At 44.7% G+C, this 287213-nt stretch overlaps 6 protein-coding genes across 9 annotated transcripts in view; 1 reads left to right on the forward strand and 5 right to left on the reverse strand.

The window, feature by feature from the left end:
- Positions 1 to 23973: 23973 nt before the first annotated feature.
- On the reverse strand, positions 23974 to 178790 carry ROR1 (receptor tyrosine kinase like orphan receptor 1). The gene is made up of 9 exons (XM_083867968.1): positions 178755 to 178790; positions 76274 to 76345; positions 63821 to 64108; positions 61555 to 61585; positions 39117 to 39244; positions 36954 to 37271; positions 35586 to 35831; positions 31127 to 31338; positions 23974 to 27036 (listed from the first exon to the last, which is right to left on the reverse strand). Exons 2-9 carry the CDS (start codon positions 76314 to 76316, stop codon positions 25612 to 25614), a joined length of 2691 nt encoding a protein of 896 aa, XP_083724094.1. The 5' UTR covers positions 76317 to 76345; positions 178755 to 178790; the 3' UTR covers positions 23974 to 25611.
- A 13761-nt stretch (positions 178791 to 192551) lies between these two features.
- Positions 192552 to 215679, reverse strand: PGM1 (phosphoglucomutase 1). Of its 2 annotated transcripts, none has more exons than XM_083867102.1 (11): positions 215392 to 215679; positions 203713 to 203875; positions 203076 to 203222; positions 201992 to 202117; positions 201293 to 201483; positions 200811 to 200965; positions 199716 to 199831; positions 196442 to 196577; positions 194833 to 195016; positions 193609 to 193743; positions 192552 to 192777 (listed from the first exon to the last, which is right to left on the reverse strand). In XM_083867102.1, the coding sequence occupies exons 1-11, from the start codon at positions 215635 to 215637 to the stop codon at positions 192688 to 192690; spliced, it is 1689 nt and encodes a 562-aa protein (XP_083723228.1). In that variant the 5' UTR covers positions 215638 to 215679; the 3' UTR covers positions 192552 to 192687. The 2 variants fall into 2 exon arrangements, with proteins under 2 accessions (XP_083723228.1, XP_083723227.1); XM_083867101.1 differs by lacking the exon at positions 215392 to 215679 and adding an exon at positions 207019 to 207364.
- Positions 215680 to 217817: 2138 nt separating this feature from the next.
- Positions 217818 to 236635, reverse strand: EFCAB7 (EF-hand calcium binding domain 7). The gene is made up of 14 exons (XM_083867180.1): positions 236541 to 236635; positions 233796 to 233965; positions 231025 to 231236; positions 230564 to 230650; positions 229975 to 230155; positions 229131 to 229261; positions 226074 to 226215; positions 225475 to 225584; positions 224805 to 224962; positions 224458 to 224591; positions 222890 to 223038; positions 220961 to 221170; positions 219608 to 219715; positions 217818 to 218558 (listed from the first exon to the last, which is right to left on the reverse strand). The coding sequence occupies exons 2-14, from the start codon at positions 233962 to 233964 to the stop codon at positions 218484 to 218486; spliced, it is 1866 nt and encodes a 621-aa protein (XP_083723306.1). The 5' UTR covers position 233965; positions 236541 to 236635; the 3' UTR covers positions 217818 to 218483.
- Positions 236636 to 237061: 426 nt separating this feature from the next.
- On the forward strand, positions 237062 to 256562 carry ITGB3BP (integrin subunit beta 3 binding protein). 3 transcript variants are annotated; one of them, XM_083867183.1, is made up of 8 exons: positions 237062 to 237144; positions 241420 to 241462; positions 244133 to 244271; positions 246343 to 246415; positions 247128 to 247206; positions 247921 to 248014; positions 249098 to 249157; positions 255162 to 256562. In XM_083867183.1, the coding sequence occupies exons 1-8, from the start codon at positions 237140 to 237142 to the stop codon at positions 255272 to 255274; spliced, it is 606 nt and encodes a 201-aa protein (XP_083723309.1). In that variant the 5' UTR covers positions 237062 to 237139; the 3' UTR covers positions 255275 to 256562. The 3 variants fall into 3 exon arrangements, with proteins under 3 accessions (XP_083723309.1, XP_083723308.1, XP_083723307.1); XM_083867182.1 differs by lacking the exon at positions 255162 to 256562 and adding an exon at positions 251787 to 252560 and having other exon boundaries at positions 246346 to 246415; XM_083867181.1 differs by lacking the exon at positions 255162 to 256562 and adding an exon at positions 251787 to 252548.
- A 1722-nt stretch (positions 256563 to 258284) lies between these two features.
- ALG6 (ALG6 alpha-1,3-glucosyltransferase) lies at positions 258285 to 276822 on the reverse strand. The gene is made up of 15 exons (XM_083867527.1): positions 276331 to 276822; positions 273785 to 273932; positions 270788 to 270872; positions 268954 to 269043; positions 268215 to 268303; positions 266473 to 266555; positions 265793 to 265857; positions 263753 to 263938; positions 263377 to 263512; positions 261407 to 261492; positions 260956 to 261040; positions 259824 to 259894; positions 259467 to 259535; positions 258891 to 259089; positions 258285 to 258722 (listed from the first exon to the last, which is right to left on the reverse strand). Exons 1-15 carry the CDS (start codon positions 276526 to 276528, stop codon positions 258528 to 258530), a joined length of 1785 nt encoding a protein of 594 aa, XP_083723653.1. The 5' UTR covers positions 276529 to 276822; the 3' UTR covers positions 258285 to 258527.
- Positions 276823 to 285048: 8226 nt separating this feature from the next.
- The window catches only part of FOXD3 (forkhead box D3), a gene marked incomplete at its 3' end in the record, with an annotated part of 2725 nt that continues 560 nt past the window's right edge, over positions 285049 to 287213 (reverse strand). The window contains exon 1 of the mRNA XM_083867842.1: positions 285049 to 287213. This exon is cut by the window's right edge and continues 560 nt beyond it. Coding sequence (XP_083723968.1) covers positions 285049 to 286233 — 1185 coding nt within the window. The 5' untranslated portion in view covers positions 286234 to 287213.

Below are 287213 nucleotides of genomic sequence, written 5' to 3' on the forward strand. Positions count from 1 at the left end.
TAGCCACTGCTCTTGTGTTATGGAAAAACATAAATCAACACAATAATGGGATTGATTCCCCCTTCCAAGCCCCACAGCAGCTTCCCAAGGTTCCACCACCAAACCTCCAAGAGCAGCCTCAAATTAAAGGACAATTTCCCCACCCCAGCACTGCTTCAACCTGCTCAGAGGACACCAAACAACCCCCTCAACCTCTGATTATTATTTCTTCCAGATGCTCCCCTTGTGCAGGGGCTGCCTGGATGCCTTTGATCTGTTAAAATTCCATCTCTGGCCCTGGTGGATCCCTCCCTTTGCTCTTCCCTGCCCTGTCAACATCCATTATGGCAGAGCCCAGTGCTCCCTCCTGGCCATGGGGGCACCACCTCCGCCAGCAGCAGCAGGATGAAAGATGGGAAGGAAGGGAAGGAGGTGGGGGAGAATGGGCAGGACATCTGGGAGAAGTTAAATTTCCATTCCTCACGGCTGTGGCCTGCTGACAAACAGCTGGGATCTGTGTTCTGCTCTTTCCTTGCAGGGACAGCCTCCTGAGGCTGCCAGGAGAGGGATGGAGGGATGGATGGAGGGAGGGAGGGAGGGAGGGATGGATGGAGGGAGGGAGGGATGGAGGGAGGGAGGGAGGGAGGGAGGGATGGATGGAGGGAGGGAGGGAGGGAGGGATGGAGGGAGGGATGGATGGAGGGAGGGAGGGAGGGATGGAGGGATGGAGGGATGGAGCTGGGATCTGCAGGCTGGAAAAGCCACCAGGACAACAGCCAAGTAAAAAGGAGCAGGTTCTGATTAAGCCTTAATTAATCCTGATGGATTCCTACTGGATCCAGGTTTTACAAACAGTGTCCGAGGTAATCAATATTGCAGATCCATCACTCTCCTGGCCCTGGGGAGGTGGGAGAGGAGCTGCTGCAGGAATTCAAGGGAGCTGCAAAACTCCCAGGAGGTTTTATTTCCTCAAACCATCCTCTTCCAGCACTTCTGTGCTTGGAGGGAAAGATTCTCCCAAATTCCTGGAGTTGCAAGGTGGATACAAATAATAATTCTCTCAATTATCAGGATAATTATCTCCATTATTGGGACATGTCCCCAAGAACAGAGATAATAATAACAGAGATAATAATTCAGCTCCAGCTCTTTTCCCTGCCACATCTGCCTGTGCTGATTCCAGCGCAATCCAACAGAAAATCCATCCTGGGCTGATGGAACAGCCTGGAGAAAGCTTCAGGAAGCCACAGGGCAGCAGCAGAGCTGTTTTTCCCAGGTATTTCATTAATCCAAGAGAAAATAAGGAGATTTTCCTGGATTTTAAACAGGTTTTTTTCAGATATTCTCTAAAATCAAGCAGCACCTCAAAATTAGCATTGGCTCCTGGATTGCAGCTGCCTGTCATCCTCAAAATCTGCTTAAAGGTCTGGGGAGGGATCAAAAGATGACAGCAGGATATTTCTCAGCCCAGTTAGATCCCACAGGGATTATAAATAATACAGACATTTTTGGGTAACTTTGGGCTCAGAGAATTCAACTGATAAAGCCAAATCTCTTCTCTGACTGTGGCCAAGGAGGTTTTCTCTGTCTGGCTTTTGCTGGGGATGTTCAGGAACGACCTTGAAGATTTCAGGGTGTGTTTGTGTGTCCCAGAGAAATCCAGGTGTAGCAGAGACTGGACAGGTTTGCTTTTTGCAGCAGAACATTTGGGTTGGTTCCTGCTGGGTTCTCCTAGAGCCATGGAGAAACAGAATAAGAAATTCGTATTTATTCAGAACTGCCCTTTTATTCTTCCCCAAAAAAACCACCCCAAAAACAAACAAACAAACAAAAAACCCAAACAAAAAACTCCCAAAACCCCAAACAACAACAACAAAACACCTCCTCAAAAAAAAAAAAAAAATCCCAAAAAATCCCACAAAAAAAAAAAAACACACACAAAAAAAAAAAAAAAAAACAAAAAAAACAAACAAAAAAAAAAAAAAAACCAACCAAAAAAAACCACCCAAAAAACCAAAACCAAAAACAACCCCCAAAAAAAAACACCCAAAAAATAACCACAAACCAAAAAATAACCACCAAAAAACCCCAACCAAACATAAAAGGAACAAATAAAAAAAATCCCTCAGTCTCTGTGGATGGTTCATTTGACTCAGTGGGGTCAGAGCAATGATCAGGATGTTTTGGGTGTTTTCAGCAGGGAAAAATCCAGCTCCTGTCCAGGGATCATCACCACCCCATCAGGATAATCTGCAGGTGCTGGGGCAGAGGGAACCAGCCTGACCCTGCCCTGCTGCAGAGTTTTGGGTTTCTCCTGCCCCAGGAACAAAGGATTTCTTGTTTGGTCAGACCTTGCACTGAACTCTTCCACCCCAAAGCTCCTCTCCCTCCTGCTTTAACCCTTTAATTCTCCTTCTGCAGGGAGGGGTTTGCGTTCTATACCCATAGCAGATTGTTCCTTTTTTTTTTTTTTTTTTTTTTTTGGAGAAAAAAAAGTCCAAAAATTCCATTCTGCTTGGAAAAAACATCCAGGGTTTTTTTGTGGAGCCTGCAGGGATGTCCCAGGAGCAGCCAAGGGTTTGTCTCAGCATCTCCACAACTCCCAGGGCTTGGAATTTTCACCTCTCACTGAAAGAATCTTTGCTTTTTGCTTGTCTTCCTCCCCTCCTGGAAATCAAGATAAATTCACAGACCTCTCTGCCAGCCTGTGGTTTTTTTTTTTTGTTTGTTTGTTTTTGTTTGTTTGTTTTTTTTCCCTCTGGAAGAACCCAACCTGTGCATTTCCAGCTCTGATATTTCTGATTATTTGCATTCCTGCAGCCTCCAAAATCAGCTCCTTGCCCTGCCTGGCAGCATTTCAGGTGGAAATTATAATGCTGGGGAAGCTGGTTGATGTCACAGGGCACAATCCCCATTTCAGGCCATCCCACTAAATTAAACTTTGTGGGATTTTAGTCAGAACCCAAGCCAAGATCCTTAATCTTCAGAAAATGAACACGCCACTGGAATTCCTAAAGCAATTCCTGGGGAAATCCCTCTGACAGCAACTCTGGATCCAGAAATCCCAACTGACTTTGGAGTTTTCCAGAGCTGGAGCTCCCAGCTGTGGGGTGGGAGACACCCCAGGCACTTTGTGCTCCTCATTCAGCCTCTCCTGCTCCCAAAAACACCCCAAAAATCCCCCTGGCAGAGGGTTCTGTCCATCAGCCCTGCTCTGTGCCTGCTGCTGTTCCCAGTCTGCAAAACAAACTGTATTCCCCTCCTGGGATGCAAGGAGAACACCTGGGAATTCCTCATCTGCTGGAAATGGGAATAAATGGATTTTATTCCCTAAAATAGCTGAATTAAATGCATAATCCTATCCTGAGATGCAAGGAGAATACCCAGGAATTCTTGATCTGCTAGAAATGGGAATAAATGAATTTTATTTCTGAAATTAGCTGAATTAATCCTCCTGGGATGCAAGTAGAATACCCAGGAATTCTTGATCTGCTGGAAATGGGAATAAATGGATTTTATTCCCTAAATTAGCTGAATTAAATGCATAATTTCCTTCTGGGATGCAAGGAGAACACCCAGGAATTTTTGATCTGCTGGAAATGAGAATACATGGATTTTATTCCCTACTTTAGCTGCATTAATCCTCCTGGGATGCAAAGAGAACACCTGGGAATTCTTGATCTGCTAGAAATGGGAATACACAGATTTTATTCCCTAAATTAGCTGAATTAAATGCATAATTCCCTTGTGGGATGCAAGTAGAACACCCAGGAACTCTTAATCTGCTGGAAATGGGAATACACAGATTTTATTCCCTAAAAAAGCTGAATTAACCCTCCTGGTATGCAATAGAACATGCAGGAATTCTTGGTCTACTGGAAATGGGAATACACCAGTTTTATTCCCTAAATTAGCTGAATTAAATGAATTAATCTCCCCCTGGGACACAAGGGGAACACTCAGGAATCCTTGATCTACTGGAATTGGGAATACACGGATTTTATTCCCTAAAAAAACTGAATTAACCCTCCTGGAATGCAAGGAGAACACCCAGGAATTCTTGATCTGCTGTAAATGGAAATAAATTGATTTTATTCCCTAAATTAGCTGAATTAAATGCATAATCTCCTCCTGAGATGCAAGTAGAATACCCAGGAATTCTTGATCTACTGTATATAGGAATACACAGATTTTATTCCCTAAATTATCTGAATTAATCCTCCTGGGATGCATTAACCCTCCTGGGAGAACACCCAGGAATTCATCATCTGCTGTAAATGGGAATAAATGGATTTTATTCCCTAAATTAGCAGAATGAAATGCACAATTCCTGGCTGATTCCTGGCACAGGAGGTGAGGAAAGGAGCCCACCCTGCTGACAGCAAGGGCTGAGCAGGGAACACTCCCAGGGGAAAAGGCTCCATTCCACCCCAGAGTGCAGAGGAGCAATGATGGATTTAATGCACGATTATCACAAATTAACCATAAATTAAAAGCCAGACAGTTTCCTGTTCTCGGGGCGGAGATGGGATATTAAAGCACTTGCTGCAATGCTGAGGAATTGTTTCCATTTGGCATCAATCATCCTCCAGCCCCCACCAGCTGCCTGCAAAAAGCACAAGTGTCTTGGCTCCTCCACATAAATAACAAGTTGGTTTTGTGAGTGATGGGCTGGAATCTTGTTTTTTGGAGATTTTAATGCCAAATTATATATTCAGCCTGGAATGATGCTGTTGGAACTCCTTCCCAGAGGAGTGGGAATAATCAGAGTTTTTTATTTAAGGAATTTTCTCCCTGATGTCCCTCACACAGAGAATTCCAGCAGTGACCCATGGGCAGAGCTCCTGGAGCATCTCAGATATTCCTGGTGATGTTTGGAGAGCTGAGAATCAGGAGGAGTGATTAATTCATCCCCAAGTGCAGGAGGGGCTTCACCAAAGGGGGATTTCTGTATTTCTTTGGCACAAAAATAAATAAATTAAAAAAAAAAAACAAACACCAAAAAAAACCCCCAAAAACCCAAAAACCAAAAAACAAACCAAAAAAACCCCAAACAAACCCACCATAAAAAAAAAACACAAAACAACACAAAAAAAAAAACCACCAAAAAAACCCCACCAAAAAATAAAACCAACACAAAAAAAACCCACCAAAAAACCCCAAAAAACCAAAAAAACAAAACAAAACAAAAAAAACACCAAAAAAAAACCCCAAACCAAAACAACAAAACAAAACAAAACAAAAACCACCCATCCTTAATTCCCCAGACATCCCACTGGATTAATTTTAGATTCCCTTCCAAGCCAAAAACCATTCCAGGACTCTGTAGTTGGATCCTCTCACCCCTTTGGTTGCACTTCCAGGACAATCCTGTTTTTCAATCCTCAACAACACATTAAATATTGCTCAAATTATTCCATTTGCATCTCCCCAAAACTCCAATCCCTCCTCAGTGACCCCTGCCAGGAGGAAAATTAATATCAGCTCCTTGTGGGGATGCAGCTCGTGCTCCAGCACAGAATTCCGGCCTGGGAATGAGGAGGGGAAGAATTTCCCCCCAAAACCACCACAGGGTAATGACAGGCAGCTGTTGTGCTAATGAGAACTCAATCAATAATTAATTTGATTTTTTTCCCCGCTGTAATTAATGGTGGGAAATTAGCAGGGCTTTAATGTGGCACCAACAGGCATTTCCTGGCACAGAAATTGTCATTTTACCTCTGCAGACACAGGGAAACCATGGGAGCTGCAGCATCCAGCAGGGATGGGGGAAAAGCTGGAAAAATCTAATTTTCTGCCCAACTCGGGGTGGTTTCTCTCCCCAGGTCACTCAGGACTGTCCTGACTTCAGGACAAAACACCTGTGGAATATTTGCTGAGCATCCCTTCTTGTCACCCATGAGAAATGTGTGATTGTTCAAACAAACTCACTGAAAAAGCAGCATTGCCGCCACCCAGGGGCTGGTTAAATACCGATAAAATGCTAAAGAAGTTGTAAAATTGTTCTGAACTCACCAAAAAAATGGTATTTTTGTGAACAACAAGCTCTGGAGAGAAAAATGCTTCTGCTGTCTGTGCTTAGAGCTGCTGAAGTGGCCGGATTTAAAGGCTCAGAGCATCCCCTGCAGAAGGGACACACCTGAGGAAGGTATTTGGCGTGGGTGGGGGCATAAAATACTAATTCAGGATTATTAATGAATTGCTGCTGTCAGGACAGGGAATTATTCTCAGGAAAACTAAATAAAGCATCCAACTGTTTCTCTGCCATCTTTACCAAATGCCCTGTGGAGCATCCAAGGAGAATTCCTGGTTATCCCAGAGCCACAGGAGATTCCAAACTGAGAGAGAAGTGCTCTACTTCTTTAAATTTAATTTAAAATTTTAATAAATAAATTAAAAAAGGAAAGAAGAAAAAAAAAAAAAAAAAAAAAAAAAAAAAAAAAAAAAAGCAAGCCCAACCACAAAAAGAGCCAGAGAAAGAAAACACTTCCCCTTAGGCATCAATCTCATTAAGAATTGCTTCACACCTCTTTCTTATGCTCAAACACAGAAAGATTTGTTTGATTTCCTCGCTCTGCAAACAACCCTCATAAAACTCCTGCCGTTCTCTCACCTCCCTTTCAAGTGCCATCTTTTTTTTGTCCTGGGATGTTGGGGATTATTCACAGATTTTTACAGCGTGCCCGAGATAAAAGAGGCTCTCCCAGGCTGCGTTTTCCTCCTCCCTGGTGGAGGTTGTTGTACCTTTGATCACCTTCCCTGTGGGGTGGGAAAAGGAGCCTCAGGACACCTTGGGATTTTCAGGGAGAGACTTTGAAGCCACCTGAGCTCGTGGCCAGGCTCTGGGAAAAGCAGGGCTGTGGGAAGGAGTAAATAACTCATGGGTGGATGGCACAGTAACCTGTGGGTACAGGAACTCTGCGGTGGAAGCTGCTCCCAGGAGTAACAAACCTTGTTTTTTCTCTGCTTCATTCACTGCTCTGAACTGGTTTAAACCTTTCCTTAGTAGGAAATATCCCTGTCTTTTGATTTGGCTTCTTCTCAGGTGGAAGGAATCCATCCCTCTATCACCTGCCTAAAAGCCCAGGAGATTTCTTACAGGGAGGTTTAAGCAAGGCTTAAATTGGATTTTAGGGAAAATTTTGTCATGGAAAGGGGTGTCCAGCCCTGGCACAGCTGCCCAGGGCAGGGGGGGAGTGCTCATCCCTGGAGGGGTTTAAAAGCCCTGTGGATGTGGCACTTGGGGACATGGGCAGTGCTGGCCCTGGCCGTGCTGGAGGATTTGATGGTCCTAAAGGTCTTTTCTCATCTAAACAATTCCATGATTCTGTCATTCCACTGATTGTTAAAAGCAGAACGGAACCCTTTTGGCAGCTGACATGCCAAGAAGGAGCTCCTGAGTGTGGGGAGCATCCATCATCCATCCATCCATCCATCCATCCATCCCTCCATCCATCCATCCATCCCTCCATCCATCCATCTATCCCTCCATCATCCATCCATCCATCTATCCATCCATCCATCCATCCATCCATCCCTCCATCCATCCCTCCATCCATCCCTCCATCCATCCATCATCCATCCATCCATCCATCCTTCCATCCATCATCCCTCCCTTTATCCATCCCTCCATCCATCCATCCATCCATCCATCCATCCATCCATCCCTCCATCATCCATCCATCCCTCCATCCATCCATCCCTCCATCCCTGCATCCATCCCTCCATCCCTCCATCATCCATCCATCCATCCATCCATCCATCCATCCATCATCCATCCATCCATCCATCCATCCCTCCATCATCCCTCCCTTTATCCATCCATCCATCATCCATCCATCCTTCCATCCCTCATCCATCCATCCATCCATCCATCCATCCATCCATCCCTCCCTCCCTCCCTCCCTCCCTCCCTCCCTCCATCCATCCATCCATCCCTCCATCATCCCTCCCTTTATCCATCCATCCATCATCCATCCATCCTTCCATCCCTCATCCATCCATCCATCCATCCATCCATCCATCCATCCATCCATCCATCCCTCCCTCCCTCCCTCCCTCCCTCCATCCATCCATCCCACCAGGAGCAGTGGTGTCCCAGGCAGTACCACAGGGCCATCTAGAGGAAAGGGAGGAGGAGGATGAAAGAGAAAGACAAATAAGGAGAAGGGATTTGGGTTCTCTCATCCTTGGCCAGCCCTGGTGGCACCACAGCACCGGGAGAGGTCCCAGCTCTCTCCTGGAATCCCAGGGATTAAACCAGAGCTGGGAGCAGAGTGGAGCTGCAGGTGGGAGGTTTTCCCAGAGCTGTTGGATGATGTCCCTGGACACAGGGTGGGAATAGCCGTGCCCGGGACAGGCTCCCCAGAGCAAAGGGCACTGATAAGAGCTCATAAAGAAATGTGGGGTTTAAAGGTCAGCTCTGTGTCCCATCTCCCCGTGCAGGCAAAACCCTGGAGCTGGATTTTCCCTGGAAAGGGAGCAGGGGGTTGGGAGACAGGGATAATTTAATAGGAAGGATTAAAGGGATCTCACCTGCTCCGGGCTGAGCACAAAGCCCAGATTCCCTCAGCCATGGATTGTTGGCATTCCCAGCTGGGAATTATTCCTGGAGTTCCTCATCCAAGGTGTCCTTCCTTCCTGCAGAGCCCTGACCTGCTCATGATGCCTGGGGAAGGCTGAGCTGGAACAGAGGCTGGACAGAGCTGGAGAATAAATAGGGATTTATTGAAAGATCTTTAGGATCCACCTTGGGCAGGACAAGAGCCTGGCCAGGGCTACACCCAAGGTGGACATGAAAATGGTCACAAAATTGATACAAAATGGGCACAAAATGGACCCAAAATGGGCACAAAATGGACACAAAAATGGACCCAAAATGGACAAATGGTCATGAGGTCCAACACTTTTATAAGTTTTGGTCCATTTGCACATTGGGGTTGAATTGTCCAATCCCAGCTCCAGGCTGGGAGGTCCCATCCTTCTTGTCCCTCCCTCCAGCCCAGCCTTGTTTGTGCTTTTGGGGCTGAGAGTTGTCCTTGGTGTGCAGCAGGAAAAGGGTTTGTTTTGTGTCCCTGCTGTGTGCAGAGCTGAGTGACACTGACTGTGAGCTCAGGGCTGCCCCCCTGGGCACCACAGACACATCAAATACTTGAAATATTAAATTTCAGGCATCACTCAGACCTGACTCCTGCTCAGTTTATCCCTTTCCCAGGTGTTGAGGCTGCAGCTCATCCCCTGTTCCTCCAATCTGAGCTACCACAGCCTGACAGAGATGAGGAAATACAAAGTACAACAACTCCTCGAGTATTCCTGGGGCTAATGCAGGAATTTTCTCAGAAAAAAGGAATTTATTGGTAAGTTCTGAGCCTCCTGCCTTGGATCTCTGCCTTCCCAAGAGGATCCAGGCACATCCCCCTGGTGGTTTGAAAGCAAAAGGATCAGCAGTGACTGAAGGAAAGCAGGAAAAAGGAGAGAGGACTGTCCTAAACCAAGACAAATGATCTTTTAAATTTTAAATTTAGCCCCAAATTTGTCCTGATCCACCAAACTGCACCTGCTGGGAGCACACAGCTCCACACGGGCTATAAATAGGGAAATATTTGTGTAATATTGCAGAATAATGCAAAAAAAGCTCATTTTTCACTTGTCTGACAGCTCTGCCTCAAACCTGCCCAATAATCTGCAAGAGAAATTCCCAAGAGAAAAGAGTTTGGACATTTGTTTTTTAACTTGTCCCAAATTTAGCTCCTTCCCAGAGTTCTGACACCTCTGTGCTCCATGAGGATGAAATCTCCCTGGAATCCCTGGCAGCGTTATTAACAATATAACATATCAACAATATAATATATTAACAATATAATACATTTATAATATATTATATTAACAATATAATATATCAACAATATATTGACAATATAATATAACAACAATATATTATATCAACAACATAATATATTGACAATATATTATATCAACAATATAATACATTAACCATATATTATATCAACAATATATTGACAATAAAATACATTAACAATATAATATATTAACAATATATTATATCAACAATATAATACATTAACAATATAATACATCAACAATATAATATATTGACAATAAAATATATTAACAATATTTTTACAATATATTATATCAACAATATAATACATTAACAATATATTATATCAACAATAAAATATATAACAATATAATATATTAACAATATATTATTTCAACAATATAATATATTAACAATATATTATATCAAAAATATAATATATCGACAATAAAATATATTAACAATATAATATATTAACAATATAATATATTAACAATATATCATATCAACCATATAATATATTTACAATATATTTACAATATATTCTATCAACAATTTAATATATTAACAATATATTCTATCAACAATATGTCATATCAACAATATAATACATTAACAATATAATTTATCAACGACACAATATTAACAATATAATATTTATAATTCTGTCAGCAGCACTCCCTGTGCTCTGCCCCAGCTGCTGCATGAACAGGGCTATAATTTGGATTTTTTTGTTGGGTAATAGAGCCCAGATGCTCCAATCCAAGACCTATTGAGAAAAAGGGGTTATTTTTAAATGGGATTTCTCACTAATTTACCACCAGTTACTGATGTCACCGGCCTTGAATGCCAGAAAATCACAATGCTCCAAACCACAAAACTCTTGCTTTGTGCACTAAAGTGAGGGAGGAAAAAAGGGATTAGAAAATTTATATTTTTTTTTTCACATGTGGCTGAAATGCTTCAGGTTATGAAACAACAGCCCAAGGGGTTGGGGAGAGCTCTGTGGGTTTAGGGCAGAAGGGACCACAAAGATCATTTAGTTCTGACCTCCTCCTTAAGGTATTGACAAAATAATTTTCATTGTCACTTATTCTCTGAAAAAAAAAAAGGGATTTTAAAGGAAAAAAGCAGTGGTGGGACAGTGGAACCAAGTGTGGGGTGCTCTCCATGAACAAGGTATTGATAAAATCATTTTTATAGTCACCTATTCTCTGAAAAAAAAGGGATTTTAAGGGAAAAGAGCAGTGGTGGGACAGTGCAGCCAAGCGTGGGGTGCTCTCTCCCCTCTCCTGACCTGCCAGCCCCAGACTCTGCTCCTGTTCCAGAGCATGAGGTGATTTCCTGGGCAGGATTTTTCACTTTTCAGCCCTTTTAGCCCATTTTTTCCAGGAGCTCACACCAGTGGCTGCAGGTCCCTGAGGCTGGAGCTCCTCCAGTTACCCCAGTCCCAGCTCAGTGGATCCCATCCCCAGTCCCATCCCCAATCCTTCAATCCCATCCCTAATCCCATCCCCAATCCCATCCCATCCTTCAATCCCATCCCCAATCCCACCCCCAATCCCACCCCCAATCCCACCCCCAATCCCATCCTCTGCTGGGTTGGGATTTCCCTGGGACCCACAGACATCCCACATTCCTGGTGATCCCTTGGATTTGACAACAAAAAAGGGGAAGGGATTGGGGATGGGATTGAGGATGGGATTGGGGATGGGATTATATATATATAATATATTTTATTATATATATATAATATTTTTTAATATATATTATATATACAATTTTATATAATGCTCACTCCAGCTGCTGCTGGAAATTCCAAATCCAGGGATTTTAGCATCCTCTTCTTTCAGGCTATTTTATATAATTCCAAACCCAGGTTGGACATTGGGCTTGGAGCATCCTGGGACAGTGGGAGGCGTCCCTGCCATGGCCCTGGATGGGTTTAAAATTCCTCCCAACCCAAATTTAATGGGGAATCCAAGAGTTTAGGAGTTTTAGAGGTTTTCTTTTCCCAAAGGAAACCTGGGGATCCTGGGGATGGAGCGGCCGCTCCCTCGGCAGCCACGAGATGGCAAAAAAGAGCTTTGGACTTGGGATAAACCTGCGGCTCTGGGGTTTTCCCACCGCAAAATCCACCTGGAGGGGTTTCCGAAATTCCCCTGAGGATGGGGAGGTGATCCTGGGGCTGTGACATCCCACGGGGAAAAGGGGAAATTCCAACCTGGGCTTGGGAACTGCCAGAGATCCAGGGGATCCAGGGGAAGCCAATTTTTCTCTGGGAATTCTATTCCAGGGTCTCACAGGGAAAAATTCTTTCCCAAAATCCCATCCAAGCCTTCCCTCTGGCAGTGTAAATTAATAAATATAATTTATTAATTGCTATAATAATAATTATTATTATTATATAATATTACTGATAAATAAAAAGTTAATAAGTTCTTATAATAAATTATAATAAATGAATAGCGTAAACATTTATTAAATATCATATATAAATATAGTATCTATAATATTTGTTAAAGATAATATCTATTAAATATCTATTAAATATATCTATTAAATATATCTATTAAATATAATATATCTATTAAATATACACCTTGGGCAGGACAAGAGCCTGACCAGGGCTACACCCAAGGTGGACCCAAAATGGACTCAAAAGCAGGCACAAAATGTACCCAAAAAGGACCCAAAAATGGACACAAAAGTGAACCAAAAATGGACCCAAAATGGACCAAAAAATGGACCAAAAATGACGCAAAATGGACCCAAAATGGGCACAAAATGGGCACAAAATGGGCACAAAAATGGACCAAAAATGGACCCCAAAATGGGCACAAAATGGGCACAAAAATGGGCACAAAAATGGACCAAAAATGGGCACAAAAATGGACCCAAAAATGGACCAAAAATGGTCACAAAATGGACAAACAGTCATGAGGTCTCACACTTTTATAAGTTTTGGTCCATTTGCACATTGGGGTTGAATTGTCCAATCCCAGCTCCAGGCTGTGAGGTCCCATCCTTCTTGTCCCTCCCTCCAGCCCAGCCTTGTTTGTGCTTTTGGGCTGAGAGTTGTCCTTGGTGTGCAGCAGGAAAAGGGTTTGTTTTGTGTCCCTGCTGTGTGCAGAGCTGAGTGACACTGACCGTGAGCTCAGAACTCACCCCTGGGCACCACAGACACATGAAAATATGAAAGATAAAACTCAAGACATCACCAGGCCTTTCTGTGTGTTCAAGGATCCCTCAGGAAATGTGTTTTTCAGCCCCATTTCTGTCTCTCACCACCAAACCCCAAATTCCCAGTCTGATCCCAGACTCACTTCACTCCCATCCCAAAATCCCACCAGGTGAGAATTCCTGCCTCACCCTCCACATTTCCCAGTGTTTCACCATCATCCCTTCAACAAACCCTGAGGAAGATGCTGAACAAACCCCTCATCCCTATTTGGCACTAATTAAACCCTTCATTGGTGCCACTGTAATGAGCCAATTAGTAATTTTTAGATGTGAAAACCCCATGGGGACACAGAACTCTGGGTGATGTGAAGTTTTTCACTCCAAACCCAACTGGATTTCCAACCTCAATAATTGAATTTAGAGACTCATTTCCCCAGGAGAAGAGTCTGAGCACAAATATTTCTCTTCCTGTGATCCCAAAATCAGGATTGTTGCTGCTCTCAGAGGATTTTTGGGCTCACTTCTCTCTCATCCCCTGCCAGGATTTTGGAGCAGAGCTTTGGAAAACTCAGAGAGTTTTGGGAGCTGTTTGCAATTGAGGAAACTAAAAAACAATAATAATAATAAAAATGATAACACATAAAAGAATAACGCAAAGGAAGCCCTTGATTGAACCTGGAGCTGCCTTTGATCCCCCAGAGCATCAAAGGCCAGGAGGGATTTCCCAAAAATCTCCCCAAATCCCGGGATGTTCCCCAGGACCTCAATGAGCCCTCCCAAAATTCAGAAAAACTGTAATTTCCTCTCTGATTTTTATGGATTGAGTGATGGGAGAGGGAATAAATCCCCCAGGGTGCCCGGGGTGTGGGGCACAAAAAGGGACAGCCCAGGGGGTTTCACCTCCAGCGAAATTATCCCTTCCTTCCAAACCTAATATTTAATATTTATGTTTAATATTTAATTGTAATTTAATAGTATTAATATAATACTAATAGAATATATATTATTATTTTTATTTTTATATTTTTAAAAATATAGTATCTATATTTAGCTATATTTATATATTTATAGATAATAATGTATTATATAATAATATAACAATATAATAATAGAATAAAAGAATATAATAATATAGAATATAGAATATAATAATGTAATGATAAATATGAATTATTAATGTTGATATTGATAATATCTAATATATCATTAAAATAATATTAACATATTAAATAATTATAATTTAATCATTATTAAACGATTATATTAATCAATTTAAATTAATAATAATTTTTATTAATAATAAATAAAATTTATTCTATAACAAATCATTAATTAATGATGATAGTATTATATAATAAATTATTAATAAGTAGCAATATTATTCTATATTAAATAAGAATTATAATGATATTTATTGTAATATAGTTAATTTGTTACTATTTATTATAATAACGCTTATTTCAAATATTTTTAAATTAAATAATTTAAATAACTATCACTTATTAAAAATAATAGTCTTTATAATGATAATATTTATTACAATAGAATTACTTAATTGCTATTTATTACAATAATATTTGTTTTAAATAATAAAAAGTAATTAAATAATTTAAATATTTACATTATTAAGAGTTGGAAAGTGTCAGAAAAAAGGGTTCACAAAGCTCCCCAAGGCCAAGGAAAAGCACTTCCACAACAGACTCTGTCTGTTCATTACTGCTGTGAAAAGCACAAGCAAAGATTATTTTAATATTCTGCCCTTCCCTCCTGCTCCAAGGAAAATAAAATCCTGTTTAAAATCATTCATGAGCCCAGGCAGAGCCAAGGGGAAACATTTCTGCCATGAGGTCGAGTTCTGGGAGATCCACTCGGGGTTTTTGCAGGAGATTTTTTGCCTGGCTTTGGAAGTGACTGCACAGACATGGGAAATAAATGAAAATTTCAGTTTCCTTTTGATTCCTTTGTGGTTCATCCCATCCCGCCTGGACCTGCCTTGGATTTGCTCCATTCCTGGGTTAATCTTTTATTAAACCAAAATTGAGGAAGCACAGCCTGAGGTGAAGAATTCCCAGTTCTGTGACAGCCTGAAAGAGCCCAAAGGGAGCTGCTGGTGGTGCCTTGGGAAGGCTGAGCTGGAACAGGGACTGGGCAGAGCTAAAATAATAAAATAAATATTTATTAAAAGGCCTTTAGGGTTCACCTTGGGCAGGACAAGAGCCTGGCCAGGGATACACCCAAGTTGGACCCAAAATGGACACAAACTGGACTCAAAAATGGACACAAAATGGACCAAAATTTAAAGCTGTGTCCATGAAAGGAAACAATTCCACCCCAGACCTTCAATTTCCTTCCTTTCCACACCTGGGATTTGAGTTAAAACCTGGAAGTTGTACCTGAGCATCAAAAACACACGAGACCAACCAGGATTTGAGGACAAAATACAGATATTTAGGGTTTGTAACTGATTCTCTACCAAAAATCCTGCACTGAAATCCTGTGAGAATTAAAATTTAACTCCAGCAGGGCCAAGATTTTAATCCTCAGTGTCCCAGGAACATCCTCTTTTCCCAGTCTGGAAATAGACCGGGTCAGGAATCCACTGCTCTTGGGTCACCAGGGCTCAGAACTTCTTGTCCTTAAGAAAATTTGTCAACAGGCCAAGGGCTGCCAAATTCCAGAGGGAACCAAAGGCAGCTGAACCAGGAGCAGGAAAAATCTGACTCCATTGGCTCGTTGCAAAGTTAATTTTAAGAATATTTCAACACACACAAAGAAATCCACCCAAAAAAATGACCCAGAGGTTTGTTTTCCTTTGAGAAAACTCCCCGTGTTGTTTGTTAATATTATAAATGGCCTTGGAATATGCATTGACTGAAATAAATGTCATTGATTAGGGCAAAATGAAAATATCACCGAGCCCAAGGATGACAAATCTGCTGTCCCTGCCAGGCCAAGAACTTGTTCCATTTGCTGGCAGGGGCTGGGGAGGGAACTGCTGCCAAAAGTCTCCGTAAGAAACAAAATAATTGGGAATATTCACTAACAGGGAAAGGAAAATCGTTGCTCTCTTTGGTCCAGAGACATCCTGGAGTTTTTCTGAAATGGTGAAAGTGGGAGCAGAGATTTTGTTGGGATTTGGGCACAGCTCAAGGGACCTTTTAGTGGCTGGTGATGTTTAATGAGGAAACACAGTCCTTCCCAACCCCAATAAGTCCTACAGGGTCTTTTAAAGGATTTCTCATCCAGAATTAATTAATTCTGCTCAGTGGGGCTGTGCTGACTTTGTCACAGCAGAGGATGCTACAAAACCCAGGGACTGTTTTCCCCCACTACTAAAATAAAAGTTGCAGGAAACATGAACATAAAAAACATCCTCTGCAGGCCGAGGCAGAGAACCAGCTCTTGAAAATTCTTCTTGAATTTTCTCAGAAAATCATAAAATCCTGTGTTGGGAGGGACTTTAAATCCCACCTTCCACTGTCCCAGGCTGCTCCAAGTCCTGTCCAACCTTGGACACTTCCAGGGATGGGACAGCCTTGGGATAAAAAAGGTTTTTTCCTCCTTTCCACCATTTTTCCTTTCCTCAGGAACAGCTGAGCAGGAGGAGACTCTTGGATTGAGGGTTTTCATTGGACAGAGTTTTGTTTTCTCTTTATCCCTTTGAAATCCAACTGGTATTTTTGGATTTTTGCTGGGCTGGGATTGAGGGGTGGAGGAGAACCCAGCTGAGGTGTCAGGGAGAAAATAAATCCCAAATAAATCCCTGATTTATCCCATCTCTGACCTCCAGGACTTTGGGGCTCATTCCCCACTACAATTTCTGCTTTCCAAACTCAACTTCTCGTTCATTGCAATTAACCCAACATTGCAATTAACTCGTTCAAATTTACAGGTTCAGCAGCTTTTAAGATGGTTTGGGAAGTGTGAATGATTGTTGACATTGATTTGTGAATAATGAACGTGTTGATTTTGTTTCTTTAAAGTATTTTAAATAATTTAAAAATATTTGTATTTGTTAATAAATAATAATTTTAGAAAGAGATACTGTTACCTTCTGGGTGCAGACTCTTTCCAAAACCATCCCCCTAAATAAAATTATGTTGTTTTTTCCCCCCTTTCTGCTCTGCCTGTTTCCTCTATTTTCTGCCAATCTGTTTGAAATCCTCCCCTGAAGGAACCAGAACACCCAAGGCTCTACAAACCCTCAAAGCCCTGATTTCATCCTCAATTAGAACAATTACACAGCTCTGATGGGCTGCACTGCCCACAATAATCCCACTGAGCTCCTCATTTGGGTCTGGCCCTGATCTTCTCACTCCTTTAATTTCCCCAGGAAAGGGCCAGGAGTCACACACGACCCCATAAATTGTTTTACTCATCATTAAAATGAAGTTGTTTGGGAAAACCCTGCAGGCGTGGAGGGATGTCCTCTGTGGTGGGAATGAGGACAGAGAGAAAGTCCAAAAGTGCTCCAAGAAAAAAAAAAAATCTGGTTTAATTTGTCCTAAAAACCCTCCAAACCCAACAAAACCAGAGGACAGTAAATAACAAAATAAACCATTTTATCACCGAGCTTAGAACAAAATAAACCACTTTATCATATCCACACTCCTGATGGAGGCTGACAATAGGAGAGGCCAGAAAACTTAGAAGTGAATTTATCAGCTGCCCCAAAGCCCTTTTTGAAGTGCACAGAGCTGGTGTGGCCTGGCCCCTGGAGGAGCTGACCCTGGAGATAATGGAGTGTAAATCCCAAGGATCAAAGGAAACCCTTCCCTGGTGGATCTGGAAATTCATCCTGGCCCCTGGAAATCCATCCTGGCCCCAGCTCCAGCCCAGCCACTCCTGTCATCATCTGCTCCCCTTGGATTGCAGGAGGGAACAATGTGATTCCTGCCTGCAAAGGGAAATAAATCTCAATATTTTCCTGCAGAAAAGACACAAATCTCTGTCTGTTCCCTTCACCTGGTCACAGGTGAAATGTTCATTTTCCTTCTTAGAGTTTTTGAGGAAGTCAATCCATGGCTTCCCAAATTAATCCATGGCATGAAGGGAAAATATCCAACCCCTGTGGAGCTCTGAGATAAAGCAGCTTTGAAGGCACCACAGGTTGTTTGTTGTGCATATCTTGAATTTTTAAACAACTCAAACTTTCTATCTCTGGGGTGTTTGCCTGGTTTCTCAGATAAATTCCAATTTTTCCATGCAGGATAAAACTCTCCTGGCAGGAACTGTTAAAATGTCTCACTTTATCCAAGACTTTTGGATATTTCATGGCCAGGTTGGAACAACAGCTCCACAGTTTCCTATTTCAGCAAATGCTGATGACAAATTCCCTGATAAAAGGAACAGAAACATGGAGCAAATCCCACCTGGGAGGAGCCCCATGGTTCTTATCCTGCAGGGAGACCTGGCAGCACCACCAGGAGAGCCAGGAATTGTAATTCCCAGAATTTCTTATTGCCAAGGCTATTTCCTACCCTGTTCTCCTCTGCTCTGATCCTTCAGGAATTCACAAATTCCTCTCTGAGGTTCCAGCTCAGGCTGGAGAAAAGGAGGCTCAGGGGGGACCTGGATGCTTTGGGAAGGCTGAGCTGGAACAGAGAGTGGACAGAGCTGGAGAATAAAATAGATATTTATTGAAAGGCCTTTAGGATCCACCTTGGGCAGGACAAGAGCCTGGGCAGGGCCACACCCAAGGTGGACACAAAATGGGCACAAAATGGACCCAAAATGAGCACAAAAATGGACAAATGGTCACCAGGTCTCACACTTTTATAAGTTTTGGTCCATTTGCATTTTGGGGTTTAATTGTCCAATCCCAGCTCCAGGCTGTGAGGTCCCATCCTTCTTGTCCCTCCCTCCAGCCCCTCTTGTTTGTGCTTTTGGGGCTGAGAGTTGTCCTTGGTGTGCAGCAGGAAAAGGGTTTGTTTTGTGTCCCTGCTGTGTGCAGAGCTGAGTGACACTGACTGTGAGCTCAGAGCTGCTCCCCTGGCCACCACAGAACCTGAAATACATGGGAGATAAAATTTAAGGCTTTTAAAATTTAAGGCTTAACCTTGTGGCTCTGCACAAGTCCCTGCCAGGAGGGGACAGCCGGGGGGGATTTGGGATCTGCTCCCAGGGAACAGGGACAGGAGGAGAGGGAACAGCCCCAGGCTGGGCCAGGGGAGGGTCTGAGTGGATATTTTGGAAAATTCCTTCATGGAAAGGGCTTTTACCTGGGGCAGGAGTGGAATCCCCATCCCTGAAGGGTTTAAAATCCCTGTGGATGTGGCACTTGGGGACATGGGGCAGTGCTGGTGGGACAGCTGGACTCCAGGTCCTGGAGGCCTTTTCCAGCCTCAGGGATTCCCTGATTCTCTCTGGCCGTTGCCAATTTGCCAATTCCGGCCTCTCCTCCCTGCTCAGGAGCCTCCACCTCGTGTTAACCCCAACCAAAGAGTTTGGGGTCCTGCAGGATCAGACCAAGCCCTGGATGTTCCCAGTGTCTGCACTCCTGTCACCCCCCAGGCTGCCTGGGGCAGTGACATTTCCAGGAGCTGCACAAAACCCCAGAAGTGCCAGCAGGGAATAAACCCCAGGACCTTCATCAGCAGGAGGGAAAACATTGGGAGCAAAGCAGGCTCTCCCCAAATCCCTTTCAGCTGCTGCAGCAGCACAACCTGGGAGAGGCAGGACATGATCCATCCTTGAGATAATGATCCAGCCTTGCCCCAAAGCTCCAGAGCAGCTTTTGTGGGATCAGAGTAACCCCAGTGCTGATCCTGCTCTGCTGAGCCACCTGCGACTTCTCAGGGCTGAGAGGAGCCTCGAGAGAAGGAAATAAAAACATAAATTATGTCCCAAAGGAGTTGCCCACACAGCAGGGCTGGAAAGGAGCAGCATTCCTGCCTCAGGGCTGAGCTCTGAGGAATTGGGGGATTGGGAAAGGCTGGATTTATGGCCCCTTGTGCAATCCCATGGCTGGGCTGCTGAGGAAGGAGTTTCCTTAGCACCAGAGATTTGTCAGCAGAAGATAACTTTGTCCAACACAAGTTTAAAATTAACTTTTATGCAATATCTCATCCATTTTATGCCAACTGCATTTGGGGGAAATATCCCTTCTTCAGGTTATGACTTACATGAGCCTATTTTGAAATAATTATTCCATTTCTGCCACTGATTCCTGCTAGACCATAATAATTAAGTGTCCAGACCATTTTTATTTTTATTTATCCCGCCCTCCCAAGTTGGTTTCTCTGGCTCTGACCCCTCAAATTCTGGACACACACAGAGTTTTCCAGCTGGGAATGAGGGTGATTCCACACACTCAGCATCCCACAGGGCTTTTCCTGCTCCCACTGGGACCTGCTGCCCTCTGAGCAGCCTGAACTCCTCCTGGGGAGTTCCTAGAATGATCCATCTCCAGCAGCAGCTGGGAGAAGAGGGAATGTCCCATTTCACAGGGACAGGGCAGCATCGCTGTGTGGAGTCTCATTAAAAATCCAATTATTCCATTTCCTTCTCCTCCTTGTCCAGCAATATCCTCAATACCTTGGCACAGGTGTTTTCCAAGGCAGAAGAGCTGCCCAAATGAATGGAAAATCAGATTGAGAGCAGAGGGGGAGCAGCAGAGATTTAGATATGAATTTGTGGGCCATTCCAGCAGGAACCTGGAATTCAGCATTAAAGCCATTCCCTGTGTCCTGTCCCTCCATCCCTTGTCCCCAGTCCCTCTCCAGCTCTCCTGGAGCCCCTTTAGGAGCTCTGAGCTCTCCCTGGAGCTTCTCCTCTCCAGGGGAGCCCCCCCCAGCTCTCCCAGCTTGGCTCCAGAGGGGCTCCATGGATTCCTCTGGAATCTCCAGCAGCTCCAGATCCTCCTGATATTGAGAGGAGCAGCTCTGCAGGTGGGGCTTCACCTGAGGAGGGCAGAGGAGCAGAATTCCCCCTCTCCTCTCCTCCTGCCCACCCTGGGAGAGCAGCTCAGGAGGCTCTGGATCCCAGCACAGATGGATGGGGCAGGTGGATCTCACCCACATCCTCCTCCAGGGCTCCTCTCCACCCTTTGTGCTGGGATTTGTGAGCAGAGGCAGCTGAGCTCCAATTAGAGGGAATTTCTCCATGGGTGGGATGTTTTGCCCACCCTCAGCTGTGCTGGGAATCCAAATCCCATCACTCCTGCACTGCTCCTTCCATGGGGACTCATCCCATGGCTTTGCCTTCCACAGCTCAGGATGGGCCCATTGAGGGGGATTGGGGATCATTGTTATCCTTGCTGCTCCAAAATGTTCTTGGATTTTTTGTAAACTCTGGAAATACCCAACAAACCCATTGGATTTACACAGATATTCCCCACAGCTCCAACAGATGCAGATCCTGCTCCCAGCACCACTTGTGGTTTAGAAACCCTTATAAATCTAACAGAGATTTCTGCTTTTAAATTCCATAAAAATAACCCCAAATAAATCTAACAGAAATTTCTGCTTTTTAATTCCTTAAAAGTAACCCCAAATAAACCTAACAGAAATTTCTGCTTTTAAATTCCATAAAAGTAACCCCAAATAAATCTAACAGAGATTTCTGCTTTTAAATTCCTTAAAAGTAACCCAAATTCTCCAGGCAGCAGCACTGCAGAATCTTCCTATGTGTCTCAAGGTGAAAATTCATTTACCAAGAGCTGCTGCTCCCTCTGCAGGAGCAGATCAGGGTTCAGGGTAAAACTCAGCAAATTCAGGCCCAGAACCAGCCCAACACCATTCCCAAATGTGTTGCACTGTGAAATGGGAAATAAAGGACACCACAGATGCTTCCAATAATTCCAGTTTCCAATTTTCCCTCCTTTGTCTTAAAGAGCTTTTGATGTGCAGCCCCAATATTGTGTCTCTCTCTGGTTTTAATCATTTTCTATTACCTCAGCAATATAAACTGTCCTGCAATGGGCTGAGCTTGGATCTGGGGGAGATCAAACAGGGCTGGGGAGTGACCAGTATTCTCTCTCCTCCTATGAAAGACACTCCACAGCCAGATAAAAAATTGCTGCTTGGATTCCACAGACATCACATCTTTGAGAGGCTCCAAGCCCATGGAAAGGGAATTTTCCTTTTTTTTTTTTTTTTTTTTTTTTTTTAATTTATTTTTCTTAATTTATTTTTTTTTCCTGTGGATGTTCTGCAGCAGAACCAGCTGCTCATTCCACTCCCTGGTCACAGAACCATGAATTTATAAAGAAACACTGGTTAAAATATTGTAACACACAAGAAAGGTGCTGTCACATTTTTCTGCTGATGAAAAATTCTTTTTTTTTTTTTTTTTTTTTTTTTTTTTTTTTTTTTTTTTTTTTTGTCTGGTGGTTTTGAAAAAATACTGCGGGTTTTTTGTGCAAAAATTTAGTGCAAAAATGTTCTTTAGAGCAGCTGTGTTCAAATGTCTCTTTTTTTTTGCTGGCTCAGGACTCTGCTTTGTAACCCCTGTGCTCACCCCAGAACCACCTGGGAGCTCGGGCTGCACCATCAAATCCCTCAAACCAAAAGGGAGATTGGGAAGGAATTTTTCTCTGGGAGGGTGAGGAGGGGCTGGGATGGAATTCCCAGGGAAGCTGTGGATCCATGGAAGTGTCCAAGGCCAGGCTGGACAGGGCTTGGAGCACCCTGGGATAGTGGAATTTGTCCTGCCCATGGAATGGGGAGGGATTTCAGGTCCCTCCCAAGCCAAACCATCTCCTTTGGAGGCTCAACCCCCTTTGGAGGAGGCAAAGCCAAAGCTCAGACACCCCAGAGGAGGCTGAACCTGCCCCAAAGCCAAACTCCTCCTGATGAATGTGCAGAGCCAGTGGATGTGGGAGGTCAGCACACATTCCAGAGCCTTGGATCCTGCAGGAGTTTGTGCTTGGAGCCTTCTCCTCCTGGCAGGATTTGAGCTGGGGGGATGTTCCATCACAGGACAAGGAAATGGGATTGAGGATTTCCAAGGCTTTCCTGGGAATCCTTGTTCCTGCAAAGCAAGGCAAGGATTCCCTCCTGAGCATTCCTGATCAAACACAGCCTGGTGAGTTCCTTCAGCCCCCATTTCTGCACAGGCAGCTCTGGCCTTCTCCTCTCAATCCAGAGAATGCAAAATTCCAGCCCAGTCACTCCTCTGTGTGAGCAAAGCATCCAAATCCCCATTTCAGGCTCTGCCTCAGTGGTCTTTAAATCAGCAAATATTTATTCTCTTTCACAGCAACACAGCCAGCCTGGAGGGGGTGAGACTGTCCAGACTGAAGGCTCAGTAAACACTGTTTATCCAGAGTTTTATTCCCAATCCTCCAGAGCTCCTCAATCCAGCCAAGACTGCTGCATTTCCAACAGCCTTGGCTGTGCTCTCTCCTTGAAGAAAGAAAAGATGATGATTTAGCACCTGCAATATTCCCCCTGCCTTTGTTTGCCACAAACCCAGCTTTCATCCCTCGTCTGCATCCCCACCTGAGGAGTGACTCCTGAATTTTTGGCAGTCTTTTATTATTTTCCACACGACCTCATCGGTTCCTGCAGGTTTTTCCCTCTCCTCTCTCTCTGTGTTACCTCCCTGTGCATCAGGTGTGATTTCAGCCTCAGAATTCCCAGATTTTCCCTGCTGGGAGGGAGAGGTCTTCCCAAGGCTTTCCAGGTGTGTCGTTCAGAGCTGTGTTGGCACCTAAAAATATTTTAACCTCAAGGACCCAGCTTTGAAATCAAGGAAAAACCTTCAACTGAGTGGTTTGAACACAAAACCACAAAGTGTGAGAGGGATTATTTTATGACCCCAGTGCTGCTCCTGAAGGATTCAGTTATTCCTAATTCCTGATTAAAGCCAAGGATGCTTTTGGCTGATTCCAACTCAGCTTCCCTGGGAGCCAAGACAGGGAGATCCTTCCACGTCCTTCAGGATGGAGGAAATGCCGACGTATTCGTGGCCAAACAATGTTTTAATAAACAGCAGCATAAAATAATCAGTGTTTAATATCATCTCTGGCACGTGAAATACAAAAATGCACAATATCTCAATTATAAAATAGCCTTTGTTGTTACATTTCTTTTTTTTTTTTTTTTTCTTTTCATGCTCGCCTAATTGAAATGCCCGTAATTAATAACTCAATCATCAAGTAATACAGTGATTAAACGCATGCAGTGAAAAAAACAAAGAAAGATATTTGTATAAGGTAGTGGCTGAGTATCACCATAATATATTTCAGGAACATCTACATCAGGGTAAAAAAAAATCAAAAGAAAAAACAGCCCAAGATATAAAATGCAGAGATGTATTTTTCACTTCTGCTGTACAAAAAACATCATCATCATCACGCTTTTTGTGCAAAAAAGATAAAAATAAAGTCCTATTATACAACATTGTCGACTGAGCAAAAAAAGATTGGCTTTTGTGGAAAAATATTATTCAGTACAAAAAAAAAAAAAAAAAAAAAAAAAAAAAAAAGAAAGAGTCTGTGGAAAATGTACCGTACACAGCACGTGTGTAACTCATTAAAGTGGTTTCAAATGAAGAATCTCGATGGGTTCTACCTGAATGGGGTTTTTTTTTTAATGACACAAATGGTGCATTTCTAAGTGGAAAATCAGCACTAATTCACATTATTAGACACAATTGCTATCGATGGATTTGCTGCCTGGTGGAACATGAATCTCCCTTTTTCCAGGGTGACTGGAGCCAGAGTCACTGAAATGGCACAATAAATATTCCTGGGAAAACTGATTGTCATATATAAAAATTGTGGTTTGGCGCTTTTCCATTACACAGTTGCATAGCAACAAAAGGATACAAAATTCCTGCTTGAGCCACTAGATCGTGAAATGTTATCTTTGAAGAAGTTGATTCAGGTTCTGAAATTAAAGCCCTTTAATTTCATTTCCTTTAAGGCAATTCCTTTAGAGCTCCAGCTGTCCTTAGCAGCCAGCAGCAGATGAGGTTTGTAGACTGCAAGCTGATAACTCCAGCATTTGTGCTGTCACATAAATGACATTTTTTTTCTTTTGGTCTGAATCTGAGCTCAGACTCGCAGCTAAACCAAAGACCAAAATCCCACCTGAAGTAATTGATTCAGCTCTCAGATCATATATTTGAAACACAATCCTCGACTGCAACATTTACAAATATTTTTTTCCCTGTTGGCACTGAAATTGCACACCCAGATCTCCGAACTTTTGCATCTCCTAAAAAAAGAGACAAATATTAAAATATGGTTTTCGCTATTACAAAAAAATGTGATTTAAACCACGCTGGAGGTTTAAAAAGCTGTGAAAAAGCGTCGGATAAAATGTTTTTATTAAAAAAAAAGAACCAAACTCAAATTCCCTCTTCCCCTCTTTGAACTGTCGGTGGCAGTTGGAGAAACTGGAGGCTGAGGATTCCCACCAGGAGGATCTGCCTGGTCGTGCCTGCCCATCCTGGCGAGCAGTGAAACTTCACAGAAGACACTTTGCTGCAATATTCTGTCCAACAACCAGAAAAAGGACCTTTAATAAAATATTCAAATAGAAAAAACAAAACAAAAAAAAACAACAACAAAAAAAAAAAAAACAACCAAAAAAAAAGAATATTTCGTCCCCTTTTCCGAGTCTCCTCCAGCGCTCTATGTACAAAAGGCCCCGTGTTATTTACAATTCCGCCGAGATCACGGAGTCGTTGGGTCCGTGCACGCTGGAGTCCCCCAGCAGGGAGGGCTGCTTCGAGTCCATTTTGTAGGGTTTCTGAGTTTTGTTGCCAAACACGGCCACGCCCATGCCCGCGGGGTGGCTGGGGATGGCCATGTGGGACAGCAGGGGGATGTTGGCCTCCTGGTTGGAGCCCGACGACGGCAGGCTGGTGACGTGGCCCGTGCTGGTGGAGCCGCTGGCGCTGCTGGGGGAGCGGCTCTTGGGAGGGGGGCAGTGCTGGATCACCCTGGGGGGAGCCTGGGGCGGGTAGTGGGGCGCGGGGAAGGCGGCGTAGCCCGGCGGGATGGGGTACCCGTTGATGGGGATGTAGCGCTGGTTCTGCGCCAAGGGCGGCCCCATGAACCCCGCCAGCTGCCCCTGGGGGATGCCTTGTGCTGGGAACATGTAGTTGGGGTACCTGGGGTTGCTGAGGTTGCTGACGGGGCTGGCGCTCAGGGAGGTGGTCTGGGTGGTGGCGTTGCCCCCCGAGGGGGTGGTGGAGCTGGTGTGGCTGGAGAGCCCCTCCCAGGAGCGCAGGCGGGCGTGGATCTCCTTGAAGCGTGGCCTGCGGGAGGGCAGGTCGTGCCAGCACTCCGTCATCAGGCTGTACATCCTGGGGGGACAGTCCTCGGAGCACGGCAGCAGCTGGCGCTTCCGGATCATCTCGATCACCTCCTGGTTGCTGAACCCGTAATAAGGCTGGAGGCCGAAGCTGAATATCTCCCACAGAACCACCCCGAAGGACCAGATGTCGGAGTCGGAGGAGAACTTGCCGTACATGATGGCCTCGGGGGGCATCCAGCGGATGGGCAGCAGCGACTTGTTCTGCACCCTGTAATAATCTGCCGAGTAGATCTCCCTGGAGAGCCCCAGGTCGGAGATCTTCACGTGGAGCTGCTCCCCGATCAGGATGTTGCGCGCCGCCAGGTCCTTGTGGACGAAGAAGTGTCCGGCCAGGTACTCCATGCCGGCGGCGATCTGCACGGCGATGTGCAGGAAATCCCCGTGGTCCAGGCTGGATTTCACCGTGCCGTCCTCGTCGCTGCTGCAGCCCACGTCCGAGTGGGGCGAGCGCATCACCAGGAACTCGTGCAGGTCGCCCTGGTTGGTGTACTCGAACAGGAGGCACACGGGCTGCTCCTGGGTCACCACGCCCAGCAGGCACACGATGTTGGGGTGGTGCAGCTCGGCCATCAGCGACGCTTCCTGCTGGAATTCCGCCCACTGCTGAGGGTTGTTGAAGTCCTTGAGGGTCTTGATGGCCACCAGCTGGGCGTGGTCCATGCCCGGCAGGTAGAGGTGGCCCTTGTAGATCTTGCCAAAGGCGCACTCCCCCAGCTCCTCCATGAAGCGGACGGCGGAGAGCGGCAGCTCCTTGGCTTTGCTCTGCGAGGGGAACACCAAGAACACGTCAGGATTGAAAACAGCTTTTTTAAAGTGAAATCTCCTGGTGTGGGAGCCAAGGAGATGGACATGGGAGCAGTGATCCCACTGGTGCCAGGCACAGCCCGAGGAACACTGTGGGTTTTTATCTTATTTTTCTTGTTGGAACAAGGATTCATTGCATGAGAGATGTTTTGTGCTCGGATTCAGATGTTTATTAGTTCTTATCTACATTGCAGTCTCAGAAGTTGTGAGTTTTAGCTACCAAGATTAAAAATGGCTCTATCTCTAACTCTTTATAAGTTCTTTTAAGCACAAATTGTCCAATTATGAAATGACACTTAAATTATTTTTACTTTTACCCAATAACCAACCACCCGTGGCCCACAATGTGGATTTTTCTACCCAATTACAAAATCCCACCCAGACCCATGGAGGAGAAGGTGAAAAAGAAGGGCTCAGCCTCTGCCCTAAAACCTCCATCTTGCTTTATATCTATATTCCTATATTCTAAACCCTTAAACTCTGAGTTTTCCCCCCTGTGCTATCACACACTTCTATCCAAACCCCACACCCACAATCCCAGGGCTGTCACTCAGTTTTGGGAGCCTTTTCCATGGCCTCAGGTCAATGCAGTGTTTGCTGGGGGGTCAGTGCCTGTCAGCACAGAAATCTGGAATTCTCAGTGCCCAGAGTTCCAACAGGATCCCAACGGGATCACCATGCTCCAAAAGGTAACAAAGAGAATTCCTTTCCATCCTCCCCACAAGGTCAGACACAACAAGCATTGGATCCAAATCCATGCAGGAACCATCAACATCTCAGCGTTTGGCCTTGGGCATTTCTGTACTTCCAATTGAATGTGACTAATTTCAGGAATTGAGGCAATTCCCATGCTCTAAGAGGTCCATGCTGAAGTGTTTTCTGGGCCAGGGCCTGGAGTTTTAGCAGGAAAAAAAAAAATGATTTTGTTTTACAAACCATGTCCTTGTAGCCAATTCTGCCTTGACTTTGCTGTTAACCCTTCCAGGTACAGCAGAGCCTTTTCTGTTCCCACTATTTCTGTTCCACGCTGAAACTCTGACAGGGAGTTTCTCAAAGGAGGAAGGCAAACCTTTTAAACATTTTTATTTATGGCCCTTTGGTGTGCAGATATTCACTCCTGGGCCATAAAGAACCTGTGTTATTCCCAACTTCCACTTGTGCTTGTAACACCCAACCCCACTCATTTAGGGCCCTCAGTAAATCCACAGGTAGTAATTTAAGGTTAATGAGTTTGGGATCTAGGCTCTGTAAATTAGTGTAAACATTGGCATTTGCATTCCTGAAATCACGCAAGGCCAGCTTTCCAGTGGCAATGTGAGGAAAAAACCCTGACATTTCAAATAATCATGGGAAAAAAAAAAAAAAAAAAAAGCCATTTTAGCCTGAATTAATTCTAATTGTATTGATCACTTACGACTTTTAGACAAACACTGCATTAACAATCACAATAATGATGATAATAACAATAATAAAGCCATTTAAGCAGGCAGCCCAGTAGACTGCACAGTGATGGCAGGAAATTAGCTATATTGTTGAGGAACAGATGGTTTATATTACCCAAATCCTTTAGGCTAAAACTTGTTTAGGTCTGGCATATTGTAAATTATATTTTAGTAATGAAAGTGAAATGACCTCTGTCTGACCTGAGCCAGGGTCCGTCTGTTTGAACCAACAGAGTGGAAAACTGGGGGTGGGGGGGAAGAAAATGAAGTCATAAAGTTTTGGCAGGAAGGGCTCATTTGGAGCGGGGACGTTGTAAATCTGCTCAGCTTTTGTTTGACAAGTATTTGTCACACACGGGTGTCCAAAATGTAGGGAAGTGTAAAATACACAAGAGGCAGCAGGTCAGGGGAAAGAGAAAGGAGAAACCCACCCTTTCCACCTCTATTTCAGCTCCAGGGTGAGATATCCTTAATTTATTATAATTTTGAAGGCAATAAGAATCACTTAAAACCAGAGGAAATGCTAACATTCCTATTTATCCAAGCAAACAACTGCCTCAGTGGGAGCTCGAAGCTTAAATGTGTTTTCACCCAAAGCTGACATCGATTTTAAAAATAAGATTCCATTTCCTTCCCTTGAAAATATTGTTTGAAAGGCAATCAAAACACTGGAGATGGGGAGAACTGGCTCTCCCAGTGGGAAAAATTCAGAATTAGCATCAATAAAATGAAAATATTCTTGCAGCACATGAGTTTCAAATTGAAAGGGAAGAGAATGGTCAATATTTGCCAAATATTTTGAGGAATTTCTGTTTTCCTGTGCTGTATGTGACAGCAGGAAAGGTGGGAATTGCATCCTCAATAAAAACATTTCCAACATCTTCAGTTTAGCCAGGATTGAATCCCAAATTCCCAGCAGAACAGTGAGCAAGAAGCAACTCCAAATTTAACAAAATATTCCAGGAAGAGCTTGGATGCAAGATGCAGTTTGAACACTGATTTTATTAATTTTATTTTTTTTTTTTTAACTGCTACCAATACCTTGAGATAAAACTACTCCAAGCTCTACAGGAAAGCTGGAATTGGGAACTTCCAAGGAAAATGAAGATAAATTCACCAGGCCAGTGTGTGTGGGGGGGACCGAGACAGAAGTTTTCACTCTAAAATGCTTCAAAAGAACAAAGCCCACCAAATTCCAAAGGAACAAAGCCCAGCAAGTTCTTGAAGAACCATAAAATATCCTGGGATATTTTCCAGGATCAAAGGGAAATGTTCTTCAGGGCCTGTGGATGGCAGGAGAGCCCTGCCTTGGGTGACACAGCCAGGCCTGCACATCCCAGGACATCAGGAAAAAAAAAAATCAAAATTATTTTTAGAATTCTCCATAAAATCAAAATTATTTTTAAAATTCTCCATAAAATCAAAATGATTTTTAAAATTCTCCCTGAATGCAGTGGGTCTGTGGTGAAGCCAAACCCCAGCTTCTGCAGGCAGAGTTTTTGGGGCTGTTTTGGTAATTTCTGCTCTCAGCAGAATGGGGAATGGGGAAACCTGAAAACCTCAAGGCAGGAATCTTTCCAGAGGTGGTTTGAGCTGAGTGAGAGGTGACAGATGGACTGAGCAGGGCCAGGAAAAGCTCTCCTGAGGAAATGCTGAATCACAGCTTTACCTGCATTACTCTCTCAATTCAATGAGGTGTTTCAGTGATGTTTTAGGAAGGGTTTTCTTGCTTTATCACACAGAAACTCCATTATTTCTCCAGGGACACAAACACACAGGAATTACCCCCTTGGTCCAGCACATTCTGCTGCTGCTGCTGAGAAAACCCTCACAAAAAAATCACACAAATCACAGGCTGGAAACCACCTGAATATTTCAGTGCTGGGATGTTGGGAGTATTTCCCTCCCTGCCTGTGGAGAGAGCGAGGGTGGATGTGGGAAATGGATTTGTAGAGAATTTTTAAAGCTTGATAGCTTTAAAATAAAATTAAAAAAAAAAAGAAAGAAAAAAAAAGAAATAATAAAATTAAAATAAAATAAAGTAAAATGAAATTAAATGAAATTAAATAAAATATAAACTATAATGAAATGAAAGAAAATAAAGTAAAATAAAGTAAAGTAAAATAAAATAAAATGAAGTAAAATAAATAAAATAAAATAAATTAAAAGAAAAGAAAAGAAAAGAAAGTAAAATAAAATAAAATAAAGTAAAATGAAATAAATAAAATTGAAATAAAATAAAGTAAAATGAAATGAAATTAAATTAAATTAAATATAAATTATAATGAAATGAAATAAAATAAAGTAAAATAAAATAAAATAAAAAAATTAAAGTAAAATAAAACAAATAAAATAAATAAATAAATAAAAATAAAATAAAAAATAAAATAAATAAAAATTTTAAAAAATAAAATAAAGTAAAATGAAATGAAGTAAAATAAAGAAAAGAAAAGAAAAGAAAAGAAAAGAAAAGAAAAGAAAAGAAAGTAAAATAAATAAAATAAAGCAAAATTAAATTAAATTAAATTAAAGTTTTAAAAACTCCTCTCAGTTGCCCCATCCCTAATCCAGGAAAGGGCCCTGTGGGTGCAGAAACGTGGCTTTACCTTTGGTTTGTAGGCGTTGAGCATCGACATCTCCACGTTCTGCCCCCGGACGTGTTTGGGCTGTCTCTGCACGGGGGGGGACGAGGATTTCTGGTTGTTGCGGCAGATGCAGATGAAGAAGAAGAGCAGGGCTATGGCCAGGGGAATGGTGACACTCGGCACCAGGATGTACAGGATTTCCATTTTATTCTTTTCCTTGGAATCCTTGTAATCTGGTTCAGAAAGGAAAAAAAAAATCAAACCCAACAAAGAATGAAACATCCTGCGGAGCCAAACATATCCCTGGGTCAACTAAAAGTGTTAAAATGAATAAAACATCCTTTTTATCTTGCTGAAATCCAGCTTGAATGCTGTTTTAATTAATTAATATTAAAAGGAAAAGTTATTTTGTGGAGTTCCAGTTCTGTGAGGACACACAGGAACTGCCCCTGTAAGGTCAAACAGTGGGATGCTGTGAGGTGGCCTTGGTTTGGGATGAAATGAGCTCGTGGCCTAACACAGATCCACAGAAAAGGGAATTTCTAAACCACCTTATGGAAGAAACCTGTGGAAGGTGCCCCTTCCCATGGCAGAGACTTGGAACTAAATTATTTTTAAGGTCCTTCCAAGCCAGACCATTCTTGGATTCCATGAAAAGCTCTGGTGGGAACACAAACTCCTGATTTTGTGTCTTGGTTTGAGACAATTTAAATGAGAACACTTTGGATTGAGCTGCCTGCCTTTAAAGGTTCAACCAATCTTTTTCCACCAAAAAGGAATGGATAAAAGCAGATGGAAGTGAAAAAAGAACAGTTGACTACAAACAGAACCAGGTGAGCAGTGCGAGGTGCCAGGAAAGCTGGAGCAGGGATACAAGGGAAGGGTTGGGAAGGAGGATGGTGTAACACAGTCCAAAGGCTCCCTACAATCCCTGATCCCTCTCAGGGCTCTTCCCAGAGCCTTTTGGAAACACGATCCCCTCTTTGACAGTGCCCAGGATATCCAGCACTGCATCTCTGGCTGGCTATGGCTCCCCAGGAAACGCTGCTCCAGGGAAATGCTGCTCCAGGGAAATGCTGCTCCAGGGAAATGCAGCGGGAGAGGGGAGAGGGTTTGGGAGGAGCTCAGGCAGCCCCTGCTGGGTTTACAAGAACAGATTCCCTTTCCTGAGTGCCACAGGGACATGGACATGGACATGGACATGGACAGAGACAGGGACAGGGACATGGACTGATCCCTCATCCCGAGTGCCCCGGGCACAGGGACAGGACAGATCCTCTTCCTCGAGTGCCCCAGGCACAGGGGCAGGAAAAAGGACAGATTCCCTTCCCTGAATGCCACAGGGACAGGGACAGGGAAAAGGACAGAATGCTCATCCGAGTTCCCCGGGCACAGGGACAGGGACAGATCCCCGGGTGCCACAAGGACAGGGACAGATCCCTCATCCCAAGTGCCCCAGGCACAGGGAAAAGGACAGATCCCCTTCTCTGAGTGCCACAGGGACAGGGACAGTTCCTCCATCCCCAGTGCCCTGGGCACAGGGACAGATCCCTCATCTCGAGTGCCCTCGGGCACAGGGACACCCATCCTGCCCTGCTCTACCATTTCTCTACCATTTGCTGTAGCATTCCCAAGGTTTAGGCTGGAATTACACCCGGATTAAGGCACTCACCACAGGGGAACTCAAGGATCCCTGGAGCCCAGGCAGCCCCGGCTGTTTCCAAGGGAATTGGGAATTCCCAAGGCAGCCTTGAGGAGTCTGGGAGAACAGGAATGGTTTATTATCCCCGCCGGGTCACTCCAGTTTGTTTGTCTGTGTTTTCCAGGCTGGATTTGTACTCCAAGTGCTCAGCGGCCCCACACAGATCTCTTTAATGCACTTCATTAAACATGAACTTGATCTGAAGCTTGGGCTCGACTCAAATTGTGACAGAGGCAAAGTTCAAATGGTTTTGGGTGTCACTTTGCTGTGACTGTCCCAGGCTCACGCTTGTCCTCTGCTCCCCACGCTCCTCTCTGATTGTTCCTTTCAGATCAACTTGTGCCATCTGGTTTTTAATTGAGAGGGAGCCCAAATATTCCTTCAGCCTTTGGGAAAGGGGAGAGGGCTCCAGCACCACCCCCATGGCATTTTCTCTGCTCCCAGAGAGGCAGGGATTCACACACTGCCCTTCCCAACCTCATGCTGGAATTACCCCGTGTCTCACATCTCCCCACCATTGGGTTGACAAAAACTTGGAGGAAACAAATCTCTCCCAGCTTGTTGAGATACAGTTGAAGAAAGGAGAAGAAAGCAGCAGCACGAGGCAGAGGGGAGACCTGGGCACCAGTTCACCACCTGAGCTATTCCAGTCAAAAGCAATTATTATTCTTCTTATTAAGTAGCAGCCCCTGCCGTGAAGCCTCATTAGGTTAATGGGCTTCTTGGGAGCCACCCTAATTAAATCCATTTCCCATCTAGGCATGTCCCAGCGAGGCAGAACAGCACAATGCTGATTAAAAATGGGCCTGAAATGGCTCTTTCAGGCAGTGCAAAACCAGCAGAATGCGAGTCCCACGCGGTATTCTGGTTTTAATATGCAGATTAGCATTTAACAATTTAATTACTGCTCACCTGATGGAGCTCTGTTTGTATTTAGGATAATAAAGCCACAGAACAACGAGTACCATTTAAGGCAGCAGTGAGAGGTTTTGGCAATTAAAACCTTTGTTGGGAATTCTCCAGCCTATCTCAGTTATTATCAAGCAAAGCTTAAAAATCAGAGAATTTGGCTCCAAAAGAGCCTTGGAATCCCAGATCAAAAGCTTGAGCCAGGCCTGGCATCTCAGAGCCCGTCTAGAGGGGACTGGCACAAGGATATTCAGGATAGTTTTGTGTTATTTTTGGTGAAATAACACCAGAAGAGATACAGGATTTGAAAAATGGGGGGAAAACCACAGAATTGTTTGAGGTCAGAAAAGCCCTCGGAGATCAGGGAATCCAACTCTTAAACCAGCACTGCCAACACAGCTCAGGCCTTGTTCAAAAAACAGAGGTGACATTGCCAGCTCCTCTAAAATGGATTTGAAGTTTGTGTTTACAGAACTGCTGCATTTTGGGTTTGCAAAAATGAACAAAAAGGGAGATTCAGATCTCGTTTGATTCTGCTTTTCAGAGACCCCCGGGGGGGAAGTGAATGGAAGACCTGAACAAATGAGTCCTAATTGTTTTATCTGCGTGTAGAAATAACAATATTGATAAACAGGCCAAGAAAAAAAATTACAGCTAGTTACATGGACATGCCAGAAATGTTATGGAAATTCAAGGTTTCACACAAAAATTGATGTTGCCTACGAGTTGTCACAGTAACATTTACCTTTCCCCTCGGAAAGGAGATACCTTTGATGTTGCTGCTCCATAGCCAGAACCAAAATTAAATTTTTTCTGGTTATGGTTATGAACATTCCTGCAGTGAGACATGTTCTGAGCCTGCTCCAAAGTCTTTTTCAATTAATGGAAAGATGGGAATCGATGCCAAAATGGGATCTAAATTATGTTCTTACTGAAAGGGTAGATCAGGGGGAAGGCAGATAGTCTGGGCTCTATCGTGTGCATCTCAACCTTCTCCCTGTTTTTGGGCCCCTCACAAGAAGAAAACCATGGAGGGGCTGGAGCATGGCCAGGGAGGGAAAAGGAGCTGGGAAGGGGTTGGAGAATTCCTGAGGGGGAGCTGGGGAAGGGGCTCAGCCTGGAGAAAAGGAGGCTCAGGGGGACCCCACAACTCCCTGCCAGGAGGGGACAGCCAGGGGGGATTTGAGATCTGCTCCCAGGGAACAGGGACAGGAGGAGAGGGAACAGCCTCAAGTTACAGCAGAGGATGTTTGGATTGGACATCAGGGAAAATTTCTTCACTGAAAGGGTTGTCCATGTCTGGCACAGCTGCCCAGGGCAGTGGTGGGGTCTTAAAAAGGATTTAAAAAGGGATTTAAAAGCCCTGTGGATGTGGCACTTGGGGATGTGGGACAGTGGTGGGGATGGTTGGACTCCATGACCTCAGAGGGCTTTTCCAACCTAAACAATTCCATGTTTCTATGATTTAATTTGGCCTAAGGGGTTTTACCGATTGGAACAACAACCTGGAAAGCCAGGAGCACTTTCACAGAACTCACAGAAGAACTGAGTTGGAAGATCATCAGGATCATGGAGTCCAACCCAGCCCTAACACCTCAACTAAACCCTGGCACCAAGTGCCACATCCAGTCCAGGGATGGTGACTCCACCACCTCCCCGAGCAGACCTGGACACTTGAGCTGGCAGCACACAGCCACTCCCCAGGAAATGATTTTCATGCCACCACTTCATCACTGCAAGAGGCAGCAAAGATCTCCTCAGAGCAGGGCCAGCCAACTCTGTTCCTGAGAACTCACAAAACACACTTTGAGCACCAAACCCTTCCCCTTTTTGCCCTCCAACTCCAACCCAAACCATTTCAGGCATTACCACAGGCCGGCACGTCGCAGAGCTCCGACTTGAAGTTCTCATCCAAGGTGAAGCACCACGGGGCGTCCTTCTGGTTGCCGGGGTTCCTGCAGTAGGAGTGGCCCCCGTTGAGCTCGGGGTACCTGGCGGCAGTGAAGGTGTGGGTGTGGGGGTACTGCGAGTTCCAGGGCTGGCACTGCCGCCCCGAGCGCGTCACGCTCACTGTGCCGCGGTAATCCACGCCCGTGCTGTTGTAGCACCTGTGGTCTGCAAAGACAACCAAAAAAAACCAACAAACAGAGTCACCAGGTGGGTGTTGGGTGAAGCAGATCTGGGGAGGAATGTTGGAACTCACAGAGAATTCCAGATTTCTGTGCTGACAGGCACTGACCACCCCCAAGCAAACACTGCATTGACCTGAGGCCGTGGAAAAGGCTCCAAAATTGAGTGACAGCCCTGGGATTGTGGGTGTGGGGTTTGGATAGAAGTGTGTGATAGCACAGGGGGGAAAACTCAGAGTTTGAAGGTTTAGGATATAGTAATATATATAAAACAAGATGGAGGATTTTGGGTGTAGGCCATTCCTTGGTCTGAGTGGTGTTTTGTAATTGGGTAGAAAAATCCACATTTTGTGGAAAAATCCACAAAAATCCTTCACAGCTCCTGAAAAAATCCTTCAGAATTCCTAAAAAAATCCTTCAGAACTCCTGAAAAAATCCTTCAGAATTCCTGAAAAACATCCTTCAGAATTCCTGAAAAAAAACCTCTTCAGAATTCCTGAAAAAATCCTTCAGAACTCCTGACAAAACCCTTCAGAATTCCTGAAAAAATCCTTCAGAATTACTGAGAAAAACCCTTTAGAATTCCTGAAAAAATCCTACAGAACTCCTGAGAAAATCCATTAGAATTCCTGAAAAACAATCCTTCAGAATTTCTGAAAAAAACCTTCAGAACTCCTGAAAAAATCCTTCAGAATTCATGAAAAAAATTCCTTCAGAATTCCTGAAAAAATCCTACACAATTTCTGAAAAACAATCCTTCAGAATTTGTGATAAAAACCTTCATAATTCCTGAAAAAACCCTTCAGAACTCCTGACAAAAATCCTTCAGAATTCATGAAAAAATCCTACAGAATTTATGAAAAACAATCCTTCATAATTCCTGAAAAAATCCTTCAGAATTCCTGAAAAAACCCCTACAAAATTCCTGAAAAAAACCCTTCATAATTCCTAAAAAAATCCTTCAGAATTCCTACCCTTTTTGCTCAAGCTGGAGCTGGGAAATTCACCTGCGACCTATCAAAGCCCAAAGTGGGATGGACGAGCCCTTCCAGCCAACCTTGGCACGGCAGCACCTTCCCCATGGAAAAACCCAACATTGTCCACCTACTTTTATTGATGGGATCGGCCATGGGGATCCCGATGCGGATGCAGTTGACGGCCTCGGGGCTGTCGGGCTGGGGCAGGTCCTCGCAGTTGGGCAACTTCAACCTCATCAGGATCATGGGGTTGGACCTGGCGAAGATGTACTCGGTCTGGCACAGGACGTTCTCCAGGATCTCACACTCGTCCCGGCACAAATCCCGGGGTTTGGGGGCCGAGGAGGTCTCGTCGCAGTAGGGGAAGGCGTAGTGGCACAGGGAGGGGATGGCAAACTGCGAGCACTTGTCTGACAGGTGGCTGGAGGTGCCGATCATGGTGAAGGCGGCTGAAAAACACACGCCAGGGGTGAGCTGGGGGATTGGCTTGGGTTGTAATATGTGATCAAAAATGTGTCTCCTGTTTGCCATCTGTTCAAACTGGCTGGGGAGATGTTTTTTTTTTTGCTTTATGTCTTGTATAACCCATTTCTATAACTCCAGGAGGAGGAGGTGGGTATCTCCTCTTAATGGGAAGCTGTTAAACCAGGCGGGACAGGGTTCTTTATCCCTTCCAGGACCCATGGAATATCATGACCCATATGATATCTGCTATTCAAACCAGCTGGGGCAGAGTTCTTTATCCCTTCCAGGACCCGTCCCTCATCACTCTGGGGGATCTCTGCTGTTAAACCAGCTGGGGCAGAGTTCTTTATCCCTTCCAGGACCTGTCCCTCATCACTCTGGGGGATCTCTGCTGTTAAACCAGCTGGGGCAGAGCTCTTTATCCCTTCCAGGCCCCCTCTTTCCCCAGGGGATCTCTGCTGTCCAGGGCCCATCCAGGTCACTGCAGGGCTGAGACAATTCCATCATCCCACGGGAGATGCTCCACCCAGGGGGAGGAGCCCGGAATTCCCCCCTGGATCAAACCTGGCATTGGGAACCCCAGCACAGCCTGTTTGGATTCCCAGAGGGAGCCCAGACCCAGCTCAGCACCACTGGACCTTCTACAGGATCATCTCTGCTCCAGCAGAGCCACATCTGGCACTGCAGGAGGGTTTATTGGGACCAACAAGGGGTCAGGTCGTAAAGAACTGTTATTCCTATTCCCACATCTTTGCCTGAAAGCCCCTAATTGCAAAATTATAATAATTTGGAGGGAGGGGGTTTACATTCTCCATGCCAAAGGGAGCCCCAGCTTTCCCTGGCAGGTTCCTGTCCTTCCAAACCAGGACAGGGATGTTTTGCCCTCCCAGTAAAAGCCTCCCTTCCCGCTGCAGCCGTGCAGGTGATGAACAGGAATGCACAGCACTAATTACACTGGAAATTATTAAAGATTTCACTGACAAGGAAAAATACATCAGGTTTTCAACATGGGATTAATGCTAAGCTCATTACCCAATCCCTAAATGTAATTATTCCTTTAATTATTCCTTTTTTCCTCCCCAATAACTTAGAATAATTTACAATTTCATGCAATGTTTGGAAGCCCAACAGGTGAATCTCAATTTCCTTCACTGGTTCCTTCGTGGAAGGTGACAACTTTCATAAAATCCCAAATAACTTTCTAAATTAAATGTTGGAAGATTATGAACTGGTGGGTCCACGTTGCCTTTCTTGAGGAAATGAAGCCTTTTTTTGCAATGCTGACAATGTTTGGAGACAGAGGGAGAAGAGAAATTTGGGGTATTCTGACAGCAAAAAAAAAAAAAAAATTAAAAAATCTGAATACAGAGATGATTACCAGGGCTAGGATCAGTCCGAGTTAATTTATATGAAAAATAGAGAATATCATGATATCTATGATATCCGTGAATTCAGCAACTCCATCAACACATCCCACAAAAATAATGGCAACTGGTTCTCCCCTAAATCCAAAGGAAAACCACGAACCTGCTGCATTATTTATGCAGCTTTTCCCAGCACCTAAATCCTTCCAGCATCATTATTATTATTATTCCCCTTTGCTTTCCAAAACCTGCTGGGGTAACAGCAGCACTGAGTCTCCCAGAAGCTGTAAACACACAGCCCCTTCTTGAAAAAATCTTTTTTTTTAGGTGTTTTGGGAGGAGCTGGAACTGCAGAGACGAGCTCATGGCAAGAGGGAATAAAAACCAAAGCAAAGTCATGTCACTGTTTATGATTTTTGGGAGCAGACAGCTCGGTGGGGAAGCAGCCAAGGAGTTTTTACTCACCTGTAATCTGGTTTTCTATTTCCCCCTGCATGTGCAAGGATTCCATGTAGATGGTTCTGTTCCCAATGAAACGGGCGCAGGCGATGCCCCTGTAGGGCTGGCAAAACCCATCCTCCTCATACTCATCCCTGAAACCAGCCAGAAACAACAAAAAAGGTGACTGTCAAATATTGAAAACAATTAGGATTATTTCCTTCTGTTCAAAAAGAGCTCAGATATTCGTTTGTTTAAATAAAACCCCCTTCGTGTGCCTGGTAAAAAAGTGGCATTTCGGCTCAGCCAAAACACACATTAATGTTGTATGAAATGAAGGCTTTTAAGGCTCTGCTCAGAAATACACCCAGCCTTGATTAGAAGAGAAATATAAACGGCCTGGAAAAATAGGATTGATGTTTATTTAAAGCAGCTAACACATAGTTTTCTATTTTTGAACCGAGCTCGTGCTTAATATTGATAAACACCGCAGGAAGAGTCATGCAAGCAGAATTTCAAGTGTATATAGAAAATCCAACCCTGGAAATGGGAAATGTTTGCTCAGCCTTCCGTGTGTGGTAACATTTAGTGCTCAAACAGAACCCAAAACTGAGACAGGAGTTCAACAGACACATTTCTTTCATTAGGTGCTTTCTTTTAGGCCATCCAGGAGACATTTAATCCAGAAATCCAGATGGGAAATTATTTGCCAATGCTCTTCAAACAAAGCAAAGAAAAGCAGGCGCTGGGTATTTTGAATAATCAGCACTGAGCAGGGAGTTTGAGTGGGGTTTTGATCCCTGAAATCCCAAATCCATGAATCAGCCCTTTCAATTCCTTCCTTTGATGATCCACTCGGAGATATTTGGCACTGAGATTTTTTAGGATGAATTTTCTGGACAGACACCTCTGCTCTGCTCGAGGTCCCAGCAAAAGGAGGTGCTCAATGAAAATGTGTTGATATTTTTTCTTTGTTATTCCTGCCCAGCCCAGCCAGCTCCTCCCTGGCTCTCAAACTTGGATAAATGATACTGGAATATTTCTAGGGATTATGACAGCCGGGTAGGGAACAGGTTATTTTCTTTATGTGCCTTTTCCCCTTTCCTTTCCTTTCCTTTCCTTTCCTTTCCTTTCCTTTCCTTTCCTTTCCTTTCCTTTCCTTTCCTTTCCTTTCCTTTCCTTTCCTTTCCTTTCCTTTCCTTTCCTTTCCTTTCCTTTCCTTTCCTTTCCTTTCCTTTCCTTTCCTTTCCTTTCCTTTCCTTTCCTTTCCTTTCCTTTCCTTTCCTTTCCTTTCCTTTCCTTTCCTTCCCTTCCCTTCCCTTCCCTTCCCTTCCCTTCCCTTCCCTTCCCTTCCCTTCCCTTCCCTTCCCTTCCCTTCCCTTCCCTTCCCTTCCCTTCCCTTCCCTTCCCTTCCCTTCCCTTCCCTTCCCTTCCCTTCCCTTCCCTTCCCTTCCCTTCCCTTCCCTTCCCTTCCCTTCCCTTCCCTTCCCTTCCCTTCCCTTCCCTTCCCTTCCCTTCCCTTCCCTTCCCTTCCCTTCCCTTCCCTTCCCTTCCCTTCCCTTCCCTTCCCTTCCCTTCCCCTCTCTCCCCCAGATGCCAAAAACCCATCACTGAAATCACACTACGCCTTAATAAGGAAAAAAATCAGCACTTTCTTTTTTTTTTAATCAACTCCTCCATTAAAATTCAACAAAAGCCACTTTCATCCCCTCCTGAAGACCTTGGCTGTGAGAGCTTGGAAAAATGCAAATTCCAGGGGGAATCCTTTGAAGTCTCCCACCCTTTGTGCTCTCCCTGTCACCGCTGTCACCGCGGCTGGAGCCGGCTAAGGGGATTAGAGGGAGAAGCGCTGGGATCCCCTTCCAGGACACCCCAAACCTCTCCTGGCACTGCTGGACTGACACAGCAGAGTCCCTGGGTTCCCGCAGCGCTCACGGGGAGAAGCCAAACTCTGCAGATTAAATGAGGTAATTTATGAGTGTGAAGGCGAGGGGGTGGGAAAGATGGAAAACTCCTCCATGGCCCATCTTGGCATCGATAAATCATTGAGAAAGGGTCCATTTCACTGGATGGTGGCTCCAAGATATTTCCAAGAGCATTGGAAAGTTGGGTTGAAAAAGCACAACTTTTAACTGCTAATTAAACTCTTCATTAACAGCCCTAGGGAAGGTTGAGGTGCCTCAGGGATTCAGGCAACGAAGACACCTGAGATGGAAGCAGGGATGGATGGATGGATACACAATCACATCCTTGGGATCCTGCAGGGAGTCAGCTCTGGTGGAAATATTTTGGTTCTGTTGGTTCTTGAAGAGAAAAATTGAAACCTGAGCTGAAAAAAACCCAACAGCGGCTGCAGGATCCGGAGTTGAGTTCATCTTCTCGTCATTAAATGCCCAGATAGGATGTAATTAATTAGCTGTTTATTATTTTTATAGAATTATAGCATCATAGAGTCCTTAAGATTGGAAAAAGCTTCTAAGATTGAGTCCAACCATCCCCAGCACTGCCAAGGCCACCACTGACCATGTCCCCAAGTGCCACATCCACAGGGATTTGAAATCCCTCCAGGGATGGGGAGTCCACCCCTGCCCAGGGCTGGAAAACCCTTTCTGGGAAGAAATTTCCCCCCAAATATCCAATCTAAACCCTTCCTGTGCAGCCTGAGGCTGTTACATGTGTGGTAACTCCAGCCAGGCTCTCCACCACTGTGCCAACGTCTGACCACCCTTTCTGTAAAGCAAATTTCCAAAATATCCAACCTGAGCCTCCCCTGGCCCAGCCTGGGGCTGTTCCCTCTCCTCCTGTCCCTATTTCCTGGGATAAAATCCCAAATCCCCCCCGGCTGTCCCCTCCTGTCAGGGACTTGTTCAGAGCCACAAGGTCCCCCCTGAGCCTCCTTTTCTCCAGGCTAAATTTCTCCTGGAATTTCACTCAGGGACCACCCAAAGGCTCCCCATTGAAGGGAAGGACACTCAGTGAGCAGGGCCACAGCTCACCTGGCTGGAAATGCCCTGAAGAGCAGATTTTGCAGATAATCTCAGGAGAGAAAGATCAGGATAAAGAGGAAAGGTCAGGATGCCACCAGCTCTGCATCCAGAGGAATTCACTCAGGGAAATAGTAGCTCATGAGGAGCAGGAACTATTTAGGATTATTTTGGGAATCAGCTCCATAATGGGGCAGAAGGATAAAACAAATGAAAAGAACAGGAGTATCAGGGTATGACAAACTCCGTGGTGCCCTGGACTCTGCTCTGGGGGTTTTGGGGATTAAAAAAAAGGGCTGGGAGGTTCCTCTACTGAACAGCAGCTCCCTGAGCCACCGCTCCCCACAACACAACAATTCTGGGGAGCAGCCACAGCTCTCCCAAACCCTTTCCCACTGAACAGATGCTGCCGAGGTGATCAACCCTCCGCTTTTCCAGACATTCCATCCAAATCCATCCAAACCCAGAGCCCGGAGCCCGACACGAAAAGCCACAAAAGCCACAAAAGCGTGAAGGGCTCCTGCAGCTTAAACACATTCCCCACCTCCTGCTGCCCCCTGGCAGAGCTTTGGCTTTAAACACAGATATTTCTCAGGTTTGGCTTTAAACACAGATATTTTCAGGTTTGGCTTTAAACACAGAGATCGGATTTTGGCTTTAAACACAGAGATTGGATTTTGGTTTTAAACACCACTATCAGTTTTTGGCTTTAAACACAGCTATTATCAGGTTTGGCTTTAGACACAGCTCTCAGTTTTTGGTTTTGAACATAGCTCTGAGTTTTTGGTTTTGAACATAGCTCTGAGTTTTTGGTTTTAAACACAGCAATCGATTTTTGGTTTTAAACACAGCCATGAGGTTTTGGCTTTAAACACAGCTCTTGGTTTCTTGGGATAGAGGTTGAGTCCACATTCCTTTTCCACACTCCGTGTTTGGTATCATCCTTCACCTGCTCTGAGTGAGGAATCACCACATCCCTGGTCGGGATGTGTTTCTGCTTCTTGATCCTGATCCCACACAAGGAAAGGTCCCTTGAGCTCCAGCAGGATGGAAACCAAGCCTAACTCAGCAATTAATGTGTTAACATTTACAGACCAGCTTAAATCCTAATGATTAAGTCCTAACTAACGAACTGGAAGTCAATCCAAGCCTGGAGGTGTTTCTGATTGCAGACTGGCTTTAATCACTTGTGCCAGTTCTGGTTGGATTGAGTGGGGAGGAGAGCAGGCAGCAGGTGGAGAACAGGGATGGAACAATGCAGGAACAATCCCAGCCCGACCACAGCACAGGGTTTGGGGTCTGAGAGCTGCCCCATAAATGATTCTTGCACTGCCTGAACCCCACAAAACCCTGGTGAGGGTTGGGTGGAAGCTGCACAAGACAAAGTGTTGGGTTTTAATGATGATGCAGCACTGCAGGGCTTTAAGAGTCTTTCTTTTCAGGTTTGGTTCCCATTCTGTTTTCTGTTTCACTCTGTCGATATTTCCAGCCTGGATGTTTATCTTGGAGCTGGTCCACTGCTTTTGGATCCTGCTGCACTTCTCCTCTGCCTTGGTGTAAGAATAGCACCAAGGATTCATTTACACCGTGCTCAGGTGTCCTTGAGCTCAAAGTTCACACAAAACCAATGAAGAGGCTTTGAAGGGTGTCCACAGCCAAAATCTCTTTAAGATCCTTTCCAGCCCAGCCCATTCTCTGATTTCCATCTCTTTATCTCAGCTGCTCCAGGGGTGAGGCTGCAGTGAATGCAGAGGCTGATCCCCCTCCCAGAGCAGCTCCTTTCTGAAACTGGGCAGAATTTCTGCCTCTGCAGCTTTTTGGGCATCCCCATGCAAAGCAGGCAGAGCAGAGAAACATTAACAATCAGATTGCAATGTTTATTTTATTGCTTCACACTAAGCCTGGAGGGGCTTTGTGGTACCACCTCCTCTGCAACTGGTTCCTAAACACAAACCACCTCTGCAAGGTTCTCTGTCAAACTCCACTTCCCAACATCCTGAATTTTCTTTGCCAGCCTTTTTCTAAACTACAAGAAATCACTCAAATTTAAACAACGTTTTCAGCAAATGCCAGCAACAAGTCCAGGAACTCAGTTCAGCAAAAGCTTTGTAACCAGGCTTTGATGTGAGTTCATTTGGAAGTATTTCATATATTGATAGAAAACCTGAACCTGGGAGATCATGTTGTATTTATTTTTACATCCAATATATTAGAACTGCATATTCCAGAGATGCTGTAATTGTGTGCTCATTCCTACCACACCCCATGGATTTCTTTTTCCTTTCCTTTCCTTTCCTTTCCTTTCCTTTCCTTTCCTTTCCTTTCCTTTCCTTTCCTTTCCTTTCCTTTCCTTTCCTTTCCTTTCCTTTCCTTTCCTTTCCTTTCCTTTCCTTTCCTTTCCTTTCCTTTCCTTTCCTTTCCTTTCCTTTCCTTTCCTTTCCTTTCCTTTCCTTTCCTTCCCTTCCCTTCCCTTCCCTTCCCTTCCCTTCCCTTCCCTTCCCTTCCCTTCCCTTCCCTTCCCTTCCCTTCCCTTCCCTTCCCTTCCCTTCCCTTCCCTTCCCTTCCCTTCCCTTCCCTTCCCTTATCTCTTCCCCTTTTCACCTTAAGTAGAATTTAAATGAGTCCCCTGCAAGAAAGAATCATAAATCCAGGACTAATTTTAATGTCTTGAGCACAAATGGCCAAAGGAGAGAACAGAACAAGGCAAGACAAAGTCCCAAATGCTCTGAGTGTCCCAAAAGCCACCCTGAGTTAAGGTGTAAATGCAGAGCAGGTTGATTTATGAGAATGAACCAACCTGAAGAACAAAAGCAAATAAATGTTAAATTATCTCCCAGATCTACCAAGTGGAGATGGAAAAGTTTTGGCTCTGGGTGAAGCTGGCAGATATTTTTTTCACTGACAAAGTGAAAGACATTTTGTCTTCCCATTAATTACAAGGTGTATCAATAAATTATTTTTGTGGTTACGTGCACCCTGTGCCCCCTCTCTGTATAAATTTTTTTGCACATTGTTAAATAAATTATATTTTGTTCCCTCCTCGTGTTCCAGCTTCACACAGGATGAAATGAAAAGGTTTTGACTTAGCAGATCTCCCTTAAAGCAAACAGATGAATAAAAATTCTCTCATACTTTCCAAAGAGCAAAACCCAGTTGCTTGTGCCTCTACTTGGAAAATGGGAACACCTTGGCTCTGTTTCATGATAATATTTCAGCAAATTTCTGCATTTCACTTTGCAAAAAGAAGAGAACTGCCCAGACTTCCACGTCACTGTGTAATTTAGGGAAAAGTTCTGGGGAATAAAAGCTGTTGCTGTTTGACACCCCTTTAAAGGCACAGGGCAGCCAGGCCTGAAATGGGAAAGCAGAGGCAGAAAGTAAAAAAAAAATTCATTTTGCTGTGCTTTGACATCATTATAGAGTCCCATAAAAGCTCTGAATAATAAAAATTATTATTAATAATAACAGTCTGGGGTAGTGGAAGGTGTCCCTGCTCCTGGCAGGGCCTGGAGTAAGATGATCTTTAATGTCCTCCCCAACACAAACCACTCCAGGACTCTGTGATTAAAAAATGCCAATAATTAAATAAAATCTGCCTAAGGAATTGCTTTACTTAGCTGTTACCTCACTATTCAGACTGATGGTGGCTTTGAATGACGCCTCCAATCCAGATATGGAGAAATAACCCAAAATTCCTGCAGGTTTGGGATGCTGGTTGAATGGATTTGCAGTGGGATGGCACCACATGAATTAGAGCTAAATATTGATCAAAAACCAACAAATCAGCCCTGAGATTCAGCTTCAGAGATGGTTTTTCCTCCTAAACACTCAAAATGTCCCTTTGCAAACACAACTCCTGCAAAGCCCAGAAGGGCATTCCCTGCACTGGCTCAGCTGCTTAGGGAACAACCTTGGGAATGGGGTTTGGATCTTTCCTGGCAGATTCCTGACATCATCATTCAGGATAAACTTCCAAATCGTGTTCTGGGAGTTATGGGGATGGCAGGAAACTCCTGGCACTGGTGTTTTGTTTGACAGAGCTATTTTAAGGTTACGTTTGGAACCTCAGCTTGTCCAAGGTTCGAAACACAGTGGAGGGAAAAAAAAATAACCCTGAAATGTTTTTGAAGAGCAGCCCTACCCACTGCTCCCCAAGGCAAAGGGAAGAGACTTCCTTGAAGAGCTTGGCCACATCCTTAATTTTTTTTTTTTTTTTGTCCAAATCCCTCCTAGCTGGGAGGGAATATTCAAAATTTAGGGCCCAATTATTCACATTTTGGGTTGCCCAGCCCTTAAATCCTGAAAATCCAGATTGTGATGTTCTAGAAAGGAACATCCCAACCCTTCCTGGGTATCAGGATACAGCTCTGAACTTTTCCAAACTGATAGAAAAACCTGTAATATTGAATTAAAAAATGAGTTTCAGCCCATTTTATCTCTCCCTAACTCTTTCCTGCTTTTTCCCCTCTTTTCTGGAGTCACAGCTTGATTTCTGCTCCTCCCTCTCCTTCCTCCTCACATTTAATTTGTCTTCTGTGCCTCAAATAGTTCTTTCTTCTGGTGACCTAATATTTTAACCCTGGGCATGATGAGAAACAGACTTCACAAACCTGACACTTGAATTAAAAGTGAAACACATGGCTCAGCGCAAGTTAATTAAAAATAATACCTATAATGTTGCTTGAGCCATTATTTGAGCAGAAATTTGCACCCATCAATAAATGGAATCCACAATTTCTGCAAAAATAATGGTGAGTTAGAAGTTACCAAAATGAGCTGGTTTATTTCTCTTTTTTTTTTTTTTTTTTTATTTCACAGATAAAATCATCTCCCTGATAGGAGAGGTGGGAAAAGGATGAGAGGAAACGGCCACAAGTTGTGCCAGGAGAGGTTTAGGTTGGATTTTGGGAGAATTTTTTCGTGGAAAGGGTATTTTTTCATGGATCAGGCATTGGAAGTGAGGCAGTGCTGAGTCCCCATCCCTGCAGGGATCCAAAATCCCTGTGGATGTGACATTTGGGGACATGGGGCAGTGCTGAGTCCCCATCCCTGCAGGGATCCAAAATCTCTGTGGATGTGACACTTGGGGACATGGACAAGTGGTGGAGTCCCCATCCCTGCAGGGATCCAAAATCCCTGTGGTTGTGACACTTGGGGACATGGACAAGTGGTGGAGTCCCCATCCCTGCAGGGATCCAAAATCCCTGTGGATGTGACACTTGGGGACATGGGGCAGTGGTGGAGTCCCCATCTCTGCTGGGATCCAAAATCCCTGTGGATGTGACACTTGGGGACATGGGGCAGTGCTGAGTCCCCATCCCTGCTGGGATCCAAAATCTCTGTGGATGTGACACTTGGGGACATGGACAAGTGGTGGAGTCCCCATCCCTGCTGGGATCCAAAATCTCTGTGGATGTGACACTTGGGGACGTGGGGCAGTGGTGGAGTCCCCATCTCTGCAGGGATCCAAAATCCCTGTGGTTGTGACACTTGGGGACATGGACAAGTGGTGGCCTTGGCAGGTTGGATTTGATCTCAGAAGGTTTTTCCCTAAGCTAAACAATCCTATGGCTCAGTGAAATTCCAGATTATTTTAAGAAAATCCAGTGGATTTTCCTCAAGAAGCTTCCTGGGAGTTAGACCTGGGTGGGAACATGGAGCTTTCCTCAGACATCTTGGTATTTTGGGTTTAGGAGCAACACAAACTCGAGCTGGGGGTAAATCCAAACTCATCTTAAAGCAGTTGGTCTCACTGAATTCCTTGGTCGAGCCTCACAACTGTGAAAACATTGGAAGTTGACAAAAAACATGCAGCTCCATCATAAATCCAACCCAATTCCTCAGCTGGGAATTGCCAGAGTTTGAAAACATCGATAGCAAAACTGGAAAAGATCCTTTTGGAGATAAGAAACTCCTTCTAAAGACAACAGGGAAAATTGGCTCCAGTGGAAATGAAGAGCTGGCCCTTGGTGCCCTGGTGGAAATGGGATAAGGCAGGGAGAGAAAACCTGTTTATTTTCCTTCAAAACATTTTCCCTCTCTCTGGGGACCTGAGTGAGGCAACCAGGAACCACCCTGGGAACAAACCACTCTTATTTCATCAAGTAAGGCTGGAATATTCAGAATTTAGAGCCCAAACTATTCACTTTTTGATAAGAGAAGGATGCCCAGCCCTAAATTCTAAAAATCCAGGAAAGAATAGTGAAAAAACAGCAGCTTTTTACTTAAAAATGGGACAAATTCCTCTCAAAACTTTAATTTCTAGGAAAAAAATCCCAGCCAGTCACTGCCCCTTCCAACACACCTTCCTGCCTGATTTCTGGCAGGAGCATTAAAAGAATTATTAAATAATTTTAAAACATTTTAATTTTTTTTTTGAAATATCTAATGTTTCAATTCCGACCAGTTTGAAACTCTACAAGTTTAAATTGTTTGTCTGAGCAATTAAAAAAAAAGCCCAGTCTGTAGAAAACATCTCAAAGGTTGTCCCTTCACAGCCTTTTTACAGCCAATAATTGCTATTTGAGGTGAAAAAATCACCTTTTCATCCCTCACAACAAGCACATTTTAAAATTCATGTGGCTGAAAATGCACTTTTTTTTTTTTTTTTTGGACTAGTCAAAGTTTTAGGATATTTCCCAACACATAAAACCATCCCAATTGCTTTATTTAGTTTTATTTTATTATTCTAGTGAGCCAGCAATTGGGAATACAAATCCCCTCGAGGTTTGCATTACAGGGAATTATGTTAATGGATCGCAATTTTTTTAAGGCATTTTACACATGATCATTAAAAAAAAGAAAAAAAAGGCAAATTAAAATCTGTCTGCCAGACTTCCTACCTGTGCCACCAACATTTCAGCTGCAAATCTGAAATTAATTGCTATTGATAAGCTCAAATGCACGATATGGCTGATGTGAATTCATTCTCCCACTGGAAAAATATTATTTAAGATAACAGGCTCGTTTCTAGAACTTTGTTTTAATAACATCTGTCCTGGCACACTGGAGGCAGTTGCACTGGATCAGATTTAAAAGCTGGGTTTTATCTCGGAGTGGGTGAAACCCTCAGATCAATACTCACTCTTATCGTGGCCTTGTAACATAAAACATGGATTTTGTAACTGCATTAAAAAATTGGAGGATTGAGCCAAACATCATTTAAAGGGCAGGCACACCCCCCATCCTGCAGCAGGGCTATTTAGGGTTGGAAATCAAAGGGAACCCTGAAATTCCTGCCCTGCTGCTCCTTTGATGCAGCCAAGGGACTTTATTTTGGCAAGGCCACGATTGCCTGTTGTGTCTGCAGTGCCAAGGATGGAGTAACAATCCGTGTTATTCATGGAAAAATCCACAGTTGGAGCCCGTGGAGCTCCTGAAACAGCTCCTGATGCCCCAAACAGCTCCCAGAGCAACACAAACACTCCCCAGCGTGTTCTTCTTCCCTTCTCTCATCTTTAGCATTGCTGGAATAATATTTTCTCCCATTATCTCTTGTTCCTTCCCAGTCTCTAAAAGATGGGAAAACTCTTGGAAGGGCAAATCCTCATTTAATACTCCTTGGTGCCCATTGAGGAGGCAAAACTGACACCATCAAATTTTAAATAAATGCTGAAAAATTACCTTGAGTAGCAAAATACAAGATTTCCAAAACTATCAGAGCTGCCAAAAAGGCTTTATGATGCTTTCAAGTCCAAGATGAAGAGTTTCTGCTTTAATTCATATTTGTTTCTCATGGAAATGGTGGAACTGCCACCAAGAAGGCAGAGTTAAAGGCATTTATTTATCATTTAGATGCAATAAAATAGTTTCTGTTCCAAAAGTAGCTAAAGCAGATATTAGAGAGGAATTGCTAAAGCCAAATCTTTTGCACACAGGGAGGTTGAGGTGATTTCCATCCCAGAACTGCAGAAGGAACCTCTCCATGATCTCTGCAGGACAGAGATCACACACACCATGGGAAAACCCAAATCACACCGTGAGGCTGTTGGCCTCACACCAGCCCTACAAACCTCTGGAATGGCTGGAATGAAGCCCAAAGACCTCAGGATGTGAGGCGGTGACAGAGCTGGGGGCAATGCCCAGGAACTTATGGAAAAGAGACATCTCAGGGTCACTTTGGCACAGTCAAGAGTTGAGTTGTCAAGGGAAGAGTTGTTTTACCTTTAGGATCCTAAAGGGGCATCTGACCTCATGGATGAGCATGTTCAGAAGTTAAAGACAGATAAAATCAATGTGATACCTTTTTTTTTCCCCCCAAAGATGAGCTCATTGATGAGTTAATTGAAAATTACCAGAACTGAGCCATACCCAGAGAGAGAAGTTCTGCTCCCTCCTCACTTTAAACCCTCCAAATCTCTAAACCAGCTGTGAGCCTTGAAAGGAAAACTGCCCTGCAAAGTGTTCTTGGTGCTAATTGCTGGGCAGAACTGTGGCAAAAAAAAATGTGTCCATTCATCTGGAGCAAAATCAGGAGGAAAAAAAAAAAATGTATTTGTTTAAAGTAAACTCGCCAACACAAGAAATTTGGCTGGAACATTTGTGATTTGTTTCTGCTGAACGCCGATCCTGGCTGGCTCAGGCACCCAAAACAGCATCCAAAATCCCAGCTCAGATGATAAGTGCTTTCCTTCCTCACCCAGGTAACCAGGCATGTTTTCCTGTTAACAAGATCAATAAACTTGACACACTCAGAAATGGATGATTAACTCCTTTTTACAGTATTTGAGGTGGCCTCAGGGTTATTGCTTTGAACGGCCAGAGCTGGAACGTCAGGAATGGTTTTAATTATCAGGATAAATAATGTAACACCTTATAATCTTCTCCCTTGCACTTTGTGATGGAGCTACACAGGCTGGGAGGGAGTAGTAACTACACACAGGCTGAGCAGTGATGTTGTAGGAAAACTCATTCCCAAGGTTTTACACCCTGTTGAAGTCATGGAAGCCCCTTGGGTCACTACAGATTTATTCTCACTTTTAATGGTTTTACCAGGCTGAATAAACACTGGTTCTCCTGGAGGCTGCAAAAGACTGGAGTAAAATCTTAAATTGAGCTTGGGATGAGTTTAAATTGAAAATTAATAGGTTTGGATGGGATATTGGGAAGGAATTGGTCTCTGGGAGGGTGAGGAGGAGCTGGGATGGAATTCCCAGAGAAGCTGTGGCTGCCCCTGTGGATCCCTGGAGTTGTCCAAGGCACCCTGGGGTAGTGGAAGGTGTCCCTGCCCATGGGATGAGCTTTAGGGTCATTCCCAACCCAAGCCATCCATGATTCTGTGAGGGAGGGAAGCTCTGCAGCTTCCACATCCCAGAGATCTGCAGGGACCAGCCAAGGTCAGCTCTGGATCCCAGCCTGGGGTGTCTCACCAGGAAAAAAGCAAAGGCTCAGCACCGAGTCTGTCTGAAGGGGGAGGAGAATCCCAAAGTGCCCATGGAAAGAAAGGATTTAGATGCAGACAGAGATGACTTTTCATGTGGCTGAAAGAACGCCAAGGACAGGAAACAAATCCATCCCACAGAGCCACAGACTCTGCCTCTCCCCCTGCCAGTGCCCTGTGCTTGCAAGGCTGTAATTATTATTATTATTATTATTATTATTATTATTATTCCTACTTTTTATTCTCCTGAATAAATAATTCCTACCACAAGCAACCAGACCTTTCACTGCTGCAATGTTTGAAATATTTCATCTTCATTCATTTTCCAGCCCTCTGGTAGGGAGACTGGCAGATAAAGCAAAAACCTGCCTGAAGTTGTGCCCAGACTGAGCTCTGGATCTGCAGAAGCTCCAGCACATCCCTCAGTGCTTGTTGCAATGTGCATTTTGGGTTTTCTAAAGTTCTGTATGATTTTTGTCATTTGGAAGAACCATCCCTCCTTTCCTCAATTCCCCATCAGCACAAACCAAAAAGAGCAGAATGAGGATTTGTTTAAGGAATATCAGTGACAGCTGAGCACTGAAGGAAAAATATAAAATGAGACAAAGATTGAGATTTGCCCGCTGAGATTTCCCTGCTGGTTTTGTGTGAGGGATTTTACTGCGACCACAGAAACATTAGAGGCCTTTAAATAGGATTTCCCTCATCATTAAAGGCCTTGTGGCACAGGGGAGCCTCGTGTGCCTCGGAGATGAGCTCAGATGTTGTAATCGGGTTCTGAAATGTGTAAGAAATTCTTTATTCCAGCCACTCCCAAGGCCCAAAAAAGTTCTAGAGCAGCATTTGACCACCAGACACTGCAGAGTTTGAAGGAAAACAAGGACTTTGGAACCCACTCGTTCCACGGGAGAGATGCTCCAGTTTCTCTTTCAGAAAATCGTAATTAAATCACAATTTCATCTGCCAGTTTTGTGACTCAGTTACATTGAACTCATGATTTTACACCACGAGCACCCAAGTGATTGAATTATTTCCCTTCTCCACCTACAGCCCTTTCCACCCTTCCCCAGCAGTAAAACACCGGGCAGTGGGGACCAGAGAAACTCAAGTTCTGGGTTATTATAATTATGAGAGAAACTCAAGTTCTGTGTTCTCCTGCAGCACCGGATCCTTGGAATGACTCTGAGCCCACCACAAACTGGTGGGGAGAGAAATCGAGGACTTTGGTATCAAATAATTTAACTTTTTTTTGTATTTTATTTTTCAACTGCTTGAGGTAGACCAGCAAGCCCCTGAAATAGAATAGAAAGCTCCCAAAGCCTGGGAGTGAGGTGTATTTTCCATTGTAAAATACAATCCTTGTCCCCAAAACAGTATTTCCCACCTCTGTTTTAGCAACTTTGCGCTGAAAGGCCACAGGAAAAGAACTGGGTTGGATTTACACACAAATAAAACAACAGATTTGGCATTTTCCTGTGTTGTCTCAAGCATTAAAAAAAATAAATCAGGTTTAATCTCACAGAGACTCTCTAAAACATCTTTTTTTTTTTTTTTTTTTTTTTTATTTTTATTTTTATTTTTTTATTTTTTTATTTTTTTTTTATTTTTATTTTGAGCACACAAGAGACATCCAGGCCAAGCCTTTCCAAAGCCTAAAACCTGATCCAGGCCAGGATGGCTCAAACCCACTGTCACTGTAACATTGGCAGGTCTTTCCTCACAACCTTCAGGCTCAAAAAAAAAAAATCCCCCTAAGCCACTTAAAATGTCCTTCTGATTAGAACTAAATTAGAATTTTTTTTTTTTTTTTTTTTTTTTTTTTTTTTTTTTTTTTTTTCTTAAAACTGTCTTAAAGAGCAAACACGACCTCCTGAAGGCTGGAATGCTTCACAAAAAAAAAACCCCAGTGGTTTGGCCCAAAGTGCTGCTGTGAGATTTTAGCAGCTCCACCAGGGATTTTGGGGTTGGCTTCAAAGGAGCTGTTACCTGGAATGACCACATGAAATATGGGAAAAGCAGATTATGCCTCTGCTCTGAAGCACAGCCAGCATCTCTCTGCTGGGTTAGGGGGGCTCTGCAGGTTTTATTTTTCTGAGATAAATGGCCTGAGCTTTGTTTCAACAGCAAACTCTGAATGTTTGATCAAATCCAAGAGGTTTTGTTTCCAAGCAGATTTAACGTGGAGCTGAGGAACACAGGTCTCCCTGTCCTGGGGGGATGAACTCCAGCCCAGACAATTTCTGCAGTGAGGAAAAAAAACCTCTGGGTGATATTAAGGCATTCATGGGAACAATATTTGGCAGGTTTGATTGTTTGGTTTAGCTCACGAGACTGGGTTTATTATTAGTCAGAGCCAGGCTGCCAACTGGGCTTAATGATATTTATTATTTTTTTACAACACTTGAAGAATATCTCCATGAACACAACGGCCTGGAGGAAATGGTCAGCAGAAGTAATGCAATTTTCCAGCCTTTCTTGATTTTTTTTTGCCTTTCTGTTGTCAAAATGCTTCAAAATGCTCCTCACTTTGCTCATTTTTAAATAAATCAGGAAAACTGTAACTCAGGGTCAAATTATGTCATCACAGGATTTCTTTAGTGTTGTGGAAAGATTGATAACTGAGATATTCAATTAGGGAAAGGAAAATTTATCCCATATCTCTACTTTACTTATCAGTCCCCTTGGAATCATAGATTTATAAAAGACTGGGAAAAAAAAATCATTGAGTCCAAGGAATAACCAGGACCTTGTGAGGGATTTGAGAATTGCTTGGATCCAGGGTTTAAAAAAGGCAATAAGGTCTTGATATATATATATAAATATGAGTATAAATAAAGCCATTGCTATATAAATAAAAGCAATAAAGATAAAATGACAGCATAAATGCCTCTTTCAGTGTTATCCTCACTCTCAACTCCCTCAGTCTCCAGGAGCTGGCCACAAATCCCACATTCCTGCCTGGCCAGGGAACACTGACTGTGCAGCTGTGAAAGGCTGATGGAAATATCAGTCCCCAAACTCCTCAAATCCTGCCTGGGGCATTCCACAAGGGCCACTTCCACCCCAAACATTTATTCCTCAAAGGCCACTTCCACCCCAAACATTTATTCCTCAAGGGCCACTTCCACCCCAAACATTTATTCCTCAAGGGCCACTTCCACCCCAAACATTTATTCCACAAGGGCCACTTCCACCCCAAACATTTATTCCTCAAAGGCCACTTCCACCCCAAACATTTATTCCACAAGGGCCATTTCCACCCCAAACATTTATTCCTCAAGAGCCATTTCCACCCCAAACATTTATTCCACAGGGGCCACTTCCACCCCAAATATTTATTCCTCAAGGGCCATTTCCACCCCAAATATTTATTCCTCAAGGGCCATTTCCACCCCAAATATTTATTCCACAAGGGCCACTTCCACCCCAAACATTTATTCCCATCTCTCTGTAGTTGCTCTGGGTGATCCTGCACAGGAGAAAAGCCAAACCAGCTCTTCAATTGTCTTTCCTCTGTGCTCCCCATGCCCAAGTTCTAATACACTTCACTCCCTTCTCCCTCCCTGCTTAAAACAATATTGACACCTCTGTAATTAATTTGTTTTCAGATAATTCAGGCCTGTCTCAGCCTGGGCTGAGCTTTTCTCCCCATGCCACGTGTGGGCAGGAGGAGTTTCTGTTTGCCCTGCCTGCAGATAAGGGAACACTCCAGCTGAAATCTGCAGGAACAGTTATCAGAGAGCCTTTTAAAAGTCAAAAGCACTTTCTAAGGTCAACCTTTCACCAAGCTCCAGCCCCATTTCTTTTCTCTAGGCTTGGCACAGCATAAAAAAATACAATTTAAGGCACTTTATGGCAAAGGATGTGGCTGTTGGCAGCTCTGCTCACATGAAACTGGTGGTGATGCAGAGCCACAGACAGGAACAGTTGGATGTTGGGAGGGAATTCCTGGCTGGGAATGTGGAGAGGACCTGGAATAGAATTTCCAGAGAAGCTGTGGCAGCTCCTGGATCCCTGGAAGTGTCCAAGGTCAGGCTGGACAGGGCTTGGAGCAGCCTGGGACAGGGGGGAATGTTCCTGTCATGGCAGGGGTGACACTGGATGGGCTTTGAGGTCCTTTCCATCCCACCCCACCCAGTAATTCCATTCTATTTTCTATTTCTCCTGCAATAGTTTGGGCTGATCCCCCCAGCCCAGGTGCCCTGTGGCCCTACAGCTGCTCCAGCTCCAGCTCAGGCCCCTCAACCACACCTTGACTCAGTCTGGCTCAGCTCTCCAATGTCTGGGAGATAAGGGGAGGTAAAGAGGCAAAGGAGCCTGGCATTCCCAGATAAGGTGTATATTTAGCCACCTAAGTGCCCTGAGGTCGATAAAACACCCTGGAACAGGCTCTGCAGCCAATTCACCTCACACAAAACCCAACTGTGGCTTCTTAAATTCTGTCTCACATTTACCCAGAGCTTTCCAGCTCGCTCAGGAAAATCCAATCATGATCCCAAAAACTTGGTCCCTCAGCAGACACTCCATTGTCCCCAGTTCTGCCAGAGCAGCACAATCCAGGGGAAAGGTGAGCCAGTGGCAGGAGAGATAAGTGTGGAGCAGCTCAAAGAGCCCGTGGAGAGGACAAGGGCAGCTCTCCCTGGGAACATTCCCAGCAGATAACCTGCCTGAGCCCCTGGCAAACCCAGGGGGGGATTATTTTTCCCCAGGATGAAGTCATGCAGCAGGATGTAACATGGTTTGTGTCAGCATCAGCCACTCAGGCTCCAACTTTGCACCACTTGGGGCTTTGTTTTTTGCCCCCCCTCCCAAAAAATATATATATGTTGGCTTCTGAGTGGAATATCCCACTTCAGGCTTGTGCCTCAGATCCCACAGGCTGCAGGAGCAGCACACAGTGGGACTGTAAAAGATCCCACACCAAAACACCTGGGGATTGTGTCCAGCCCTCATTCAGAATTTCCATCACTGAGCAGCAGGAGGGAGTTTTCTGTGCCAGCCACAGAAAATGTGGGGCAGGCTGGAATTCCAAGATTCCAGGAGTCAAACCTGGCAGGCAGAGAACTCTCAGGATGCTTCTGGCCTCTTGATTGGCTTTCTTTTTTTTTTTTTTTCTCTAAATTTTACCTCCTGTGGCCAAAAGAGGAAAGTCTCTGTGTTCCTCTTTGAAATCCACAATCACACACATGAAGTTGGCCAAGCCTCACCTGGATTCTGGCCAGGGCTTACACATTTTCTTGTTGCAGGAACTGTGCTGGCACACAGAGCCACTGTACAAAAGATCTGTTTGACTAAAAAACCCAGATGTGTTTAGCTGAAAGTAAAAAAAAAAAAAAAAAAAAAAAATTAAAAAGGAAAAAAAAAATCATCTCAATCACTGAAAAAGATGGGAAAAATCCAGGGGGGGGGGTTTGTGGTTTCACAAGCCTTGCAAGCTATTTCTGGGAATCACAAACCCCATTTCATTTTATGAATCAGATGCTCCTTAAAATTACAGCTCTCTTGTCTCCTCTGTTCCCCTCTCCTCGTTCCCAGTGGTTAAATAAAGAACAAAACAATGCCATATTTAGGGTATTTATATATAGAAGAGGCTCCATGAAGAATAAAAGAACTGTTCCAGAGGAATATTGGCACCAGGATGTGAATATTCCACTTGGGAATAGATCCCTGCCATACACACCCAGGTTAAACCTCTTCAGAACACGCTCACAACACAATAAATAATAAATACAGAGCATTTTCCTGCACTCTTCCCACTGGATTCCACTCCAGCAGGGTTTTTCCAGCTCATTTTTACACCAGCCCACGTAAACTTGGCGTTTTCCTTTTCTTTCTCACTCCAGCTCTTGTGGAAATTCTTGCTCCAGCACCTTTAATTTCAGTGTTTCGTGCCCAGGATTTTCCCTGCAGTGGGTAAAGTTTGGGATAAGCACAAAGCCAAGGCTCCAGGTAATGAGAACAATGGAGAATGAGACAAAAAGCACAAAAAATTGGGCACAGAACCATTTCCCAGGCTGAAGTATCTTTGTTGTTACATCAAATTCTCTCATCCCCAGGAATCTGCTGTGCTCTGACCTCGTTCTCTTCTCATCTCTGTAGCCACACCTGAGGTGAAGACACATTTCTGTGTCCTTAAGGGACCAACCTGGCCATGGATGATGGATAAAAAGTGAATTTCAAAGGGATGTGGAGCACAGGAACTTCAAAAATAATGTTCAAAATCTGGGTTTTGGGGAAATTTTAAAAGGCAAGTGCAAATTCCTGCTTTAGTGGAAGGTGTCCATGGCAGGGGGTTGGAATGAGGTGATCTTTGAGGTCCCTTCCAACCCAAAAACACCTTCTGGGATTCTGTGAAATGTTTGTGTGCACAAATACCTGAGTGAAACACCCAAATGCTGCCTTTGAGCTCCCCAGAATTATTCCCTCAACCCAATTTGGGTTTGAATTGAGGAATTAGTGGAGAAAAGAAGGAGAATCACCAGCTGAGGGTGGTCAGAGCTCCCTGATCCCTCTGCCCCTCCCAGCCTGCTGTGCAAGTGATGCCTTAAATTTTATCTTTCATATTTTCATGTGTCTGTGGTGGCCAGGGGTGCAGCTCTGAGCTCACAGTCAGTGTCACTCAGCTCTGCACACAGCAGGGACACAAAACAAACCCTTTTCCTGCTGCACACCAAGGACAACTCTCAGCCCCAACAGCACAAACAAGGGGGGCTGGAGGGAGGAACAAGAAGGATGGGACCTCCCAGCCTGGGGCTGGAATTGGACAATTAAACCCCAAGGTGCAAATGGACCAAAACTTAGAAAAATGTGAGATCTCACGACTGGGCAACAGTTTTGTGACTATTTTGTGTCCACCTTGGGTGTAGCCCTGACCAGACTCCTGTCCTGCCCAAGGTGGATCCTAAAGAGCTTTTAATAAATATCTATTTTATTCTCCAGTTCTGTCCAGTCTCTGTTCCAGCTCAGCCTTTCCAGCCCTTGGCATCATCCATGTGCTGGAAACTGTTCCAGCAGCTGGAGAACCTGGAGCTGCCTCCTGGGGACACATCCAGGTGTGGGACATGGGCATTTACAGCCTCCCCTCATCCCCTGAGCAGCCTGGAGCTGGGCCTGCATCTGCAGCACCCAAAGAGAAAATAATGATTTATTTATAAAACAATGATTTATTTATAATATACTGATCTATTTATAAAGGACGAGAAGGGCTTGATGGGTGTTTGTTTTTGGTTTTGTTTGGTTTGTTGGGTTGTTTGTTTGTTTTTTGTGTGTGTTGTTTTTTTTTTTTTTTTTTAACAAAAGAAGCTTCTCCCAAACTTCTCTCTGAGTCAGAGCAGCAGAGCAGGATCATGGAAGGTGATTCCAAGGGTTTGACAGTTTGTCCAACAGGCAAGAAGGATGAAGAGTTTGGGCATTCACATCCTCCCCATGTCCCCTGAGCTGCCTGGAGCTGGCTCTGCATCTGCAGCACCCAAACATAAAATATACTGATTTATTTATAAAGCATGGGAAGGGCTTGTTGGGTGTTTTTGGTTTGGGGTTTTTTTTTTAACAAAAGAAGCTTCTCCCAAGCTTCTCTCTAAGTCAGAGCAGCAGAGCAGGACCATGGAAGGTGGTTCCAGGGGTTTGACAGCTTGTTCAACAGGCAAGAAGGATGAAGGATTTGGGCATTCACATCCTCCCTACATCCCCTGAGCTGCCTGGAGATGGCCCTGAAGCAGCACCCAAAGAGAAAATATACTGATTTATTTATAAAGCATGGGAAGGGCTTGTTGGGTGTTTTTGGTTTGGGTTTTTTTTTTTAACAAAAGAAGCTTCTCCCAAGCTTCTCTCTGAGTCAGAGCAGCAGAGCAGGATCATGGAAGGTCCTTCCAAGGGTTTGACAGTTTGTCCAGCAGGGCAGAGTTAAAGGAAGGACATTCAGGACATTCAGGACCTTTGGGTTCCTGGTGTCCTTAGGGACAGCACTGCTGCCTTTCCTTCAGACATTTCCAAATCAGACTTTTGGCTCTGAGTCAGCTTAGGGAAAGCAGCAAAAATACCAGCCATGAATTATTGTGTTATCTATCCCTGCCAGTCTCCTTTTAGAGGAATCAGCATTTAACATTCCCCATTCACACTTGGCCCATCTGTTTTTCTGCCATCACATCGGGGCAGAGCTCTGCACCCAGAAATTATGGAGGGGAAAGTGCTGAGTGTGTGGATATCTTTAAAAACACCATCCTCCAATGAAATCTGTAAATGGACAGAACCTTCCACTCATGGGTGACTGATTAAAACATGGGAAAAAACTTGCCATCGGTTTTGTTCTGAATTTTATGGGCCAGCTTCCAGACTATTCCCAAGGAAAGAGGGAGGATGATGAGGGAGGTCAACCAGGTCCTTCATCTCTCTCCCTGGGCTTTGTTTTCACAGAAAAAAAAAAGCAGATAAATTAATTTAATTGCTACAAATTCATTTTTGAACTTGTACAGGGAAAAAGCTACACGTGAGTCCCACAATCCAATCCTCAGGATATTCTTTGCACTGAAGAAGAGCAAACACAAAGAATCAGAATTTGAGGTCATTTCCCTCCTGTATTTCACAAAATGCAGCTGAAGAGTGATTAAATTTCTTTTTTGGTTATAAAATTATAAGGCACAACTACAAAATCTGCTATTAAAGAGGATATCTCCCTTTCTTTTCACCTTTTCATATTCTTTGTGTGTATTTTAGCTGGTTAAGTTGTGGTCTCTTTTTTTTTTTTTTTTTTTGAAGGGGAACAAAAAAACACCAAACCCCTGCCAGAAAGAAAAAAATGGGAAAAAAGGTTCCCAAATGTATTTTATTTTAAAAAGTGAGGCAATCCTGGAAATTCCAGCCCAGCTCTCTGCATTCTGTGCTCTCACATGGGCTCTGACCACCAAGGATTTCTTGTTTAACCCCACAAATTTCAGAAACCCCAAACAAAGTGGGAGCGGCACAAAATCCCCATTTTCTCACCTCATTCATTAAATCTCCAAATACTGGAGAGCCCAACAGCCCCCAAATCCCACAGCAGCAGGAAACTTCCCTCCCCAGAGCCCCAGAATCCCCAAACAGAGCTGAAAGCCCAGCAAAGAGCTCCCCTTCCAACACAAACTCCAGGATTCCACACCAGGCACCTTCACGAGGGAAGATAAAACCACATTTTAGGCTGTTCCATTAGAGGGCATCCTACAACATCCTTTTGTGGTCAGATGCTTCTCCTCTTTTATATCCCCTGCAATAATTCATGGGAGATCTTCCATAAGGAGCCAGGAATACTCACATTCCTGGGGTTTTAACATCCATTTTAATTGTGTTAATTGCATTAATGGATTCATTTTCTGGTTTAGTTGGTTCAGTGTTTCTCTCCTCTCACCAGGAGAGGTGGATTTTTCAATATTTTTCCACAATATGAGATGTGAATAAGCTGGACACAGCACCACAAAACTGATTTCAAACCTCAGGACAGCTGGAGATGACACTTGGGAACAACAAGGCACTGAGCAGGTTTGATCAGATATTTTGAAATTAGACATAAAAGTGAATATTTTCAAAAACTGCCCAAGACAGAAGCTCCACTGCCAAAATACAAAGTGGGAGGTGCTCAGATCCTGCAGCAGGAGCCAAACCTGAGCTCCAGGACTGCTCCCACCCACCCACTCAATCTTTAAAACCTCAGGTTTCAGCCAGTTTATTAATGCAGGTACAGAGAGACAGACACAGTTTACGACCCTTAAAATCAGCAAGAAGCCCCTGGGTAGTAAAAGCTGCTTGTAGTGATAAATATTTTCCAGATTGGGCTGTGACATGGATGAAGTACCTGTAGGTGCCCTGAAATCACTTCACAGACTGAAGGCACCAGAGGATCTAAGGGCAATAATATTGGAAATTAAGAAGTCTGGGGTAAGAAATAGGAGTTGACACGACAACATGAAATTATAAGTGCGAGACAGATAACTCAGTCATAATAAATTACCGTCCTATCTGACTTAAAAAGCAGAATGCAAAAGTGCTCCTGTCACAGCGAAATGACAAATGAACTTCTGACTGCTGAAATGCAAGATTAATGAACCCACAGAAGAGACATGAAAGGACTTACGAGGATCCTGGGCTTGCTGTTGGCGGGGGACCTGGAAAAGTGACAGAAGAAAAACAGCAGGATGAGTTACGGCGAGGTAGCAAGCAGGAAGCTTTTGAAAACCTTTTAAAAGATAAAAGCATCAGTCTGTGGGGCTGGCTGTGGTTTATGTAGTTGAACAGAGGAGTGGCAGCCCCTCAGCACCAAAGACAAGCCTGTATTGGCTGCAGAACATGACACGAGGACAATAAACAGGTGAGCGACTCACCCTCCTCTTGACACTGCCTTAGGAGAAACATCTAATGATTAATTTCTTATCAGAAATCACAAAACATGGGAGATTTATGAAAAAAAAAAAGACGATGGAACTCATGGCATCCATCATTCCTTGTGTTATTTGTCCAGCTCCAAAGAGGATTAACCAGGACTGTGTGCAAATATCTTCATCTCAGTGAGTTATTTCCCCCTGACAGTGGAGGAGGAGAAGACACACAAAACCTGTTTCTTGTTTGGAATCTCCTGAGTGGTAAGCTCAGCTTTGAAGGCAGTTATCTCAATATAAACTTGGAAGGATGAGTGCTTATTTTCCCTGACAGGTATAAATGTGTCTCATCTCAGCCCCTCAGCCTGCAGTGCCAGCTGAAATTTCTCACTCACCAGACACAGAGGTCGCTCAGAATAAAAGGGGGTTTTTCTCTTCTGGACTGAATCTACTCAGGTACCACATTAATGGGGCTCAGCCTGGAGAAAAGGAGGCTCAGGGGGGACCTTGTGGCTCTGCACAAGTCCCTGACAGGAGGGGACAGTCAGGGGGGGATTTGGGATCTGCTCCCAGGGAACAGGGACAGGAGGAGAGGGAACAGCCCCAAGCTGTTCCATGGGAGGTTTAGATTGGGTATTAGGAAAGTTTCTCCTCCAAAACTGTTGGAACAGTCTGCCCAAGGCAGTGGTGGAGTGACCATCCCTACAACTGTTCAAAAAACATGGATGTGGCTCTTGGGACATGGTTTAGTTGTGAACATGGTGCTAGTGTTGGGTGCTGGTTGGACTTGATGATCCTGGAAGTATTTTCCAACCTGAACATTCCATGATTTGATGAAAATACAGCTGTTCCTACACTCCCATGGATCCAATTATTGAGGAAATCTGTGGATGGGGTTAAGAGGGCAGAGATCCCAGCCCTGGAGGAAGGACAAAAAGGGTCCAAAGTCTCTCTCAGGGGTGTCCAATGGCTCCTCAGCTCCCCAGGACCGTTTCTCCAAGCTCCATCCCAAGGAATACTTCTGCCCTACCATCTTAACACCTTCTCTGGGAAGTAGAGTTACAGCCAGCTCATGGATTCCTGGACTTTCTGCATAACCTGGGTTTAATAAGTTTAACAAATATGGCTTTTCCAACCTGAAAAATCCCAGCTGCCCAGGACCGTTTCTCCAAGCTCCATCCCAAGGAATGTTTCTGCCCTGCCATCCCAGCACCCTCTCTAGAAATCCCATTTTCAGCCAGCTCACAGACTCCTGAGCTTGCTGCATAACCTGACTTTAATATTTATTTAACAAGCTTAACAAATTTGGCTCTTCCAACCCGAACAATTCCACGACGCTGCTACAGCAGCGTGCGCCGCCCTTCCCTGGATGAAGAAACACTTCCTCCTAATTCCCTTCCCTGGATGAACAAACACCTCCTCCTGAGTGAGAGCTGCAAGAGCAGAAGAGTCGATGTCCTGGGTTGCAGTGTAGGATGTACACAAAGTATTTATTCTATCACCATCTCCATGAGCTGTTGAAACCAAGTGGGGCAGTGCTCTAGTGTTTCCAAGCCCCTGCCTTTGGGGTGCCTTCTGCTCATGGCCCATCAATGCCTTGCCCAGGACTCACAGGGAACTCCCTCCAGGAGCTCTCTCTGTTTAATGGGCCATCAAGGAGCCACTGCACGACTCCTCATCCCATTGGGAGATGCTCCCAATGCCCAGGGGGAGGAGCCAAGCATTCCCACCTGGAGAGAATCTGGGATTTGGGACAGGACAAGCAGCCCTGAGCCACTGGATTCCCAGAGGAGCAGAGCTCCCAGACCTTTCTGTGGGATCACTGCTTCAGGAAGAGCCCCTCACCTGGACTGCTCCCCCCACCCTGCTCAGGGTGTGTTCTGACTCTGGCAGTGCTCCTTTGTGTTATTGCATTGATTTTATTTTTTTACCTTTTTACCTTCTTATTAAATCATATTTCTGACTTGGAGCCTCTCACTCGTTTTGCTTTTCAAACCACGACAAGTCGAGGAGGAGAGAACTCACCAAACTTGACGAAGAGCACCCCGGTGGTGGAGACGGTCCTCCTGCCGTTGGTGGCCACGCACTGGAAGTATCCGGTGTCGGTGGTGTCCAGGTTGCGGATGCGCAGGCGGGAGCCGTAGGGGGTGGCTCGGAAGGAGATCCTGCGCGGCTCCTGCACCACGGGGGCGTCGTTCTTCAGCCACCTCACCGTGGGAGGAGGGTTCCCAGACACTTTGCAGTGCAGCTCTGCCGTCTGCCCCAGCGTGGTGGTGATGTTGTTCATGGGCTCGTCCAGCGTCAGGAAATAGTCTGGGGGTGGAGAGAGGGAAAAGGGGGATGAAGGAGTGGGGAACAGAATTGCAGGATGTGGAGGTTGGAAGAGACTTTCAAGATCATTGAGTCCAACCCAGCTCTGACACCTCAACTCGATCATGGCATCGAGTGCCACATCCAGTTTCTTTTTAAACACATCCAGGGATGGCGACTCCACTGCCTCCCCAGGCAGACTATTCCAGTATTTAATTACACTTTCTGTGAAAAATTTCTTCCTAATATCCATCCTATATTTCCCTCGATGCAGCTTAAGACTGTGTCCTCTCCTGTCAGCTGCTGCCTGGAGAAAGAGACCAACCCTCAGCTGTCTACAACAACCCTTCAGGAAGTTACAGAGAGTGACCAGGTCACCTCTGAGTGTCCTTTTCTCCAGGCTAAACAACCCCAGCTCCCTCAGTCGTTCTTCATATGCCTTGTTTTCCAGTCCCTTCACCAGCTTTGTTTCCCTCCTCTGGACACATTCAAGCATCCCAACATCCTTCCTAAATGTCATTGTGGGGAAGGTCCTGCTTGTCTTTGAACAGACACAAAGGAGGTGGATATTTGCTGTTTCAACATCTCCTATTTGGCTTCATTTAGCTCAGAAGAAACACTGCTGCTCTTTTTTCTTTTCCTTTTCCTAACCAATAAACATGAAAAAATCTCAGCACTCCAGTTGTTCATTTTGATGCTGACCTGCCTCTGCTCATGCCACAATCCACCCAATATAGGAATATATGAAAGGAAATCATTCAGAAGTGAAAATCCTGTTACCCAGAGCAGCTGAGGCTGCCTCTGGATCCCTGGAAGTGTCCAAGACCAGACTGGACAGGGCTTGGAGCAGCCTGGGATGATGGAAAGTGTCCCTGCCCATGGCAGGGGGTGAGATGAAACAAGATTTAAGGTCTCTTCCAACCCAAACCATTCCAGGATTCTCTGATCCTGTCTCCAAGCCATTTTTAGTGACTCACAGGCAGAGCAGATAGGGTGTTATCCATGATTCTGTAAGCACCAGCTGCAGAGATGAGGAATAAGGATCATATCTGGGAAAGGAGACTTTATTCTCACTCAGTGTTCCCATGGCTAAGAGTACTGAAGATTCTACTCCAATCTGAAATAGGGCTCATGATTGAAAAAGGAAATTAAATTAAAATTACAAAGATAAATCTCTCCTAATCCATTCCTGAGCACTGCCTTCTGTCAGGGGCTGTTTCACTGGGCTTCCTTCAGGAAGAGGCCCATTCCTAATTCACTGTATTCACCATTCCATTGAATCCTTTAAAGGCAGGGAGGGAGATGGGGATGGATTGGGGATGGGGAATGGAATCATCTCCAGGTGGCCATTAATGCCCAAAGCCATCATCAGCTGCTGCTTGTCCCAAGGGTGGCCAAGGAATGAGAAATCCTGACTGTGTCTGTCTCCTGAACTCTCAGAGCCAAACCAGGAGGTCAAGAAAAGCCAGAATCAGTCAGTGAACTTGGAATCACAGAATTATTTGGATTGGAAGGGACCTCAGAGTCCACCCAGTTCCACTCCCTGCCACAGGCAGGGACACCTTCCACCACCTCAGGTTCCTCCAAGCCCCGTCTAACCTGTCCTTGGACACTTCCAGGGATGGGGAATCCCCAAACTGCTGCTGTGCTGCTTGTGCTCCATCACTCTCCAGTCCATCTTGCAGTTAATTCCAGCAAGAAACTTTTCTAAAAGTGTGAAAAAAAAAACCCTCCAGCACGTTCCAAACCAGCTCAGCCACCCAACCTGCCTAAGTAAGCCACTTCCCTAATTATTGCCTGTAATCTTGGCTTGCCCAGCTCCTCCCTTCATTATGGTTTGTGGAGAGCAGTATCTCTTGCCTTTGTTTTTAATCTGTTTAGCAAACAACTCACCCCGTGTTTGCACAGCACTTTGAACAAGGCGTCCCTGTCCTCACCTGGTCCCAGGAGCCATTTGGGACAAACATTTGGCACCTGAGATCTGCCCACAGGTATTTATTTTGTTGCTTTTTTTTCCATGTGTATTTTTTCAATTAAGTTGTAACCTGCAGGTGTGAAACTGTGCTTCTCTCAGGGAACAAGGGACAGGATGAGAGGGAACGGCCTCTCATCCTCTCAGTTGTACCAGGGGAGGTTTATATTGGGTATCAGGGAAAAAAATTCAATGGGAAGAGTTGTAAAGCATTGAAACAGGCTGCCCAGGGCTGTGGTAGAGTCACCATCCCTGGAAATGTTCAAAAAGCATGTGGAAGTGGCACCTGGGAATGTGGTTTAGTGGTGAATGTGGTGGTGGTTGGACTTGGTCATCGTAAAGGCCATTTCCAACCTGAAAAATTCCATGATTCTATGAAAATACAGCTGTTCCTACACGCCTGGGGATCCAATCATTGAGGAAATCTGTGGATGGGGTTGAAAGGGCAGAGATCCCAGCCCTGGAGGACAGATAAGGAGGTCCAAAGTGTCTCTCAGGGGTGTCCAATGGCTCCTCAGCTCACCAGGACCTTTTCTCCAAGCTCCATCCCAAGGAATGTTTCTCCCCTGCCATCCCAAGGAAGCAGAGCTGCAGCCAGCTCGTGGACTCCTGGGCTCTGTGCACAATCTGGGTTTAATAAAGCCCCACTAACAGCCGGGGACCGGAGAACCGCAGTTAATTACCCAACGTTACGTTCCTGCACCGCAGCCATTTATATAATTCCTGATAATGTTCCCGAGGCTGCCTCAGACATCTCCAGCCTGACAGGGAGAGAAACAGCCCTGGGATGGGCTGCCTGACACACAGAAGATTTTAGAGCTCCTGAGGAATACAGGACAGGCATATAAAAGTGTGAGGATGCAGGGCAGGTTTCCAAAGGATGGAAAAGGATTTTGAAGTATCAGTAGAAATCATAAGGTAGTGAAAAAGTGTGGCTGCAACTTCTCTGTAAGTACCAACACAAGTGGCCTGAGGAGCTGCTGACTCCTCTAATTGTTCTCCACCTTCCTCCATGAGCTGCTGCAGCAACACTAAAACAACTCCATCTGCTAAATTCACACCAGATTAGTCCTCAAATCCATAATTTTAGCATCCAAATCATAAACCAGATCAAGCAGCTCACCTGAGATGAGATTGAAACAGGCCAGGTTTGAAGCCATTGGAAGCTCTGGGAGAAGTTTCTCACAGATAAAACAGTTTTGGAATTGAAAATGAACTCCCCAAAAGCCTTGGATTGTTCCTGAGGCACACAACATGGTGAGCATCCCTGCCCTGGCATGCACCAAACTCATCCACTGCTGCCCTTGCCTGGCATGGAGGGGCTGGAGAGAAGCCCAGTTGTGTTTTTATTGTGTCTCTCACCTTCCAAAGCCCATCAGAGGAGAAATTCATCCCTGTGAGAGTGGGGAGGCCCTGGCACAGGGTACCCAGAGAAGCTGTGGCTGCCCCTGGATCCCTGGAAGTGTCCAAGGCCAGGCTGGAGAAACCTGGGATAGAGGAAGGTGTCCCATGGGATGAGCTTTAAGGTCCCTTCCAATCCAAAGCATTTCACCATAATTCATCTGACCCTCTCCTGCCATCCAAGTTGACTCCTTCTGACCTGAAGAACAATTTCTTAGAAAAAAAGGATGTTTTTTGTGAACTGGGAGTGATCCAGTGTGGTGGCACCAGCCCTTGGAAAGTCTGAGTTGACTCCTGGCTGGGAGCAGCCTTGGGTGAATCAGCTCAGTTGTGATTTTTAGAAGAGCCAAAGGGAAGTAGACACCCAAAGCCAATCAAAGCTCACATGGGATTTGTGCAACTAAGGCCTTTTAAAAACAGCCTTAAACCTTTTGGCTCGATGTCCCCAGCCATAAAGTGAGGATAATAATCCCTCTTACATCATGGGGAGGCTGCTATGTACATTAATGAGATAATGCTCATAAAGCACTTTGAAGGTGAAAAGTGCTATGCTGGGATAAGCACTGTTATTATATTTTAAGTTAAATCTCAGGGTTTCGAGCACGGAACAAAAGCCCGTCCGTATTTTAGAGTAGCACTCTATAAAAACATTTGGGAAACATTTTAATTTACAGAAGTACGGGAGAATAGCCTGAAAGAGCCCTAAATAAAATTTAGCCCACCTATAATTTAATAATAGTCAATTTTTTTAATTTGTAAAAACAATTTACTGCTGGGCCTAAACCCTGAATGCCAAGTTTCAGCCCACAGAGAGGTTTTTTTTTTTAATGGCTGAGTTATAAACCCTTGAAAAATGCTGACAGCCCCTTTACTAGAGCAGCACTAGCGGGTGCCCTATAATGAACTTTTAAATGACTTGAGATAATATCTGGAAAGCCAAGCCTGAAATATATTTCTGGGTTTGAGCCGTTGCCAAGGCAAACACAACACATCATAAGTCATCCTCATGATTCTGAGCGCATAAATTGGAGACACTGCACATAAAACCCAAATATTAGGTACCCTTCATGGCCAAACTCTGCGCTGGTTTGATGTTACAGAACAGCAACAGCTGTGCAAGGACGAGCTGTGGAGCGTTTGCGTGTCTCCAAAGAAGAAAAGTGTCTGTATTTCCCCAGCTCTGCCTTGACATTGTTAAATAGGAGCCTGCCCAGTCCTAATAAATCCTCCACTATTCTCTACTACTTTTAAGTAGAACCCAGGTGGCTTTCAAAATAAAAGCTCGTCCTGGCCGGCCAAGGAATGTTAATCTGCTCTGTGACCACATGGTTACTCCATCTTAAATTACCAAAGACACATCTTAGAGCAGTAACACCCTCTTGGCTTGCAGGAGGATTTTGCTGGCCACAGCAAGACCTTTCCCCCCGCCCCAGCACTGTGTGTGCTGCATGTTTCTGATTTCACAAGGTGTTTAAAGCACGATGGGGATGCAGGATTAGACCCTGGAAGGGTCATTTTATGAGAAGAGTTGTTGTTTCATTTATCCTTCTCATTCTGCCCTTGTGATCTTTCGGGATATTCAAAGAGAAGCTAAAATTAAAGTCTCTGCTCAAGCTTAAACCAGCTTTAATCCAGGTGCACAAGAGAGGCTGAGGAGCCAAGTCCCTTCCATTACAGATGGAGAACAACCCAGTTCTCTGCAAACATCTCCAGACGTTTCCTCAAGCAGCTGTGGGGACACCTTTTCCAGCTGCTGGCCTGGAGAAGTTACTTAATTCTGGATTTGAAGATTCAAACCTGAAGGAGCAGCACAGAAAGCAGAACCTGACCTGGCTGGAGTAAGGCTGGACAGGGACACCGATATTCCAGGATTCCACAAATGCAAATTCCATTGCATTTATGGAATCCTGGAATGGAAGGACCTCAAGGATCAGCTCATTCCAAACCCTGCCATGGACAGGGACCTTTCCACTATCCCAGGTTGATCAAGCCCCATCCAACCTGGCCTCGAATTTCATTTGTGAACTGAAAGGTTTGGCAGCTCCCTGGTTCTTTGTCATGGCACACGCTGGAAAAATGCCCTAAAATGTCTTGGGGAAAGCTGAATTTTCATTCATTCAGAGCCTTGGATCATCCATGAGTGCAGTGTGATGCCACACCTGGATGTGCTCCACACTCACAAATATCAGCACCACCACCGAGCTCACTCCACTGGAAATTTTCCATATGGAAAAGTTGTCTTTGGAGAAGGTCAACAACACAGAGCCCACCCAGACTGAAGATGCTGGAGGGGTTTGCTGGCTGCTCCATGAAAAGGAAGGAAGCAGCAGGATTTCTGATGGAACCGTGGCCATACTCATCCCTTGGGAAAAGGATTCACCATGGATTGCTGGATCTGCCCACAACTCACAAAGGAAGACAACTCCCTGTGGGTCTGATCACCAGACCTTGTTATTAAAAGGAGTAAAAGGAAAACTCTCACTTGGAATTTCACTTATTTTAAATGAATAAACAAGAGGAATGACAGAGCTGCCCTCAAGTCATGATCTGGCAACTCTTGACCTCAACCATCTCCAGGCCTGGTGGCTTTTCAGATCTCCACTTGTGACTGTCACTGGGGTGCTCAGGATTCATTTTTATATTCTGATCAATGGCAGAGACGGCACTGGGCTTGTGGAGGGAAACTGGACTTCCCAAAAATTATCTGGAATTACCTGGAATTCTGGAAACCTGAATCCCACTGCCTTTGGGTGGGAACTGGACAACTCACAGCCCTCCATGAACTCCTGAATGCATTTGGGAGTTGCTTCTGCCCCTCCTTTCATCAGACAACTCTGAGGTTTAAGGACAGATGTCTCAGAGGTCACTTTGAGGGGGAAATGAAGTTTTTCTTTACTCAGGAATCAGTTTTTTATAGCCCAAGGAGGAAACCTCTAAACTTTATCACCAAAAAAAAAAAAAAGTAATTCTGAATAGGTAAACAAATGTCCACATCCAGCTATAAAGCCAACTACTGAAAACCATCAAGGGATTTTGTTGTCACTTTAGAAGCTGCTCTGCAGTAAAGAGCCACAAAGAAAAACTCCAGCATTAAAGGGAGGGTGTATGGAAAGGTATGTGCCTCAAGATTAATGCTGCAGAGTCAAAGAAAAGCTGTTATTTCTGACATTTTGACATAGCATCACTTTAGGATCTGGTTCTTATTAGCCCTTTCTGTGCCTTTTAAAGGCCTATTTTTTTTTTTTCAACCAAAAATGTCAGGAAATTTGGAACAGAAACGTACAATAAAACACGTCCCTTGACCCTCTGATCTATCAATCTTTCAAATAAACAAAGATAGCTGGATGAGCCAGGAAAAGGTTATTATATATAGTTACCTTATGCATAATGGTCAATATTCACTGCACACACACTCAGATTATACAAAAAAATCCGATGTAAGGGAAGCTTTTTGTGAAAGATTTTTGCCGTGAAAGCCCAAAGTTGCTCAGGGTGGTTTCGTTTTCAGGCCGCGTTCTGTGACCTTCGAATTTCACACCCTGTATTATTTATAAATGAGACATTCATGAAACACAAATTCTCAAATAAAAACGTGCACTCCGTCAGTGGAAAAGCAAACAAAAGGAGCTAATGTACTGTGGCTAAAAAAATTTTCAAACAAAGTCGCAGTAATTTACTGCCCTGCTACTAACGGGACCCCACAAATGGAATCAGAACCCTGAGCCCCATCAGGGGAGCTTGATTTACCCCATATCCCCCAGATAATAAAGGAAAATAGAGAGGTAAATTGTGCATGAATGTGAAAGCTGTAATTCTTCCCCTTTCAGCGCACGGATCAGATTCGTATCCAGTGATTTCAAAGGAGAATCTGGGATCTCTAAAGGACTGGGGCCAAAGGCAGGAGGTCTCGATCCACCCCGTTTTCCCCACGTTTGGTTGTGTTTGTGTTGTTTGGGATGTAGTTTGCCCTGGAAGATCACTGAGATTTTCCCTCTAAAGGCTCACAGCCAGGTTCTTTCCCTGCCTGGAAGGATGTGCCAAAGTGTAGCATCTTCAAGGTGGATTTGCTGATGAGCCAAAGGCTCCATGAGCAGCCTGGCTGTCCTTCCACTGTCTGCATTTTCCTCCTCCTGTGCTGGAGCTGCTGTCCAGCCCTTCCAGGGAATGTTCTGCCCACACCAGGATCTCCAGGAAGTTCAGGACATGCAGTCCCAAACTCTGCACCTCTCCCATCCCTTGTTTGGACCCTCCACAGTCACTTTGTGCTGTGCACATCCCCAGACCATCCCAGGGGAGGGATGCTGGAGGTGATCCTCAATATGCCTTTGAATGTTAAGGATAAATCCCAGATGAATCTCCAGCTGTAAAATCCTGACTCCTGCTGCCAAGCTCTCCAGGGAATGTTTGTTCCAGGGAGCACTCTGGGGCTTGGGATCAGGGATGTCTGGAAATGGAAATGCTTCCCAAGCTCCAGAGCTTTACACTTGTTTGTCAGAGCTGATAGGCCATGAAAGGAAAAGGAAAATAGTCAAAAACTCAGTAATGGTTTTCTTTGGAAGATGAAGGAGCAAGGGCAAAGATCCTGGGAGGTGGAACCAGCAAAAGAAATGAGCTGCAGCCCTGCCCCAGTGCCCTGAGCTCAGGCACAGCCAGGACACATCCCTGTGCCTCTGGAGGTGGCTGCAGGTGGGAATGGGGGCTCTGGGAGGACCAGTGACAGCAGCATTCTCTGCTCAGCCCTGCAGAATGAATGGCCACTGAGGCTGAATCCTGCTCACAGTTACACAAATATCCCAAAGCTGACTTTCCTGGCAAAGACTCCAATATTATCTTTGCCTAAGGATGACGAGAGCCCAAACAATTCCTCCAGTGCAGCAGATGTAAACAGGCTCTCATTCCAATTCAGAGTGATTTCTTTGGAAATAATCTGACATGGGATGGAAGGAAGAAGGAAAAGCCTCTCCTTCCATGATCCAGCAGCAGCTGAATGGAGGGATCTTCACCCTTCTAAAGATGGGAAATTGGGAGCTTTCCCAAAGAGCTGGAGCAGGAGCTGGTGCTGTGAGGGACCAGACAGGGAAGGAGAAATCCAAGGAGAAATCCCTGTGCCACAGGAGCACAGGGGGATGAGGCTTTTTCCAGCCTCTCAGAGCAAGAAACCACAGTTCCCATGGGATGGAAATCTCCCACCTGGGGCTGCTCCAGGCTGCCCCAGCCAAAGGGAACCTCAACAAAAAATTTAGGAGTGAAATACTTCACACGCTGCCACCAGCCCCCTTTTCCCTCTGCAACTTCACTTATTTCTCCTTGTAGAATTAAATATTTATGGGATCATATTTTCATTTCTCTTTCTCCCTCTTGCCATTCCCTCTGCCCACCACGGTTTCCCAGTAGGGAAAGAGAGAGAAATACTCCTAGCTAAATCTCTCCCGTTTTAAAAGTGATTATTTTTTATTTTTTATGCCCAGTTTGTTTGTTTTTTTAAGGTTTTGGTGAGAAACCACCTCCTCCCTCCCATCAATCGTTGCTTTCAACAGCTCTTCACGGGTGGCTGCGTCTCTTTTAAATTCATTTCCTGCTAAAAAGAATAAACAGGCAACTGTTTAATGCTGTCGATTTAGCTTATTTAATAGAAATTGAAACCTGAATAGGGCTCAGTTGTAAGATAATCACTGCAGAACTCACCCGGCGAGGGAAAGCACCAGATTAAGTCATTATTTCAAAATGCAGAATATTATTACCGAGCCGTTCCTCCTTCGCCAACACACTGGAGGAGGAGATGCTCATTTCCAAAAGGCACCAGGTCGAGTTGGAGCCACTTAGAGCAGGGCAGGGATTTAATTGGGAATTCTGGTTGGAAACCACTTTGATGTGGTGAATTTAACAGCCTTTAAAATGAGTTTTACCGTGACCTGCTGCAAGATGCAAGACAAGTGGATGTCAGACTCCTTGAGATGCAAAAGAAATGAGATCTGAGCCTCATTTTCCCCCTCTGAGGTTTCCACTGCCCAGCTCAGCGTGTGCTTGGCTTGATCCAAGCAGGAGCTCCCAAGGCTTTGAGGAGAAGTTGGAGCTCCCACATGAAAGCCCCAGTTTGGTGCCTGAGACAAGCCAAAACCTGCGTGATTTTCGGGGCACAAACGCCTTTTTTAATCCCGTATGTAAATCCGTGTTTAGGTGTGGGAGCTGGCAGCGCTCTAAATGTTAATCAGCCGCAGCAAAGGGGGCCCGGTAATCCCCCAGGAATGCAGGATTGAGCCCAAGAGAGGATAATTGCCGCATTCCAGGTGGATTAGAAACAGAGAAGTTCATTTTACCTGTTTCTGACAATATCTCCGGCTCAGGAACAGGTGCCGTGGAGTGGAGGGAACGTGGGAGATGGTTCAGTCACGGAGTGGCAGCTCTGCTGGGACTCTCCAAAGCCAAAGTTTTGCTTTCTCTGGAATTTCTGAACTTTTGAGCGGATTTGTGGCTTTTATTTTTATTTTCTATGCCACTTGATTATTTCCTGCTTTCTAAACCAAAGAAAGCTGCCCCAGACAAGGAATAAACATGGAAAGAGAGCAGGTTGAGATGGAAAATCAGGAAGAATAATTCTCCTGGATTGTGTGTCCGTGTGGTTTCTGACTAAATGGCAGCAGCAGGGAGGTGAAGGGGAGGTGGCAGAGGAAAAAGGTTTCAACAGTTGGATGATGAAGAGGAGTGAAAATGAGAATCAAATTTGCTAATCAATAATGCTTCCAGAATCATCCTTGAAATGAAAGGCCCCAGTGTGCAAAAATACAAGGTAGCACTATTGGGGGGAGGGAACCATCCTGTACCTGCAGCTTTAGACTATTTACAGTGAATGGAGGAAAGGTTTCATTGTTGAAAAGGTGAGGTGGAGCTGGTTTGCACTCATGAAGGGTGCAAAGAAATAATATTAAAGAACAACGAAGAAATAATATTAAAGATCAACACTAAAATCGTCACTATCTTAGTTTTGGCAAAAAATGTGAAGGATGGTCTTCTAAGCCTTTAAGTGTGGAAATTCTACTGCTGCTGTTCCTGCTGAATATTCCTGTTATTGGATATAGATATTAAATATTCTGCTGCCTCTTCCTCTCCTGGATTGTGTGTCCGTGTGGTTTCTGACTAAATGGCAGCAGCAGGGAGGTGAAGGGGAGGTGGCAGAGGAAAAAGGTTCCAACAGTTGGATGATGGAGAGGAGTGAAGATGAGAGTCAAATTTGCTAATCAATAATGCTTCCAGAATCTGACATTTATTGTGTGTTGTGCCTGTGGGGCCTGGACGAGGTTTATGGCCCAGTCCAGGCTGCACAAATTCCTGAAAAAGGAACAGGCTCCTCTCCCTGGAGCTTCCACGGGGCAGGGCTGGGCGGTGCTGATGGCAGTGCTGGAACTCCAGAGACTCAAACAGGAATTGGCCTCTCCCTTCAATGTGTGTTCAAGAGAGATGGAGGGAAACTTCTTACAAGGACATTTAGTGACAGGACAAGGGGGAATGGCTTCACACTGAGAGCCAGGAGGGTTGGGTTGGATATTGGGAATAAATTGTTGGCTGGGAGGGTGGGCAGCCCTGGCACAGGATGGCTGCCCCTGGATCCCTGGAAGTGTCCAAGACCAGGTTGGATGGGGCTTGGAGCACCCTGGGACAGTGGAAGGTGTCCCTGAGGTGGGACTGGATGGGCTTTAAGGTCCCTCCCAACCCAAACCATTCTGGCATTCCATGATCCTGCCTGGGGGAAGCACCACCTTCACTTCTCCCCAGCTTTGGGATGATCCCTGAGCACAGCCCAGATGAATCCCTGCAGTGAGATAAGAAATCCATTCTTATCCCACCTTCCCTCAGTGATTTGCTGGGATTTGGGAATTCTCTGCTGAATGACCACAAGCTTTTCTCCCTTTCCCACCAGCAAACACCAGCCCTTTGACTTTCATCTCCTCCACTGTGTCCTGGATCACCAGCAAGTCCTGCTCCTTCCCTGCTGGGAAGGCAGATGTGAAAAGATCAACCCAAAGTACCCAGAATTACATATTTTCCTCATCCTTAAGCACAGAAAACATATTTATGCATAAACATCAAACATTATGAACACATGTTAAAAAAAAAAAAATTAACAAAACACAGACAAAAACAGTTGGGAAAAACCATCTGGGGCAGAATTCCACTGTGGGAAATTTCCATCTCAACAGTAAATGGTTGGCAAGTGAAAAAGGGTTGACAAATTGCAGAGTCAGGGTGGATAAGGGTACCCTCAAAATGCACAGGTTTGACTCAGGAGCTGCAGCCACTGCTCAGCAATTTGCCTTTAAATTAGCAGTGCTTCATTTACAAAATGAAAGAGAATGATAAATCTCTTTTTTTTTTTTTTTTTTTACAATATTGGAGAGCTCCAAATTATACCCAATTACCACCTGCAAATGTACCTTTTATTATTAAAGCCTCAAAATTTCATAATAAAACACATCAGGGCAAACTGAGTGCCTGATGCTTGTGAATTTTGAGTTCAAATCCCAAGATCCACCAGAAAAAAAAAAAAAAAACAAACGTGTGGCAGAACATCTTGAAATATTTTTGCCACGTGGAACGTTTTCCTGGTACAAGAAATGAACACAGAAATGACAGAACCACATGGAATTAAATGTCCAAGGATCCCACAAGCAAATGAGGTTTATCTTAAACACCTCTTTGACCCCCCTTTGTTTGCTGATTTGGTCAAGAAAAATGGAGATTTTTAAAATCTGATTTCAGGTGGTTTTGGAGGATTTTGGGGTTTTTTTTTGCCTGCTTACCTTTATCTAATTCACTTGAGATGTTCCATGACGACGTGGGCATGAAATCAGCAACGACCGAGGAATTCACTCCTGGAAGGGGAAAAGAGAAAAAAACCACGAGCTGCTGTTAATAGATGGATTCTAGATCATCAGGAATCGAGCTGCTGTCGTAGGAATGAAATGATTTGATGCTCTGTGCTGGCAGGGCTGAGCCATCTGGGCAGCAGAAGCAGCCAAGGGGGGAAAGGCAGCGGGCCAGGGCTGCAAAAACACAAAAAATTGTGTTTTGCAGTGCTGTTCATTCACTGCCAGCCCTCGTGGTAATGAAGCATCTTTGGGATGGTCTTGACCCACCATAAAATCTCTCCATGGGTTTTAGGGAGGTGGAATGACTCTGCAGTGGTGGAGCTGGGGGAAACACGGTGCTGAGAGGCTGCTGAAAGTGTTATCTGGTAATATTTATAAGATATTTGAATCCTGATGTGAATGAGGAGGGAAGAAGAACTCAACCTCTGCCCTAAAACCTCCACCTTGCTTTATATCTATATTACTGTATTCTAAACCCTTAGAATAATTCTGAGTTTTCCCCCCTGTGCTATCACACACTTCTATCCAAACCCCACACCCACAGTCCCAGGGCTGTCACTCAATTTTGGGAGCCTTTTCCACGGCCTCAGGTCAATGCAGTGTTTGCCTGGGGTTCAATGCCTGTCAGCACAGAAATCTGGAATTCTCAGTGCCCAGGATTCCAACAGGCACCAGATTTTGGCCCACTGGGTCCATCCCTTCTCATTCTCTGCTTTTAATTAAGAGCTGAGCTTTTCTAACCCACACAACCCTCACCTAACCCAAAGTTTTGGGACCACAGGGCTTAAACTTGCAGAGTTGAAGGGAAAAAAGGCAAAATCAGTGCCAATATTGCTGTCATAGGGGACAAATAACAAGTGGCCAAAGGAGCTGGTGGGTGTCGGGCTGTACCAGAGGTTGGGATGATGGTTCCCTATCCCTCCTCACCCTTCCAGCTCTCTCAGCCAAGAAATGGGACAACTCCAATGGTAAAACCCCCCAAAGAGTGGGATCTGAGGTGCTGTTTCCTCCTCCTGGGACCAAACTGGTTCATCCTTGTGTCCACAAGCCCAGCTCAAACCCACAGTGGGTTTATTACACCTCAGTCACACACTCACATTTGGCACTCCACAATGGATTTTCTGTAGCTACTTTGGCTCCCCTGGAAATATTTTAGTATGAAGAGCCCACAAAACAACTGTATTCTGCCAACAGGTAACACACAGTAACCAAAATTAAACAGAAATACTAACAACACTGTGACCACATGCAGCATTGGTTATTTGAAACTCCAGAAGTGACAACACAATGACCACACGCTGTATTTTGGGGTTTTTTGTGTTCATATTTATGTTTTCTTAACCAGGCTTTGAAAACATGACCATGAATCTCACGGAGCAGACACCCATCAGCTCACCCACAGGAGAAACCACATTAGAAGACCAAACTTTGCTATTTGTGGAAGTTCTGCAGGCTGGTGAGTGGTGATTTTCTGATATTCTTCAGTTAAAATCCTAAAGAAGAGCAAAGCAGCACCATGCCCATAATAAACACTTCATTTGATTGAAGGAAACTCACAGAGCAGGAACAAACCACCTCAGTGCAGGAAAATAAAACATCCCAGAAAAAAAAAAAGGTCCAGGAGACATCCCTGAATTCCATTTTTACCTGTGATGACTCAGGATTTCTGGGCATGAAAGTGAGAGTGGTGCCACCTCCCCTTGGAAAAGCTCTGGGATAATTCCAGGTGAGTTCCCAGGCAGCCCTGGGAAGGGATGAGTCAGGGATTTGCTCACAGCATTTTGGGGCACTGGAACAGACTTGCCCATTTGCTGTCACCACTTCAAAATAGGAGGGAAAAAAAAAAAATCTGCCTAATATTAGATGACAGAATGACAGGAGTGCTGAGGTTGGAAAAGCCCTCCAAGGTCATCAATTCCAAGCTGTGACTGATCCCCACCTTGTCACCAGCCCCTCATTCCTTGACACCTCCAGGGATGGGGATTTCAGCCCCTTCCAGTGCCTGAACACCCTTTTTCCATGAGGAAATCCCTCCTGATGTCCAACCTGAGCCTTCCCTGGCACAGCTTGAGGTTGTTTCTTCTTGTCCTGGCAATATTGCAACTGGATTTTACCATGTGGACTTTAAAAACCAATTCTTACTTCTTAAAACTTCCCTAATGCCCAGCTTTAACTTGAACAATTAGATTTCCATGGAATTAGATTAGCCTGAGAAAGGTGATCAGCAGACAGAGCCATTATCCCATTAAGGTTGAATTTATCCATGGAATCGTTCCAGATGAATGATGACTCTTCTTAACTCTGGCAAGATAATTATCTGTTCCAACCTATTAAGAAACGTTGGGTTTGAGTAAATGGAGAAGTCACAACAGGCTGTGAAAAGCCAAGTAAAGTGTATTCAAACACACTTCCCACGGAGGAGTTGGCCAAGATCTGATTTTATCACCCCATTGCACAAGTGTGGAGTCAGGCCTGGTAAAGCTTTTGTGATTAAATAAACCTCAGTGAGGTTTACAAAAAGCTCTACCTGCATTTGTAAGATGAACTAGAGACTGTAAATCAAAGAAAGAAGATAACTGAGATGACATCAAGCCCAGAAATAATTGAAGATTTCAATGGGGAATAAAGCTGTTGTATAGAAAAAAAAAATTAAAAAAAAAAAAAAAAGGAGAGAGCAAAATAAATCTAGAAATGAGGATGGCAGAGTCCAGAGCATGAGGAATGTGTGGATGATAAGTGGAGGAATGGACACATCCATGGCCTGGATGGACCTTTTGGGCCAGAGATGGAAATCACACCCTTTTTCAGGTGGAAAATAAGTCCCGTTAAAACCTGCAAACAAAAAATTCAAAGTGTCTTCTTCGTGAGCATCCTTTGTACCACGCCAGGGGCTCATTCCACACCAAACTGATACAATTATTGATATAATCAGGAGTAATTTCTTCTTTCTGATCAAAAAACGAATGTGATTGCAATTCAGATCTCACAAAACAGCAAAAAGAACAAGGAGGCGTTTGGAGAAGGAGTGAGAAGTCTGAATAATAAGATAAACTATTCAGAATTCATGTTTAATATAAGAAAAAGTTCTCCATTTGCGAGCCTCTCTCTGAATGGGAGCAGAAATCCTTCCCCGAGTGAGTTTTGTTATCCCCATGAAAGAATTTGCCCAAGGAAGTGATAAAAGCCCAATTTCCCCAGACATTAAAAACAAGATTGGGCAAGACACGAGTGCAGAGTTATCCCACGCTGGCAGCAGGGTCAGGGCAGGACAAACCTCACAGGGGGCTCAGGCACTGCTCTTTTTGGCCAAATCACCCATGAACAATTTATAGCTGCAGATCTACCAGAAACATCAACTCCCCCTTAAAGAGGGGAATAAAATCTTCCCTGAACAAACTCCTCAGCTCTCCCACTTGGATAGAACTTCAGGAAAGCTGGAATGGCAGATGGAGTTATACAGACTTAGAGAAAAAGCTAATTATCCTAAGTGCTTGGTAATTTTTTTGCTTTTCTGCACATTCCAGACCAACACTTCATCTTTTCCCTCTGTCTGGTTCCTACCTGACTGATCCCTTCCAGGATCTCCCCACAAATCTGCCTCCTGGCTGTTTTTCCTCTCAGTCCTATCTCCCTCATCTTCCTTTTCTGCCTTTTGCATTCTCTGTTGCACTGCTCCTTTGTGATCTCCCCAGATATTCCATTTTGCAATCAGCCACTCTCTCCACAGCCCACCCCGGGAGCTGCTGAAGGAAATTTAGACAGGCTGTAATGGATACAACTCATTATTTACTGATTTTCTTGTCTGTTTAAAAGCTGGCACTGTCCTGACATTTCTATCATATATCTCAATTTTTTCTTGTACCTTTAATATGTGGAAGGATTTTCAGGACATCAGTAACTCTCTGTCTGCATCAGAATTCTCCTCTTTCCAAAGGAGGTGAGAATTGTGAATATTTCAGACAACTGAATGAGGGAAAAGTGCAAGAAAATGGGGAATTTTTGAGCATTTCTGCTCTTTGAGTAAGGCAGGTGTGTCTCAAGGAGAATCTACTGCCTTTGATTGTATGTGACACCACAGGTCAAACCCTATGGATATTAATCCTCATCCCACAGCACAAACCTTCCATGGATTATTTTAAAAACCAGTCCATGTTAAAAATATCCTCCTGCAAGATGCCTCCACTTTCCATGCTCAGGTGAAGCTGCTATTTGGAATATTTTGGAAGACAAAAGGCTATAATTATACACAATAAAATCTGCCTCAGGACAGATCTTATAAAGCTGTCCCTGGTGAGGAGGGGGAAATGCTGCACCATGGCATTTCCCCAGTTAGTTGTGCTCCACCTGGTTATTCCATGGCTGAAAAAGCAAAGGGAAAGCTGCTTCTGCCAAAACCTTTCCTGAGCAGATGCAGAGGATAAGAATTTACCAGATCCCAGAATCCCAGAGGTTGGAGAAGACTTGGAGGATCATCCCAGTGCCTGATGTCCACCTTGTCCCCAGCCCAGAGCTCTGAGTGCCACATTCCTTGGACATCTCCAGGGATGGGCACTCCAAACCTCCCTGGGCAGCCCCTTCCAATCCTGGCCATCCTTTCCATGGAGAAAATATTTCCACCATCCAACCTGACCTTCCTTGAGGCCATTCCCCATCCTGTCCCTGTTCCCTGGCTGTCCCCTCCTGGCAGGGACTTGTGCAGAGCCACAAGGTCCCCCCTGAGCCTCCTTTTCTCCAGGCTGAGCCCCTTCCCAGCTCCCTCAGCTGCTCCTCACAGGATTTAAATGATTCCTCCAGAATTCCAAACTGTCATCACCGTGTCCAAAATGCATTTTTGGTGAAGGACCCTCTGGAGCTCAGCTGGGGCAGAGATGAAGTCATGGGGTGGTAATAACCTTCAAATGGTTAATTTTGTTCCAGCTGTTAAAAATGTAAAACTCCTGCACATCTACCTGTTCTTTATCTGCACTGTTATCATTATTGATAGCCCTGGGCAGGTTCATAATTGGCATTAGATAAGGAAATTTTCAACACCAGTGAACAATTCAGACTCTGTGGATTTCAAACACACGAGACATTAATTTCCAGCTTCAAAAGGGAGACGTGCAGAGGGATGATTTCATTTAGTGCAGGACTGGAAATTGTTAGGAATTCATTTATATCCCATCTCTTCCATCCATCAGAGCACCTCACCACTGCTACTGGCACTTTCATCAGCAGGACCTCTCTGCCTGAGAGTCCTTCTAAACTTTCAGGGCTGGAGATAAAGGTGAGGATTAATCCATTTAGGATGTGCCATCAGGAAGAATCCCGGTGCCATATTTATGGTTTCAGGATAAAAGTGCTTCATGCACCTGACCCCTCTGCTCCCCTTTTCCTGCAGATCTGCTCTCTCCCATGAGGATACACCAGCTTCTGGCCCAGGGGGGAGCAGTCCCTGGGGGTAACAATAAAACCCACCCCAAAAGGCTGTTGGGGAGATTAAAACTCCTTCTCACAAAGATAAATCCTAAGATTTGCTGCGTGTGGAATCCCAAAGCCATCAGAAAATGATGTGAATGTTACATGTGAGTCTCTGCAAACTCTTCAAATACCTTTGGGTGTTTTGGCAGCAGCCTGGTGCCTTCCTCCAGCCGGTATTTTTAGTAACTTGGTCTTTGGGGAAGGTCATATCAGTTAAAAATTGTTTTCTTCCGCCCAGATCGGAGCCATCTCTCAGAAGAAGAGCTTTTTTAAGAAGCCCATTTTATATGCTAATACCTTAATCCTCAATTCCTAATTACCGCCCTACAATTCCTTTTGATTGCGGCCATTAATTACAGATTATCATTAATGTTAGACGGATTTAGAAGTCACCGTGGAATCTGGGTGCACTTTTACATGACTCCAAATTGGGTCGTTAACAGTTCCACTTAAGAAGAGCAAAACACGGCGCCCTGGAGCAAGCCACAGCTTTAACGACAGGGAATGAAGAAAAGAAACGGCCACTTGGCCGAGGGCCAGCCTTGCACAGCTCACAGTGGAGCCTTTGTGCTTCTGAGCTGGAGAAATGTGCCCACGGTGGCTCTTCTTCAAGGTTCTTCTTCTTCTGGAGCACCACATTCTTTGGATGGCATCGCTGAGGTGGACCAGGAATGATCCTGCGTTGCCCAAAATCAAAGAATCTCCGGGTTTTTCTAGGAGTTATTATTTGTACTCTGCTCAGTTTGTGGAAGGAAGATATCAGAGGAACACGGGGTTTTCCTGCCCATAAAAATGAGGTTTTAGTGGATATGGATCCAGAGTCTGGTGGGTCACTGGAAGAGGAAACAGCAGAGGTGCTTGTCAAGCAAATTTACAAAAGCTGGGAATTTGCATAATAAATGCAAATTTCTCATCTCTCCAAATCTCCCTGGAATTTTTTTCATGCCCTGAGCTCTTCTGGGCATCTCAGACTGGCAGAAAGAGAAAAGAGAAATGGGAAGTGGGAAGCACTCAAAGAAAACTGGACAGCTGCAAGACAAGGAAGCAAAAAGCTGACAAAAGCAGGAGAAATAACTGGCTCATCCAGGACTGAATGTGACAAAAACCAGAGGAGTCACAAAACCCCATTGGAATATCACAAGGAGATGGAGAAAGATGTTTAAGTGAAGATTCTCCAGTGCCAGGAATGGTGAAGAAGAGTCCAGGGAGGGATGGAAGGAGCATTGGGAGGCAACACTGAGGCACAACAACACCTGGGTTGTCCGGGATGAACGTTTCCCTCCCAAAAGTTTTGGAGTCTGAAAAGTGCTGAGATCCCTCCAGAACCTCCCTTGCAAAGTCTACACATCCCTGTGATTCCAAGTGATCCACAGCCCACATTTACTCATGGAATTTGCTCTCCTGAAGGCACCAGTGCCATGCACAAACATTCTGGGGGCCTGCCTGATGCTTTAAGCTTTAGCTTTCATATTTGCAGATCCTGTGGTGCCCAGGGGTGCAGCTCTGAGCTCACAGTGTCACTCAGCTCTGCACACAGCAGGGACACAAAACAAACCCTTTTCCTGCTGCACACCAAGGACAACTCTCAGCCCCAAAAGCACAAACAAGGGTGGGCTGGAGGGAGGGACAAGAAGGATGGGACCTCCCAGCCTGGAGCTGGGATTGGACAATTAAAGCCCAATATGCAAATGGACCAAAACTTATAAAAATGTAAGATCTTGTGATGGGTCAGCCATTTTTGTGACTATTCATAGTCAACCCTGGGTGCCCATAGACAACCCTTGTCCTGCCCAAGATGGATCCTTTCAATAAATCCCTACTTTATTCACCAGCTCTGTCCAATCTCTGTTCCAGGCCAGCCTTCCCAAGGCATCCTGCCCCTCTCCTGGCACAGTCTCCTGCTCATTTCCCTCCTCACCAGCAGCACGAGCTCGGCACCGACGTGTTTGGAGACGAAGGATGAAGTGGCTGGACAGGGCTCTGCGCTGCACCTGCTGGCTTGTCCCTGGCTTCCATCAGTGCCACTGCACTAAATCCACCCACAAAGGCTCGAAGGAAGGCGAAGGCAGCCAAGCCCAGGGAGGGCAAACAAGAAATCATTTACGTCCCCCATAAATCGCGGCACGCCGTAACTCCTCGCACCTCAGCGCTCGGGGGCCACAGCTGACTGCAGAGGAGAGGGAGACCAGCGAGCCACAATTAAACCCTTATAACTTGTGAGGAAAGCTCCAGCAGAAGGCTGCCATGTGCAAATCCACGGGTATTTTTTTTTTTTTTCGAGCCCGATAATTATTTTTGTTGCGGCGACGAAAAACGGGGCCCGTGTCAGGCGGTGAATTAATGGGAGGGCCTGAAACAATTACTCCTTAAATACACAGAAGTCTCTCCCCAGTGTAAACACGCTGCCTTTTCTTGCAGATCCTCGTGGTGCGAGGGCAGACGTTGCCCCATGACTTATTGGCTGCCCATGATGGAGCAGTAAATGCTGCCTGTTTTGATGGCTGCAGCCTCATGCCTCGGATTTTACATGGCTCGATGGTGATTAATGCACAAACTGCCAACTGCAGCCAGAGGCTGGAACACAAGGCCACACTGTGAAACCTATGCTAATAGAGCACAATTTATATATATAAAAAAAAGGGGGGGAATGTAAATATTTAACTGATGCCAGAGCTGGATGCTTTGGCCAAGCTGGGACTGAGCTACATTGATTGTTCGGGAGGAACTTACACCCTGAAACCCACACAGGGCTGATCTCAGACAGGCTTGGGAGGTGGGTTCAAAACTTCATTTCTTCTGCTAAAAAGGCTGTTTTCTTAAATTTTGCTTCAAGTGGAGCAGATGCCACTTGTGAGAGCTGCTCCGTGTGTGTGTATGGAGAGCTGGGCCCAGCAGGGATCTTGATCTGCATCTCCCAAAAACCAACACCAAACCAAGGCCCTCCAGCTGATTTGTGTTTATTACCAGCCTCCAGAGAGAGCTCTGGGAGGTGAAGATTGAGCTCCCTTCTCATGGCTCTGAGTTGGATCCCTGGAGGCTGAAAATTTCTGTGTTAAAAGGTGCTGACCCTCAAGCAAACACCACATTTGACTTGAGGGCGTGGAACAGGCTCCCAAAATTGAGTGACAGCACTGGGGTTGTGGGTGTGTGGTTTGAATGGTATTGTGTGATCTCACAGGGTGAAAAACTTAGATTTAAGATTTTAGTATATAGTAATACATGTGAGTCAAGATGGAGGATTTTGGGCATTGTCTGGGTCCCTCTTCTTCATCTTCTTTTCATGGGTTTGGGTGGTTTTCTGTAACTGGGTGAGAAAGGTCCAATAATTGGTCATTATTGGGCCAAAAGTATAAATAATAAAGGTGTCATCTTGTTATTGGAGGATTATGACTTAAATAACATTGGAAAGAGTTAGAATCTCTCCATTTTACCTTCATTTTCTAACTTGCCAGTTAGAGCTCATGGCTCGTGAGTCTGTAAATAGAGATAAGAAATAATAAACATCCAAATCCAAACACAAACCCATGTTTCCTGTATTAATCCCAACCTCAGCAGAGAGAAAAAGAGGCCACAACCATCACAGCTCTGGGCTGGGTTTCAGTCACAGCACAGGCTGTCCCTGTCCCTGTCCTGCCCCTCTGGCCCTTCTGATCCAGGCTGTCCCCACTGCAGCCAATAAAAGCAATTATGCAGGTAATTAGTCTGCACAAAAGGTTTACAGCAATGCTTCAGAGATTTCTTTTTAAGCCTTTCATTGATGGAAGGAGTTAATTGATTTAGCCATGGTTACAACTTATTTGCTGTAAGAAAGTTTCCTAAATCCAAGGTTCCTCTGGATACTTCAGGTTCTTCAGGTACTCATTAACATCAAGAAAAATTAAATCCAAACTTTACCAAATTTATTTTCACTGCTGCTTTTGGTGAGGGGAGGATCTTAAGTTTCATCAGTGGCTGAAGGCTGGTCTTGCAGTGCATTATCCATGATTTCCAAGGATATTCCAGGGAATCCCATCCCACCCTGGCCATGCAGAACTCAACACTGCCAACCACCAAACCCAAAGGTTTGACAATATCAACCTCCTGAACCCTTACGTTATGCATCAATCCTTCTGCACTTCCCAAAAACTCAGCCTGGGCTGTTTTTGTCAGTGCAGAAGGAGCAACTTCTAAAAAAAACCCACAATTAAGACGTCGGCGAGCGTTCACCTTAATTGCACCCAGCAGCACAAACGTCTGTGGGGCTTCGTGACCCCATAATGGCTTTGCCACAAAAAAAAAAAACCCAGCTCAGAGTCTCTAAAAGTTAATAGCCTGTACAATGGAAAATCAACAGGAGCAGGGCAGAGGCTTGTTCAGCCCTAACTGCTTTAGCAGCCGCGGAAGCCTCACGGAAGGATAAACCACTGATGATTTTTTTATTAGCTCGACAAACAAGGAGCTCAGCATTTGGTGTAGTGCTACTGCAGAGCCACAGGGATTAGGTTTCAAAGCCGTGGCAACTGCCATGCTTTAAGGAACTCGTTAGGCTGGAAATGGATATAGGCTCCCTCTGGAAGGCAAAGGCAATCCAAATAAACACGCTGAGCGCGGCAGCACATCCAGATGAACTTCCAGGGGACCCCCTGCTCCTTCTCCAGGAGAAATGCCCAGAGCAGTGCCAGGGTTTAGGAACTTCCAGGGGACCCCCTGTTCCTTCTCCAGGAGTTGCAAAGCCCAGAGTAGTACCAGGGTTTATGAGGTTCCAGGTGACCCCCTGTTCTCTCCTCCAGGAGATGCAAAGCCCAGAGCAGTGCCAGGGTTTAAGAATTTCCAGTGGACCCCTTATTCATTCTCCCAGGAGCAAAGCCCAGAGCAGTACCAGGGTTTAGGAATTTCCAGGATACCCCCTGTTCTCTCCTCCAGAAGCAAAGCCCATAGCAGCAGATTCAGATGAACTTCCAGAGGACCCCCTGCTCTCTCTCCCAGGAGCAAAGCCCAGAGCAGTGCCAGGGTTTAGGAACTTCCAGTGGACTCCCTGTTCTCTCTCCTCCAGAAGCAAAGCCCCCAGCAGCACATCCAGATGAACTTCCAGAGGACCCCCTGCTCTCTCCCCAGGAGCCAAGCCCACAGCACTACCAGGGATTTCCCTGGCTGCTCCCAATCCTTGTTCTCCAGGCTGCAGGAGAGCAGCAATCTCCAGCTCAGCAGGTGATCAGAGCGAGTGGCTGCCAAAGTAAGCCTGGCCTAGGGTTAGTGCTGAGCTCAAATGCTCACACATATTCTCATTTCAGGGCTCCATTTCACTGCTGCTTCATTCCCACTGCTCTAGCAGCATCCAGGAGGATTTTGTATGGACTATTTACAAGGCAAGGAAAACACTTCAAGTTTCTCCTCGAAGGCTCCGGAGCAAATGTGACACCGGGAAATGGAGATGGTGGAAAGGCTCAGAGAATTCTCCCTCATTTCCCAGGGAATATTTCCAGCCTGCTCCTCCAGATTTCTCCACTCAGCTGTAACGAGTTCCTAAACCACTCCTTGTGGTCAAGCCAGATTTTTGTGCTGTTTGGCTTTTCAAGTTTCCCAAAGTTCATTCCCAGGTCTTTTCCCCACTCTGCCAGGAGCTCCAGCCTCTGCTTTGCCCCACTCACCATTTTACCAAAACCCCATTTTACCAAAACAGAAAATCCTGATGGAGAGAGACCTTTCCCCAAGTACAGTTCTGATCTTTTGAGGGAGGATTTTTGGGAGGATTCCTGCCTGAGAGATACAGAGCACTGATTGCACAAAGTCTAAACACTCCATCAGTGATAGGAGAAATATGTTGGAAATATGCATTTATTTTTTTTAAATTCTGACAATTCCCTTATCATGTTCAGGATTCTGGTCAAATATCACAATCTAACACCTGTTTAATTTAAGCAAAAGTGCTGAAGTAACCAAACTCTTTTCCCTGTGGCATTAAAAGACTAAAATCTTTCCACTGTTTAACACATGGATGTTCGAGGAATATTTGAACCTAATCCAGATTTTACTGAGATACTTAGAAAACCCAGCATCAGTTAATGATTTTGGATGCTGTTTCAGGTTTGTGCCTGTCTTTAATCCTCCTGAAGCACAGCACTGCCAAGTTGTGTATTTTCTCACCCAAATTCCCAAATTAATTAACTCTGACAAGGGGTTTGTGTGCTGCTGTTACCCATAGTGTTTATATAAGGCCAGGGATAGCAGATTAGAGCATTACAATAATCTTTAAAAAAAATAGCTGTTAAAGACTCAGAAGGGGCATAAGAGAAGAGATTTAAACCAAAAAGAGAGCAAATTTAGATTAAAAATTAGGGGGAAATTGTTACCTGTGGGGGTGGTGAAGTTTTCCCGGAGAAGCTGTGGCTGCTCCATCCCTGGAAGTGCCCAAGGCCAGGTTGGAGCAACCTGGGACAGTGGGACAGTGGGATAGTGGGACAGTGGGACAGTGGGATAGTGGGACAGTGGGATAGTGGGATAGTGGGACAGTGGGACAGTGGGATAGTGGGACAGTGGGATAGTGGGATAGTGGGATTGTGGGACAGTGGAAGGTGTCCCTGCCCATGGCAGGGGGTGGAACAGGATGAACTTTAAGGCCTCTTCCAACCCAAATCTGTCTGGGATTCTCTGATTTTTTCACCTCCAGGTTGCTCCAAACCCCGTAAAACTTGGCTTTGGACATTTCCTGGGATGAGGAGTCCACAACCTGTCAGAATTATCCTCAATTTATACCAAAGGCAGGATGAAAAATACCTGCAGTAGGAGCCATATTCCCAAAAAGATGTGTTTAAACCAGGACTGGATTCCACAGGGAGGAATACGCTGGGCAAAGGGATTAAATTAGTCCAAAGGGCCAGTGGGATGCTCCAAAGCACATCCCATCTCTCAAACAAGACAAACTACAAATACCAATGTTGTTTTTCACCCCATTTCTCAGCAGATTGGCTCTAGTCAGGAATGCCTGGGCTGGGCGTGCTGAAGATGGGAATCCTCAGGAGATGTGGTTCCCTCCAAACCACGGAGCAAATCGTGCCCTGTGATTTTGGTTTCCTTGCATTACTGTCTTGGAGCTTTGGGAGCATTTGATCCCTGCCCAAACACAGTCCCACAGACACAGAGCACACACAGCTGGGCACAGCCAGCTCTGGGGCTGGGATTTTGTCACATCCCAGGCAGCACAACCCAAATACCTGTGAGCATTCTCAGTGTCCACTGAGAAGCATTTCCTGTGCCCAGAACCTCTGACTGCTGAGAAAGTCAGTTCATTTATTTTAATTATGTGACTAATGCAGAAAGTGTGGAGATTTTTACAAGAAGGAAAGGAAAGGAAAGGAAAGGAAAGGAAAGGAAAGGAAAGGAAAGGAAAGGAAAGGAAAGGAAAGGAAAGGAAAGGAAAGGAAAGGAAAGGAAAGGAAAGGAAAGGAAAGGAAAGGAAAGGAAAGGAAAGGAAAGGAAAGGAAAGGAAAGGAAAGGAAAGGAAAGGAAAGGAAAGGAAAGGAAAGGAAAGGAAAGGAAAGGAAAGGAAAGGAAAGGAAAGGAAAGGAAAGGAAAGGAAAGGAAAGGAAAGGAAAGGAAAGGAAAGGAAAGGAAAGGAAAGGAAAGGAAAGGAAAGGAAAGGAAAGGAAAGGAAAGGAAAGGAAAGGAAAGGAAAGGAAAGGAAAGGAAAGGAAAGGAAAGGAAAGGAAAGGAAAGGAAAGGAAAGGAAAGGAAAGGAAAGGAAAGGAAAGGAAAGGAAAGGAGCAGTGTTGCTGCTGCTCCTTCAAGCTAAAATTCATTTTTAAAAAAAGGAATTGTTGCACCAACTTTATCCAAATCTACCTGAGCCCTCCAAAGACATTGTCAGCCTGGAGTTTTAGTCACCTGCAGTGTCACATCCAAAGCAATAAATGTAATTGTTATTTATTGTCAGCAATGAACAGAACCTCTGTTATACCCTTCCAGGATGGAATTAATTATTTATTAAACATATTTGGGTTGTATTACACTAATGCAAAGCTGAGCACAGGGATGTAAATAAGGACTAATTTTTGCAGTGGAGTGTGTGAATCCAAGAGACCAATCTGGAAATAAGTGACATGAGCTGCCAGAGCTGCTGTCTGTGCCAGCAAAACCTGTGACCCCTGGACATTGACCCTTCAAGAAAGAACTCAAACTCCTCTGAACATTTTACTGTGTTTAAACAAACGCTGAGAAACAGAATCAGAGGTATCCTGCCCACTCTGTATCAGCCCAAAGATGAACTCTTACTTCCCAAGAATGGGAGGGGATGGAAGTGGGGAATGGGATGAGGCACCTGTAAATTTTCCAGCCTCCATCTGCCCCTTGCAAGGCTTTCCCTGTGTATCTGAAGCTCTTTGAGTGTGGCAGAGGAAAAGAAATGCTTTTATTTATTATTGCACCTTAACCATCTTAAAGACACTGCTGGTTCCTCAGGACAAAAAGCTCATTTCTTTTCCTGGCCAACCTCCAGACATGAGGAGAACAGGAAAAGTAATCAGCTTTTCTGATTTTTTTTTTTTCTGATTTCTTTTCAACCTCCTGGGGCCAGGGCCACCTCACCAGGTCTGGGTGCAGTGTCACCATCCCTGGGTGCCACCATCCCTGAGTGCCACCATCCCTGAGTGCCACCATCCCTCAGTGCCACCATCCCTCAGTGCCACCACCATCCCTGATTTTATGCCATGCCCAGAGAGCCTGATCCCAGCTCCAGTGGATAAACACCGAGCTGCAGACACAGGATCTCAGCAATCTCAGCTTGTATTTATGGAAAGCAGTGCAGGTGGGTTTACATTGCAAATAAATAAATACAAAACCACTTCAGAAGCCTTGGAAGTCAGCAGAGAGCAGCGTGGTGGGATTGGCTTCTCATGGATTGGGTTCACAAGAAAGTCCCAGAGGTCCCAAGTGTCCCTGTGATGGGAAAGAGCCAGGCTGGAGAGAGGCCAGGAGATTCCCTGCCCTGAGTGATTAAACTTGGAGCAAAACCAACAGACAGCGAGAGGAAAGAGGAATTTTCCCAGGGACATGTTTGAGTTGAGCAGGGATTTCTCCTTAGCAATTAACTCTTAACAACAAATTAATCTTTGTGTGTCCCCTGCCCTGACTGCAGCCCCATGCAAAGGAGTGTCTGGTGGCTCTGGGATCAAACACACATCGAGGAATGTGCTGGGATTGTGACTGTTTCAATTATCACTTGTGCTGCTGCTGCTGCTGCTGCCTTTATTCTGTGCAGAGTCAAACAGAACTCCAGGGAAAGCAGTGTGGTTTTTCAAGAGGCACTTGGGCTCGCTGCTGCTCCCATTGAAGCCTCCAGAAAAAGCTGCCACTGAATTAGGAAATGCTGAGCACTTCTGAGAGCTGCACAAGTGCAGGAGAAGTGCCTTACAAAGCTATTAGCTCACAACTGCTCTTACAAGCTACAAGCAAGGAAAATAAAAGCAGCAAAGGAAAAGCAAAGCAAAGGCACAGAAATGTTTGAAAGCCCTTCCAAACCATCACAAGGCTGACAGCCCGCAGCCCCTTTCATCTGCTGCAGGCCACTTCAGCAGGCTCCAGGATTTAATTAAATGGAATGTTTATTTACACAGCTCAGGAGAGGGGCTGGGCAGCCACCAGAGCCACCTCACTGAGGATTGGGAGTTTGGCAGACTGCGACAGGAAATAAGGCCAGGATTGATGGAATTCAGAGTGATCCAGGCTGGTGGAGTGGGCAAACAGCACAACTTTGACTGACTCTTGGTTGGGAATTTTCTGGAACCTCCTGCTGTGGCCTAAGAGACACAAAAGAACCACAGGAGGAAAACCCAGCAGCACCCAGAGAGCCAGAGAGGCTGATCCCACTGCGCTGAGTGAAATGGAATGGAATTAAATGGAATTAAATGGAATGGAATGGAATGAAATCCAAGGCCAAGGAGTTTGCTGGTGGCACCTTGATAGACTGCAGAGATTGTGAGCTCCTGTGAGAGCAGCTCAGCCCCACCAAACACAAGAATTGCTCAACCCCAGGATTTGCTTTGGCACAGGGCGGGGACACCGTGGCACCGCTCGTGTGTACTCAGCGATTTCAGAATCCAGGGATTTCTCCTGGAGATCTAACGAGCACTCAGAGCAGTTTCTGGCTTGGTACAAAGCAGACAAATGAGGGAAATGAAGACTCTTGTTTTCACTGGGCTGTCAGTTCACATTTAGCAGCGGGGCTCGAGTTGCCTCGCTCAGTTATTATGTGAAAAATGACACAAGGTGCTGGGATTTCAGCAGTAACTCAGCCCTTAACCACCTTTTTTATTCACAAACATTTGTATTCCCCAAAAGGTGAATGTGGAAGGAGCTCTCCCTTCAGACAACTCAACCAGACTTGCAGCTGCCAGAGTATTTGAGCAGCAGCCCAAATTCATTAATCCATTTAAAAGATGTTGCTTTCATTGCCTCAGATGGAGGGAGCTGTGATTCAAAGGGCTGCAGTTCACTAAATCTGGATTTAAGGATGCCCATGGTTATACCCAGGCTAAGGGAGGCCCAGGGTTTGCCCAAAAAGGAGCAGAATTGGTGCTTTACTTCACTGAATTCCTTCACTCAGCTCTGACAGGAGAAAAATCTGGCATTGCTGCAGAAATCTCTGGGCATTCTTCGCTGTCCAGAATACAGAAAACAAGGCTGGATTTAAGGAAATCACTTTAAACCCAGCGAGCTGCTGCACAAGAACAATTATTGTTGTACAAGAGCAATTATTGGCTGTTTCCTCGTGCTCATCTTCACCCCAAAGGAGAAAACTCCTTAAGCAGCAGCAGACACTGGAGCAAAGGTTTTCTGTCTCTTTTCCATGCTCTGCTGGAGCAGAGTCAGCTGGTGGCACAGAGAGGGGGGATCAGTAATGAAGAATAATTTAAGTGGCATGGTGCAGGCTCTGGAAAACCCTACACAGACTTTTTTTGTTGTTTAAAAAGGTCAGGGAAAAAAAAAGGAAGGAAAAAAAAAAAAGAGAAAGCTAATCTTTGAAAAATAATCTTCCAAATAAATAGAGAAGGGATCAGCAGAGAGTTTGGAGGGAACACCAGAGGATGATCCTTTCTTTAGCAACTTGTGAACTTCCACCTTAATTCTTTTTTTATTAATCATTGACTTTTGGTCTTTGAGAGTGATAAAAATGGCAAATACCCCCAGAAATCAAGGAAAATGGAGCAAAATTGTCATTTTAGCAAAATATCTGCCTTTCATCTGTGTTGAGGAGTTGTGACCCTGGTTTTGGGTCAGCAGCTCCTCATATGAGGAGAAGTTCACCTTAAAATAACCTTCCACAGCCCCACAGTTTTCTGATAACTGATTGTACAACCACTTACTAACACAAGCCATTTGGAATATGTGTTTTAAATCCTGGGAAGGCAAATCAGTGTTTCCATCTTGCTTTTCTTATTGCACATTTCTACACGTTTGGAAACAAGGCGAGTGATATAAAGAATCTGCATTAAAATGGTAACTGCTGGTGAGTCACCCAAAGAGAGGGGGAAAAACCCAATTAAAACAGGTCCCAAAATTGGAGTGATAACTGCAGAGCTAAAAAAAAAAAAAAAAAAAAAAAAAAAAAAAGGATTTGGTTGAAGATGAGAAAGAAAAAAAAAAAAAAAAACAACCCCAACCTGCAAACCAGATTATGCAACTTTTGTGCCAAATGCCTCATTTTGGAATGAAATCAGCCCTGACTGCTGAAAACCCTGCACGGTCCAAGGCTCAAGTGAGCTCCAGAGAGATCTGGCACCCCGATTCCCCAGCAAGGATGATTTATAACCTCACTCTGTAATTGCCCCCCTGGAGCAGGGCCCGTTTTGAACCCTTTCCTAACGAGCTGATTTGGGGCTGGAATTCTCCTAACGCCGCCTGGCAAAAGCTGGAAGTGAAAATCTTTAGGAGTGTTCAATTTTTAAAAGATTTACTGGGAACATAATAGCAAATATGGTTGGAATCAGGAGCCAAAAGGGTTTTTTGGTTTTTTTTTCAGCCTGGAGAGAGCAAGTAGTCTGTTGTTCCTTACATCTGGAACAGTAGTAATCTATTCCTTAAGCCTGAGCAATCAAATTACTCTAATTTTCTGTTGTCTTGGCTTGAATAAATATTTTCAAGACAAGTTATGTTAAAAATATGCACACGCTGACTGCACAGTGAAATGTGCTTAACATCTGTGCTGTTAACTTCAGTGGGGCAAGATGGAAAGGTATCCCAATGGAAAGGGACTGCAGAAAAATCACTCCCTTTCCACTGGAATTAATAACCTACTAAAGAATAACTGGTGGACAAAATAGGGGGATTTAAATGAATGATAGAGGAATAGGTATGGAAAGAGAATATACAGAATGAGGGAGAAAATAGATATAGGAATAGGGGAAATTATGGGGAAAATTAGGCTTAAAGGGAGGCTGGAATTGCTGTGGCAGCTGCACAGGAATAAATCTCAAGGGGGTGGTGGGGTGAAAATAAGAATTTTCCATCATTTCACGGGATCCAGCTCTGGTTGGGCTGATTGGGCAACAGGGGGGAAAAAAAAAAGTGAGAAAAATTTTAGGGGTTTTCTACCTCTGGAATTCCCTCACAGCATTTGCAGGTCTCACTCCTCATGTGAGGAAGAGATTTGGATTTTTAGGGAAAAAAATGGAAAATTGGGACTTTGTCATTACACTCCCAAGAACTGAAAACTTCTGAGACGTTGAGTGAAAAAACCAAGGGGCAAGAATTACAATTGTTCTTCAGTGATAATTAATGCTGGCCAAAAGCAGCAGGAAGGAAATGCAGTAGGAAATGCTCCTGCTTTTCCAGCAGATGGGAAAGCACAGGCTGCAAGGCTCTGACCCTGAGCACCTCCAAGGGCAGGGGATGAGGGGAAAACTGTGTCAGATTTGGGATCAAAGCCCCATGTGCTTCTCATTTTCCCCCCTCTGCACCAGGGACAGGCTGACAGGAGTTTCTTAAACTGCAACAGCTCTTCCAGTCTGAACCAGGTCACTAAAAGAGAAGTTATTCTTCATTTCCAAGGCCCCACTTACATTCCAACAGAAGGAAGAAATTGAAGGCACTTAACTCTTTTTCTCTAAAGCAGTTTTTCCCTCCCATTACTTTTCCCTGCAGTGTCAGGACACGAGGAATAGATCTGGGATGAAGATCTTTTTCAAAGGATTGTCTTCTGCCGTTTTTCATCTGAAGAAGTCAAGGCTTGGGATGGTTTTTCCCTTAATGGGCAGAGCCTGGTGGAGTGGGAAGCTCTGGGTTGGAATGCAGATGTGCACATCTGTAGGTGCTTATTCCTGCTGTGCAGGTTTTAAAAAAATAAAGGGTTGATGGTCTTCCTTTGACTTAAAATCTTAAAATTGGTTTAAAGTTTTGGCATTTTGAAAGCCTTTGCCCTCTCCTGCTCTCCAATTTCCAAGCTCCACAATTCCAAGCTCCTTCCTACAAACATAAACGTGGCTTTTTTGTCAACTTCTGGACCAGAATTCCAGCAAAACATCAGGAAACCCAAAATACTCCCAGAATTGGGACCCTTCTCACTGATGTCTTTGCTGCTGTTCAGATCCACATTCCCAGAGCAGAGGGAAGGGAGGGGATGAGGAAAGCCAAGAGTTTTCTCTGTGCTTTGAAGAGAGAATTATGTCTGTTGAGATAGAGAGTAATTGATGTTGAAAATGCACCAATAAATTAATATCACAGCAAAGCCCAATCCCAGGATTTATGGGAATGCAATCCAGGCCTTTTGGTAAACAGATCTGAAGTGCAGACGATCGGGGAGGATAAGAAATACAGAAGCTTGGGTTGCTTCCAACTGAGCAGATTAATGTCAATATTTAAGAAAGCCCCAGAGAAAAGGGAGAAAAAAAAAAAAAAAAAAAAAAAGTTCATCCATCTGAAACAAAATATTGTATTGTGCCAGGGCTGGAGGATTATCCAAAGAGCAAAATTTCACCCTGCTGCTCTTGATGTGTTTGATCCATCAGATGGCCTGGAATGCCTCTCTTTGGGAAGAGGGAGGTTGGAAGTGCTCACCTTGGGCATTTTTGGAGGTTGGAGTAGCATCCTAAAGATTACTGAAATCGAGGACAGAGCACTGAACTCAATTTCATCAGTTTGGGCACAGCTTGGGTGAGTTTCAAGGTTTTGATGGAAGCCAAAGTGAGTTCCCACATCCCAGTTTTCCAGGGGCTGTTGTGTGGATTCCTGCGTTTATCCCAGGTTCCTTCAGCTCCTTGGTGCTTCTCAGCTTTTCAATGTGGAGTATTTTATTTTATTACAGTTTTATACCCTGTTCCACAATGTGTGGGAAGGATTAAAAATTTCTATGTGAACTTATTCAGACAATATTTAAACTCCACTTAAAAACCTTCTGAATTTCTCAAATATTTCATTTCTCCTTTCTGCTCTTTAAAACATGACACAGCTTTGAAGGACACTGTCTATCATTTTATTTTTCTGGGTTTATTTTGCTGATATCTTTGTTTAATTGGGGCTGAGCTGAGCTAATTCTCTGTAACTGATCTGGGTATCATTTAACTCCTGTGGGTGTAAACTTTCCCCCTTGAGACAATTTTAAAATTGTATTTCTAATCCTCTTATCTCACCCCTGTATCATCATCCATCTTGCTCGTAGGTTTTCTGGAGAGAATGATTTAATTATGAATGAATTCTTTCCATTTGGATTTGTTTATTTTTAGGAGAGATAAGTTATCTTCCTCTCCATGAGAGACAGCAATTAAAATATTTCTAATTATAAATTTGAGAGTGGTGAGCAATTCCAAGGACTTCACTGATTGTTTGCTGGGGTGGCAGAAATAGAACTGATGGAATCGTATTGGAAAATTGATGGGGCTGTGAATTTGAACACCTTGATGAAGGGATAGGAGCAGAAAAAGTAAGAGAATTGCAGAATTTGTGGAATAAATCCCAGAGGGCCTGTGGAGAATTACTAAAGATGATCCAAAACAATGTCATGAGGGGCCCCACATCAAACTGCTCCCACTTTTTCCCTTTTTAAGAGTTGTGGTTTTATTTGGAGCCTCTTGTGAGTCCAAGAGAGGTTCCTGCTCTGTCGATGTGGCTCCTGCTTTGACATCTGGGAGGAAATCCCGGTTCTCCACCTTCACCAGGTGCTCACAAGGAACCAACAACTCACCAGCAACAAAAAAGCTCTGGAACAGAGTGGGAATCTTGTTCCCAGCCCACACCAAGGCTCACCCAGGACAAACATTTCCCTGGATGTGGAATTCCCTTCAATTTCTCCGAGTTGTTTTCCAGCTGGAGACGCCGTTTTTTTGCTGGTGCCATCGTTCCATGAATCCACTGCCCACACTGTGATAATCCCTCCCTTCAAAGCTTGGGAAGGGAGAGCAGCTGGAGCAAGACTGGCCAGCAAAAAGGGCTTCCAAGTTTCCGAGCTGGCTTCGCTTGAAAAGGAGGATAAGCACAACTGCACTGGCATTTGGGATTTACTGCAACGCCAATCCCGACCATCCTCTGGAAAAACAACTCCAGGATGTTTTGTCTCCCTTTGCTGATACACCTTGAGGAAAGTTTGAGCCTTTTTGAGGTGATGATGTATTAATTACATGGTGAAAACCTTTAGTTATTCATGGGTTTTTTCTCCAAAATTAAAAAAAAAAAAAAAAAGGAAAAAAGCGGTATTTGTGTTGTTAATGGAAAAGGAATTTAAACAGGAACTTCTGGGACAAACTGTCTGCAGTTCTCCTATAATCAATATTTTTTTCACATAAACAAGAACCTAGAAATAACTCATATTTATAAATATGAAGCATTTTGGAAGAGAGACATGGACTGTGTGTGTCAGAGCAGAGAAGATCCACGGATTTTCAATTAACATGGTCCATTTACCTAACAAATACACTGTGAGAAACTCATAAAACACAGAAATATGGACAGGGATTCACAAGAATTTTTCCCTTCAAGCTCAGGAACTTGGGACCATCCTTGGCATTTTGGGCTGGGTTTTTAATATGAACCCTCTTACAGCTGAGGATTTAAACACAAACTTAAGTCTCAACTCAACTAAACTTAACTTTACTGAAGTGACTTAAAATCTCTGCTGTGCTGGGCCCTGGAATAGGGTCAGAAAAATGGGTTTGAGGGATTTTTGTTAAAGTTTTACTGGGTGCACAACACATTAAGTGTGTTCCATGTGCGACTCCGCCTAATTAACATTCCTGCTAAGATTCCCTGCAAAGTTCAGCAATATGGGATTCTTCAAAGGGCTGCCTTCAACCTTTGACCCTCCAGAGCATTTCTCAGGAGTTACAAGGATGGATAAACCGTTAAAACCATTTCAAGTAACTCCTTCCACAGTGAAATGTGTTGTATTATTGATCCGAGTGTCCCTCAGAGTTTGTTTTCGAGGAGAAAAAGGATCAAAAGGGACTTTGGTGATGGAAAAAGGGCCCTGGGAAGGTTCTTTATGGTGGGTGCCTTCCAGTGGAGGAGGGAAAGGAAGAGGTCTGGAAGATCTTCTGCTTCATCTGTGCCTCAGGGAAGTTATTCCATCCCTGGAAGTGTCCAGGGCCAGGCTGGATGGGGTTTGGAGCAGCCTGGGACAGTGGAAGGTGTCCCTGTCCACGGCAGGGGTGGAATGGGATGATCTTTAAGGTCCTTTCCAACCCAAATCATTCCATGATTCCATGATCTTATTCTCAATGGGGTTTCTGTGGTACACAGAGCATTCCCAGTGGTTGTCAAACCTTTCCCCTCATGGGGAGTCAGGAACTGTGGACACTCCATGGCATAGAACTGTCCTGTGCCAAAAAATAAGAACGAGCTTCTCCTGTTCACCTGGAGCGTTGGGTTGTCCCATTCAAACACCTGCTTTTCAAGGGGCAACTTAAATCATGAAGAATCTTCTCCTTTTCCCTGCTGCCAAGGAGCAGCATCAGAAAAAAAAAAAAATCCAAATTCTAGGAATAAAAATCATGGACAGGCCGTGGTGTCAGCATGGACTCACTCCCAAGATGTCACATTTTCCTTGTTGTGAATTGTGCTGTGTGACAGATCCACCAACAGCACCAAGTGCTCTTTGCCAGGGTATTTAAGGGCTGTGGGATGGTTTGAAGCCTTTGCCACCCTCCCTGCTGTGATGTTGGTGGCACTCTCCAGCCAGCTGCTCCCTCTCTGCCTGGGCTGTCACCAGTGCCCTTCCCTCTCCGTGTGATCCCTTCTGGAAAGTCTCCAGCGTCCCTTGGTGACTGGGGTGACTTCAGCAGGGCTGGGATATGAATTACATTTTATTAAATGTCACGCTGAAGTGCTCAGGCACTGAGGCACAGCCTATTAGTAGCTTTAAGATTTCAGTGTTTTGGTGGGAAGGCTTCAAAACCGAAGTATGTTTTCTTTGGCTAAAGCCGCACCATTAGATGCAGTTTCTCCTGACATTTTCAGAATTGTTTTATGGCTGTTTCCATGGAGGTCGAGAAGGAAATGACTGTTCCAGGAATGCTTCGATAGCATCCACTGGCAACACAAAAGGCTGAGTTATGGAGCTGCACTCTGGCCAGGCTGAGGGTGTGATGATTAACAAGTTGTGCTGCCACCAGGGCCCCGAGCTGGGAATGCTGCTGGGAATTCCCTTCCTAAGCCCAGCTCCAGTGATTGATCCAGCATCTTCCACTTCATACATTTCCCTGCATGCCCAATTATCAGATTTTCTTCCTCTCTGTTGCATCAGTCACAGTCATTATTTGCATTGTTTCCCTACCAGCTGCCAGACATCCAGAGATCAAACGATGAACCCCTCCCTCCTTTTTTTTTTTTTTTTTTTTAATTTTATTTTAAAGAAAGTGACTCTGCTTAAGACTTCCCTAAGAATGGGGATTGTAAATTTATTACCTACACTTGCTCTGAGGAAGCTGTTAAAGGCATCAGGAAGCAGCCAGATAACCAAGGCCATAAAATACTTTAGAAATTAATGAATGAAAGATGGGCTGAAGCCACAAAGTGTGGGTCTGGTTCTGGTTTTTGAACTTGTGCAGAGTTCACAGATGCTCACGGGCACGGCTTTTATTCCACAGAGTAAAGCGCCAGTGCTCAAGTTTAGAGCAGAATCAAACTTTTCCCAAAGCTCAGAGTTATCCCAAATCCTTGGGTTTTGTTCTGATGCATGGCTGAAGTGATTCAGAAACGCTGTGAGAGCTGGGAACTGCTGCAGCTGCCTTTTGTCAAGCATTTCCTGAGACAAGGCTGGAGAAAATATCCCTGGTGCTGCTGCCACCAGAACTGCCTGCCTGAGAGAGAATGGGATTTATCCCTGCCTAAAAGAATCCAAAATCTGAATGGATAAAGCACAGGAAGGGGGATGGAAGGAGCAGTGGTGGGGCAAAATGATGGAATTAAAAGCAGTGCCCACCCTTTGGTCCTCCTGAGCTGAGCCCTCCAAGAGCACCTTTCCCAAAATCAGGAGAGAATTTGAAGTCTTGAAATCAGAGAATTCCCTACTGATTTCACAGAATTAGAGAATCCCAGACTGATTTGGGTTGGGAAAGACCTTAAAAATCATCCTGTTCCACCCCTGCCATGGGCAAGGACACGTTCCACTGTCCCAGGCTGCTCCAAGCCCTGTCCAGCCTGGCCTTGGGCAGCCACAGCTCCTCAGGACAACAGTTTAAATAGATTCCTTGAACTTGAAATCCGTTTTTTTCAAACTGGTGTCACTATTGACGCGTTCTGTTAGGGCAGGGAGAAATAAAGTCTTTGTGTCTCTCCCTGTCTGATCATTCAGAAGGAGAAATACCCCAGAGGGAAGGATGGGGGATCAGAGAGCTTGGGGACATCCCAACCCATCACAGTTCCCTGCATTCCCACCTCCTGAAGGTGCAAGGGAAAGAAAAATCCCCTTTTTTAGAATAAAACACTTTTTTTTTGTTTCTTTTCCACACCATCCCTTAGACATCCACAGCAGCACAAGGCTATTCATTTTCCTTCATTTTCCTTCTTTCACTATTAATTTTCCTTCTGCAGTTCCTCTGTCTCCCAGCTCTGCTGGCCCAACTGGGAATTGTCCACTGTAGGAGCTCCCAGTTCCCCTAAGCACAGCCCATGGGACCAGCATGGACCACCCACAGCCCAACAGGGCAACTAAAACAGCCTCTTACATACAAAAAAATAATGTTCCACGACTATTTGATGTATTTTTAGCCTCTTTTAAGGCATTTCAGCAGCTGGGAACAAGGTGGGAAGTCAGAACTGTGAGCCAAGATCCAAAATCCATTGAAGGCTTTTCCATGGATCAGGATTGCTCCAGCTCAGAGCTCCTCCACTCAACTGGTTTGGGGATTATATTCATGGTTTCCTTCACATTTCATACCTGAGCTTTAAAGAATTGCACCCAACAAGCAGTCTAGGAAATGAAGATTTATTCCCAGAAAAACCTGGGTAAGAATAAATCTTATCCTTCAACGTGCAGAGCAGAGGATGGGGATGAGAAGAATTATTTTACACTTTATAGTGCCTTGAGCTAGAATTTTATTTATAGCATCTATTTGAACTGAGTTGGGCCCAGAGAGGGGAAAGGACAGCTCAGCTCGGTCAGGCTTTCCAAGCACTATCTGAGACTTTTTAAAATAAAATTAAATACCAGGCTCCAATACCAGGTCCTCTCCACTCCTTAAGAATAATTACAGAAATAAAAGATTTGTTATTAAATCACTGAAATTCGGGGTACAAAGTTGGGATTTGTAAATTTGGGATACTGTAAAAGTAAAAATAATTCAGATTAGACTAAAAATCACATTTTTAATGAAGCTTAGATTGGGCTGCAATATTGAATAAAAGGGTTAAAGGAGATATGGGGAAGGAATTGCTCCCTGTGAAGGTGGGAAGGGAATGGGATGGAATTCCCAGAGAAACCAAGGCCAGGCTGGATTTGGCTTGGAGCAGCCTGGGACAGACCCAAATCAGTCTGAGATTTTCAAACAGCTCATGAAGTGCATGATGGGCTTTCTGTAATGACTCCAATTTGTTTAATTACCATATTGATGCACAGCACCCTTAGGAATTCCACTCCCACAGTGACTGCTCCTTATTCCAGGCTCTTCCCAGATTTTGCACAGAGTCCCAGCATTAATCCCATGCACCACTCGCAGAAAAAGGAGCAGCAAAAAAAGGAGCAGCACCATTTTCTTAACAGTCAACAATCACAAAAAATTTCTGAGGCAACTCATCATCCCCACCCTAAAAGAGATTTCCAGGCTGCCCACACCAGCAGCACAATAATTCATATTTAGGAGGGGAAAAAAAAATTCTCCTGAACTAAGGAGGATACTTATTTTTTCATCCAAAAAAAAAAAAAAATTAAAATAAAATTTCTGTGAGGCTGAATCAAGTGGTCAAATGGTTTAGCAAAAGTTGTTACAAGAAACCACCTCCTCGAGCTAATTCCTCTCTGTGACAGAAGCCATTCTAACACTCCAACAATGAGCTTTTTGGCAGCACACGCTCTGGAAATAACTGTCCATTCTCCTGACAGCCTTCTTCCTGGATTTTTTTTTTTTTCTTCCCTTTAAATCCCATGAATGAAGGATTACCAGGATTTATGTAGCTATTTAATACCTCCAGGAAAGAAAAAGCACACAGCACAGGAAGAGAAACAACAGGTAGAGAATGGATCTATCATAATTTAAGTCCAACTCGCCAATAAATTTATCCTGACATTGACTGATAAATGTTGGGGCTATTTGAACTTGTTTCCTGGATTGTGAAAATTCTTCTGCAGCTGCTTCCTCTGGCTGCTCCAAAATGCTGGATTTGAGGGAGTCAAGTCAACAAGAAGGACAAATCACAACAATTAATAACAAATCACCCCGTTTGCATCACGAAAATTTTCGATTTGGCTTTGGAGAAGTCAGGATTAAATGCCACTTGTTTGGCTGGATGTTCGTACTCATGGATAGTTTTTAAAATATTTTTATATAATTTTAAAAGGTAAGGACATGTCAGAACAATTGATAACAATTCACCCCGTTTACATCATGAAAAGTTTTGATTTGGGTTTGGAGAAGTCAGGATTAAATGCCACTTGTCTGGCTGGATGTTCATACTCCTGGATAGTTTTTGAAATACTTTTATATAATTTTAAAAAGTAATTCTTTAAATATTTTATTGATTCGACCAGTTATAAATTAATTCTTCCAACTCCACCCTCCAGGCTCTGCTAATCCACCCCTCCACTGCAGCTCTGCTTTATCAGAGGGCGTTCAGGAATTGGGGAACCTCTGTGACCCTCTGGAGCCTGGGGGAACAGTGGGGTCACTGTGACCAGCGCTGTCCCCACCCCACTGATAACAAAGGCGCGTTTGTCGGGATCCCGGCACGGCGGGGATGGAAAAGGAGGAATTCTGGATGAGACCCACGGGCAGCTCCTTCCACGCATGAGAGGAGAGGGATGGGAGCACACAAAGTCATTTGTTCGGGAGGTTAATGAGGAGATGATGAAGGGTGAGCCGGCAAAGGCAGGGAATTATCCCCTGCTCAGCACAGGAAATCTGAGAGGGAGAAGAAGGGGAAAAAAAGGGAAAAGGGAAAAAAAAAAAGGGGGAAGGGAAGGGAAGGGAAGGGAAGGGAAGGGAAGGGAAGGGAAGGGAAGGGAAGGGAAGGGAAGGGAAGGGAAGGGAAGGGAAGGGAAGGGAAGGGAAGGGAAGGGAAGGGAAGGGAAGGGAAGGGAAGGGAAGGGAAGGGAAGGGAAGGGAAGGGAAGGGAAGGGAAGGGAAGGGAAGGGAAGGGAAGGGAAGGGAAGGGAAGGGAAGGGAAGGGAAGGGAAGGGAAGGGAAGGGAAGGGAAGGGAAGGGAAGGGAAGGGAAGGGAAGGGAAGGGAAGGGAAGGGAAGGGAAGGGAAGGGAAGGGAAGGGAAGGGAAGGGAAGGGAAGGGAAGGGAAGGGAAGGGAAGGGAAGGGAAGGGAAGAGAAGAGAAGAGAAGAGAAGAGAAGAGAAGAGAAAGAGAAGAGAAGAGAAGAGAAGAGAAGAGAAGAGAAGAGAAGAGAAGAGAAGAGAAGAGAAGAGAAGAGAAGAGAAGAGAAGAGAAGAGAAGAGAAGAGAAGAGAAGAGAAGAGAAGAGAAGAGAAGAGAAGAGAGAAAGAGAAGACAAGACTTGAATGCAGTTGAGGAAAGCACATGGAAAGGATGGAGCTGGGCAAAATGAGGCTGAACAGTTAATTTTTGCCCCACTGCTGCATCCCAGCCCTCTTTAATCCCTTCTGGGCTGTCTCTGTACTCCCCAAGGAGCAGAAGGGCTCTCTGAGGAAATTCTTGCCTGCTGATACAAACGGGTGGATAAAGGAGAGAAATCCTCCCTGTGCTGTGACAGAACCGTGAGCTCAGCCCTGACAACCACCCCAGAGCCTCCACAGAGGCAAAAAGTGCTTTTTAAACTCTCCAGATGTGAAAAAGGGCTTTCCATTTGAGGCTGCAGTGGATGCCACAAGGAATAAATCCCTAAAAAAGCCAGCTCATGGCTCACACTGGATTCCATTTCCCATTGCTTATGCTGGACAATTCCTGGGGGAGGGAACAGTCCAGCCTGGCCAGAAGGGAAGAGCAGTGAGCTCTGGTGATTCCCTGGCTCCAGCTGGAACACAGCAAAGGCTGGGGGATGCTGGATCCAAAGGAGGCCACCCCAGTGTCCTTATCACTGATCCCTGCTGCTGCCAAGGATTCCTGGAGAGCAGGAGCCCAGCAGGGGATGGAGAGGGTTTGGGGTATTGTTTTTGTTCCTCCAAACCCCATTGATTCCAGTGTTGTCTGTCAGATTGTGCAGATGAGGAGGAGCACAAACCTCCACCTGGCAGCTCTTCTGTTCCTTCATTTCTACATTTTTACAGGTAATAGATGCTTAAACCCTCGTCCTGTCTAACAGCAAAGAGAGGAATGCTGGAAAAAGTCCCTCTGGGTGTCATCTGGGCCTGGAAATTTTAAGGGAAAAAGAGGAAAAATATATTTTCTGCAGTAAATTTCAGGATATTTTACATCCAGAATCAGGGAATATGCTGACAAATGAGATTTGAGGTTTTTGAGTACAAACCCTGGAATGCTGGAAAAAGTCCCTCTGGGTGTCATCTGGGCCTGAAAATTTTAAGCGATTTTAAGGAAAAAAAGAGGAAAAATACATTTTCTGCAGTAAATTTCAGGATATTTTACATCTAGAATCAGGGAATATGCTGACAAATGAGATTTGAGGGTTTTGAGTACAAACCCTGGAATGCTGGAAAAAGTCCCTCTGGGATGACTTGTGTCACCTGGGCCTGGAAATTTTAAGCGATTTTAAGGAAAAAAAAGAGGAAAAATACATTTTCTGCAGTAAATTTCAGGATATTTTACATCTAGAATCAGGGAATAGCCTGACAAATGAGATTTGAGGTTTTTGAGCACAAACCCTTGGATCAGAGCAGGGGGAGGAAGATGGATGCTGGTTTCATTTCCCCACAATGGACAGGCTGTTGCAGGGGGAGCTGAGGGAAGGAAAGAGCCCCTGGCACATTCCCTGAGTGCTGCCCTTGGCGGTTCTGACTTTGCATGTCCCAACGGGGTTTGGAGCAAGGAATACCAGCCTTTGACCTGCAGGTCAGGGGCTCTGCAGCCCCACAGATGCTCCACAGTTTGACTCCAACCTCTTTGAAGATTTGGGGTTTTGCTGCCCTAAAGAGCTCATCTCATTTTGGGTGATTCTTCTGGCTGAAGCCACTCCACCTTCAGGTGACAATGTGTGGATTTGAACCTAAAACCAACAAATCAGGGTTTGGATTGTGTGGATTCTTCACTGCTGGGGAGTAAGAGGTTAAATCCCTCTCCATTTTAACTGGATCCAACACTCCCAGTTAAGATTAGAAAAAGGAACGGGCATGCTGTGCTCTAATAAATTTTTTTCTTGGCTCCTTTCTCTTTGAATCTTGGGGAAGGGGAAAGAGAGAGAGAGAAACAGATTAACTATTTGGGCTGAATGCTTTTTAAAGTGGCAAAAAGCTTCCAAAATGCAGGAATTTGCTGTCCTGACAGTCCCAGTGACGCAGCTCAGACCCTTGGGGTCTCTGAGACTCAAATCAGCCCCTCCAAGGACGTCAGAATCTCATTTAACACCTTATAAAAAGCCCCCAAAACGGTGACATGGTCAGACCTGGCCAGAAGAATGCTTTTTCAGTTTGTTTAATCAACAATTGCTGGTTAACCTGGCAACAAGCATGGAGCTGAAATCATGTTGAAATTCAATGAACCGGTCTGTGTGTCTCACTTTCCCCTCTTCTGTTGGGAAATCAGCAATGCTGCCATCCACTCCTGCCTCTTCCTTGTGCAAAATTATTCCCTCCTGCACCCTTGAAAAGTTTATTCCACGTTGCTGCAGCTAAACCAAGCCCAGAGTTCCCACCACCCAACTTTTATAGTTAATCCTCAAGGCTATCAAATCCTGCAAGGAGGATTTTTTCATTCCTGACTCTTGCTCTGTGTTTTCCATTTCTCAGTTTCACCCAGCACTGCTTTGGACTAGGTTAAAACAGCTCCTCTCTTCCCTTGGTTTTTTTTTCCTTTTTTTTTTTTCCCAACACCGCCCACTTCAAGGGAATCAGCACTTCCCACAGAGCTGAGCTTGGAGGGGAGAATGTGGCATCTGAAATGACACCATGTGGTAACCATTAGCAAAGGCTGAATCATAATAATTATAAATATTCTTGGAGGTAACACATCCCTGTACATCCTTTCTCGCTCTCAGAGTCCTTGGAGAGCTGGAAAACTGAGTGGCCTTGAGGATAGGGGATAGGTGTTGGATTTGGGGGGTTTATTTTATTAATTTCTTTCATTTAAAGGAGTTTCTCAGAGCTTCCAGACAGATTTGGGGAGTCTTTTAAGTAATTTTAAGGAAAAAGAGAAAAAAAATACAGTTTTCTGCAGTAAATTTCAGGATATTTTACATCCAGAATAAGAGAATATCCTGAGTTGGAAGGGATCCACAAGGATCATCTAATCCAACTTCTGCCCTGCCCAGGACACCCCAAAATCCCACCCTGGGCATCCCTGGGAGTGGAGTCCAAACACTCCTGGAGTCCTGGCAGCCTCTTCCCCTGTGGGGGAAGAACTTTCCCAAAATCCAACCTAAACCTCCCCTGGCACAGCTCCAGCCATTCCTGTGGGTTTGTTTATTGTTTATATCTATCACTTTATTTATAGTTTACATTTATTTATTTATAGTACAGTATCACCCCGAAGCGTGGGATCATATCACCCAAATCTATTAGCTCATGTTTATTTATGGTTCGAATGTCTCACTTCTGAGCGTGTCTAAAGGCATTAGTAAGAGTGCAATCTCCTTTTTCCTTCCTTCCTTCCTTCCTTCCTTCCTTCCTTCCTTCCTTCCTTCCTTCCTTCCTTCCTTCCTTCCTTCCTTCCTTCCTTCCTTCCTTCCTTCCTTCCTTCCTTCCTTCCTTCCTTCCTTCCTTCCTTCCTTCCTTCCTTCCTTCCTTCCTTCCTTCCTTCCTCCAGATTTTAGCTTGGAAATTTTGTTGTTCTTCAGTGCTGATCACCTACCTGCTAATCCAATTCCCAAATCAAGGGACCTGACCAAAACACAGCAAAACTACAAGATGTTAAAATTCAATGTTTCAGGAGGAGAAAAAAAAAATATTAAAAGGTTGGAATCCAAAAATCCAAAACTCTCCTGCTCAAGTGGCAGAAGGATTCCTCCAGAACTCCCAGGAAGAGAAGAGGCTCAAACCCAACATTCCATGGAGAGGGAAACACAAAAGGATGTGCTGAACTCACGTTGTCCTAAGCCAGGAATTCAGAGTGTTAAAAACCCACTGGGGCAATAGAAACCTTCATTCCTGACTCCCCAAACGCCAGTGGCCGAGAGCACAAAAAGCTCATTCAGCTGCTCATTTCTCAACAGGGTCTAATCAAGAGGGACTGTGGAGTGGCACAGGCTTGCTGAGAGAGAATGGCAGGGAGAGAGGAGAGGTGGCTGAATAATAACATTTAATAGCTTTGAAACTTGAGAGTTACCTCCAAAATAAAGTCGTGGCTGGGAACAATGGTAATCCAGAAGCTCCTCAGTGAATGACTGAATGCATTGTTTAAATCCACGGGACATTTTATTATAAATAACTGGCGGTGGTGTTCAGTAACGCTGAGGTTTCAAAAGGCTCCTCAGTGGAGTGATATTGTTGAAATATTTATCTTTCACTATTTTTTTGGATTTTAATTCTAATGCTGTGTTTAGCTGACAAATGAGATTTGAGGTTTTTGAGTACAATAATCTGGTGTATTCACCTCGGAGCTTTTCTTTTACAGCTTCCCCAGCCAGCTGGAGCTCTCCCTTTTGCAGGATCTGTGAGAGATGGATGGAAAACAAATGTAGAAACCTCTGGAGTTAACAGCCACTTCAGCCACCCTGTCTTTTATCAAGACTGTGCATTTTGGGCTATGCCAAGTGTTAATAAAAACAAATGCACACCTCCAGGCTCTCTTTAAATGCAGAGTTTAAGAGCAAAAGTAAACTCCAGCCACTTCTGTTATCTGGGAGGGTGTCACACAGGGCTCTGAAATAATCAGGATGAACCTGTAAGGTCTTAGGAGTAAAACTGCCTAAAGCTGATTCAACAAAGTGAAATGAGTGTTTTAAAAGTCTTTACATCCTTGAGGATTTCAGCATCTCCAGAGCTCATTTCCCTAAAGCTCCTCCAGTCCTGGCTCACGTTTCGGGGTTGTGTGGTGGAGCCTGGGCCCTGCCAAGAAAATGTCTTCAGCTTTGCTCTTACAAATATGGCAATGATCAACCCCAAGCATGATGGGGAGCTTGATTGTGTTTAAAGCAATTTAACATGTTGCAACAGCGTGGTGCTCGATGCTGCTGCTCCACAAAGCCAGGCTGGGATGGGGAAACTCCAGGGCTGTGGGTTCAGCCCACAAACCTGACCCACATCAGCATCCTTCACCTTGTGAGTCACCTCCCCGAGGTAAAGATAATGCATGGAAAGGAAAAACTGAGAGGTCTTGGGTTTTTGTTTTCTTTTTTCCCAAGATTTCAGGCTGGTGGTTCGAGTGGGTCTTTTTCTGTCTCTGTGACCCCTGAAGGCTTTGAGTCTGAGTCTGTGCTCGGCACGAGAATGAAGTGGAGTCTCAAGGTCTTGGTTTTCTTGGTTTCTTGTATTGTTTATTAATTCTTATCTTACAATTCTTTGTGCCTGGCCAAGGTGTTCACAGCAGCTCCGACACGATGTGACTCCCCTTGTGATGGGAGGTCACTCTGCTTTTATACAGATAATTACATGGTTATTATTGACTATTTCATACCAATGCCTAGTAACTATACTAGAAGAGTCATTTCTACTTTGACCCAATCCTATCAAACCACCTTGTGCCCATGTCACTGCAGAAGGTGGATGCCAAGGGAGAAGAAGAAGAACTCAGGGTTCCACCCTAATTCCTCCATCTTGTCCCCTTGCACCTATATATTCTAAAAATCCAAAACTGCAAAATCTTCCACACGGTGATAAACTACACTACTGTCTGTTACACATTTGTGACTTGCAATTCTTCTCTGCTTGGAAGTTTTTCACATGGACCAAAATCCAAGCCTGTGTCCTCCTGGGCTCTGTGCCAGGCAAACCCCCCTGCACAGACCCCAGAGCCCCCTGCACAGACCCCAGACCCCCCTGGACAGACCCCAAACCCCCTGCACAGACCCCAGACCCCCTGCACAGACCCCAAACCCCCTGCACAGACCCCAGACCCTCCTGGACAGACCCCAAACCCCCTGCACAGACCCCAGACCCCCTGCACAGACCCCAAACCCCCTGCACAGACCCCAGACCCTCCTGGACAGACCCCAAACCCCCCTGCACAGACCCCAGACCCTCCTGGACAGACCCCAAACCCCCTGCACAGACCCCAGACCCCCTGCACAGACCCCAAACCCCCTGCACAGACCCCAGACCCTCCTGGACAGACCCCAAACCCCCCTGCACAGACCCCAGACCCTCCTGGACAGACCCCAAACCCCCCTGCACAGACCCCAGACCCTCTTTCTCAGGTCTCAGGCCTCTCTACCAAGGTCTGTGCCCTTCCAGAGGGATGCCCTGGACTCTGACAGAGGCTGCTCACAAAACTTGGCTCCAGCAGTGCAGTTCAGCGCTCGGGGCTTTGCTGTGCATAAGCGATGCCCAACCTCGGCTGCCACTCCAGGGCTGGCTCCAAATGCTTCCATGTGCTCAGGGATTGCTGCAGGACACCAAAAAGTGCCTGTTCTGTTGATAAATTCTGCCAAAAGGATTTCCCCTTGCCAAACATCTCCCTGCAGAAGGCAGGTAGAGCCACAGCCACCACTCCAGAAGGTTCCATGAGTTGGGGTTGAGGGTTTGGGTTCTTTAAAGATCATCTCCTTTCACTATCCCAGGAATCATTTGATTACAATTTACTCCAGCTTTTTTTTTTCTTTTTTAATATCCAGGACACATTAAAACCACATGAATGTACTTTACAATAGCAATACAATGGCAAAGATAACAACTTGGGAATAATTTGTAGATCAGCGACCACAAAAGCCCTACAAATAACAGCTGCTGTATTTACATGTCAACAGATTGGATATTCCCTGATGATCCAGATAAACAACTCCACGTCTCTGGGAAACAAACAGGCACTTGAGATGCAAAGCAAACAAAACCACAAAAGGCCAAAGGATGCCAAAGGGAGCTCTGAAGGCATTCCCAGGGCTGCCAGAGCAGGTATTCCAAAGGGAACTCCAGTTGGAGTTCATGAGGATGGAACTGCTCCAAAGCATTGCAGAATTTGTGCCATGCAAACCCCACTGACACAGAAATGTCCCAAACCACCTGGGACATTTCAGGGACAGCAGAGGCCTCTCCCTCATATCCCACAACATTATAAGAGCACAGCAGTAAATTATTCCCAGTGGGAAAAAAGTAATTTTCCTCGTTTCAAGCCATGCCTGGTCCACAGAGGACATTTCCCATCACTCCATCCAGACTTTTAAAGCTGTGGATTCCAAATCTTGTTACTATTTCCTTGGACCCTTCCATCAAACTTTTATGTGGGCAGATATGAGAGCAACAGGATTCCTGAATTCCTGATTCCTCCCGCAGTACCGCAAGTAGGGTTTGCTGATGTGTTGTTAGAAATTATCCATTTAACAATCCAAGTAAAGGTTCCTGTCAATCCTGACAGTGGTTTCAAGGTTTGGAAGATGAAGACAGAGAGTTGCACCAGGGACAGCTGCTCCTGTTGGCACCACAGGCTGTGTCCTGAGGAACCACAAACCATCTGAACACTTGGAGTCTGGGTTGGAAAACCTATGGCCAGACACCTGTAAAGGGCTGGAAGGGGTTTTGCACTGCAAAATGGATAATTTTTAACAACTTCTTCAAGTTCACCTGGTGTGTGGCACAAACTTCACTGAAATAATTAAAGAAGTGAGCAGCCCTCTAAGAAACAGCCTTTAAATTATGAGTGCAGATATATTTAAATCATTGAAAGTCTGTTTAATGTTTGAAGTAAGTGAAAATCGAGAGGGAAGACGTGACTCCAGCCTTACACAGGGTGTCTGTGTGAGATGCTCATCACCTTGGTGGTTTAGCTGACATTCAGGCACAGATTAATGTCACTCCAAAAGCCACAAAGATTTGTAGGGAAAGCATCAACCCTGATTCATTTTCCCCATCTTGATTCTGCAAACTGATTTTTCTCCAGGAGTTCAACATCTCTTTGTAGATATAAAAGCTCTTTTTGAGGGGAGGAAAAAACATAAAAGCACAGCCTGAGAGCTATCAAAGTTGAGCTTTGTACTGCGAGGATCTGACCTATTCCCTCATTAATAGACCTAATCAATCTCAGTATCTCCCACCGCAGATCCATCAGGGCAGGGCCCTTATCTCTGCATCAGGCAAGAAGAAAGGCAGAGGCAGCGATCAGGAAATACTTTCCCTCTCCCTGATCCATGTGCTGTGCATAGCTGGAATACCAGCACTGATAATAAGCTGGACACTCGTGAGTCCCATGTACACTTAATCACTCATTTCCTCCCCTGACTAAGAATAATACCGGGATTTTCCTCCCAGACAGCTGGCACACAGCCAGGCAGTGCCACTGCTGGGGGACCTCAGAGGGGTGGGGAAAAGCTGATGGGAACATTATTGCTCCCTGCACAACTGATGGAGAGACAACTCCCTCCAGCTGCAGAGGGATTTCTGGGAATTCTGCGTGTCTAGGGGGGATTTCTGGGAATTCTGCGTGTCCAGGGCTGATGGCCCTGCAGAGCCAGCCAAGGCTCTGCTTTTGCTTTCTGCTGCAACAGGCTGGCTCTGTTCATGCAGGAGCTAATTCTCAGTCCCATCTGGATCCTTGCAGAGCTGGGATAATCAGAGGAAAAGCACATTTTGCCCCTCTTTCCCCTTCCAGAGAGAATTTTGCTGGGAACAAGGATATCAGAGTCATGTTTTGGTGCCCAGGCTGGCCCTGGCTCTCTGTTCCAGCTGCTGTGCCACACAGATGTGAGGTGCTGGAAGGACTCATAAATACAATATCTGTGTTAATATCTCATCAATGATAAGATATTAAATATAATCTCATCATTTCTCCACAGCTCCAGAGTGAGGAGTTATCCCTGACCCAGAATCAATGGTTTGCAGCACCCAGAAGCATCACAGCTTTAGGGTTTCCCCCCGAATGCCCAAAATGTTTTTTCCCATCATCACTGAGTGGTTACCAATTTCTCAAATGCAAAGGGACACGCAGATATTTGTCACCTGGAGGACACTTGTCACCTCTCACCCACTTTCTGCTGGCATTTTCTCTCTTTCTGAGCTCAGATTGGATGTTTTATTGCCTTCACTACTCTGTGCACCTGCACCAGCCCAGCCCTGCAGTCCCTCAAAGCCCAGTGCTCAGATTTCTACACTCTTAACACATCTTAAAAGTTAAGGAAATGATGCTTTCATATTTATTTTTTTTTCCTCAGAAAGATTTGATTTCTAAAACTCCTCAAAACGTGTTCACTGTAATTTCTGTTATTTAGGTGAGAAAACTGAATGGTCTATCTCTTGCCACCTCTGCATGGAGAAAATACTGATAAAACTGTATTTACCCATTTGTGTGCTCAAAATACAAATCCTGGGCTGCTCCCCAGCCTGGAGAACCCAGACTGGCACCAATTCACAAACTGGAAAATTTGGAGAATACATCTACTCAGGAGATGTATTTCCACTTGCTGGCTCTCCAAAAACCATGGAACGGGAATTTGAGTTGGGTCTGAAATTTCGACCCAACCAAATTTAAAATTTGCTGTTCTGCTGCTTTCAGAAAAAAAACAAACATTTACAATCAGCCTGCAAACTCCACGAGGATGTCTGAAATTTCGCTTTTAAATTACAGAACTGTTAATTTCTGAGCACAACAACTGCTCCCTCCGTTGGTTTCTTAACCTTTTCCGTGGAGTGACAGCAAAAAAATTGGCTTTTCCCCCTGGAGACTTTACACAAGTGGCAGCCCCAGCCAGTGCAGTTTTACAAGACTATAAAGTTAGCAGCCCCTAACACCCAATTAGCAGTTCCCTATATAAAGGAAAACCACTTCCATACCATTGTATTCCCAATAACCTGAGGCTCGCTGCATCTTTTCTCTCCCCTTTTGCCTCAACACCACCTTCCAACCCATTTTCCTTAGGAAAGGGGAAGCAAGAAGGATTAACACTCCTAATAACCACTGAGGAGATGAAACTTCATAAATCTGCCATATTAAAAAATTAAAAAGGAAAATATTTTGATGTCTGCAGCAGGACCAGTTTGGTCTGTTCAGAACACAAAGTTAAAATATTTGACACTGAACAACTCAGGGCATTTTCAGCTCATCTCTGAAATATTTGCACAACTTTTTTTTTTTTTTTTTTTTTTTTTTTGCCTTTGTTGCTGTCACTTGGGATCAGCCCGTACCTGAGGATCGCTGCTGAAGCCCCGGCCACTGTCTGAACACATTAACAGACAATTCCCAAGCTCGCAGCTCAGTGGAGGGTACAAAGGAAGGAATGAAGGGTCATTAGAGGGTTTGCAGATGCACCAAGAAAATCGAGACCCTTCCCCAGGTCACTCAGAGCTCGCAGGAGGAATGAGAGAAGTCCCTGTGGTCAGTATTTAATCCAAAAGGTTATTTTTTCTTTAGCAGCTGAACAGGGGGATGGCTGAGCATGGAATTGGGGCTCAGAGAGGCTGGAGCATCTCCAGCTTTGCAGTTTTCACACCCTGGACCAGGTGAGATCCCTCTGAAGTCACCTCAGGGGAGGTGACCTCCTGTGGCTCGTTCCCACTGACATATTTCCATTATTTCTGCCTAATCTGCATTATTTTATTATAGAATCAGGAAATTATTGAGGTTGGAAAAGCCCTCCAAGATCATCCAGTCCCAGCCTGGTGCCCACCTTGTCCCCAGCCCAGACTCTGAGTGCCACCTCCAGGAATTCCTGGGACACCTCCAGGGATGGGGATTCCAAACCTCCCTGGGCACTTCCAATCCCTGCCCACCCTTTCCATGGAGAAATTCCTGCAGGTGTCCAACCTGCCCCTCCCTGGCCCAGTTCCCTCTCCTCCTGTCCCTGTTCCCTGGGAGAAGATCCCAAATCTGTCCCCTCCAGTCAGGGAGTTGTGCAGAGCCACAGGATCCCCCCTGAGCCTCCTTTTCTGCAGGAAAAAGGTGCCCAGGTTAGACAGGAACCAGGCTGGGGTGACAGACAGATCCCTGAGCAATGTGACACTTTTGTTGTCACTTGTTAATCCTCCATCATTCTCCCACAGCAGCAGAATGTCCAATCCTGACACAGGCACAGCTCACAACCACAGATTTAGGATGTGTGGTCATGCAAGGAGATTTTATCCCCATCCCACGGATCTCTTTCAGGGAAAAAAAAGCTTTTTCAGCTGAAAGGATCTCCAAAAAATCCCTTTCAGTGAGGCCACTTGCTCTGGCAGCGTATGGGGATATCAACTTCCAGAGAGCTGCAGGGCTGACATCCCACACAGCTTTCAACAGCAACAACCGCCCAAAACTTTCCAGGGGAAGGGAAAGGGATCCCTGCAGCTCCTCGCTGTGCCTTGTGCCTCCCTCCCTGGCTGTCCCCTGGCTGTCCCCTGGCTGTCACACAGATCTCCTGTGACACTCTGATGGCAGCTCTGTTTGCTCTCCTGAATCCTTTGTGTGTGATCCCTGGAGCTCCACATTCCCTGGATCAGCAGCTGGAGGATGTTCCCCTTCCCCACTCGGGGTGTGAGAAGAGCAGGAAGCAAATCCCACCCTGGAAAATCCAGGATAAAGCTGGAGCCCTGGTTTTACCTCCTAAAAAACTTGTGTGGAAAACAGTCCTTGAGGAAAATCGTGCACCCAAAAAGACAATTCCCTGCCTTCAACTTTCAAACAACAAACCAACAAGGAGGAATACGACGTAACCGATAAAATACTTCATCCAAAAGCGGTTTAACTACAAACCTGTCCTAGTAACCCATAAAATATTTCATCCAAAAGCAATATATGTCAGTTTTTTTTAACTACAAACCTGTCCTAGTAGTAAATTTGATTTTTTACAAGTTAAAACCAGCCAGACTGGTTAAAAAAGCCAAACTACAGAGCTCTATCACTTATTTACAAAAATAACCTAAAACACGTTTTTTTCCTCTCATAAATTCACAGTTTGAATTTTTTTCAAGATGGAAACACACTCATTTAAAGGGTCCTATTTTGTCAAAAATAAAGTTTGATTATTTATCCTTAGGTGTGGCAATTTTTCCTACCCTTTCTTTCCCCTTGGACTGCTCTCTTGGGGTTTTGCCAGGTTCCCTTTTTTTCCACACAACTTTCAGCATTAAAAGGAGTTTTTTAAGCAGGAGTGAGCCCAGCCTTGCTGGTCTTTGAGTTCTCTCAGCTTTTTGCCACAGAGGATGACTCCAGGTGCCTTCCCACTGTCCAACAGAGGAAATCCCTGGAAATGGGGGAGGCAGGAATGAGAATTGGAACTCTCAGGGTGACAATCAGAGCTGCCTCTCACTGACCTGCCCAGGTGAGAGGAGCTGCCTGAGCTGTGCTGGGAGCCCAGTTTGGGAGCACATCCCAATTTCCCTGCAGCCAAACTCCTTCCCCACTTGGCCAGAGCTCTGTGGGCCCCACCCAGCCCTGCAAACGCCTTCCCAAAGTGAAAGAACTGCTGCTGCTTTTCCTTGGCAAATCCAGCCCCAGCTGCAGAATTCCCCAGTTACTGAGTCAGACACCAGAAGGAAAAGTCGCCTTGGTTTTGTTCTGACCTCACAGATCCAAAGGAAAAGTCGGATTTGGCCACCTGGGAAGTCTGTGCAAGCTGGAGGAAAGATAAGAAGCCAAGTGGGGAAAATAAAATGAGTTTAATTGAAAGGGAAGTTTGGAAAATGCTGAAGTAAGGATTTATCCCCAGGCAGGATTACATTCCCAGGAAGGGGAGATAGGTCAGGTGTGAAATATTTGGGAGAGGTTCCCCACTCTGCACTGGGTGAACTCCTCTCCTTCCCCTTCAGGCAGGACAGGAGCACCCAGGGGTGGAGTCCTCACCCCTGGAGGTGTCCAAGGGACACCTGGATGTGACTCAGTGCTCCGGGCTGGGGACAAGGTGGGGGATCTTGGATCAATGATCTTGGAGGGCTTTTCCAACTTTAAATAATTCTGGGATTGTACTCAGATTTCCACAGCCCCACTTGTTGTCTCCAAACAATTCAGGCCTGGAGGTGACCACACGATCATGATGAAAATCAGTTCCTTTGCTGCCTTTTACACCTAAAATTTCCCCTGATCTACTGCTCTGGCTTTAGGCTTCCAGGATCCTCTATCCTAAACCTCTGTTCCACTGGAGCAACATTGTCCTTGGACCTGTGACAAGTTTTGACTGGGGAGAAGAAGGGAAAAGGGGGGAAAAAAGTAAAGACATTTTAGTCCCTTCTGAGAGTTATGAGATGAAATTTGTGCCAGCTTCGAGCACAGTCCGTGTGAAGGGTCAGGAAAAGTTCACAGCTATTTTTTCATAGATTTAAAACAGAATTAACTTCAAAATTTTATTAGGATTTCTGCTCCAAGAAAAGCTTCTGGGAATATCTGGATCAGGCTGATAAAAAAGCTCCAGCACAGTTCTCATGGTTCCTGAGATTCTTTCAGTGCAGGATCTGCAGAGCTTGTTCACAAAACTTCTTTTAAAAGAAAATGGACATTACCAGGAGTGTAGAGAGAGCAGCTCCAAACAGCACAGATTTTTTTTCCTAGGAATGAACACTGGATTGAAATAAAATTCTTCATAATTTTTAGGATTCTTTGAAACCAAGATTAATAACATAAATCTCAAATAAACACTAGAAGCATCAACCTCCAGGAAATAATGACTGCACATAAAAGCTAAAAAACATTCAAAGGAAAATCAACGGGAGACATCTATTAAAAAAAAAAAAAATTACTGCAGTTCACTCTGAATTCTCCAGTTCATTATGATTAAAAAAAAAAAAAAGAAACAAAAAGAAACAAACCACCTATGGCTATATGAACAAATTTTAAGAAATTGAACAATGAAAAATAACACAGAATGTGTTTCCATGCCCATTTTAAAGCAATAAAAATCTCTTTCTCCAGGATCTGTGGGTGAGATTAACCATGAGCATTATCTGCAACAAAACCAAGCCAAACTCTCAAATTTGGGGTTTCTTTGCTGACTTGGTAGAGAACAGGTACAGGGATTTTAATTCTGCCTGCAGAAAAAAGTCAGGGTGGGTTTATTAAACCAGGAGAGGAAAAAGCAGCTCAGGGGCCACCACATGAATTTCAAAAGCTTTTTTCTCTCACAGAAGTTTAGTCGGGACTGGCATGAGAAATGACCTTTCTCGAAGGCAAAACTTTTCAAAACTTTTTTTTTTTTTCCTCCTTTTGCTTAATAGAAAAGCAAAGCTGGGGAGGAAGGAATTTTTTGGGAGTCTAGACAGGACTCCAAACAAACTTCAAAGAGCAGCCCACTCTCAGAGCAGCTCATCCAAGGAGCAGATGGGGCTGAGAGGGGGGAAAAAAAAGCCCTCCAAGCCCTCTCAGACATCCTGGCTACTGCTCCGAGGAGGTGCAGCCTCAGGACAGAGCAGATAATATCCTGCTACTTAAAGCTTGCAAAAATAACCTCCAAGAGTTATTAATTAATTCCCAGCTGAAGGCAGCGTGGGGAATGAATCAGAAGAGCCCACATTTCTCACCATTTGGGCTGGGTTTTATTAAATGGAGCTAAAAAGCTGCAAAAAAAAGCCTTTTTTTGGACTGTGTCAGGCAGTTGTCATGTCCAAAGGGAAGGGACTCCAGGATTTCCTGCTGTTATCCATGGGAGACACAAGTGGATCCTGAGCAGGATCCAGCCTGGCCCCTCACCTCCTGCAGGATTCCCTCCCTCCCTCCACCAGAGTTTGAACAAGAGCAGCATTATCACTCCTTTACAACCTGGGAGGGGGAGGTTGATTTACAGCCACCCATAAATCTGGGTTGGTGCAAAATAATCAACCCACATCTCTTGGTTTGGTTTGAACAGGATTTTTTTTTTTTTCTCTTTTTTTTTTTTTTTTTTAAGCAAAAACACATGTTGATTGATGGCACTTTTTTTTTTTTTTTTTTTTTTTTTGCAGGTTCATGTTGATCTTAATGAATTGTTTATGTAAAAACAAAAGCTTCATACCATTGTGAATCCTTTTTAGAAGGCTTCAGGGGAAGAGTCATTATTTCAGCTGAGATGACCTTTCATTTCAATTTGTTGAATACAATTGAAAACTTAAAACAGTCAGAACCCGGCAGGATGGTTTGGTTTTCTCTAATAAAATACTCTGAGTCAAAGTGAATCTTTTTTTCCAGCGTTTTAACAATTATTTTTACATTTTCCATTGGTTCCACGCTCAAAAGTTTTACATCTCAAAAGAAGCTACCAGATGCCAGCTCTCAGCTGTGTGCTCTGCTCAAAGAACAAGATGAGGGATCCAAGCTGAGAGATCCAAACCTCAAACTCCACAAGTGATTTGTTATTGTAGCTGCATCCCAGCACAGCATCCTTGGGCTGAGCCACTGCAGGGAACAAACAGGGATGGAGGGAACAGGGAGCAGCCTGGAGAGAGTCATGGAATCACAGAATGGTTTGGAAGGGACCTTAAAGCTCATCCCATCCCACCCCTGCCACCCCAGGGACAACTTCCACTGTCCCAGGCTGCTCCAAACCCTGTCCAGCCTGGCCTTGGACACTTCCAGGGATCCAGGAGCAGCCCCAGCTTCTCTGGGAATTCTATTCCAGGGCCTCCCCACCCTCCTAGACAGGAATTCCTTTCCAATATCCCATCCAACCCTGTTCCCTTCCATTGCTCCTTGTCCTGGCACAGTCTGCCCATATAAAAATGCCCCGTGCTGGGGCTGACAGAAACTTCAGCATTCAAGGAACATTTTGGGTTCATCGGTTTTGTGTGATGACACCTGAGCCACATCCACTCCAAACCCTGGAGTTTGTCTTTGTGCTCACTCTGGAGTGTGTCCAGAGATGGGAACAGAGCTGAGGAAGGGTCTGGAGCCCCAGGAGGGGCTGAGGGAGCTGGGGAAGGGTCTGGAGCCCCAGGAGGGGGTGAGGGAGCTGGGGAAGGGTCTGGAGCCCCAGGAGGGGGTGAGGGAGCTGGGGAAGGGTCTGGAGCCCCAGGAGGGGCTGAGGGAGCTGGGGAAGGGTCTGGAGCCCCAGGAGGGGCTGAGGGAGCTGGGGAAGGGTCTGGAGCCCCAGGAGGGGGTGAGGGAGCTGGGGAAGGGTCTGGAGCCCCAGGAGGGGCTGAGGGAGCTGGGGAAGGGTCTGGAGCCCCAGGAGGGGGTGAGGGAGCTGGGGAAGGGTCTGGAGCCCCAGGAGGGGGTGAGGGAGCTGGGGAAGGGTCTGGAGCCCCAGGAGGGGCTGAGGGAGCTGGGGAAGGGTCTGGAGCCCCAGGAGGGGCTGAGGGAGCTGGGGAAGGGTCTGGAGCCCCAGGAGGGGCTGAGGGAGCTGGGAAGGGGCTGAGCCTGGAGAAAAGGAGGCTCAGGGGGGACCTTGTGGCTCTGCACAAGTCCCTGACAGGAGGGGACAGTCGGGGGGGATTTGGGATCTGCTCCCAGGGAACAGGGACAGGAGGAGGGGGAACAACCCCAGGCTGGGCCAGGGGAGGCTTAGACTGAATATTTGGGAAAACTTCTCCATGGAAAGGATTGTCCAGCCCTGGCACAGCTGCCCAGGGCACTGATGGAGTCACATCCCTGTAGGGATTTAAAAGCCCTGTGGATGTGGCACAGTTTGATGATGACCATGATGGTGCTGCTGGTTGATGGTTGGGCTTGATGATCTTAAAGGTCTTTTCCAACCTTAACAATCCTGTGATTACTTTTTTTTTTTTTTTTTTTTTTTTTTTTTTTTTTTTTTTTTTTTTTTTTACTTAGTGTGGTATCTGCTCAGGGCATCCTGGGCATTCCCAGCCCCACTGGGAGGGAGGGATTTGCCCTGGGAGGCTCCTGAGAGCAGCAGGATTTTGGGGGATTTGTCACAAGGGAAAGCCTGGCTTTAACAACCCAGCAAACTCCTCACTGCTTTGTTTGCTGAACTTGGCATTAATCTGGGATTTCTTTCTATTTAGTCTGGGCAGGAAAATGATAAAAACCAGACCTGGCAACCCTGATCTAGGAGGGGACTTTACCTCCTTGGAAAAGGGGCAGCCCCTGCCAATGTCCTTGTGATGCCACAACCCCTTTTCACCTGCACAACCTTGGATTTTCCTGCACTTTCCAAAGAAATCCCAGGGAATTCCAGGCTTTCTTTACCTTTTAAATCAAACTCCAGACAAATCATTTTCTCCTGTGCCAGACAGGATTTTTTTCTGAAGGAATATCCAATATTTTGTGCTATTTTGCAAATAACTCAACCCCCAAAGCTCTGCAGTGGCTGAAGACCTGCACACTCATGGTGTTTATTTGCATCACAAATAAAAGCACCTTCTAGTGGTGGAATCTCGTTAAAAATAAACAGTCTGGGAAAACTTGGCTTTTCAAACTGTCTTGTACATTTGGTTCATTATTGTCCTTCCCCAGCTCTTATCCAAACAACCCTGACAGTTTGTTTATGGAGAGCTCTGCAGAGCCCTGCCTACCCTCACAGTGCTGGGGACAGAAACCTCAGGGAAGCTCTCACTGCGCCCTGACCTTACAAATAACACCAAAATTAAAAATAAATAAGTAAAACAAACTCACAAGAGTAAACTGTTTAATTTGTGGACGACACTGGGAGCCGTTCTCTGGTGACTCGCTGGCGATTAATCAGAATTTCCACCTGAAATGCCACAATGTGACAGCTTTGAATTTGATATTATAGCACCAAATATAAAATTCCCCCTTAAAATCTTCTGTCTGGGGCATTTTTAGGTAGAATTCCCGATTCCTTCAGCTGAAGTCCCATTAAAGCAGTGATATAAATGTTCATATAAATGTATTCAGTGAAGCCCTGAAGTCCCACGTTTTTATGTTCTATATAACAGTCTATATATATTTGTATAACAACGTACACATGTTGTTTTCTAGACAGCTAAACTATTTTTTTTTTTTTTAATGAAGTTTGATTCTGGGAAACTGTTCAGTCCATTTTTATCCACGACAGATTAAAAGCACAAGTTGCAGCAGTTGAGCTTTGTGAAGTACAACTCCATTAACATCCTCAGTTTTCCCCAGGAAGGCTGAAAGGGAGATGAAAGGGAGCTCCATTTCCAGGCCTTTTCCCAAAGGAAATGCTCAAGTGCCACGTGGAGCTGTTTCAGGAAAATATGGAATTGAGAGAAGCCCAAAGTCACTTTAGATGTGTCACCAGCCATCCACAGGGACTGGGATTCACTGACAACTCAACAGGCACTTCCCAAAATCCCATAGCAGTGAAATTCCTCACCTGGACTCTTCCTTTAACAACCCTTTTAAACACAGGTGTAAACACAGAGTGAAATCCTTGCCTGCCTGGAATTCCTCAATAATTCCTACAGAAACATGATTATTAAAAATTATAAGTCGAACCAGCTTTTTTAAAGACAATTTAGGGGCTTTTTAAGAACTCCACATAAAGTGGAGCCTTTGAAATGAGATCAGAATTTACAGCTAAAGCACCATGAAAACGAGCACATGCCAAGACCTGGAAATTCAGCACTGAATCCACATTAAATACAGGATTAGAGCACTGCTGCAGGACTCCAAGGAACTGCACCAGCCACAGAATTCCAGAGCTAAAACCTGTACCATTAATTCCCCAGGAATGTGCTTTACCTTTTGCTTCCTGCCTGTCACTGGCCTTGCCTTCATCCCTGTGAGAGCAAACCTCTCCCTGCCCCTGAGGATGCAACACAGAGCATCACCTGAAAACCAGGGAATTGCAGAGGTGATGCTGCAGCTGGAATTGATTTTGCAGCCCTGTGAACGAGCAGGGGAGCTGTGAAAAAATCCAGGTCCTTTTTTCCAGTCTGCGGTGGTTTTGTTGAGCTCAAACGAGCTCAACCTTTCTTATGCCTCTAAATTTTAAAACAGGATGAAGTGAATGTGATCCCAAACCTGCTCGTGGGGAGGAATGCTGGAAAAGGAACAGGTAGAGAAGTCTTTCTGCCTTGTTGGACATGGATCAGCTGTGCTTTTGTATTATTTGGATCCAGGCAAAAAGCTGCTGAGCTCAGCTGGGCTTTAAAGAAGTTTTGTTGCATCTTCTGCATGGAAAAAAATTGTGATGAGGACAAAAAGGGTGAGGTGGCTGTCCAGAGAGAGGAGACAGGGTTTTCCTGGGCTGTTCCCTCTCAGTGGGAGGCAGACAGGGTCAGGCAGTGACCCTTGGAGTCAGCTCAGGGACAGCAGGAACAGCTCAGCAGGAATTCAGCCCCGACCTGGAAAACCCCTCCTGGCCCAGCTGGAGGAGCAGGGATCTCCTCACAGGTTGTATTTAGCCAGAGGACACTCAAAATTTTGAATTGCAGACCTGCTTTGGGGATTTTTCTAAAGGCAGTTAGTTGCAGTCTGTCACACCAATGGGTATTTTGGGAGTCTTAAATCCAGCATCTCTCTGGCTTTTGGGACTTGCAGGAGTCCCAAATCCTGATTAAATAAATATTTGCTGAAAAGCAGGAATGCCATGTGGAAGGAGAAGAAGCATCTCATCCTTGTGTTGTTTCCCCTGTCCAAATGATCCCATTCACAGTGAGGTAAAACTGCCTGGAAAACCTTTCCTGAAAATAATCCAATTTTTTTGTGCTTCTCGTGCACAGGTTGGTTCTGGGGCCACCACAGGCAGCATCTTCCATTCCCATCTTTCCTCTTTTTCTGATCATAAACAACAAATCCACAAGTCCAGAGTTAACAATTAATCTGGGAGCAGTGGGGCTTCTCCTCCAGGAAGCAGATCCTCACCAACTGCTCTGCTAAATTTAGTAGCACCACGACAATTTATGTTCACCACCCGCTTCCATGTCAAACCTTGTCCCAACCTCGCAGATTTTTCCCATCTTCGTCTGAAATTTTCTTTTCACAAGGTGCCAAACAAAGCAATATTTACTCTGTTGCTAACACAGGAAGCATTGTTATCCAACAAGCCAAAGAAGCTGACTGCACTTATGTTTTTTGGCTGAAGCACACCGAGTTTAATTGCTGAAATACCCTTAAAATTTGATAAAAAGGAAAAAATAACATTCTGTATTGCTAGAGGAATTTCAAAGCATTAAAAAAAAAAAAAAGGGCTGTAAAATAACATTAGAGGCTCAATTTCAGAAGTGTCTTTCAAAAAAATGTAACCCCAAATGTCAACTCTGGTGAGCCCTGCCATTAATCAGCTTATGCCACTGCTTTCCATCAGTTGTAAGATCTAATACTCTGAGTAGGGACAGAGAGGGCACTTCTCCCTCAGAGACAGAGAAATCCCTGGCTGCAGAAAATTCTCTATTTTCTTTAGACACTAAATAGCTCCTGGTGGAATAGAAAGTAACCAGCAGGATAATTTTTGGTCAATAAAAGCTGGGGAGTATCTGAGCCATGAAATGTCACCTCCCAGGCATTTTCACTTGTCATTTACAGCCTGAAATGTATTTGAACCCCCCCTCCAGCAGAGCCAACTGAATCTCAGTTATGAAAGGTATGAAATAAATAAATAAAGCCCAAGCTACATCTGGAATAAATATCAATCAACAAGGGTTTTCTTTCTTTTTTTTTTTTTTAAAAAAAAAAGCATTTTAAATTCTCACTTGGTAGGAGAGGAACACACAGAGTGAAGCAATGCAATAAAAATGTCTGGGCCCAGATATGGGATTTAAGGGTTAAGGGTACAACCTGTTGATTGCTTTCCCCTCACCTAAAACAGATGGATTTGCACTTCAGGGCAAACCTGAGTGCCCAGAGAGTGTGTGGAATTCTTGGAAAGGTCACTGGAAGGCAGAAATGTCCCTAAACATGGACTGCAGAGACTGCTGCTGCAGGGAGCAAGGATTTCCCACAGTCTGTTCCAGAAATTAAAAGGATTCATCTACCAACAGTTACTGGTTTACGAGCAGAAAAATCAGCCAAATAGTCTCATTTTATTGGTTTCCATCATCTTTTCATTGAATAATGATGAAGGAAAGGGTATCCAAAATGTCATCAGAGCAGGAATTATCAATCTGCAAAGACCCAATGCTCCAATTTCCTCCCAAGTGAGCTCCTTCCAAATGCAGAATTCACATTAATTCTCTCCAAAAAAATGTATTGGGAAGAACAGGAAGGAACAAGGAAGAAGCTTTTAGTGATAAAGCATAAAAGTGGTGTTAGAAACCTCTAGAAAACAAAAGTGAATGAAGTTACCAGACAAGTAGGAGAAGGTTTAAAGATCCTCTTTTCTCACATCAAATAAAATAATTATTTTTCTGTTGGAGATTTTTGTCCAAAGTCTGACCCTGAGGATCCCTGGGAAGTGGCAGAAATCCAGTTGGTGCAACTGGGACAAGTCCCACCACAGACCCAGCACCACTGGGGGAACTGGTGCCAAACTGGTTCAGAATTAATTAATATTTAGCTGGAACCACTGATGCTGCATTTTACTCCCTGGGTGATATAAAAAAAAGAGCAGAAATTATAGATGTTCTGCTTCTGTACAGATGAGAAATGGAAAATCCCATTTTTTGTAACTTCAATTTCCCATTCTTGCTTTAATATTAGAGCATGAAATAATAATATAAAGCTAAATAAAATAGCATATAATTATATATATTATATAAAAATAGCATATGTTATAGCATAAAATAATAAAATAAAGCTGAATATTCTAAAATGAGGTGGTTAAAGAAAGACAGACAAAGGAATTTTACCACTGGGATTGAATGGAAGTTTGTTGGCAACACTTTTAAATGCAGCATGATGGAAAAATCCCTGGATTGAACATCCTGACTGGGACTGAGTGATGCACCAGGCAGGGATCACTTGGAATTCCTGAAAATTCCTCCCAATTGCCATTTATTTAGTTGGTGATCATGCTGAGGCATTGAGAAGGATTTCCAAAATATGAGAGGTTTTAGAGCAGAAATTATTATGGCTTCTAATTAAAAGCAAACCCTTCCTTTTCCTTGATAAGCAGGAACATGAGCAGTTTCTGTGGTGATTTTTTTTTTTTTTGGCGAATTTGAGAGATTTGTGGATCTCTGCATCCAAGTGGAAGAAAGAAAAAGCCAAACCAAGCAGGTGTGACAGAAAAGAAACGCCTGTGTCGTTATTCCATGGAGGCTCTGACAGGAACGAGCCACTAGTGAAAGATAAACTTACAAAAAAAACAAAGAAATATATTTTTTTTCCCATGTAGTCACCAAAAGGCCTCTTGAAAGTGTGTGATATTTACCTTCAAACAAAGAAAAACAGATTTCAGTGGAAGTTTATGAAAGCATGGTAAATTCAGGGTTTAAATTCACATCTCACCTTCCTCCGTGCCGGTCTCCACGCTGGATGATGTGGTGACAGACGTGGAGGAGTGAAATCAGAGCACTATCTCTTGAAAATTGCCCCAAAAAAAAGTGATTTTTCACCAGATGGGATTTGTAACAACCCTGAAGTGTTCCAGCCCTCTCCATTTTGATTGCTTTTCCCCTTGCCCAGTGTGACACAGCTAAAATCCACCAGCTCAGCACTTCCACGGTGATCCTTATCCAAAGGGGTTTTATCTCTACTCTGACATGAAATTAAATGCTGTGTTAATAACACCACCTATCAAGATGATATTAAAAAAAAAAAGTCCAACAAATGTGTACTTAAGGTTGTTTAATGTTGGTTCTGGCCAAGCCTTAAAGCAGAACTCATGTCTGGAAGTTTTATCTGAGAATTCCTGCCCCAATAACACAAGGCTGTGCCCCAGCATTAAAAGCCTGAGCCAAACATTCTGAAGACCATCTCCACATTTCACCATTTTCTACACCTTCAAGTAGAAGTTTTGATGTTTTAACCCTTTCCCAAAAGCAAATAATCCTCCTTGATCTCTCTTCAACTGGACTTTTGTCCTTCAGGATCCCATTGGCACAAATGAAAAGAATTTCTTGGCACAATTTCTTGGGGAAATCTTTTCCCCTCAAGAGCATTTAATGCCCAAGATAATGTGGGAAAGAGTTGTTTTTCCAGCCCAGTTTTCCTTTTCCCAGGAGGATTGTAGGGAATGGTTTCGCTGAGACCCACAGCACGGTGGGAGTGTGTTCTCCAAAAAAAAAAAAAAATTATTTTCCAGTGAGAAAAGCCCCCAGCCATCCCACTGTTTATTCCAAACCTCCAAAATTAATCATTTCTAGTATTACTTTATCTAAATCCGTGCTCAAGGAATCTGCCATTTATCATGCTAAGATCCCACTGCTGCCAGTTTCATCACAAGAGACTTTACTTGAAGTTTATTTCTCCACAGAAATAGTAATATTTTTTTAAAAAGGGACATAGGATAGGGCAGTAATGAAAATGTTGTCTGCAGCAAGATTAGCTGGCAAGTTCCATTTTTGAGGTCAGCAGTATCACTGTTACATGTGAATTTATATCCTTCAGTGATTTGTTGGATTGGAGTGTTTGTCTACCTCTCCTCTTGGAAGTTGGACAATCATTACAGACTGGATTTGGAGACAACCTAGTAGGTTTTATGTCATTTATTTCTCCAAAGTTAAATTGTCTGATTTTTTTTTTTTTATTTTCTAGCTGGAAAAAATGAGAGAAGCACAAAGATTTTTGTATTTAACTCTTCACTTTTACAGGGATGTGTAGCCCAGAGCTCACTTAATGCAAAGCCCCTATTTATTATTACCCTAAACTTCAGACATTCCCTAATTGTGGAGGACAAATCCACCAGTGATCAAGAGCAGAGGAGGAAAACGAAGCGTCAGTTTGAGGTTTTTCTCCCTGGATGTGCTCATTTAGTCATCTTTTCCTGCTCCTTATTTTTCATGGCAAGGCTCGGAATTTTCACCTGGGGTCCATCAAAGCTGTGCTCAGTTTTGTGTGTACAAAGGCAGAGAGGGAAGATGATGAGGTTACTCTGCCTCCTGCTCCGGAGGCAGCTTTGGGGTGGTCTGTTTAGATCCAAGAAATTTCTTAAAGGAGCAACAGAAACACCAGCACTGACTTCTCCTGGCTGAGTTGGGATGCAAAAGTTGGACAGGAGATGGGAAAATGGATGAATTCCTGCCCCAGGGCAAGGCTGAGCTTAGGCAGCACCCCAAGGAAGCTTTTCCAGGCTGCACTGGAGCTTTCCCAGGCCGTGCTTATCCTGGGGGTAAACACAGGACTCCAGGCTCCACGCTTGTCAATCCAGAGCCTTTAACGAGCGACGAGCCGGGCTTGTGAAAGGAGGAAAAACGCACATTTCCATCACTCCTTATAAAAGAGCAAGAAAATGTCAAACATGGAGGTAAAAGTCATATTTCACGAGGGCTCAGGCCCAAAGTCGCTCTCCCCCTGCACCTGCAGGGTGAGGAACATGTGCTGGACTGCTCTGTGCTGGCTCAGTGCTCAACATTTGAACTGGACCCGCTCCAGCTTCTGAATAAATATCTCTTTGCGGGGAGAGGGAATTGCATTCCTTACTCCAAACACAGTTTTTCTTCTCTGAAATTCTGAAAGAAACGTGTACTTGTGAACCATTAGGGAACTGAAATCCTTTCTACCTCCAGCCTGGGGCAAAGAGCCCTCCCTGCTCCTTGGGCACCACGTCTGTGACCCCCTGGCTGGCCATGGGGCTGGCCCAGGTGGGAGAGCTGCACTCAGAATGGTGTTCATGGGGTTTTCTTCATAAGGAAAGCTGATTTGTGAGGAGATTGGAATACAAACCCTGTGAGCAATGACTGGAGTTGTTTATACTAGAGAAAAGAAGACTCAGAGGTGACTTTATCACTCTCTACAACTCCCTGAAAGGTGGTTGTGCTCAGCTGGGGTTGGTCCCTTTCTCCAGGCAGAACAAGAGGACACAGCCTCAAGCTCCACCAAGGGAAATTTAGGCTGGATATCAGGAAAAAGTTTTTTATGAAAAGGGTGATAAAGTACTGGAATTGCCTGCCCAGGAGGTGGTGGAGTCACCATCCCTGGGTGTGGCACTCGGTGCCACGGTTCAGTTGAGGTGTTGGGGCTGCATTGGACTTGATGATCTTGAAGGTCTCCTCCAACTCAGTGATTCTGTGAATTCTGTGATTCCCAACTTTTGGGGCACTTTTGGGAATTCTATGAGAGGAATTCAGAGGGATATGAAGCCCTTTTTGTGGATTCCTCCATCCCTGGAAGAATCCAAGGCCAGGTTGGATGGGAAGGTGTCCCTGGGGTGGGACTGGAGGGGCTTTAAGGTCCCTTCTAACCCAAACCATTCCAGGATTCTGTGATTTTACCCCAATACCAGGATCAGTTGGCTCCACACAGCAGCAACAACAGACGCTGGGAAAAGGGAGCTGGGAAAGGTGCCTGGGGAGAACCAGCTGCTGCTGGAAGTCCCCTCAGATGGTCACACTGTCACATCAGATGTGCCCATAAACTCTGTTTGTACACGTGCAAGTGGTAGTAGAATTGAGACTGGGAATAGTAAGAGCAATTTTAAATTCTGCAAAAACTCTTTACCATCCACATTTTAGGTGTATTGTATAAAGAACCCAAGAATTACCATATTTGAGAACAAAGAGAGCTCTGGAAAAGCATAATGAAGGAAGCTGAACAGAAAAGAAGAAAGGAACAGATGTCAGATTATCCTTAAACAAAGTTACCAGTTTATTTTCCCATTGATTTGAATATCTAAAATATACATTTTTTTTGCCAAGGCAAACAGGTGATTAAAATACATTAAAAATCCCAGTGAGCAAAGGGCCACACTTGCCTTTCCCTGACATTTGTCAGCCATTCCCCAAGTGTCAGCACACGCAGAGCAGAGCAACAATAATATTAATTTTACAAAGGCTGAACTGTTTAATTGCAATTAACTGTGGCCTCACAAAAGGCAAGCTGCACTCTGGAGTGCACACAAGCCTCATTTATCCTGCAAGGACAGCGAGATGAAGCTGGCATGAAATATTAAGATCACAATTGCTGTTGGCAAACCTTCTGAGGGGAAGCTGCTGGCTCGGATGAGCAGGGATTACACAAAGGAGCAACGAGGGAAAACACGGCCGTGAATCAGCCCACAGAATGTCCTTTCACTGAGGAGCACGGGGAATGGGTGGGCTGCTGGCAGCAGGGATGGACAGGATGCTGTGGATGGCTGGAATGTGCCAGGAGAACCTCTGGAGGAGGAGCGAAGGAAGGCTGGAGGATGTCGGGTGGCTCGGCACAGTCTCCTTCATTTCAGGCCCTGCTGATGAACTGAATGAGTGCCATCGTCGAGCTAATTAAAGGTTCTTGCCCAAACTTCTCCTGCTGGAAAGCTATCCCAGTGCCTCACAGCTCTTCCACTTGGAAAACAGCAACTCAGAGCTGCTGATGGCCAGTTTAGACAAATTTCACTTTGCATCAGCATTACTGTGTGCCTCGGTTGCGTTCCCTGCCTTCCTGGTGTTTCTGAGGATAAACACTGTGCTCACGGAGCAGGAACATTCCCTTGGCCTGACTGAACAAGCCCAACCTGCAGCCTCACCAAGGAGCCTGGCCAGATCAGTGGTGGTCTCCAGAATCATAAAGCACAGCTGTGCAGAGAATTCCAGAGCTCTTTCCAGAACCTTTCACTTCCCTTGCTCTGCTGTTTTAATATCAGTTCCCTGATCCACCCCAGGACATCATTCTCCTCTCCAACTGCCTGCCCACAGGGATTATTCCCAGTTGCTTGGTTGCTACACTCCCATTTCCTTTCCTTTTTCCATGTTCTCCATGAGTGCCAAAATGGAAAAAAAGCACAGAGGACACAATCTGACCTTAGAGAAATCCAGCACACATTCCTGCCTACCTGGGGTAAAAAGCAGGAAAAGGTTTCTTAGGAACTGTGAGGAATAAAAAGCTTCTTTCAGAGGGCCAGAACTGAGACTGGACCAAAAATTTCCATCAAGAATCACTAAATTTCCATGGTGGGCACAAGTGGGAATTAGAGCTTGGTGATGAGGAGGGGAAAATCAGAATGGGGACTAGAAGAGCATGGAAGGAAGAGAGGGATTCCCATTGCTAAAGGAGAAGGTGTGAGATGGGCTGGACAGGGCACAACGGCCACACATGAAGGAAAATAGCCACTGGGAAAGGAACTCTGCAGCCTTGGGAAGTCTGTCTGTCCCAAAAACGAGCACACACACATCCTGTGTTAGGAGTTTCCCAACTCCTGCACTGGCTGCAGAGACAGCAAAGTCCCTGGGGAGATGGGAGCATCCCTGTGGTATCAGCTGCTCCAAGAAATATTGCAAGGACGTGTCTGTGTGGTTTGCTAACAGAGCAGCTGTTGTGCAACGTGTTTATCCAACAACTGCAAACAATCAGGAGGTCTTGGAGTTTACAGAGGTTTGCAAAGGTAGTGGTTTGCCCTGGATCCTCGGGGTTTTCTGGTTTCAGGGTTAGTTTTGTTTTGCTCTTCCCCACTTCAGGTGTAATTTCTTGATCTTGTGACAGGTGGGGACAAGCAGTGCTGCCAACACACCTTCCAAGTGAGGATCCATCTTCTCTATCACGTTTTAAAGGACTAAATCCCATTACATGGAATTTGATGATGTGAAATTAGGGCCTAATTTCTATTCCTGGTGTGCTACAGTAAAGTTAATTTCCCTGAAATTTGTCCTGACTGTTGTGGGAATCGGGTTTTCCACACGTTGTAGGTGACTGAATTTATTCTCTGTTGTAGGAAAGATGTATTTAACACCCTCCTGGGCATTTGCTATAGAAAACTAACCAGAAACCCCAAAAAAACAAACAGCAACAACGGCACAAAGGAAGAAAAAAACCCCAGGTGATTGAACTGCTACCAAAGCAAGGCTTTAATCAACAGAATTAATTTGTTTGAAAAGGGAAAAAAAATCCTCGGATTTTAGAAACGCTGAGCAGAAATTCTTTCAGAGAGAGAGTTTCCACTGGAGAATGCCAAAGCTGCACAATCCAAACATTACCTGGAGAGGGTTCAGCACTGACACATTTGCTGCAGAACCTCCCTGCTGACTGCAATCCCCAACAACAGCACCGGGAGGGAGCTGGGATTTGGGGAAATGGGGATTTGGGGAAACTGGGGTTTGGGGAAACTGGGGTTTGGGGTAACAGATTTGGGGAAACTGAGATTTGGGGTAACTGGGATTTGGGGTCACTGGGATTTGGGGTCACTGGGATTTTGGGAAACTGGGATTTAGGGAAGCTGGAATTTGGTGTAACTGGGGTTTGGAGTAAAGGGAGTTTGGGCTCACTGGAATTTGGTGTAACTGGGGTTTGTGGTAACTGGAATTTGGTGTAACTGGGGTTTGGTGTAACTGGGGTTTGGGGAAACTGGGATTTGGGGTAACTGAGATTTGGGGAAACTGAGATTTGGTGTATCTGAGGTTTGGAAAACTGGGATTTGGGGTAACTGGGATTTGGGGTAACTGGGATTTGGAGTCACTGGGATTTTGGGAAACTGGAATTTGGGGTAACTGGGGTTTGGAGTAAAGGGAGTTTGGGCTCACTGGAATTTGGTGTAACTGGGGTTTAGGGTAACTGGGATTTGGGGTAACTGGGGTTTGGGGTAATTGGGGTTTGGGTAACAGGGATTTTGGGGTAACTGGATTTAGGGTAACTGGGATTTGGCCCTTCTATTCCTCAGAGCCTGCAGTTTTCAGATGGCCCCTCCAGAGGCGACTGCAGGGCTGTTGGGATGCAGGGCTCTGGCTCCCCATCCGGAGCTGCTGCACAGGCAGAGCCTGCAACCCTGGCTCAGCCAGACAATTTGGAGCCGTGGCTCCTGAGATTCCCACTTTCCTGGCTTCCCCTCAGCCCACCTGGCAGATTAAAGGGCAGCCCAGAGCTCGGAAGGCTCGTTCCCAGGACTGTGAGTGTCAGGGGGAGCCCCAGCTCTGTGATGGCTCCACATGCTCTGAGTGAGGGCCCCATTCCCTTTCCAGGGAATTTCACAGGTTTGGCTTCCCCTGCCACCCCCAACAACCCCCCAGCTCTGCAAGGCTCAAGCCCTCTCTCAGTAGAAATCATTATTCCCTGTACAAGTCACATTTTAATCCTTTAAAAACACAAACAAGCTCATCCACAGGGAAAGGAGAAGCTGGCAGTTCCCACTTTTGGGGATGAGAGGGATTCCCTGGTTACGTTTGTGTCCCTGCAGATTTCATGGAGCTGCTCCCAGGATGTGGATACAGCAGTGCCTGTGCTGCTGCCCTGCTGAGCCCCTGCCCAAGGGCTGGGGGGACACTCCAGCAATGCTGGGCTGCCCTGGGAGCAACAATTCCCACTGGAGCTCTCAGAAGTGGAAAAAAGATCCAGGGGAGAAAATAGCAGATGTTGTTTTACAGCTAACAAAGTGTAAGAAATTAAGATATGATTCATATCAGATAAAAATATATATTATAATGCAAAAAACACTGCCATGAAAAGGAGCCAGAGGACAGCAAAGGGTGAAGAATAAAGACCCCATTCCCTCTCAGCGACCACCAGAAACAAAGAATAGAAATGAGACATCACAACGAGGAATGGAGATTAAACATCACAACAAAGAATAGAAACTAAACCTCATCTCAGAGAATAGGAACTGTGAGGGAATTACTAACATGAACATGTATAAATACCTGCAGAATTAACAGTTGGTGTGTGTTGGTTGAGCACAGACCCCTCCACACCCAGAGCTGTCTTGCCCACTTTTGCTGAACACAAAAAATTAGTTTTTTTAAACACAAAACTAATAAATTGCTGAATTTGAAAATGGAATAAAGGAGTGTGCATCCTCATTTATAACACACAGGTCTGTATGAAACAAAGAATGAAGTTAAGAATAGTTTGTGCTTTGAAATGAAACAAAACTTCAAAACAAGAAAGTAGACCTGAAGTAGCTTTAAAACTTCATGCCACAAAGCTTTGAGAGCAACCCTGAGGTCTCCTCTCCAGATGGATGCTCTGTTAAAGCAGTTTAACTGGAGCCCTACAGCTCCATCAAGACATCTCACCCTGATTTTGTTTTAAATTATCAGCCAGAGCCCTGTGCATGTCCTTTGAAGCCAATGGATGCAGATGGGCTTTAACGAGATTCCCTTCAAAAGGACAGGACCCATCAACTGTCCCTTGGAATACTAAAAGAAAAACACAGGTGTTCCTGTGGCCCCAGGAAGAGGAAATACCACACTGATTAAAACTTGAACCACACTCACACCAGGACAGACCTGAACCTCCTCAGGCCTCCCCTCCCCAGCTCCTCCAGTCTGATGGACAGGAAAATGGGAATAGATCATCTGCAGCTCAGCTCAGGGTCTGCACATGTAATTCAATCACCCCTAATGAGAGCCAGGGAGAGCTGGGCAGGAGCAGGGCTGGCCCAGAGGGATGGGCTGAGAGTAGGGCACCTACAAAAATCACAATTCTCCATTTCATGTCAAAAAACCCACCTTAATTTTAACATTAAAACATCACCCAGATGCCCAAGACACTGTTTCTTACCCCTAGAAGCTCTTCAAAAATATTCTTTTCAAAGTCCTTTCTCTTCTAGTGAGTGAAATTTCATCCGGCTCCCTCTCTCCCTTCCCTTTCCCTACCCAGGCTTCATTTACTGCAGGAGGCTGAAACACACCCTTGAGCACTTCAGAGCTCCACACCCTGGCTTGTATTAAAAGAGAGAAATGACTTTGCAAACAGTGAGCTGGGATTTTTTTAAAGATCTTCTCTCCTGACTGGGGGATTGCTCCAAGCTGGGAGAACCAGGCACTGCTTCAGCCCCCCAGGTTTGGAGCTCAGAGCTGCTGGGAAAGCCACGGAGAGCCAGGGAGCATCCCCAGGGAGCTGAGTCAGATCTGCTTTTCCTGCTGCAGCAACGCCTTTTGGAACAGGAGGAGAAGCTCTGGAGCAGGAGGAGAAGCTTTGGAGCAGGAGGAGAAGCTCTGGAGCAGGAGGAGAAGCTCTGGAACAGGAGGAGAAGCTTTAGAGCAGGAGGAGAAGCTTTGGAACAGGAGGAGAAGCTCTGGAACAGGAGGAGAAGCTTTAGAGCAGGAGGAGAAGCTTTGGAGCAGGAGGAGAAGCTTTGGAGCAGGAGGAGAAGCTTTGGAGCAGGAGGAGAAGCTTTGGAGCAGGAGGAGAAGCTTTGGAACAGGAGGAGAAGCTTTGGAACAGGAGGAGAAGCTTTGGAGCAGGAGGAGAAGCTTTGGAGCAGGAGGAGAAGCTTTGGAACAGGAGGAGAAGCTTTGGAGCAGGAGGAGAAGCTCTGGAGCAGGAGGAGAAGCTTTGGAACAGGAGGAGAAGCTCTGGAGCAGGAGGAGAAGCTCTGGAACAGGAGGAGAAGCTTTGGAGCAGGAGGAGAAGCTTTGGAACAGGAGGAGAAGCTTTGGAGCAGGAGGAGAAGCTTTGGGACAGGAGGAGAAGCTTTGGAGCAGGAGGAGAAGCTTTAGAGCAGGAGGAGAAGCTTTGGAACAGGAGGAGAAGCTTTGGAACAGGAGGAGAAGCTTTGGAGCAGGAGGAGAAGCTCTGGAACAGGAGGAGAAGCTCTGGAACAGGAGGAGAAGCTTTGGAACAGGAGGAGAAGCTTTGGAACAGGAGGAGAAGCTTTGGAGCAGGAGGAGAAGCTTTAGAGCAGGAGGAGAAGCTTTGGAGCAGGAGGAAAAGCTCTGGAACAGGAGGAGAAGCTTTGGAACAGGAGGAGAAGCTCTGGAGCAGGAGGAGAAGCTTTGGAACAGGAGGAGAAGCTTTGGGACAGGAGGAGAAGCTTTGGAACAGGAGGAGAAGCTTTGGAACAGGAGGAGAAGCTCTGGAGCAGGAGGAGAAGCTTTGGAACAGGAGGAGAAGCTCTGGAGCAGGAGGAGAAGCTTTGGAACAGGAGGAGAAGCTTTGGGACAGGAGGAGAAGCTTTGGAACAGGAGGAGAAGCTTTGGAACAGGAGGAGAAGCTCTGGAACAGGAGGAGAAGCTCTGGAACAGGAGGAGAAGCTCTGGAGCAGGAGGAGAAGCTCTGGAGCAGGAGGAGAGGCTTTGCAGCAGGAAGAAAAGGGGTCATGTGAGGGCTCTGCCTCCTGTGTCCTCTCCAGACACTCCCAGATCCCCAAATGCACCGTGATGTGCAGGGAAAGTGTTAAATAAAGAATTCTCTTAATGCTTAAATCTCAATGAAACCACAGCAGTTTTTAAATTTTTTTTTTCCCTTCCCCAAAATCAGGCCCACCAATGCTTGCTTTCTTTAGGAGCCAAACAACATTCTTGGAGAGCAGCTCAATATCTCCAGAGGTGTAAATCACCACCCTCTATCTTATTAGAAACATTTGAAAGAGGGCAAGTGCTTTCAAAGCCATAAACTTGGGATTCCATACATGTTCCAAAGCTGCAGCGAACACACATTCCTGACTCAAACTGGTTTTAATTTGCAGTCCCTTGAAAGCACAAATGCAAGAGTCTAAATACTGAATCGACTTAACTAACAATAACAAACCATTGGAAAAGTTGTCCGTTTGCAACTTCTTCAAATAAACTGGAAATGGGAACCACTCTCATGCCAAAGGCGATGCTGTGGGTGGATGGCCAGTGCAAAGGCAGCCAGAGCTCCCAGGAAAATGCAATTCCCTGCTCCACTGTGGATTATTTATGGTCACAAGGATGACAGAGCATTGGAAACTAAAGCATCGATTCTCCCTGTGAAAAATCCCGGGACACAATGAGAACAGAGGAATGAAAACCACATTGAGGGCTGGAGAGAGGGGAAAACTTGCCACATCCTTTGTGAACACGAGTCCTGAGGAGATAAATCCATACCTGGAAGCAGAGGGTGGGCAGGCACAGCCCAAGTTGTGATTTCTGGGGACTGGCAGGGTGCCCTTTGCTCTCCAGCAAATCTTTAATTAAAGATATCGATATTATCTCCAACCACAATCATTGTCTTGGTGCTCAGGCACAGCTCCCTAAGGAAATCACAGCAGAGCTTCCAAATACACCTGAAATACACCAAAATCCCTGCTCCAAGAGGATAAAATGCATCCCTGTGCTTGCAAATCCTCATTAATACATTAGTCCTTTGGGGAAATCCTCAGGGAACAGGGACTACCCTGGAACACGAGCTTTGGGAATCAGGGAAATGCAGGTTTAAAGCATAACTGGGCAGGAAATGCTTTTTGTGCAAAAGTGACAATACTTCCAAGTAGTTTTCAGTACTTCATTAAAATTTAGAATCAAAATTACAAACTTGAAAGGAAAAACGGGCAAAAAATACTTTAAAATGTATAATTTCCTACAAAACTTTGGTTTTGATAAAGAAGTAGATGTTGCACTCTGTAAATGTAATGCTTTAGGCAAGTTTATCTGCCAGGCATGAGGAATTTACAGTATTTTACCAGCTCAGCTTGCTGCCCTGCATTCAGAGAAAGCACCTTTTGTCAGCAGCTGGGGAAGAGCTGAATAAAGAGCACAGAATAAGTGACATTTAATCACTGGGGAGCTGCCTTTTCTCCCTGCCCCATTGTCAAGAGAAAAAGCTGCATTATGGAAAGCTGATTAGGGACAATATGGACTCCGACTGGAACATGGGACACAGCCAGAAGGTTTGCTCCAGGGTACCAAGAGTTCAGGAAATATTATTAACCTCAGTTATTGTCACCTATAAATGGACTTAACCCAGAGATGGAAAATGTTCAACCTATGAGCATCCAAAAGTGGATCATCAATCCCTGGAAGTGTCCAAGGCCAAGGGCTGGAGCAGTCTGGGATAGTGGAAGATGGAATTTAATGATGAGTTTAAGGTCCCTTCCAATCCAAACCAGTCTGGGATTCAGCCTCAGCTGCTCTGTGATTTTCTGTTTATTCATCAGAAATCTTTAAAGACATTGAATATGTAAGAGATGTAAATCAAGGGCCTTTAATAATAAATTTTCCAAATATTGCTCAGCAGTTTAGCTTGGTTTAATACCTTGTAGTGGAACTATAAATAAGGTGTCCGAGTTAATAATGCCTTGCATCCATAAACATGTATATAAAAGATATTATATTAGGCATAATGATCTCCCACTGGCCAGCAAACATCTAAGAGGCAAGAACAGTAAGAACAACTTCCAAGCAGGCTTTAAAATCCTGAGTTTCCCAACGAGTTGGAACAAGGATAAAACATGCCATGACCTTACACAGGTACAAGTCTTGTGCCTCTCTGAGTACCCAGGGACTTACAAAAACATCCCAAAAATACTGGAAGATGAGGCAACAAATTCTGCCAAGTGAATCTTTATTAAATCTTGGAAGTAAAATTAAGTATTTTCCAATTATTATCTCTGAAGTGATGAAAATATGGTGTTTAGATGGAATTAGTGTGGAAAAAAAGAAGCCGAGTGGTTTTTTTTCCGGTAGGAAAAGCAAAAGCATGGCCCAGGTGTTGCTGCAGTAGTAACACCTGAGGCTGTGATGTGTTCAGGTCACAGGAGGTGACAGAGGTCACATCAGGGCACAGACCTCCAGGAGAACTCAGGAGGCCCCAGGGAATCCTGATGGAGATTCCCTGAAGGTGCCACAGCTCTGGGAGCAGCAGGGGGGGTTCAGGACCCCGTGGAAAGAACAAATTGACAGCAGAGTGAGTGACTCGGGTGGTTCTGCAGAGGAGACAGGGCTCAGCCACTCCAAAAGCAAGGAGGGAGTTCTGAACTCAGAGAAATGGAGCCTTTCATTCACAAAACAAACCCAAAGCTAAAAACAGTGAAGCAGAACAAACAAAAAAACCACAAAACCTGAGAAAACCTTGGGAAAACCCCTGTGAGGAAGGAGCAGAAAGGAGGAAAACCTCATCAGGGTCCAGACAACAACATGAGCCACAAGGTGAGTGAGGAGGGGGTGGCTCCCTGTCAGGAACTGCTCCTGCCCACATTCTGATCCCCCCAAAATGATGAGGAATTAATTCCCTTGTACCTCATCCCTCTGGACTGAACTCCAGGCACAGCTTGGATCAAAGGCTCTGTTATCTGCAGCAAAGGAAGTTTCCCCTGATGTTTTCCATCTCCACTCTTCAATCCAAACGAGGCAAAGCTTTGTCAGGGCAGAAATAAAATCGTATCCTCCTAAAGCACTGTGCCCTTCCAGGGTTTCTCACTGCCCCACCCTTTACATTTTTCTATATGATATCCCAGTTTCTGTGGTTTAGCCATGGGATAAGTCTCCCAAACCTATGGATTAGCAGAGGGATGAAAGGCACTGGGATGCAGGAATAAAGACCTGGTTTTCCCTTTGAAGTGAGAGCAACTAAAGGCTGCCAGCTTGGAAAGAGGAAAAAAAAACCTTTTCCTTGTGTGCCAGCACAGCTCCTGTGGATCCCTTCTCATGAGGAACTCTGCAGGCAGAGTTACTTTTATATATATATGTGTGTGTGTGTATATATATATATATGTATATACTATGTGATCCTTGTATAAATGGACATCCAGCCCACACCTGCCCTTTATGACACCCCCACATTACACCTCTTCCCTGAACACCGCAAAAGAAGTGATATTATTATTATTATTATTATTTCCAGGAATAAATAGATTTGAAGGGATTTAATTTTATTTTTCTTTTCATTTCAATGGAGTTAGAGGAAGTTACCCTGAAACAAGACACAAAATCCACGGGAATTTGCCAGGCATTAATAAAACTTTCCACACTTCCCAACCAAAAGCTCGAAGGTTTCTTTTTTATTTTGCAGTAAGACATTTTTAGAAGACAAGTTTTGAATGGTGTCTCCATGAAAGCACAGCAGAGGCACAGGCAGCTCTGCAAGTGAAGAGACAGGAGTTCTTTCCCCTGTTTTTGCCCCAAAATCTGCCCTGTACGTGACTTTGGTACAGGATTCCAGTCTGGGAGCTCCTCTGGGATCCTTACAGGAGGGAAAGAGATGAGCATGGAAATCACTGGATTAATTGAGTGATCAAAACCCACTGAAATTCAAGGCCAATCTCATGGTGACCCAACAGGCTTTGGGTCAAGCTCAGCCTGTGAGCTCACACTTAATTCCAGTGCTGGAATTTGGACTGCCTGCATTTTCCATAGGAAAATACTAACTTTCTGGTGTTTGCTGGAATCTCTGTTTGGCTCAGGCTGGGAGAGCTGGGAATGTTCACCGGGAGAAGGGAAGGATCCAGGGAGAGCTCAGAGCCCCTGGCAGGGCCTAAAGGGGGTCCAGGAGAGCTGGAGAGGGACTGGAGACAAGGGATGGAGGGACAGGACACAGGGAATGGCTTCAAGCTGGAAAAGGGAGGATTTAGATGGAAATTGGGAAGGAATTCCTGGCTGGGAGGATGGAGAGGCCCTGAACAGAATTCCCAGATTTGCTGTGGCTGCCCCTGGATCCCTGGCAGTGCCCAAGGCCAGGCTGGAGCAGCCTGGGACAGTGGAATTGTCCCTGCCATGGCAGAGGGTGGGATGAGCTTTACAATCCCTTCCAACCCAAACCATTCCACCATTCTGTTATTTCCAGTCACATTATGGATTTAAAATTTATAAATTACCAAAGCTGAGACCAGAACCAGCCAGGAAAACACATCTTTATTTCCAAATGGAAAAAAGCAGGGAGCAATCCTGGAATGCCATTGCCACAAGAAGCAAAATCTGGAAATTTCCCTGAGCCCTGGATTATCAGCAGCTCCCAGAGCTGCACTTTAAACCCATTTTTGCTGTGCCTGGGCTGGAGTTTAAAGCCAGGCTCAGCTCTCTCTGGGCACTCAGGTGCATCTTTACAGCACATTTCACTCCCAGTCCTGCAGCCACAAACAAAGCAATGAATGATTAACTTGGTGAGAAATTAAAACCACCTTTCTGTTAAGCAGGATGGTGCTTTCTGTGCCTATTTTTTCATTATTTCTTCAAAAGATGGAAGTAAAAAATTAACACAAACCCCATTGCTGCCTCAGCACTACAGTGAAAAGAACAAAAAATGCTAAAATATTCTGTGTTGTACAGAAATAGAGGAGCCAGGTGCTGATTACTGGAGGCCATAAAGATTCACTAATTAACACCTACAGCAAATGTTGCCCTATCAAAGCAAACACTGGCAGAACCAAGGATTACAAGAAGAAAATCAATTTAAATCAATTGCCTCTGTTCACATACAAAGCACCCAGTGACTGGGTCACATTCCTAGAAATGCTGCTGCTCATCCCATGGGGAAAATGATTCCCTCCAGCTATGAGCCCAGCAGTCACACACTGAATTAGCACAATTATTGCGTTGCTCATTTATTACAATTTTCAATTAATTTTAGCCTACAGTTTGCAAATGAATCCTTACAATTTTCAACTCAAAAATTCCTGGGATCAAATTAGAATTTCTGCTTCTTTGTCACAGAAGCAGCAAAGGAAAAGCTTTGACAAAATAAAAGTTCCATTTAATAATTTAATAATATGGGAATTTAATAATAATAATAATAATTTAATTAATAATATGGGGTTTAATAATAATATGGGAATCCCCTCTCAAGCCCAGCAACCTCTCACAGTGACCACATGGCAGCTAAAAAAGTACAAAAAAAACCTAAAAAAATTTCCCACATTTAGGTAGGAAAGAAAAATCTGCTTTCCACCCACCCAACTGCACAGTCCAGAGGCCAATGTGAGATGGTTAAACTAAAATGAAATATTAATAATATAAATAAATAATAAATAATGACATCGGTAATACAGAATATTATATAATTAATAATAATAATATAGAAATAATATAAATAATATAAATAATATAAATATAATTATTATAATGAATAATAAATAATCAATAATAGATAACAACAAAAATAAATAAATAAAAATAATAAATAAATAATAATTAATGATTAATAATCCCAGGGAATGGCTGGAGATGTTCAGCCCATTGTGAGTGAAACAGGTCTGCAAATCCATTACAGCACAAGCCCCAAAAAATTCTGTATTTAACTAAAACATGGCCAGGGCTGGATTTCAGGGATTCACCTGCTGTCCAGACATTTTCCATTAGGAAGCAACTAAAATCCAGCATAACCCCAGTGGAAGTTGAATTAGTTTACATTTTCTGGGTTTTTCTGAGCACTCCAGAATCCCCTCTGCATTTTCACCTTTGAGGAAGGAACTACTGAAAACTAAATATCAAACCGAGCTGTTTCAAAGCTTAAAAATGAGAACAAGCTGCCGGTCAGAAAGTAAATAATTTAGAATAGATTCAAACAATTAGGATTAACCAGCTTGGGTTTTATTCTTATTTTGTTAAAAAAAGACTGTGTTTTGGAAACCATTTCTACCTTGTTTTTCTTGAGAAAACAATTTCATGCTACAAAAAAAAAAAAAAAAAAAAAAAAAAAAAAAAAAAAAAAAAAAAAAGGCATCGAGCGATGAAAAGCATTTGTTTCTTTCTAGTTTTTAAGTAAAACCAGCAATGCTGGGCAGGTCAGATATAATAAATACAGCTATTTCAAGGCAAAAAGAAAAATGTTTTCCTGGCCTAACTTTGAGTGACAAGAGAAAATTTTTCCCAGCTTGCAACTCCACTTTATTAAAAGTGCTCAATTTGATATAATTGGATATATATGGATTTGTTATATAGGGCCGCTTTGTTGCATTTTTCAAATTAATCCTCCAGCACTGAAGCAACATTTTCAAGTGAGTGGATGTTCTGGACACCTTTAGAAGTTGTGCTACATGGCAGCCACAGCCTCGTAGCCCATATTTTTGAATTTTGGAGCCTTGGATTACCCCAGCAGGAAGGCGATAGGCCTTGAATGGAGCTTTTTGTTCAGCCCTTTAATCGCTTCCAGCACTTGCCCCAGCCCACAAGATCCACACCAAATTTAGTCAGACATCCAGGCCAGACGGGAAGGATTTCTCTGCACATCCACTCAGTTCCACATTTTGGTTTTCTTGAGGCTCAGGAGGAGACAGTGAGGCAGATTAAAAGTTAATAATTACGGCTACAAACCTCCCCAAGTCCTGGGAATGCCCTGTTTTAATTTCAAAAAATAAGAATTATCCATCCTTAGCTGTTTCCAACCTTATATCCTGGGATTTGAAGGCTGCTAGGAGATAGATGCAGAAATACAGATATTTTTAAGTCCAGTTTGCCATGTCATAACCCTGGAGCTCAAATCCTCCGTGTTTCCTCAGACATTTCAGTCAGCTTGAAGCAATTCCTCTCCTCTCCTCCCCATTTGTCTCAGATTTGTTACCAAGAGCTCAAACTCCACAGAAGGAGCTGGTAAGGCAATTTGTACCCTTGCATTAAATTATTGTGGTTTAAACCCACTCGGTTTGATCTTGTCACACTGATCCTCTCCCACACACAAAGGGAATTATTTCTACACCCCAAAATTATTGGGGAAGGGCAGAGAGGGTTGGTGGAAATGCCCCAGTGGGAGCCTGGCCTTGCCTTGTGCTGAAAGCATGGATTGCTCCAAGCAGGAATCTCCTGATGGGTTTTTCCCTCCCCACTCTGCAGAGGGGATGGAGATTTTGGAAGAAAAAAGAAAAATCCCACTCTGTGGGGTGGGCAGTGCCTCGTGGGAGGATGTGGAGAGACACAAGTTTTGGGTTGGGGAGTCGGGGAGAATTCCAGCCCCAAATTCCAGCCCCGCGCTCCTCATTTGGAAGCAATTGCCCCGTGCAATCCATCAGGAGGGGCCACGGCAGACAGCTTTGTGAAGTGGAAAAAAACGAGTTCTTAATTTATATATGACAATTAAACCAAATTGCATTGATTCCGTCTCCTTTTTTTTTTTTTTTTTTTTTTTTTTTTTTTTTTTTTTTTTTTTTTTTCTGGGAGACTTTAAAATGAACCGTAAGTCAGAAGATCTGCCAAAGCTCCCTTCCCTAATTAAACACATAACTGGGATTAAAAACCTTTTTAATCCAGCTGCTGAGAGCCTGTGAAATTTGTGGAGATGTATAGTTTGTGGGAAACATTGTGTTCCTTCTTGGATTCTTCAGCTTTCAGAAGAGACAGCATGTGAAAACTTTCCATAAATACAAACTGGGGTTTCCAATTAAACTACTGTCACTCCTATAAAATAAGCGAGAAGCCAAATGAAAGCTTAGACAAATATTTTTAAAGTTAAAGTAACCAGCTTCAAATGAAATACACGACTTCTCACTGCAGCCATACCTTTAGTAACTCAAGCAACACTCTTTTTAAATAAGTAATAAAATATTCCTGATTTAGACACGGCATTGCCACCAAGAGATTGCAAAACATCGAGGGTGTTGGTAATAAAAGAGATAAAATTGAACTTTAGAAGGAAATTCCTTCTCTAGCTCAGAGTTCAGAGCAAGATATGGACATTTCTGACCAAAATCTACTTTTTTGCCCTCCAATTTAGGAGTTTATTTATCAGTGTTGATTATTAGAGAAGAGACAGGGAGAAAGTTTGATCTTGAGCTCCCTCCACCCTCCTGGGAGTGCACAATACGAAATATTCCATCCTTGCAGAAGGAAGTGAAGTGTTCCCTGTGCAGCATTTCCTGGTTTATTGCTCTCACATTGGCTCTGCCAGAGCACAGCTCTGCAGGTATTACAGCTCAAAGCTCTCCAGCTTAGAAAAACAGAACAACCCAGAAATATCAAAGGCCTAATCCTGTGGAAACAGCTCTGTCTTTGAAAAACCCAAGTGTTTCCAGCCCTAAAGTAGCCAATTTAGGGTACATTTGTAAGGCCCCGCTGGGGTCAGGCTGACTCACACTTACATCACCTCATTCCCAACATCCCCAGTCCTGCTCTGTCAAACTTCTCCTTTGGAATCCAACCCACTCAATGCCTGGTGCAGAAAATCCTTCCAACTGCTCGGGATCATTTTTAAATTCATGGATGGGGAAGCCAAGAGCTCCTGCAGTCCCTCAGTGAACCCATTTCCCCCTTTCACCCCAACCCTACAACAGGTTCATTGTATCTCTGTAGGATCTCTTACATCCAATCCTACATCCATCTTACATCAAATAATTCAATTAACGATTGAATTATTGCAGCTCCAGGAGCTCAGTTTGAAGCTGGGAGGATCCTGGCCCTCCATCACACCTGGGCTGTGACACTCCAGGGTTTTCCCTGTTCCACATCCTCCCAATCCACAGGAAAAATGGGTCTTTAGCCGGGAATGGGCTCTGGCATTCAGTGATGTGGATCCGGGTGTCTGCCGGATTATCCAGAGGGGTTCTCAGCTCTTTTCCATCCCTCCTTGTGCTGCTCACACCTCTGCAAAGGATGAAGGCACTAAGGGGAAATGGGCTCTTCATCCCCATTAACACCTCAGCACCTGGGAATTCACAAAACCACCAGAGAGTTTATAATACTCCCTGGATCGCAGTGTTATAAATGTATATTATAAATGTATATTTGGCTTTTCGCAAAATGTGTGCTATATAATTAATAATGTTATAGTAAAGATATAAGTTTTTTTTATTTCTGCTATTAGTGAAGAAAATTAGGCATAGTAGTAGTAATAGTTAATATAAGTATGCTTAAACTGTCTGTTTGGTCAAAATAACATCTAATAAACATATAAAGAAAACTCTACTACTAATACATCAACTATCAACATCTACCATCTAAAAAAAATATAAACCAAAGCCCAAACTGATAATAAAACACACAAATGTTTTATTTTTAAATGATAATAAAAACACAACCACAAAACACGCATACTCTAAAAAAGCAACCCCCCCAAAAAAACCCCATACAAAACAATTCCTAAAATACAAAAAATAATTTGTAGAAGAACACAAATATGCAATGAACTAATGCAATAAAAAAAAAGTATTTTAAAAATATCTCTAATATAACAAAGTGTGGATTTGGTTGAATGCCAAACGTACTTTGCTTTTTTTTTTTTAATATCTCTTAATTGTCTTAATTTTTAAATTAAACTTATTTCTTAAAATTTACCAAAAAAGTGAACCTCATTTTTCACAATACCTAAGAATTAAAATGACATTATGGCTTTTCTGATTTCAGCACAAAATTCCTCAAACCTGCACAAGAGCTGGGGAAGATCCTTCCCATTTTTCCACACTTGACACGACCCGAAGCCTTTATTGGAACAAATTCCCTGTGGAATTCTCACAGCCCCAAAGGGATGCAGCAAAAGCTACTGGAAATCCCTGCAAACCTCAATATTTGTTTGAAAAGCATCTCCCGAAGGTGAAAAATAGCTGCACTTCATTGTTAAAAGACAATGTCGCAGGCTGTTAATCTCCACCATTTATTTCCTATCATCCAAACCAAAATATTGATACATCTGGACAAACTCAGCGCGAGGAAAGAGCACATTCCCCAAGCGTTCATGAACACGAGCAGCAGATCATAAATTGTAACTATCCAGAACTGACCCCAATTAAAGGATCTGCCCAGGGAGGAGGCAGGCAGCCACAGGGCTGGCTTCATTCAGCACGTCCAGAGAAATTCAAAAGGTTAAATTAAAAATATCATCAGCTTGGTGGATTGGCCTCTCTTGAGTCGCAGAGTTAAGACAGTCTAAGCTACAATAAACCCCCCCACCCCCAGGGTAGGTCAAATATTTATTCAATTGTTGTGCCCCAAGAGATTCTCACAAACTCAGGAAAAACCATTTAAATGTTTCACTCAGACTGAGCTCAGGGTTGCACATTCCTAAGAGGCTCCTGCTGGGATTGAGTGGCAGGGAAATTCAGGATGAGTCCATCCAGGAGCTCAGCTTGAGTTATTCCAACACTCTGCTGCTCATGGGGAAAAGGTGAGTTCTGCCAATCCTTCCTGAAGGAAATTTGTGCTGCAAGGCCCAGAACTGCCAGCTGTGCACTGGGAGTCATGTAAAATTATTAACTCTTGTTTTAAACCCAGAAATATTCAAAAGACAATGAAAAAAAAAATCCCAACAGCAAAACGCAGAAATATTTTTTAATAAATCCTCCACCACCTCCAAATTTTTCTCTCGTTTACCTTAAAAAACATCAAGTTGATGGCTGTGAAATTCCTGACTCTGAAAGAGGGATCAGAGCAGGAGATGATCACCCAGTTCAAGACAATGAACATCAGAACTTTTTCAAAACATCAGAGAGAAAGAAAAAGAAATTTCTAGACAGAAACTTCCAGCTGAGCTGAAATGTCTCCTGCATGGCAAAGACAAGCACACAAGTAATGCAACATTTGAGTTTATCCTCTCTACACCTCTAAATTACATTAATGGAAACCATGACCTTGACATTTCCATTGCAGTGCTCTTTTAAGAGGCAACACAAAAGCAGGGATTGATCTCGTTTCTTTTTAGGAAAATGCTCCTTTGCCATCAGTAATAAGATCTCGCCACTGTCTGACCTCAAAGGAAACCTAAACAATGATTTCTGCACCATTGTGCAAGTTATGAAAAAAATCCAGGAGCATTCCTTCCCATCGTGTCTTATTTTCCAATAAAGAGGCACTTTCCTGGCATCAAAACCCCCCTCAATATTTAACATTCCCTTTAAAATATCTCCAGCAAGTCACTCAACCTGGACATAAAAGTTGGGCATTAACTGACTTCAGCCATTTCTTCCTTTCTCTGTAAATAAATGGAAAGAAACAACCTCTGAGTGAGGAAAAGCCCATATTACAAATTCAGATTTTGTGACTGCTGGCTCACACAAAGCTCTGTGTGTTACACACAGCCCTTATCTGTAATTAATATCTGCATTGGAATTAATAGCTCTGGATTGAGTTTTGCTTATTGACACAAACAGCCTCCCAGCAAACCAGAGGTAATGGTTAATAATTAAATATGAGCATCTGCAACAAGAAATTGATAGGACAAAATCACATCATTATACAGTGAAAACTCAATTTGAATAATGTAAGGAAAAATTCTCTATCTGAAAGCATCAAATGAATTTATGCCAAGAAAGAGAGGCATGTCCAAGTCATTCTGTGGATTTCATCATTCTTAAATTTACTTAACTGAAAAAAAAATAGGAAAAGCACAGGTAGTAACCCTACTACCACCTTCGGTACTATTTGTAGCAATATTGGGGTGAAAAGCTCAAAACAATGTCATTCCTTTCATTGGAAGCACCATTTTAAAAATCTTTCTGTCTTTAAAAAACTTTCAGGGTATTTTTTCCCATTGACATGACATCAGCAAAAGCCATATAATTTAATATAATTTAATATAATTTAATATAATTTAATATAATTTATCATTTAATTTAATATCATTTAACTTAATATCATTTATTTATATCTTCATATAGACATGCTGGGAAAGTACAGATTTTCTATCCCTTAGAAATTCCCAGTTCAAGTCCTTTGGAAAAGGTACTGGGAGAATTCCTGAGGAGGCACAGGGCTTGATTTTTTTTTTTGGAAAGCCATTTGAATTCTGAGTTATTTGCACAGCCTTGTGCTCCTGACAGAAGAGATCAGCTCAATGAGCTCCTGGGGAATAAATCGAGTTATGGATCAAGTGACAAACACCGACTGTCCCTGGTGCTTCACTGATTTTATCACTGGAAAATTATGTCTGGAATGTGGCTCATCCCAGAGCTGGGCAGTGCAGCCCCTCCTGCCTCCCTGTGAGTCATCCTGTGGATTTCATCATTTTAAATTTACTTAACTGAAAAAAAAAAAAAAAAAGCCTAGAAAAAGCACAGGTAGCAACCCAATTACCCACTTCAGTACTATTTTTAGTAATATTAGGGTAAAAGGTTCAAAACAATGTCATTCCTTTCATTGGAATTAATGAATGGTTAATTAATTGATTACTTTGTCCTGTCAATTTGTTGTTGCAGACGCTTGTATTTAATTATTTACCATTTCCTCTGGTTTGCTTGGGGGCTGTTGGTGTCAATAAGCAGAACCCAATCCAGAGCTGATATGATTAATAAAACCCAGGCAGAGCTGCACAGGCAAACAGGGCTTTGGCCTGGGCACTCACTTGGATAAAATCAGATTTATTCTCAGCAATTACCAGAGCCACTCTCAGCTTTCAGGCAGCAAATAAAGGAAAGCAAAGCCATGGGCTGCTGGAGTGAGACTAATGATGATCTATGCCTGACACTGGCAGTGCCAAAAGTGGGTTTGTTGTGAAATCCTGCCCTGTGCTGGAGCCTGGGCACTGCCCCTGCAGCCAGGAGCCTCCACTTGCTGCAGCTGCTGCTCACAGGAATTTCTTTTGTTGCCCAGATTTTGTTGTTTGGCCAAGTCCTCGCTCAGCTTCTGCTGCGGAGAGAAGAGGCCAATGCTCAGCCACCGTTCAGAGGTCGTGTGGGCTTCAATTTCTGTTTGCAAGAGGCTTTAAAAGCTGCAACTTCACCAAGGAAGCCCTTGGATTTATTGCTCTGACACCAGCACTGCAGTCAGGCAATGGCAGAGGAAAAAAACACATTCCAGGGCTGTGACATTTTGCCCAACTTCCCTGACAAAAACACAGCAAAGAAAAAAAAAATATTTTTTTTTTTAATTAATTTTTTAAAAAAAAATCAGTGCTGATTTCATGTTCTTGTTGGGTCATCCAGAATATCCACTGCTTTCTTCTGGAAAATAAACAGCAGAGGAAAAAGTTGTGGTGGGCAGATGTTATGGCACAAACTCTGCTGCACAATTTGGAGGATCACTCCAGTGAGCAGGCAGAGAAATGAGTGTGCAGCTGAGTGACTTCCCACTCCAAGCAGAGAAAAACCACAGTTATGGTCTCCAACAGTAAATCCAACAAAAAATGAGCAGGACAACCATGGAGAAGAGAATCCTTATCTTTTTGCTACCTACTTGAATCAAATTACACATGTTTTTCTGGATCAAATCTCAATTATTTAAAAATATTTAATTTGAACTAAAAGCAGCTCACCCCAAAACCTCAGCACTGAGCAGTTCATGCAGCAGATTTTGGGAGAGGGAAGTGTGGAATCTCAGAGCTGCTGGATACCTGGGGACTGTGCACATCCAGTGGCATCCGGATCTCCCCTCTGATGGATTTACAGCTGTGCAGAGTGTGGGTACCAGGCCAGATTCCACATGTTTCCAACAGATTTAGAAGGTAAAATGCCATGTAAGCCAGCAAAAAACCTTCAGATTCTTATTTGCTCTTTTTAACACCAACTGGAAGGAATTGCAGGTAAAACAGGAAGCAGCTGGGGGGAAACAGAACAAAATGCAGATTTTCTCACTAAAAACCCCAAAGGTTTCCATCATGGGTGGAGGTGAGGTGTCTTATCAGAGAACGGGCTGAGCTGGAAGGGACCCATCAGCATCAGAGTCCAGCTCCTGGCCCCAAGAATCCCACCTTGAGTAGAGAATACACCAAATAACAGCACAGAAGAATCACAATTACAAATCCCAAGCCTGAATTAAGGCATTGCTCAAATTAAATATGTAATATTAAAAATAAATAAATAAATAAATAAATAAATAAATAGAAAAAAACAGGAGGAAAGGGAATCACCATAGAGGTCTGAGCCAATCCACTCTGCAGAGGCCACTGGAATCTGTGTCCAGTCCCTGAGGTGACCTGGTCACACCAGCACAGTGAGCACTCATCACTCCAGGAGCTTGATTTGTGTTGTTCCTTTTCAATCACAACCCAGAGCTGGGTACAAAAGCTGCCACCTCCATCCCCTTCCCTGGCAAACACATTTGCTGTTCCTGCATTCCCTCCTGCCCATTCCTCCCCCAGCAGGTGAAGGGACAGTGACCTCAACAAAACTGCAAAACTGCAGCTCTGACTGTTAGAATTACAAGACAAAAAAATAAAAGCCCACCAGGAACAGAACCAGCACGTTAAAGCCACACTCTGCTCCCTCCCCGAGCAGCCCCAACAATGGTGCCATTGTTCTGCAGCCTCATCTCTGCCCAGGGCCACCCACATCTTCCCCACTCCAGGGAGAAGTCAGAATCTTCCAGCTCAATAGACAGCCGGGGAGAGGGGAAAAGCATCTTTACAAGGCTCCTTCATTTTTCTTGGAGAAGAGAAGAGGCTCAGCCTTTGCCTCCAAGCCAAAGCTCTGAAAGGAAGAGAATGAGTTGGAAGTTTTGAGGATGGACAAGCCTCCGACGCTCAGAAATTCTGTATCGCACAAAGATTGATTTCCTCCAAGTACAAGAGGCCTCGGGTGAAAACGATCCTTCACAGCCCCGTGGCCGGGAGCCAGCGGGAGGCTGCAACACAAAGGAGGCGTCAGGAGCTTTTTGATAAATTCAGATTCATCCTGGTAAATGAAAAAATTCCTGGGATCTTTCCTTCATGTTAACATGTGCAGTGATATTTCAAATTTATATAAATTACACACACATTCCAAAAAAGTTTTTAAAAATGAGTCACTGTCAGTCTTCTCTTTTTCTTTTTTTCTTTTTTTTTCCTTTTTTTAAGTTTAAAATGTTCTATTTCCTTTTACCAAGCCTGCTATAAGAAAGGAAAACTAAATGCAACCAGCCCTAAAAATGCTGGAGAGAGGAAAACAATAGAAATAATGTGTCATGACAGATAAAAGTCCAAACAAGCTCTGTCCAAAAATCTGGGTATACAACACCAAATATCTGCTGTGAGCAGGGGAACAGAGCAGATCTTAGAAAGTTTTCAAAGCCTTTTAAGGATTCACCTACAGACCAAAAGAGGCTGTGGAAATAAGATTTGCCAGATGTGCCAATATAAATCAGGATTTTTAATATTCCTCCTGACGTGGCATTAACCTCACCAAGATTTCCATAAAATGCCTTGTGGCAAACTGGTCACAAAACTCAGACAGAGGAGAATAAAGGAAGAAACTGAATTCAGCTCCTTCAGTTTTCTGTGCCTGGATGAGAGGCAGGAGAACAAGGAGACAAAGAAAACCAGGTTGGATGTAAAATAAAGACAGAAGGAGTGAATGCAGCCCAGATGGGTGAGGTAGAACAGATCCTGCAGGGTTTTGTTCCAGGAGAAAAGCTCAGGACTCAGAGCTTGTCTAGAGAGGAAAGGAAAAATAATAAAAAAAAGGATATTCTTTTATCATGCTCACTTCAAGATAAACTTTCTGCAGGCTAAAATAAACCCTCCTGTTGAAGTGCATTGAAACACACACAAATCAGAGTTGTGATGGTGTCATGGAAGGGACACAGGCTTGTCCTGGATGTAAGGTCACTGCTGGCCAACAAATTAACTTCTCCTTACACTAAAAACCACATCCCTCACCCTCTAATCTGTAAGCACTTGACCCTCAGAAAAAAGCTTTTTCTTTTCTTTCTTCTTTTTCTTTCTAAATGAGAATATTTACAACAGGTAATAGGGAAACTTAATCAGCCCTTTGAAAGTGTTTAGGTATAAAAGGTGCACAGAGTCAGTGCTCTCTCCATTCCCCAGCAGAAATGGGATATTTCTGCAGAGCTCAAAGGGATAGAGTTTATCATGTCCACAGAACACCTGCCTCCACTTAACCCTTTGGGGACTTTCTGCTTCAGCTGCTTCTTTCAATGGGCTGAGTAGATCAACAGGGCTCTAAATTCTTCAGAAACTGTCTTCCCCCTGCCTCTTTTCAACAATATCTTACCAGACACTCTTTCAACACGGGGTCTCCATCCTTATGGTTTCCCAAAAGCCTCCAACTGAGGGATCACAGAAAGTCAGGACAAGGCAGTTTTGTTCCTGCCAAGTATTTGAGCTCAGATCCCCCCTCGTTCATTGTGTCAATCACTTGTCTGGGCTGGCTCAGGAGTTATTCCCAGATCCAGATGCAATCCAGGTTTTTGCAGTGACTGTCTCCCTGTCCTGCTCCTGAGCCTGCTCCACTCACTGCTCTGTATCCAGGCACAGATGTGCAAAATTCTTGCAATGTATAAAGTTGTGCAAGTGTATTACCAATATTTATACAATTCCTCATCTCTGTGTGTATGAAAAATTTACAGCAGATTTCTTTGGGCACTTTTGTTTTAAAAAATTGTACGACAGCAAGGAGTTCACTAGAAAAAAAAAAATAGAGGAAGCACCACAAAGGAAAATGAGTGTGGGGCTTCATTAATATGAAAGCCAAATATTTTGTGTTTTATTGGGAGGTTAATATAAAATACTTGAAGTGTTTTTTTAAAAAAATCACGGCCTCTGCATTTGCTGTTTGCACCACAATAGCAGAAGTGCTTTAAAGAGAGATAAAAATGACATTCACCCCAATCAAAAGTTCCCTTCTGAAGAAGATAAGATTATCTCAGCAGCATTATCTCAGCACACAAGTGTAAGTGTGCCCTATTTATTTACACACTTCATTCTGAAACTTATTGAATGTTCTTAGTTGCAAGCAGCAAAGCTCCTTCCCCCCCAGCCTCGTTTAAATAAAACTGGTATTGTTACAGATTATTTTAATTTTTTAAAGCCTAAATGCAGGATAGTTGGAATTGGGAGGATATTTGTCTTTTGGAGCCCAGCGCTACAGAAATCTGGCATCAAAAGTACAATAGAAAACAGAGTTTGGTGGGAAGTTCAGCTGCTTCACTACCCTGCTCTGAATAGAGCAGAAAACTTCTATTAATTCCCTGCTGTTCCAGCCAGGGCAGGTCAATTCCTTCACCACCAGCCTGGAGACTCTTCCAGCAGGGTTGGAATTAACCCTGTTCATGCTGCTCAGAAAATCCCCAGGCAGCAGGAAACTTTCCAAAACTTTCCAAAACTTTCCAAAACTAAATTCCAAACTCTGCAATATGGACAGGCCAATGATTTTAAAATCTGGGTTAACCTGCAGCTTCTCAGGCTCTGAAATCTGGCCATTATCAGTGCAGGTACAGGGACAAAGTGTGAGAGTTTGGTCATAAAAACACAACCTGGATTTCCACTCTGTGCTGGCAGAGAAGCTGAAAACTCCTTGGAAAAAAATCATTGCAAAACAAATCATGTAGAGTGCTCAAAGTGCTCAAAAGTGCTCAGAACAGGGACATTTAACCCAAAATACATGAAAAAACTGCTTCAATCACACCCCACAGAAAATAATTTGATAAACACCAACTCAGATGTAACATAATATTTTTTGCCATGTCAGATTTAAAAGCTGAATCACAAACCTGGCACCAGTATCAGGGCAGGTACCTGCTGAAAATACTGCAAAAAATATGTCGTTGTAAATTCAAGGTTTGCAACTAAAATCACATTTATTAAGAGGAAAAAAAAATAAAAAAGGTAATAACTAAGCAAGTGAATAAGGATTTCTTAACCAGAATTTGAAGCCACCCCAGAAGGGAGTGGGGTCGAGCTCCTTGTACCTTGCAGGGTTTGGAGTAAAGGGGACAGCAGGAGGAAGAAGTTTCATCAGGAGGAAAAATTCCTTTCATCCTCCTGCCCTGCATCCACCACTCCCCAAGCTGGAAATCCTCTGCTCATTGCTGAGTTTAAGGTTTAATGTGAGTTTAATAACACACAAAATTATTTCACCTGTCCAAGGATCCATTTCCCAGCTGTGCAATGGGAACAGCACTTTTTGTCTGCCTAAGGAGGAACATAACAAGGAAAATCATGTCAAGGATCATGAGGTTTTGGGGTGGTGAGAATTGTGAGGAGCAGAAAATAAGAGAAAATGGTGGTTTAGACAAAAATCAGTCTGGAAACCACTCCATAGTGCTTTGAAGTTCAGCTCAGCAGAAATATTTAATAAATAGGATGGATACTAAACCAACTTCATCCCTCCTTGTGGTGTCAGCAATCAAATACCTGCACAGGGAGATACCTGCCCCTGAACAAGGCTCCCTTTCTGGGCTGAAACTCTGGACAAGCCCTCATTTGGCTCAATTTGAGTAAAATTATGGCAGGCCAGTGCTCAGAGATGCAGAGCTTTGGGCTTCCCAAGTGCACAGAACCTCAGGAAAATGTGGAATGAATCTGCTAAAATCCTTTCTCCTCAGTGAGGATGACACTCCAAGCACATGTTTAATATCCAAATGTGTCTTTCCAATGGAAAAAAAAAAAAAAAAAAAAAAAAAAAAAAAGGCAAAAATCTCACATTTAGAAATGTTTAACTGGCTGTGGGAAAGAATTCATGTTCAGGAGAGGATCCAAAAGGGTGGCCACAAATGTGCCCTGTGGATTTTTGGGCAAGGCAGAAAGAAGAAGGGTCCAGGCTGTCTCCTTTTCTGTGCAGCTGCTCCGTGCTGTGCAAGGACTGAAAAAAATCTCTTCCCACTTACCACAGAAAGAAGTAGGAAAGTGTCAACGGTGCCAAAGCTCAGAAGATGACAAAGAAACCAACAAAACCAAAAGAAGAAGAAAAAAATAAAAAAATCAGTTGCTATTTTCCCCGAACAATTCTAGGAACACAAATATGGTTTTATAGATTTAAGTAATTTTTTCTTAATGGAAAAAAAAAAATAAAAAAAAGAGAGCTGTAATACCAAAAAAGTTATATAAGCTCCAACAAAAGCTGGTTATTAAGTGGAAAGCTTTAACTACCTAAAGGACTAGAATTTTATGCCAAGAAGCCAAGTGGCAGAAGGAATTCATGGATCCAGGAGGAACTTGCTCCATTGTTTAAGCAATTTTGCTAAGATTTGGGCACTGGAAAAGCCAAAGGGCCTGAAACTCCCCTCCAGTGTGGTGGCTGCATCCAGGCACAGCCATCCCACCCACTCTTATTCTATTAACTACAGATGGCAGGGAAACAAGGGAGGAAAAACACAATATGCCCCAGCTCTTTCCCACAGAGACTGAGCAGTATCAGGGGGATCACACTGTGTTATTTAAATCTGAGAGACTAAAAATACAGCTCTTTATTGCTCTGGAATGTGAAGCCTAAAGAGCAGCTCCACAATGTGAGGTAACAAACCTAAGGATGTGTCCCAGCTCCTCCCTGGGCCCTGGATTTGGTGTGCATTATGTTACTGCAGACCTTTTCCCCTTAGTAAAACAAACAAACAAACAGGCAAGCACATGCTACTAATTTTATTTACATTGCACATTATCGACCAAATCTATATTTGGGGTTCTTTCCAGACCACCAAGGCTCTTGTTACAGGGACTTTGCACTAAGCAGAGAAACATTAAAAAATCAGAAAAATCTTGTTACTTCATTATTAATGAAATAGATGCAGGTTAAGAATATGTTTATGAAAATCTGGAGGGGGGGGAAGATACATTCCAGTCTCAAAAGGGGAATGTCTATTATCAATATATTAAAAAATATTAATGCAGCAGACTCAGATCATTATATAGTGACAGCAAAATTGGTCCTATCACTCATCTCCTCATCCAGCTGAGGAAATCTGCACCAACATTTAAACCTGCCTGGAATCCCAGAAATGGCCGAGACATCTCCAGTCAGCAAAGGCTGATCCAGGGCGAGCTCAAAGCCTCCCATTGACTTCCCAAGGGCTGGACCAACCTGTGCATCCAGCCCAGTGCCAAGCAGGAGCTGCTGCCAGGAATATAATCCCCCCCCCAGCTCTGCCCTGTCCAATTTAAACATCTCCAGCACTGCAGCTTCAATAACCTCCCTTGCACGATTATTCACTCCCTGAGATTTTACTCGTAGGAAACTCTGGAATTTAGCTGAAGTTTCCTTGTCTGCATTGGCTCCCTCCTTTTTTACAGCTCTAAATAACACCCCTGTCCCTGCTGGGAGCACAAAACATCAGTCCCTTCACTGTAACAGGTCTTCATTTCCCCAAAATAAAATAAAAAAAAATAAAAATAAAAATAAAAATACAGAATTGATTTTGAACTTTTTCCTCCAGGGCTTCAGCCCAATTTGTTGAAAACTTTTGTAGGATATTAAAGGTGTGCTCCCAGGGCAGTGCAGTGACAGCATTTGCTGCTCCTGTGTCCCTTCATCTTCACATTCCCTCCAGCCAAACAGCAGAAATCAAGTTTGGGGGATGTTTTTACGAACAAACATCTATTTATTGCTGCCTAAATCCCTTTTCCTTCCTTTGTGACAGAACCATAGAGAAGGGAAAACAGGCAGAGGTTGGATTGCAAGGCAGAGGTTGGAAAAGGTGACCCCAAGTTCCCTGGAGCAGCATTACAAGGATTCCACAATTTATAAAATTCAGGCATTCTGCATCCTGGAAAACAGCAGGATTCTGGCACCATTACACAGGACACAAAACCTCCTTACCTAAAGTCTGATTAATAAATATTAAAAGGCTGAGTTTGATCTCTCCAGAACAGCAGCAGACTTCATAAACAGGGTGATGTCAGATGGAGATTACTGGGACAAAAAAAACAACCAAAAAAACCTGCTGGGGTTTGTGATGGAAGGAGGAAAAGCTAAACACAGCCTCAGACTCCTGAGATTACAGGTCAGTCCATTTGAATAAAAAATTGAGTATTAAAAAAGGGGTGGGCTGTATTTGTCTCCTTGTATTTTGGGGGGAAAGGAGGAAGGAGAAAGGGGAAAGTAATACTCGTTATTTGAGCGGGGCATGCCTTTTTTTCTTGGCAATCTCTGCCTTCTCTTTTCAACAGACACATCCTTTGGGGCCTGAATTGTGAGTTAGACACATGTCCAGAGAGAAACGGGCCTCTGTTTTCTGTAGAACAACAGACTACTTATTTTTCAGTACAGACAACCCCTCCTATCTGGTATTTAACTTAGATGTAAACTAGTCCCAGCAGAGCTACCCCTCTTAATGGCTCACACAACCCTGGAAAACAGATTTTTTTTTTTTTCCTGCTCTTGGACTGGACTCATCACTGATGCATTAACTCAACTCGACAGAGAGCCCAAGTCTATTCAGTTTTGTGGGCTGGTGTCGAGTGATGAGGCTTCTTGGCAGACTGGAACTACTTGGGAAGGCAGGAGTGAATCAAAGACCATTACCCAGATACAGCAAAAAAAACATCAGAGAGATTCTGACATGCTCAATCCTTTCAGAATGTTTGATGTTCTGCTGTGCTCAAGCGACTCGTGTGATTAATAAAGGAGATATATTTGTCATCTCCTTGGACAGAAGTAGAAATGTGCTTTGCTAGGAGCAAAAACAAGTGGGCTCTGAGAGAAACACCACAGGTTAATGAATCCCACCCACAGCAGGAGGGATGTGCACTGCAGGAACTCCCTTTTTTATGGGAATTCCCAGGAGAAAGGACAGCAGGAGGTTTTTAGGATCATGGGATACAGTTTAGCTCCGAATCGTGTTTGTTTTCTCTGAGTGTTCATATCTAAAAGCATTTTATACTCCATCAAGTGTGGCAGGAGAAAAAATTTAGGTATGATATCATTCTTGCTTTAATTATGGAGGATATTTGTAAAGGTCTGAATAAACAGGTGAGGGAAATATTTACAAAGACTAAATGGAAGCTTTGGATTCTCTTTAGAGTCGCCCAGATAACCAGGGTAAAAGAGATGGGGCAGAGTCCTCTGGCCATGCCCAAACTGTCCCCTAACAGATGTAAATCTAATTTCTTGTTAAAACACAGCCCTCACAGCCTCCCAAGACTCTGAAAAGCTTTATCCTCCTCACCCCGGCAAGTTTTCTCTCTCATATCTAAATTAAGCCTATTCTGGTTTAAATTAAGTCAAATATCTTTTGTCTTAGCAATCCCTGCCATTGGGAATAAGCTGTTCTCTTCTCCCTTGTAAGAGCTGATGTAGAACCAACTCACAATACATACTTTTTTTTTTTCCTTTTTGGTGATGCAATCAAAGCTCATCCATCCTTATCAGCGAGATTTTCTACTTTTACAGTTCTCCAGCTGGTCCCTTTCTCCAGCTCCACTTCCCAGAGCCAGCTTTCCTGCTGCTGAGGTCTGTCCCACGCCGAGCAAGGGGACAGAGATTTCTTGTGCCCTGCTGCTTGTGCTGCTGCCTGCCCGGCCAAACACAACGTTTGCCTTCCCCTCACACTGCAGCTCTGTTGGCTTGGCTCCCTTCCCCTCCCTGCCACCACAGCTCCCAAATCCTTCCCAGGGAGCTGCAACCCAGCCAGCTCCTGTCCTGTCATTTACACAGGTGGCTTCTCCTTCAGGACTTTAATGTGTTGTACTTATTCCATCATCATATTTCTTCTATTTCTCCAGTTTAGCAAGATTGTTTTGAGCTTGCCTCCCATCCCTCTCACCCAGTGTTCTCCAACAGTTTCCCACAAACTGGGAAAGCTGCTCCCATTCCCAATTTTGTTCCCTTTCTCTCCCTGCCACCACAGCTCCCAAATCCTTCCCAGGGAGCTGCAACCCAGCCAGCTCCTGTCCTGTCATTTACACAGGTGGCTTCTCCTTCAGGGGTTTAATGTGTTGCACTTATTCCATCATCATATTTCTTCTTTTTCTCCAGTTTAGCAAGATTGTTTTGAGCTTGCCTCCCATGCAGTGTCCTCCAGCAGTTTCTCACAAACTGGGAAAGCTGCTCCCATTCCCAGTTTGCTCCCTGAAGAACCAAACCACCAGGCTCTCCAGATATTTAGAGATTAAATTTAGATATTATCTCTGTTTTCCCTGCATGGAAATGACTCCAGCCCTGCCTTTAGAGAGTTTCACTCAGTCCCCATGCCTGTCCCTGCCACCAGGAGTTTGCACCAACTCCAGACTCATCACTGTGTCCCCCACAGGGCTTGAGAAGCTGCTCTGAGGGGAAAGGAGGTTGGTGTGGCAGGATTTAAAACCATTTTAGCTCGCTATTTATCTCCTTGTTATCTCCCAGCTGCTTGCAAATGCTTTATCTGCTGTTAAGCACATTGATGTTGAAATCCTCACACTCATTTTTTCGCTTCCTCTCCAATTTTTTAGGCTTCCCCCCATCAGCACACAGGGTCTCTCACTCCTCAGCCTGACCCCGGGCTGAGAAACTTCCTCAGAGGTTGAAGAAGTGACAGGAGAAATCTTAATGCATCTAATTTATCCAAGTATTCCCTCGCAGTTTTTTTCTCATTCTAGACTGAGATTGCAGTGCTGATGTCTTTGCATTCCTGGTGTCTGCTGGGTTTTTCAGGGCAGGGTCAAAAGCAGTGCAAAAAAAAAAAAAAAAAAAAAAAAGAGCATTAAGGATTTCAGCCTTTGGTTTTGCTCTCCAGAACATTTCCTGTGCACAGAGTCACAAGTCAGCATTTTCTCCTGGCTTTCTCTTCTCCTGCTCCTCTCATTATCACTTGGAGCTTCAATCCCATTCTGTGCCTCAGCTCTTCTGACTTTGTTGCTGTGTTTATCACAAACTTTTGTACTGATCTCTGGCAATTTCATTCACAGATTTTAAAATACTTTCCTCTCCTATCCAGGGCCTCTCTTTAATTCCCACCCAGCATTCCCAAATGAAAAGTAGAATAATGTTCTCCATAAGTAACTACAGAATCCTTTAAATACTTTGTCTCTTCAGATTTGCTTCTCATAAGTTGTGAACTTTAGTCTAACAAATCACAGTATTTTTATTTCATCCCTATTTCCTAAGGAATTTGAACTCCATCATTCAAAACTGTTCATTAAAATACTTCCCAAAGTCACAACAACAAATTTACGAGCACTTTGTCATTTTAGAAATGAGAAAAGAGCATTTTCGACCCCACATTGGGCAATTTCAAGAAATGCCACAAAATGAATTCATTTTATGAAGGTGCCAAGTTTTGAAATAACAAAACTTGAACTAAAGCAAACTGATAATGATTCCTCCCTGTCAACATCCCACTCTCCTCCCCAAATCCACCAACCTGGAGCTGGGAATGGCAGGAGGCTTTTGCAGGATTGGGAAGGACATGGAGAGCAGGCAGTGGATTAATAAGGATTAAAAAGGCTCCATATGGAACACCTGGATAGGTCCCACACTACTTTCAAATAAATAAATAAATAAAAATGCTTTGATCTTGGAATTTTTGGTAGAAGAGCAGATCCTCAGCTTTTATTCCCAGACCTGCTATGGGGTTTTTTTGGGGGAGCTCATACAAGATTTAACCTGTACTCCTCTACAAGCATCTAAAAGGAAAAAAAAAAATATAACCCACAGCAAGCCACAGTGAAAAATTCAAATTTGTTTGTAAACAGTTCTGAGCATCCTTGATTAAAACTACTGTTAAAAAAATTGATAATTTCTGGATACTCTCATCAGAGAAATAAAAACTGAGTGAACAGGATTTCTTTTCGATGGAACATGGAGAAGATTTGCTTTTTTCTGATGCCTGCCAAGCTGCAATAAGAACCATATTTTCTGCATGAAATTTAACACCCAGAAGAAACTGTAAAGGACCAGAGGGTCTCCTGTCCCTCTACACTTATTACTGCTGTGAGCATATGGAAAGAACACTCTCTGGGTTGCCTGGAGATGATGTAAATACAGATAAGTGCATTCATCTGTTTCAAAATGAATAAAAAAAAAGAAAAGAAAACCTCCAGATCTTATTAAGTAAGTTATCACAAAAATATGAAAGTACATCTTTGTGGGGCATCAGTCCAGGCACATCATTTTTTACATGTTTTATGTGTTTTGGGTTTATGTGCCTTTTCCTTTAGCTGCACTTCATGTTTCTTAGGACTCAGGGAAAAAAAATAAACAAAAAAACCCTAATATTCTGACACACAAAATTTATTTGGGTACTTCCCATTCTGATTCAACACATATCAATGGCCTATCATCAACCCCAAGAATATCATTTAAGAAACAACACCAAAAGATGACAGGTGGCCAAAACCTGCTTTTTATCCTTTTTTCTGCTTTCCATCATCCAGCTCTTCCCACTCCAGCTCCCCCTAAGCCAAAGTGTGTGCAAATATTAACTCTAATATAGAAATTGTGCACGTTTCTCTATGAGCTGCTCCTCTTCCATCCCCACATCCCTGAGAAAAAGCAGCTGCTCCAGCCCAGAGCAGGGGAAATCCAAACAGATTTTGGGAGATTTAGGAGAGACCACAACAATCCTAAATCTGCTCCCCTGCATGACACATGCCACAATTCCCTGGATCCAGTGGTTCTGCACACATCCCACTGTGGCTGTGAGCACATTGTTCCCCAAGTCACTTCCCTGATTTAAAGGCTCCCCAGTGATGAAGAGCCTCCCACATCATTTGACCATTTGTTTTCCACAAATAGAGCTCCTTTTCAAAGTGAAAAACTCATGGAGGAAAATGAAGTTGGAGATTTAGGAGTTTGTCCTCTCTGCAAACCGCACTGAGATGGAGAATTCCAGGAGCAAAGCTGGGAAGCAGAAATGGGGCACCAGAAGGTTCCACGTGGGGAAAGGGCCTCGCCTGAAGCATCACCAAGTACAGAGAGCCTGTGCCAGACACCCGAAATAAATGATGTGTCCTCACAGCAAACCAGTCTGATTCATTTCTGCTGCCTTAACTCGGGGTATTTAAAACAAACTGTGAACAAAAATACCTTTTTTGTTTACAAGACTTTGCTCTCCAAATGGTTTGTCTCCAGAGATGGCATTTTCCAGGCTGCTCAGGCCTCTGGATGCTGAGGGATACTTTGGGAAGGCACCTGGGTGGATTCAGGACTTGGAGTGGTGTCATTGTCACCATCAGAGACTCAAAACCCTCAGCATCCAGAGATCCCAAGGAAGATAACTGCACAGGGAATGGGTTTGTACCCAAAAAGCCAATTCCAGGATTAACCCTCAGCCTCCATTCTGAGGTGCTTTAGTGGAAAATTGCACAGCAAGGTGAAATCTGCAGCAAAACGAGGATTAGTCCAGCCCAAGAGCAGGTAAGGAAGGACAAAAGCTGTTTTTATCCCAGAGAACATCCTGTCAGCCCCTTCTCCCTGATCTCCCTGCCTGCCTTTATGAAGTTCCATCAAAAAAATTACATTTTGTTATAGCCCAGTCTTAAAAGTTTGGATGAAACCAAAAGAAATCTCCACTGGGCTGTAGCCTGTTAATGATACCGAGCTCTCCTCTGGCTCCCTGCCAGAGAGTGAACAGTGCCAACATTTGCAGACTTCCAACAGGAAATTAAATAACTGCCCTGTTGGAAATATAAACCCATTTACAGTGGTCAGGCTCGCATTTTCCAAAACAACGATACAGTTTGTGCACGTAAAGCTCGAGGAAAATTTGTCAGAAGATTCAGCCAAGCGAGTATGAAACAAAGCCTTGTGGAAAAGGTGTTTTACACAGGTCTCCAAATTAGAGCTTTGTCAGGTGTATTTCCTGCCCTGAGGCTTCTGGAGGAACAATTCTGGGCCCTTTAGTGAGGGCTGCACACACACATCCCCCGTGGCTGAAGATTAACAGAGGTCCTGATTATTTCATAATTTTCATATTTTTTTTAATGTTCTTTCATTTACTTCTCAATAATTGTTTTGGGGAGCATATATGAAGTGCTGCTGCAGGCTTGGGAGATTCTGGGCTTTATTTTTAACCTGTTTTGTGACTTTTGGTCAAATCTCTGCTCCAGGCTACCCTTTCTCCTCACACACTTCATCACACAGAATCCTGGAATGGTTTGGGTTGGGAGGGACCTTAAAGCTCATCCTGTTTCAACCCTGACACCTTCCACTGTCCCAAGGTGCTCCAAACCCTGTCCAGCCTGGCCTTGGGCACTTCCAGGGATCCAGGGGCAGCCACAGCTTCTCTGGGCACCTGTGCCAGGGCCTGCCCACCCTCACAGCCAACAATTTATTCCCAATATCCAACCCAACCCTCCTGGCTCTCAGTCTGAAGCCATTCCCCCTTGTCCTGTCACTAAATGTCCTTGTAAGAAGTTTCCCTCCATCTCTCTTGAACACACATTGAAGGGAGAGGCCAATTCCTGTTTGAGTCTCTGGAGTTCCAGCACTGCCATCAGCACCACCCAGCCCTGCCCTGTGGAAGCTCCAGGGAGAGGAGCCTGTTCCTTTCCTCCCCAGGGGTTTGTGCAGCCTGGACTGGGCCATAAACCTCGTCCAGGCCCCACAGGCACAACACACAATAAATGTCAGATTCTGGAAGCATTATTGATTAGCAAATTTGACTCTCATCTTCACTCCTCTCCACCATCCAACTGTTGGAACCTTTTTCCTCTGCCACCTCCCCTTCACCTCCCTGCTGCTGCCATTTAGTCAGAAACCACACAGACACACAATCCAGGAGGGGAAGAGGCAGCAGAATATTTAATATCTATATTCAATAACAGGAATATTCAGCAGGAACAGCAGCAGTAGAATTTCCACACTTAAAGGCTTAGAAGACCATCTTTCACATTTTTTGCCAAAACTAAGATAGTGACGATTTTAGTGTTGATCTTTAATATTATTTCTTCGTTGTTCTTTAATATTATTTCTTTGCACCCTTCATGAGTGCAAACCAGCTCCACCTCACCTTTTCAACAATGAAACCTTCCCTCCATTCACTGTAAATAGTCTAAAGTTGCAGGTACATCATGGTTCCCTCCCCCCAGTAGTGCTACCTTCTATTTTTGCACACTGGGGCCTTTCATTTCAAGGATCTGAACTTGTATTACACAGGTGGGTAAACATTATTATCCACCTTCAGTTGGATTGTTGCAAGCCCATGGCAAACCTGCAGCAGAGTCATTCCCTGAAGGGCAGATTTCCCTGGAGCCAGCACTCACTCAGCCCTCTGGAGTAAAGACAACTTGCAAAAGAAAGAGTTTGTGGGATCAACCCACTAAGAAAGTTCCTCCCCACTAATCCAAGTCATACGGAAAGAATTGCTTGAAAAAAATCCCATTTCCTTAAGAAACTCTTCTCAAATGAGTTGAAGAGTCACAAAAGGAGATTATCTATTTGTATTTTCAAGCCTCACCTCGAGTTTTATGTGTATTACATAAGACTGAGAATGGTGCATGTATTTAATGCCAGTAAAGCAGAAGGACATCTCCACATCACAGCTTTTATTGCTCCTTCCCTTCCTGCTCTTCCACCACACAAGCCCTTGGAAAAGGCGACCAGTGAGATCCCTCCCCTGGCATGCAACGAATGACTTGCACCTTCCAGAGTCCCATTCTGCAAAAGCCATTGGGCTTGGGAGCAGGAAAACGAGGGAGGAAAAAGCAGCACGTTTGCAAGTGGCAGGAAAAGCAGCAGCAGGGGTAGAGCCCTAAAAAGCCTCAGCGAGCTCTGGGATGCCCCAGGACAGCACTAAGCAGCAGTCAGGGCTCACTTTCAAGCCTCACTCCTGTAAATGAAAAACAACTCGGAGTCTCAGTGGCTCAGGCTCAGCTCCAGGAAGGCACTCAGGCGGGATCTCACGTTAAACACAAAAACTGGGCCCGTTTAAATCAACTGCACTGTTTACAGTTCCAGCCCAGGGGTAAGTGCTCTGCTGGACTGGGGCCTTGAGCAGCGATTGTTATTTAACACTTTCTTTAAGTTATCCTGCCAGTTCCTGGTGCCTCAGCAAACTCCATCTCTTTCCCATCCGCTGCATCCCCTGTTGTTCCTTGAACAAACACAGATGGCCCCAGTTTGAGCACTGGAGGTTCTGCCACCGCAGCCATCGAGGAACCAGCAGGTCCTAAATGCAAAGGGAGAGTTTGTTGCTGTTTTCAAAGATTTCCTCAAGATGAGAATAAATTAGCACCATTCGCTGGCAACAGAAAGAAAAAAAAAAAAAAAAAAAAGGCAAATGCAGGCAGTGGGGCAAAGAGAGCTGAGAGGAAAGGGGAAATCAAACCAGCCTCAAGAAGGAGGAGGAGGAGGCAACAGCTTGAGGTGTTTTCCCTCCCCACAGCCACTGCCTGGGGAAGAGGATCAGCGGGAGGAGTTCTCACTTCTTGCTGTGGCTGATAAAACACCAGATCCTGCCGCAGGATTTGCCTGCTGGGAAGCGCCAGAGCCAACAGCAGCAGCAGCAGAGCCCTTTTCCAGCTTTTCCAGCACCAGTTTGGCCAGAACAGCCTCCCACTGGTGTCTCCTTGCCAAGAGTCATTGTCACAGCGCAGGGATCCCAAGGACATCCCAGCTGGATGAGGCATCACCACAGCAGATGGACACAGAAACAGCAGCAGCAGCTCTTTGGCCTCTTCCCCATCTCTGCCACCACAAAGACACCAAGAGCCAGCAGACGAATGATTTCAGTAATCAAAGGGAACAACTCCTTTTAAATCAGAGCTGCAGAAAGTGCTTAAACAGACCTCGGAACAGTCAGCAGGGGATCCCTTTGAACAAACAAGACTCCCAAGGACCGTGAAGAAGAAAAACCACACTGGAGAGCAGAGATTAGAAAAGAGGAAAGAAACAGCATGAGGAGGAAGGAGTTTCATGTGCTCTGCTAACTGCACCTCTTAATTAAAAGAACACAAGTGTGGCTCAGTGAAACAATGTCCCTGCACATCCCTGCTACAACACATATTTATAAAGGGATATATTGCTGTTCTTCCAAATGCTGAAGGGTTTCCATTCATCTGGCTGCAGCATGTCACAGAACTGCATTACAGCAAGATAATCTCTAGAAAGCCTGGGCTGTTATTCATATATTGAAACATCAGTAAGATATTATTGCTTTGGAAGCTGTCAAGACACTTCTCCCTGTGCTGCCACAGAAGTCAGAACCAGACATTATTCAGTTCCCCTACCCAAGGCTTCCATTGGACACTGGAAAAATCAAAAGACCAGAAATCCTTTGGGGTGTTGACATTATTTTCTAAACTAAATCATCGCCAGTGTAGTTCCCGTTCACATAAAACTAATTTTATTTGAGATATAAAGCTTCTAATATAAACAAAGTTTCTGAAAGAAATAACAGGTCAATCATTGTAGCTGCCATGGTAAATAATATTGCAGATTTTTCATTTATTAATAATCCAACAGGGTCTGGGCATGTGAACATCTGTAATCCTGCTCCCCAGTACCTTCCCTTCTGAAAATTAAAGTGGTACAGATGGATTTTTATTTTTTTTTTTTTCAATAACCCCAGTCAGTAAAAAAATGGAAAAGAAGAAGAAAGCATTAAAAACTGCATTGTTATTGGTGTGCCTGTGTTGTATTAGCCCAGACATGTCTGTGCTTGGAAACAAATTGATTGCATCTCTTGGTAAATCAGCCCCTCTGTGGAGAATGCACCAATCTCTCCCCAGATTAAAGCAGCAGCATCTGTTTATAAACACAAACCAACTGAGGAGCTGGCACTGCTGCAGGACTTCATGGCTTGTGTTTCTCTGCTCTTCATCATGTGCATGTAAGGCCTGAACTACAGCACATCTCCAAGGCCACATCAGGGCCTTCAGGTAAACCTATAACTGCTCCATGTGTACAAAAAAAAAAATGCATTTAAACAGAATTTTTAAAAATTAAATCCATGCAAAGTATGTGATGGAGCGTTTATCAAGGACTCTTTAACAATTCATCACCAGCATCACGTACAGGATGCATTTAAATCTGAATTTACTGGAGTGTAAGGAAGAACAGGTTTGTTCAAAATATCCTCCTGTGGCTTTAAAGATCCAATTAAGCAAAGCGCATTCCCCAAATGAAAGGGATGTTAATAGAAAACATCGAGGCAGTTGCTGGCTGACACAAGAATCCACCGAAACCCAAACAACCCCCCAGGACCGTGAATTGCCAATAGAAATGATCCATCAGAGCAGCTCAAAGGCTCAGTCCCGAGTGGGCTCTCTTCCTCCGAAGGAATGTGAGTGAAAAAGCAGCTGCACTGTGGGATGGTGCCTTCAAACCTCCCAGCACTTCTGAACAAGGCACAGCAAATCCCAAAGTTCAGTTTTGCCTCCGAAGCTCCAACAACTTGGCCCCACAGAGGGCGAGTTTGTCATTAAAACACAAGAAAATAACAAAAAATAACAAAAAAAAAAAAAAAAAAAAAAAAATCCACTCTGGCAAGTGAATTTCCAAATATTTAGTGCTTGTGTTCTCCAGAGGTGACCCTCCTGCATCCTTCAGACTTCCCAGTATCCAGAAATGAGATGGAAACCCCAGAAATAAGTTGGATTAAAACTGGCCCAGGGCAGAAGGTGTTGGTGCAGGCCAGGAAAGGGCTGCCAGAGCCTCCCCTGCCAGGTGCACCCCTTTTCCAGCACATTTTCACCTGGGCTGATGTCCAAAATAAACCACCAGAGTTCCCAAACCCCAAACATCAAAGATGAATGAGCACAAAGTATCTAAAATGTTTCCTAGTTTGGCTGGAACTGGGAAATTCTGCAGGACCCCAGAAAGGATCCAGCTCTGTGCAACAGGAAAGAGACACTTGAAGCTGCCTCCCCTTTCCCTTCATCTGAACAAATGTTTGATAGATTCAGGCAAAACGGAAAAATCCCAAAGATTATAAAATCCTTTCTTTACATACACAAAAATCACTCATTTCAGAGCTCTGTGCAGTGATGAGGAAAGTAATAAAAGCCAAAAAAGCCACGTAAGAGACTGGAACATGGGTTACTTCCCAGTCAAAATTTAAACACACAGCATTAAACAGTTTCTTTTTTAACTTTCTATTCCTCCAAAATGTGAAAAGTTCTTGCTCTGAGAACTATTGCTCTCCTTGAACCACACAATAAATTATTAAATATAGGTTCCAAGAACAAATACTGTCTCAAGTTGCAACAGCTTTCACCAAGTACTGCAAATGCCTTCCTGACACACAAATGGAGTCAAAATTTGGAAATTATTTCAAGTCCCACGTTCGGTCTGAGAATTATTCCTCCCAGAAATGGTGTCTTTTCATTAGGATTTAGCTGGAATCTGAATTATTTATTAGCAGGCAAATGAGATGCCTTTTGTGCACGTTTTTGGAGGAAAAATTGGGATATTACACTTAAGGTTGGTGGAGAGCATGAGAACACACATGGAACAAAAAGTGCAACCATTTGCATTTGGCTGCTCATTTGAACCCCAGGAATATTTTTGGACAATATTTTGTTTGGAGAAATCTAATCCCCACCTCGAGGAGGTTGTTTTTTTTTTCTGTCTGCAAAGCCCTGGCTTTGTCCTTCCCTGGGCCAGCAGCTCCTGCAGGCAGAGCTGGAAGTGACACTCGTCTTTCATCCCTGCAGGCTGAGCCAGCCCCACATCACACACAGATCAAAACCATCCCTTCTCCCCTGGCATTTGGTGCAGGAAGCAAAGGGAACACTGGATCCTGCTTCAAGACAAAATCCCGAGTATTCGAGTTTCACACGTCCTGCAGTGGGTATTTCTCAGCTGGGGGAAAGGGGCAGTGGCACAACCCCAGGGAAAAAAACCCACAGGGTAAAAAAAAACCCATAGGGCAAAAAAAAAAAAGCCCAGAAAAAAAAATAAAGCAGGGAAAAAAACCCCCGAAACCCACAGGGCAAAAATAAACCCATGGGACAAAAAAAACCAAACCCACGGGGCAAAAAAACAAAACAAAACAAAACAAAAACAAAAACAAACAAACAAACAAACAAACAAAAAAAAAACCACAGGGCAAAAAAACCCTACAAAACAACAAACCCACAGGGCAAAAATAAAAAAACCCACAGGATGAAAAACCATCCCAGTGGTACCAAGGTCCATTGGGACAGCAGAAAGGTTGGGAAACACTCAGGAGTTTAATGGAGAAAAAGAAAATATTTCTCCCATTTCTTTAAGCATCATGAGTACTTTGAGTCCAACAAAGTCCTTGAGAGGAACTGCAATTCCCTGTTTTTCGGGATAAAATATTCCAGGACACTCTACATTTGTTCACTGCTGGATGAAGAATGTCTGGAAATAAAGCAGCAAAAGCATTTTTTAGGGGAAAAAAAATAGATTCAAGTCAAAAAATAAGGAAAATATATCAAAATACATTTTCAGTGTACTTTCTTTATGTACTAGTCACAAGTACCATCATTAGCAGGACCAAGTTCATTCTCTGGAGTTCTTTTCTGGCAATAATATCCCACACCAGGGGTGGGCACATCGTGACTTCCACGTGGAGATTCTGTCTTCCTTTACACAGGAAATATTTCAGCTGGCTGAAAAGCAACTGCCCACTAAAGTTACTAAAAGATTCATTACATGCATCCTTCTAAAGGATCCTGGCAGAAAAGCTGTCAGGCTCTGCTGCTCAGATTGACTGTCTTAATCAGCACTGCTGAATGACTGAGCCATAACCAGGAGCTTTAGGATCTTGTAGGATCTTTAAGACAGCAAAACAAGCAGAGATCAAAAATTATTTCCTTGCTGCACCTCTGTCATCTTCAGTGTAATCCCCAACATCTCTGGTGTCAGTAATTCCCAGGAAGAACAGAGCAACAAGCAGCAGGATAATATCAAGCCTTGATACCTTGATGAAATGAAAGCTAAATTAACACAATAATCCTTCAAGAACATAAGTGCCTTCTCAAGGAGCCTGACACCAGCTTATACAGACAAGAGCAGAAAAAAGCCTATAAAATTCACTTCAGTGGGATAATGCAACAAAAGCTGAAGGAAGTTGAGCCTCCTATCACCACACATCTATCCCTTGCAACATTTCAAATGATTTTACAGTGCTCCTGACAGATCTGTACATAGACACCTCTCAGCAAATTACACAGAATATACACACACCTAATCCCTCCTCGCAGTGCCGAGACAGAATTCTTCCCCTCAGGCCTCGTCAGTTATTACAATTAGTCCAGGTGAAGTTACCCTTGATAATCTCAGGAGATAATAACTGGCAGGAGGAATAGGATAACAGAACATCCGACAATTACAGGGTTTGGGTAGGGGATTTCTGTAGAGCTGACAACAAAATAAACAGCACCTCATTTATAGAGCTGTGCAGGAGCCTGAACTCTGATTTTCCCAGAGCAAAGGCAGTGCCAGCACTGCTGTCCCTGCTGTGACCCTGCTGGATGGGCTGTGATCAGCTTCACTCCTTTATTGACAGAGAGAACAAGCCCAGTTAAGACTTTGGTGCTGCATTCTGTCAAAACTTTCTGAAAAAGGAGATTGCTCTTAGAGCTACCGTTGGATTTTTGAAGTTGGATGTACCAGAGGTTCTCCACAATAAATACAAGGGACCAAAAAATTCACCCAGTGCTTCAGAGCTCCAAGCCCAGAGGCTTCAGAATGGCCTTGGATGAGAGAACTGAACAGGGCTGAGTCTTCTCTCTTGGATGAGAGAACTGAACAGGACTGAGTCTTCTCTCTTGGATGAGAGAACTGAACACATCCCATAAGTGACAACAGAGCAACTTTAAACGTTCAGATTCCCAAAAATCCTTGTAAAGGTGTCCAGCTCACAGGAGCCACTTCCACCACAAGACACTGTTACCCTACAAAGGCCTCATGGCAAGGAAAAGCTGTCAGTTTGCAGGTGGTCTCTCCTTTTTGTATAAATTCCCTGAAAATTCACTGTACCTCCCATCAACCACCTTTTTCTCTTTCCCTCAGCACCACCTCTAAACTTTTGAAATTTTCAAGGCAGATCAAAGAACTTCCCCAGAACCATTAGGACCTACAGAAATGTTGAAAGCAGAGCCACAAGAGTGATCAGTGTCAAATCTGTCTCCCCAGTGAAACCAGTTCAGGAAGGAAGGAATGGCCCAGTTCACTTCATGCCCAACCTGATCTGTCTCACCCTGAACAGCTCAACCAACAAAATATTGATATTGACAATTCCCTGGAGCTTTTCAGCCTGAAATGAGAGAGGTTGGTCACACAGCTCCTCATATCAGGAGCATTTTTTGCTGCTGGGAAAAGCAGGAGACCACAGATTTTAAGAGAAAATTGTCTTAAGTTCTGCACATAAAATACTCTCAAGTTTGTGAACACTTTATTGCTTCTCAGGGGTTGCTATTCAGAAATACTCATTAGGATTTTTTAAAAGATCAATCACAAACAGAGAATGCAAGAACATAAATCACATCCTACAGACAGGCTCTCAAAAGGAAAAGGGCAAATCAGATATCATCTCTCCCAATATAATACAAGAAAATCAGGTCAGTATTTTCTTTTAATCCCTGATGAAATATAATTTTGCTAATAAGATTCCCCTACAGTGAGAGGATGCCTTTACAGCTTCTTCCCTTGCCTGGGCCTCTTTTTGGAGGATTTATGTAGCAGAGGGGACTAAAAGGAGCAAAAACCCTTTAAGGGTTTTTACCAGGGTGTCCCAAGGCCTTCCTAAAGCTCATTGCTGTACTAAGAATTCAGTTTATACACAGATAAAATGTTTCTGTTCTTAATATACTGAAGAGCACCTTTTTTTTTTTCAACACAGAGCAACAAATCCTGCACAGAAAAAATAATGACAATGTCCAGCTTATGGGAATGACCCAAAACTCAGGAGAAAAGGGGCCTGGAGCTCCAATGGTGCTCCACTGCTGCATCCACTAGAATCCATTCTGTTATCCCACAGCAGGTTTCAATTATTTATCTCTTAATCAACTTCAGATTGACTTATTTAAAAGGATGCAATGTTAACAATAAATCTCATGGACAGTGTTAATTAAAAGCTAAATCCTGCCCCAAGCTGGATGCCCAAGGTCTATGAGAATGTTCACAGCCCATTTATTTACTGCAGCATTGTGTCAGTTCTTGAATTACAGTAAATTAAAAACACAGTGACAGAGCAATAGCTGAAATAAGCGAGGCTTGTTGCATCTCACTTCCAAAGGTTGCCAGACTTGGGCTCTGTCAGGCTGCCAAGAAAAGTGAATGTAAAAGTCAGGGGCCCTCAGTTCAGAGAGATCCTCTGGTGAGCATGAAGTGTTTCAGCCTCCTCAGAGATGCCAACAGGCAGAAGCAAAGGTCCACCACGAGCTCTTCCTTGGCCTCCTGAAAGCATTTAATGATGTAAATCCATCTTCCTGACAATCAGCTGGGAATTCAGTGACCTCTTGTCACTGTAGGTGAAACTCACTGAAAGCAGAGCTCAACGTGCTGCTCTCTCCACTCAGCACGTTCTGGAGAAAAAGAGATGTCTCCATCGTGCTCCAGATTTTCATTAAATTCACAGAGAGATAATGTGTTTTATAAAGAAAAATCCAAACATATGGAAGGAATAATTAACATACACAAGAAAGAATTCCAAATGAAAACGCACAGAACGCTTGTTACTTATACAGCACATCAAGTACTTCAGAGTAAACAAAACAATTATAAAGACACTTCCTTTCATTTGAAGCCAAGTTAATTTTGGAGAAGAGATGCTCACCCATGATAACTGACCCCTTACAGGAAAAACTGGGAGAGGCAAGAGCTGTTGTAAATCCAGTGCAGACTGCACAGGGCTCAGATATCCATTAACTCCATAAAGGTGTCACAGGTGAGATATTCCCTGTACAACGAGGATGGTCCCTCCCCATGAGGAGAAAGGTTGATAGAGGTTTTGCAAAGAGGAACTCACTTGGGGAAAACCAGCTCTAACCTTAGTTCTAACACTGATTTTTTTTTTTTATCATCTGACCAACCTTCTGTCCTCTAGAGACCTGTGTGTGTTCACAGTCACACTTATCTTTGAGGACAGAATGACTGAAACTGAATTCAGAGAGAGAACAAACCCCCTCTACACGTTAAATATTCCACAGGACTGGATGTCCACGTGGGAAGAGCTAAAGGCCCTCAAGAATTTTGAAATTAAGGCCACTGAGATCCCAATTTCTCCTTCTCCAGCACATGTTCTCACTCTGCAGGAGTAGCCATGGTGTTCTGTATGGACCAGCCTCACCATGGGCAGCCTCAGGCAGCTCATTACATTTATACTCTCCATCCTTTAAAGCTCAGCTTGGCATCTTCAGGGGGGATTGGGCCACCAGAGCAGCTTTGCAGAGGAGTGTTCACACTGTCACTGTGGAACATCCCACCAGAGCCAATCTCAAATTCCCAGCACAGGAAAAGTATCCCCTGCTCCATTCCCAGTCTCTGGAGAGAAAGTGCACATCCTTCCAGAGCCAGTCTTCAATTCCCAGGGCAGGAAAAGCATTCCCAGCTCTATTCCCAGTCTCTGAAGGGCTTCCAGAGCCAGTCTCCAGTTCCCAGGATAGGAAAAGCATTCCCAGCTCCATTCCCAGTCTCTGGAGGGAAAGTGCACATCCTTCCAGAGCCAGTCTCCAGTTCCCAGTACAGGAAAAGCATCCCCAGCTCCATTCCCAGTCTCTGGAGGGAATGTGTGAGGAGGTTACAAAGCTGTCAAGCGTTTTTCCCTCGCTTATCTCTGATCTCTCCATTTCCCATGGCCTGCTGCTGTGCTCTGGCTCCCAGCTCCACCACTCCAGCTCCTTCCTGGATGTGCCTGGAGCAGATGATGCTCAGGGCTGTGCAGACAGACAGACAGAGCATCTGGGAACGGGACAGGGAGACGCACCAGGGACAGCCCTGGGAGGGAAGGAGCAGAAGGTCACAGGAAGCCCTTGTGCTGTATCAGTTTCAGCATATGACCTGAGCAGCTTGAAAAAAAAGCTTTTAATGAAATCCAGGCTTCCCCCAGAGCCTGCAGGAACTTTTCTCAAGAACTCACCCAGTGATGAAACTTTCCCAGTGCATATTGGGATGGCAAAGGCCTGACTTAAAGCCAGTCCCATATATCTGTGAGTGAGTGAAAGCACATCTCTGCACAGCCCAGAGCATCAGCAGGGCTTGTAGAGACCATGGAACAACTGCACAAAGCTCCCAGCACTTCTGCCCCAGCTCTTTGGGACAGTGGCTGTCTGTACACACAGGGACTTGCCTTATTTGCTATTTTTTTTTTCAACTTTCCCTGACTCAAAAAGCAGACAGATTTTCTTTGCCTTCTACATTCCCAGGGAACAGTAAATAAGCCCAGGATTCCTGTCTTCAATGTGACATCATAGAATCAGAAATCCTGAGCAAGGGACACCCCAAAGGATCATCCAGTCCAGCTCCTGGCCCTGCAGAGACACCCCAGCAATCCCACCCTGTCCCTGAGAGTGTTATCCAAATGTTCCTGGAGCTCTGGCAGCCTTGGGGCTGTGACCATTCCCTGGGGAGCCTGGGCAGTGCCCAAATACCCTCTGGGGGAAAAGCCTTTTTCCTGATATCCAGCCCAAACCTCCCCTGACTCAACCTCAGCCATTTCCCAGAGTCAAAAGAGCAAAGAGACCAGAAAATCCCAGCAGGGCCAGGTGGGTTAAGCCAGGCCTGGACCAGCACCCCCAAACTGGCCCATTCCAGCCCACAGAGACACAACACCCAGCCCCCTCCAACACCAGTGATCCAGGACACGTCCTGCAAGACCATTTCTTGCTGTTCTTTACCCTCTGTGATCAACCAGACTCCAAAGGGGTTTGTTAGAACAGGACACCAAAGGGAACTGGGTGAAGCAACAGAGCAGCCTTGACCTGAGCTTTCTCCTGCTCCTGCCTTGGGTGTGAACTCCTCTTGTTGAGAATGACCAGAGAAAGGGCAGCTCTGTGCACACAGCCCTGGCCCCACAGCCCATTCATTTTACCCCTGTCAGTCCCTCCTCCATGGCAGAGCTGGGCTTTCTGCCCCTCTGCAGAACTTTGTCAGGATCCTGCCTGACAATCACCCTCCAAACCCGTGTCCATCCCAGAACACCAACCATGGCACTGCTCCCACGAGCCAGCAGGAACTTCCCTTCATCCACTGCCCTGCAGATTGACTTGGAAACAGTGGCACTCCCGAGTCCCCAGTGCAGGAGGAGATCCTGGAAAGCAATCCTCCTCACTCCGGGATGCTGGCATGGAAACAGGCTGAGGAGCCTGGCTTATTGCTTTCCTCACTCAAGGGTTCCTTTCTCCAGCTACTTCTTTTCCCCAAACGAGCTGCCTGACTTTGGCAGAGCACCGTTTTCAATATCGCCTTGCATTAGAGTCCAAATATAGGCAAGTTTCTTTTATTTTACATTCTATTCCCTGGGAGACTCCAAAGAACTTTACTATTAAATAATGGTAATACTTAGAGCTTTATCATTACATCACACACTAGTGATGCATATATTCAAGCTGAAACTATTCAGTTTTTCCACCTTGGTAAACTTCACAACCTCTCCTGACTATCCTGTCATTCACAGCCCAATTAAATGACATTAAACATGTCCAAGCCTCTCTCATGACACACTCCTGGCAAGGACAGCAGTGACTCTGCTTGTAAATAGACAAAAAAAAAAAAAATTGTGACTTCCTCTGCAACACCTGACCAAATGAAACTTTACACCAAATGTAGAATTTCAGGAATTTTAAAACACTTCATCAGAAAGGATGCAAAACTGCAATCACCACCCCCACAGAAGCATCCTTCAGCTAACACCAGAATTTTGTTGTTATTTACAAAGAATCACTGACAACAGCCCTCATTTATTCATCTCACTGCTGGTCCATTCATAAACGTGCAGATTCATTGACTTTCAATATCTCCTCGATTACAATGAAAAAGAAACAAGAAAAGCCCTCCAAAGTCACTTCATTATTCAGCTGTTTGGGGCTGCCCCAGCCCCAAACCACCCAGAATTTCTTTGAGCTCAGCTTTAGGGAGTTGATTTCAAAACACAGCGCGGGGTTTGCTAATTTTTAAAAGCAGAAAACAGCAAAATAACTGGATTTGCGACTCGTTTAAGCGTTTTGATAGGGAGGAGTGTGTGCAAAGGCAGGCTGGGTGATCACTATCACACCTCCAGCTCTGGGTGTGAGACTTTCCAGCTGTGCCAGGGAATGATTTCCCCTGGGATGAAGCAGCAGCATCCCTGAGATGCCCAGGGCAAGGGGAGATCACAGCACAAAACACCTCAAAAAGTGCTTCTTGAGACACAACACTTCACACAACAACCCTGCCAACATCCAATTTACAGCTGAGGAGTTTGCTGATTTTTGGTTTTGATTTTTTTTTTCAGGGGAAGGAAAGGTTTACACTTTTTCTTTTGTCTGACTTAACTTTCTACATGTTTCCGGCTCGCAAAGACAATCGCTGTGCCTAAAGCAGCTGCATTTAGTTAGAGATTCTTTTTTAAAAGAGTTTTCAGCTCTGAGGTGCTCTTTGGAGTCCCAGCAGACTGCAGGATTTCTACATCTGTTTCCAAAGAGCGGGATCCAGTGTCACACCTCAGGGAAACTCTTTTTTTCCCCCTCTCTTTGCCTACTTAAATCCATCCACACAAGCTTTAAAATACTCCCCTGCCTAACTCTCATTTGAAACACTTTAAATCCCTGCGAGGACGTAATTAACACAGCAGTTTCAGCAGAAGTTAATTATAGAAACAAAGAAACGATGTCCCGAAGATAATTCGCTGCTACTTCAAGCCACTTTTGTCAAGAAATACAAGGCTACAACCTCAAACAGTGACATCTTACCCTCACCCTCTTAGAGGCTTAAGGCAACAAAAGCATTTTGTTTGTTTTTAAACTCATTCTTGGATTGTGGCTGAAGCAGCAGCCTGTGACCCAGGGATGAAACAATTAACCACAGGGACTAATCAAGAGCTGGGGAACTTTATCTCACAACTTTCAAGGGAATCAGCAGCACCCCTACAATCTAAAACACAATCTTAGAGATCTGTGGGTTTGCTCCACGCTTTTAAAATGTTCTTCTATCATTCACACTTCTCCTACTGTGACTCCTCACAAAGTTCCGTGGTCTGGAAGAACAATAATCGAGCTGAGCTGGGAATATCCAGAGCCACACACTGCAAAAAAAAAAAATTAAATATATCCAAGCTGGAGAGTTGCTGTTCCTTAAATTGACATTAACTTTGTGCTTTTATTTGGAACACTCGGGAAGAGCACAAGTTAAAGGCAGTGAATGTGCAAAGCTTTTGGGGTTGTTTTGCTCCCTGCAAGGAAAGGTCATGGACAAAAAGGCAGCAGCAGGAGACAGTGGTCCACATTCTCTGTCTGAAAATGGCAGGGTTAAAGGGGAGGGAATGAAGAGTCTGTCTGGGCTGGGTTTCTGATAGAGCAAATTCTATTTACCCAACCACTACAGTCACCTTAAAGATATTTGTAAAACTTTTTTAGAACAGGATTTTTCTTTGTTTGGTTGTTTTTATTGGTGTTGGATATTCAGGTTCCCCCATTCTTCCACAAAACCTAGTTTGGAGGAAAACCTAATATGTGGTTGGATATTGACAGATGTCTATCTATAAAAAATAAATAAATCACTAGAACTGTCCATGAATCCACACTGTAAGCATTTACCAAAGGTATTATTTAAAATACAGGAAATATTTCACTGTGGAAAGTAACTGTGCACAATCACAGATCACAGTCCAGGCTGGAACATCACCTGGTCCAGCCTTTTGTGGGAAAGGGAGCGTGGCTGACATTATCCAGCCTCATCCTGGAAACCTCCAGTCACTGGGATCCCACCACATCCCTGGGGCAGTAATTCCACTGAATTATTGTTCTCACTATAAAAAAAAAACAAACTTTCTTCTACTGAGCTGAAACCCTTCTTGGTGCAACTTGTACTAATGGCCTGTAGTGTAATGACTACATTAATATATAATGACTAATAATATTAATATATTCACATACAGATGAATCCATGCTCTGATAGGTACTTCCCAGCAAAATGCACAGGAAATAAGAAATGGTCGGTTTCAGATGATGTGATCACTTGCTTTATGTTAATGAGGTTTTATTTTTCCCTCCCAGGCTCTTTGAAACATGCAAAAACCCTCAGTATCACCCTAAAGCTTTGAAATTATCCGAAAAAGCAGGGGTGAAACAGCCCTTTTTTGCCCCTTTAAAAAACACAGCTATTTGCTAAGCATACACAGCATTCCCTTGAGACATTAGAAAAGAACTTCTGAACATTTTCCCATTGAGATGTCACAAAGAATTCCGAGCCCAAGCCAGAACTGATCCAACCACTGAATGATGATGGGGCCTGGGGAATTCATTCCAACAGATCCCCAGGAACAGCATCCTCAGGGACACCGGCAGAGACCCAGGCACAGGGATGTGACAACAGAATTACATCTGTCACCTACAAGCAAATTTTTTTAAAGGCAGTTATCCCACGGTATTGGTTAAAATTTGGCCTTTTTTCATCGACTTTCTCTCTTCAGCGTTCACTTTTTTTTTTTTTTTTTTTTTTTTACTTCTTATGTTAATGTTATAAATTAAAATATTAATAAATAAATTATAAAGCATTGGATCAATCAGCCGTTGTCAGAGCGGGCTGTGGCTGAACACTGAACACCCACCACAGAACCCTTTGGAGCAGCCGGGGCTCATGTAAAACATCCAACTCCCAGCCAAATCCTCCTGAAGGGATCAGTCCTTGCCCAATTCCAGCCATCCCACCTCCAAGGTCTCTTTATGCCCGGTCTCAGCGATGTTTCACCCATAAATCCCCCGCAAAAAAAGGCTGGAATCAGAACCCTGATAAACCAGAGGGACCGCGGGATAAAAACCACCCGCTGGGAGCAAAACTGAGGCGCTTGGAAAGAAATAAACAAGATAAATAAACAAACAAACATTTTTGAGGGGTATAAGGGGGGGGTGAGACGGCAAAACACGCTGAGAGCCGGATCTGAGGGGAAAATCCCGATATAAAACACCTCGAGCACTATCAATCACTGAAGACTGAGCGGAACCGCCTGCCAAGGGTTACACCAAAAACACTCACTGCCCCCAACACTTAGAAAAAAAAATTTTTTTTTTTAACGAAGCAATTAAACACATAGCGAGCATAAAACCCGGTTAAGGCGAGTCTCCCCGGCCGCTCTCACTCTCGCCGTGCCCCCCTTACCTTGCGTGGCGTCCCCGGGCTCGGCGCGGCCGCCCGCCCGCAGCAGCAGCAGCAGCGGCAGCAGCAGCGGGAGCCTCCGGTCCGCGCCGCCCGGCTGCCGCATTCCTGAGCCGGCGCTGCTCCCGCATCCACCGCGGGGCCGCCGCTGCTCCGTCCCGCGCTGTGCCGGGCGGGCGGGCGGGCGGGGAAGGGAAGGGAAGGGAAGGCGGGGAAGGAGCGCGGGGCTGTACGGCCGCCCTCAGCCCGGAGCCAGGAGAGCCCCGAGCCCGGCCCGCTGTCAGCGCTGCCCGGGCCCGCAGCGCCCCCGCGCGGCCGCGCCCGCCGCCACAGCGCCGCCATTTTGTCCCCCGCGCGCCCTCAGAGCCGGCCCGGGCGGGACTGGAGCGGCGCTGAGGGGACAGCGATGAGGGGGGATGGCGTCTCTTCCTCAGGGTCGGTTCCTGAGGGGGAGCGCTTCTCTTCCCCAGTGTCAGTCCCTACAGGGGGGATTTGCCTTCTCTTCCCGAGGGTCAATCCCTGTGGGGGGAATCGCCTTCTCTTCCTCAGGGTCGGTTCCTGAGGGGGATCGCATCCCTTCCCCAGGGTCAGTCCCTACGGAGGATTCGCCTTCTCTTCTCGAGGGTCAGTCCCTGTAGGGGAATTGCATCCCTTCCCCAGGGTCGGTCCCTGTGGGGGGATTTGCCTTCTCTTCCAAGGGTCAGTTCCTAGAGGGAGAATCGCCTTCCCTTCCCCAGGCTCAGTCCCTGCGGGAGATCGCTTCTCTTCTCCAGAGTCAGTCCCTGCGGGGGATTCGCCTTCCCTTCCCGAGGGTCGGTCCCTGCTTTCCACAGACTCGCCCTGCTCGGTTATCGAGTCCAGCCCGTGAGCGGACACGGAGTCACAGAATGGAGTTGGAAGGGAGCACTGCGGGTGATGTGGTCCAGCCTTCCCTTCTCCCTTCTCCCTTCTCTCCCTTCTCCAACAGCCCAGAGCACACAGCATAGGATTGTGTCCAGAGGGTTCTGGAGTATCTCTGGTGAGGGAGACTCCACACGCTCCTCTGGACAATCCGTTCCTGTGCGTGCTCATCCCCACTGGAAAGGTTTCAGTCCCTTCCCCAGGGTCTGCCCCACATCCAGTCTGGGATCACTGCACTTGGAGAGGGAACACTTTTCACAGAATCACAGAAGTTTTGAGGTTGGAAAAGACCCCCAAGACCTTCAAGTCCAGCCTTTGATCGACCCCCACCTTGTCAATCAGCCCAGACCCCAAATTATGCTTTTCCCTCTCTCTGGTGATTGGAAAGCGAGATTTTGGGCAGGAGGGTTGGAGTTCCCTCCTGCCAATGGTGGATAACACTTTTGCTGGAGTTGTTGGACACTGCCAAAGCTGGGTGAAGCTCCTAGGAGTGATAACTACTTTCCATCCAGGAGAACGATCACATTCCTGGGATGCTTAGATTAGGTTTAGGATTTCAAAAGTCAGCAACTGTTTAATAAAAAGCTCATAAGCAGAGTGGAAACAAGGACAAGATTAAAGGAATTTCCTCCTCACTTCCTGCTAGATCAGATCCCTTAGGCTTTTCTTCTGCCATATGAATCTTGTATTTCTTGTCAGACACTAATAGAGTTTCAAGAGGAGGAAGAAACCCAGATAAACATCTGGCAGCGTGTTGGGGAAGGAGTTTGAGGTCTGGAACCTCCTTCTCCTGACACATACAGACATGCACATGTAGCTCCTCTCACCAGCCAGGAAAAGGACAAGAGATTATCCAGTTCCTCGGCAAAACTGACCAATAAACAAAAGTGGATGGAATGAGCCAAGCTTGATGTGGTTTAGGATCTGATGTGACACATGAAGGGCTGTCAGCTGCTGGCACCTGAGTGCTCCAGTTTCTGCCTTTAGGTCCTTGAAGCACCATCCCCAATCCAGGTGAACAGGCCCAGCTCCAGCAGGATTGTCAGGAGAGTTCATGGTGGTGAGGCAGGTCTGAGATCAGGCTGAGAATCATCAACAGCTCAGGGGCCGTTCCTCAGGAGCCACTCCAGCAACATGGGACATTCTGGCACTGGGACATGGGGCAGTGACTGCCAGCAGGGATGGAGGGATGGGACAGGAGTGAGGCAAAGCAGGGAATGGGACAGGTCTGAGGTGAAGCAGGGAATGGGACAGGAGTGAGGTGAAGGAGGGAATGGGACAGGTCTGAGGGCAAGCAGGGAAGTCAATCCGTGCCTCAGCAGGCTCCATAGCCCGGCACAGGGGTGCTGCAAGGACAGACTCTGAGGGGCCAGGGCTGAGCTCACAGAGAGCCCCAGGCAGGTTGGGTTGGGACTCATTAAGAGCCATGAGTGCCCTCAGGGGCTGGACTCTTCTCCTGGAGACAGGGAATACCGGGAATACCGGAGCTGTGCCAGCGGGAAGGTCAGGCTGTGCAGCTGGGATTGCTCCAGCCCGGGCTTGCCTGCCCTGACCCTCTGAAGTGCCATTCCAGGTTACTTCTGACTGATCTAACAGCGAGCTGCCCGCAAGAAAACACCTCCTGTGCTTCCTTGTGTTCCCCCAGGCAATTCCATCCAATGAACCCTCTGGTGAGAAGGAATGGGAGCGATGTTCCCCCTGGATGAGCAGCTGGGGCCGATTCCCCACAGCTGCCAGAGTGTTGGATCCAGCAAAGGTGAGGGGAGCCCTTCTGCAGGGTCTCCACTGAACCTCTGCTCTTGGCAGCAGCTGCTGCTGCACCTCTTCAGCTGCAACACAAAAGGCTTTCCTTCATCTCTCTGAAGTGAGATGTCCATGAGATCCAGATTCCTCTGAGCTGGGCACATGGATAACCCACTAAAGATACAAAAAAAGTCCGTGGCAGATGCAGAAACTAAATGCAGATCCTCCAAGTTCTCATTTAGCTTCGAAGTTTTAGCTCCACGCAGCGTGAGAGGATAAATCATTTATAATTAAAAAACAAACCACTTATTTTTAGCTGCAAATCTACCAAAGTGCATGCAATTAGCAGATATAAATCACTTCCTGGCTCGCAGGCTGCTCAGCACAGCACATAAATGAAAGTTAAAACATACGTTTGGGGAATACGTGGTACATCTGCTCTCAATCTGCAGCATTTGGAAATCAATACAAATATTCTCCCTGCTTCAACATGCTGCAGTCTGTCATCCCACAGTGGAAGGGCTAAAAATATATTAAACAAAGGAACTGGAGTGGTCACAGCCCTGAAGACCCCAAAATGGATAGCAGGGAGTATCCACAGTGATCTGATGGCAAAGAGAATTCCGGGTAGGGATAAGTTCTGGCTTGGGAGGACAAACTGGAGTTTCTCCTCCGTGGTCTCAGGATATTTGGGAGATGAAGTGCACACATAAAGCTTCAGGAGGTGACTCTGGGGAGAAGAACCAACCATTTGATACATGGCCACATATTTTAAAACAACGACGGGCTTGTAGTCAATATCTTTGTGGAATTAGGTCCCGCAGGGAAAATGTATTATCCACAAAACTTTTTATTCTTCTTCTTTTTTTCTTTTTTTTTAATGAAAAGATAGCAAAGAAGCTGTCTGGGAATGATTTGTAAGTACAATAAACCTCACAAGAGGATGATAAGCAAAGCATTGTAAGAGAATCGTGTCAGAAGTACAGCAAAATAAAAGAGAAACATTACACATTTGTAGTTACTGACAATGTGTGTTCTTAAGTATCATGTCACATTAGAAAAGAATCCTTGTTTTCCTTTCCAGCTTTCACTAATATTCCTATTAATCTATACCAGATTTTTTGATTCCATCATTTGAGGCCACATCAATCATCCTTTGCCCCCTTGAAATTCAACTGGAATTACACCAGTGTGTTCAGACTTCCAGAGTGGAAACTGGAAGTGAGGGTAGAACTCCTCTGGAAAGACCCAGTGTAAACCTGATTTCACCATGGATTTTTAAATTATAAGGTGGAAAACAACAATTGCTGTTACATTTAAAGGTGGAAGATTTAGATAAAACTTACACTGAGTTCTTTAGGAAAGGAAAGGAATTCTGTCTAACTCAGGTGAGAACATTGTCCACTTGGTGCCAGCTTTATTTTCCAGGTGGAGTTTCAGGAGCAAGTACAACATAAATAACGTGTTTCTTTAAAAGAGACAGGAGACAATAAATCATTTTATCCTGAAGGCAGCAGGTCAGGAGGTGCATTTGTGCCAGTCTTTGCAACAGCTCTGTCTCCTCAGGTGGGATTTTTCCTTTCCTTTGAGAGGAAAACAGAGGCTCAGCAGCCCAAGGGAACACGACAGGGAGCACTGTGGGGACAGGGGACACTGTGGGGACAGGGGACACTGTGGGGACAGGGGACACTGTGGGGACAGGGACATTGTGGGGACAGGGGACACTGTGGGGACAGGGACATTGTGGGGACAGGGAACACTGAGGGGACAGGGACAGGGGTGGCCCTGGGGAATGGCACAGGGAGCATCAGGAGCTGCAGGCCAGCCTTGCTCATATAATTTCATTCAGTCTGTGCTCTGGGAGCACTTTGAAAATTGGCAGAAAACTACGGAAAAGATGAAAGGGAAAAGCCTTGAAATAGACCACAATTCTTTCATGTGTGGATTACACTGGAATTTTATATATATAAATAAATATACATATATTTATACCTCAGGAGGACTCTGTTCTTTACATCCCTGAATTCCATAGGGATCTCTCACACATAATGTCACCCTTCTGGTAAAGGGAGGGTGACAATGGGACACAAACACCAGCAACTATTTAATAACATATGCAAATATTGGCACACTTATTACACATTAGTTTTGTGGTTGTTGTGACTTTATTTTTTGAACTGGCACCCCAGCCTTTCATGACAGTTGACATCCATTGTGAATTGTTCATTGAAGGTGCAGTCAGTGGGAGAAGTTTGTGACAGCAACAATTCCAAACCCTCACCCAAGCTGGGCATTCACACTTCAGGTGCTGAGCTTTGTAATTATCCTTAAAGGAAACTACAATTATTTTATGTCTTTATCATTAGCTCCAGAAGGGAGCCTGGAAAAGAAGGACATGGATTTGCAGCTCGGTTTGGACAGGACCAGGTTGTCCTTTTGCAAAACATCTCAGGTAATTTCAGGTGAAATTGCTCCGTAACTTACAAGTTCCTCATGCAGAGTTTGTTTCCTTCTTCCAAAAGGAATCAGCCAACCCAGTCCTCAAAAAATCTGATTCAGAGAGAAGGTTTTTAAGGCAATAGTTTGGAGAACTGAACCAATCCCTTCCCACCACTTCCCAGCCCTTCCTGCCAGGAAGGACCACGGCATCTTTAGGATGAACAAGGAGATTTCATCACCTTCCTAAACATTCTCATCTTTGTGGCCAGGCACGAGGCAGTAAAACAATCATAAGAGGAAGGAGAACATCACAATTTCTGCAGGAGAAAAGGAGATTCCGGGGCTGGTGGTTTGACAGGTTAATAAGAAGGCCCCAATCAGCCTTTACAATTTATTTACTTGCCAGTCTACACAGGGATTTGGCATCTTAAACAGGTTTTTGTTCCAACAACATTTCAATTCACCTTTAAGGCCTCCAATTAAGACAAACACTGGGGATCCACAGGTGGAATTTGCATGGAAGTCAGAGGGAAATTGGCAAAGCCCTGATAGCAGGATTTAGCTATCAGCTTTATAGACTTGTACTGTCCTATCTAACATCTCGTATTTTCCACTCGTTTTGCATGTAAAACTTTTATTGCTATCAGCAGGAGTTTAGGGCAGCACTAACCCAGAGATGTGCCCCAACATGAGCTGAGGTGCCCCCGTTCATTTGGAACAATTTGGCTGCTCTAAATCTTCCTGGCCAATGTTTGGTTTAGTTCCCCCATAAACCTCTGTCTGCTGGATTTATATATTTTGGCTCCTTTTATTTTGACTCTGGTGGCTGAATTTGCCATGGATTGGAGTGACTGCAGTCCCTCTCCCAGCAGGAGCAGCAGAGCTGCAGCAGAGTGGGGATTTCTCCTTGTGTAAATACAGGGGTTTGTCTGGCTGAGGGCACTGACCTGGTGGGGTTTCAGTGAGATCCTGGAGGGTTCAGCACCTCCAGGGAGAAATTCCAGCCCCAAGAATGGCTGTGGTCCCTCTCTATGGCCCTTTGTCCCAGTCACAGCACACAGTGCAGCTGCTTATCTCCTTGGGAATCACAGACACTAAAATGTTTATTTTCCTGTGTTATGAAAGCTCATTTATATCTGCAACAAAGAATTATGTCAATTATGAGGATGATGAAGATATTTTCTGCCTCTAAAGTTCTGTGAAATTTATCTTTCTCTCACATGGGTGTGGGGGTTTTAAATAAAGTAGTATTTCAATAATGGCTTCAGTGGGAATTTTTAAATTCTTTTTCCTCTATTTAGAGTTGGGTTGGTTTTTTTTAATCCATTTCAATTCTAGTGAATTGAATCCCAGCTCTGATCTGATAAAGGAGATGAAGTCACTGCTCAGGCTTACTATTTTATTTCCATAAGGTTTGAAAGTTTTGTTCCCTGCAGTGTTTTGGAGCCCAGGAGTATTCGTCTGTTTTGTAAAAGGAAAGTTCTACGGAACAACATTTGGTCACTGCTGTCTGAATTTCATTATTCCATCCTCCAGACTAGCAGAGGGGAAAAGTGCAAGTTAGCTGGGTCACAGTCTGAAATGTGAGAGCAGTCAAACTTTTTCTGAAGTTTATGGGAATGAAAGGAAATTTAATACCGTTCAAAAGAAAGATTTAAAGTTGCATCATGTGCAAACAATTGGAGAAGTTTAATCCCGAGGTCTTGGGTTATTTGGTAACTTACATGACCATTTGTCAGCCTGCAAAAAGATGAAGTTGGCTTGGCCTCTGTTAACAGTTGGCCTCTGTTTTTTGGTGTGGCTTTTCGCGGTGCCAGAGGAACAAACAGGAGTTGTAGTGGGTTCACAGAGCTCTGCTCCTTCTATTCTTGTGCAGCCTTTGAGCTGCTGCCACTCTGCTCTGCTCCTGGGGCTCTCCCAGTGCTGGGGGAACGTGCTGACAAGCCTTTCATGGCACGGGGGCTGCAGGGCCTGACAGCTCCTCAGAGCCCTCAAAAGTCTGAATACATATCCATAATTTAACCTTTACCTCTCAGCCCGCTGCAGGCCTCAAACATCTCATTGTGTGTGGAATAAAAAGCCGTGGGACCCCGGGATGTGACTGAATAACTTGGTGTTTTGTGATGTTTCCAGTGGATCGTTTATGCCGAAGGATGTTGATTGAAACGTTCTTCACGTTTAGATCAGTTTCTGTGGAGCAAATTGAAGTGAAAAATCTACAGAGCTTTGGATGCATAAAAAATTAGAGAATTTTTTTCCAGAGTGTCCCAGCATGAATTCCATCAAATAACTCTTTGCAAAGCCTCTTTGCTGTTAAGAAAATTCTCAGGAAATGCAGCCTGAGCCTCCCTGTATCATCTCCATCCTCCCTGGATTTGGCATCTGTGCCTTCTGTGTTTGGCCACCACTCTACAGAGACTTAAAATAACGGGAATCTTTATTAAAGGAGGGGAAAAAAAAGGTGTCAAAACAAAGACAACTTGGTTTTGAAGGACATTTGAAATATCGTTTTGAGGGAGTCACTTTTAGGAAGATCTTTGGGGTGTGCACAGGGTCGTGGCCATGGAACAGGAGAAGCTGAGGTTTAATCATTTAACTCAGGATGGAGCCTCTTTCTCTGCATTTCTCAATAAATTTAATTTATAAGTTGCCTTTACCAGCTCTGAAAATAGGGGTTGATGTGGTTTCTGTTTCACCTGATCATTCAGTAAGTCCTCAGACATCCATATTGGGGCTTGTGAAGCCTCGTGTTCCCACACTGAACTGCAGAGAAGAAATGAAATCTAGAGAGGAAAAATGCTGTGTAAGGAGAAGGTGGCAGTGTGGAAAATGGTGAAGGAGGCCAAAAAGGAGAAACAAAGAAAGAGAAAAAGAGAGGAGAAGAAACTTGTGAATGTAAGATGAAAATCCAGTGTTCAAACACTGAGTTAAAACCACTGTGCACAACTGGGAGGAATCAGTGCACAGTGACAGGAATCTGCTGCACTTCCCTGGATGTAAAAAGCAATTCCTGTGAATCCCAGAGGTGTTTGCTGTTTCCATCAGCCCAGTTGTCAGTCAGTAGGAGCTGAGGTGAGTTCTGTGCCTCCTTCCACACACAATGAACTCCACAGACATCCCTGAGGACATTCACTTACTTGGTGGCTTCTCAATCCCTCCATCTAAAACTGAGCAATGCAGCTCAGCTGCTTTTTATAGGACTCCTATAATGTCACTTCAAACACACAACAACATACAAGAGCTGCTTAAAAACTGCCTTTGATTCCCTTGATAGAGAGCTCAGCAGTGCAGCCAGGGAGCTGAAACCACAAATGGCCAATTTCACTTTTGCCGCTGTTTAATTTGAATTGATCTATCTCATCTCTCTCTCTCTCTTTTTTAATTTTTTTTTTTTCTTTTTTTGGGAAAGCAGCAAAATAAAATGTCTTACCTTGCTCATTCTGCCATAAATATTCTCAACAGTGAATGCCTGAAATGCTGCCAGGAGCTGCCCTGTCCCACCTGCTGCTGGGAGGGAGACACTAATTAACAGCCCTGCACATGTTGCACATTTTTGCTTGGCAATAAATTAAAAAATAATAATAATAAATTGCTTCATTTTACATTCAATTTCTCCATTCTCCATACCACCTAAATATTCAACTTATACAATAGGAACCATTTAATCAGGACACTGAAAGCTAAAAATCAGTGACCTTTTAAAACTGGAGGGAGCTCAGGTAATCCTGAAAAAGGCACTGAGCTGGGCCAAATGCATTTTAGCATTCCAATAAAGTCTCATTTAGCTATTTAAATAACACCTACGTACTAATTAACCTCTTCAGCCCAAGCTGCACATTACTGAGGCTGTCCTTTTGCTTTGGAAAAGGTTGTGCTTCACCCTGAACTTTGTAGGTACCTGAAACTCGGCAGGACCATCATTTAAATTCATATTTACGTATTTTTTCCTCTGCCATCCGAGTGGTCAAAGTCTCAAACGGAGACAGAGGAACATCCTGCAAAGGGAGAAACACCTCTAAACTGCTGCTGAGTCAAATTAACCCCCAGCACTGTTTAAAAATCACTTTATTTCCTTTTGTGTGAGCTGAGCAGCCCATTAATGCCCTCATAAAGCCGCTCCTTTGAGGCCGAGTGTAATTACAGAGTATTAGAACACTTTTATCTCTGGGCTGTGCTGGCACAGGATGGATTTGCAGTGTCTGTGTCAGGTTTTTAACCCAGAGAGGCTCTTTGCAGACAGGTGAAGGCAAAGCTCCCTGTGGTCAGTGCTGGGCCTTGGTGGTGCCAGGAACAACCATCAGCTGGAGCTGAGCATTCCCCAGGCTCTCCCAGCACTGAGAGGTTCCTGGTGGGAATTTTGGGCCAGAAACAACAGCAGCACTCTGCTTGTGAACTTCCTCAACTCCTCCACCTCCCAGAGTCTCCCAGGAGCGCTGGATAAACATGGAGTGAGATGATCCAGAGCTTTGCACACTCACTCGCTCTGACACGGGGCTCCCTTGGCCTTTAATTCCTTCCAAAACTCACCTTTTCTTCCCTTCCTTTGTGCTCTGGATGCGAGGAAGGACTGAAGGGATTCCCCAGCATTGGAAACTGGACTGCAGTGGGATCTGCAGCACATCTGAGTCACCCTGGGGCACCTGGAGTGAGCAGGGCATGGAATGTCCTTCCAGGTGCCTTTCACAGAGGAGGGGAGGGAGCTGAATTGATCTGAATTGATGCAAAGTCTTTCTAAGCCATGTCATGGTATCAAATATAGCCATGAAGTGCAGCCAGACTCCTCCAGGGTTCAGCTTGTCCTGGCTGCTTCCAGAAAGGTCAAAATTATGGCAAAATAAATGTGCCACGGGCAGGATTTTTTCACCAGCCTTTGCCTTGCTGTGGTAAAAGGGACTTGAAGCTCATCCAGTTCCGTGGGCAGGGACACCTTCCACTATCCCAGGCTGCTCCAAGCTCCATCCAACCTGGCTTTGGACACTGCAGGGATCCAGGGGCAGCCACAGCTTCTCTGGGCACCCTGTGCCAGGGTCTTCCCACCCTCACAGCCAGGAATTCCTTCCCAGTATCCCACCCATCCCTGCCCTCTGTCAGTGGGATCCATTCCCTGTGTCCTGTCCCTCCAGGCCTTGTCCCCAGTCCCTCTCCAGCTCTCCTGGAGCCCCTTTAGGCCCTGCCAGGGGCTCTGAGCTCTCCCTGGAGCTTCTCCTCTCCAGGTGAACATTCCCAGCTCTGTCAGAGCAGAGGAGCTGCAGCATCTGATCCCCATCATCACTGAGCTCCATCCCAGCAGCTGTGGCCTTGGCTGCTCTCACAGGCTGTCACACGAGGAGCCTGGATGCATTTCAGACCTGGGCTGTTGCTCCTCACCAGGATTCCTCATCCTAATTAAAAGTTAATTAGTTCCCTGCAATCAAGCTGTACGTGTGGAGCTGAGCCTTGAGCCCAGAGGAGTTCACAGAGCTGAAGTGCAGGTGGGGTGTTGGGAGCAGCAGGGTCAGCACTGACCTGTTTCCACTTCCCAGAATGAGGAATAAGGCTTTTATCCCTGTGGATTCTGGCTCATAATCACAGCCTGTGAAAACAAAGGCAGTAAAACCAAATCCTTCTCTGTTTTAGAGCTTTTATCCTTTCCACCCTCCATATATTCCTTCCCTCTGCTCCACATCCTGATCCTGTCCCATTCTTACCACTCCTCCCTGACCCGGTCCTTCACCTGCAGCCTTTGCCCCCAGCCTGGCCCTGATTTTTTTCTGGTCCCAGAATTTCTGGGATCTTCCCAGAGCCTCTCACAGCTGGGGAATGTGAGGGAATACAGACAGAAGGGGTGAGACAAACTCTTCTGGTGGTGGTGAAAAGGCAGAGACACTGGAATGTGCTGATGGTCCCACATCCCTGGTCAGTGTCTGAAAACTGGGGGAACAAATGGGATTTGATTTCATTTAATAATTGTTTTAGTTCATCTGCTGCCACTTTCTCCACCTGAGCCTGGGCACAGCTGTCAGTGCTGGGATGGGAACATGCCACAGAACTCTTCTTTTTCAGTGGTACCTGGAAGTTTTGCCCAAAACTCTACGTGCTGAAGATCTGGGGATCAGATTTTGGATTTTATCCCATGGAATTACCCCATCAATAAACAGCACTGTGCAGTGTTTTCCTGAACTGTTTTAGGCAGTCTCAAACCTGTGGTTTGTGCCAATATTTCTGCGTGGGAGCCCATCCTGGGCAGCCTGTGCACTCACCAAGGCTTCAGGAACACAGGAATTGTGACTGATCCCAGGATTATTGATGGAGTCACCACATAGTGAGGTGTGGCAAGACCCTGCCCAGGCTGGAGGTGACCCAGAGACTCTTTACCAGTGCTGCCATCTAGAGAGAGACACTCCATCTCCAGAGTGGGAAATCCTCCAGAAAAAACTAGATTTTCAGAGCTTTTGTGCCTCAAGCACAGGGGTTCAACCATCCCCCTTGTGCTGGGAGTCACCCTGGACTCACCCAGCTCAACTCCTGGCCATGGCACCTCTGCACAGCCAGCCAGGCTGGGACAAGGGATTCCTGAGCACAGTTTGGGGCTGGGCTGAGCTCTGCTCTGAGCTGGGCTGTGGCTGCTCTTCCCAGGCAGCTCTTGGGATGTGTTTCCATCTCTGTGCAAACTGCGCCCAGAAATGAGATCCTGCCTTACGTAAAGGTTACAACTGAGACATCTGGATCTCATTGGGCTCCTCTGGGACAGGAGTCCTGAGCTTTGGCCTGGAGAGAGGCAGAGAAGGAGCAGGAGTCATTTTTCATGCAAATCTCCATCTGCAGAGGGGCTGAGTCTCTGCAAACCCCTCTGTGGGCACAGCTTTGGCAAAGGCAGCTCATCCAGTGCTGCAAGGACTGACTGGGACATGTTCCTGCACTGTCCCTGACCTGGAGGGGATCTGCCAGGATCCAGCCCAGGGGTGAAAGGGGATTCGCTGAGAAAATCAGGACTGTCTGAACCTCAGGAGTCTCCCAGAGCTGGAGCTGCACCAGCTGTCCTGAAGCACAGCCACTTTCCCTGCATGTGCTGTGCAGTCAGGGCTGCTGCCAAGAGCTGCATCCTGCTCAGTGACCCAGGCAAATCCACCCAGGCTTCCCCAGGAGGGGTCTCTGGCCAGCAGCCACAGCATCACACAATCATTTAGACTGGAAAAGCCCTCTCAGACCACGGAGTCTGACTGTGCCCCAGCACTGCAAATCCCACCACTAAACCATGTCCCCAGGTGCCACATCCATGTGGCTTTTAAATCTTCCAGGGATGGGGATTCACTATTGCCCTGGACAGCTGTGCCAGGGCTGGACAGCCCTTTTGGGGAAGAAATTTTCAGAATTTTTCCCAAATATCCAACCTAAACCTCCCATGGTGCCAATTCCTCTTGCTGAGTCACTGGTGTCAGAGAGAAGCCCAATCCCCACCTTGTTCCAGTGTCCTGTGAGAACATTTCCCCATGGCACAAATGGCACAAAGCTCCACATCCCATGAGCCAGAGAGGCAAAGGCTGCACAGGCACAAATTGTCACAATTTGGGCTCTGCTTTGCAGCTCCTGTAGGTGTGGTGGGAAGGAGCAGCTGGAGGAACTGAGCTCAGATAAAGCCATGAGAGCACAGGAAACTCAGCCTCTCATTCTGAAGGTGCTGAAAGAAGTTGGGAGCCCCAGGAGGGGAAAGCTGGGTGAGTCTGTTAGCACCAGTCAGCACCAGGATGGGCAGAGAGCAGCTTTTAGCACAGTTTGACTGAAAAACACTCCCAGTTCCATTAGGAGGAACCCAGGACTGACCTGCTTTAACAAGAGGCCAACCATAAACTCCGGGGTCACTTGTTCACACAATGCTTGAAAGGCAAATTAGAGCAGCCAGATTGTTTTTCCCCCACTAATCCCAGCTTCCTGGTGTAGTGCTCAGCAGTGGGGGAAACCTCTGGAACAATCCTGCCAAGGGAAGCACTGGGCAGGCACAGGACCACAGGAGAACACAGCTCTGCCAGCCTCAGGCTCTACCTCAGCTTTTAGATTATTTGCATCTGCATTTTGAGGGGTTTTATCCACTCCACAGCAAAGCAGCTCCCCCAGCAGAACTGTCAGTGCAGATAGAGCAGCAGAGACCCCTCACCTGTGCACAGGTGAGATAAAAAACCTTTTGTCAGCACACCCAGACACCCTTGGAAGTGGTGCTGGCAGGTCTGGAGGAGGATGGGATGTTCCACATTCCTGGATAATAGAGATGGGCCACGGAAATTGCAGGATTTGGGTGTCAAACACAAACAAACCAAGAGGGGACAGGACTTAAACTCATCCCACTAATGTGAATTTTTCCAGGAAAAGGGCAGGAAGGTGCAGCTGTACAGCTCTAACATCAAACCAAGCTACAGCTGTCTCCAGAGTGACCCTCTCTGTGCCCTTGGATAAGATATTGCACATTAATGCCTGCAAATCTGATTATTCCAAGGCTCTTACTGTCCACATCCAACCAAACAACTTCATCCAAACCGGGATAAAATATTTGTGCTTCTTTCCCAGGAAAGTTTCCAAGACAGTAAAAAAAGCCTGTGAATTATTGAAGAATTTAGTGTCTCTGATATTCCTAGAGCCCTTCTGTTTAAGAAAAAGCCAGGAGTCCACTGCTGCCCCAAAGGTTGTGTAAAAGAGCACCACACCCAACCCAAGGGGACAAAGAGATGCAGCAAAGGGGACGAGGGGTGCTGAGGGCTGGGGTTTATTGGCTATCCTTAGCAGCAAAACAGTGTTCTTAAATACAGGGAGAGAATCAATATTCCTCTTTTAGTGACAATTTGACAGGGGAAGGGGCTGGGCTGCCCCAGGACACACTCCAGCTCTATGTGATGACGGTGGGCCCCGAGCGGCCGGTCCTTTCGTGGAGCTGGGAAAGTTTCAGTGCAATGGAAATGAGAGGTGCCAACATCACCTGCAGGGAGGAAAGAGAGGGCTCAGAACTGCTCAGAGAAAATCCCAAGCTCCAGTGGTGCTGCTGCCACCTTCCCTGTGCTGTACCCCAAACTCCACATCGGAAAACAGGATTTAGGGAAATCCAAAGTTGTCAGAATGGGGGATTTTCAGTCTTTTTGGCAATTGTGGCACAGTAAGTTAGGCACAAAGAGCCCACAGAGTGTTTGGTGGGGAATACAGAATCAGAGAATATCCTGAGCTGGAAGGATCCTCGAAGGATGATGGAATCCAACTGGTGCTGACTCTGCACAGACACCCCAACAACCCCACCCTGTCCCTGGGAGTGTCCAAACACTCCTGGAGCTCTGGTTTGGGGCTGTGCCCATTCCCTGGGGAGCCTGGGCAGTGTCCAGCCATTTCTGGGTGAAAAACTCTTTCCTGATATCCAGGCTAAACCTACACATGAGAGGAGGATCCTTTTCCTCCTCCAGCACTTACAAGAGCTCAGCAGCATTTGTAAATGATGTTGCAAAACATTCACTGCACTCAATACAGAACTGGGCAGTCTCACCTTAGGCACAGCTGCATCCTGTGACCCAATTGATATTTTTTAAAGCAGGCACAGGGGTAACACAGATAGGAAAACTGTGCTGTGGCAGAGGCAGCTGTGAGGGATTCCCATTAAAACTTGCTCCACACTGAGCTTTTTTTTTTTAAATATAATCCAATTAATACCAGGATGAAAGACACCAAACCTCCCCAAAATTCCTGCCACCTCCACACAGCTCCAAGCAAGGCAAGGCTGAGCTGTGGCAGGCAGCAGTGTCAGGGGCCGAGGTGCAGCACCCACCTGTGGATCTTGGTTTATTTTTTGGGCGTCCTTCTCGTAGCTGTCGATGTAGAGGCGGACGGTGGCGCCCGCGCTGCCGGTGCCGCTCAGCCGGAAAATGATGCGGGAGCCGTCGGAGAAGATGAGCCGCAGGCCCTGGGGGGATAGCACGGGGTTAAAACGCTTCTAAAAATCATGGGGATTGTGTACAATAGAGTCAGGGGAGGTGGGAAGAAAAGTTGGGCCTGGATAGGCCTGGAAAGGGAACCAAAACTATGTAGGTCCCAGCAATGAAAGGTTGGGTTTTGTCTTTACTAGATGGTGTGAGACTGCACCTGCATCATCATCTGGTAAGTGATATGATTGTTAAATGTAATGATTGTTTGGTAATTGAGTATGATTATTGTTTAAGAATCATGAGAGACGATGTTTGGGGGCCCTGATGAAAACTACAATAATTCATCCTTGGATATACAATAGAACAATATAGGTTTGATAATTAATGTGTAGTTATATAATGAAAGGGTATAAAAACATGTCAATCCCTAATCCATGTCAGAGTCAGATTTGGGTCTGTACCCTGTACCCCTGATTCCCAGAGCTCTTCAATAAAAGCACCTGCAGATAATCATTCTGTGATTTTGTGTTTCAACACTAACATGGGGACACGGGAGGGAAAAGCCTCTCAGCTCTGTGCTCGTGGCTGGCCAAGGTGTTTTCCATGATTCCCAGCCTGATCTGCACCATCCCTCCTCTTCAGGCAGCCACAGAAGGCTCCTGTGTCACCCTCTCCCTGCTCCCAGAGGGATTGATGTCTGTGATAACCCACACTGGAGGACTTGGAACAAGACACAGCATTCCCAGCTGTAGCAATATATCTGTATAACAGGCTAAATTGGTTGTGAGTAATATTATCAAAGTAATATTATCAAGTAATATTATCAAAGTTGTGAGTAATATTATCAAAGTTTTGTTGTTAGAGCTCTCAGGAATTCATCAAGGTTACTGAGAAAACAACAGGATCAAAAATAAGAAGAGAGCTTGAGAAAATGTCTACAAAAAATGTAAACCCTAAATAAGGGAAGCAGAGGCAGCAGACCTAGAATCTATATCTGCCATGTAATGTAAACAATAAATGGCTTCTGTTGGAATCATATTGGTTCAGTTATTCATTCCCCATTTCCCCCCTGTACCCAACCCCCTGCTCTCCATGGAGACAGGCCCTGGAGGACACACTGTGCCCACCTGGTTCCTGGACACGCTGCCATCCACGGGGTCGTTGTACTCGAAGTTGTCAGCTTTCTCCACCGTGTAGACTTTGTCCCCGGCCGAGAGCTGCTTCCCCACGAAGGAGCGGTCGAACATCAGCGCCTCCAAATCCTTCATCATCTTGTTGGCAGCGTCTGCATCCACCTCCTCGTAGTCGTACCTGCAGCCAGCACCACACACAGGGCTCAGGGAGGGGGGGATGCATGAGTTGGGATGGTTTGGGATGCACTTCTTGAGCTCTGTGGGTGTTTTCTGCTCTCATTGTGGAGGGGAGGTCAGGTGGAAAAGGCTCATAAAAACATGAGAACACATTGTCCAGAGAAGCTGTCCCTGGATCCCTGGAAGTGTCCAAGGCCAGGCTGGACAGGGTTTGGAGCAGTCTGGGAACGGTGGAAGGTGTCTCTGCCCATGGCAGGGTTGGCACTGGATGGGCTTTAAGGTCCCTCCCAAGCCAACCCAGTGTGAGATTCTGTGAAAAGAGAGGAGGATCCGTGTGCAGCACTACAGCCACATCCATACAGATCCTTGGGATACAGCACTTCACAGGCATTTGGTGCCAGGAGATGAAAGCACAAAGTGCTGTCTCACATCAAGTATCACAGACAGAGGGCCAAGACCAAGATCCAACTGATTGCCAAGAGTTTCCTGCAGTTCTGCCCACAGCACCCCACCAGCTCCCTCATGGTTACTGCAAACACCCTCAGTGTATCCCCACAGCAACTGCACCAGGAAAACATCCAGTGCCAGCTTTGATGTCCCTGCCTGGGTAGGAGAGGCAGTAGAGGGTGGCTGGAGCCCTCTCCAGGATCCCAGACTCTGTGTTCCCTCTGCCAGTGGGATTTGTGCCGCTCTGTTTGCCGCCTGCCCCGTGCTCAGCACACATACCTCCAGTGCTAAAAGGCTGCTTTTTTATCCTAGACTTTGGCATTTTTCCCCAGGTTTCCATGCCTCAGATGTGTGCTGGCTTTGTGGTGAGTGGGGGAAGTTGGGAAAAAGAAAAAAAAAAAAAACAAAGGAAAGGCAAATTCTTTCGCTTGGCAATTTGAGATGGAATTTTCACGTAGATCTTCCAAGCTGAAAGATTTCTGCCTAATTCTTTCACAGTGTTCCCACCTCTGCTTGTGTGCAGGCTGGTTCTCATTCTTTCCTTTGAGATCTTCCATGTCTGCTGCAGCTAAAATTTGAGTATTTGGGGACTGGACAGGAACTCAAGCAGATAAATAACAGCTAAGGGGCTGGGCATCCATTCTATGAGATGCTGCTGTCACAAATTAACTTGTTATGTGAGCTCTCAAGAATATTGATCCCATGGCAAAAAAAATGACTCTTGAAGGAAAAAATCTCAATTAAAAAAAAAAAAAAAAGATGCTTTGCATGTATAAAATGTCCAGACTTTGGTACCAGATTTATGCCTGGAGTAACAACCCAAAGCTGAGCACCACGAAGGGTTATGGTGAATCCCCATTTCATGGCAGGAATGCTTGGGGAGTTTTAAATTCCTGCAGGACAAACAGCAATGGAGTGACACAGGAACAGCCCCACAGTGCCATCAGGGAATGGGAGGGGTCAGGAGCACTTTCCCCACCTGGTGAAGAAGTTCCTGCCATACTTCTGCCAGTGGTCCTTCATGATCTCCTCCACGCTCTGCTTGCGGGCGGCCAGGATGGAGAGCCAGGCCAGCACTGCCCACAGCCCGTCCTTCTCTCGGATGTGGTCGGAGCCTGTGGGGAGCCACAGCACTGACACGACTCCCACTCCTCCCACACCACAGTCCCCACCTCATCTCCTCTCCCTCATCCCCCTGGCAGCTGCACAGCTCACAAATGGGAAGCATTTCCAGAGCTCCGTCCTTGCTGTGTCGTTAAAACGGGTCAGGATCTCATCAGCTCCAGCTTCAGCCCAAAATAAAACACTCAGCATCTTTTAACACCCACACACACACACTGTTCACACATCCTTAACTCGCTTCCCAAGGAAATAATGGGGAATGCACAGTAAAAAAGGCATCAAATCAAAACCAAAAGGCAAATGCGAAGGAGCAGCTTGGGAAGGAGAACATCAACAAGGAGAACATCAACAAGGAGAACATCAACTCCTCAGCAGCTGTTGTGTCCTGCCTGCAAAGGAGCACCCTGGGATCATCTCCTGGCCCAGGATCAAGGGGAATGTCAGCCCTCCTGAGGGACAGAACCCAAACACCCCTAAAATCACCCCAGAACTGGGAGAGGAGCAGCAGGGCAGGGAGCACCAGCCATGGGGTTGGCAACAGCAGAGGCAAGGAGAGCCTCCAGCCTGCTCTCACTGGGGGCTGGAAAAGCTCCTGTCATGGCTAGAGGGGCATTCACAGAATCCCAGAATGCTCAGGTTGGAAGGGACAAGAGTGGGGCATCCCTGGGCCCAGGATTGCATCCAGATTTTTGACTGTCTGCAGTGAGAGACACTCCACACCTCTCTGGGCAATCTGTCCCACACAGTAAGGAAGTTCTTTCTCATGTTCAGGTGGAATTTCCTCAGTTTGTGCCCCTTGCCCCTCGTTGTGGATTCCCTCAAAGCTGGCATTGCAAGGAGAGCAGGAAGCAGCCAGAGGCAGCCCAGCCTTGCCCTGGAAGCACAGTGGGATCACACAGCACTGACCCCTGGGGAAACCTGAGAGGTGCTGGACCTTACACAGCCCCCAAATGAAATGGGATCAGGTGGCCCAGAACACACTCAGCCCACACTCGGTGCCTCTGGTGTGCCAGTTTGACCCTGAGCCCCACAGCTGCAAAGTTTTCTCCTTCCCAGTCTGGAAAGCCTCCAAACAGGTATTAAAGAAATCCCAGGAGCACTGCAGAGCTGCCATGCCACCCTCTGAAGGAGTGCCAGAGTGGGAATCCTCTGGGAAAGGGCTGGGGGCAGGGCAGGGGTTACTTTGCACAAATCCCACTGTTGTGGATGTGGCCATAAATTATCCCCACAGTCCCTCAGAGCAGAGAGAGCTGGGCAGAGGTGATGGAGAGGAATGCTAAATAAACACCAGTCCCATGTGATGTATCAGCTTATTGCTGGAATGAAATACCCAAGGAAGCAAGCAGGAATTCTGTCATGTCCCATTACTCTAATTGCTGCTGGACTCCAGTCCCACTGCCTCGCAGTTTGTTTCAATTTTTACTGAGTCCTTTGGTTGCTCCTTCACCTCTCTCCCCTTCAACACTCCCACTCTGCCCAGCTCCAAACAAGTCCTCATTAATTTCCTATCAACCAACCCTCCTCACTCCTTGTCATTCCCTTTACCTTCTTAAGTGCATTTGCCACATGGACAAGCCCCTTTGCATTGTAGGGGAGTCCAGCTCTCCTGGGCTCTTTCCCAGTCTGTTCCCCCAAACTTCTTCAGCTCCCCCCACCTGGATGTGCTGCTGCTGCCTGGCCAAAATCCCAAACCTCTCTCTCAGCCCCTGCTGCCACTGGAATCACTTTGATTTGGGAGGCAGCCCCTTACCTGCTGGGGGATGGAGACAAACTCAGCTTGTTGCTCGTACAAAGGTGGAAAGAGTTTTGGGGAGCTGCTCATTTGAGATCATTTCCCATCAAAGGTTCCAGGAGTTTGGTTTTATTTATCTCCTGAAGCACCAGTGTGCTCTCCTCAGCCAAGGTCCAGGATATAAACTCAGCACATGCTGAAATCATTCAGGGCAAAACTCCAGAATCTTTCTTTACTTCAAGATTTCCTTACAGAGATACCGGGTTCTCTGAAATTCACCTTTCCTTCCAACTCACAGCCAAATCCCACTCCCACATATCACGGCAAAATCTGACTGCAAAAATATTGTCCCTGGAGGCTGCTCAGCCCCACAGCAAGCTGCTCTCCCCCAGAGCTGTGATCCCATTTCCTCAGCCACAGCAAAGCTGGGGTAATCCTTTCCTGTCAAGCTGTGTGTCCCAGCTCCACAAAGCACTTTGTTCCAGGTATTTGGGGGTTTAAGGCACCCACACACAAGCTAAAAGGTTTTTCTGGAGTGTTGGAATGAAAACACACAAGGTTTGAGTGAGAAATTCCCTCAGGACCTTGTGCCTTGCATATCCCAGCAGAGATCCTTACAGAACAGGAGAGAAACAACATCTCAGGGAGAATTCAGACCAGATTAAACTCAGCCTTTGTGCAGGAACCAGGGCCAGGAAAGGTCCCATTTCCACAGGCAGGACACAAAACCACAGGGAGATGGCAGGGAGAGCTCAGGGGATGCAGAGACCTCCTGGGAATCCTCCCTGTCCTGAGCACCCTGCTCTGACCTGCAGCAAATCCTGCTCCCATCAACTTCCCTGCACACCCCCAGTAAATTCCTTGTGATGTTCACTTTGTTTCTCTGTAACTCAGTAACTCACTTAGGCTGTTCAAAGGCAAGTGTTAATTTAAACTTTATAAATCATACCTTGTTTTCAGAACGGGAAAATGAGGGCCCTATTAAGCTCAGAGATTTAATACTGACCTGAAACCTTCCCTAATAAAACTCCGTGCTCCAAACCGTATTTCTTTCCAGAAATGAAAACACTGAGAAGGTTTTCCTGGCCACCAGGAGTTGAAAAATACATTTAGCATTGCATTTAATCCCCACAGACTCAATGACCAGGCTCCTAAAGAGGCCCCCAAGCTTCCTGCCTATCTCCACGTGCCTTCCTGGAGAACTGGAGGAGAAGGAGTTCCTACCTCACAAAACCTTTGTGTTCATTTCTACACTAATTCCTCCAAGCCTTTTTGATATTTCAATATTTTACAAGTATTAACAACAGCAGATGAAAGATAAATCCCAAGCTCTAAATAAAAAACAGCTAAGAGGAGGAACAACACCATCATGGGTGATATTGGGAATGCTGTTACTTACCAGTCCCAAAACTTTCCTCTCCACACAGAGACAGTTTGTTTGCATCCATCAAGTTTCCAAAGAACTTCCAGCCCGTTGGAGTCTCATACAAAGCAATCTTTGTAGCCTGGGCCACCCTGCCAAGGTAAGAAGGCCAAGTCACATCCCTGGATTCTTGGTGATCCTAGGGGAAATGGGATCAGCAGCTCTCCTGGGGTGCCACTGAAGGCAGGGAATGCCTCTGCTTTGGTACAATCCCTCTATTTCACCCCAGTGTGAATCTGGGAGATGGGTGGGATGTGCATTTACAGGACAGATACAAACACACAGCTCGTCAAAGCAACGTTAAGTTGCAGATCTCAAAGTACTGGAATTGTGTAGGAGCATCTGTTGACGGGAGGGAGGGAACTCTGTAGACCTGAGACACCAGGAACACGTGGGTTTATTGCATAGGTTGTGGGTAAAAGGGCCTACCTTCAGCCACCAGCCTCAGCTGAAGGGATGCCCCAAAGAGCGAGGGCGAGAGAGAGAGTCAGAGGGTAAGAGGGGTAAGAGAGCAAGGTCCTTGTTACAATATATTATATCTCCTTTTATGTTGAATGTTCTAATTTACAGTGACCAACTGGTGTAAATCAAAAAACCTACAGACTTTGCCTATGAGAACTGCTATATTACCATATCACTCTGTATTCTAAACTCTAAAGGCTACTCTCTTATCTACCTTTTCCCTGATACCTTGGTAGGGCTACACCCTTGGGCCCCTTGGTGTCCCTTTGTTATCACTCAACCCATCTCCACCTGCCATGCCTACATCTCAAAGCTCACTTTCATTTCTATTTCACTCAGACGTTTTATATTTTTAGAATCTTTTACCAAGCAATCATATCTGTAAGCTTTTCTTGTCTCATCTTTCCCAACAGAATTGCCTGCCCAGGGAGGTGGTGGAGTCACCATCCCTGGATGCGTTTAAACAAAGACTGGATGCGCCATAGTCTAGTTGAGGTGTTGAGGCTGGGTTGGACTCGGTGATCTCAGAGATCCCTCCCAACCTTATGACTCTGTTGCAGGGGCATGTCCTGGCCTGGCAGGGCTCCCTGGCCGTGCAGGGGGTGTTACCTGTCCAGGGCCCCGCTGGTGGGCATGCTGCGGGCCAGCCCGCGCACCCCGGTCTGCTGGAAGTACGGGATGCTGAAGATGTTGGCGGCGATGACGGCCACCGAGTCCGAGGGGTTGACAAAGAAGCCGTGCTTGCCCAAAATCATGTTCCTGTCCTGGGGGAGACAGCACAGGCACAGCTCAGCTCCCTGCCCAGCACATCAACCCAGCAATTTTTTCCCCAGAGGTTTTCTGAAATAAATACGGAGCTTTGAAGGTGTTACTCAGCAGCAGCTCTGGAGTGTTTCACCTTTCTGCTGATTTTTTACAGCTTTAAAGATATTTAAATACAGTTTGGGCTTTTTGACACAGTATCCAACTATTTCTGTGGTGGCAAACTGTGAGTGGTTCACTTCACTCATGATTCCAGAGGAGAGAAAAAAGGTGCACCTCAGTGCCCAGAGCTGGATAGAGGGAAAGGGAATTCTGAGCAGCTCCTTTACCCCATCTCCATCAAAGGCAGCTCCAAAGTCGTACTCTCCTGTCTTCATGGTCTGCACCAGGTCGGCAGCGTAGGTCAGGTTGGGGTCAGGGTGGTGGCCCCCAAAGTCCTCCAGGGGAGTGCAGTTCACAGCTGAATTTGCTGGGGCTCCCAGCTCCTCACACAGGATCTTCTTCACGTAAGGGCCCACAACTGTGTCAGCAAAACAGAGAGGGAGGAGTTGGCCCAGCCACGGCACCAACCACCTCAGTTTGGGTCACTTTAGGTGCTTTGTGATTTAGGAGCTCCCATCAAAATCCACCCCATCCCTGCAAGTGTCCCAGGCCAAGCTGGACAGGGCTTGGGACAATCTGGGCTAGTGGAAGGTTGGGTGACTAGTTCTACCCATGGCAGGGGTGGAACTGTATGAGTTTTAAGGTCCCTCCCAACCAAAACCATTTCAGGACTGCATGAAACATTTCACTGAATCCTGGAATGGTTTGGGTTACAAGGGACCTTAAAGATCAGCTCATTCCAACCCCCAAAGCACAACACTCAATAAAAGAAAATAACACAAGACATAAGAAGTTTGCTCCCAGAAAGAAAAATCCAGTATGCTACAAACCAACCCCAAAACTTTCAATATAAATTTCAGAGAAAATCTTGCTGTGACAAATCCCCAAGGACACTTTGGGGTGCCCCAAAGCCCAGCCCTTTTTACCCCCGTGCATGGCATCGATGCGGATCTTGAGCTGGTTCTTCCCTGACAGCAGCTCCTTCAAGGCATTGAAGTCAAAGATATTCCTCAGCATGCTGGCATAGGCCTCCACAGAGTCCACAATCTCCACTGGGAAAGAGAAGGACACAGGGATCAACCCTCACAGCCTGGAATTGTGATGACCAAGTCCTGTTGCTGTGCTGAGGGTCCTCAGAGCCAAGGGACAGGGGTCAACACAAAACCCACAGAGAATCAGAATAGGGACAGGAATAATGGGGTTAAATTAGGGATTTAATTACAGGCTCTCACTGCTAATCAGGTCACAAATGGACCAACAAAATCCTTAAGGTAAATCTCTTCCCAGTTAAGCCTCCTTGGATTTCCTTCAAGAGGGCTCAATCCCACTTTGCTTAAATTTAAAAATATGTGTATAAAATCAGCTCTTTAATTTCCACCTAAGTCAATGGGAAGTGTGAACTTAATGGTTCAAAAAGTTTCACCTTTGCAGCCAACATGAAAATAAAATACAGCATAAAATTCCCACTACTAAGGAATGGGTACTGAGAGAAATATCAACTTTTATTATCTTTTAACTTATTTCTTTGTTAATTGCAAACACCGGGAGATGGTAAAAACACTTCCAGTATTTTTTAAGCGTTTTTAAAATTTATTTTCATATTTCACTGGTGACTGAAAAAAGTCACATGTGAAATGTAACAGCTTTCCCACTCACAGGGACAACTTTTATATGTGAAACCGTGGAAAAAATCAGTTGAAAGATTAAACTCTGTAATTTTTAATTAGGAAAATGTACTTGAACTGCATTTTTCTGTTCTCAAGTACGTGTTTGCCTTGTAGAAAAAACAGCCTTTGATTTTAGGGAAGTTTGACAGATCAAGATTTTGGTACTGAAGTAGAAACTTCTGTAGGACAGAAAATTATATAAATCAAAATCAACAAATAAATAAACAAACATCAGGAGAAATGTCCTCACTGAGATTATGCAATAGATGAGAAGGAGGGGTCAGAATGGCCACAGAAACATCACAATTCCTCACTCTTGCCAAGAGGGAGAACATTTATTTACCTGTAAATGGCTTAAATTTGTTCTCCAAGTCAAACTGCTGCTTCCCAATGGTGCCCAAATCCACCTGGAGATCTGGGCAGATTGCATATTCCTCAATTTTCTTGCTGATTTGGAAAATCTTATCTGTGATGGCTTCAGGAGCAGGACCTGCAAAACGAAATGGGCAAGGGGAGGATGTTAAAGGATCCAACTGCAAGAGGAGGGAACTTCAGGAATACAGCAAAGGCCTGGGCTGGGAATATCCTGCTGGGAGAGGAAGACCAGGGAATGAGGGGAGCAGAGCATCACCTGGGAAGGCTGTTAGAGAAATGAGACAAAACAGAGTGCTTTGAGCTTTTACTAAAGCTATTTAACAGACTCAATACTAAAGTGACACTTACATTATTTACTTTTTGGACTTAATAATGACTACTCGAGGTTCGCAATGCCGACCTCTTTTATTTAACTAGAGAAAACTTTTAACTAGAGAAAACTTTTATTTAACTAGAGAAAAAGTTAGAGCTCACGCTTCCTGAAACATAACAAACAGTCAAAACCCAACTCGAACATTCCGCCTTTCCGTCTCCCATGCCTTTCACCCTGACCTCAGCCCAAATAAAGCAGACAGAGCTGTAAAAAGGGAGTTTCAAGGCCTGACCTCCGTTGGCAATGTTGAATTTGATGCCGAAGTCGCCGTTGGGGCCGCCGGGGTTGTGACTGGCCGTCAGGATGATGCCCCCGATGGCTTTGATCTTGCGGATGATGCAGGACACGGCCGGCGTGGACAGGATCCCGTTCTGCCCGATCACCAAGCGCCCGATCTGGGAGGGCAGGAGCACAGCAGAGCTCTGTCAGGGCAAATCCCAACCCCAGCCCAAATCCCAAAACTCTGCTGACAGGTAGAGCACAGCCCTGTTCCTGCCAGAGCTGCCTGCAGTGCATCCGACCCTTCTCTGTCCTCCATGAATTCATGTAGCGGTTTCATGTTCGCCAATTCCTCATTCCCAAAATTAGTGTAGTGGTTTGAAGGTCTCCTAGAATTATTTACTCTTTTTCTGCTCTCAGATAGGACTAAGAGAGAAGTAAAGCAGGCTCCAAACTTAAAAGGTATAAAGACAGGTTTATGAACAAAACTACCAGAAAGAAAAAATTAATAAGAATCAGAATAAAACCTCCAAAATGCTTCCCTCTCCCCCAACAGCTTATTTTCCCTTCTCATGGACAATGTATAGAGACAAAGCCTGGAACTCTTGGTCAGATTACCACCTATAAAATAGTCTTTCATCAGTTCATTTAGAGAAAAAACGTCTCTTTTACTTTGCCGTGGAATTCCCCACAAGAAAAAAGCCAGACCCGTGACAATGCTGCACATGGATGTACTGAAGTGCTGAGCTCTCCACAGGCATTAAACACCACAAAACACCAGCATTCCCTCTGGCTGTGGTCTCAAAATTTGCCTTCAGAACACACAAAGGGGCAGAGAGAAGCCAAAAGAACACAAAACTTGAACATCCTGGGAGCAGCTGCAGATTGTTCCTCGCAGAGGGCAGCACACCTCCTGCCCATAAATTCAGGGATATCACTGAGATTGGAACCAGAGCAATGTGCTGAGCAACACACCAGCATCAGAATCCAGGCAATAAAGCAGGAGGTGCAGAATTCCCTGGAAGAACACACTCCTTCCCACAGCCCCCAAATGAGGTGACAGGATTTAAAACCACACCAGACTCCTCTGCACCAACCAAGACCCAGAACAGACCGGGAAAAGAGGAGGGATTTCATTCAATCACAAGCTGAGGCAGGAATCAAGAGGAGCATTCCCAAGCTGTGCTGGGTGCTGAGCCAAGGGCATGGGATGGCTGTGATTCCTGTCCCCTGGCACTGCCAGGTGCTAAGCCCCAGCCTCGCTGCCCATCACTTATTGCCTGCTCCAGCTGTCACAGCCCAGCTGCATCTCAGCCAAAGAACAGCAGAAATGGGGAAAAAAAAGCACTTTACAAACCCAAAGTGAGGGCTCTGTCTCCAGCTGCTGATATTGGAGCCCTGACTGTGCCCACACACTGATCACTCATTTATTGCACCTCACGTTTCATTTGAAACAGCCCAGGCTCCACAGGGTTTGCTTTTTCCCCATTCTCACACACACCTTGTCCTGAGCTTTATTCCAGCCTCCAAACCTTGCTCCTTTGCAGTTTCCCTGAGAATTCACCTCCAGGAAGCTCCTCTCCAAAACTTCCCCTCCTGCTCCCCAGTTTCCCTCTGAGGGTCACATTCTGCAGCATCAGTGCCCCAGGAATGCTGCAGAGGAAGGGAGAACAAGGGATTTCTCCTGCCAAAACAGGCAGCAGCTGCAGGAGAGCTGGATGAACACACCAAATCCCCTGTCCTTGCCCTCCCTGCACACCTGAACTGCAGCTTTTCCCCACAGCGAGGAAGGAAAGGAAGAAACACTCATCTCCACATGAGCTGCTCTGTGATTTGGGTCCTCCTTGGCTTCCAGAGGTTTGCAGCTGCCACTCCCTACTCATCCAATGCTAAATCCTCTGTGGTAAACACTGGGGAGGGTTGCTCAGTGTAACAATGTGCTGAACGATTTACACTTAATCCTTCCCGAGTCTGTGGAGTTTCTTAGGAGGAAAACCTCAGGCAGGAATGATGGAGAAACACCTTTCATGAAATTCTCAAAACAGACCCACTTTGTGCAGCACGTTTGGGTTACAGCACTTCAAAACCATCCAGGCAATAATTCCAGCCTGGTTTTACTGAAAGCCCCATTAGGGTGCACACAGGGACCTCCTGCAGTCCCTCCTCCCACCCAAGGAAAACTGGGAACAGCTTTTCCAGCCTGTGGAAGTCGGTGGCTGCAGCTCCATGGTGTTCCTAGCTCACTCTTACAGCCCTTTCTATGCAGGAGATGCAGCCCAAGCCACCAATCCCACACCCTGAGCACCACTGAGGAGAAAAATCCATGGAAAAATACCCCCTAAATCCCATTATTGAGGCAGACCTGGACCCAGTTCTGGAGAGAAAAGTCTGAGCTGGTGAAGATGAGCCTGATCTCCCCCTCACCAGCAGGTCTGTCCTGGCTCTGTGCACATTTTCCAGCTCTTCTGCCCACCCCATACACTGATTTCAAAGGAAGACATTAATTTGCAATGCCTGAAGATTCCACCCCCCCTCAAGATAGAAAATAGGTCAATCTTAAAATTAAATGAATAAAATTCTCTCCTCCTATTTTCCCACTCATTATTGATTACATTGTCCAAGTCAGGTTTTTTGTCAAACAAATTCCTAAAATCCAGGTCCTTTTGCACAAAGTTTGCTCTGCACTGAGAGATCCAGGACAGACAGCAGAACTTTTTCTTCTTAAAAAGCAGAAAGAAACAAAAGATAAAAGCCCATTGCATGAACCATGATCTACCACAAACACACAGGCCTCTTGCTCTGCTTCCAAAACACAAAATTCCAGCACAACTGAGCTCCCTATAAAGGCTGTCACTCACTTGCTGACTCTCAGATCAATTTTCAAAGGCTCCCTAAGCATTTATCCCACAGCCACAACTTACACCTGGTGAGAAAGGCAAAACATGGTTGTTCCTTTTCCTTTGCCACTCTGGTGGCTGTCCCTGTTACTTCATTTCTGAAAAGTACCAGGGCTTTATACTCTCGTGGAAAGACAGAAAAACCCACAGGTGCCAACAGCTTGGGGCATGTCAAAGCACAAAACAAGAACATACAAACCCCAGGCACAATTTATTTTCCTTTCTCCACGTGTATTCTCTGCCCAACTGCAACACTTAGAGCAAAAAAACATTAATTTCTGTACTCCCCAGCTGATCTGCCATTAAAAACATCACTGTTAGCAGTTGAATAAAGCCTTGGGGGAAATTAAATTAATTTCTGATGGATTTCTGCACTTCTCAGCCACACCCCACAGGAATTCAGCCGTTTAACATTTACCGACCCCGTTGGCAGCAGCCATTTGGACAATCAGTTCCACTGCAGACTTATTGAGGTACCTCCCATCACCTCCAACCACCAGAGAGGCTCCTTGGCGATCCCTTAGGTCTATGGAAAAAAAAATGCTCTGGATAAAGTTCTGCAAATAGTTCAGCTTGGATTCAAAGTAAAAAGTCTTCCTCCTCAAGCCGCTGGTTCCCGGTTTCTGGTCGCTGTAAGGAGCCGTTGGCACCGTCAGCAGAGGCAGGGGACCGTCTTCCATCTCCTTTTCTCACACGGATGCATTTAAAAAGCCAAATATGCCAAAAATGAACCCCCAACCTTGACACAGCAATGGCCCACCTATGAGGCAGGAGTTGAGGGGAGCTGTTGGACACCCAGAAATAGCTCCCTGCACCTTCTGTAACCCAAGCCGTGCCCTCGCACTTGCGGTGGGGGATCAATGTCAGGGAGAACGCACGGTCCCACGCTGCTCTCCCTCACTGCCAGGCTGGCAAAGGGTTCCTGCCTTCTCTGTCACCTCCTGGTTGCCACAGGCACTGCTCCCAGCCGTGCCATGGAGCCCAGCAGTGTCAATCCCTGTGGATCTCCCTGGGATAGGGAGGTGGGAGCAGCCCAGCCCTGTTGGGATGCGCCGCTTCGCTCCCGGCATTTCCCCAGATCCGCAGGGCAGTGCCAGGTCCGGCCGCACGCTGGGGCTCTGGGGGCAAACTTCCAGCAGGATCCTGCTGGAGCTATTTTGCAAAGTCTGGTGAGTTAAAGGTCACTCTTAAAATGGAAGGGAACAGATCCGTTACCTCCCGTTTGCTCATGCGACTCCTGCCCTGACAACCTGACTTCCCACGGCTCCCTCAAACTCGGGGAGAATTTCCAGCAGGAACAGCTGGAAAAAGCCTCAGGAGCCTCAAGTGAACACCCCCAGCAAGTCTCAGCCAGATTAAAACCACACAAAACTATCCAATGCTTCGGAAAACTGCATCTTGTAATGCTTTTCATTGTGGGACACCCTGAACACAAACAGAAGAGACTCAGAAACTGCTGTGAAGCCTCATCTTCCCAAGCATGGGGAAGGTCAATGAAGGAAGAGAAGATTGGACTCCCCATCCCTGGAAGTGTCCAAAGCCAAGCTGGACAGGGCTTGGAGCAGCTTGGAGGTGTCCCTGTCCATGGCAGGGGATGGAATGGGATGGGCTTTAGGATCCCTTCCCACCCAAACCATCCCATGATTCTAAAATCAGCCTTTCCTCCAAGCTTCTTTAACAACACTGAGATCCTCTGCCTGAGCTGCTGGAAACAATTTATAGATATTACTGGAGCAATGAAAGAGCAGGCACTTGGTAATGAGTCTGTTTGTCCCACTATTAAAAGCAGGAAAAAGGAGATGTGTACACACAGCTGAGCTGTGACAGGTCTGGAGGTGCTCAGGGGCTCTTCCCTGCAGTGCTGATTCTGTCATTGCTCCAATAATTTATGTATCTTCTTCCAAAGGAGATCACATAAAGGTTGGAAAAGCCCTCTGAGATAATCCAGATAAACCCCCAGCCCTGCCAAGACCACCACTGCCCATGTCCCCAAGATCCTGATTTATCCATTAAAATGGAGTTGGATGATTTGTGTGAACCAACACACCTTTCACCCCATCAGTGAGACTGCCTGGGATGCACAGCAAAACTGCTTCGTGTTTTTTCCACCCTCACTATTTCCAGCACCTTGCAGCTCTTTATTCCCATGCAAAGGCCCAGGTTTCCCTCTAGTGGCACAGAAGCCAAAATCCAGCTCCCAAAATTACACCTGGCAGGAAAAGGCCTAAGCAAGCTCTTTCCCTTCTTGCTGCCCTGGGAAATGCCGTGGCATTAAGTGACAGGAGGAGGGCACAGCAGCTCCTGTGGCTGCACACGGGATGCACTTGGATTTACTGGCAGAGAAAAGCCTATGGAGGGTTGGAATTTGTGTGTAATTCAGTGCATGTGGAGTAGACAGAGGAATTAAATTGAATTAAGCAGGGGAGGAGGGTCACTCATGCAATGTTTATGTACATTCTATTAAATGAAATATAAAATAATGCGTAAAAGGCACAGGGACAAGGACAACCACACCAAGCCCACTCTTGGGGTGCTCACCTGGGAAAGTTCCAGGGCTTTCCTGCAACATCTGTTGCACTGTTTGGGATGAACTCAATCACCAGTAACTGGCCAGCCAGGACTGCTCAGGGCTTGGGGATCACCCCAGCCAGGATCAGCAGGGCTTGGCTGCCAGAGGATTCAGAGGTGCAAAATATCACTAAAGGTGGGTGCTGAGCACCTTTGCACTGGGGCAGGGACTGGGGAAAGGTCATTTGATAAGAGAGGCTTTGCTGGGGTGACTGATCATTACAAATCCCTCAGGCCATCTGCTCCCTCCCCACAGCTGGATAACAACACCCAGGTCTCCTCCTGGGAGTTGACTGAACTTGTTTTTGGAATCTTTTTCTGCAGGTAAGCCCTGCCAGTGCATAATTAGCCTTGTAGATGGAAGTGCTTCCCTACAATCTGCTGGATATGTCCCTCACTGGCACAGCAAACACAGAGATCATCATCCTCTTCCTGGCAACTCCTCACTAAAAAGTCCTTTGGCATTAGGCTTGGAGTGCCCTCTCTGCTACTGCAAACAGCCCCAGTCCTCTGAGCTTTTCCTTGTGTTTTCTGGATCTCTTATTCCCCATGGCAGGTGGAGGCTGGTGAGGGAATCTCCCTCTCCCAGTAGCCAGCCTGGCACAGACAGGGATATTTCCTACCCCAGATCTCATTTTACAGTTTTGCACTTCACACACATAAGAACAGAGTTAAAACTATTAATTAACTGTTGGCTTTAATGATAGAAATACAAACAAGACTGTTCTGAGAGGGCTTAAATTCATTAAACACTGCAGAGCCACAGCTCCTCTCATGGTCCCTGAGTGATCCCCTTAATTCCTCTCCCTGGGTGAGCTGAGCCATCTTTTTTGGGAGCTGGAGCCTTCTTCACCTGGAGTCTTCCCCAAGCCTGGGACCAGGGGTAGGGTTAGAGCTCCTCACTCTGACACAAACCCAGCCTTCCTCCAAACTACAGTTTTATATTTAGGCATTCAGGCAAGAAAAATAATTGTGGGGGGAACCCACCATGGAAAGGCCAAACTGAGCGGTAATTCCCTGTTCCCATCCCCTGCTCCACCCTCGGGGCAGGGCTTCTCCAAGGTGCAGGGTGCCCTCTCTTCCCTCCTCTTCTTCTTTCCTTCCCTTTCCTCTCCTAGGCCTTTGTCCCTGTTCAGAGAGCAGATAAAGCCATTGTCCCCTCTGTGGGGCTGTGTTTAGCTGCAAACTTTATTTTCCAGCTTTGCAGGAATTTCTGACAGCGAGCAGCTGGTGACAGGCATCTCCTTCTGCTCCTTCTCTGTGCTCAGTCAAGAAGTCACTCAGCCTGAAATCCCGGGCAAGAAATGGAGTAAAACCACTTTACACTTCATCTTTATAAGGCAGAATCGCATTCCCTTAACTCCTGCCCTCAGGAAAGCTCCAGTGCAGGTCCTGTCCCTTCACATCGGCCATCAGAGGGTGCCAAGAGCCCTGAAAAACCCTCTGAGCTGCTGCCAAAACCTGGCAGAGGATGACTCCGGGGCAGGCAGCCACTGCTGGGACTGACATTTGGTAATGCCAGGACAAATGGAGCCCAGGAAAAATAAATAGACTCCAAGTGTGTTATTGGGCATACAAGGAGTGCTGCTCCCCACTGCAAAATGCTTTGTTTCTATTAAGAATTAATTTAAAATCTGAGTTTGGAAGTTGCTGTAGAGATTGCAGAGGGGAAGAAAGTTATTTGGCACCATCTCAACAGCACGAGTGCACTCACGTATTAATCACTCCAGCATGAAGAGACTGTTCTGTTCCTACCAGGGCTGAAAAGAAAAGTTGGGTGGCAGAGAAAGGGGCTGGCAGGGCTGGGAATGAATCCCCATCTCCAGGTTTGTCCCACTGGCAGGAGCTGAGCCTTCCTTTCCAGGGAATCTCACACCAGCCACCAGGATTGGGAAACTTTCTGTTCTAAGGTCAGCCCCTCAAAGCATGTCCAATTCTGCGTTTTATCTTTGATCTCCTGCCCTTGCACCAGGGTGCATTCCCAAATCTGCATTTTATCTCTGCTCTCCTGCCCTTGCACCAGGGAAAAGGGGAGGGATTCCAGCAGGATTGCCTTCAATGCTCCAGGATTTCTGGTCCCAGACTGCTGAGACAGAGCTCCTGGCCCTTGGTGCTCTTGGAAATCTGCACCTGAACCCAAAAAACACCTTCCACTGCCCAAGCTCTGTCCAGCCTGGCCTTGGACACACTCAGGGATCCAGGGGCAGCCACAGCTTCTCTGGAAAACCTGGGCCAGGGCCTCAGCAGCCTCACAGGGAGGAATCCCTTCCCTACAGAATGACCTCAGCCATCCCTGCTGGAATCTCCCACACCCAGACCAGATCCTCTCTGAGGGCTGGTCCCCCAGCTCAGGCTTAATTTCCTCATTTTCACTTACAACAAACTCATTTTAAAACCCAGAAATTATGTTTTTCTGGAAAACTGGATGTGTTTGTCCTCCACCCATCCCATCTGCTGTTTATTTTGTTACTCTGTAACTTGTACTATGAATATGTGCTATAAATGTACACATTACACTTTTATTACTTCAGAATTCTTTGAACTTCTACTGATATCTAAGCAATCTCTGTTTCTAAAATACATTTTGGCTCCTCATCTGAAGCATTAATCAGTATTTTGCCCAGCTCAGGATCATGATAGGATGGATTTCTCAATCCTGGTGAGCTCAGATTTGGAACAACACGTGGAGAGCAGCTCTCCTACCCCAAACTTTGCCCTGACAAAGGGCAGGAGACATTTCTGCTGTTCCAGCTGAGGTATCTGCTCATGCAGAGTCATTGTCCCAGGAGATTACAGCTAAACCCCTGGCAAGGATGAATTTCAACTCTGCCTGCTGGATTTGCAGAGATTAACTGCAAAGCACCTTAGCTCTTGCTCTGAGCTGGAGTTTCATGAGTGCAGAGTTTAAAATTCCAAAGGGGCACTGAAACTGGACAACCTGACCACTTAATCACCTTCCACTGTAAACTGACATAAGCCAATTAACTTTACAGGCAAAAAGGAGCCTAAGCTGGTGTAAAAAGAGGCTGTGAGAGCTGCTGCAGCTGCTGTCTTCTAAAATCCACATCATCTGCAGCCAGGAAATAGCTACAAGTGGTATTGATTTCCTCACTTTAGATATCACATCTCAATTTCCCCTTCTGCCTCTGAGAAAAACAGTAACATAAGGAAGTCAGAAATTGAGGTTTTTCCTCTACTGGCCTGGAAGATCCAGCATCACCACATCTAACCATGGTTGGTTTTTTTTGGAAAAACTTTCTTTATTTTGATGATTTTAATCCCAGGAGCTTTTACTCAAAGGGAAGATCTCAGTGGGAACTGGTTTGGGAGCTGTGACAGGACAGAACAAATTAAAAAGGAGCTACCAAAGGAGAGCAGTGACAAATAAATGCAACAGGTTTGAACATTTGGTTTCCTTGGGTAACTGAGGGGGGAGAAAAGTTAAAGCAGCCAAGGCAGGAACCCAAACTTCCTGGGGGAGAGAACAGCACTTCTAATAAAAGCCCTGTTTGTCCTGCAGCTATAAAACAAAAGCAGGCACTATTTAATATGCAAGGCACAGCCTGGCACTCCAAACACCTTCCACCAACGTGCCTGACTGTGGCAACTTGGAAAAATGTCCAGTCAGGAAGGAGCCAAGGGCACGGTAAATTTGGGGAACAGCAGGTGAAAATGTCACTGGATCAACCTGGTGCTGCTTCTATGGTCACACATGGATTTACAGTTTCTGTCATTGCTGACAGAAAATTATTGCACAGCCACAGTTCTGCTGACCAGAGATGCTCCAACAGGAGCTGTGAAGATCTGGTTTGTGTGATTAAAGAGTCAGACTCACCATGTGGGAATAAGATCAAGGAAAGCTGGCACACAGACCAAAACAAAGTTGGTAGGCTACACTGGATGCCAGCTGGGCGTGGCAAACAATCCGAATTTCAGTTTACTTACAGAAATGCAAACTTTAAAATAAGATAAATACCCCTTAATCTCATGACTACAAACTGAGTAGTTGCTACTTAAAAATAAATACTTAGTTTCATATTAACTATTCCAGGTGGAGACAAAATCCAAGCTAATTTTAGCAACCTTTCCTTTTATGTTGTAAAACTAAAGACCTTCAGTTGTGGTGCTCAGGTTTATCCTGTGCCTGGAGAGCACCATTCCACCAAAAAACACCACATGATTTTAAAGCATTCATCAACCACCTCTTAATCAAAAAATTCACTTTTCCAGCAGTTTGATTAGTATTACTCAGCTTTTCTCAGCATGAGTTTTCCCCCAGAGGTGGCTGCTGGACTCAGGAGATGTTTGAGTCCCAGACAAACTCACAGCTGCAGGAACAAGTTTCCATGTGCTGCTCCCTGTCCTGCAGGGCACTTTCTTACCATGAATGAAGTTGTCCATCCTTCTCTTTGAAGGGCAGGGAACTTCCAGTCACTTCATATTTACTATGAAGAAAGAGGATTTTCAGAGACTGTTACTTAACTACACTGTGGTAACCACCAGGGAACTGATATTTGCAATTACAGAGAAACCCCACAAACCAAGCATCCCTCAAGCACTCCAAAACAAGGCAAACACATCAAAATTTATTTAAAACCAGCGTTTTGCATATGCTGGAGTAACTCTCTGGTTTCAGCCACCTCATTTCTTGGTACCAGAGAGTTTTGCTGCTCTCGAGTTTGGCAATGCAGTTCCTGCACTGCCTTATTTAGGCCAGAGCTGCTAAAATGTAGCAAATACCTGTAATCAAGTTTCCAATGGTTCTGCCCTCTGCAGCTCACCCCACTGTACCTCTGGGCATTTATCCAGGCTTTACCTGCTGCTCATTTATTAACCCACATATTCTTCCACATGTTTCCTTCCTCCACCTCCCGTTTTCTCTGCCTTTTCCTGAACATTTTCTGACTGTAGGGGCGATTCTGTCCCAGCACTTGGACAAAGTGCTCCGAGGCAAATTCCTGCTGGCAAAGGGCAGCCCTTGGGGAGCCTCTGCTGCAGCTCTGGCAGCTCTGCATGTACGTGAGTGACTGCACGGTGCAGGGGAGGATCCGAGACATTCCCAGCCCGCTGCACTTCCCAAAACACCTCCCCAGACCCCGGCAGGGCTCTACCCCAGGCCTCTGCTGGCTGGGATGGAGCTGGAGTGGAAATGATGGAGAAGTCAGTGCCTGGAATGCTGCCACATCCCACCAGGCCCCGGGGACACATCCAAAAACCTGCACAAAGTCACTTTTCATCCCAGGGAACAAGTTTCCCACTCGATGGTGCACAGAGATCCTGCTGCATATTCCAGCTCCAACCCCCTCCCAGAAGAAATAAATAAACCTGCTGCTTTTCCATCAGAGGACACTGCTCTGTCCATCACTTCCAAAAGTGCACACAGCATCCAGGAATGCTGAGTTATGGAATCAAAGTTAAGCAGCTGCCACACATCACAAAAGACAAATTTCTAGGTGGTTTAAAAAGAATCCAAGCCAGTTATTTGTTTCTTTGTGCCCTAAGAAGGCAGCAATCCCAAATTATTATTTTTTTCCCTAAGAAGTCAGATATTTACAAGCATTGGGGCACCTGGGAATTTGAAACAGGTAACTCTGAGGTTCTCCCCTAAGCATCAGCACCCTCAGCCCTCTCTCATTTGTGGCCCATGAGGAAGAATGTTTTCTGCTGCTGTTGGTGTCCCAGAAGAACGGGACCGTTTTCCTTTGGAAAAAGAGTAAATGTAGGGAAAATGTAGGATGAATTCAGCATCTCTCCCCACCCACATCACACTCCCTGCTGGGATTCCCTTGGGCTGTGGAGTGACAGGAGCAGGACGAGCCCACGGAGGAATCCCAGTGAGATCCCAGTGAGATCTCATGCCAGTGAGATGCATTCCAGTGCTGTGGAAGGGAACGCTGCTCCCTCCAACACCTCTGGACCCGCTGTTTTGTGTTTTAGCTGGAAAACCCAACCACAGCCAGAAGAAGAAAAAGAAGGAATTAGATCAAAACCGTGTTCACTTCCACACCTCGGCCCTGGCCAATGCCCGCAGGCTCCGGCAGGGCTGGGCAGGGAGAAGCTGCCGGGGGGAGTTTTCCTGCCAGAACCATGAGCTATCCCACTCCAGCCCTGCCAGCTCATGTCACTCCCCGCGTTATTTCCACGCCTGGGACACGCTGAGCGATTTCCGCCGGGCCGGGGCGGGCCGGGAGCGCATCCCGGAGCCCCGGAGAGCTCGGAGCTCTTACCCCGTTGGCGGCGGCGATGCGGACGATCAGCTGGATGGCGTCCTTCATGTAGAACCGGCCGTCGCCTCCCACCACCAGCGTGGCGTCCTGGCGCTCGGCGGGCGGCACGGTGGCCAGAATGCTCTGGATGAAGTTCTCGGTGTAGTTGGCATTGCTCTGGAATACGGTGACCCGTTTGCGCAGCCCGCTGGTGCCCGGTTTTTGGTCGCCGTAAGGCTTGGTCTGCACGGTCACGATCCGCACCATGGCCGGCTCCGGAAGAGTTCCGGGAGCCCGGGGGGGAACCGAGGCCGCCCCGGCCCCGCCGCCGCCACCGCCCCGCGACCGCCCCTTAAAGGCACCGCCCGGCACCGACCGGCATCCCTGTGCTGTGTGGTCCTCTCCTGTCCTCTCCTGTCATCTCCTGTCCTGTTCTGTCCTCTCCTGTTCTGTCTTTTCCTCTCCTGTCCTCTTCTGTCATCTCCTGTCCTGTTCTGTCATCTCCTGTCCTGTTCTGTCATCTCCTGTTCTGTCTTTTCCTCTCCTGTTCTGTCTTTTCCTCTCCTGTTCTGTCTTTTCCTCTCCTGTCCTCTTCTGTCCTCTCCTGTCCTGTTCTGTCATCTCCTGTTGTGTTCCGTCATCTCCTGTTCTGTCTTTTCCTCTCCTGTTCTGTCTTTTCCTCTCCTGTCCTCTTCTGTCATCTCCTGTCCTGTTCTGTCATCTCTTGTTCTGTCTTTTCCTCTCCTGTTCTGTCCTCTCCTGTCTTTTCCTCTCCTGTCTTCTCCTGTGCCACCGATGCTCCCCTGTCACAGCCTCCGTGTCCTCGATCTGAGCCGCTGTCATGGAATTATAGAATATTTTAGGTTTAGGAAAGAGGTTTAAAGATGTTTCAAGTCCAGCCGTCCACAGCAGTGGTCACTGCGTAAGACACGTCCCCAAGTGTCACATCCACAGGGATTTTAAATCCATGCAGGGATGGGGACTCCAGCTCTGCCAGGACCAGACACTTTCCATCAAGAATTTTTCCCCGAGATCCAGTTTAAACCTTCTCTGGCACAACCTGAAGCCCTTTTTCCTCCTCCTGTCCCTGTTCCCTGAGAGCAGAGCTCGATCCCCCCTGGCTGTCCCCTCCTGTCAGGGAGTTGTGCAGAACCACAAGGTCCCCCCTGAGCCTCCTTTTCTCCAGGTGAGTCCCAGGTGACCCTTCCTGTCCCTGTGGCCACCAGCAGGATGTCCCCACAGGCCTTACAGACAAGCCCTGACCTCAAGTGAGCACTCCACAGCAGCAGGAACCCCCCCAGAAGCAGGGGCAGGGAAGGTCAGCATTAGCAAAGCCTTGAAGAAGCTGAATTTTGTCCTAGCTCTAGTTCTCAAAAGAAAAGTAACATTACAGAAATTAAAATTCATCTTACAGAGATTTTTTTTTTTCTCCTAAATGTCTGCCCTCAAAGAAAATAAGCTAGTACCTGTGTTCAACCTTAAAGAGAGAAGCTGGAATTTCTCTGTCTTGGTGGTACCTGGATTTGGAGCAAACTGAAAAAGACTCTGCAGATACAACCAAGATTTCTAATCCCACCTCTTCCAGGGCAGGAAAGGTAGAACCTGCCATGGAGAGTTTACCTAAGTCCTCACTTAAAAAATTGGATAATTAAACCCTTCCTAGCAGCAGGAGGATGAGAAAATAAATTAAATTCCCCGTGTTTTGCCATGTTTTTTACCTGCAGCAAACACAACTCTTCCCACGTGCAGTGATTTCTCAGCTAAGTCTTTCTTTCAGCTTTAACCATTCCTTTCCTAAAATGCAGAGAGAGTTGCATATAAATTCCTGCCACATCTAAAAAGGCTGATTTTACAAACAAAAGGAATGTAAATAATGGACTGCTCACTTTATAATGTCTATTCTACATTATTCTACATCTCATTATTTCCCAACTCCTTTTTAGACAAGGAGCTGGGAATTTCTGCTTCACCCACACCTTGCCTGAGGCAGCATTTCCAGAGCTCAGCCAGAGCTAAAAATCACCAAATATTTTTGGGGCCTCAACTTCTTTTAGACAGTTCTGAAAATGGAAACGATACCTGTGGTACTTGCTAAGGAAAAAAAAAAAAAACATGGAAAACTCCAAGTTCACCAGGAATCCTGCCTGGGTGTATAAATCAGAGCCCAGCTCTCATTTTGTCACTGACATTTACTTGCCCAGTGTAAGATTACAGCAGAGTAACAGCAGAGAGGAGGAGTTGGAGCAGATAAAAATAACTTTCCAACACTACTTGCTGCCCTCACACATGAGGTCACAAACATTTAATGGCTATTTTAAACTCCAACACTTTTTAAGCATCCAGTGGCCAGAGTCATCTTTTTTTTTTTTTTTTTTCCACATTAACAGATATTTAGAGGAGCCAGAAAAATATAATAAGCTGAATGTTTTTAGTACCTCAAAGCTGGTTTTTATTTGCAGCCTAAACTTGCTGCACTTTAGTCTTCTTATTTCAGCTGCCCTGGGAATAATTAATTGTTGTGAACAGTCAAGAGCTCAAGACAAATCTTCATTTTTCTCAAATGATGTTATTTCCTTATTGCATATGGAAGGGCAAACTTTATTTTATATAAAAGAGTATAAAATCAGGCAGAATTACAGAACAAGGGTAAGATGAGGATTATCAGCAAATGGCAAAAAAAAAAAAAAAAAAAAAAAAAAAGGAAAGAAACAAATCCTTTGTCAAATGACAAAATAAAATGAGCCTCATCCTTTTATACTTCTCATATCAAAAATACTGGAATGTTTAATTAGGAACCCATTACACCAAGTTTTTCCTCAGTGAAGCAGCTCCAGCCTGTGATAGAATTACAATCCATGGTAGAGAAAATAAGAACATATTCAGGGTAACAATCCTTTATAAAGCACAAATAAAATATTATAAAATATCTTTATATTACAACTGGCAGCTGGATTACTGGACAGCACCAATTTTTATTGTGCTTTGGTTTTTCATGCCCAAATCACCAAGAAATATAAATGCATGCCAGCTTTTTGAGAAGGACAAGAAGTATAAATCACCCCAAAGTTAATCCTGGCTCAGTGTGGCTGCTCCCAGCCCTGGCCCTGGGAGGTTTAACACACAAGGGAGTGCACACAGCTGTAAATCCACTCTTCCTGCTCATTCAGGGCCATCACGTGCTGGGAGACCTGGCACAAGAGAAAGCAGAGGTGAAAGAGAGTTCTCTGTGTTGGAGAGCTGCTCCCCAATGTGCTGTGTGAGCAAAATGTTCAGTACTTGTGTCACTAAAGGATGAATATTCATCATCTACACTGACATATATTCAAAAATTACTCCTGAGTTTAACAGCAAAATCACTCTTGATTTTAAATATCCATATCCATAAGGACTGAGCCTACAGTTTATACTGAATGAAGCCTAAATTCAAATTAATAATCACTTTAAATGGATATCTAAAGTGTCAGCAGCAATTTAAATAGGCCCCAAGCCCTGCCTGTGTCATGGGACTGCTCTGTTTGCACCAGGCTTGAATGAATCCACCCTGGAAAGCTGGGAAATATAAAACAGCTTGGATGTCTCTGCTTTTCAACAAAGAATATGTAGTTTTAGAAAAATAAAACCAGGGGGTTATTTAGAAATAAATGAAGAAAAACATCATCTGCGTTTGTAATGCATTTTCCATCACATTCCATCCCTCAGAAGCCTCATTTGGAATTGTCACTAAATTCTGCAGCAGAGCTCAGCAATCAAATTGTCTCATGGTTAACATGAGCCCTAAATCAAGTTCAACAAAAGTTAACCACCAGCAAATCACAGTGTGCACAAGGACTGCAATACATTTATTTCCCTTTCTGATTGTTGCATGTTTGGTCTGTTCTCACAGACATCAATTCATGGGATTCAAAATTGTTAAGTGAAAAACAAACAAACAAACAAACAAAAACAGTCTTAGAAAAAGAGTATTAAAAATCTTAGTGAATGGTGCATGTATAGAATGGACAAGTGAAACAGGCCCAGGTATGAAAAACTGGATTGTGGATTTTTATAGCAAACTGCACAGGAAAACAGGGATGCATCAAATGAAATAACAAAAAGCATCTGATCTGTTCTGGTCAGAAGATGCCACTATCCACATGCTCATTATCATGATAAAAGCCCTACAAAAAGAAAATATAAGGATGTCATCTGATTTTCTCTAGAGTAGCCTAAGCAATTAAAAAAAAAACAAAACCCTTACCATCATGGATTTTGGAGCCACTTCCACAGCAAAAACCGTCAGCCCCCTGTTGTTTAGGCAGTTCTTACTCTGCTCATTGTTGACATGAATTATCACTTTGTTTTCAGACTGCAGGTGAAAAAAACATAAAAGAACCATCAGATTTTACAGGTTGAGGGTCTGTTCTTTGTGCAAAAACTGCACAATTCCTTGGACTTCCTTTTACCTTGATGTTTTAGGGATAGAAAGACTTTATGGATACTCTGAAGATACTCTTGGAAGAGTAACAGATACCCTTTGAAGAGTAACAGTTTCAAATGTACCTTTGCACCACAGTCATGGTTAAAAGCCATGGAAGACTCGTTGTAACAACACAAAAGCTTGTGAAGATACAAGGAGGCCTTGCTGGGGCTCACAGCCCTGGCCTCAGCTTGTCCAGATCCCCCCCTGTGGAGTTTCCAGCATTCCCACCCAGCTTGGGGAGATCTGCAAACCAAAATCAAGTGGTATAAACAGAGTGGGCAGAGATAAACTGGAGCAGAGAGCATTCAGTTGTCTCAGTGCAGCCCTGATCTCCTTCTCTGACATATCCCCAAACATATAAATAACTCTGGAATATCCACCCTAAAGGGCGAAGTGCAAAGGCAAATCCAGAGTTCCAGGAGCCTCAGCATCCAGTCCTAATATTAGTCCCCCAAGCCACCCCCTTTTGCATGGCTGGGCATTTAAAAATACCTTTCTTGCTGTGATCTTTTAAGGTTTAAAGCATCTGAAGTTTAATATCTGACTGTGCTGTGTTTATTTATCCACAGTTCCTGGTATAAAGAACATTCATTGTGATCTATGGAAAAAGGTTTAAAATTTCACCAATCACTTCTACATGGATTGACAACTTTCAGCTTGAATTACTAATAAAGCACACCTGGAAGAATAATCAGGTAAAAACTCATCCATAACACACTCCTAAAAAAAAAATCACTGCTCTTTGACTTTTATATGGACATAGAAAACATTCAGTAGTGTAAATTCTGTGATCTTTGCTCCTGCTCTAATTTAATTTTCTGCTGTTACTGTTTGTTTCCTCATATGATGATGTGAAAATATTGAAAAATTGGGCTGTGAACACAAAAATATTCAGTTTCTGTATGGTATCTAGAACTGATTGCCTCATTATAACAATCTGCCCTTTCCAAGAACACTGACCCAGGCTCTTCTGAAGTCACAAACAGCACATCAGCAATTTTTTTTTTTAATGAAACAGACACAAAAACCTGATTTCAGGAAAAGCAATTCTCAAATGTGACCCAAGGAAGGAGGAGAGGGAACAATAACAGACATTAACACAAAGTATAAAATGGAAGTTTCAGGCCATACCTTATTTTCAATCACAGAGCTGATCCTGCTGCCTGACCTGTAGGTGTAGATGAAGATGTTCTCAGAGCCATCCAGCACTTTGGCCTCTCCTTTATTAAGCACAGACCTGCAGACAGCCCTGCTGAGCTGGGAGCCCCCTGCCTCCAGAGAAATGGCTTTAATCCTGGGTTTGCACCTCTCTGCACTGATGGCAATGACAAAGGGACAGGCCTGCAGTGACAAAAATCAGTTTTAGCATCACTCGAGCTGTAGTTTTTCCCCTCAGATTTTCACCCGCAGCTCCAAAGTATTTTCATATTTGAACTAGAATGACCCAGATGCAAAGATTTCCCTGGATATTAAATATTATAAACTGTGAGCTGTGGCAATCTTTTGCACCAAACAAAAACCCAGGACAAATGGCTTTTTTTCCATGCCATTCCCAGCACACCTGACATAGTTCAACACAACAAACCCTTCCTTGGACAGCAAAATGTCCAGGAATGAAGATGAAATCTGAATATATTCCAGTGCCTGAAATAAACCTGTTACTGTTGCTGTTTGTGCCACTGCAGACAGATTTAACACCTCTGCACTGTTGCATTTTTGAGCACTCTGGGAGTATCTTGGCTACATTTTACTCCTGGTGTAACAACAAGGGCTTTGTATTTTCCTAGACTGGGTCACAGCACCTCAATTCCCTTCCAAAGGCTGTTGGAATCCACCAGGATTTCTCAATTCTATCTCATTGCTCCTAAAACATCAATCTTCAATTGTTTGAAATCAAGGAATTGAAGAGTTAAGTGAGAGACACGAGTTAACAGCTGGAGATTTTTGGATTAATTATTGAAGCATTTGAGAGCTGTGCTGTCCTTTGGAAAGCAAAGGCTGGAGCCAGAAACCACAGCTGGAACGAGGCACAAAACACCTTCCTGAAATTCCTAACTGCAGAAAAAACCTCCCCAAAATGCTCTTTCTTGGAGGAGGGCTCTCTCTTGTGGCTGAAATGCAGAAAAACAGCTTTGCAGGAGCTCTGCCAGCCACAAGTCAAGAGGAAAAGGAGCTGCTGCTCATCCTTAAAATCTCTCAGCACAAAATTTTCACTGAGAGACAAGTGATGTCTGTCATACTGACTATTTTTAGGTCTTTATATATTTAATATACTGACTACCTTGACCTGTTTAACAGAGTTAAATAATAATATTAGATTGTGATCCTAAAAAATCTGTCTTACCTGGGAATTAAATGATTTAATTATCTGTATATTTAATGCTTTGATATTTCATAATTTTTTCTCATCCTCTTTCTTTAGAACGGATTATTAACATCAGAAATATGCAATATGTATTTCAGAATATAAAAATAAATAAATAATAAAAGCTGTAAGTGCACAGAAACATCAGAGAAATAATCCCTGCCAAGTAAACAATGTGGGAGCCAAACCCAAAAATTTTAATGAAGCATTAAATTTTTATGTTGAACCTCTTCAGAAACTGTTGTGAAAGGCAACAATAAAAGCAATAGTTATGTCTGGAAACTAGGAATTCTAAATCATGTGGAAAAAAAATCTATTGTGGTTTAGGCTACAAAATTGACTTTTTTGAGGAGAAAAAGTCCTGTTTTCTCTAGATTTGCTGACAGGGCACAGTTTACCATCCTTACCTTCCTATCACTCTCCACCAACAGACTGCATGGATTCTTTCAAGAGATACAATCCAAAATTCCTTCCTCTATAACCCCATAACACCCTGGCTTTTTCTAAAGCAAAGGAAAAGTTCTTTATTTCAAAGATCCAAGTGCCACATTAAGAATCAGGACAATGCCAGTGGCAGGGGGAGCCCTGGAGGGTGGCAGAGGGTCCCTGCCCTCCTGCAATCACTTTGTGGCAGACACAAAGGTTTGCAGTAATTCCATGAGCAGTGATTTTTTGCTCTGTGGGTCTCTCCTCACCTCTGTCATTTCTAAGGCTTTGTTGTAGCCCAGGGACAACAAAGTGACCCAAAGGTCCCAAGGATCCCCGTCCCGGTCGTTGGCTTCCATGAGATTCAGATCCAGAAATCCTTGTCTTGTTAGCTCGTTCTTCTTCATCTCAAAATTTTCTGTTTGAAAGGAATAAAAACAGCACTTAAAAATTTGTTCTCTTTGCAAATACTTTTATCCTTCCAAAGCCAAAATCCCCCTCCTGTTAACAAGGCTGAGAAGATGTCAAAGCAAATTTAGAGCCTCAGGATCTCCAAATTATCCAAATTATTTTGGAAAGAATGTCCTTGACCAAGCAGAGCTCCCCTGTGGATTTGGGATAATGCCCACAAACAGCTGGCTCCTTGGATAACCCCAAAAAATGGCCAGATTTCAAAACAAAAAATGAGTTCATATTGATTTTATTTCCCCCAAAAGTTTGTGCTTGAGCTTTGCAGAATGGGGTATTTTAGGAATGGGAAATGAAAGTCAGCTGGAGCCAGCACCTTGAAATGCTTCAGGTCCTTGATACAGGAATGATTTACTTAGTTCCTAAAAAGCAATAAAATTCCAGTAATCCTAACACCCCCCTCTAGAGAGAATATCATAGATCCAGCACTCTAATGTCAGCAAACACATAATTGAAATGTCCTGGTGTCAGGGGCTTTTAAAAATGGTTTTCTCATCTTCATAACAATGCTAAATCTTTACTATATATTATTAAAAAGGGATTACAAATTTAATAAATCTATCCAGGGGTACAGATGCTGTAATGAATGGCTTGAACTTTGGTGTCAAGATTGATGATATTTGTGTGAACCCTTCCACTGATTGATGACCTGGTGAAACATTCCCCAGCTTCTCCTCTTTCCTCTCTTAATTATTCACACATTTCCACCCCTCCTGCTTGTATCACCCTGACAAAGCCATCAAGTGTGGAAAAGCACATCCAAGGATGAAGCAGAGGAGAAATTCAGCTCTAGAAATGCATTTTTGTAGTTTTCCATCAGTTAGGAAAAATTCTGACACCTCAGAGTGTTTTGGGAAGAGATAATTAAAAGGGTTTGCCAGATTTAAAGTATTTTGGTCAATGTGCCACAACCTCCAAAGGAATTCTGTCATGGATATTCTAAAGGAGACACTGGCAACCCACAAAAAACTCTGGATACCAATTTATATCCTCAGATCCACACTAATTAAATGTCCCTCTCCACCCCTTGTGAGATAAAAAAGCAGCACCAGCCCAATGTGCACAAAGGAGATGGATTAAACAAATACCTGTGACAGTTTTCCTTCCCCATAAGATCCAGGATTACAAACCCTGTGGGTTTTGGCAGCTACAAAACAATTAGGAAGGGGAAGGATGCTCTCAGCAGAAGGTCAGTGGCACACACAGCAGAATGAAGCAAAGCAAAGGACAGGAGACTGGAAAAAAAAAAAAAAAGAAAAAGAAAGGAGGAAAAGAATAATATCTTGGAATAAGTGCAGAATACCCAGTTCTATCCAGCTTGGAAGTTAATTGATAGGCCTAATTAGCTGTAGCACAGTAATGAACTTACCCTTACACACAGCCCAGGCTTCCTGATCACACTTTTCCCCACTTGTCCTCAGCTCAAAGAAGTTGTATTCCTCCAGACTCAGGAGCCCATTCCCATCCAAATCAATGGTTTCAAATATATCCAACAAAGCAGCTCTGAGGGATGAAAAAGGCCAAACTATTTCCAAAGGCTTCCATTTCATTCTACTGGCTCATTTTTATTTAAAATCAATTTTACTTTCTTGCCAAGAACTGTTCAGTCTGAGATTATTCTGTGCAAAAAGTACTTTGGGAAGATCCAGATTTTAAAAAGCCACGTTTTAGCTGGAAAAAGAGATTTTTATTGGCATGTTTGGGATTAAAACTTACCTGAATTCTTTGGTGAGAGCCAGTTCTCCATCCTCATCCCTCCAGAGCAGTTTGGCTTCTCCAGTAATTTGTGTTTTGACCTTCCTCAGCCTGCAGCCAGTTGTGAAAGGGAGCAGCCAGTAAAGCCCAGCCCCAAGCTCCCCTCTCCAGCCAAACATCTGCTCTTAAAGGAAGACAGAAAAGTTTGGGAGAACTTCTCAAATGATGCCTTTTTTTTTTTGTTGTTGCCAGTAATATTCATACAAAAGTGATTAATTAGTTGAAAACATTAGGAATGATGGGTTCTCTCCTTAAAAAAAAGTTGGTTGTGTGATTAAAAAAAGATTTAAAAAATAGTGAATCTCTTAGAATAAAAGTTAGAAAAACAGACAGGAGAGAGATGAGGGAAGAAGGGGGAAAGAAGTTAATGCTCTCTTATTTCTGCCACAGGAAAAGAATATTTTGAGCACTATAAAGTTCAAATTTAAACAAATTTTGCCTTACGAATTTTGTGTTTGAAGGTGCAGAAGTACAAGTGAGTTTTTACAGAGCAGTTGTAAATACACCCAGCAACTCAGCAATTCAGGGTACAGCTGGAATTCCTTCCAAACACATGGAATTCCCACCTCCAGCAGCAATACACACATTCAAAAATAACTATTAAAATAGGAATAAACCAAAAATCTCCAACCTCTTCATTCTGGAGTTCAGTAAAGCTCACGAGCTGTAGATTCTCTTGGGTTTCACTTTCCTTCAGAATAAACAAAGCTGTATCCACTGACAACCAGTGACAAGATTTTCCTAAAAAGAAAAATATCCCCCCCAAAAAAATGCTTAATAAAGGCCCAAAGTTGTTTTTCTTTGCATCTCAAAATAGATATTCCCCATATATTTATTGATTCCTACTGATGAAAAATGGAAAAAAAAAATCTATTCTATGATATTGGGATTTTCTTCCTGTTTAGATCAAGCAGATAAATTGTTCCAAGCCTTGTGATTATCTCACAGATAATCAATAATTTTATTATTAAGAATTAAAGCTAAAATAGTTCTATCATTAAGAATATCAAGGAATGGTTACAAACCACTTCTTTTTGTTTAAAAAAAAAGTCAGCCCAGGTGACTTGAAAACAATTCTGGGGTTTAAAAGCTCCTGTTTTATGGGATTAAAAAAGGAATATTCTACTTGGGGAAAAAAAAAATAATTCCAGTGCAGCAATTGGATGAAATTGTGGTAAATCTCCAAGTCATCACCTCTTTTTAAAGAAGAAAATGAAATCTCACACTCACCTCCTGCCTGGGGAATATTGAAAGGTTTGATGGTGACACAAACTGCAGATCTTTGGGGTAAATGCAGCCTGTACTTGTGACTGATGATTTCCCCATCTTCCTCCAGGTAGAAGCAGCCTTTGGATTGTGCCCATTGCCAGTCCTGAAAACAAAGAAAATATTAAATGTTTCCTTTATTCTAGATGAAGATAAAAGTGCCTTCTATGAAATATTAATTGATATGATTATTTAATAAACCATGTATAAAATATACATGATTCAGCATCAATATATTTTTATTTTTTAAAAAATCCCAAATAGTCCTTTTTGTGGATAATTATTGAAAAGTAACTTTTTTTCACTTGTGAAAAGTACAGAGATTACCCCAATGCTCCTGTAGCTAAAAATTAAATTGGAATTGCCACAAAGATTCTGCTAATTATATTTGCAAACAGCTGACAGCATGGAGTAATTTAAACACAAATATTATTCATTTTGCAACTCCCTTTCTGCTGCTCTTTGGAGGTTTGGAAGTTTTTTTAAAAATTAAGATTTTGCTAAAGAAGTTCTAAAAGACTTTCAAAGTAAATTGGCTGTGGAAAAAACAAAGGTTAATTAAGTTATTTAAAATAAAGTGGGATATCCAATCTCTATCCATATCCATATCCCTCCCCTCCTATAATTTCCCATAATCTTTTTATTGTGGCTGGAGAAGTTTTTAGGGATAATCCTTATGGAAGTGCAGCTATTTCTGGACCATGGAGCCAAAGATCAACCCCTGGCCAATTTTTCTGGAGCAGAATAAACCTAATTAATAAATTAATCCAATAACTTTATAGATAATAATTTCACCTTTATCCACGAAACCGGATTTGTAGTGACAGGACGAGGAAAAAAGGGGACGAATCATAAAAAAAATAATTAGGAAAAAAGTGATCAGAGACAAAATATCTCTGGGATTTAATGGTGAGGGTTGGATATGGAGCAACAGCTGGGGTTGTGTCAGTCAAAAAGTGGAGAAGGGGAGCTGGGATTAACATAAATCAGTGACAGAATTCCAACATGGATTTCAGCCTCTTGGATCATTTCCACTGCTGTTCCCAAACTGTTTATTCCAACATTTCCATGACTCCTGACTTCATCTAAAAGGAAAATTTTTAATGGATTTTTTTTTTTCTTAAAACTTGACACATCTGAAATAACTGGTTGTTTGCTCCAAGCCTGATACTTGCCAAAATTGTTGGACAAAAAAATCTTATCTTTATCTTTTCCTTTTAGGAAATCAAATCCTGTTATTCTGGCAGAGAGCATGAGGTGGTGCTAGAAGTCCTTAATTATCCAATTCCAAACAGGTATGAAAAATTGGGAAGCTAAAAGAGGATTTCCTGATTGGATTTTCCTCTGTCACTTCAAAGCAGAACAGAAGTTGTTCATTAAGAGCTGAAGTGGGAATTTTTTCTGTTAGAAATATTAATTGGAAAGAAATGTTAGGCATTACCTGCTGCTGGTCACTGCTACAGAAATTTAAGTTAATATTGAAAATATCCACACATTGATGTATAATTCCTAATAAAAAGCAATGATTGAGAGGATTTTTTTTTAATTTTAGACATTTCACCATGTTCTGAGTTTCACTGTTTTCCTCTGTCAGAAATGTAAAGTGGGTGTTGCTCCAACATCCTGAGGGCAATGTTTTTTTACTTATACAAAAAAACAGGTGAACAGCAAAAAGAAAACATAAAATTCTTGGATAGAAGATGAATTTTTGGCTGGTGGGTTCTGATTCACACCACAAATAAATCCCCAGGTATTTATTCATTGATTCTGGCAGAGCTTGCATTGTGCAAAATGAAGTTTAAAAAAATTAACAGTTCTACTTTCTTCCACCTTTCCATGTTTATTGATTGATTTCAGATTTTTGGAGGATGCCAAGCAATACTAATCAATTTTTTGGTTTTTTCTGTCAGTTTTTACTGGCTTGCAGAAAGGAAAAAAAGAATCCAATCTTGGGGAAGTGTGTGCTGGTTTTCTCCACCCCACATCACATTTGAACAGGGTGAGATTGCAGGTTAAATTGCATGGAGGTCCAGCTACCTCAAACAGACTGCACCAAACCCCCCCCGGGAGATGATGTTTTGAAATTTTAATATAGAACAAATGTCACTGTACAGCAATGGGGAAGACAGAAAGCACTTCAGAGTTCAATAACAAATCCAGAGTTGTTATTTGAAACAAAAATGCAGCTCCTGAGGACAATCAGTTCCCTTTTCCAGCAGCAGTTACACTCTGTGGTCAGGACCATATTTTCCCTTTTATACAGAACTCTCCAGGTGCACATTTTTAATGTATCCCAGCAGTTCCCAGTTAATGTTTTATGTTTTTACAGCTATTATTTTCTGTTGAGAGAAAACTAGTAAAGGTTCAGTCAAGAAAGGGAAAACAAAGGGAAAAAGATCAATATTAACACTCTACAAATATTGACTTAGCAAAGTGACTTTGTTGTCTCTCTCCCTCAGGAATTTATATTGAATGAGTGATTTATTTAAAAGAAAATACTGATAGGACATATTAGTCTAACTAAAAATCAATATTTTCAGGTTACAGCATCTATTTACCAAGCAATGCCCAAGCAACTGAATATGCTCAGAGATCTGTTATTTATTTCCAATTACCTTTCATGCAAAGGTTTATGATACACAATCTTTCAGACTACTTAAGCATTTAAAGTTCTCACCAACCTAATAAATTATTCAATTTGAAATTTCTCAAGAAGTCATTAACTGTTTTCTCCAACAGTGGTTTCATTTATTAAAAAAAAAACCCTACATTTTGTTCTATTAAACCTTCACACCTGAAAAATTATTTCCAATAACTTGTTGTCAGCAAAACCAACAGTATATAAAAATGTTCATAATAATAATAATAATACGTATCAAGAAAGCTCTCAGTGGTTTATAGCTGCCCTTGACAAACTGTTAATAAAACATAAGACACCATTTTTTCTCTGATTTTTAGCTTCTTTCCAATGCAATAACACGGGTGCCTAGAGGAAAACACACCATCATTTCAGGGTGATACCTTCATTGTGGCAGGCTCAATAATTAGCTTTGTGCTCCTGCTGCTGCTGTTGGCACCCACAGCCACAGTGGTGGAGGTGGAAGCTTTGCTGCTTTGAGCTGATGAAGGCCTTGAAGGAGCTCTGCTGTCACCTATAAACAGAGATATTTAATTACAATTATATTATTTCAACTCCTCTCCTAGTGCTGTTTATCCCTAAACTTTGCATTTAGGAGCACAAAGAAAACTGGAGATGACAAGAACTCCATCAGAGTCATTTTTGCACCTCTTTGATTTGAAGCAACTTGGAACAGCACAAAGTAGATCCCAAAATTTCACACTTGGTGCATCTGCAGTCTGTTCTCTGAGGAGGTTTTTCAGTTTGGGAAGGTTTTGAAGTATCTTTGTAACTTCAGGAAGGACATTAAACTGTCCATAACTTATTAATTGTGCTTGAAAAGCAGCCTCAGTAATTGAAACAACACAGAGCTTATTGAGAAATGTTTAGGATTTCATCTCTGGTCTAGGAAGGAAATAAATATTTTTGCCTATATTGCAACACCTGAGCATTCATTTTGTCTCTTCCCTCTGGACTGTGTGACATGAAAATCAACAAAACCCACCCTTAGGAATTTGAGAGTTTCACAGACGCAGCCATTTGAACAGATTTTACTGACACAGTAGAAATTATATTCATCAATAAAATCTTCACTAGTCTGAGAAAAATTCAATGAAAAATCTGAGAAAAATTAAACGAAAAATTTGAGAAAAATTAAACAAAAAATTTGAGAAAAATTAAATGAAAACTCAGCTGCTCAACTTCATCTCCAACAGAAAGAAAACTTAAAATAAGAAATAGAAATACCTTTAACCAGTTTGTGATCAGCTTTCCTGGGGGATGGTTTGGACACTGGCAGTGTGATCCCTTCAGAGGAATTTCCAGTTTGGTTCCCAAAGTGCTGCTGCCTCAGCCGAGGGTCAGTGTCCAGCCTGGCCCTTGCAGCTCTGCAGCATTGCTCACTGGTGCTCAGGTACAGCTCACAGAACTGCAGAGGAGAAAAAAAAGAATATTTCACTTACCAAGTGCCATTTCCCAAAAGGTTTTAAGGAGTAAAGTGTAGCATTAGCACAGGAAAGGCCAATGTAATTTTAATTTTAATTTTCATTAATCAGAACAACCACTCAAGTATCACAGGAAAATTCAGCCATGATTCAACAAGGAAGTCCAAATACTGAACAAAAATTAAGTGTGACTTTCAACTCTTCTTTTCTAGATACTGGAAGACTGATTTTTAACACAGGATTCTCACCAGTTTTCCTCCTATAAAACCATATTTATGTACAAATCCTCTTGGGCTGTTTATTCAGCCCAAAATTCAGAATTCTGAGGTAAAGGTCATCACTAATGCTCATATTATCAATAACACAAGAACAAAAATCATTCTTGGCCATACCTTGTTGTAGTCAAGTTTGCCATTACAGTTAAAATCAGTTTGTTTAGTGATGCTGGTCACTTCCTCCCAGGTCATTTTATCACCTCTCTGCAAGAAAAAAACCAATAAACAGCTCAGTTTGGGCTGCTGATCAAGAATTCTGTTCACCTACAGCACAAATTTTATAAACAGAGGAAGAATCTTTTAATATTCTTTCAGAGAATCTTATCTTGCAATAGGTTTTGACAGATTTTGATTTTGAATCATGGAAACAGAGGTCAAAGATCATTAAAAATTATGTCTTACAATGCTACTAAATATCAAAGAGATCAATTCTATCAGTTTATGTAATTCTGAGGTGTCTTCCGGAAACCCACCATGAAAATCTTCCATAAAATGGGGAATCTCAGCTCTCAGTACCATCTAATTTCCAAAATCTCTACTAATTAAAGATGGATCATTAAGTTTCTAGTGATACTCACTGTTGTAAGAATTTTACAAAGTTCATCATGTAAAATATATCCATCTTTATCTGTGTCTATTTTCTCAAATGCTTCGAGCAGTTCATTTTTTGTAGCTGGCTTTTCTTTTTTTACAATAGCACAAAAATCATCAAAATTCAGTGAAGTTGTTTGTGAAGTCCAGTATTTGTTAATGGTCTTCTGAGAAGGATTTCTTCCAGCCTGTTGAAGTACTGAACAATAAAACACAATATTAAAAAGGAGATTTCTCCAAACATCCTTGAGTCACTTTGCATGATTGAATTTTTTTAAAGCCAAATCACTCCAAGAGAAAAGTGGGTCTGAAGGACAGTTTTGGTTATGATCTTAATCAAAATATCTATGAACTCAAAGGAAGTCTCAAGTGTAAAATTCAGCCTATAGCCAGTGTCTTAATATCAAGAATATATACAAAAATATATTATTTTATATATATATATGTGTGTATACATCTATTTATTATATATATATATATAATTTTAAAGTCTGCACATTATTGGATCCTATTTTTACTAACACAAACATCATCTCTGCACTTCCTCTGCCCAGAACTGAGAGCAGAATTTATCTTACACAATGTTTTATGTCACACCTGTACATTTGAATGTATCAATTCAAATTATACAACATGAATTTGAAAGGAAAAATGATAACCACACATGCAACCAGTGCCAGGGGTGTCACACCTTTGGAGAATTTGGCATTCTCCAAAATGAATTTGCTGGATCTCTTTGCCTCTTCAAGGTCTTTAGTGAACACATCCTTTCAGTTCTCAGCCTGATGAAGGTATTACGTTAAATGGAAATTAAATTCAAATGCACAATCTATCTGTAATGACAGGGATGCTTTTATACCTTCCCAAATAATCTTGGAGGGAAGCACAGGAGATCCTCCATCTCTACCTGGGCTGGCATTTGATTCTGAGCCAGCTGAGCAGTGCCCAAGCCTGTGGCAATGCTGAGGAGCAGCTGTGAAATGAGGTGGTGGCACGGTGACAATGTTCAGTGGGATTTGTGTCACCAGCAAACCAAAAAAACCCAACAAATAAACAAATAAACAAACCAGGCACCTCTGGTGTTAAGCACTGAATAAAGATTTGTGCCTTTCCACCTCTGCTGGAGGAGCCAGAGCAGGGCAGGGCTCACATCTTTCCCCAGTACAGAGCAATGGTTTGGGGATTTCAGTGTCCAGGGCAGCCAGGGAGGGAAGGGCAGTGACTCTGTGGGTGTTTTTCCATGAACAGGAGAGTTCCCTGGAATGTCAGTGCAGCACATGATGATATTTGATAGATATCCTTCAAATATACAATCCTTCATTTTATATCTCTGGGAGATCAGCACTTACCATTCCCTATGTGTCTCCCAATTTATATTTGTTCAATCAGATTGCACTTTTTATTTCTATTTCTTTCTGGTCTAAATCACTCCAGTAATATAACAACAGATAGGAAATGAAGTTATTATTTAGGGATAAGCAAAATTCCTACAAATAAAATTTCACAGGGCCAATCTCTCAGTGAGCACTTTAGTTTGGAATATCAGCCAAACTTCATGGAGCAAGAGATGCTTAAACATTGGCATTCATTTGAGAAATGCCAAAATTGACTTAAGATGAAACATAAGTCTTTAACTCTCAATGCTTACAAATTCTAAAATAAATTCTTAAATATCTGTGAAAGGATTGAGAGTGAAAACAACTCTCTGCCCTCTCTAAGCTGACCTTGAAAGCAAAATGCCCAAACAGTTGCTGTGTAGCCAAGTGCCATATGGATGGAGCTGAAAGCCAAAGCATTTATTAGTGAGATGACATTTGTTCACACCACCCCTCTGTTAAAATCCAGATTATCCCAAACTATCATTAGGATGTCATAAAGGCCCTTTTATTGCAGCTGGGAAAGCCTGGAGAGCACCAAGTCACAAGCTGTAGGAATGTGCTTGTTAATATCTGGAATTTCATGTTCTGAAAGAAGCTGCAATTAGTGCACTCAGCTTTTACAGAGGTGGTTTCCATGAAAAATCTTTTTTAAAAGATCAAAAATGCTCTAAGAAAAAAATATAAAATCAACACCCAAACAGAGCACACAATCCTACAACTCCAAAGTTGCAAAATTGGAATTGTATTTGCTTCAGAAATTTTATCTGGTGTAGTGAAACCACCTTCAAAACTGAGGTTATTTATTACTCAGTCTTACCTTACTCTGTCCTTATCTTACCTGATCACTAAGATATATCATTAATAAACCAACTTCCATTTCTCAGGTAATTTTTTCTCACTTCCCTTTGAAATTCCTGAAGTTTTCAAAACAAAGCCCCACAGCTTTCAGTTTCTACCAATAGCCTTATTTAGTGCAGAGTTTTTTTGGGGTTTTTTTTGTGTTGTACTGCTGACAACTCCACCACCACTAACACACAAATATAGTCTGGACAAAAAAAAAATAAAAAAAAAAAAAAAGAGACCTTGAGATTCCAATCTATGAAAGTGTAATTCAGGAGGAGTTGAGATAAGGAGTAAGAATTCTTATGGAACACAGTTATGGTGGTTTTCTGTGCCAGGACAATGGCCCACTCTAAACTGAACTGAGACTTTTCCTTCTGGTGATTTACAAATAAAATAATCTACAATAAAATGTCTCTGTTTGGCATTCCCACTTCCACCAGGCATCCAAAACTTCAATTCCTCAAACCAGTTACTGAGTTTATGCTCACTGCAATCACCCCATGTAAGAGTTAGAGGGGAAAAAGATCCAATCTTACCTAAACTGAGCTGTTCTTTTGATTTAATATTTTCTAAGCTGCTTTTTAAGACAGTCAGATAAGCTGCTCTGCAGTTCATGTAAAAAATGGCTTCTTCTGCATGCTGGGATTTCTTCCCTTGGGGATTTTCTGAGTGTGTGGATTTCTGATTCCCAGGAGTGCTGGCCATCCTGTGAGGGATGAAATTCCAGTTAGAATTTGTAACTGTGTTAATAATGCCTCTGGCTGTCCTCTGAAACACAGACAAGCCCCAATTATCCAAAAATCCAGGTCATCATATCCTTTCTTTTCTCTAAATCTGGGATGGGAATAATTATCTACACTTGGAGGTGTAGCACAATGACATCCACAAGCAGAAAGAGTTGGAGCTCTAATTATTACTCAGTTTATCATTCCCTGGCAGTAAAATATTTAATTTCACTGTATTTTATATAGTTTCAGACATTTCATATTACAAGTATTATATAAATATTATGTAGTCTTGATTTTTGAAAGCAGAAAAGCACATTTTCATGTTATCTATGAAGCAAGGCTTTGCCATCCATGTTTTCTCTTTTTACTCTTATAACTCAACAAAACATATGGATAGTAATAAAATTGCTCCAAATTGGAATCCTTAATTTCAAACAAAAAAAAAAAAAAAAAAAAAAAAAAAAAAAAAAAAAAAAAAAAAAAAAAAAGCCAGGTTAAGCCCAGAATTCCATTTCTTAGAGTTACCTAAATATAAATAATAGAAATAAACATGCACAAAACTTTGAGCAACTCAAGCCTTTTAAGTCCAAGGCCCACAGAATTATAAACAAATGGGAAAAAACAGAAACACTTTTTTTTTTTCTCAATTATTAAAACAACTCAAAGCAGTAACTAATGCTGTTTGCTCAGCAATGGTCAGCAGACTCTGACAGCAGCTTTCTGCTTCCACCAGAGGTGATTAAGGCTTTTAGAAGGCCACCACAGAGGGGCACTAAATCCTGCTGTGCTGTTGCTTTAACAGCCTCTTGTATTATTTTACCCAACGCTGACTCCAGGAAATATATTCCAGTATAATAAATGGAATATCTCAAGTTCAGCAACAAGACAACACCGTCCCAGGGTCTCCTTCAGGACTCATTGGATTTTTCCTCAGGAGGCCTCAATCACTGGCACCTTGTTGAGTTATACAGGTCCTTTACACTTGGGAAAGGCAGATAATCATTGCTTATCAAGGATGAAGTACCCAATTTGTAACACCCTGACACTTTAATATTGCACAGGCACCAGCAGAACCCCACAGGGATCCCCTGGCACAGCCTGGCTCCTGCAAACGGGTGTCACTATAATTAAGCACCAGAGTTACACAAATGGAATGGAACTGGGGGGGGATGAAAGGCAAGGAGGAGAAGAAGAATAAATGTTAATTTTCCAAGCAACCAGTTTAGAAAATGTGAAAACTCTTGTTTGTACTCCTCGGACTTCCCATTGCTGAGATATTTCTTGTGTGGGCTGGGAAGTGCTGCCAATTCATTGTTGGGAAATCCAGTGAGCAATGGCTCAGTGACAGCACTGCCAGCAGCCCCCTGGCTTAGGCTGGGACATTTTCACTGGATAAATGACACTTCACAAAAACAGACAGAGGGGAGCAATCCAGCCCAGGCTTTCAAACAGGGAGAGAGGAGGTTTAGATTAGAGATTGGGAAGAAATTCCTCCCTGAGAGGAGGAGGGGACAGCCTGGCACAGAGTGGATGCCCCTGGAAGTGTCCAGGGCCAGGCTGAACGGGACAGTGGAAGGTGTCCTTGCCCATGGGTGGAACTGGATGAGTTTTAAAGTCCCTTCCAACCCAAACCAGCATCATATTCTCAGCCCAGAGCACTGTGTGCAACGTCCAGTCCTTCCTTGGACACCTCCAGGGAAGGGGGACTCCATCCCTCCCTTCCAATGTCTAATCACCCTTTTTGTGAAAAAATCCCTCCTGATGCCCAAAGCCAGACCCTCCATGGCAACACTGACCTTCATGTCCGAGGCTCATCCACACAGAAACGAGGAGTTTGCTAACAAGAGAAGTGATGCATTTATTATTATTGTTATTATTATTATTATTGAGACTTAACCATCTTTTCTAGAGTTGTACTGCAAGGAACTCAAAGCTCTATTGGCACAGGGGAGCTCTGCCCTGCTCTGGCCTCGTCCACCTGAAAGGAGGAAACTTTTCCTGCATTGATTCTCCCATCACCTCCCTCCTGGGGGGCTTCAAGGGCTAAATTTGCGAAAAGAAAGGGAAGGGAAGGGAAGGGAAGGGAAGGGAAGGGAAGGGAAGGGAAGGGAAGGGAAGGGAAGGGAAGGGAAGGGAAGGGAAGGGAAGGGAAGGGAAGGGAAGGGAAGGGAAGGGAAGGGAAGGGAAGGAAAGGAAAGGAAAGGAAAGGAAAGGAAAGGAAAGGAAAGGAAAGGAAAGGAAAGGAAAGGAAAGGAAAGGAAAGGAAAGGAAAGGAAAGGAAAGGAAAGGAAAGGAAAGGAAAGGAAAGGAAAGGAAAGGAAAGGAAAGGAAAGGAAAGGAAAGGAAAGGAAGAGAAAGCTTCAAGGGCTGAATTTGCCACCCACCGTAATAAATAAACAGCCAAAAAAATAAATAAATAAATAGCAATGCCCTTTCTCCAGCCCTGAGGGGACTCAGCCCTCCCTCAGCCCTGCTCGGCGGTCCCTGAGGGACTCCTGAGGTGCCTTTGGCCCTCCCGAACATCCTCGGCCCCGGCCCCGGCCCGGCTCCTACCGCGCACTGCGGGACCGACCAGCCCACAGCGACACCGGGAGCGATCTCAGGACCCTCGGTCTCGGCCCTGGGGGTCTCGGTCTCAGTGATCTCGGCCTCGGTCGTCTCTGTCTCAGCCCTGGGGCTCTCGGTCTCGATCTCAGGGATCTCGGTCTCAGTGATCTCGGTCTCGGGGCCTTCAGTCTCGGTCCCGGGACTCTGTTCTCGGTCTCGGGGCCCTCAGTCTCGGCCCCGGAGGTCTCGGTCCCGGAGATCCCGGTCTCGGGGCTCTCGGTGGCAGTTCAAGGGTCTCGGTTCCAGTGATCTCGGTCTCGGCCCCGGGACTCAGTGCCGGACCCGGGGATCCCGGTGTCGGCCCCAGGGGTCTCGGTCTCGGTCTCAGGGGTCCCGGTCTCGGTCCCGGGGGTGTCGATCCCGGGGGTCTCAGTCTCGGGGATCCCGGTCTCGGGGATCCCGTTCCCGGCCCCACAGCCCGGCCCCCGGGGCTCCCCGGCCCCGCCCCGGCCCGTCCCGCCCTCAGCGCCGTTTCCAGCCGGCGGCGTTTGGCGGGAACACGGCGGGAGCTCCGAAAGGGCGGCGGGAACGGGAACAGCTCCGGGATGTCGTAGGTGTCCGGGGAGCGGGACAGCGCTGCTCTGCTCTCCTTTGCTCTCCTTCTCCTTTCTTCTCTTGTCCTTTCTTCTCCCTCTCCGTCCTCTCTCTTTCCTCTTCCTCTTCTCCCTCTCTCCTCTTCTCCCTCCCCTGCCTTCCCCCTGTTCTCTCTCTCTCTCCTGTCCCGGCCCTGAGGGCAGCGGGCGGGTTCCCGTGAGGGCAGCGCTGCTCCCGCCGGGCTGCGGCTCCCAGCGCCTTCCCTGAGGGGAAAAGCGCTCCCAGAGCGGGCCCGGGAGAGGAGGAGCGGCCGGCCAGGGGCGGGATTTGTTTCTAGATGAAAACAGAGACCGGGAAATGCTATCGGTGGTGATTCCGTGGTTCCTGGGGCGGGCGGTGATGCTGTGGGTGATGTTCTCTGTGGGTGATATTCTCTGTGTTCTGCTTCTCTGAGGGGTCAATGGTCAGAGATGCCCAGCCACAGGACGAGGAGCAGTGGCAGTAAAACTAAAATACAATGACATCCACCTCAATATCAACTGCTGTACACTGAAGGTGGCAGAGCTCTGGAACAGCTGCCCAGGTTAACCTGGAACGGAGACTGGGCAGAGCCAAGAAAATAAAGTAGATATATAATAAAAGGCCTAAAAGGACACACTTTGGGCAGTGTATCTTAAGAGCTTGGCCAGGGTTACACCCAAGATGGACTTTAAATGGTCACAAAATGGACAAATGGTCATGAGGTCTCACACTTTTATAAGTTTTGGTCCATTTGCATATTGAGGTTTAATTGTCCAATTACAGCTTCAGATTACGGAGTCCCATCCTTCTTGTTTTGTCTCTTCAGTCCAGTGTTGTTTGTGCTTTTGGGCCTGAAAGTTGTCCCAGTTGTCCTTGGTGTGCAGCAGGAAAAGGGTTTGTTTTGTGTCCCTGCTGTGTGCAGAGCTGAGTGACACTGACTGTGAGCTCAGAGCTGCTCCCCTGGCCACCACAGACACCTGAAATACATGGAAGCTAAAATTTAAGGCATCATTTCCTCCTTCCCTCTCTGGAGACATTCCAGAGCCTGTGTCACCTCCTCTGGGTGACCCTGCCTTGGCCACGGGGGTTTGGACTGGCTGATCTCCAGAGATCCTTTTCAATCCCAGTGATTTTAATTCTGTATTTCTCTACATGGATAACACCTGTGGGGCTGTGTGGGAGAGAGGGGAAGAAGAAGGATCAGCAGCTGCTTCAGCTTGGAAGGGACCACAGTGGATCATCCAGTCCTGTATTCTCCAGCAGAGCCATCCCCTGCACTTGGCACAGGCTGGAATATCCCCAGGGAGGGACTCTCCACACTCTCTCTGGACTGTCTGTGCTCAGTCTCTGCACAGGAAAGAATTTATTCCTCATATCCAGGTGGAACCTGCTCATTTTCTGCCCACTGCATCTTGTCCCAGAGCCTGCTCCATCTTCTGACCTCTCCCTAAAGGGATTGGCAAAAAAAAAAAAAAAAAAAAAAAAAAAAAAAAAAAAAAAACAAAAACAAAAAACAGAGCTGAAAGTGTGGCTTCAACAGAGTTTAATAGCAAGGTTCACTCCACTGCTGGATACACAGGAAAATGGGATTAGAGTCAATTTAGAATGATTTACACAGAGGCCAGGGATGTAGAGGGGTCACAGGGACAAGGGTATGGATACAAAAACACAGGTGCAAAAGAGTTTTTGCAGCACTTAATCACTGACTGATTTAATATTTATAAAGTGATTCAACAGGATTTACTACAATTACAGCAGTGACTAAATTATAGATTCACACACACTCTCAGGTGCAGAGATGTGGGAAGGAATTGCAGGTCTGTGGAGATCAGGGCATAACACCCTCAATTCCCATTTTCCATCAAGCTGTATCTCTTCCTTTTGTCTCCAATGGGAATAAATCCTGCTCATTTTTTTCTCCTATATTTTTGCAATTTATCAAGCAGTAAGTAATTAATGAAGTCAGGTAAGTGCTGCTCATCATGGGCTTCTGGAGATCAATAAAGGAAGTTCTTTAAGCTGATAAATATCAGGCACAAAATAATCACTGCAGGTTGTACAGCTGACTGTAAACATGTGCCATCATACTCTGCATGGTTAAGAAAATAAATTAAGCCTTGTCAGGCTAATTCAGGGGCAGGAAACTCAGGTGAAATACTCTCACCGCGTGTGTCTCACCTTTCTGTCTCCTTTTCTTGTTCCACTCTGACATTTGGTTTTACACCATAGTCAAAGAGCCATAATTAAAAAAATAAACCAAACTAAGAGTGGAGCTCTTTATGTCGTTTCCTAAAATACTTTTCTTTGTACATATTGTTTTTTCACCACGTTCTTCTTTTGGAAGATCTGAGAGAGGACAGTTCAGCCATCAGGGTTTTCATGTGAGATGTTGGGATGAATTTGGTTTCAGGGGTCTGTTGTAGAGTTGGAGTACAGATTTTAAATAATTCTGATTTAACTTCTCACATTATGGCATTGAAAAGACAATCAGTAAAAAGCAAGGTTGACCTAAAGCTAAAATTCTGTTTTCCAACACAATATTCCAGCTCTTTCCAGCATTGAAGAGCTTGGAATGAGGCTCCATCTCTGCTCCCACAGTTCAGGGTGCTTTGCAGAGAGAAATCTGGGTTCTGTGCTGCTCTGTTGCTGTCCACAATATTTGACAGACTTCAGAGAACGTGTCTTTGATCAGTGCACAACTTTCCCCCTAAGAAATGCTCTCAGTGTTTATAACTTAGCAAGATTTTCATGTAGTTTCTCATTTATTCCATCCTCCAGCTGTGATCCTGATCCTGATTTCCTTTGGCTTTCAGCTTCCTTTGGCATCTGTCATAAAAACTTCCATCAGAACATGCCTTGGTGGAACATGCAAATGCATTGGCCCCCAGAGCATCCTTGCAGTGTGGCTGCATTAATAAATGGAATATTTCTCTGCTGCCACGAGCAGGAAGCTGTAATGGAGTCGGGATTCCTTGAGCTATATGGGATTCTCTTTAAAAAAGGAATACATTGTAAAGAATTCCATCAAACTGTTACAGCTCGGGTTGCCCCTTGGCCAGAATTTCAGAGGCTTTTTTTAATTTAAATGTTACCTGTTTACTTGGCTTTTTTAAGGCAGGATATTTCTTTTCCCCCTTTTTGTAATAGAGATAGCTGTAAAACAGTTTTCATGTAAGACCCTTGCCTGAGTTCTTTATCAAAGATGTGTTTCTATTCTATTTTCCCAATCCTTTAATTTACAGTTTTGGAATAGCAACATAAATTTGAAAAGGATCTGTTTGGAATGAGGTCATCTAAATTCCTTACAAGGCAAAAACATCCTTTTCCTGAGATGAAAACTGAACTAACTTCTTGAAATATGATGTATATTCCAAACCTTGTTTAATTCAATGTAATATATACATTCCTTGGGAACCGTTCTCACAAAGATTTTTTTTTTCCCTCCTCATTTTCCATCACGCTTTAAACTATTGTTAAGATTTAAGAACGTGCTTAAAAAGTTTCAGTTGTCTCTGGGAAAAATAGTCTTAATTTATGTTGACCTTTCTTTCCTTGGAGCATTTCGCCTGCATTCAATAAAATTTTGATGACTGCTCTTTAGCAGACAGCTGTACCATATAAAGTATTATAAATATTCAGCTTTCCTCTTCCAGTGTTGCCATTAACAGCTGGGCATCCAGTTCAGAGGAGCAGATTTTGCAGAGAGAGCTTTGGCATGTTCCTGAATCAGGAGAGAGAAGAAGGGAAGCAAACGGTTTCTTATGGTTTGGGGACCTGTAAAGACATAGAGCATCTGTTCCCCAGTTAAGTCATAGTCTGGTAGCACTGAATCATGTTAAGAGCTAAAATGATGGGGAAAAACTACTTTTTTCACCTTGCTTGTACCTGTGTCTTAAATGTTTTAAACGTTTTTTTTTTTCGACTCGTGGCAAAATAATTCCAGAATTGCAGAAGGTATGTAAATGGAAATGCTTTTTTTTGTGGGAGGGTTTTGTTGTTTATAGCCTTGGAGAAAAGATAAATACTCAGCATGATTTCACTTCAGTGCCTTGATTTTATCTCTGGTATAAAATGGAGAATCAGATTTTCTTAGGCAAACACTTTATCCTTCTAAACAAGCAATATTCCTGGTAGAGGGAATGGATTTGCTTTGGATACCATCAGTAAATGTAAAACTAGAGAAGGAAACTGTCTTTAACATTACCACTTACAGACCCTACTAACAGAAGTCTTTGTGTCTATAAAACCTGTCCATATTTTTCTCTTGCAGGGTTAAGAGAGCATTAAATTTGGACACTGTTAAAAAAGATGATGTAAGTATTTTTTTTTGGTGTCTGGAACCATCTGGGCTGTATAAATATATATGTGTGTATATATATATATCTGTGTGCAAAAATAAATGTGGATATAAACAATCCATTTCATTTTAGCTGCCTTTATGTTGTTACAGATTGGATGTTGTCTGGGCAAATCTTAAAGCACAAAATTACTGCCGCAAATATTAGTATAAAATTGATTGTATTTCATTTGTCACAGAACTGCCTGGCGTTAAGTAATGTACATCTGCATGAATCACTTGAAAAATGTGCATATTGTTATTGCCATCACTATTTACCCAAGAGCTGAATGAGTTAAGATCCTTGGTGAAATCCATTTATTAGAAATTAGCTCCATTATCCTGGGAAGCAAACCTTCTGCCATGTAATTGTACGTGTGACAATATGGAATTATGATAATGCCGTAATCTGCATATTAGAAAACTGCAAAAAAACTGAAATGAAAACATTAAAGGCATTTTCGTGTCAGGGGCTGTAATTACCTCCCTCAGCTAATCTGGCATAATGAAACAATAAACCCCTAACGCTGCCATCAATTTCACCACAGTTATCACAATAAAAAATAAAATTGTACTGGTGCTGTTATTCCTTGGAAATGCAGCCCCAGCGTCCTCCCAGGCACCAGCATGTCGTGACATATGTCACTTTATTATCTCCCACAGTGGCTTTTGCTGCAGCCAGCAGAGCTCAGGAGCTGGGCAGGATGGTGGCAGGATGGAAAGGAAGGAGAATTTTGGGAAAGTACAGAGAGAAAGAGCTGGTCAGCAAAACCAATAAATCTCCAAGCCTGGGTTGTTTGGAGGAGGTTTTTGGAGGCTGGTGTTGAGCAGAGTAGAAATTGGCCATTTAAAAAAAAAATTCTAGATATTTATTTTTTGAAAATTTCAACAGAGGTGGCAAAATACCTCAGTGACACTAAAAAAAAAATAAATCATTAGCAGTTTAATTAGCAGCTTAGTGTAGCATTGCCCAACTTGTTCTGCTCAGGGTGCAGCTGTGACTGTAATTCTGCATCTGTTTCTTGGGCTGGAATGACAGAGTGGTCCAGCTGAAATTCCATGGAATGCTTTTCCTGCCCCAAATCCCATGAGATAAAGAGTGACTCCATGCTGACCTGCAGTCAGGTTCTTGTGCAGCAAAAAAGCTGAAGAAATTTTCTTTCTGTCATCTGAATGATAGAAACTTTCAGTGGAGGCTCAGTGATGTGGCTTTACACTGATTTTTAGTTTACACCATGTCTCTAATAGATGCAGGCCAAAGATTTAAATGAAATAAATAAGTTTATAGAAAGAAAGAAGGAACAGAATGTAGTAAACTCATGGTTTGGGTGAAATAGATGTTTATCTTTGTTGTTTCTGTCATTCCTTTCCTGGTTTTATCAAGAGTTCCTCATTCCATGGATCAAAATATTCATGAACTTATTAAATCAGGAATGAGTGTTTTTAGATTTTTGGAATCTTAGCATGGTATTGTTAAAAAAAAAATGCATAACTGGAGTAAAATTCTTCTTCCTAGAAGAGAAAACCTTACTGACAAATAAAAACTGTCCTTGTAAGTGCTGCAGGAATTTTGTTCAAAATAACCTTTTCTACATCCAGAAATGGGTTCTGGATTTTTCCTGTTCAAGCAGGAAAAATACTCTGAAATGTTTGGAGATTCTCCCTGTTGAAAAGGAGACTTGAGAACAAGTTAATCCCTAAATTGGCATTGATCCTTCAATTAATATCTCATTGAAAGATGATTGGAAACATTTCTTTAATCTGCTTGAATGTGACAAGACAGAGTGAGGATTTCCATCAGGTGGAGTTTAAATGCTGCTGGGCTCCAACCAGAGTATAAATGATAAGTGTGAAATTATTTAAGGTGTTTGAGACTAAAACAAGGCAGAGGCAAGTGGGCAGAAAATTAAATATTTTAAAATCTGCTGGAAGTCCCACTACTGGTGACCAGCACTGGTGAGTTGTAAAGTAAAAGTTTGGGTTGTTTTTTTATTTATTTCTGTACATGAAATGTGTAGAAAATCCCAGTTTCTCATCTTTGCAATTCATCATCCATGCTAGAGCACATCCCAGATAATCCCAGTTTGTATTCCAGCACTGCAGACTTGTTCTTCTGAAAACTTCTCTGCACAAGTCCTTTAACATCATTAAATAATTCCTCTTACATCATTAGACCTATTGAAACCCTGAACCACAGACAAAATTTTGCATTGAAGGGACCCACTTTGGATTTTTTTCAATGAGAAAAATTACTAGAAATAACTTTTTATACAATTAAAATATTAAAAAAAAATTGTATCTTAAATTCTCATTACTGAAGAAAAATAATAACTGCTTTAAAAAAAACCTGACCATCAAGGTGATCATGCCAGAATACCTAAATCCCTGAAAAAACACACATTTTTTCTTTATGGAACCTGAGAGACAAAGTGTTTGAAAGGATTTTTTTTATCTTTTAGCCCCAAATTAACCTTATTGAGGAAAGGGGGTGGGAGAGAACCTTGATGAGCACAAAATCTCCCCACCACAACATTTAATACACAAACTCAGGAATTACTTAGGTAAAAACCTTAGGTAGTAAAATCCAGAGAGGTTTTGTCAACATTCCTCTGGATTATTTTTTTATGTGTTTTTTTCTCCATTTCAGGCACCTGATGGAAGCTCCCAGAAGGCCAAGAGGAGCCTCCTGAGCTGTTATTCCCCCACCACAGGCACTCGCCAGATCAGCCCCTTCTCCTCTCCCAGCGGCCACAGGGCAGGAAATCCCAGCAATGCCCCGGCAGAGGGTGAGCTGAGCATTCCTTTTTCCTGTCTACAACATTTTCCTGAATTTTGGCTGGATTTAGGAACGTCTATCTATATTTAATTTCTTATTTAATCTCTGGAAAGGCCAATATTGGGTCTTAAAGCTTGAATTTTTTTCAGTGTAAATCTTGGGGGTGTTTGTAAAACAGCTGAGTGAGGCAATTTTTAATTAATATAACACTGAATGTCATCAGCTCTCAGAAAATACACCTTTGTAAGATTATAATTATATTCTGTCCAATTCACTTTAGGATGAATGTTCACTTAGTCACACAGTCACAGCTTTTGACTCTGACTGCTCAAAAAGCAGATTTTCAGTCACTGAGCTGCTTTTATGGCTGTATAAAAAACATTGTGGTTGTGGCCTCTTTAAGTGTTGAGGAACCCTCAGATCACCTGCTGTAACTTTTTTATTTTAAAAAAGAAGAATACAGAGGGACCTTTTGTCAACTTTCCCTATAGATCTTTGATTTCCTTTCAGTACAACTCTAGAAAAGATGGTTAAGTCTCAATAATAATAATAATAATAATAATAATAATAAATGCATCACTCCTCTTGTTAGCAAATGCCTTGTTTGATTATTATTAAGAAGAAAATCCCCTCTCTGATTTTGAATTTGGCTTTAATTTTCAGCCACTGGTTCTCATTGGGTTACAGAATTTTTGCTGCACCAAGGTTTTGGAATTTGTGTACAATAATTGAGGCCTCACCAAAGTTCATGAGTTGTGATGAATAAAAATAATCCAAGCAAAGTGGAGCAACCACTGTTGGAAATTTCTCTGGGTTCTCTCAGATTTTAGCTATTGCACCATGTCCTCTCCTGATGGACCTGCAAAAGTGGATCTTCCCTCCAGGATTTTATATTTTATCCCAATTCTTTATCCTGCTGTCAGTCTCTATTTTATTTCCTGTGTTCATATAGTTACAAAATGGTGGTGTGTAATTATTAAATCCCAGGTTGTCCATTTAAACCCACAATTTCTGCTCTCCTTCTAAAAATCCACACTGCTGGTCTAAAAGTATTACCTGTTTGATAATTGATGACTGATTTAAGTCCAAGTCCAAGTGAAATCTTTGAGGGTCTTAACTTTTAGCTACTGTATTAAACCTTAAACTTTTAGAGCACTTTGTCATTCTGAAGTGTTTCTAAATGTTTTACAAAATATTAAAATTAAAAGTCAATTTCCCCTTGAGTGCTGAGACTTGTCTGTAATAATTTAGATCTAACAAGAAGAAATCAAAGTGTTTAATGCTGAGTGGGGTCTCTTTTTTTTTTTCAGTCTGATGGCAGGAAGGAGATTTATTACAGTGAAATTCCACAGGGTCTGTCTGGGATCTGTACATTTGTTAAGCTCATGGTAAATTCCAAATCTTTCACTTAAAAGTGAATTTACAGAATCCCCACCTTCTCTGATGTCTTCAACTTCACAATTAAATCATTTCTGATTTAATTTAAGTCAGATGTGACTTTTTTATTGCTGGCACAAGTATTGATAGACAAGCTGAAATTTTAATCTGCTTTTGTTCTGATCTGATTCCTGTGGCAGTTGGACAAGTCATGTAAATTCAGAAAGTCTTTTGTGGTCAGAGGTCACATTTATCCCGCCCCATCCATCAGATGCCAATATAATATTCCAGGCAGTTTTTATAAAGGGAAATAGGAATTTCATAGCTCAGTCATTGCAATATTTGCAGGATAATGCTCTATGTTAATCTGCAGTTAATAGGATGAAAAGCTCCTGGAAATAAACAATATAAATATCTGCCAGGATGATTCCAAGATATTAATGATACTCTTCCAGATATTAATGCTGTAATCCCAAGTTTTCCAGAAACTGAGCAGGGGTCAGATTACAAAAGTGTAAATTATAAATAATTCAATGTGGTTCATTCCAACTGCTGCTTTCCAAGCGAACTTTGAGCTTTTTCCTCCTCTCAAAAGATCTTTCAGCACTCCGGGTTCACACCAACACCTTCTTCAGGTGCTTCAACTACTCCACATCTGATTTTTATCTTTATTGTGTCTTTTTTCTTCCCTGTGACCCTCGGAGGAGACGGGAACGAGCAGAGCGATCCCGAGAGCGGATTATCCAGGAGAGGGCAGCCTCAAACAGAGCACGACGTGTGAGTGGATTCCCTTGCAAGGTTTTTAGGGCTGTGACTGCATCTCTTTTTCACCAGCAGACGATAATTGTGACGTTTATTCACTTAAAAAAATATGTTTGAAGTCGTAGCTTTTCCTTTTCGTTCTTGCACTTGAACTCACAATTTGGTTTTCGCTCTATTGGATGTTTAGGCTGAAATTCCCTCAGTGTAGGATGGTGATGGAGCTGGCCAGAAGTGTTTGGATGACATTTAAACAGTGGAAAATAAAATATCAACATTATACACAGCTGTAAAACTGTAAATTGATTAATTGGGGGTGGTTTTTTTTGTTATTCAGTCAATCCCTTGGTCAACACATGCAGCCTCATTTCTTAGTGACAGGAACTCGGAATTACAGAACAATTGGAGTACTTAGAGGCCTCATTGACATGGAAATGTTTGCATTCAATAATCCAGAATGTTTTTAAAAGCTTTGCAGGAGACCAGCAGTGACATTCAAATAGAAACGTGTCTAAACCAACACCTGCACTTAACATTCATGTGAACTTCCACACACTTAATTTTACAGATGGAAAATACCCCGTCCAGTACCCTGATATAAATCCTCACAGCTGAAATGGGTCCATCCCCATCCCACTGAGAAAAAAAAACTCGGGGAAACATCGCAAAAATGGATTTTCAGTGAGTGGGGATGTGGATAATTGGAATTGATTTACCTCTTTTTACACAGGTTCCTGCAACTGCAGTCCCAAGTGAGAAATTCCTTGCCCAGGATTCTGAAACTGAGAGAAAATCTGACAAGCCTGAAGGTCTGGTTTACACTGATTTGTCTTTTTAAAGTACTTCTAATAGAGGTTTTGAAAGCAAAATTAGGATTTTTATATGCAACATTTGATTTTGAAGGGGTAGAGAAATAAATAAAAGATATGAAATCAGGCAAGTTGGACTTGGAAATCCAGAAAATGCAAAAAATCTCAAAATTTGTTGGATTTTTTTAAACTGGAAGAGTTGCATTTCCATTTTTAATTTGTACACAAATAAAACCAATATGAAGTAGCTCTCAATTATTACTATTTACAACTCGAAATATGAATTAACTGCATAGATTTTTATGTCTTTGAAGATTAAAGATCCTTTTGCGTTGAAGTGATTGTACCATTTAATTTACCACTAAATTATTGTTATTTAGTAGTCCAATACATGTTAAAATGCAAATCGCTGCTCTCTTTTATCCCCGTTTTTGTTTCCTGACTAAATTTAGCACAAGGCTCGTTGCTGTACATCAATAGCTGAGAAATAATTCAGTTTACTCAGAGGACTGTGTTGATTTATTTCATGTGGGCGAGGTTTTATTTTTAAAAAAAATAATTATACTAATTGAAAATATTTTAATTGCAATGTTTATTTAGAAAAGGAAGAATTTAGAGTTTATGAACAATTTCCAAATTGGTTTTGGTATGTTGTAGATGTGGAGTAGATATTGGGAATGGGATTGAACAATGATTTTAATTGTTATTTTCCAGGCTTTGGAGGGCAGTAGAGAGCTGGAAAATATCCTCGGAGTCTCACACTCGTCCTGTGTCCTGAGTGCTGAACTGCAGAAAACCCAGGAGCTGGGTGAGGAGAGGGCTCAGTACATTTATTTATCTTATTTATCAGGGATCTCTGCAGGTGTTCCCTCTGCTGCTCCCCAGGACTGAGGAAAAATACACCTCAAGTCTCCTTGTCCATCCAAGCAGAGACATAAAAGCCAGGCAGACTGGGGAAGGGAAAACCTGGAAAAGCAACACCTTTTCTGATGGAAATGGTCAGTAAATAGTTAGATACTTAGTGGGTGCTTAGGTGGGGATTAGGATAAACGTTTGCACTTGGATTGCTCAGGCCTTTCTTCTCCCCTTCCGAGGAAGTTGGTTTGTTTGTTTGTTTGCCTGGCAGCGGGATTAGGCTGAATATAAATTTCCAGGCTTTAAAAAATCGCTATTCATGTGTCTTGGGATGATGGCCGTTCCAAATGCTTGTTGTGTTGGGATAAGGGCACTTCACAGCTGGCACAGCTGGAACACTTTTCCAAAGGAGCCCAAAACCAAACCTGGAGTGCCTGGACTGCTTTTTGCAGCTGGGAACAGGTGGACAGTAAAGCCACAGGTACCAGAGAAATTTTCTTCCAAAACAGTGGAATTGGTGCATCACAAACTGGTGTTTAAATTTTCATTTCCTCCTTGCCTTGTATTCCAAAACTGATCCCATTTCCCTTCTGCACGGGCTGTGTTCCCACTGGAATTCCAGCTCCTTTCTGAGGCAGGATGGAGTTACCTGGGAACAGCTGGGTTTCCATGGGGTGGGACAGACAGACAGACAGCCCAAAGGACAGCTCAGACTCTTGCTGCCACTCCTGTGTCCACTCTTTCCCTCAGCTCCTTGGGAAAGAAACATCTTTCTCCCATTTCTGAATTAGGAACCACCTCAGCACTAGAAAAAAGAAAAATGGGAGCAAAATGTGGGATGAGGCTTGGAAGGACAACTTGACAGAATTCTCTGAATTTGGAAAAATTTATTAATTTTTTTTTTGAGCACAGTTACATAGGCAAGAGGGCTTTTTTCCTTTGAAATGCTTTGAAAGTGAAGGAGGCAGCAGAGGTATTATTTTCTTTGAAAGCTCTGGGGCAACATTTGTTGATTTTGGATTTATTTCTTCACTAGTGAGTCAAGCAGAAAAACTGCAGCTGTTGAAAGCAAACCATGGCAAAGTCCCTGCCCGAGGTAAGAAACTCTTCATAACTCCTGAGTAACAGATGTTTTGATTCCTTTTGCTTGATTTCTTTTCACTTCTTATTCACTTGAAATAAGTTGGGTAACCTTTAGGATATGAAAACCATGATAATCAAATGTGTTTCTTCTGAATACTCTGCAAATGTACATTGAATATTTGCTGCTGTTTTCATTGTACTGGACATTTCCCCATGAGACTGTGCAAGGAGAAGGAATCATTCCTGGCCTTGCACTTGTGGCAAGGTCCAGAAACCTTTTTGTATATCCCAAATATCCTTGTCCTTCCTCATCCTCCTCCCTCCCACTGTGTTCTCAGCATCACAATCTCGCAGCAAAACCTTTTTCACTCTGTGTATTTTGTGGGGTATTTCTCCCCCTCCAGGGAGCTGTGAAATCCCAGCTCTGAGGTTGTTCATAACCAGTGCTGGGAAAATATTTGAAGCTGGTTTCATCCCCAGCTGCTTCAGTGCCTTGGCAGGAAGGAAGGGGACACACACAGAGAGGACAGTTTAATTCCCTCCCAGTCAGTAAAACCAACAACCATCCCCAGGGATGTTCTGATATTTCTGTTATCTTCCCCCTTTCTACCTGAAAGCAGAGCAAACCCCAAATCAGGAGCAGTGGTGGCACCTCTGCTGTGGGGAATTCTCTTAAAGGACAGAAAATTGATCAAGCTGAGATTTGCTGGGCTGCAGCAGATTAGCTGCAAATGAAAAGGAGTTGACAGCACTTTGGAAGGAATTGGGCTGATTTGTGCAGTGTGCAGGTGGTGATTTACAGCTCCCTGTGTCCTCCTGCTGCAGCTCCTGCCTGGCAGGGCTGGGACTGCACAGGGAAACTCTCCCTGCTCACCACACACACACTGAGAGTCCCATCTCTGCTCCCCCAGCCCCAAACCCACAGCCAGCCTGCTTAGATGGGAGATATTTTGTGAAGGTGGGGTAGAAATTCAGAATTCTGAGTTTAAACTGACCGATTTTGATGAAGTTCCAGTGTCAGCTTTGCTTTCACAAAGAATAAATTCAATTTTTGCAGTCTTGAAAATGCAATAGCAGGAGGGGCAGGGAAGTTTGTGATCAAAGAAGATGTTTTCCTTTGCCTTTTCATTTCAGATGTGGGTTTTTCATAATTATTTTTAATTAGTTATGGCAAGGCTTAAAACTTATGACTGTTCTGTGCCTTGGTCCAGATGGAATGTCACATTATCATCACATGGCGAGGCATGAAATTTATTTACTTTACACCAACAAAAGCTCCTCTTAAAACAACTTCATCCAAAACATTCCTGCCTCAATGGGCAGCCTTGTGCAGAGCCCAGTTTATCATTTTGGGTGACCAGCATGGAAAAAGGGCATCATTGTTTGCCCGGGACTTGAATTTACAGTAAACAAAATGTTTTTGAATAGAAAGTAAGCAAATTGTAAAACAGCTGCCAAAGAGATGAATCCAGTCGGTGTCTGGGAGTCCCAAACGTGCTGAGAATGGAGGTGTGGGTTGGGATGTGCACGTTTTAAAGGAAAGTTTCACGAGTTTGGAGATTCCAGGAGTGAAGGTTCTAAAATGAGAAGCTGCTTCAGTTGGTTGTGACAAAGGACAGGGACACTTTGCTTCCCCAAACCCCTGAACACAAACCATTCCTGCTGCCCATGAGAGTGTCCCAGAGATCAAATACTTGCAGTGGTGAGGAAAACCCTTTCCAGGCTGTGATGAAATAAAAAACACTTCCTTTTCTGTGGGGCTGTTCATCCTGCCAAGCCCAGGGGCAAATCTGATCCTCTCTGAGTTCTGAACATTCCCAGCTTTCATGGAAGGGTGAATACAAGTGCCTGAGGTTTGTGCTCTTGGGACAGCAGTGGTGGCTTTCCAGGAGACTGGACCAGGGTTAACTGGATGGGTTTTATCCCATCCCACTTGAAATCAATGAGGAAAGCAAAGCTGGAGAGATCAGGGACCAAAAATCCTCTGAGTTTCCACCTGCCAGTCCAGTTTTGAAAACTGCATTTATGGTGGAACATAAAACCCATTTCACACCCACTGCAAAATGCAAACCCTCCTCAAAACAGATAAAAAGGTAAAAATACAGAATTCTACCATTTATCCCCTTTTGGTCAGTTTGAGTTTGGAATTTGGGTGTCCTAAGGCTAAACCATTTGGCCTTGGTGGCTTCTGGGGGTTTATTTTCACATCATTCTCAAATAAAGTGTAACCAATTTGTTGACCTTTAGATGTACTTGGGTGTCTGTCCCACCTTGGAGCTCTTCTGAGGAAAAGGGGAACACAGCACTGGATTTTTCCAGCTGTAAAACCCCAACCTAAAACCCACATTTATTTTCCTCAGCCCAGTTTTGTATTTACTTACAGGGAAGAAATTCCATTATCCCTTTGCTGGGAAAAGCAAATCTGGGAAGTGGCTGAGCACAAACTGTAACACTGGAGGGATCTGACTTTGTTCATCTGCCCTTCCCTGGGGAAGAACATCCCTGACTGTGCTCCTGAGGCTTTCCTGCCATCACACCTGGGGCAGGGCTGATCTCAGCTCCTCACTCAGTGGGGATTGCCCAGTTTGTGTCCTGCCATGAAAAGCTGCTGGGGCTAAATTTGAATTCATGTCTCTTCCCAGCAGGATTTGGGCTCTTGCCTTGTACCCACACCTCAATTTTCCAAACAGCCTCAGGCTGGAGGGCTCTGGGAGCAGCAGCACGAGGAGTTTTGGGATGGAGGGAAGGAGAAGGGGCAGCTCCAAGGCTCTGCAGTGATGGAACACCCTGGGCTATGCAGATGAAATATTAAGCCATTAACTGCAGTGGCAGATACAGAAATGCACATGAGATGTATGACTGCAGGCCCCAGACAAGTACACAGAGAACTGTCACCCTGCATTTTAGATTTAGGTCTCAGCCCCGTTTATTCCCAGGTTTCACCCTTGTTTTTACACTCTATTTTCCTACGTGCCTTTTTAGAGATGCAACAGCTATGAATTTTTAATTCTGGTGGATCTAGTGTAGAGTATTAAGCTTGATGAAAAATTCAAAAGAATTGTAGTTCTTCCAACATGTAGCAACTCCTACATGAGAATAAATACTGCTTTCTCCCATGAATATAATTATTTTAAATAAAAAAAAGAAAAGAAACATTAGTTTGGACTCACTTAGTAGCAATTATATGTTTAAGAGGTGTAAATAACTTGCTATCCAGACATTACAAATATCCAGGTGCTCTGTATGTGCTGATGACAACAAAATTGAAAAGAAAGACTGTAATAATTCTGACTGGTTTTCTCTGCAGAAGATATTGATTATTTGTGTGTGGTGAGAGATTTGGAAAATTCAATTAAAGGAGTTGTGCAAAGGTTTCATAAATTTCCCGGGTACAGCGTGTACACAGACATTGCTGCGTATTAAATCAATGCAGCACTTCACAATATATTTTCTTTGAAACATAAAAATAAATAACATTTAAACAGTTCTGCTTACTACAGAAACAAATTTTATTTTCTGTGAAGCATTTAGTCATGTGCTATCACTGACTCATACACATTTGCCAGCTGTAACAAATTTTATAGACGTTTTCTCCAGAGACATAGCTCATATACTATGAATTTTTAAATGAGCAAATGGTGAAGAAGGGATGTCAGCAATATAAAAATTGATCAGTTAAAAGATAAAAGCATAAGTAAAGAGATTTGTATGGTAGTCTTAATAGGTTTTATTAAATAAAAATACTATAAAAAGACAGTAATGAATAGACTGAAGGTTTTAACTGTGGTTGAGGTGGAGAAAAATTATTCTGGCACATTTAGTAGAAGATTGGTTTTATATCACCCGACAGGTGAACATTTTTTTCCTCTCTGCTTTTTAGATCTGTAAATGCTTTAGAGCAGTCAAAGTTGGGAGAGGATGGTGGGGGAACTTGGAGGGGAAAGGAAACTTGGGGAGATCGAGCCCTTTCAATGCCTGTGTGGGGCAGGGCTGGGAGAGGCCAAGGGCAGGGATGGCTCTGCAATGCTCTGGGGAACTCCAGCCTCTGCTGACCCTGGGAACCCTAAAACTGGAGCTGAGGAGAGGAAAGGCTGGGCCTGCAGCAGCCACCCCTTCTGCACCTCCTGCTCCCCTCCCTGAGCCCTTTTCCAGCCGCTCTGTTCACTGCCATCCTCACCAGGAGTCCCGCAATGTTCTCTTTGGTTTGGTGGAGCTGAACTTACCCAGGAGCTCTGCATGGAAAAATCCTGAGGGAGAGAGGATTGTTGGGGCTTTTCAGAACAGCTCACTCAGAGGTGAGGCAGGGATGGATGGGATTTGGGGCAGGAATTGTTCCCTGGGAGGGTGGGCAGGCCCTGAATAGAATTCCCAGAGAAGCTGAGGCTGCCCCTGGCAGTGTCCAAGGCCAGGCTGGAGCACCCTGGGACAGTGGGAGCTGTCCCTGCCCATGGCAGAAGTGGGATTGGGTGGGCTTTAAGGTCCCCCCCAACCCAAACCATTCCAGGATTCTTTCTTTGGAAAACAAACCTGAGTCTGTGGTATTTTTTGTGAATCTGGGCAGCTTCTGTTTTTTAGGAGAGCTCAGAGTGCTGGGCAGAGCTCAGCATCGTGGTCTTGGCAAGTTTGGTTCTTTACTCACCTTACAGTCCAATGCTGCACTCTGAGGTTAAAGGGAAATCAGCCCTTTCCTCTATGGAATTGCATTTAGCACAAGAAAACCAGCTTTAATTGAATCTTTTCTCTTTTATTTGCCATACAAGATTGGACAGTTTCCTGTTGTGAGCAATTCTGGGTTTGTTTTTTTTTTTTGCTGTTAATTTGTGGAAACAAATGATGTTAATAGGAATAAAGCTAGAAATTGGTAGAAATTGAGGCCAGGTTGGGTTGGATTGGGTTTTTTGTGAGTCCTGGCTTAGGACAGAGCCTGGGGCTGGTCAGGCCCAGCTCCAGGTAACGCTGCCAGCCCAGGGACAGGTGCTGGTGTGGAGGCCCTGCCCCAGCAGCCCCGTGGGGTTTGGAGCCCTCCCAGCTGGGTTTGTGTGCAGCTGAGAGCCTTCAGCTGCTGGAAATCCCCTTTGGAGGTCCAAGACCATTCTGAATTCTCCCTTCACCCCTTTGTGATGGGGGAATCAAACTCCCCAGAGCCACCAGCCCTGGGGCTGCTCCAGCAGAGCTGCTCATGTGCTGCAGGGACATTTGGCAGCCTTGGCACTCACAGGCACCTGCTCACAGACCATTCCCTGAGTTCCTTTCTGCCCTTGCACACTTTGCCTTGGCTTGGCCCAGCCACCTGCTCATCCTCACCCAGCCCGGCTGTGGCCTCAGGTGTGGGGGACTCTGGGCTGTGGGGGACTCTGGGGTGGCTCTGGGTGATCCAGGGATGGCTGTGGGTGACTCTGGGGTGGCTCTGGGTGATCTAGGGATGGCTGTGGGTGATCCAGAGATGGCTGTAGGTGACTCTGGGGTGGCTGTGGGTGACTCTGGGGTGTCTATGGGTGATCCAGGCATGGCTGTGGGTGACTCTGGGATGGCTGTGGGTGATCCAGAGATGGCTGTAGGTGACTCTGGGTGACTCTGGGGTGTCTATGGGTGATCCAGGCATGGCTGTGGGTGATCCAGGGTGGGCTGTGGGTGACTTTGAGGTGTCTATGGGTGATCCAGGCATGGCTGTTCCTCTGCTGCAATCCCTGACTGGGCTCTGCTGGCACAGCCCTTAGGGATTATTTATTCTTTTATTATTGATAGCAAAAAGCAGCAGCAGCAGCTTCTCATCCTGGTAGCACATTCTGTTCTGCTTTGCCATCAGTGGCAATGATGTAACACAGGTGCAGCCACTCACCAGGACCAGCTCTGAAATCCCTGCTGAGATTGTGTGTGAAGGAAAAGGGGAGTTGGGTTCTTTAACCACCACAGCAACTTACTGAGCTCATATGTTTGAGGCAGGATTTGCACAAATTCTGTCACCACACCACTGCTGTTTATCACTAACCACGTTTCTGTGCTTTCCTTGTCCACAGGGCACATCCAGGCTGCTGGGGGTGCTGAGCTCCTGGCCTCATTCCTGGGCAGGAGGAAGGAGCCCCTGGGCCTGTTCCCAGCCTTGCCCAGCACTGGGGCACGGCCACAGTGACCAGGACCTGGGTGCTGCTTGTAAAGCCTGTGCAGAGCTCTGGGGTGTCCTGCAAGGGCCTGAGGGCAACCAGCTCTTTCTCTGCACGTGGGATTTGTTCCTGCTTTGTTGAGCACCGTGACAAAGAAACTCAAGAACTTTGCTCCCCCATTAAAACACCTTGTGCTGTTTCTCCTCATCTTGTTGCTGATTTGGCTGCTTGTCCATGTTGCAGCATTTCCCCTCACCAGTTTGTTCCTCCTTTGGTTTCTTGTCCTTGTTCCTTCAAACATCCCAAAATGTTCCTGCTGCCCTGCCCTGCCTTCAGCTCTGTGTGTGTTTTATTGGACATCACATCCACAGCTCCAAACAGATCCCATGAACGATGCTGCTGCTGTCTAATTGCTATTTATTTTAGTCATTCCTCATCTCCCCACAGGCATTATGTGAAAAATGCATTCCACATCAACCCAAACTTCTCCATCTGCTGGACTGGACTTAAAAGGAGCGAAGAGCTGAGTGTAAACCAATCTCCCCAGCAAATCCCAGCTGGGGAGAGCTCGCTGTGCCGGGCAGGTGCACGTCCAGATAACATTTCTGGCATCTATTTCAACTTAACAATGTGCACAAGCAGATAATCTCAATGTAAATAATCCACCCTGGGTGCTGTGGGGTTGGTGCTGTGTGGAAATAAACTCTGGGCTCTGGAGGGTTTCTCCAGCACTGCCTGGGCTCTGAGGCTGGAGGGAGCTCTGCAGTGCCAGGAATTAATTATTCCAGGCCTGGATGTATTTTAGTTGTTTGCAAACACTTTCCTTGGTGGTGCTGCCAGGGTTGGGGACAGATTTGTCATCAAATCCTCTAAAGTCAACCCCAGCCCCAGGATAAAAAGGCCTCAGCCTCCAACCCAGCATTAACACACAGGGTAACATTTGCTTTTAGGTCGACGTTTGAGTTTAGTTTTGGCATTTAATGCTGTAGGAGCAGAGTTTTTTTATATAAACCACCTGCTTTTCTCTTTCCTTCTCCTCAGCCTCACCCCTCTGGCTGAGTGAATCCCCTGCATCTCAAATCCTTGCAATTAGGCTGAAAAAGTGCAGTAAAATGATTTGTTCTCATCAAAGTCCAGCATAAACACAAACACTTGAATGTCCTTTCTACCACTGCAAAGTCCCATCCTCAAATAAACTGATTTTTACAACTAAAATTCTGAGCACCAGCATGGGAAATGTGTTCAGGGTGTGGCTGAACACACACACACACTCAAGCTTTGGGAGGATTCAGTTAATAAAAATGGTTTTGCCCTTCAGTGCCTGTGCAGCCAGGCTGGGGAGAAGGTTGGGAAGTGTCTGAGGGGGTTGTGTCAGTTGTTCTCGTTTCCCCTGGTCTCTCAGCTGGGGGTGTGTGTGTGTAAAGTGCCCCAGCCCTGGATTTGTAGGCTGAGGGTCCCTGACCCAGCCAGTTTCCATAACCTGGCTGTAACCTCTGGAGCTGGAAATTAAATAATTACAGATCTGAGAAGGGTCTGGAACTGACTGTGCTGGTGTAAACGAGCAGTTCTGGAAGAAGAGCACTGAACTTGTACAGGAACCAACAGCAAAGGTGATGATGGGCAGCAGTGAGGCACAGCAGAACTCCCCCTTGAAGGGCAATTATTAAATGGGGCATTTTTAGGGCCAGGGAGTTGCACAGCGAGTTCCTGCTGCTCAGCCCCAGCCCTGGAGCACTCTCTGTGTCTTTGACCTCCTGCTGTACCGGGCTGTTGCCGCTGAAGCAGCTGGGGCTGTTAAGAACCATTTCCAGTTGCACACAAGGTGGATCGGGTGACTCTCACTTTATCACCCCCCGAGGCCACCTCAAGGACAAAGGGAAGGGAAAGACCCAAAACTAATGTTTGGGTACGGGGGCAGGATGGGCCTGGGCTCTGCTTCCATCCACCCTCATTCTCCTGTCCCATTACAGCCCTTCCTCAGGCTGGATCAGGCAGCCGTTCCTTGGGGAACCACAATGGGTTTGGGATTTCCCAGCCTTGGAGACAAAGATTCCTGTTGTGTGTCCCAACACCCCTCAGTCTCTCAGCCCACACTTGCAGGAAGGCTGAGCTGTGGGCAGAGCTCTGAAGTGCCACAGCTGAGAGTCAGAGCTGCAGAAAATCCCAAATCCTTGTGAAAAGATGAAGTTTTGTTGTTTTATAGAGAACTGTTACAATGTAGGGAAAGTGAACTGTGCCCAACCCCAATATCCTGGTTCCTACTGCAGAACCCCTTTTCCATCCTCTCTGAGCTGCCAGGGGGGCAGTGTTGCCTGGGGGTATTTTTTCCATAACAAATAAGCCTGGAAAAAAGTGCACAAATACACACTGAGCTTTGTGGGACTGCAGTGCCAGGGCTCAGAACTGGCCCAGCTGGAAGTTCCCAGAACAGCTGATTCACACACTGAGGCTGAGGGCAGTGACAGCCTGGAATGTGACAGGGGAAGCCTTTAAACAAGGGGGGGGCTGCTTTTATATTTATATATAGAAACAAAAAAAACAAGGGTAAGACTGACTCCTAATTAAACTATACGACCCTAAATTGCTTTATGATTTATTTTCTTCCTCCATGCTTTGTTATGTTTATAATTACTCAATCAATTTGTATTCTCTGAATTATTGGCTTTGGAGGCTGAGCTGTGCCCAGGGAGAAATTGCAGAGTTGAGTTCAGTTTACATCTGCAAATTGCTGTGCAATTTAATAAGGGGTTTGGGTATTTTCAAACTGCACTGCAGCACCTCAGCTTTTATTGCAGTAGAACCAAAAGTTTTGGCTTTTCAGTCCTGTTGAAGAGAGTTGCAGCAGTTTTAGAGCTGCTGATCCACAGCAAAGGGGGGACAGTGACTGTTTGTGTCCTAAGGCACAACTTCAGTGTTGCCAGGCATGAGTTTAAACTTTACCTGCACTACTTCCTTGTGCTTTTTATGCTGGGAAAGGAGAAAATTTCATGCTGCTTTTGCTAATTCAGTATTTCAGCATTAATTCAAAATTTGGTCCTTTATTAGGCATTTTAAGTTTACAAATGGTAACAAAAGTATGACACTTCCAAAGAAAACAAATCAAATCCCATTTCCCAAAGCTCTTCAAAATATTTCTCCTTTAAAACAGTCTTTGATTGTTTTGTGTTTAAATAAGCAAAAGGTTTTTCCTGGCTTTCCTCGAGTTGTGTCCATCACACACAGGCTCCTCTGCAGTGCTGGCACCTCTCACTGAGCACTCCCAGTCCTGCAGCTCCAGCTCCATTAACTGATTTTCTTCTGCCCTCTATTCTTGGAGTCCCAGAGTATCACCACGTTAAAGTAGAGCAGGAAGAGCAGGAAGTGAAGGCAGGACAGCACGGCCACGGCCACGGGGAACAGGTCGGGGAGGCGCTGGGGAGGAGGTGCTGCAGCACTGAGCACTGACAGGATCCCCATCAGGGACAGGGACAGCAGGAACTGCAAGGCAAGGGATGGGGAACACCTCAGACAGCTCAGCTGCCCCTGCACTGCTGCCTGCTCTCAACTCTTCCATGTGGCACAGAAAGTGACAGCACCCCCTCAGTGCTGGGACTTCAGTGCTGGGACAAGCTGCAAGTAAGAAGTAAAGGAATAAAATTTGCTTACCAGGCTCCTGACAATCCTGGGAAAGGCCTTAAAGCAGGAGGTGTAACCCTTGAGGGAAAGGGAGAAGGCCTTGAGCTGCAGGTCCTCTGCCGAGGTCTTGTCGAGGATGGAGAAGGAGGCGAGGCACGCGGCCAGGAAGGCGGGCGTGGTGACGGCGTAGGGCAGCAGCAGCCCGTCCTTGAGCAGCAGCGGCAGCAGGCTGGGCGGGGCCGGGGTGCGGGAGAGGAGGGAAAAGCAGTAAATCTCTTTATCCTTACCCAAACTGGAGCAGAACAGGGGTTTCATGGAGGCACAGATGGGTCTGGGTTGGAAGAGATCTTAAAGTTCCTCCTGTTTCAATCCTGACACTTTTCACTGTCCCAGGTTGCTCCAACCTGGGCACTGCCAGGGATCCAGGGGCAGCCACAGCTGCTCTGGGAATTCTATTCCAGGACTTCCACACCCTCCCGGGGAACAATTCCTGCCCAATCTCCCATCCAGCCCTGCCCTCTGGCAGTGGGAACCATTCCCTGTGTCCTGTCCCTCCATCCCTTGTCCCCAGTCCCTCTCCAGCTCTGGTAACAGTTTCCAACTCACCTGAAAGTTGACACGAGTAGAAACCACGTGGCCATAAAGGGGATTTCATTTATGACTAAGCAGACTGGGCTAGAATAATAAGAATAAAAAGAGATATCAGCCATTCCCTAATCAACCAGCACTCTCAATCTATGTAGGATATATATCCCCATGGAACAGCAGTGCTGGTGACTCCCCACAGCCACCACTAAAAGGGCAGAGCAGCCTGGCTGTGCTTGCACACCTTCATTCACAAGAGATTTAGAAAAGCAAATCTGCAGAGCTGTTAAAACCTGATATATTTGTAAGTGAAAGCAGCATGCAAGAAGAAGACGAGGAAAAGATCAAATTTTATCCACAGAAAAATGATTTACTTACACTGACACGAGAAGAATAGACTTTTCATGGACTTGAAAGGAGAAGAGGAAGAATGACAAGGCACAGCTGACCTTAGGAGAGAGAGCAGAGATGGGTCAGCCTGGGACTGCAGAGCAGAGCTGTGCTTTGGGCTCTGCAGGTGTGGGCAGCACCAAACCACCTGAGTTCTCTCATTCCCTGCGGCATTTCCTCCTGCATTTCTCATTCCCTGCTGCATTTCCTCCTGCATTTCTCATTCCCTGCTGCATTTCCTGCAGTGCAAACCCCAGGCAGCCAGAGCAGCTCCTGGGCCCACCCTCACCTCCCAAAACCACCTTGTTTGGAAGTTTATCCAGAATTTGTCACAAAGTCCTTCAGGTGGAGCCTCACTCTTGCTCAGCTTCCCTGACAAGAGCAAGGGATCACAATATTCCCACACACAGGGACTGGAAAATCCCACTCCTGGTAAGAATTATTCCCAGTTTTGACATAAAATTTTGCTTCTCATCATGACCAGCCAAGAGGAAAAGCAAATAAATTGTCTTTTTATTCCCCACCAAATAAAAACCAGCCAGTTCTTAGGACAAATGTTAATTTATGTAATGTTGCGATAAAATTAAAAAGAGAAATTATCTTGTAAGTCTGAAACTTAGGACCCAGCTCCATCTAATTTTGATTTCAAGGAGAATTCAGTTTTTGCACGGGAGTCATGGCAATGTGCTCAAATTCAGTGATGTGACTAAGAGAAGGCAAACATTTTGGAAAATTGGATAATTTTATTTTCAAACCACTCATGAGCTCACAATGTCCATTTGGGGAATTTTTAATGGAATTTTGCAGCCAGTGAAGGAAGAAACACTGGCACTTTGGAAGCCAAACAAAAAGAGAAATCTCAATTCTGTATGAGGTTTGAATGTGTGTGGAATCTTCCAAAAGCTCTTCAGAGGAAGATAATAAAAACACAGAGTTAAATAAACAAAACTGAGCTTAAGGAACAAGTCTGGGTTTAAAGGACAGGTCAGAGCCCTGGATTTCAGGAAGTAAATCACTTTTTAACCAATTTCTTCAGCATTTGATGGCTCCCACCCTCTGTGCCCTGCACAAGAGTTTGTGGTGGGTCCAAAACAAGGAGCAGTGAACAGCAAACACTCACCAAGGCAAATTTAAAGCCTCGCAGGGAAGGCTGGACAGTGAGCTTGATACAGGCAGGGAGCAGGCTCAGGAATGTTACAGCAAAACTAAAGGATTGGGGAAGAAAAACAGTTTTAATACATGAGTGACTGCAGCCATTAACACTTCACTCTGCAGAGCCAGAGCTGAATTCTTCACTGAGTCAAGGAGAACTAGGAGCTCTGATTTCTAAGAGTGTTGAAAGATATTTAAATTCTTTGAATTTGCAAATTTAACTCAGTTTTAACCAAACAGCTTAAATCACTATATTAATAAGCTGGGAATTTTCCAGCCATAAACATTCCCAATATTTCTCCCTCGTGATTTGGCAGAAAAACACAGTACAGGAAAGAACACAATTGGAGAAAAATTACTCCTCCTGCAAAAAATATTGCAGATAAAAAACTACCTAAGGCACTGCAGTTATGTCTTACCTGAGTTTTAGCTGAGTTCGAGGAGATATCACATTCTTTATCTTTATAAGGACACTTAGACTGCACCAAATATTGGCTACTTTATCCTGGAAGGAAATAAAAAGGTAATCAGTGATAATTACATAAAATTACACTCATGTTTGTGGGAACATTGGGGCTTGGGAGGTGGGGATTGTTGGGTTTCTACCATGAGAGTGCAAATAGCACTTGCAGGTGTACATCACATTCTCAGATGTACTGGGGATGACTCTGCTCTTCAAAAATGGAAAGTTTCAAGAGAGCCAATTAAAACATGCTCCAAAACCAGTGAGAAATACTTCTTCAGCACAAGAGGTGACAACTGAACTCATGAGGGCAGACATTTTGTGGAGTTAAGGCTGTGAAGCTGTCCCTGAGTAAACCCTGCTCCATGTGAATCCTCTCTGTGTGCACATTTCCTCCCGTACCTGCTCGCTGCTCGCTAGCACTGACAGAGTTAACCCTCAATAAATCAAGAAGTCTAAAGACATTAGCACTTGTGCTAGGATCACTTTCAAAATTAAATTTGTAACTGCAGCTCTCCTGCTGGTGAAACTCATCCCCAGGCAGCTGCTGGAGGCACAGCTGTGTAGACACAACTCCCAGCAGCAACTGAGCCCCGTCGGGCCCGGAATCTGCCGGGGATTGCGGGGGACACGGCCCCGGCAGCAGCACCACCTCCTCCTCCTCCTCCTCCTCCTCCTCCTCCCAGCCAGGCTGATTTTCCAGCCACCAGCAAGTGTTCCCAGGCTGCAAATGGGAACTGGCACACAAATGGGAGCTGCACACAACCTGTCACACCCCAGGCCAAGTTACTGAGCGCTGCTTACGTGGACAAATTCTCATTTTATCTCCATCAGCGTCCAGCAAGTCAGTGCCCTGAGCAGCTCAGAAAATATTTGGGCTAATATTAGACTAAAATCCTCCAGCTCTTTCAGACTCATTGGTTATTGTCATTTAAAGCTTGGTACTGAATAAAAGGTGTGGTGAGCAAAAAGATTTCTTTATGAATTTCAAATAATTCTCAAGGAAAAGGGTCATTGGTGGTTTTTTGGGGGAGTGTCTTTTTTGGAGAGGTTGTTTGGTGTTTGTTGGGGTTTTTTAAATAAGCTAGCAGAGAATACACTAAGAACACCTCCACTGCCTTTGGTACATCAGCACTAACTTTTGGGGAAAAACATGCCAGTTGTGATATTATTTACATCTAAAAAAGATTAAAAGAATAATTAAGATTAATCAAACTACACGAAAATTTGCTTTAATCCCTGTGACAACCTGGAAATTCAAAGCTTCATTTTCTGGGTTAAGCCTTAACTTGTGCCCCAATTAAAACAGCAGCAACTCCCTGTGACCAGGGACATGAGAACCCTTTCCTTGATCCCAAATTCCTGTGGCATTGCCATTGGGTAAATGAGGAACTGAGTGACTGGATTAAGGCTCAGCACCTTCAGCATGGCTGTGTCCACAGCCTGAGCAAAACCAAAAACAGAAGTGGCCAAAACCTTTTGGAAAATATTATGGAAAGTGCACAAGGTGAGTCAAAAAGGAAGTTCTAGGCTGTATCTAAAATACCATTAAAAAAAAAATTAATCCCATCGAAAAGAGGGGAGCAGAGCCCAAGGGGCTGAAGCCATTGACTTTCAAGGTTACATCTTCTGACACTGTCAATTACTATGGAATCTATTTCAATGGAAAAATGTATGGATTGAAGTATGGGTTTGATGATGGGATAAGTGTTGTCTGCTGGTATAATATCCTGGAAGATGCCAGCTGAGCTGGGGTTAAACACTGGATTAAATAACTGGCAAGAAAGGACTGCTGAAGAAGCCGGCTCGAGTTACTCGCCCCGCGCTGCGTCTCCCCCATGAAATCCTAAAGGTCAGGCTGAAGGTTTCTCCAGGGATCTAAGAATACAGGACAGGGCAGTGGGTGGGAGAAGAAAACATGCATGCCTCAAACAAGCCTCTGTCAATGGGAAAGAGTCTTCTGAGTACTTGCATGATTTGTTCCACGTCGGTGCCGAACGGGAGCCAGCAGGCAGCGAAGGACAACAGCACTGTCCCTGCCAGTTTAGCCAAGAGCACCAACCTGCAACAGGACAGAACATCAGCACAGCAGGGCAGGGCAGAGCCTGCAGCAAGGCTCATCCTGCAGGGCTGCAACAGCAATGTTCATCCTGCAAGACTGGGACACCTCACAGTGCTCACCCTGCAGGACTGCGGCACATCCCACAGAAATGAACCCAGCAATGCCCACCTGCACTGGACAATGCCATTCCCCGTGCCAGGCTGATTCCTGAGGAAGATAAAACAATCTAAACCCACTCACCCCTTTCCTTTCAGCCCCTTCTTGAAGCACTTTCCAAGTAAATAGCAAAAGAAGGGCAGGGAATGGTAGAGCTCCATTTGTTTGTAATTTAAGGCCAAGCAGAACGCCACGGAGCCCAGGAGGTCCCAGTCATGGCACAAACAAAGGACAGCCCACAGGGCCAAGCCAAGGCTCACTGAGTTGTATATGGTTTTTTATGTCAAGGACAAGATACACATCTCATTTCTGGAAGGCAGCAATTAATACCCTGAGGGAAAGCAGAAATAGCTTGTAAAATGAGTTTTGCCAAGTTAGTTTTAAGGACACATTGCCAGTTGTGACTGTGTTGCACACAGAGATAAAAAAAAATATTTCCATTGTAAGTGTCATTTTTAGATTTCCAAAGTTTGAGGCAGAGCTTGCCCAGGCAACTCTGAGGGTAAATTCTGTCTGTTAATTACACGTGTAATGTGTATTCAACCAACCCAGATTTTGGTGGCAGTGACAGTTCTCTGCAACAAGCAACATTTTCCTCTTGGTATTTCCATGAGTAATGAGAAAACTCTCACGAACTCCCCCTTCCAGCTCCCACAAGACACCTGCAGAATACTCAAATATGTCAGTGTTTAAATTATGTATAATCTAGTTCAAGGACTTCTGAGGGATTTGTGATGCTGTTCCACACACAGGGCACCCTCATCCATGACCAGTTCCCTGAGCTGCTACTCCTGCTCAAACAATGAGTAATAGTTGCTAAAAACAAGTTACTGCCTTGTGACTTTCTAAAGAGCTTCCCAGGCTCAGGAGATTTTGAGGAGACTAAGTTACACTTACTATTACACTGAAACAAGGTATTTATTAGCTTTGGGTTTTACTTGTTTTTTTAAAAAAAAAACTTAGAAAAAACAGTAGACACAGAATTCCAGACTGGCTGGAATTGGAAGGGACCTTAAAGCTGATCCAGTGCCACTCCTGCCATGGCAGGGACTTCTCCCACTGCCCCAGGGTGCTCCAGTCTGGCCTGGGGCACTTCCAGGGGTCCAGGGACAGCCACTGCTTCTCTGGGCACCTGTGCCAGGGCCTGCCCACCCTCCCAGGAGGAATTTCTCCCTAATATCCAATCCAAACCCTCCCTCTGGCAGTGGGAAGCCATTCCCTCCTGTCCCATCATTCCATCCCTTGTAAACAGTCCCTTGTATTTCTTGTACTGTCAGAAATGTCACAATATTTTGTTTTCCCTCTGTCAGCCTAAGCAGCTGTGACAACACATCCAGCCTGCCCACGGAGCCCTCAGCCCACTCACATCTCCCACTCCACATCACCAGGTGTATTTGACACCTCATTGATTTCACATCAGCAAACTCAACACTGAGAGAGGCCCTGACGTTGCAGAGGTGCAGCAGCTCAGGGCAACAAATCTCTGACTGGCTGGAGCTGCTCGGAGGGTGGCAGGGCTGGCACAGAAATCTGCAGGAAATCCCTCCCAGCAGCTGCTGTACCTTCAGCACGGGGTGAAGTGACAGCATTGCCTGTTCCAGTACAAAACCAGTATAAACCCAGGGTTGCTGTTAACAAAAAAACCCTGTGGAGGTGTCCAGCACCACTGTGGAGGAGCCAGCCCTGAACTCACCTCCCTGACTGCACAGCCAAGGCACAAGGGGAGGTTTTACAGAGCTGAATTTCACACAGCTCCACCTGCCACTGCTCTGCCATCCCAGCAAGATCTAAGGGGACTCCCTCTGCACACACAAATCACAGGAGCACAGCCCATCACTCTGCTCCCTGTCACAGCCCCACTGATGCTGCCTGCAGTGAAGTGACTGACAGGGAGATGAGCTGGAGGCACGGGAAGAATGATATTCATGTTGGGATTGATTTGTGCCAATATCAATAATTTTTATCTCCAATATGTTTCAGACTTGCAGTTTCCTTTGATATCTCTGTCTGGGCTGGGCAGAACTCCCCAGATAAGTTTGTACACAAAAGTCACCCCGTGCTCAGCTACCAAAGAACAGTTATTCCATCAACAGGAATTGATTTCTCCATGCAGAACAAAGATACTGGAAGTGCCCATGGTCAATAAGGATGAGGCCTGGGTAAAGCAGGATGCAGAGAGCACTGGAAACCTGGCAAGAAGGATGAAAAAAAGAGAGGGGAAGAACAATGAGTCCAAAATGAGACACTAGGAAGAGGAACTTCTCCTCTTCCAGTACAAAAATGTGCCCCTGCATGGTGCATCCTGTATGTAGGAATCTTATTCTCTACAAGTAGTCATCTGTCAGGAACATTTTGTGGTTAAAAAAAGGGATAAAGATTTGCAATAAACGAGAAAATATTGAATATTGCTTGCCCTTAACAACAGCACAAAGATCACCTACACCCACCTTAAACCACTCCAAAAATCAGGAGACTTTTTATTCCAAAATCTGCTGTAAGGAGTGTTCAAGACAAAGCAGTTCCCAAATCCCCCCCTGCCACACCACAAATCTTTTTTCTTTACCACTCAAGTAAAAAATTCACAGAAAATCTTGTTATTAAAAGCATTAACTTAATTGCTGTAAAATAAAATAAAGGCTTTTTAAATGTTTTTCGGTGAAAAGCCTATAATATGAGCTGTATGATTGCATCAGTTTTACATGGAAGCCATCAGGGTGTTCTAGGTGTTAATTAACTCAGTGTTACATTTCTACTCTGTTCTAACAGTGTTTTCTTAGTTTAATTTACACACACCAGGTACTTGCCTTTTTTTTAGCAGATGTTTCTTTCAAAGAAAAGCAATATAAAATAACTGCAGGGATATAAACCAGCAAATCAGCAACAAACACTGAAAAATAAAGATTAACTTTCCATTAGAATCTTACCACAAGGAGGAGGGAAAAAACACAAGCAAATAAACATTGAAATATCAGAAATAAACCGGGCAGTTCCACTTCAAAGGACAAAAAGAACCAGATCTACAGAATTTGATCTTGTTAATGTTTCTAAGGCTCATTTCTGATGTCCCAAAGCTGCTGCTTCCACGTGTTCAGCTGTCCTGGCTGCTGGCACAGCCTCAGTCACTCTCTAGTTCCTCACATGCCACAGGCAGGGCAGGCATTTGGGAATGCCCCAAAGAAACCAGCCCTGCCTGCACCCAGGTCGTGGGACAGGACAGAGAAGTTGGGACACACTGAAGAAAGTCCAGATTGTCCCAATCTCTGTGTGAATTAGCAGGGATGGGGAGGAGGAGACTGAAAGCAGGGATTTGGCTTTGATCTCCTGCCTACAGCAAGGATTTGTCAGAGGGGAGGAGAGAACAGCAGCAGGTTCCCCTGCCCAGGGTATGTCCAGCAGGTGAATTCTTCCTGAGTTGGCTTAAATACTCAAGGAAAACCTCAGATTTCCACCACACTTTCAGCAAATGTGCAGTGGCTCCAAGAGGGAAAGGAGATGTTTAAATTATTTCAGTTATCCAGGGATGAATTGTTTTGCCAGCTTAAGCCACAACTAAACAAATATACCCAAGGTGTTAGCAAAACAAATACACTGGTGCTTAAAATAAAGCTGCCATTGACCACCCTGAATTATTTTAATGCACTCTTCTAATGGCCCCTGTTAAAAAGTGTTTATCAGCTCTCCAGATCCATCAGAGTTGTGTCAAGTGAGTTGATTTCAAAATTAATAAAGACCATTTCAAGGGTAATTAAATACTAGTGATTTTTTTTTTTTTTTCAATTCAATCAATTACCAGAGAGCAGACTGAGAGGTTTGTGAAGTACAGAAAAGCTATTGATGACCAACAAATTCTGCTGTTGCCATCAGAAAGCAAAAGACATTTCAAATGAAAGAAAATAGTAACCAGAAACACGAGTTCATTGGGTCATTGTTTGCTGTTCTGCTGCTGCAGCTGATAATTATGGTACAAATCTCCTCCTGCTTTTGTTTGCAGTTCAAAATAATCAAATGGTGTAAGACAAATTTAGAATACAAGCGGCAAAATAAATTTTTACTTTTGTGCTCACAGTAATAATATCAAATATCTCTGCCTTTGAGATCAGCTCCTAATGAAGATCTCTGATACCTCCAGAGGTTAAGTCAGTAAATGCCAGGCTACATGTAAAATAATTTTACAATATAAACCAAGTTAAGCTAAAAAAAAAAAGACTGTTTATCAGAATAGAAGGGAAAATAAGAGCATTTTCAAAATTAAAAAGTGGGTCTATAAGGGTTTAAAAGTGGGCTACAAAGAGTAGTTGTGTTTTAGAGTTTTCAATTAATTAATTGGGTTGAAAACTTGTTTCTACATTTTATATCTATCAGCTTCACAAACGATGGCAGAAGAGGAAACAACGCAGGAATTTGGCTCAGAAATGGACCTGCAAAGCCACCCAACTAAAAACCTGAGAATGAACCAGCAAAGAGAGAGAAGCTGCATATTAAACATGCTGAATTAGTAAGCAAGACAAATGTGCAGGGTGATGCCAAGGAAATATAATCTTCCTACCTGTTGTACGCATAAATAACTTATGGGGCTGACTCTCATAGCCCCGAGATGTGTGCAGAGCAACCCAATCAGGATTTATTAACTTTGCACTGTAAAACAAAGTACAGACACATCAAAATGCAGACAGTTCTCATTTCCCTTTACACTCCTTGCAGCAATAAAGATGACACACACAGGAGCAGATTCCAAGAATTAAGATGAATGAGAAGGAATATTTCTGAGAGCAATAGTGATCAATGAAAGCTTTTCCTCACCACTAGATCAGTTTACACTATAGACTGGTTCACAATTAAAAAAAATAACCTTTGGAAACAGTAAAAATGGAATACAATATTTATTAGGACAAGATAACCACCTCCAGTCTGGGTCCAGGGACTTTAAAAAAAAACAATTGTAAATACTTTTCATGCTTAAGTATTAAATATAAACCATTTACAGTTCACACAGATGCCCCACATAGCTGTGCCTGTGCACTTTAACCTACATTCTTATTCCATAAGTCTCATTCCAACAGCAGCAAAGCCCTTGTGGAAAAAGTATTCCAATAACAGAATTCTATTTACATGATATCCACTCATCAAATGTCACTTGGGCTCTGCACACACAAGAGCTTTTCCCAGGCAATGCCCCCTGTTCCTACAGCACTTTTCCCTGGGCATCCCAGATCCATTTTATAAGGAAAATTGAATATCCAGAGAGAAAAATGGATTTAAAACAGGATTTCAAACACTGAACTTACATGTAAGCACACACAAAACTGTGATAGGCAGTGAGAGGTGGGTAATCGAGGCCCCAGTACAGCAGGTTGTTGTCACTTGTATTGAAATACCTAAAAAAAAAAAATAAAAATTTCAATTTAAAGGCTGCATTTCCAGCTTGGTTTTGACTCAAGGAAAGGCTGAATATTAAATGCATTCCAAATCCAAAATAGAAGGTGGCAACATCTACACCTGCTTCATTTTACTTCACATTAATTAAGTCTCAAGCAACAAAATAACAGCAGAAATGATGCAGAGTTTTCACATTTGTGTTTGTAAAATAAGCTGCTAAAGGTCACTTCAGTGGAGAGGGAAACTCCTGGTTCTACCTGCAAACCCAGGTGGATCAGGTGAAAGGAAGGAAAAGCATTTTCCCATTTGGGATTTTGTTGTGTCAGGATTTCTATGGCAGCAATCAAAATGAAGTCACCTCCTTAAAATGAGATCAGAGAGGTTTGTGCACGGAAAAGCTGCAGCAGTGAGGAGCAGCCCCTTCCCATCTGCCAGTGAAACATCTCCCTGCCTGCCCCCACTGCCACGGGGCAGGCTACTGGCTCTTCCACTTCCTCTCTTCAAATGCAGCCCCTTTTCTGACATTTATTATAGTAAATTATATTTCTTGAATTCTTTATGAGCTGCCTGAAGTGTCTTCTGAACTGATGATAAATCATATTTCTTTGAGTTGCATCTCTGTCTCTTATTTTACAATTGAGGATTGCTCCTGCCAAGGCAATGCAGATCCTTCATGAATGTCAGAGTTTGGAACTTTCAGGGAACTTGTCAGTTTTGGAGGTTTATTTTTTCATTTTACCTTCCAGAAAGTTTTCAATAAAAAAAGAAAAACAACCCTTATATATCCAGTGATGTTTAGTAAGGAAGCTTTCAGAGTTTTAATTAGCAATAGAATAAGAAAGGATGTTCCTAAAGCAGCCTTTAGTAAATAACATCAAGACTTTAAAGGATAATACAAACCAAAACCATTTAAATTCTAGAATGTAATCCGTTCCATGTCAGCCAAGATGCGTTTTTCCACACACCCACTTTGCTGTATTAGAGATTTAATTCCCAAAGCACACCCAACCCTAAAAACCCTTCAATTACAAATATAAAATGACATTAATTACAAAACCAGAGAGCAAACACAAGTCCAGGGTGCCCACCTGGCAGCCCCTCAGCTAAAGCCAGCCTGCAGCAGAGTCTGATCTGGCCCCTGGGAATGCCTGGGGATATTGGCTGCTATAACTCCTAATTTTAAGGAGACACAGCTCAGTGTAGCAGAGTGGATCAACTGCCAACTCCATTGTTATGTAACACTTCTCATCCCAACTCTGCCACAGTCAGGGCTTGGATAGCCCAGAAAGAAAAAAAAAGGACAAAAATGATAATATAGGAACAATAGGATGATTTGAGGTCAGTTCACAGAACCATCTGCAGAGTTCACATGTATTTACAGAACGTAAGTGAATTAATTTTCTATTTTATCAGATTAGTCTGTTCCCCAACATAAAGCCAGGGGAAAATCACACCACACACACACAGAGCACCTCTGGCCTTGCTGGAATTTCAATATATTCCAATTTGAGTTGTAGCACCTATATGGACTAAATTTTTACTCTAAAGAATATTAGGAATAACGCAAAAAATAAATAAAATATTTAGAATAATTCTCCTGGTTTTATGTGATCTGTACAAATGAAGCTTGCTAGCCTTAAATCCAGAACTCACAGATTTAAAAATCTCCTGGATCATGGGAGGAAACAATGAACTCAGAGGTGTAAAAGACAAGGATTTTCTCCCTTTGTAAGCAGCACCTACCACTGCCTGATGGGTAAGTTGTAGGTGATTTCTTGCCAGTGCCTCTGAGCCTCGTAGTCTCCATACATGGGTGGTTTTCCTGCCCCTAAAAAAGAGAGGACACAGCATTTAGGACATTATTTGGTTTATGGATTGCTTTCCTTCAGTTATGTAGTGCATATTAATTACTAATTTTATTCTTCATTCCTCTATATTGAGAGCAAATAGAGATCTCATCATGCAGTCTAACTGAAAGAGAGAAAAAAAAAAGAAGTTATGTGTTCTTTTGGCTTTCTGGAGATTTCTGCAATGAGCATTTATCAAGATACTCTGCTGTGAAGAACTGCTTCCTCATCTGACAAAAAAAATCATTTCCAAGTGCAGATGAAAAATGTGGTACTTTCCCTGAACTAGGAAAATGCACATAATGGACACGTTACAGAATTCTGTGGGAGCTGCTGCACTCCTTTGGTATGTGAAAATTGTCAATATTCTCACTTGTGTTTCAGCCATGTCATGGTACCTTATTATTAATATCATTATAATATTATTATTTGTCATTTTCATGGGAAAAAAAAAAAAAAAGCTTTATCAATGCAAATACTTCAGATGTCAATGTGATAATGGCAGCCTGCAAAGCATCTTCCCAGAGTTTATTTACTTCTATTAACCTGATCATTGAGAACAGAACTGGACTGATTGTGCTCCCAGTGAAATATTGACATGAGCCAGACAGAGATTTAAGAGGTTCTTTAAAATATAGGAAAGCCATCTCTGGTTTTACCAGTGATCTATGTTTGTGGGAATCCCACCAGCTCAGCAATGTGCAATTTATTCTCTTATCTCTGCTAATTTCTTCCTGGGTGGTGGAAGATTATCTCCCCTCTCACACATTCAGCTTGAAGTTTCCCCAATAAGTCACTGGGGTTTCATCAGTGCCAATTCTGTAGCTGTAAGTCCAGTGGAACAAAGAATCTGGATTACTGAAATAGAAAATAGATATTTACCCAAATTTTAGAGTGTTTGTGTGTGTATCAATATCTCAGTCTTAGGGGAAAAAAGGAATGAAAAAAAAATTAATTTGCTTCAGAATAATCAAAATATCTTAATCCAAAGGTTTAATTATTAAAAGCCAACTACTGATCAGTGAATTTGATAATGCACATTTACCTTCCATCTCCAGAAAGCACCAAGTACACAGACAAACTGATTTAAAAATTAATAGAACTGGAATATTTTATTTTAAAAGGTTCACAAATCCATTAAAAGTGGTGCTCTTATTCAGTTTTATTGTTACCCTGGGAACAGACTTTTTAAGGGTTTGAAGCTGCCTCTCAACACCTGTATTCAGCAGGGGTTTGGCAATGCATTAAAAAATTATGTATTAACCTATAAAACCAAATTTTTCCTCAATAATTCTCCAGGTCATCACTAATGGTAACTTTTGAAAACCAGGTTTTAGTTTCTGCTTTTTCATTTAATTCCAGAGGCAGATCCAAAAGCAAGCTGATGGCAAAGAACAGGGAATGAGACAGAGATCCAAGGGTGCACAGTAAGTGAGGGTGGAATTAAAAGTTTATCACATCTGCAGGAAGTCAAAGAGAAAAAAATAATCCCAGTGGATTTATGTGTTTGACAGCTCTAACACTGGGGTTTGTCTTTTTACAGCCAGCCAATGCTCAAAGTTAAGCTTTGATAATTTGCTGGACTGGATCAGATTGTTTTCCTATTCCAAAAGCAGTTATATCAGTGCTGTGGAGGAAATAGGATTTTAAAATTGTTATTTTAGCTCAGGCTTTATTTTAGACTCTCTTCCACAATCTTGGCTGGTTTGAAATTAAATCAACTCACAAAAATCCAGTTAGCAACGGAATTCTAAATAAATCCTCCTGCACTGCAAGAGAAATTCAGTGTGTGCCTGAGGACAGGGTGGTCCATGCCTAGAGATGGGTAAAAACCTCAGGTACCTACAGATCTCTCAGAAATGGCATTTTGAAAAAGCAAACTCAAACCAAAACAGTTGGAAATGCAGTTCAGCTTCAAGAAATTCTTCAAGTAAATAAACCCCAGAATTAAAATCACCACAAAGCTCCTGAGCAGCTCCAGCTACTCAGGGGATGAGGCTCCCCATTGCCTCAACAAACCAGAGCAGAATTTAACTTGTGATTCTTTGGGCTGATGAGCATTGAAAGCATTGATTCATTTTTTATCTTTTTTTTGAAATTTGCAGAGAGCAAGCCTTGTGCCAGCTTATTCCAAGTGTGGGAAAGGAACTTGCTAATTCTTTGCAAGCCTTCTGACACAGGGAGGAGAAAAACTCATCCATTACTAGAATGTAGCTCTGGCTCCTGCTGTAAACAAGCTTAAGGAGGTTCAGCTACAAGGCAGAGTCATTGCTCACTGCATGTCACCTCTGCACTGTCTTCATTAGCACCAGGATTAGTTAAATATAAGCTAAATAAAAATATAAATAATAAGGTGATATCTGCTACAGAATTTCAAGGACAGCATGAGGCAAGTGTACAAGTGGACTGCAATATTCTGCAAATAAAGGGGAAAACAGCCAGATATTGATCCTAAGATATTAATGATCATCTGCACCACCCAAAAAAAAAAAAAAAAAAAAAAAAGTTATGGTGTTTTTTTCCAGTGTTTTTTTCTCCAAAATGATCATCAGCACCATTAAAACAAAAAAACAAACAAACAAACAAACAAACAAAACAAAACAAAAAAAAAAAAAAAAAAAAAAAAAAAAAAAAAAAAAAAAAAAAAAAAAAAAACCACACAACTTATGGTGGTTTTTCCAGTGTTTTTCTCCCAACTGTGATGTTAATCATGGCATGCTTCAAAAAATAAGAAAACAAATTCTTGGGGAAATGAAGAGGAACTAAAATATAACAAGTTGACATAACACATTGCTTCCTATTTATGACTTTATAGAAACAATAAACAAACGATCAGCAAATAGCATTTATTTTCATTTCCCCCTGTCCCTGAGGCCACCCAGCCTGTCCTTACCAGAGTAGGAGCCCAGGGACACGGCCCAGCGCACGGTGAGCGCCAACAGCACCGTCACTGTCATCAGGCTCCACTTCTCCATGGCCAGCCTTGGGGACACTGCAGACACCTGGGGGACACTGCAGCCACCTGGGGACACTGCAGACACCTGGGGAAACAGCACCAGCACTGCCACAGCACCAGCCAGGCCCCTGTGCTCAGCCACGGCTGCTGGGCAATCCCTGCAGTAATAACTCGCTGTATTTAACAAGCACAGGGGTTTAAAGGTGAGTCAATGTTCCAGGATTATTTATTTCCTCAGTTAAGAGCACCTCTGGTACAGGCACCACTGCTGGTTTCAACAGAATAAAGTTATTTTAAAGTTAATCAGTGTCAGGAGATATTATTCTACATCCTTCTACCCCCAAAAAGCAACAGGGCTGATGCCCCACCAAGGTTATTTCACCACACTAAGGATGCAGTAGATGTAAGGAATATTGCCAGGTTTGTGAAATTGAGAAGGTTGTGTGCATTAAACTCAGAAATCAGGAAACGGGAAAATTATTATGTGGCTCTTTGCAGAAAAAAAAAAACAAAAAAAAAAAAAAAAAAAAAAACAACACCTAAAAATCAAACCACTAACTACAGAATATGCAAACTTCCACCCAAAGGAAAAAAAAAATTAGTTTGAACTAGGGAAAAAAGTGAGGAAGAAACTGCTCCAGTCCTGAAGGGTACAACACAGACTTTCCTTGCAGAAAAGGCCTAATTTGACCTAAGTGACTTTAACACTTATTATTTACCAAGACCAAAAGCCCCATATAGAAGCACAGACCTGCTGTTTTCAAGCAACATCTAAGGCATGGTTAGGTTATTCTTCTCCAACTCCACCCATATCTAGTTACTATTCAAATAAAGGTGTGACCCACCACCACGGGGAAAAAAGAAGTTAATTACTAATACAAATCTGTGGCAGCAGATCTCCATCTATAGGTAGAAAGGTGAACACTGATATTTGCATGTTTTCACCTGTGCCACAGGGGAGGCACTTTTATCTAAATAAGAGATACAGCTTTCCTTCTTTTCTATCTTGCCACAACATCAATTAATTAATTTTACCTTCTTAATTATTACACAGCACCAGCCTCACCTACAGAATCCCACACCTCTGGTTCCTTTGGCCATTCTCTACATTTGGAAAAACAATTGTTTTCTGGGATATTGAGTTTCTTTCTCTCAAAACTCTTAATTCTTGGTATCCTGTGGGTAACAATGTTAGACAAGGAATGATTTTTAGGGGATAATAAAGCCGGTTAATTGGCCAATCTCAAACTTTTCACCTTCCTCTGGATGTGCAACACCTTGAGGGTCTCTCAAGATCCCACCTGTAAGGCGAGGTGAAAATCACAGCCAAAAAAAAAAAATAAAATAACATAAAATAAAATTTAAAAAATGCTATCCTTCCACACTGCCTACGAGGAAGACTCAGATAAACAACATCAATACAAACCACCCACTCCTGGCCCAAGGCAGCTGACAGAACTCAGCCACAGACGCACGGCCCTGAACAGAACTTGCTTTATAAGAGGTGTCAGCACACGTTTCAGCAGCTGAAAAACGCACACACCGAATGAAGAGTTTAATTTGTTGCAGCAATACCTGTCTATAACCCTGCTGTTTCCCTAACCCTTGTCAGGAGGCGGGTTTATCCCTCACATCACCCCCTGCTCCCACACTGGCTGTGCCCCGGCCTCCCCAGAGCCCCAGGGCGGGCTGGGGCTGCGGGGCCGAGCTGTGAGCCCACCCGGCGGACCCTGCTAAATCTCCTCGACCCGCTCCCCCTCAGCCTTTCAGCCCCTTCAGCCTGTTTTTCCTCAGCCTTTCAGCCTCCTCAGCCCGTCCGTCCTCCCTCAGCCTTCAGCCCCCTCGGCCCGTTCTCCCTCAGCCTTTCAGCCCGCTTAGCCCACTCTTCCTCAGCCTTTCAGCCCCCTCAGCTTGTTTTCCCTCAGCCTTTCACTCCCCTCAGCCCATCCTCCCTCACCCTTCCAGCCCCTTCAGCCTGTTCTCTTTCAGCCCCCTCAGCCTGTTCTCTCTCAACATTTCAGCCCCTTCAGCTTGTTCTCTCTCAGCCTCCTCACCCCGCTCTCCCTCAGCCTTTCGGCCCCCCCAACTTTTCAGCCTCCTCAGCCCGTTCTCCCTCAGCCTCTCACGCCTCTCATCCCGCTCTCCCTCAGCCCCTAATCCCCCTCAGTCTGTTCTCTCTCAGCCTTTCGGCCCCCTCAGCCCGTTCTCCCCTCAGCCTCCTCAGCCCGCTGTCCCTCAGCCTCTCACCCCTCTCATCCCGCTCTCCCTCAGCGCCCTCAGCGCGTTCTCCCTCAGCCCCTCATCCCCCTCAGTCCGTTCTCCCTCAGCCTTTCGGCCCCCTCAACCTTTCAGCCTCCTCAGCCGGTTCTCCCTCAGCCCCTCATCCCCCTCAGCGTGTTCTCCCTCAGCCCCCTAAACCCTCAGCGCCCTCACCCGGCTCACCCCCCAGCTCTCTCACCCCGGTCACCGCACATCCCGCTCACCTCCTGGAGCCGCTCAGCCTCCTCTCTCTGTCTCTCTGTGTCTCTATCCCCGAGCCCCGCTCGGTGTCCCGGGGCCGCCCGCCGTTTCTCCGTCCCCGCGCTGGGGCCGCGCTCGCGCTTCCGCCCGCGCCGCGCCTTCCGGGCGCGCAGTGCGCCTGCGCGGGGCGGGAGCGCCTCGGGGAGCGGAGGCGCCGCCATGGCCGCGGCCGGGCCGGGAGCGCTGCCGTCGGCTCCGCGAGGAGGGAGCGCTCTGGGGGGAGCTCAGAGCTCTGTCCGGTGCCTAACGGGGCTCCGGGAGAGCTGGAGAGGGATTGTGGATAAGCGGCAGGGGAAAGGGAATGGTTCCCGCTGCTAGAGGGCGGGGTTGGGTTGGGTATTGGGAGGGAGTTCTTGGGTGTGAGGGTGAGGAGGGCCTGGCACAGGGTGCCCGGAGAAGATTAACTGCTCCTGGAGCCTTAAAAGTGTCCCAGGTCAGGCTGGATGGGGCTTGGAGCAGCCCGAGATAGTGGAAGGTGTCTCTGGATGGACTTTAAGGTCCCCTTCCAACCTAAACCAGTCTGGGATTCGTGTTTTCCTACCATGCCAGGTGGCTGGGGAGCAGCTCCTCAGCCTTCACAGCTTGGAGACCATATCTGGGAACCAATCGGTACGTAAAGCTCATAATAATAATAATATAATAGCACATATAATAATATAATGACTCTAATAACACAGAATTCCAGGGTGGGTCGGGCTGGAAGGGACCACAGTGTTGTCATCTGGTGGCACCCCCCTGCTCGGGCACAGGGTTGTGTCCAGACAGCCTTGGGTATCTCCAGCAAAAGAGACTCCAGAATCTCTCTGTGATGCACCACAGGCCTCACTTTTAAACCCTTCACTCTCACCCCCTTTTCATTCTCTTGGAGGTCTTGACAAAGTACAGAGCATGACAAAAATCAGAGAATCAAACCTCAAAGTTCATCTCATTCCACCCCTTGCCAAGGGCAGGGACACCTTCCACTACCCCAGGCTGCTCCAAACCCCATCCAATGTGGTCTTTTCTGATTGTGTGGCTGAGGTCAGGACGTGAAACTGAAGAGAAAACTGATTATTCTTAAAAATAACACCACATACAGAGGGTTTCACACCTGCCAGGTAAGCCAGCAGCATTTCTCTCCTAGGACTGGAATCCCAGGGCTGGAAATTGGGATGGATTTAAACACAGGTGCTGCAAAAAGCAAATGTGGTCAAGAAGTGTCTGGTCACTTACAATAGAAACACTAAAGGAAACAGAGATTACTGGGGGGGAAAAAGTGATTTTTTTTTTCAGATTATTTTTAAAATATATAAGCACTATAAATATAATAGTAAAATAAATAGCCACCAGAGATGGCTTTTCTTCCTTGATGTTCTTCCAGTTCAGGATACTGATTTCCGCTATCCCAACCATTTTTTGAGTGCAAATTCTTTGGACATCCTGGTGTCTCTTACACCTGCCACAATTTCTGCCTCATGTGAGATGGTGTGAAGAGACTGAAAACTGTCTTAAACAGATAAAGGTAAAAATCCTCCCTGTCTGCTGCTTTGCCAGGGTGTTTGGAGCCATAATCCTGGGGAAAAATGGCAAATTATGATCATGGAATTTTACCTAGTTTGCCTAATCTGATACCCTCAATAATTTATGTTCCTGCCAAGTGAAGTGCGTCCATTTCAGGGTTTTGACAGGATGTCTGGAAATGACAAGTGTATAAAATAAAGACAACCCCACAAATTCATCAATTACAAACTAACTTAGAGTTGCACCTGCCGAACCCAGCGCGGCTGGAGCTGCTTTATGGCGCCGAAACACGCGATGTAAAGTGAATTCCCAACCTAAACCCGGGGGAGACAATCACCGGGGCAGATTCTTTTTTTCAGTAGCTCTTTCCTCTCCTTCTCCTCTCCCTTCCAGGATTTTCCACGCCTGGAATTCCTCAGGCAGCGAGGCCGGGGAGCGCTGATAACTCAGCCATCCTCAAGTCCCTGCGCGTTGCCTGTGGGCTCCTACAGCAAAAAAAAAAGAATTTTTTTTTTTTTTTTAAAAAGGGGTTTTTGGAATTTTTTCCTTGGAAATTATTGCTAATTCCCTGCCTGAGCAGGAGCCCAGGGCCGCACATTCAAGTGCATTATTTCAATTAGCCCAGCGCTCTTTGTTGCAAGGTGAAATCATTCACTCCGCGGAAAAAAAAAAAAAAAAAAAAAAAAAAAAAAAAAAAAAAAAAAAAAAAAAAAAAAAGCTTTTTTATTGAATGCTTTCTAAATACCCGCATCGGGCGCGTTCGCCTTGGAATTGAGTCTCTGTCACTTGTGTTTCCGCGGTGACTTTGAGCAGATCAATGGCTGGAAAAGGCATTCAGGACGCGTTGATACCGCGGGGTAGGAGACGAGCGGGCTTTGGTGCTTGGGAGGAAAGAGAAGCCGATAATGAGCAGAGAAACGGCTTTTCTTAACCCTTGGCGTTCTCGGGAGCCTCCGGAGCTCCGCTGCCTCCTCTCCTCCACCCAGATCTGTGGTTTGATGGCAGCCGAGCGGTGCCAAGGCAAAAGAAAATCCCTAAAATTTGGGGCGAAATGCGGCCACAATAATGAGAAAGTCTTTCCTAGAGCGGGCGGGCGGGAGGGGGACGAGCCTGCGGCCATAAAAAGTTCCAGCTCGTCCAGGATTTCGTTTGTGAGCGGGGGAACAAACTCTGGAGGCGTTTGCAATTGCAGATTCCCGATGTGCGGATTCCCAGATTATTCCCAGGACATCCCTGGGGGTTTAGCGGGGACAGAGCCCCGCTCTGAGCCCTCGGCTCTTTCTCATCCTCCTTTGCCAGCAAAACCAGGAGTAAACGTGTCAGAAACCGCCACCTGAGCCCGCAGGGAGGTGGATTTATTTTTATTTTCCTCCAGAAAATATTGGCACTTTAGAAAGTAATTATAAATTATGGAGGGTTTGGGGTTTTCTCTTGAATCCCTGCGGTTCTCTGGGCGCTGGGGGAGATGGAGTTTCCCTGGTCCGAGCCGAGGATGCTCCGAGGTGAAGCAGAGAGGGACATTCCATCCTTTTCCTGGGCGGTTTTCCTGTGTCCCGGCTCTTCCCATCCCGCTGAACCTGGAGAAAACCGGGATTTTATCACCCCTGGAGTCCAAGGGGCGCTCCCTCTCACATTTTGCCGCCCTAATAAAGTCCCGCGGTCCCCGCTTCATCACCTTGCTTACCAAATCCCGGATTAATAAAGTTTACTTAGTTATTCAAATAGATTAAATGTCACATTTTAAACGGAAGGGGAAGGTTTTTACCTCCCTGACCTATTTTTCATTTCTGATTTAGAAAAAAAAAAGACAAGATTAGCATGGATATTGCATTTTCAAGGACCTCGCCACTATTAAATAGACTGTTAAGTGCATTTTATGGCTGAAGAGTCTGTTCCCAGTTCAGTCTGGGAGACGTGCTAAGTTCATCTCTACCTGCTACATTGAACATTCACTGACTAAAATACTTCCTGTGGATGTAATACCTAAGCTCTGTATCTTCTAAGTACATAACGCTTAATGTTTTAGGACTGGTAAAAATTCAATAAAAGCCCCTGAAATTGAAGTGTTTGCCCGGTCGAGGCGGTCCCCGGCTCGGGGATGGATGTGACACGGATGTGACACGGATGTGACACGGATGTTCCCGGAGGAGGAGGATGAAGAAAGAGCATCAATCGCCGCCCTGGCGAAACCCCAGCGCGGATTTTCCGCGGCCGCGGGGATGGGCAGCGCAATCTGAGCGTGGAGCTCGCTGGGATCCCTCACTCTCTGCCTTTTAACACCAATAAAGTGCTCCTGGGAATGGCCAGGCTGGTTTTCCTCCTCCCAGGAGCAGGTGGGGAAAGGCCCCGAGAGCAACTCGGACACAAAACTGCCCGAGGTTCCCCCAGAGATAAAATCCCATCGAATTCCCCCATCCCCCGGGAACTGCCCCCTGGCTTCCCCTAAAGAAAATCCCCATTTCTCCTAAAGAAAATCCCCATTTCCCCTAAAGAAAATCCCCATTTCCCCTAAAGAAAATCCCCATTTCCCCTAAAGAAAATCCCCACTTCCCCTAAAGAAAATCCCCATTTCCCCTAAAGAAAATCCCCATTTCCTCTAAAGAAAATCCCCACTTCCCCTAAAGAAAATCCCCATTTCCCCTAAAGAAAATCCCCATTTCCCTCAAAGAAAATCCCCATTTCCCCTAAAGAAATCCTCGTTGTCCCTCTCGGAGTGGGAGACCCCCGAGAGCCTCACGAAAGGCTCATCCCAGAGAGAAATATTCGCTCTCCTTCCTTTGTGTCCAGCCCAGGGAGGTGCGGGTTAAACCCCCCCAAGGAAACCGGACCGTCCCCAAGCTCTGCCCGTGTCCCCAAGGGGGCTGGAGGATGATTTTCCCCGATGATTTCCCCCCCTCCGGGGACACCGCTGGGGGCTCGATTAGGGGATACCCCCAACTCTGGGGCTGTTCCTGAGATAAAAAATAAAATACACCTTTATAAATAACCGCAAAAGATCTTTTCCAACGCCTTTCAACACCCATTAGCCCGAGACTTTCAGCCCCGGGACACAGCAGGGATGTTATAAACAGGAGCCATTGGGAGCGCGGAGAGGAGAAAAGGGGGACAAACCCGAGAGGGTTCCCCTGGAGCCCCGCACGGGCCGAGGAAATGGCCCTGATGAGCCTCATCTCGTCCCTTTTTCAACCAGCGAGATGGTTTGGAGGATTAGGGCCAGATCCCACGGCCGGATCCCGTTATAAATCCGGATTTGGGATAAATCAGGAGCGGGGTCGGGCAGGGTGCGGGGGGAGGCGGCTCTGGGTAAACTCTGGGGGCTGCGGGAGGCTCGTTTTCCCCGCGTTTCGGATCCTGTTACCTCCAACACACCCCCGGGACCGGCGTGACACGGCTGACACTAATGGGCATCTGTCACCGGCCGTGTCGGGTTCTGCCATGTGCGGCCGGCAAGTGCGTGGAAGGGAAAACAAGGGAAAGAACGAGGGGAAGAGTTTCTGCTGTCCCGCTGCGGCCCGAGGCTGAGGCTGCAAAGCCTCCTCTATTTGGGGACCGATTTTAGACACCCCCTGGAGCCCCGGTGTCGTTCCGATTCCCGGGAGCGCTCCCGATCCCCCGAATTTCCCGGCGATTCCCGGGTTACTCCCAGCCCATGGGGGTGTTCCCGGATCCAGGGATGCTCCTGGTCCCGGGGATGCTCCAGGGGGATGTTCCCGGATCCGGGTGTTGGGGGGATGCTCCTGGTCTCGGGGATGCTCCAGGGGGTATTCCCGGATCCAGGGATGCTCCTGGTCCCGGGGATGCTCCTGGTCCCGGCGGGGGCGCGCCCGTTCCCCGCGGGTGAAGCGGGAGATGCTGCGCCCCCCGCAGGCCCCGGTGCGTCACTGCAGCCCCGGGAGCCTCCACCGGGACCCTCCATCAGAATCCTCCACCGGGATCCTCCACCGGGATCCTCCATCGGAATCCTCCACTGGGATCCTCCATCAGAATCCTCCACCGGGATCCTCCACCGGGACCCTCCATCAGAATCCTCCACCGGGATCCTCCACCGGGACCCTCCATCAGAATCCTCCACCGGGATCTTCCATCGGGATCCTCCACCGGGATCCTCCACCGGGATCCTCCACCGGGATCCTCCACCGGGATCTTCCATCGGGATCCTCCATCAGAATCCTCCACCGGGATCCTCCATCGGAATCCTCCACTGGGATCCTCCACCCGAGTTTTTTCCCTGCCCCGCTTCCTCCCGGTGCTGCCCGGCCCTCCTGCGATGGATGGAGGGGAAAACAGAGAAAAGAGAGGCCCGAGGTTCCGGAGGGAGGAGGCAAAGGGCAGGAAAAGTTGCCGGTGGGCGCCGCAGATGCCGAGCCGAGGCATCGCTGCTATGCGGGGAAATATGAGCGAGTCATTTTATAAAGTAACAAAGGGCTGGGGAACGGAACGGGATGGAATGGAATGGAATGGAATGGAATGGAATGGAATGGAATGGAATGGAATGAGCCCCTGTTATCCGCTGTCCTCTGCAGAGCCCCTGGAGCAGCAGCTTCTTGAGCAAGAGGCTCCTTTTTTTTTTTTTTTTTTTTTTTTTCTTTCCCAGGGAATGGGGGTTAAATATAGAATCCCAGGGATCGCCCAGCATTTGGTGTTTGTGTAAAAAGCCATTAGACAGACACAACTGCGGAGGTTCCGCGGGTCCCCGCGCAGCGTTCCCGCTTCTCCCTTTCCATCAGCCAATTCCTTATTTATTTATAAACTCCTAAAGCCGCTCATCACCGGCCCCGCTCGCTTGATTTTTTTATTTTCGTCCCTGTATAAATATTTACTTAGGAAGAAATAATGTTTGTTGCTTACCAGGAAAAGCAAGGACACTTTTTTTTTTTTTTTTTTTTTTTTAATTTATATATTTATTTTTTAAAATCCGCCGGAGGGTTGTTGGAGGGGGGAATAAGCGGCTGGTTCAGCTCCGAGCCTGCTGCATCCTGGAAAATCGTTTTACTCCGCCGGGTTTTCCTAACAAAGACAACGGATTATTTGAGCGGAAAACCAAAAAATAATAATAATAAAAAAAAAAAAAAAAGAAAAAAAGAAAAAAAAAAAAAAAAAAAAAGAAAAAAAAAGAAAAAAGAAAAAAGAAAGAAAAAAAAAAAGAAAAAAAAAAGAAAAAAGAAAAGAAAAAAAAAAAGAGAAAAAATATCCAAGGTGACAAAAATTCCACTCTGTAAAGGGAGATAATAAAGCACCAAATATTGTCAAAACACCGAGAGCTCACCAGGTTCAACCCCCTAAAGCGCCGCTTTAAATATTAAACCACTATATTTTAATTTATTTTTTCATTTTGACTGTTCTTTTTTTTTTAATCCCCGAAAACACACATATATAAATATACTTCTGTATATTATTTTTAATTTTCTCCGCTGAACTATCGGGAATTAACCGGGAAAGAACCGCCGCTTTAACCCTGATTATTTCCCTGATCTAAACCAAAGATCACGACCTGAATTTATCTACTTATATATTTATATTTTCCCCTTCTAAAATAAATACTAACGGCGTTTTATTTCAAATAAATCAATTTATAATTAACGCAGAGCCAAATCGTACCTATTCCAACCGCAGCGCCGGGATGGAGAATCAAAAAAATAAAATAAAATAAAATAAAATAAAATAAAATAAAATAAATATAAATAAATTTAGGGAAATATTTAGGGAGCCTGGGATCTGCTGGATTTAGGAGGAATCAGGATAAAATAAAAGCATCCCCAACCGGCGGGAGGGAGAGAGGAAAACCCGCCCGCGGAACCCAAAATTCTGGAAAAGCGCAAAATCCGCGGAAAAAGCGCAAAAATTCCGCAGCCGCGTCCCCGAGCTCCGCGTCCTCCCGCGGGCCGGGGGGTGACAAAGGCACCGCTCACACACAGAGCCGCTTTGAAAAATTTATTTACAAAGTTGTGTACAACACTGAAGGGATAACATTTAGAATACATATATTCATTCATATATAAACAGATTTTTATAATAGAGTTGACAGCGTTTTTTCCTCGTTATTATTTTTTTTAATCTCTCCAAAATTCTCCTTTTTTAAATTTTTTTTTTGTTCGTTCGTTTAATATTTAAAATTTCCCCCGCTTATTTTTTTTTAATACAATTTTTTTTTTTTTTTTACTTCCCTCGGTTTTTTTTTTTTTCGTTTATTTATTTCGGATAAAACCGCTCGGAGCGGCGGAACCTTCAAAAAAAGTGAAAATTCGCTGCTCCTACATCTTTTTTTTTTTTTTTTTTTTTTTTTTTTTTTTTTTTTTTTTTTTTTTTTTCACCTCTTTAAAAAAATAAAAACCCCGAAAAGCAACGTCAGTGATTTTTGATACAAATATGTACAAGCGGCGGGGGAGGACAGGGGCCGGATCCTGGGGATGCTCCAAGGCCGGGAGCCCCGAGGGGGCGGCCGGAGCTTCCTGGGGAGACTCTACCCAGGTTTATCCCCCGAGGGGGCGGCCGGAGCTCCTTCCCCGAGGGCTCTACCCGAGTTTTATCCCTCGAGGGAGCGGCCAGAGCTCCTCGGGAAGGCTCTACCCAGGATTTATCCCCCGAGGGGGCGACCGGAGCTTCCTGGGGGAGACTCTACCCTGGGTTTATTCCCCGAGGGGGCGGCCAGGGCTCTTGGGGGAGGCTTTACCCGGGATTTATCCCTCGAAGCTCCTCGGGAGAGGCTTTACCCGAGTTTTATCCCCCGAGGGGGCGGCCAGAGCTCCTTCCCCGAGGGCTCTACCCGGGGTTTATCCCTCGAAGCTCCTCGAGGGATGCTCTACCCGAGTTTCTCCCCCGAGGGGGCGGCCAGAGCTCCCTCCCCGCGGGCTTTACCCGAGTTTCTCCCCCGAGGGGGCGGCCAGAGCTCCTCGGGGAGGCTTTACCCGAGTTTATCCCCCGAGGGGGCGGCCAGAGCTCCTTCCCCGAGGGCTTTACCCGAGTTTATCCCCCGAGGGGGCGGCTAGAGCTCCCTCCCCGCGGGCTTTACCCGAGTTTCTCCCCCGAGGGGGCGGCCAGAGCTCCTCGGGGAGGCTTTACCCGAGTTTATCCCCCGAGGGGGCGGCCAGAGCTCCTTGGAGAGGCTTTACCCCAGGTTTATCCCCCGAGGGGGCGGCCAGAGCTCCCTCCCCGAGGGCTTTACCCGAGTTTCTCCCCCCAGGTCACTGCGCCGGCCACTTTGCCTGCACGGCGGGAGCCGCGGGCTGCAGGAACTGGCCCGCGATGATGTTGGTAGGCACGCTGAGGATGGGAGCGATGGCCGCGCTGCTCCGGGCCAGCGCCAGCGGCTGCTGCGCCATCAGCGCCGACTGCACCGTCACCGGCGGCCGCAGGAAAGTCTGAGCGCTGGCGGCCGAGCTGGCTGCGGGCACGCCGATGATGTTCTCGATGCTAAAAGACGGGCGGCTGCTGGGCTCGGATTTGACTATGGAGCCGGCGGCGGCGCCCAGGCTGTTGAGCTGCAGCTGGAGGCTGGGGCTGAGCTGCGAGTTGAAGGCTTTGCGGCTGAGCTCGCTGGACGGCAGCAGCGGCACGGCGGGCGGCAGCATGGGCCCCACCGGGGGGATGTACGGGTACTGCAGGGCGGCCGCGGGGTGGCCGTAGGCGCCCGGGTGCAGCCCGTAGGGCCGCCCGTAGGGTCCGGCCAGGCCGTAAGCGCCGAAGCCCTGCATCATCAGCGCCGTCTGGTCCCGCAGATGCTCCTGCTGGTGCCGCTTGAAGCGCTTCCTGCGCCGGAGGAAACTCCCGTTGTCGAACATGTCCTCGGATTGAGGGTCCAGCGTCCAGTAGTTGCCCTTGCCGGGGTTGCCGGGCTCCCGGGGGATCTTCACGAAGCAGTCGTTGAGGGAGAGGTTGTGGCGGATGCTGTTCTGCCAGGCGGGGAACTTCTCCCGGTAATAGGGGAAGCGGTTGCTGATGAACTCGCAGATGCCGCTGAGCGTCAGTTTCTTCTGCGGGCTCTGCAGGATGGCCATGGTGATCAGGGCGATGTACGAGTAGGGCGGCTTCACCAGGCTGCTCTTGGGCTTGCTCTGCCCCGCCGCCGCCCCGCCGCTCGCCCCCTCCTCGCCGCCCCCTTTTCCTCCCTCGGCCGCTCCTCCGGGGGCCGCCCCGGCCGGGCTCCCGCTGCCGCTGCCGCTCTCGGCCCCGGGCTCCGCGGGCAGCGCCAGCTCCGCCGCCTCGTCCAGCGGCAGGCGCGGCAGGGCGGCGGGGCTGCCGGCCTCGCCCTCGCTGTCCTTGCCCGGCCCGTCGTCTCCCTCGCCCACCACGTCGATATCCACATCGTCGGCGGCCGGGACGGCGGGGCCGGACATGTCGCTGGCGCTGCCGCCGCCCGACAGGGTCATCCCCGCTCGGAGGAGGCGGAGGGGCCTCCCGCCCGGCCCGGGCTCCCCCCGCGGCTCCCGCCGGCTACACCCGAGCGGCGCCGTCCCCGCGGGGCATGGGGCTGCGCTGGGCTCCGCGGGGCCGCCCGGGCCCGGTCACCTCGGCCCGCGGGGCATCGGGGCTGCTCGGGGGCTCAGGATCCCGCCGGCCGCGCTGCGCTCCCGCTCCCGGGGCCGCCGCTCATGGGGCCGCTCCGCTGCACCGCTCCGCTCCTCTCCGCGCCTTCTTTTTTCTTCCTTATATTTTTTTTTTCCTCTTTCCTTCTCTCCTCTGCCTTTTTCTTTTTTTTCTTTCTTTTTTTTTTCTCCTTCTTTTTTTTTTTTTTTTTTTTTTTTTTAGGATTTTTTTTTTTTTAATTTTTTTTTTCTCCCCCCTCTGTGCTGTAGGGAGGGGACGGAGCGGCCGGGCCGGGCCTGGCCGGGCACTGGGGCAGCGCGGCGGTCCCGACTGCCTGATAGATTTACTTTCCCGTTAAAGATATACTCGGGGGCGGCTCCACGTGACGGGCTGACGTCAGGCGCCCCGCTGTGAAGTCACGCAAAAAACTCCGCCGGTTCCATGGACCGTCAACAAAGGGAGCGGCGGCGGCTCCGCTCCGCCCGCCCCGACGGGCCCGACGGCCCCGGCAGCGCTCCGGGCCCGCTGAGGTGCTGCTGCTGCCGCCTGTAAAAGCGCCAAGTTTGGGCTTTGAAAACACTTTTTTTTATTATTTATTTTTTTTTTTTTTTTTTTCCGTGGGTTTCTATTTTTTTTTTAATTTTTTTTTTTTTTTTTCAGGTGGCAGCAGCAGCAGCTGGGAGCTGAAGATGAGAGAATGGCTATTGATTAAGCTGTTAGGTTAGGTGTAGGGAGAAATAAAAAAAAGCGGTAAAATAATAAAGGGAAACTATAAATAAAGAGCCTTTTTGGCCGGTTAAATTTTTTTTCTCTTTTTTCTTTT

This window comes from Zosterops lateralis (genome assembly GCF_965231275.1).
Source record: "Zosterops lateralis genome assembly, chromosome: 9".
NCBI lineage: Eukaryota > Metazoa > Chordata > Aves > Passeriformes > Zosteropidae > Zosterops > Zosterops lateralis.

Coding starts and splice junctions, on each gene's coding strand:
- PGM1 (XM_083867101.1), bottom strand. CDS start 207,276: ATGGAAGACGGTCCCCTGCCTCTGCTGACGGTGCCAACGGCTCCTTAC. Junction 193,744..194,832: donor GCAGCGTGTCCAGGAACCAG/GTGGGCACAGTG, acceptor CTATCCCCCCAG/GGCCTGCGGCTCATCTTCTC. Junction 192,778..193,608: donor AAATAAACCAAGATCCACAG/GTGGGTGCTGCA, acceptor TCCTCCCTGCAG/GTGATGTTGGCACCTCTCAT.
- ITGB3BP (XM_083867181.1), top strand. Junction 244,272..246,342: donor CAGCAATGCCCCGGCAGAGG/GTGAGCTGAGCA, acceptor TGACCCTCGGAG/GAGACGGGAACGAGCAGAGC. Junction 249,158..251,786: donor TGGCAAAGTCCCTGCCCGAG/GTAAGAAACTCT, acceptor GTCTCTTCCCAG/CAGGATTTGGGCTCTTGCCT.
- EFCAB7 (XM_083867180.1), bottom strand. CDS start 233,964: ATGGCCAGCACTCCTGGGAATCAGAAATCCACACACTCAGAAAATCCC. Junction 231,237..233,795: donor AAAAGAACAGCTCAGTTTAG/GTAAGATTGGAT, acceptor TTTATTGTTCAG/TACTTCAACAGGCTGGAAGA. Junction 223,039..224,457: donor AGCCTGGGCTGTGTGTAAGG/GTAAGTTCATTA, acceptor CCTTTCAAACAG/AAAATTTTGAGATGAAGAAG.
- ROR1 (XM_083867968.1), bottom strand. CDS start 76,316: ATGCCCACGTCGTCATGGAACATCTCAAGTGAATTAGATAAAG. Junction 61,586..63,820: donor GGTGCTCTTCGTCAAGTTTG/GTGAGTTCTCTC, acceptor TCACTTTTCCAG/GTCCCCCGCCAACAGCAAGC. Junction 39,245..61,554: donor ACAGCAAGCCCAGGATCCTC/GTAAGTCCTTTC, acceptor GGCTGGTTTCAG/GGATGAGTATGAGGAGGATG.
- ALG6 (XM_083867527.1), bottom strand. CDS start 276,528: ATGGCGGCGCCTCCGCTCCCCGAGGCGCTCCCGCCCCGCGCAGGCGCA. Junction 269,044..270,787: donor AACTTACCCATCAGGCAGTG/GTAGGTGCTGCT, acceptor TTTTTTTTTTAG/GTATTTCAATACAAGTGACA. Junction 263,513..263,752: donor AAGGGGCTGAAAGGAAAGGG/GTGAGTGGGTTT, acceptor GTCCTGTTGCAG/GTTGGTGCTCTTGGCTAAAC.